Here is a 288,358-nt window from a genome sequence, read left to right on the forward strand (position 1 = left end):
AATTTCCCCCACACTGCCCCATATAGTAATTACCCCCACACTGCCCCATATAGTAATTTCCCCCACACTGCCCCATATAGTAATTTCCCCACACTGCCCCCATATAGTAATTACCCCCACACTGCCCCCATATAGTAATTACCCCCACACTGCCCCATATAGTAATTTCCCCACACTGCCCCCATATAGTAATTACCCCTACACTGCCCCCATATAGTAATTACACCCACACTGCCCCCATATAGTAATTCCCCCAACACTGCCTCCATGTAGTAATTTTCCCCACAGTACCCCATACAGAAATTTCCCCCACACTGCTCCTATATAGTAATTTCCCCCCCACTGCCCCATATAGTAATTTCCCCCACACTGCCCCATATAGTAATTTCCCCCACACTGCCCCATATAGTAATTTCCCCCACACTGCCCCATATAGTAAATTCCCCACACTGCCCCATATAGTAATTTCCCCATACTGCCCCCATATAGTAATTTCCCCCACAGTGCCCCATATAGTAATTTCCCCAACACTGCCCCTTATAGTAATTTCCCCCACAGTACCCCATATAGTAATGTCCCCCACACTGCCCCATATAGTAATTTCCCCCACACTGCTCCTATATAGTAATTTACCCCACACTGTCCCCATATAGTAATTTCCCCCACACTGCCCCATATAGTAATTACCCCCACACTGCCCCATATAGTAATTTCCCCCACACTGCCCCATATAGTAATTTCCCCACACTGCCCCCATATAGTAATTACCCCCACACTGCCCCCATATAGTAATTACCCCCACACTGCCCCATATAGTAATTTCCCCACACTGCCCCCATATAGTAATTACCCCTACACTGCCCCCATATAGTAATTACACCCACACTGCCCCCATATAGTAATTTCCCCAACACTGCCTCCATGTAGTAATTTTCCCCACAGTACCCCCATACAGAAATTTCCCCCACACTGCTCCTATATAGTAATTTCCCCCCCACTGCCCCATATAGTAATTTCCCCCCCACTGCCCCATATAGTAATTTCCCCCACACTGCCCCATATAGTAAATTCCCCACACTGCCCCATATAGTAATTTCCCCATACTGCCCCCATATAGTAATTTCCCCCACAGTGCCCCATATAGTAATTTCCCCAACACTGCCCCTTATAGTAATTTCCCCCACAGTACCCCCATACGGTAATTTCACCCACACTACCCCATATGGTAATTTCCCCCAAACTGCCCCATATAGTAATTTCCCCCAAACTGCCCCATATAGTAATTTCCCCCAAACTGCCCCATATAGTAATTTCCCCCAAACTGCCCCATATAGTAATTTCCCCCAAACTGCCCCATATAGTAATTTCCCCCACACTACCCCATACAGTAATTTCCCCCACACTGCCCCATATAGTAATGTCCCTCACACTGCCCCATATAGTAATTTCCCCCACACTGCCCCATATAGTAATTTCCCCCACACTGCCCCATATAGTAATTTCCCCCACACTGCCCCATATAGTAATGGCCCCACATTGCCCCATATAGTAATTTCCCCCACACTGCCCCATATAGTAATGTCCCCCACACTGCCCCATATAGTAATGTCCCCCACACTGCCCCATATAGTAATTTCCCCCACACTGCCCCATATAGTAATTTCCCCCACACTGCCCCATATAGTAATTTCCCCCACACTGCCCCATATAGTAATTTCCCCCACAGTACCCCATACAGTAATGTCCCCCACACTTCCCCATATAGTAATTCCCCCCACACTGCCCCATATAGTAATTTCCCCCACACTGCCCCATATAGTAATGTCCCCCACACTGCCCCATATAGTAATTTCCCCCACACTGCCCCATATAATAATTTCCCCACACTGCCCCATATAGTAATTTCCCCCACAGTACCCCCATACAGTAATGTCCCCCACACTTCCCCATATAGTAATTTCCCCCACACTGCCCCATATAATAATTTTTCCCCACACTGCCCCATATAGTAATTTCCCCCACACTGCCCCATATAGTAATTTTCCCCACACTGCCCCATATAGTAATTTTCCCCACACTGCCCCATATAGTAATTTTCCCCACACTGCCCCATATAGTAATTTCCCCCACACTGCCCCCATATAGTAATTTCCCCCACACTGCCCCATATAGTAATTTCCCCCACACTGCCCCCATATAGTAATTTCCCCACACTGCCCCCATATAGTAATTTCCCCCACACTGCCCCATATAGTAATTTCCCCCACACGGCCCCATATAGTAATTTTCCCCACACTGCCCCATATAGTAATTTTCCCCACACTGCCCCATATAGTAATTTTCCCCACACTGCCCCATATAGTAATTTCCCCCACATTGCCCCATATAGTAATTTTCCCCACACTGCCACATATAGTAATTTTCCCCACACTGCCCCATATAGTAATTTCCCCACACTTGGTGCCACACTTACAGTTCACCCCTCCCCCCCCTTTCCCTTCCCGTTCTTTCCCATGTCTTTCCCTTTTTATTATTTAAGTTTCCTTTCTCAGTTTCTTGTTCATTCTCAATTAATAGGTGACACAAAAAGCGGCATAGGGACGAATTACGTTAGTACTTACACTCTCCTTAAGACGTTTGCGATCCTACCATTCAGCGACCACGTGTCCTGTCTTGGATCACTTGCTATGGTCTTGTCTATGACTTTATGTAATAGATTCTGAGTGGTGTCATCTGTACCTTTCGCTGTAACGTTTACACATTTATGCTAATGTTTGTGATTTTCATTTGTTTGCTCTTATCTGTAAACCAATAAAAAGATTTTAAAAAGAAAAATGACTGGTTGATAATATTTATTTATGACTGCAATGTGTTAGCACAGAGGAAACACGTTCTGATCAATATAGTATTCATAAAAGACCCGTCACTTCTCCTGACATGTCTGCTTAGTAACTACCTCTATTCCCCATGTAATAGCAATACACCCCTAACTAGTAACACTCAGAGGGACATTTATTGCAGACTGATGGCAATTCATTCATAAACATCTAGCAGGAATAATATAGAAAATTACAACTTTGAGTCATAAGAAAAGATGCTCCAGAATTGTTATTACATGAGGTGATGCAAGTGTAGTGTCCCACTAGGTAAAGGTGGGCACTACACAAAAGGGGTTAATGTGTCTTAATTGCATTTAATGTGTTTTTATATGCAATGTTTCCCTGTGTTAACTGGGTGTCAGGCCTGTCAGGGTGCAGTTTAGCCTCCCGGGCTTTAGAGGGAGCCAGAGAGCCCTGGTTATATATAGGTAGGCCCAGACAGGGGAGTGGTAGTGCATTCCAGGGGACTAGAGGAGTCACTTCGTCTACCTGAAGCTCCTGAGGCTAGGATTAGCTCAGTTGAGACACCCCAGTAGCAGGACAGAACCTCCTGGGAGAAACCTGCAGTCGTCCTCAAGCCAAGTAAGGATATTTCCAGCCAAGATAAGTAAACTAATAGGCAGAGGAACTATAAAGCAAAGCAAGGAATTAATACGGGAGGAAGATATATATTTTACCAAGGATTTAAGCCACCATTTAGGCATCCGGGCCTTGGGATAAGAAACCAGACAGGAGTTCTAAAAGAACAGTGTACACTATTTCTGAGGAAAGGTACAACCTGATTCTGAGTGTGTTGTGGATTTACCCTCTGAGTATCTTGCATGATTAATACCTGCCATCCTGTGAAATAAGCCTGCTTGTGAAGCACTTGATGTAAAGGACTGCATTACCATCTTGATGTACAAAGTTGGACTGTTTAAGTAAAGCAACGTTTGGTTCACTATACCACCTGTGTACCTCACTTATTCCAACTATAAATCGGTGTGCCACCGTTACAGGCACTGGCGTCACAAATCCAAAAGGGACCTTGCCCCAGGCACTCAAAATACCTGTAACATCCAGGGCACCTCATCCACCATCAGGCCTGGTCCCTACATACCGAGTGTGCCCCAGAGGAACTGTGTCTACCTCTCCTTCACTGCCGCATGCCTGCCCAGGGTTCTCCAATACAGTGAGTAACCCTCGATCGCCCATAACCGTGACCTCACTTCGCTATACCCTGCAGGTCTGGCGTGCTGCATAAATTGGCGTCACGAACAGGATAACCAACATTCCTGCGCCATTGCGGATATAAAACTGTGTGCTGAAAATTGCCTTAAAGTGACAAAGACCTAATCGTCTTATTAAAAAGTGCTGGGCCAAAGAACTGTCATAATTAGCGGTGTGAAGATAATATTTTCTGGACTGTTTGCTGCTTATTTGAGCCACCGCTTGCTGTCAGTGAATAGACAGCGATTTTGCCACTTAAACCTGAGGTGGAGTGCAAGTGCGGCTGGTGAACCGTTTGGCGCGAAAAAGAGGACTTTGGCGCGAAAAGAACCAGGCGGAGTCATCGCCCGGTCAGCAAGGAGGAAGAACGCCGCCCTGTCTGGAAGAAAAGGTGCCGCCTACCTGAGTCCCGGAGCTACGAGAGGCCGCGCCCGCCTGCTGACGCTGTACGCAGGACGCTCAACGCCCGTAGCCACGCATCTCGCGAGACCTGGAGCGAGCACCACCGGAGTAAGTACAGACTTAAAACTTTTGCCGGCTCCCCCGATCACCTTACCGGAATCTTCCCGACCCCTGCCAGGGCACCGGAGGGACCCCCGTTAGTAACCAAAGACTTTTCTGTAAAAAAAAAAAAGAAAGTTATTACCATTGCCGCTCCGGTCCGCTCTGCTACATTTAAAGGGCCATACCCACCTAGCAACGCCATGTCCACACCTGAGGAAATCGGACAGGTGGCCCCAGTCGTGCCTTCTGAAGTATCTACAGCCGACCCTAGGGCCCCTGCCGCCGCGGCACCGCCAAGCCTGATGCCACTAACTATGCCGTACTATTTTGGGGCCCCCTGGTTCCCACGTTATTCAGGGGAAGCCCACAAGTTAAAGGACTTTAGGGAACCATCTTGATGTACAAAGTTGGACTGTTTAAGTAAAGCAACGTTTGGTTCACTATACCACCTGTGTACTTCACTTACTCCAACTATAAATCGGTGTGCCACCGTTACAGGCACTGGCGTCACGAATCCAAAAGGGACCTTGCCCCAGGCACTCAAAATACCTGTAACATCCAGGGCACCTCATCCACCATCAGGCCTGGTCCCTACATACCGAGTGTGCCCCAGAGGAACTGTGTCTACCTCTCCTTCACTGCCGCATGCCTGCCCAGTGAGTAACCCTCGATCGCCCATAACCGTGACCTCACTTCGCTATACCCTGCAGGTCTGGCGTGCTGCATAAATAGTTACTAAAACAGACATAACTGTCCACATTTATTAGTTATCCTTTATTTATACAAACTCCGCATTGTGTAAAACAGGGGCTGTAAGCTAGTTGGACACGATCACAGAGACATTCACCAACAGGTCCTAAGTAGATCAGACATCACTTTTAACGTTATCTTTGTCCTTAGGACATGGATGAAGTTGAAAACTGTGACAGAGCTCAGGAGCTATTGCCTCAGTGCCCCGCTGTTCACCCTTTCAGGCCACAGACTGCTTTAATCCTGTGGTCTACAAGAGGGTAGGTCTCCAGCATAGGCATGTGCAATGAGCCTGTGGACCCCATCCTGCAGACCGCTCCTGCAGGACAATTCAGAGAATAACTCAACAATATTTAAAGAGCCTCTGTCAGCATGATCAACTCTATTAAACATGGCATATTGCCTGGTGGGGTTGATCATGCAGATTAAAACAATACCTTTCCTTTTGGCTCGTACTGTTGTGGACATATGTGGACTTTTATATTTATGCAAATTAGGCAGTTAGAGCCCTGAGGGGCCAACATAGCTTTTGTGGCTCTACCACAGCTATGCCCCTCAGGGCTCAGTACACTCCCTCCTCGCCTTTGATTGACAGCACTGTCTAATTTTGTCTGCACTGTGGTTCATTTAGTCACTGGTGGTCCAGAGCAGAAGTCACAATAACGCCTGTACAAGCGTCATAGACGCTTGTTCAGGCCATTTTACTCCCTGAAAAAAGTTTAAGCTATACCAATACGCCTTAAACATTTCCCTGGCATTCATCAGCGCAGGGCAGGCTGTAAACGGCGCAGGCAGTGCAGCGATTCTGCCTATGCCTAAAATAACCAATAGCAAGCTCCATACACCAAGGAGCTTTGTTACTGGTTAGTTTGGGTGGGCGCCGGAGCAATACAAGTCCTGCAGCAGGGGAAGCTGGAAGGAGAAGAGGCTAGCTCTCGGGGTGGCTGTAGAAAGGAGTGCCGGGCATGCTGCGCAAGGACCCTGGCAACCATGGCTCAGCTTGGTGCTCGGCAAAACTTGCTGTGACCTAAAAAAGGAAGATAATGCCACCCCATTCTGAGATAAGATCCTAGAAACAAGCAGAGCAGCCGTACGGCATACATATTAGGACATTGTCAGACATCATCCACAACTCCATCCTCCGTCAGGCAAAACTCTGTCCTCCCTCAGACATCAGCCAAAACTCCGTCCTCCCTCATCCAAAACTCCGTCCTCCCTCATCCAAAACTCTGTCCTCCCTCAGACATCAGCCAAAACTCCATCCTCCCTCATCCAAAACTCCATCAGACCTCAGACATCAGCCAAAACTCCGTCCTCCCTTATCCAAAACTCCATCAGACCTCAGACATCAGCCAAAACTCCGTCCTCCCTCATCCAAAACTTCGTCAGACATCAGCCAAAACTCCGTCAGACATCAGCTAATGCTCCGTCAGACATCAGCCAAAACTCTGTCCTCCCTCAGACATCAGCCAAAACTCCGTCCTCCCTAACTCAAAATACGCCCTACTACACACACTCTTCACCTGACGGAGCTGCTAGCTGCTGGAGAGGCAAAGGACCTGTGATGACGTCATGACTATGTGATGAGTCACGTGTGAGGGAGGGGTCAGATGTGCACAGCAGCTGGTAGAGTGTACAGAACTGTAGCCATCAAATAGAGCTCTGTAATAGAGATGTGTGTGTAACCTGCATGTAGCAGTGCTGTGTACTGTGTAGCAGAGCTTTATGTGTAACCTGCATGTAGCAGAGCAGTGTACTGTGTAGCAGAGCTGTATGTGTAACCTGCATGTAGCAGAGCTGTGTACTGTGTAGCAGAGCTGTATGTGTAATGGGCATGTAGCAGAGCTGTGTACTGTGTTAGAGATGTATGTGCAACCTGCAGGTAGCAGTGCTGTGTACTGTGTAGCAGAGATGTGTACTGTGTTACAGAGATGTGTGTGTAACCTGCATGTAGCAGAGCTGTGTACTGTGTATATAGAGCAGTGTGTGTAACCGCATGTAGCAGAGCTGTGTACTGTGTTACAGAGATGTGTGTGTAACCTGGGAACTATAAAAAAGTGTAAAAAAAAAAACATAAAAATTCAGATCACCCACCTTTTCCCAAAATGAAAATAAAAGAAATAAAAAAATACACATCATGGGTGTCGCAATGTGTAAAAACACCCATTGTATAAAAATATATTCCCCATACGGAAAACAGCAAAACAGGAAAAAAAAAAGAGTCCAAATGTCCGATTCGCCGTTTTTGGTCGCTTCATTTGCTACAAAAATTTAAATAAAAAGTGATCAAAAAGTCTTAAACACCCCAGAATTGTATCAGTGAAAAGTTCAGATTGCCCCGCAAAAAATGAGCCCCCATCCAGCTCCATACACATAATTACAAAAAAGTTATAGGGGTCAAAATATGGCGATAAAAAAATAAATCAGATTCTGGAAATCTCCTGTCACTGCGAGTTACTCAGAATTGGTAGCCCTAATTAATAAATACATGCAACATGAATGCATATATGCCGCTTCACACAAAACTAGGTCACAAGTGTTAGGCCTCTTGCACATGAACGTTGTTGGTCCATTCCGTGCATTGGGGACAGCAATTTGCAGTCCCCAATGCACGGGCAACGTGCATGCAGCAGCCGGGAAAGATCCAGACCCATTTAACTTGAATGGGTCTGTGAACATGTTCTACTTTTTCCGTTCCGTTCAAGTGAATGGGTCCACATCACGGATGCGGGATGCACACGGCTGGTGCCCTGTGTATTGCGGAACCGCCGTATGTGGTCCACAATACAACCACAGGCACACAGCGACTATGTGCAAGAGGCCTTACAAAGATGGGATTTATGGTGCACATCCTTTTATGCTTCCCATATTCCACAGATTTATAGAAGAGGCTAGCTCTCGGGGTGGCTGTAGAAAGGAGTGCCGGGCATGCTGCGCAAGGACCCTGGCAACCATGGCTCAGCTTGGTGCTCGGCAAAATTTGCTGTGACCTAAAAAAGGAAGATAATGACACCCCATTCTGAGATAAGATCCTAGAAGCAAGCAGAGCAGCCATAGGGCATACATATTAGGACATCGTCAGACATCATCCACAACTCCATCCTCCGTCAGGCAAAACTCCGTCCTCCCTCAGACATCAGCCAAAACTCCGTCCTCCCTCATCCAAAACTCCGTCCTCCCTCAGACATCAGCCAAAACTCCATCCTCCCTCATCCAAAACTCCATCAGACCTCAGACATCAGCCAAAACTCTGTCCTCCCTCATCCAAAACTCTGTCCTCCCTCATCCAAAACTCCGTTAGACATCAGCCAAAACTCCGTCAGACATCAGCTAATACTCCGTCAGACATCAGCCAAAACTCTGTCCTCCCTCAGACATCAGCCAAAACTCCGTCCTCCCTAACTCAAAATACACCCTACTACACACACTCTTCACCTGACGGAGCTGCTAGCTGCTGGAGAGGCAAAGGACCTGTGATGACGTCATGACTGTGTGACGAGTCACGTGTGTGGGAGGGGTCAGATGTGCACAGCAGCTGGTAGAGTGTACAGAACTGTAGCCATCAAATAGAGCTCTGTACTAGAGATGTGTGTGTAACCTGCATGTAGCAGTGCAGTGTACTGTGTAGCAGAGCTTTATGTGTAACCTGCATGTAGCAGAGCTGTGTACTGTGTAGCAGAGCTGTATGTGTAATGGGCATGTAGCAGAGCTGTGTACTGTGTAGCAGGCTATATGTGTAACCTGCCTGTAGCAGAGCTGTGTACTGTGTTAGAGATGTATGTGCAACCTGCAGGTAGCAGTGCTGTGTACTGTGTAGCAGAGATGTGTACTGTGTTACAGAGATGTGTGTGTAACCTGCATGTAGCAGAGCTGTGTACTGTGTATATAGAGCAGTGTGTGTAACCGCATGTAGCAGAGCTGTGAACTGTGTTACAGAGATGTGTGTGTAACCTGGGAACAAGTGTAAAAAAAAAAAAACATAAAAATTCAGATCACCCACCTTTTCCCAAAATGAAAATAAAAGAACAAAAAAAATACACATCATGGGTGTGGCAATGTGTAAAAACACCCATTGTATAAAAATATATTCCCCATACGGAAAACAGCAAAACAGAAAAAAAAAGAGTCCAAATGTCCAATTCGCCGTTTTTGGTCGCTTCATTTGCTACAAAAATTTAAATAAAAAGTGATCAAAAAGTCTTGAACACCCCAGAATTGTATCAGTGAAAAGTTCAGATTGCCCCGCAAAAAATGAGCCCCCACCCAGCTCCATACACATAATTACGAAAAAGTTATAGGGGTCAAAATATGGCGACAAAAAAATAAATCAGATTCTGGAAATCTCCTGTCACTGCGAGTTACTCAGAATTGGTAGCCCTAATTAATAAATGCATGCAACATGAATGCATATATGCCGCTTCACACAAAACTAGATCACAAGTGTTAGGCCTCTTGCACATGAACGTTGTTGGTCCATTCCGTGCATTGGGGAGAGCAATTTGCAGTCCCCAATGCACGGGCAACGGGCGTGCAGCGGCCAGGACAGATCCAAAGATATTTTTTCCGTTCCGTTCAAGTGAATGGGTCCACATCACGGATGCGGGATGCACACGGCTGGTGCCCTGTGTATTGCGGAACCGCCGTTTGTGGTCCACAATACAACCTAAGGGCACACAGCGGCCATGTGCAAGATGCCTTATAAAGATGGGATTTATGGTGCACATCCTTTTATGCTTCCCATATTCCACAGATTTATATCACACAGCTACTTACAGTTGTGCTGATAAGTTTACATACCCTTGCAGAATTTATGATTTCTTAAAGAGGTATTCTCATCTTCCCTTTTCATACTTACCTTCCTTGAGCGCAACGTTCACTTCCTGGATTCTTCTCCCTGAAGAACGCGCACGCCGCCGCGCATGTGCCATGGTGACTTATTCCTGGCCTGTGTAGTACAGAGTCGGCGTGCGCGTTCGTGGCTCTGTACTATACTGGCCAGGAAGAAGTCATCATGGCGCATGCGCGGCGGCATGCACGTTCAGGACATTGCGCGGCCCGGCCGGGAGAGAATCTTCAGTCTTCTGCACAAGCACGGCCCGGCGGGATTCGACAGGAGAGGTGGCCGTAACCAGGGGAGACCAAAGACAACATCAGGTAAGAGGGGACTTATTTTCTAAAAAAGGGTGGGAATTGGGTAATAAAATGGATTTAGAAAAATGATCACTGTCAAATCATTAACAGATTTAACAGTGATCATTAAGATGAGAATACCCCTTTAACCGTTGTTCAGAGAATATGAATGATAACACAGACACTTTTCTCTCGCTCATGGTTAGTGGTCGGCTGAAGCCATTTATGTCAAACAACTTTGTTTACTCTTTATAAATCATAATCACAAACTCCCCAAATGACCCTGATCAGAAGTTTACACACCCCAGTTCTTAATACCATGTATTGCCCCCTTTAACATCAATGACAGCTTGAAGTCTTTTGTGGCAGTTGTGGATGAGGCTCTTTATTTTCTCAGATGGTAAAACTGCCCATTCTTCCTGCCCAAGCAATTCCTTCCTGCCCAAGCAATTCCACCACAGTTTTACGGGATTTTTATTTACGTCATTCGATGTGCGATAAAATTGACTGGTTACTTTTATTCTACAGGTCAGATCGAATCCGGCGATACGTTATTGTTGAGGAACGGTTGAGACGTATGCATATATATCCATGCATGCCTGCAAACACGTGCGGGCATGTATGGTATATATGTGCATACATTGGACATAGCATCATGGGACGATGTGCGCAGATGTGCCCAGCATCTGCGCACGTCTGCCCATGGTGATCCCCAGGGGCTCATGGTGGCCCCTGTGGGAAATATGTGCCCCCTTATGATGTAGGGGCTTGTGCCCCCTTATGATGTAGGGGCTTGTGCCCCCTTATGATGTAAAGACTATTCTAGGGGCTTGTGCTCTCTGATATTCCCCAGGAGCTCATTCATGCCCCTGTGGGAATTCATATATGTATGTGCCCCCTTAATAGATATATCATATAATGCCCCCTGTATCCTATAATGCATATATATCCCCCTTAAATATGATTAATGTATACATGTGTATGGATGTGCCCCAAGCATCAATACACATGTATATTCCATATAAACCCCCCTCCCTACATGGACACAGATGCATCAATGTAAATGTGCCCCAAGCATTTACATTGATGTAATCTGGGTGAAGGCGCCAGAATGACCGGACAAGGTCCGGTCATTCTGGTGAACTCAAAAGGATTCAAATTCAATAGAATTTGAATCCTTTTGTTCAAATTATCTGCAGTCCTGCTGGAGATAATTAAGCATAATAGAGAGAGAGGAGATACCTCCGCTCACTCTATTATGTGCATTCTGGCATCGCAATTACCATTGCGATGTCCAGGAATGCTTAGAGTTAGGCTACTTTCACACTTGCGGCAGAGAGATCCGGCAAGCAGTTCCGTCGCCGGAACTGCCTGCCGGATCAGGCAAAATGTATGCTAACTGATGGCATTAGTAAGACTGATCAGGATCCTGATCAGTCTTAAAAATGCCTGATCAGTCGAAAAAATGCATTGAAATGCCGGATCCGTCTTTCCGGTGTCATCCGGCAAAAACGGATCCGGCATTTATTTTTTCACCTTTTTTTTAGTCTGCGCATGCGCATACCAGAAGGACGGATCCGGCATTCCGGTATTCTGAATGCCGGATCCGGCACTAATACATTCCTATGGGAAAAAATGCCTGATCCGGCATTCAGGCAAGTCTTCGGTTTTTTTAGCCGGAGATAAAACCGTAGCATGCTACGGTTTTCTCTTTTGCCTGATCAGTCAAAACGACTGAACTGAAGACATCCTGATGCAAACTGAACGGATTACTCTCCATTCAGAATGCATGGGGACATACCTGATCAGTTCTTTTCCGGTATAGAGCCCCTGTGACGGAACTCTATGCCGGAAAAGAACAACGCAAGTGTGAAAGTAGCCTTACAGGCGGGAGATCAAAGGATCTCCCGCCTGTCATCAAGTGCACGCGGCCCTGCGACGCGCGTGCAGGGGCGCGCGGGCAGGTGCGGTGACGTCATCTCACCGCGCCGGCCCACGTGTCCTGCACGGTGGTGTGGGTGCGCGCGTGCGCGCGCGCGCCCCCTGGTGGCGCGGGAGTGCGGGCCGCCGGGGGGATAAATATCCGGCGGCCCCGGCACTCTGTAGGTGAGGAGAGGACCCCCACCTTGATAAGCGCATCGGCGCTTAGGACATGGCCCCTGTACTCGTGGTGGAGGATCGGGGCCCCCACCTGGTATAGCGCATCGGCGCTCAGGACATCGGGACCCTCCCCCGCCGGCTTAAGGACCGACCGGACCCCCACCTGAAGAGAGCGCGCCCTGCGCTCTGGGAGAAGGACCGGACCCCTGCAGCCCCCACCCCCCAGAAGGAGGCCCCCTGGCTGGCGAGGATCACCCTGGACAACGAGCAGAAACCCTAAGTACCTCAGCAGCATTGCTGCTGTTCTTAACCCCTTCCCTGCCAGACTATCCCCTACTGCTCTCTCCCCTGGTGTACCCCTGGTCCCTTGCCTGCCAACCCTTTCCCTACACCCCTGATCACCCCTGATTAACCCCATTGTGACCCCCCTGGTAACCCTAGGCAGCCTGTTCCTGTGGCCCTATTTGTACCCCTGATCAACCCCTGGTATCTATCCCCTGATCCCCCTAATGACCCCTGGAACCCGATACACCCCTGGTTAGCCCTGATTAACCCCTGGTTCCCTGGTCCTCAGTAAAGCAGGCCTCTGCTCTGCAAACAAATCCTCTGTAGAGCATGCCTCTGCTCTGCAAACAATCCTTTTTAACCCTTCGTCATACCCCGTAGGGACAGTATATAGTCAGGTGGGGTGGATTGTTAATATACTTGTATGTGTGAACTGTCTAGTTAGTTGATGGGTGGAATTGGGAACGTGTAGTGTAGTTGAGTTCTGTATATTTAGTGCTGTATTGTTAGTATTGCGTGCGTAGTGTATTGTTAGTAATAAATACTGTGTTTGGTTTATAACTATCTGTGTGGCGTGTGGTTATTGGCGATAGTTAGTTTAGTAAGGCGCATGCAGCTAGCATAGTGATCAGTGTAAAGTATAGCGAAGGTATTGTTGTTATTATATAAAGGCATAAATGGGCAGAGTTATCACTAGATGGCTCCTCCCATTTATGAATATTAATTATCGATATTTGCATAAATATTGGTGATTAATATTCCCCCTTTACATTGGCGAGTCAGGCCCACTGCTTAGATTTTGAAATCTGTGTTTGGTTTTGGGGTTAGAGGTCAGTCATCCTGTGAATTGTCAGGCAAGAGAGACGTGGTCAGCTGAGCGTCTAGGACCTGATAATTCGGACAGGTAACGTGACTCTTCCTTACGGCACCAAGTGCAGATCAAAATCTTTAGCAGAGAATCTATAATCTGTTCTGTGAATTAATATTTTGCTGTTTGCTTTGCACGGTCACTGCATCGCTCAAGTGATTGCAAGGGAGAAGCGGACACGTCACTGAAGGAGATCCATCTTCGTGGGAGCGGCGTACAAGTCCGGCTGGGGAAGAAGCGATCCGGGAAAATGGACTTCTTCCAAGCAGCTGCGAGGTACGGCGCCAAGGAGAAGATGGACACTCATCAAACGGTGAGTATGGACTTCCCCACACTGCAACACTTGAGCAGACACAGCACATTTAACCCCATCCTCCCCACTACATACAAGTCAGCAGTGGTCCGATTTGTTAGCACAGGCTTGTGGTTACGACAAGCTTTGTGTTAACAAACGGACGGTTTTGAACAAGGCCACCAAATGGCTTCGGATGCTAGCCAAACTCGTTCATACGTTTGAGGCTAGCATCTGTAAGCCAAAGGAAGTTGCGCTGGTGTCTCGGTCAACGGAGACAATTCCTCCGGCCATTCACTGCCAGTGCTGTGCCAGTAATTCGGACCAGGTTTCGACATTGCAGGCGCAGCTGGCAGAGAATGTGCAGTCTACTGTTGACCGAGATGCGCAGGTGGCTAGGATAGAGTCACAGTTGGTAGAGCTGCAGAGGCAGAAGGAGGAAATTGAGGCTAAGTTGACTCAGTCTTATACTGAAGTCAAAGCCTTCAAGGAGCGGACTGCCTCTACTGACGTGACGGTAGCCAAATTGAAGGCTCAGGTTGCTGTAAGGTCCCAGCTAATGTCTGGCATGCAACAGGTTATCACCAAGTTGGTGCCTGCCCTTTCTTTTTCCATAAAGCCAGGGTCGGAATCTCCTAAAATGTTGCCCTGTGCAGGGCCACAAGGGGGGAGAGTAGTCTGTGACCGGTCTAATCATCAGGTCAAGCCGGTCCAGACTAACAGAGATTTTTCCCTGACTTTGGGAAAAAGAACTGTGGTGAAAAGTGCGTCCCTGAGGATGGAACAATTCAGGAGAAGGGAGCACGGCTGCAGTGTAGATGGACCTGGGCCATGCAGAGCAAACATCAGATGTTTTGCTTGTGGTGGCCTAGGTCACATAGCGAGACACTGCAAAACAGATAGGAACATAACACACAGGACAGGAAACCAAGTCACGTGTTTCAGGTGTGGGAACAAAGGACACATTGCAAGGAATTGCCCTGGTGCAAGTAATTGCAATGTGTCCAACAGTATCAGCCAGGTAACAAATTGGGCAGTGGGGTCTAGTCAGCTTGGCCATAAAGGGGTTACCTCTCGGCAGCATCACCAGCTGCTGAGGGGTCAGAGTGGCCAAGCTAGGCTAGGCAACATTTGACACCCCTGTACTATTTTTTTACACCGTGTGTTCCCTGTGTATGTCCATGTTGTGTGTTTTTGTTATCTGTTTGTGAGTTTTTCTTGATGTTGATGGTGGTAGTCCTTGTCTACGAATGTGTTCCACCATGCTGATTTATGTAGTGGTGTAAGTCCCATCTGCTGTCTGTTTCATTCTGTGTCCCCTTGCAGTGGAACAGTGTTATACTGTGGATCGAGAACGTATAGGCTTGCGAGCAGATAATTTCACACGGGAAATCCTACACAAAGGATGATGTGATTTTATTCTGGGCAGCCAGGGTCTCGGATCGATACAGATAACGCTGTTGTGCTCCAGGTTTTCGGTAGGGCTGTGTTGCGCTGCGGACTGGGGCGGACAGACAACATTGGTGTAATGTTGTGTTGCGCACTTAATTCTAGTCCGGTCAGGTAGCACAGCTCTCATAGGGATTGGACGCAGAGTGTTGGGCAGCAGAGTGTGGACTGTGTTCTTGTGTTGTGGGGTCCTGGGGAGCCAGGGCATAACTATGCCATTGGTTCTGCGGGCCCCCACAGGATGGGATCACAGGGGGAGGTCATCCTGGGTGCACATGAGTGGACAGGGATGTGGTACCATCAATAACAAGATGGTGCTTTGTCCACAGAACTCCAGTTATCCCAACCTAGTAGGATGGTGTCACGGAACCATGAACCAGACGTACAACAAGAGATAAGTGAAAATAAAGCTGTAAAGCAAAGTCCAAACGGATGGTGAAACCGAGCAGAGTCTTTGCGAAGCCAGAGGTCAGGAACCAGAAGGGTAGTCAGACGAAGCCAGGATCAGGAACCAGCAGGGTAGTCAGACGAAGCCAGGATCAGGAACCAGCAGGGTAGTCAGACGAAGCCAGGATCAGGAACCAGAAGCAGCAGCAGTCTTAGAAGCATGTGAACACAAGAGGACCAAGCAAGGAACTGAAGCCACAGACCTCCTATATATATGAGCTAGGCATCCAGCTCCTCCCAGTGGGAAGGAGGAGCCGCAGGGTGGAAGGCTACAAGAAACCCAGAAACCAAGATGGCCGCCAGCACATGTCAAACGAAGGAGAACAGCAAGAAGGTAAGACCATGACAGTACCTCCCCCTCAAGGGCCCCTCCTCCGCGGAGCACAAAACGGTTTCTGAGGGAAGCGTGCGTGGAAGGCTCGGAGCAAGGCAGGAGCATGGACATCTGCGGAGGGAACCCAGGAACGCTCCTCTGGACCATAACCACGCCAATGGACCAAAAACTGCAACCGACCGCGGACCAGGCGTGAGTCCAGGATATTGCTCACCTCATATTCCTCACGATTGCCCACTTGGACCGGACGAGGCCGAGGAACCGAGGAAGTGAAACGATTACACACCAGTGGCTTCAACAGGGAGACATGAAACACGTTGAAGATCCGCATGCCAGGAGGAAGCGCAAGGGCATAGGCTACCGGGTTTACCCTGCGAAGCACTCGGAAGGGACCAACAAAGCGAGGCGCCAGCTTGGGAGTGGGCACTCGAAGGTTGAGGTTGCGGGTGGACAACCATACACGTTCTCCGACCTGGTAGGAAGGAGCAGGCGCTCGTCTGCGATCAGCCTGGAGTCTCTGGCGCTGCGCAGAGACCTCAAGGGACTTCTGGATCTGTACCCAAGAAGCACGTAGGACGGAAAGGTGATCCTCCACAGCCGGAATATCCTGGGGAGAGAATACCTCCGGTAACACGGCAGGTTGGAACCCATAATTGGCCATGAAGGGAGACGTCCCAGAGGAAGAGTTCACCGCCGTGTTCCTGGCAAACTCAGCCCAAGGCAGGAGGTCAACCCAATTGTCTTGGTGATCGGAGACATAGCAACGAAGGAATTGCTCCAAGGCCTGATTGGATCGTTCTGCGGCCCCATTGGACTGAGGGTGGTAGGCCGAGGAGAAGGAGAGATGAATCCCCAACTGGGAGCAAAAGGCGCGCCAGAACCTGGACACAAACTGACTCCCCCGATCCGACACAATCTCCTTGGGCAAACCGTGCAACCGGAAGACCTCCCTGGCAAAAATCGTGGCCAACTCTTGTGCAGAGGGTAACTTCTTGAGAGGAACACAGTGGCACATTTTGGAAAACCGATCCACAATCATGAGAATGACCGTATGGCCTCGGGATGCAGGGAGGTCCACAATGAAATCCATCCCCAGGTGTGACCATGGGCGCTCCCCGGTGGCTATGGGTTGCAGAAGGCCCAACGGAAGGTGCCGAGGGGACTTACTCTGGGCACAAACGGAGCATGCCGCTACATATGCGGCGATGTCGGAACGTAGGGAAGGCCACCAGAACAGACGTGAAACAGCCCAGGACAGCTGATTCTTTCCAGGATGCCCCGCGGTCTTGGAGTTATGGTACGTTCGCAACAACCGAGTGCGCAACTCCTCAGGCACAAAACATCTGCCGTTGGGTCTCCCAGAGGGAGCACCAGATTGAGCCGCCAAAATCTGCTCACCCAGGGGAGAGGTCAGGCTGGTGCGAATGGCGGCCAGGATCTGATTCGGAGGTATGACCGAAGTCGGAATCGATTCCTCCCTGGACAGCTCGGAGTACTGCCGTGATAAGGCATCCGCCCTGATGTTCTTGGAACCGGGTAGGTAGGAGACCACGTAATTAAAACGTGACAAGAACAGAGCCCATCTGGCCTGACGTGGTGTCAATCTCTTGGCCTCAGAAAGGTAGGTCAGATTCTTGTGGTCCGTCAGGATGAGAACCGGAACCACCGAACCCTCGAGCAAGTGCCTCCATTCTTTAAGGGCCTGCACGATGGCCAATAACTCCCTGTCACCAATCTGATAGTTGCACTCCGCGGAAGACAGTTTCCGGGAGTAAAACCCACAAGGAAGCAGAGGACCCTCTGGTGTTCTACGCTGAGACAGAAGGGCGCCTACTCCCGTCTCAGACGCGTCCACCTCGAGGACAAAGGGCAACCCAGGGTTGGGATGCGACAGAATCGGAGCCGACACAAAGGCGGACTTTAGGGCTTCAAAAGCTCGGATGGCCTCGAGCGGCCAGACCTGGGAATTACTGCCCTTCCTGGTCAGATCCGTGAGAGGCTTGGCCAGCATGGAAAAGTCCCTGATGAACTTCCGATAATAATTGGCGAAGCCCAAAAAGCGCTGCAGGGAACGAAGACCACTGGGCTGGGGCCACTGTAAGACAGCCGAAACCTTCTCAGGATCCATGGAGAACCCCTCAGCGGAAATGATGTAACCTAAGAAGGTTACCTGGGATCGGTGAAATTCGCATTTCTCAAGCTTACCGAACAGCTTGTTCTCTCGTAACCGTTGCAACACTCGTCTGACATCCAGAATGTGGGCCTCCATGGATTCAGAATATACCAAGATGTCATCCAAATAGACCACCACACACTGCTGCAACAGGTCACGGAAAACATCGTTGATGAATTCCTGAAAGACTGCGGGCGCATTGCACAACCCAAAGGGCATAACCAAGGATTCGTAATGACCGGTCCTGGTGTTAAACGCGGTCTTCCACTCATCGCCCGCCTTGATCCTTACCAGGTTATATGCCGCCCTCAGGTCGAGTTTGGTAAAGACCGTGGCCCCTTTAAGGCGATCGAACAGCTCGGAAATCAAGGGTATCGGGTAAGCGTTCTTGATCGTGATGCGATTGAGACCCCTGTAATCGATGCAAGGCCTCAACTCACCGCCCTTCTTTTTCACAAAGAAAAATCCAGCCCCTGCCGGGGATGAAGATTTGCGAATGTGTCCGCGTGAAAGCGCCTCCCTCACGTACTCCTCCATGGCCTCATTCTCCGCTACCGACAGTGGATAGACTTTGCCACGAGGAGGAACGGCACCAGATTGTAACTCTATGGCACAATCGTATGGGCGGTGCGGAGGTAGGGCAACCGCGCGCACCTTATCGAATACATCCCGGTACTCCTCGTATTCAGGAGGCAACAGAGAGTCCGAGGAAGTACACAGCAACTTGACAGACCCATGGATGCAACTAGCCCCACACTGCGGTGACCACGAGAGGATCTCGACCGATCTCCAATCGAAAGTCGGATTATGCTTCTGGAGCCAGGGGTACCCCAAGACCACCGAGTAGTGTGGAGACGAAATAACCTGGAGGCAGACCGACTCTCTGTGAACGGCACCAATGGCTATCCCCACTGGAAGGGTCTCATGAGTCACGTGTGGCGGCAGAAGGGGTCTGCCGTCTATCGCCTTAAGAGCCAGTGGGGAACCTCGAGCCTGCAGAGGAATGGAATTGGCGGCAGCGAACACACTATCAATGAACAAACCACCAGCACCAGAGTCCACCAACGCCTGGGTCGTCACCGAGCCCCCGACCCAGGAGAGGACAACAGTGATCAGTGGTTTGTCAACACGGGAAACCGGGGACGAGGAGACTCCACCCAAGATCTGCCCCCGACAGGATCTCAGGTACGAGCGTTTTCCCGGACGGTTCGGACATGCCAACCGAAAATGCCCACCGAGACCACAGTACATGCATCGGCCCTCGCGTCTCCGGAGTGCCCTCTCCCCCTCGGACAGGCGAGCAAACCCCAGCTGCATGGGTTCACCCCCAGACAAGTCATCCCCAGGAGGCGTGGGAGGAGAGGGAGGCACGGGTGGGACAGCAAACGTAGGCACCAATCTGTTAGAAGACCTCCGCAGGTTCTCCTTAAAGGAAGGTCTCTCCCTGAGTCTGGTGTCAATCAAAATCAGGAAAGAAATAAGAGACTCGAGCTCAACTGGTAGGTCCTTAGCTGCAACCTCATCCTTCAAGGCATCCGAGAGACCATGAGAGAAAGCAGCGACCAGAGCCTCATTATTCCAGCCCACCTCTGCTGCCAGGGTACGAAACTCAATGGCGTATTCAGCTACGGATCGTGAACCCTGTCTGATGGACATAAGGAGCTTCGCAGCAGAGGAAGCACGAGCCGGCACATCGAATACCTTCCGAAGAGAAGCAACAAAACCGGAAAACTCGGCAACCACCGGATTGTTGTTCTCCCATAAAGGGCTGGCCCAGGCCAAGGCCTTGTCCGAGAGCAGCGAGATCAAGAAGCCCACCTTTGATCTCTCAGTGGGAAAGGCATGTGGCAGCAACTCGAAATAAATGCCCACCTGGTTAAGGAAACCTCGGCACTGAGTTGGCTCTCCCCCAAAGCGCTGTGGAAGAGGGGCAGAACCGGTCATACCCCGAAACACCGCAGGCGCAACAACAGGTGTCGGGGTAGACTCTGGCGCAACAACCGGAGCGGCAGTAGGAGCGAGCCCAGGAGCGGCAACCGACCCATCGGCAACGGGAGCGAAATGAGCCGTGCGTTCAAGCAGGGTTTGCAACGCCACAGCGAACCGACCCAACAGGTGATCCTGCTGATCAAGTCTGGCAACCAGCGTGGGTAGCGAGGATGGCCCTGTACCGTCAGAATTCATGGCTTGGTCCTAATGTCACGGAACCATGAACCAGACGTACAACAAGAGATAAGTGAAAATAAAGCTGTAAAGCAAAGTCCAAACGGATGGTGAAACCGAGCAGAGTCTTTGCGAAGCCAGAGGTCAGGAACCAGAAGGGTAGTCAGACGAAGCCAGGATCAGGAACCAGCAGGGTAGTCAGACGAAGCCAGGATCAGGAACCAGCAGGGTAGTCAGACGAAGCCAGGATCAGGAACCAGAAGCAGCAGCAGTCTTAGAAGCATGTGAACACAAGAGGACCAAGCAAGGAACTGAAGCCACAGACCTCCTATATATATGAGCTAGGCATCCAGCTCCTCCCAGTGGGAAGGAGGAGCCGCAGGGTGGAAGGCTACAAGAAACCCAGAAACCAAGATGGCCGCCAGCACATGTCAAACGAAGGAGAACAGCAAGAAGGTAAGACCATGACAGATGGCCATCCTTATCTGTTGGTGCAGAGGGATGTGCAGCAGAGGATGCAATCCTCTGAAGGTACGGTGTTAAGACACCAGTGTTGGGATAACGAGGGGTCCTGGGAGATAAAGGGCAGCTCAATGCCTTTCTCTACCCATGGGTCAAAGGTATTGGTGCTGGAAATTTTCACATTAATTGCACTGTTAGGGGAGAAATTCCCCTGGGAGCGCCTGGTATTTTCTTCTGCCATAGGTGTGATTTTATATGGAGCGGAAGAAAAACCCAGGAGACGCCACAGAAGAGACCAGCTATTCCCCCTGACACTGTTGTGAAGCTCCAGAGGATCCCACTGGATTTTGGCAACTAAGCGACCTCTGCCTAGAGGTGTTCTAGAGAAGACTGTGCCACAATCCAGCGGGAGCATTATTTAAGGCTCTGGAGGAAGACTTGGGAGACGTTCGGGTGGAAGAACTTATCACTTGTTTCACCCAGTGAAACTTCTTCTGGTTCTGGTCATCGTAATCGAAGGGTCAAGGGACTTACTGACCAAATACACCAGAACCAGACAGAACTTTACAGAACTATCCGGAGGAGGAGGCTCAGGACATAACTCCAACTTTGTCCTGTAGCCAAATATTTTTTGTTTCCTATGAGGGTTCGGAACGTATAACATGTACTACCCTGAAACCCCATAGCACATTGTATTGTATATATATTGATTATGTTTGTTGGTTGATTGTGTACCCATAGACACTCTAGGTACAAATGTGTGACAGCCTACACCCAGGGAAACTCGCCCAACGCATTGCGGTGAGTTATAAATTTGGCTGTACACATTTGCATCCTATAGTCGTTTCCCATTGACACAGGGGTCTGCGACCTACCTGTGTCTTTGGAGGTGTAGAGATATGCCAGGTTGCATGAGTCTCTATGGGTACACACATTTAATGGAATTTGGTGGTGTTGGGAGGGATGTGACATGTGTTTTGTGTGAATGGGGATAAGGTTAGGTCACGATAGGGACAGGCATCATTCATTTGCCACCTTGAACCCTGGACTGGTGAGGTTCTTAAGGGAAGGGCTGGAGGTGTAGTGTGGCGGAGGTGTTCTCCGCAGTAGAATTTAGGTACTGTGACATCGCCGCTTGAGAGTTTGACCTGCCTTGTAAAGACCTATTAATCTGTCCACGGGAGAACTGCACCCATCAAGATGGAAACAGACGTTGGATAGAAGAAAGTTGGGACAAAGACTGTAAGGGTGAACCCGCTCCAGAATTGGGTGGGACGAAGATACCTGAAGATCGGCAGAATTACCGAGAGACTGTGGGGGTGTGGTCACTCCAAAGTGGGGGTGGCCGACACCAAGAGACTGTTATAGAAAGGCCAGTTAAAGACTGTAAGGGTGAACCCACTCCAGAATTGGGGGGGGCGAAGATACCTGAAGATCAGCAGAATAACCGAGAGACTGTGGGTGTGTGGTATCCTAAAGATGTCAAGAAGAAGACGGTGTATCCGGTGGACGGAGGAGGAGGTTACGGTGAAGGGCATGTCGGAGGAAGCTGGATGAGGGATGTCTAAGTACCTAAAGATCAGTGTGCACTACAGTTCTTCCTGAACTTCCACCAAAGATGGGGTTGAAGGGGGGCAAATATATCTCAACCCGTTCCCCCATTATATTGTCGTATTATTTTCCGACAACAGGGGGATTGTTGAGGAACGGTTGAGACGTATGCATATATATCCATGCATGCCTGCAAACACGTGCGGGCATGTATGGTATATATGTGCATACATTGGACATAGCATCATGGGACGATGTGCGCAGATGTGCCCAGCATCTGCGCACGTCTGCCCATGGTGATCCCCAGGGGCTCATGGTGGCCCCTGTGGGAAATATGTGCCCCCTTATGATGTAGGGGCTTGTGCCCCCTTATGATGTAGGGGCTTGTGCCCCCTTATGATGTAAAGACTATTCTAGGGGCTTGTGCTCTCTAATATTCCCCAGGAGCTCATTCATGCCCCTGTGGGAATTCATATATGTATGTGCCCCCTTAATAGATATATCATATAATGCCCCCTGTATCCTATAATGCATATATATCCCCCTTAAATATGATTAATGTATACATGTGTATGGATGTGCCCCAAGCATCAATACACATGTATATTCTATATAAACCCCCCCTCCCTACATGGACACAGATGCATCAATGTAAATGTGCCCCAAGCATTTACATTGATGTAATCTGGGTGAAGGCGCCAGAATGACCGGACAAGGTCCGGTCATTCTGGTGAACTCAAAAGGATTCAAATTCAATAGAATTTGAATCCTTTTGTTCTAATTATCTGCAGTCCTGCTGGAGATAATTAAGCATAATAGAGAGAGAGGAGATACCTCCGCTCACTCTATTATGTGCATTCTGGCATCGCAATTACCATTGCGATGTCCAGGAATGCTTAGAGTTACAGGCGGGAGATCAAAGGATCTCCCGCCTGTCATCAAGTGCACGCGGCCCTGCGACGCGCGTGCAGGGGCGCGCGGGCAGGCGCGGTGACGTCATCTCACCGCGCCGGCCCACATGTCCTGCACGGTGGTGTGGGTGCGCGCGTGCGCCCCCTGGTGGCGCGGGAGTGCGGGCCGCCGGGGGGATAAATATCCGGCGGCCCCGGCACTCTGTAGGTGAGGAGAGGACCCCCACCTTGATAAGCGCATCGGTGCTTAGGACATGGCCCCTGTACTCGTGGTGGAGGATCGGGGCCCCCACCTGGTATAGCGCATCGGCGCTCAGGACATCGGGACCCCCCCCCCTCCCCCGCCGGCTTAAGGACCGACCGGACCCCCACCTGAAGAGAGCGCGCCCTGCGCTCTGGGAGAAGGACCGGACCCCTGCCGCCCCCACCCCCCAGAAGGAGGCCCCCTGGCTGGCGAGGATCACCCTGGACAACGAGCAGAAACCCTAAGTACCTCAGCAGCATTGCTGCTGTTCTTAACCCCTTCCCTGCCAGACTATCCCCTACTGCTCTCTCCCCTGGTGTACCCCTGGTCCCTTGCCTGCCAACCCTTTCCCTACACCCCTGATCACCCCTGATTAACCCCATTGTGACCCCCCTGGTAACCCTAGGCAGCCTGTTCCTGTGGCCCTATTTGTACCCCTGATCAACCCCTGGTATCTATCCCCTGATCCCCCTAATGACCCCTGGAACCCGATACACCCCTGGTTAGCCCTGATTAACCCCTGGTTCCCTGGTCCTCAGTAGAGCAGGCCTTTGCTCTGCAAACAAATCCTCTGTAGAGCATGCCTCTGCTCTGCAAACAATCCTTTTTAACCCTTCGTCATACCCCGTAGGGACAGTATATAGTCAGGTGGGGTGGATTGTTAATATTGTATGTGTGAACTGTCTAGTTAGTTGATGGGTGGAATTGGGAACGTGTAGTGTAGTTGAGTTCTGTATATTTAGTGCTGTATTGTTAGTATTGCGTGCGTAGTGTATTGTTAGTAATAAATACTGTGTTTGGTTTATAACTATCTGTGTGGCGTGTGGTTATTGGCGATAGTTAGTTTAGTAAGGCGCATGCAGCTAGCATAGTGATCAGTGTAAAGTATAGCGAAGGTATTGTTGTTATTATATAAAGGCATAAATGGGCAGAGTTATCACTAGATGGCTCCTCCCATTTATGAATATTAATTATCGATATTTGCATAAATATTGGTGATTAATATTCCCCCTTTACAGTTATATGTATAGTTTTTCTTGCGTTTTAATAGTGATAAAAAAAAATATATATATATGATTTATTTTTTTGTCGCCATATTTTGACCCCTATAACTTTTTTTTAACTATGTGTACAGAGCTGGGTGGGGGCTAAATTTTTGCGGGGCAATCTGAACTTTTCACTGATACCATTCTGGGGTGTTTAAGACTCTTTGATAACTTTTTATTTAAATTTTTGTAGCAAATGAAGCGACCACAAACGGCGAATCGGACATTTGGACTCTTTTTTTTTCTGTTTTGCTGTTTGCCGTATGGGGAATATATTTTTATACAATGGGTGTTTTTACACATTGCGACACCCATGATGTGTATTTTTTTAGTTCTTTTATTTTCATTTTGGGAAAAGGGGGGTGATCTGAATTTTCATGTTGTTTTTTTTTACATTTTTTTATAGTTCCCAGGTTACACACACATCTCTGTAACACAGTACACAGCTCTGCTACATGCGGTTACACACACTGCTCTATATACTGTCACGACTGTGACTGATCCAGACAGGTCTGGGAGGAGAAGGTCGCAGCGACTTGCTACTCGCGATAGCTTGTGAGTTTGCTCCGTGGTTCAGGGTATGTCATCTGGGTTTTGCCTTGTGAACCTTTTTGTCTTGACTGGGAGTTTGTAGGCATCCTTCTCAGGTGAGTCCTGTCTGCCACTCCCAGCTACTATATTAGTTTCACTTTCACTTGCAGTCATTGCCAGATATAGTCCTTACTTCCAGTTCTATTCTGACCTTTGAAGGAGATCGTTTGATGGTGTTGCTGTGGAGCTCTTGTCCGGCGTGGACTGTCGTGATTGAGATCGCCTTCTCTGCTCGTGACTGGATAAGTCTATCTCTGATATAGTTTGTTTGTTTCTGTCTTCCCCTGCTGTTCTCCTAGACATGAGTGATGGTGACTAGTGCTCCCATCGGCCTTTCCCCACTCTAGGCTTTAGGGGGACTGAGGGTTTAGGCATACTGCTCGCCGCACGGGTTCACACCCCGTCTAGGGTATCAGGGCAGACAGGTGCCAGCTTAGGGTTAGTCAGGGGTGGCCATACTATTCCCATCCGTAGATAAGGGTCCCCCTTCCCCTCCGTCTGGTGCGACACGACTGCTGCTGGGGTAGCGGTCGTGACAGTATATCTGGCCTTTTTAAAAAAAAAAAAAAATGACATTTCTTTTTTTTTTTTTCTGCTTGCTGTTTTGCTTTGTATTTTTCTGTTCCACTATGGATCCGGTTACGGTTTTGGCAAAACAATTACAGGGATTATCCCTTGAAGTGGCAGGATTAAAAGCAACAGTGCTGCAGCAGCAGCAGCCATCCTTGGGTTCCACCGTTGCTACGGGAAACCAAGGTACTCCTGAGCCAAAAGTGGCTTTACCTGATAGGTTCTCAGGAGGGAGAGACCAATTTGTAACCTTCAGAGAAGCTTGCAAATTGTTCTTCAGGTTACGCCCTAGATCCTCCGGCGGTGAGGAACAACGGGTGGGTATTGTAATTTCTCTCCTGCAAGGAGATCCGCAGGCTTGGGCTTTCTCCCTACCATCAGACTCTCTGGCCTTACGATCAGTGGAGGAGTTTTTTGAAGCCCTGGGTCTCGTATATGATGACCCGGACAGGGTCTCACTGGCTGAGTCTAAGCTACGTGGACTTCGGCAGGAGAACCGGTCTGCTGAACTATATTGTTCCGAATTCCGTAGGTGGGCTACTGATACGTTATGGAATGACTCGGCCCTTAGGAGTCAGTTCTGCCAGGGGTTGTCTGAAAAATTAAAAGACGCGCTGGCGGTATACGAGGTCCCTGGGTCTCTGGAGGCTGCTATGTCTCTGTCCATAAGAATCGACAGACGACTCAGGGAGAGACTATTAAATTTTACGGAGGCCTCTATAGGGCAGGGATCGGTTTGTTATGATCCAGTCGAACCAAAGAGGGGGATGAGTGGAAGACGGCTTTTAATACTCCGGAGGGGCATTATGAAAATCTGGTCATGCCATTTGGTCTTACTAATGCGCCTGCGGTATTCCAACATTTTGTCAACGATATTTTTAGTCACCTTATCGGGAGATTTGTTGTGATATATCTTGATGACATCCTGGTCTATTCCCCGGATCTGGATACACATAAGATCCATGTGAGACAAGTGCTGCAGATATTAAGGGCCAACAAATTGTTTGCTAAGTTAGAAAAATGTGTGTTCGCCGTAAAAGAACTGCCATTTCTGGGGTATGTGTTGTCAGATTCAGGTTTCCGCATGGATCCAGAGAAAGTCCGGGCGATTATAGACTGGGATCTGCCTGAGAACCTGAAGGCATTGCAACGCTTCCTGGGGTTTGCCAATTTTTATAGAAAGTTTATAAAAAACTATTCCTTGGTGGTCAAACCACTGACAGACATGACCCGAAAGGGATCCGATTTTTCCAAATGGTCACATGCAGCCAAAACTGCCTTTGCATCTCTGAAGGAGAGATTCACCTCGGCCCCTATTCTCGTACAGCCAGATGTCTCACTTCCTTTTATTGTAGAGGTTGACGCATCAGAGGTGGGGGTGGGAGCGGTACTATCTCAGGGCCCGTCCCCTGGTGAATGGCGTCCGTGTGCTTTCTTTTCGAAGAAATTGTCTACTGCAGAAAGGAACTATGATATTAGCAACAGGGAACTTTTGGCTATTAAGTTGGCTTTTGAAGAGTGGCGTCATTTTTTGGAGGGGGCGGTTCATCCCGTCACGGTGATTACTGATCACAAAAACGTATTATATCTGGAGTCTGCTAAACGTCTCACCCCTAGACGGGCTCGGTGGTCGTTATTTTTTACTAGGTTTAATTTTGTAATAACCTATCGCCCGGGGGCAAAAAATACTAAGGCGGATGCATTGTCTCGAAGTTTTCCTGGAGGGGGTGATGTTGAGGTACCAGAGCCCATTTTGCAAAAGGGGGTGGTGGTCTCTGCATTACACTCAGGTTTGGAGGGGAGGGTGTTGGAATCTCAGGGGGACGCCCCGGCCTCCTGCCCCTCGGGTAAACTGTTTGTGCCAGAAAATTTACGACTGGAGATACTAAAATAACACAACACCACACTGGCAGGACACCCAGGTAGTAGGGCAACCTCTGAGTTAGTGTCTCGTCGGTTCTGGTGGCCTAAATGGCGCCAGGAGGTGTTGAATTTTGTGTCTGCATGTGCTACCTGTGCTCGTTCTAAGGTAGATCATACTCGTCCGGCAGGGCGTCTTTTACCTCTGGCCATCCCCAACAGGCCTTGGACGCACCTGTCAATGGATTTCATTACGGATCTACCAGTATCAGCGGGGAAGACTGTTATCCTTGTAGTTGTTGACAGATTCAGTAAAATGGTGCACTTTATTGCTCTTGCCGCATTGCCTAATGCTAACACACTGGCTCAGGTTTTTATTGACCACATCGTGAAGCTTCACGGGGTCCCTTCCGATATTGTTTCGGATCGTGGTACTCAATTTGTTTCTAAATTTTGGAAAGCTTTTTGTTCTCGTTTAGGGGTTCATCTGTCGTTTTCTTCATCTTTCCATCCACAGTCCAATGGTCAGACTGAACGTACCAATCAAAACCTAGAGACATATTTGAGATGCTTTGTTTCCGAAAATCAGGAGGAATGGTCATCTTATTTACCATTAGCCGAGTTTGCCATTAATAATCGTCGTCAAGAATCCACCGATAAGTCACCATTTTTTGGTGCCTATGGTTTCCATCCTCAGTTTTGTACGTTTAGTGAGGGGGGGGCCGTCTGGGATTCCCGAGGAGGAACGATTTGCGTCTTCACTTTCTTCAGTGTGGCAGAGTGTGCAAGAAAGTTTGAAGAGAATTGGTGGTAGATACAAACGTGCGGCTGATAGGAAGCGCTCTGAAGGTCCGGACCTTGGGGTGAATGACTTGGTGTGGTTGTCTACCAGAAATATCAAGTTGAAGGTTTCCTCGTGGAAATTAGGTCCGAGATTTATTGGTCCTTATAGGGTAATTAAGATCATTAACCTTATGGCTTTTCGTCTGGAGCTACCTCAGACTCTAAGGATCCATAATGTCTTCCACAGATCTCTGCTTAAGAGATATGTAGAACCTCCTGAACCATTGCCACTACCGCCTCCACCGGTGGTTGTTGATGGCAGTCTTGAGTTTCAGGTAGAAAAGATTGTTGATTCACGATATGTTCGCCGCTCTCTTCAGTACCTGGTGCACTGGAAAGGTTATGGTTCCGAAGAGAGAATGTGGGTTCCAGCATCAGAGATAAAAGCGGACAGACTCATTCAGGCTTTTCATAGCTCCCATCCGGAGAGGCCTGGTCTTGAGGGTCCAGGGGCCCCTCGTAGAAAGGGGGGTACTGTCACGACTGTGACTGATCCAGACAGGTCTGGGAGGAGAAGGTCGCAGCGACTTGCTACTCGCGATAGCTTGTGAGTTTGCTCCGTGGTTCAGGGTATGTCATCTGGGTTTTGCCTTGTGAACCTTTTTGTCCTGACTGGGAGTTTGTAGGCATCCTTCTCAGGTGAGTCCTGTCTGCCACTCCCAGCTACTATATTAGTTTCACTTTCACTTGCAGTCATTGCCAGATATAGTCCTTACTTCCAGTTCTATTCTGACCTTTGAAGGAGATCGTTTGATGGTGTTGCTGTGGAGCTCTTGTCCGGCGTGGACCGTCGTGATTGAGATCGCCTTCTCTGCTCGTGACTGGATAAGTCTATCTCTGATATAGTTTGTTTGTTGCTGTCTTCCCCTGCTGTTCTCCTAGACATGAGTGATGGTGACTAGTGCTCCCATCGGCCTTTCCCCACTCTAGGCTTTAGGGTGACTGAGGGTTTAGGCATCCTGCTCGCCGCACGGGTTCACACCCCGTCTAGGGTATCAGGGCAGACAGGTGCCAGCTTAGGGTTAGTCAGGGGTGGCCATACTATTCCCATCCGTAGATAAGGGTCCCCCTTCCCCTCCGTCTGGTGCGACACGACTGCTGCTGGGGTAGCGGTCGTGACATATACACAGTACAGAGCTCTGCTACATGCAGGTTACAAATACAGCCTGCTACACAGTACACAGCACTGCTACATGCAGGTTACACATACTTCTCTAGTACACAGCTCTATTTGATGGCTGCAGTTCTGTACACTCTACCAGCTGCTGTGCACATCTGACCCCTCCCACACACGTGACTCGTCACATGGTCATGACATCATCACTGGTCCTTTGCCTCTCCAGCAGCTAGCAGCTCCGTCAGGTGAAGAGTGTATTTAGTAGGGTGTATTTTGAGTTAGAGAGGACGGAGTTTTGGATGAGGGAGGACGGAGTTTTGGCTGATGTCTAATGTCTGATGGAGTTTTGGATGAGGGAGGACAGAGTTTTGGCTGATGTCTGAGGGAGGACGGAGTTTTGGATGAGGGAGGACGGGGTTTTGGATGAGGGAGGACGGAGTTCTGGCTGATGTCTAATGAGCGAGTCCATTGCGGGAATCACGCTCCGTGTGTGAGTGTGATCCTCTGCTCTGGACTTGCAAGAGCGCACGGCATTATCATGATTTATAATGCTATGTGCCTCTGCTTGACCTTATTTCTACAGAATCATACTGACAGCTTTATGTCACTATGATTCTGTGGAAAAAAGGCAATGCAGAGACACATAGCATTATAAATCATGAAAATGCCGTGCGCTCCTGCAAGTCCAGAGCAGAGGATCACACTCACACACGGAGCGTGATTCCCGCAATGGACTCGCTCATGTGAAACAGCCCTTAGACTTTTTTTTTTATGAATAATGCAAACGGATCCGTTATGAACGGATACAAGCGTTTGCATTATCGGTGTGGATCCGTCTGTGCAGATACAAGACGGATCCGCACCAAACGCGAGTGTGAAAGTAGCCTTAATTAAATCTAACAGCATCCATAAACCTTACATTTTACTCATACCGCTCCATTCTGCACACTGATCATGACCTTAACCAGACATGCTGCGCCACATGCATCACACTGATGTGTATAGTGCAGTGTGTGATGTACAGTCAGGTCCATAAATATTGGGACATCAACACAATTCTAAATTTTTTGGCTCTATACAACACCACAATGGATTTGAAATGAAACAAACAAGATGTGCTTTAACTGCAGACTGTCAGCTTTAATTTGAGGGTATTTACATCCAAATCAGGTGAACGGTGTAGGAATTACAACAGTTTGCATATGTGCCTCCCACTTGTTAAGGGACCAAAAGTAATGGGACAATTTGCTTCTCAGCTGTTCCATGGCCAGGTGTGTGTTATTTCTTCATTCCCAATTACAATGAGCAGATAAAAGGTGCAGAGTTCATTTCAAGTGTGCTATTTGCATTTGGAATCTGTTGCTGTCAACTCCCAAGATGAGATCCAAAGAGCTGTCACCATCAGTGAAGTAAGCCATCCTTAGGCTGAAAAAACAAAATAAACCCATCAGAGATATAGCTAGGCGTGGCCAAAACAACTGTTTGGAACATTCTTAAAAAGAAGGAATGCACCAGTGAGCTCAGCAACACCAAAAGACACGGAAGACCACGGAAAACAACTGTGGTGGATGACCGAAGAATTCTTTCCCTGGTGAAGAAAACACTCTTCACAACAGTTGGCCAGATCAAGAACACTCTCCAGGAGGTAGGTGTATGTGTGTCAAAGTCAACAATCAAGAGAAGACTTCACCAGAGTGAATACAGAGGGTTCACCACAAGATGTAAACCATTGGTGAGCCTCAAAAACAGGAAGGCCAGATTAGAGTTTGCCAAACAACATCTAAAAAAGCCTTCACAGTTCTGGAACAACATCCTATGGACAGATGAAACCAAGATCAACTTGTACCAGAGTGATGGGAAGAGAAGAGTATGGAGAAGGAAAGGAACTGCTCATGATCCTAAGCATACCACCTCATCAGTGAAGCATGGTGGTGATAGTGTCATGGCGTGGGCATGTATGGCTGCCAATGGAACTGGTTCTCTTGTATTTATTGATGATGTGACTGCTGACAAAAGCAGCAGGATGAATTCTGAAGTTTTTCGGGCAATATTATCTGCTCATATTCAGCCAAATGCTTCAGAACTCATTGGACAGTGCTTCACAGTGCAGATGGACAATGACCCAAAGCATACTGCAAAAGCAACCAAAAAGTTTTTTAAGGGAAAGAAGTGGAATGTTTTGTAATGGCCAAGTCAATAACCTGACCTGAATCCGATTGAGCATGCATTCCACTTGCTGAAGACAAAACTGAAGGGAAAATGCCCCAAGAACAAGCAGGAACTGAAGACAGTTGCAGTAGAGGCCTGGCAGAGCGTCACCAGGGATGAAACCAAGCGTCTGGTGATGTCTATGCGTTCCAGACTTCAGGCTGTAATTGACTGCAAAGGATTTGCAACCAAGTATTAAAAAGTGAAAGTTTGAGTTATGATTATTATTCTGTCCCATTACTTTTGGTCCCTTAACAAGTGAGAGGCACATATGCAAACTGTTGTAATTCCTACACCGTTCACCTGATTTGAATGTAAATACCCTCAAATTAAAGCTGACAGTCTGCAGTTAAAGAAAATCTTGTTTGTTTCATTTCAAATCCATTGTGGTGGTGTATAGAGCCAAAAAATTTAGAATTGTGTCGATGTCCCAATATTTATGGACCTGACTGTATGTAGTGCAGTGTGTGATGTGTGTGATGTGTGTGGTGCAGTGTGTGATGTGTGTGGTGCAGTGTGTGATGTGTGTGGTGCAGTGTGGAGTGAATGCAAGCAGGCTATTATAGCCAAGTGACAAAGTACAGGGAAGATGCGCCATATTGGACTAGACTTTATCTCTTGGTTATAATTGTCTGCTGTTATTTAGATCAGTAATGGTTCCCCCACATAAATACTCACCTCTTAGGCCCCGTTCACACCACCGCTATATATTTCTGTTGTTCTGCTCTGTTATATGAGGAGAACAAAAAAAAAAAGGAAGTGCTGGATCTGGCACGTAAGGGTCGTTTTTTTGTCATATGTACAAGATACACAAAAACAGTATAGATTAACAGACGCCTCATACAGATGCCATGCTGTGGCATCTGTTACTATGGAATTCCATTGTAAAAAAAAATGAACAAAAAAGTATAGATTTTTTGCAGAACTCTGCAGGATGGGAAAGCGTAGTGTACCATGTTTTTCCATCCTGCAATGTCTAGCAAAAAAACATGTAGGCTAATGTATACAATTTTTTTTACAATGGAACCATGGTGACAGATGCCACAGTATGGCATCTGTCTGAGGCGTCTTTTTACATACAGTACAGACCAAAAGTTTGGACACACCTCATTCAAAGAGTTTTCTTTATTTTCATGACTATGAAGGCATCAAAACTATGAATTAACACATGTGGAATTATATACATAACAAACAAGTGTGAAACAACAAAAAATATGTCATATTCTAGGTTCTTCAAAGTAGCCACCTTTTGCTTTGATTACTGCTTTGCACACTCTTGGCATTCTCTTGATGAGCTTCAAGAGGTAGTCCCCTGAAATGGTCTTCCAACAGTCTTGAAGGAGTTCCCAGAGATGCTTAGCACTTGTTGGCCCTTTTGCCTTCACTCTGCGGTCCAGCTCACCCCAAACCATCTCGATTGGGTTCAGGTCCGGTGACTGTGGAAGGCCAGGTCATCTGGCGCAGCACCCCATCACTCTCCTTCATGGTCAAATAGCCCTTACTTTCAAAGTTTTCCCAATTTATATGTATCCACCTGACTTCTCCTCAACGCAACTGATGGTCCCAACCCCATTTATAAGGCAAGAACTCCCACTTATTAAACCTGACAGGGCACACCTGTGAAGTGAAAACCATTTCAGGGGACTACCTCTTGAAGCTCATCAAGAGAATGCCAAGAGTGTGCAAAGCAGTAATCAAAGCAAAAGGTGGCTACTTTGAAGAACCTAGAATATGACATACACCCTGTACAGAATTATTAGGCAAATGAGTATTTTGACCACATCATCCTCTTTATGCATGTTGTCTTACTCCAAGCTGTATAGGCTCGAAAGCCTACTACCAATTAAGCATATTAGGTGATGTGCATCTCTGTAATGAGAAGGGGTGTGGTCTAATGACATCAACACCCTATATCAGGTGTGCATAATTATTAGGCAACTTCCTTTCCTTTGGCAAAATGGGTCAAAAGAAGGACTTGACAGGCTCAGAAAAGTCAAAAATAGTGAGATATCTTGCAGAGGGATGCAGCACTCTTAAAATTGCAAAGCTTCTGAAGCGTGATCATCGAACAATCAAGCGTTTCATTCAAAATAGTCAACAGGGTCGCAAGAAGCGTGTGGAAAAACCAAGGCGCAAAATAACTGCCCATGAACTGAGAAAAGTCAAGCGTCCTGCTGCCAAGATGCCACTTGCCACCAGTTTGGCCACATTTCAGAGCTGCAACATCACTGGAGTGCCCAAAAGCACAAGGTGTGCAATACTCAGAGACATGGCCAAGGTAAGAAAGGCTGAAAGACGACCACCACTGAACAAGACACACAAGCTGAAACGTCAAGACTGGTCCAAGAAATATCTCAAGACTGATTTTTCTAAGGTTTTATGGACTGATGAAATGAGAGTGAGTCTTGATGGGCCAGATGGATGGGCCCGTGGCTGGATTGGTAAAGGGCAGAGAGCTCCAGTCTGACTCAGACGCCAGCAAGGTGGAGGTGGAGTACTGGTTTGGGCTGGTATCATCAAAGATGAGCTTGTGGGGCCTTTTCGGGTTGAGGATGGAGTCAAGCTCAACTCCCAGTCCTACTGCCAGTTTCTGGAAGACACCTTCTTCAAGCAGTGGTAGAGGAAGAAGTCTGCATCCTTCAATAAAAACATGATTTTCATGCAGGACAATGCTCCATCACACGCGTCCAAGTACTCCACAGCGTGGCTGGCAAGAAAGGGTATAAAAGAAGAAAATCGAATCACATGGCCTCCTTGTTCACCTGATCTGAACCCCATTGAGAACCTGTGGTCCATCATCAAATGTGAGATTTACAAGGAGGGAAAACAGTACACCTCTCTGAACAGTGTCTGGGAGGCTGTGGTTGCTGCTGCACGCAATGTTGATGGTGAACAGATCAAAACACTGACAGAATCCATGGATGACAGGCTTTTGAGTGTCCTTGCAAAGAAGGGTGGCTATATTGGTCACTTATTTGTTTTTGTTTTGTTTTTGAATGTCAGAAATGTATATTTGTGAATGTTGAGATGTTATATTGGTTTCACTGGTAAAAATAAATAATTGAAATGGGTATATATTTGTTTTTTGTTAAGTTGCCTAATAATTATGCACAGTAATAGTCACCTGCACACACAGATATCCCCCTAAAATAGCTAAAACTAAAAACAATTTAAAAACTACTTCCAAAAATATTCAGCTTTGATATTAATGAGTTTTTTGGGTTCATTGAGAACATGGTTGTTGTTCAATAATAAAATTAATCCTCAAAAATACAACTTGCCTAATAATTCTGCACTCCCTGTATTTTCAGTTGCTTCACACTTGTTTGTTATGTATATAATTCCACATGTGTTAATTCATAGTTTTGATGCCTTCAGTGTGAATCTACAATTTTCATAGTCCTGAAAATAAAGAAAACTCTTTGAATGAGAAGGTGTGTCCAAACTTTTGGTCTGTACTGTATATACGTTTTTTTTTCTGTATGTTAAATGTATGACAAAAATTTGATGTGAACCCAGCCTAAGGCTACTTTCACACTAGCATTTTTCTTTTCCGGCATAGAGTTCGGTCCTAGGGGCTCTATACCGGAAAATAACTGATCAGGCATATCCCCATGCATTCTGAATGGAGAGTAATCCGTTCAGGATGTCTTCAGTTCAGTCATTTTGACTGATCAGGCAAAAGATCAAACCGTAGCATGCTACGGTTTTATCTCCGGCGAAAAAAATCTGAAGACTTGCCTGACGGATCCGGCATTTTTCCCCATGGGAATGTATTAGTGCCGGATCCGGAATTCAAAATACCAGAATGTCGGATCCGTCCTTCCGGTCTGCGCATGTGAAAAAAGATACAAGACGGATCCGTCTGTCCGCATGACAAGCAGAGAGACGGATCCATTCTTGCAATGCATTTGTGAGACGGATCCGCATCCGGATGCGTCTCACAAATGCTTTCAGTCACATCTAGATCGGCGCATCAGGCGGGCAGTTCCGACGACGGAACTGCCCACCGGATCACAGTGCCGCAAGTGTGAAGTAGGTCTAACTGACAGGGAAGAAGATGAACAGACTCCGCCAACTATTATGGGATTCGTTCAGTTTCCGTTTGGGATCTGTCTTTTTACCAGACAAAAAAGTGCTGCGTATAAGACTTTTTTGTCTGGTCTTTCAACAGAATCTGCAACAGAGGCTCCAAACACAGATGTGAACAAGTGTAGGCCTACGTATTATGCATTTGAATTACTGTAACTTTCGTACTCCACCTCGGAGGAGTATTTTTACCAGATGGGCTGGTTTTGCTTCATGTTAGGGTACTTTCACACTTGCGGCAGAGGATTCCGGCAGGCAGTTCCGTCACAAACTGATGGCATTTGTCAGACGGATCCAGATGCGGATCCGTCTGACAAATGCATTGCAATACCGGATCCGTCTCTCCGGTGTTCTTTTTGCATTTTTAAAGGTCTGCACATGCGCAGACCGAAAAGCCGGTTCCGTTTTGCCGGAACACTTAATGCCGGATTCGGCACTAATACACTTCAATGTAAATTAATGCCAGATCCGGCATTCCGGCAAGTGTTCTGTATTTTTGGCCGGAGATAAAACTGCAGCATGCAGTCCAAAAAAACGCAAGAGGGACTGAACTGATGCATCCTGAACGGAATGCTCTCCATTCAGAATGCATTAGGATAAAACTGATCAGTTTATTTCTGGTATTGAGCTCCTGTGACGGAACTCAATACCGGAAAACAAAAGCGCTAGTGTGAAAGTACCCTTAGGTTATGCTGGTGCTGTATCTTCACCTTACCAACTGACAAAATAACTTGGATGCTATTGTTATGCTGAAGTGACCAAATAAAGCACGGTTTGGACTTTAACACCCGATGTCTCTATGAAAATCTGTCATTGCCTACCCTACTGCGAGTACAGATTGCTACAATATATATTAGGGATTATGCTGAGGTGTGAGAAGAATGTAAAATGCTGGAATTATGAAGATGTATGTGAGCAGCTGTTCCCTCTGCTCTTACTCCCACATTTCCCTATGATTGTCTATACATTAATACAGCTGCATCTGGCAGCATGAGCAGATGAAACTGGTACCAGTACACCTTGAATGTGCTGGCTTGGAAGCCAGGACTTCATGACTACATCTGAGACCAGGACTGCCCACATGAGTATTCATTTGTAGTGCGTAACTTAATTTTTTCCCTTATGCTGTAAGTGAAATGTTTGACATTGACATCTTTACAAACCTTTTCCCATCCAGTACAATGCTATGGCAGAGTTTTTGGTGTTTCATATATGATGAAAGGTTTCCTATAAATACTAATACACATTCAAGTTACATTGTTATGACCACTTCCTACTTTCTACGTCAACAGCTTGTAGCTCATGAAGGAAGTCATGTCATGATCTGGCTTGGTGGGTATATAAAGTGTGCCATAGGCACACATATCCCTCGTTGCTGTCAAGGGTAAAAGGTGCAATTTATAAGAGTTGCAAATAGGCATGATTATTGGCCAAGTGTGGCAGTATTTCTGAAACTGCGCAGTTTGTGAACTGTGCTGCTGTGGTCTAAGTGTATTGTGAGGGGACAAATGGAACCATTGTGAATAAGCATTACGGAAACTGCAGAGCACTAAGTGCCAGTGATGTGAGGTGAACATTGGCTACGAATGTTTGTGAGAGTGGACCGACATGTTACAGTGGAGCAACTCACAGCCAAAATGAATCAGGGGGCTACCAGACATGTCTGAAACAACAGTTCACTGAACCATACTGTGTATAGGGCTCCGAAGCAGACGGATCGTCACCGCCCCTCTGCTAACAAAGTTCCATCGGCAGAAAAAGCTTAAATTTTTTGGGCAGTATCAGAATTGGAACTCCTCTGATTGGCAAAGGGTTGCCTTTTCTGATGAGTCATGTTTTCTGCTTCATTAAATAGATGGACGTTGGCGTGTCATGCGAGAAACATCAGAGAACAAACAACCTGCAACCATTGCTGGAACAACACACGCTAGTGGTGGGAGTGTTGCGGTCTAGGGAATGTTTACGTGGCACTGTCTGGGCCCACTCATCCATGTAACAGGCACTCAATTGATTTGGGTATGAATCCATCTTTTGCAGATCACGTACACCCATACATGCTGATTGACTTGCCTGGGGTGGATGGGATCTTCCAGCAAGACAATGCGACATGTCACATGGCTAGAAATGTCTGACATTGGTTGGAAGAGCATGACCAAGACTTCCAAGTACTACCCTGGCCCCCTAATTCCCCAGACTTTAATTCAGTTGAGCATCTGTTGGACCACCTCCATCGTGCTTGCTTTATGGATCCCCCCACAAACCCTTCAGCAAATGTAGGATGCAGTGCAGTCAGCATGGCTCCAGATACTTGTGTTAACCTACCAAGATGCTACTGAGTCACTCCCAGCCCGTCTAGTTGCTGTCCGTGCTGCACACAGTGATTACTCTGGATATTAGCTGGTGGTCATAATAATGTGACTCGACTGTGCAAATACACAATGATGCAGTGCTTAGTTCAAACGTGTATCTCACTAAGGTCACCAGCCAGGGATGTAAACAGATCTCATAGGCCCACATAGCAATACTTAACAAGGGCCACCGTTGTTCCATTCAGTTACCAGTACACATGCATTAAACACTCGTGGAACACAAAGTGTGAAACCTCACATCACTGGCATTCTGACAAATCTACAATATTCTTATTAACCACTTCCCATCTGGGCCCTTTGCCCCCTTCCTGACCAGGCCAAATTTTGCAAAACTGACATATCTCACTTTATGTGGTAATAACTTTGGAACACCTTTATTTATCCAAGTCATTCAGAGATTGTTTTCTCGTGACACATTGTACTTCATGATAGTCATAAGTTTGAGTCAAAATATTTCACCTTTATTTATGAAAAAATCCCAAATTTACCCAAAAATTTGAAAAATTCGCAATTTTCTAAATTTCAATTTCTCTGCTTTCAAAACAGAAAGTGATACCTCATAAAATAGTTATTTAACATTTCCCATATGTCTACTTTATGTTGGCATCATTTTGGAAATGTCATTTTATTTTTTTAGGACATTAGAAGGCTTAGAAGTTTAGAAGCAATTCTTCAAATTTGTAAGAAAATTGCCAAAACCCACTTTATAAGGACCAGTTCAGGTCTGAAGTCACTTTGTGGGGCCTACATAGTGGATACCCCCATAAATGACCCCATTGTAGAAACTACACCCCTCAAGGTATTCAAAACCGATTTTACAAACTTTGTTAACCCTTTAGGCGTTCCACAAGAATTAAAGGAAAATGGAGATCAAATTTTTAAATTTCACTTTTTTGGCAGATTTTCCATTTTAATCAATTTTTTTCTTTAACACATCGATGGTTAACAGCCAAACAAAACTCAATATTTATTACCCAGATTCTGCGGTTTACAGAAACACCCCACATGTGGTCGTAAACTGCTGTATGGGCACACGGCAGGGCGCAGAAGGAAAGGAACTCCACATGGTTTTTAGATGCCATGTCCCATTTGAAGCCCCCTGATGCACCCTTACAGTAGAAACTCCCAAGAAGTGACCCCATTTTGAAAACTAGGGGATAAGGTGCCAGTTTTATTAGTACTATTTTTGGGTACATATGATTTTTTGATCATTCATTATAACACTTTATGGGGCAAGGTGACCAAAAAATTGGTTGTTTTAGCACAGTTTCTATTTATTTATTTTTACAGCGTTCACCTGAGGGGTTCAGTCAAGTGACATTTTTATAGAGCAGATTGTTACGGACGTGGCGATACCTAATATGTATACTTTTTCTCATTTATTAAAGTTTTACACAATAATAGCATTTTTGAAACCAAAAAATTATGTTTTAATGTGTCCATGTTCTGAGAGCTATAGTTTTTTTATTTTTTGAGAGATTTTCTTATGTAGGGGCTAATTTTTTGCGGGATGAGGTGACGGTTTTATTGGTACTATTTTGTGGGACATACGCATTTTTGATCACTTGGTGTTGCACCTTTTGTGATGCAAGGTGACAAAAATTGCTTGTTTTGACACAGTTTTTTTTTTTTTTTTTTACGGTGTTCACCCGGGGGGTTAGGTCATGTGATATTTTTATAGAGCTGGTTTTTACGGACGCGGCAATACCTAATATGTATACTTTTTTTTATTTGTTTCACTTTAACACAATAATAGCATTTTTGAAACCAAAAAAATGATGTTTTAGTGTCTCCATGTTCTAAGAGCTATAGTTTTTTTATTTTTTGAGAGATTTTCTTATGTAGGGGCTCATTTTTTGTGGGATGAGGTGACGGTTTTATTGGTACCATTTTGTGGGACATACGCGTTTTTGATCACTTGGTGTTGCACCTTTTGTGATGCAAGGTGACAAAAATTGCTTGTTTTGACAGTTTTTTTTATTTATTTTTTACGGTGTTCACCCGAGGGGTTAGGTCATGTGATATTTTTATAGAGCTGGTTTTTACGGACACGGCAATACTAAATATGTCTATTTTATTTTATTTTTTCTATTTTTTTTTTTATTCCTTACTTGGGATTTTTTTTTTTTTTACATGTGAACCTTTTTTTTATTTTATTTTTTCAACACTTTATTTTATTTTTATTTTATTTTACACTTTTCGTCCCCCATAAGGTCATACAAGACCTCTGGGGGACATTTACTTCACTTTTTTTTTTTTTTTTCACTGTTGATTTCTCCTGTAACTGGGGCTGACATAGTAGCCCCAGTTACAGGACAAATGCACCCCTATAGAGGCTGTACAGCAGCAATCTTGCGCTGTACAGCCTCACAGCAGGGCTGATCGAGGTCTCTGAGAGACCTCACACAGCCCCTGCACTCTCCGGTCCCGGCGGTCACATGACCGCCGGGCCGGAACAGGAAGCGCACAGCGCTTCCTGCTCTGCAGACACAGCGCTCGGTGAGCGCTGTGTCTGCAGCGATCGTGAAGGCAGGGACACTTGGGCACTGTCCCTGCCTTATCTCTGGGTTGCCCTGCTGTCACTGACAGCGGGCAACCCGATCAGCAGCTGCACGATTAGCGTGCAGCTGCTATTTCTGACAGGACGTTTTAAAACGTGCTGTCAGAAATAGACGTCCACCCATAGGACGTTTATATCCTATGGGCGGACGTGAGGCGGTTAAAATCCCCACCCCCAAAAAAAACATAATAGATACACAGCACATGATCAGTCTAAATAAATATTTTATTAATTACATATCAGGTAACATTTTAAAACCAGTAGCAGCGGCATACATATACAAAAGAAAAGACCCATCGATGAATAGTATTAATATGTAGTGCCCATCCTTACCATTATAAGGGATTGGAAAGATACCTAAAATTGCTTAGTGCAACCCTTTAATACAAGTAAACCAAATTACATTTGGAAGGAAGAAGTCACATTCCTACAATGAATACATCAGAACAAAGTGCCTAGTGCAATATATCATATACAGAGTTCATCAAGGAGTATATAATGAAACAAGTAATACCGACCAGTGTGGCTCTGACCCCCGACGCGCGTTTCACATATCGCTTCCTCAGGGAATGAATACACTATGTGCTCACTAGCTATATATACCCTACTAATTGCTATAAAATGTTAAAAAATCTGTGGGAATACCTTATTAAAGTGCAAGTACATGTGCTTCCTGGATGTTCATGGGGTGCGTTCCACTCTGGAACGCATGACATCACATCCTTTCCATTGCTAGGGACCTCCCACCTTCTAAACTGCTAGTTTTCTCAATGTAATACTAATATATTCTGAAGATCAGGAAAGACCTAAGACCAGATAATAAGTAAAGAAAGAAAAAAAAAAGATAATTGTTTCTCCTTCTTAGAGTATGTCAAAAAGAAGCAGCAATTCTTCACCAAGGAGCAAACAACAGCGCTCACAGATATCCGGCATGCGTTCCACCCTGGAACGCAGCTCGTTGCCACCTCTCAAGTGCAGGGAAGCGCACTGCCTCTCATCATGGAACGCACTTAAGCACTCTCGGACATCCGGCGTTCGCTCCACTCTGGAACGCACCGCTCCATAATCAGCTTACATCGCAGTAACACACGCCGTGCTCTATCACTTCCATGTACCCATATTACCCTTTATGAGAATGAATCACTGTGTCTAATAATTCCCATTAGATATATACAGTGGATATAAAAAGTCTACACACCCCTGTTAAAATGTCAGGCTTCTGTGATGTAAAAAAAATGAGACAAAGATAAATCATTTCAGAATTCCACCTTTAAGGTGACCTATAAACTGTACCACTCAATTGAAAAACAAACTGAAATCTTTTAGGTGGAGGGAAGAAAAAAGAAAACAACTAAAATAATATGGTTGCATAAGTGTGCACACCCTCTTATAACTGGGGATGTAGCTGTGTTCAGAATTAAGCAATCACATTCAAAATCATGTTAAATAGGAGTCAGCATACACCTGCAATCATTTAAAGTGCCTCTGATTAACCCCAAATAAAGTTCAGCTGCTCTAGGTCTTTCCTGAAATTTTCTGCGGAAGCCACCTTGACGCCTGGTAGATGGGCCCGACACGTATGTGCGCTAAGAGCTTCCATTACTCATTTATAGTCGGTATTGTACCACTTGTATCTAGAATGACCCCCATTTCTTATCTCTATTGTTTGTATATAGAACGGTGTGCAGCCATTTTGTTTTCTGAAATTTTCTTAGTCGCATCCCACAGCAAAAGCCATGGTCTACAGAGAGCTTCCAACGCATCAGAGGGATCTCATCGTTAAAAGGTATCAGTCAGGAGAAGGGTACAAAAGAATTTACAAGGCATAGATATACCATGGAACACAGTGAAGACAGTCATAATCTGTCATGGTCTTACCTTCTTGCTGTTCTCCTTCGTTTGACATGTGCTGGCGGCCATCTTGGTTTCTGGGTTTCTTGTAGCCTCCCACCCTGCGGCTCCTCCTTCCCACTGGGAGGAGCTGGATGCCTAGCTCATATATATAGGAGGTCTGTGGCTTCAGTTCCTTGCTTGGTCCTCCTGTGTTCACATGCTTCTAGACTGCTGCTGCTTCTGGTTCCTGATCCTGGTTTCGTCCGACTACCCTGCTGGTTCCTGATCCTGGTTTCGTCTGACTACCCTGCTGGTTCCTGATCCTGGCTTCGTCTGACTACCCTGCTGGTTCCTGATCCTGGCTTCGTCTGACTACCCTTCTGGTTCCTGACCTCTGGCTTCGCAAAGACTCTGCTTCGGTTTCGCCATCCGTTTGGACTTTTCCATGCTAGCCAAGCCTCTCACGGATCTGACCAGGAAGGGCAGTAATTCCCAGGTCTGGCCGCTCGAGGCCATCCGAGCTTTTGAGGCTCTAAAGTCCGCCTTTGTGTCGGCTCCGATTCTGTCGCATCCCAACCCTGGGTTGCCCTTTGTCCTCGAGGTGGACGCGTCTGAGACGGGAGTAGGCGCCCTTCTGTCTCAGCGTAGAACACCAGAGGGTCCTCTGCTTCCTTGTGGGTTTTACTCCCGGAAACTGTCTTCCGCGGAGTGCAACTATCAGATTGGTGACAGGGAGTTATTGGCCATCGTGCAGGCCCTTAAAGAATGGAGGCACTTGCTCGAGGGTTCGGTGGTTCCGGTCCTCATCCTGACGGACCACAAGAATCTGACCTACCTTTCTGAGGCCAAGAGATTGACACCACGTCAGGCCAGATGGGCTCTGTTCTTGTCACGTTTTAATTACGTGGTCTCCTACCTACCCGGTTCCAAGAACATCAGGGCGGATGCCTTATCACGGCAGTACTCCGAGCTGTCCAGGGAGGAGTCGATTCCGACTTCGGTCATACCTCCGAATCAGATCTTGGCCGCCATTCGCACCAGCCTGACCTCTCCCCTGGGTGAGCAGATTTTGGCGGCTCAATCTGGTGCTCCCTCTGGGAGACCCAACGGCAGATGTTTTGTGCCTGAGGAGTTGCGCACTCGGTTGTTGCGTACCTACCATAACTCCAAGACCGCGGGGCATCCTGGAAAGAATCAGCTGTCCTGGGCTGTTTCACGTCTGTTCTGGTGGCCTTCCCTACGTTCCGACATCGCCGCATATGTAGCGGCATGCTCCGTTTGTGCCCAGAGTAAGTCCCCTCGGCACCTTCCGTTGGGCCTTCTGCAACCCATAGCCACCGGGGAGCGCCCATGGTCACACCTGGGGATGGATTTCATTGTGGACCTCCCTGCATCCCGAGGCCATACGGTCATTCTCATGATTGTGGATCGGTTTTCCAAAATGTGCCACTGTGTTCCTCTCAAGAAGTTACCCTCTGCACAAGAGTTGGCCACGATTTTTGCCAGGGAGGTCTTCCGGTTGCACGGTTTGCCCAAGGAGATTGTGTCGGATCGGGGGAGTCAGTTTGTGTCCAGGTTCTGGCGCGCCTTTTGCTCCCAGTTGGGGATTCATCTCTCCTTCTCCTCGGCCTACCACCCTCAGTCCAATGGGGCCGCAGAACGATCCAATCAGGCCTTGGAGCAATTCCTTCGTTGCTATGTCTCCGATCACCAAGACAATTGGGTTGACCTCCTGCCTTGGGCTGAGTTTGCCAGGAACACGGCGGTGAACTCTTCCTCTGGGACGTCTCCCTTCATGGCCAATTATGGGTTCCAACCTGCCGTGTTACCGGAGGTATTCTCTCCCCAGGATATTCCGGCTGTGGAGGATCACCTTTCCGTCCTACGTGCTTCTTGGGTACTGATCCAGAAGTCCCTTGAGGTCTCTGCGCAGCGCCAGAGACTCCAGGCTGATCGCAGACGAGCGCCTGCTCCTTCCTACCAGGTCGGAGACCGTGTATGGTTGTCCACCCGCAACCTCAACCTTCGAGTGCCCACTCCCAAGCTGGCGCCTCGCTTTGTTGGTCCCTTCCGAGTGCTTCGCAGGGTAAACCCGGTAGCCTATGCCCTTGCGCTTCCTCCTGGCATGCGGATCTCCAACGTGTTTCATGTCTCCCTGTTGAAGCCACTGGTGTGTAATCGTTTCACTTCCTCGGTTCCTCGGCCTCGTCCGGTCCAAGTGGGTAATCGTGAGGAGTATGAGGTGAGCAATATCCTGGACTCACGCCTGGTCCGCGGTCGGGTGCAGTTTTTGGTCCATTGGCGTGGTTATGGTCCAGAGGAGCGTTCCTGGGTTCCCTCCGCAGATGTCCATGCTCCTGCCTTGCTCCGAGCCTTCCACGCACGCTTCCCTCAGAAACCGTTCTTTACTCCGCGGAGGAGGGGCCCTTGAGGGGGAGGTACTGTCATGGTCTTACCTTCTTGCTGTTCTCCTTCGTTTGACATGTGCTGGCAGCCATCTTGGTTTCTGGGTTTCTTGTAGCCTCCCACCCTGCGGCTCCTCCTTCCCACTGGGAGGAGCTGGATGCCTAGCTCATATATATAGGAGGTCTGTGGTTCAGTTCCTTGCTTGGTCCGCCTGTGTTCACATGCTTCTAGACTGCTGCTGCTGCTTCTGGTTCCTGATCCTGGTTTCGTCCGACTACCCTGCTGGTTCCTGATCCTGGTTTCGTCTGACTACCCTGCTGGTTCCTGATCCTGGCTTCGTCTGACTACCCTGCTGGTTCCTGATCCTGGCTTCGTCTGACTACCCTTCTGGTTCCTGACCTCTGGCTTCGCAAAGACTCTGCTTCGGTTTCGCCATCCGTTTGGACTTTTGCTTTACAGCTTTATTTTCAATAAAGCCTTCTTATTTTCACTTATCCCTTGTTGTACGTCTGGTTCATGGTTCCGTGACATAATCAAGTGGAGAAAATATGGCAAGACAGTGACATTACCAAAAACTAGACGTCCCTCCAAAATTGATGAAAAGACGAGAAGAAAACTGGTCTGGAAGGCTACCAAGAGGCCTACAGCAACATTAAAGGAGCTGCAGGAATATGTGGCAAGTACTGGCTGTGTGGTACATGTGACAGCAATCTCCCGTATTCTTCATATGTCTGGGCTATGGGGTAGAGTGGCAAGACGAAAGCCTTTTCTTATGAAGAAAAAAATCCAAGCCAGGCTACATTTTGAAAAAACACATCTGAAGTCTTACAAAAGCATGTGGGAAAAGGTGTTATGGTCTGATGAAACCAAGGTTGAACTTTTTGGCCATAATTCCAAAAGATATGTTTGGCACAAAAACAACACTGCACATCACCAAAAGAACACCATACCCACAGTGAAGCATGGTGGTGGCAGCATCTGCTTTGGGGCTGTTTTTCTTCAGCTGGAACTGGGGCCTTAGTTAAGCTAGAGGGAATTATGAACAGTTCCAAATACCGGTCAATATTGGCACAAAGCCTTCAGGCTTCTTCTGCTAGAAAGCTGAACATGAAGAGAAACTTCATCTTTCAGCATGACAACGACCCAAAGCATACATCAAAATCAACAAAGGAATAGCTTCACCAGAAGATTAAAGTTTTGGAATGGCCCAGCCAGAGCCCAGACCTGAATCCGATTGAAAATCTGTGGGGTGATCTGAAGAGGGCAATGCACAGGAGATGCCCTCGAAATCTGACAGATTTGGAGTGTTTTTGCAAAGAAGAGTGGGCAAATCTTCCAGGTCAAAATGTGCCATGCTGATAGACTCATACCCAAAAAGGCTGAGTGCTGTAATAAAATCAAAAGGTGCTTCAACAAAGTATTAGTTTAAGGGTATGCACACTTATGCAACCATTTTATTTTATTTTTATATTTTTCTTCCCTCCACCTAAAAAATTTCAGTTTGTTTTTCAATTGAGTGGTACAGTTTATAGGTCACATTAAAGGTGGAAAAAGTTCTGAAATGATTTATCTTTGTCTAATTTTTTTACATCATAGAAACCTAACATTTTAACAGGGGTGTGTAGACTTTTTATTTCCACTGTATATATATATTTTTTACTATAATTATAAATATGTAAAAAAAACTAAATTATAATGATTAGCCTAACCCTAATACCAATATATTATACCCGAGCTTTGTGATAACATATTTGGGCCGTGATACATGCATATCTAATATAGCCACTTCCAAAACGCAAAAAAAAACACAAAAAACTGTGGAATCCCTCTATACATCGATCCGTCATGAGGATGGAATGCAGGCAGTTACCCATTTCTTAATGACATCCAATATAGATGTTGAGTATGGGTCATTTATATTGAAAATATTGGATTTTGCTCTGCGCCATCATTTTTTTATGTTTAAGGGCTCCTATTACCTACAGATCCAGGGAACTGCTATGGGGGCGGACTGTTCGCCCGCATATGCTAACTTGTTCCTGGGGCTGTGGGAGAGGAGGATCTTTTTAACTGAACCAGTTGATCAGATCGTAAAGGTCCATTTATGGAGTCGATACATCGACGACGTCCTTATGATTTGGCAAGGGACGATGGAAGACCTACAGAGATTCATGGAGTCCTTAAATAAGAACTATATGAATATTCACTTAACCTATAAGGCCGGAAAAGGTAACATGGATTTTCAGGATGTGTTGTTACAGGTGGATGACGATGGTTTCAATTATACTGATTTATTCCAGAAACCAACATCAGTAAACAGCCTTCTTCATGCCAACTCCTTCCATGCTAGGAAATTGATAGACAGCATCCCTATAGGCCAATTTCTGCGACTACGAAGACTCTGTTCTCGGGATGAAGCGTTTGAGGTACGAGCAAAAGAATTGCATAATAGGTTCAAAAAGAGAGGATACAGTAATTCATCATTGAAAAGAGGATACCTACGTGCTAAACACTCTAGGAGGGATGTCTTATTGCAGAATTGGCTGGCATCGAGAGACACAAAAGGGGAAGTGGTGAGATTTATCACTTCTGTAATTCAGGCCATAAAGAAGTGTCCTCAATTATAAAGAAATATTGGAATACGTATGGACAGCACTCTTAAGAAATACTTGCCTCCTAATCCATCCATTACCTACAGACGGGAGAAGAACCTACGGGACATACTTGTTCACAGTCATCACCAAGGTAAGAACCCTAATAAACAGTTTGGTTCTAAGGGTCCCAAATCGGGGTATCGTCCCTGTGTTGCTTGCCCTAATATTGTCAGAACCACTTCATTCACAGATGGGACGGGCCGCAGGACTTTTTAGATAACGCACACTACTGTGATCGGTGTGATATATGTGGCTAGCTGCCCATGTGATATTTTATATGTGGTCATGATGTCATGGGAATTAAAGAGACGAACCAGAGAACATGTCCTGGCCATTGGTGTGGCCAAAATAGAAAAGGATCTGACAAGACTGAACACCATCCCTCTCCATTTCAAAATCTATCATGATTGTGATGGCTGCCTTTTGAAGGTAAGGGGTATTGACAGAATATTGGTTGCTAGCAGGGGTGGAAATTGGAAGTGTCTGCTAGCACAGAGGGGGGCGAAATTGATTTTTCAGTTGAACACAGGTACTCCCTATGGTTTGAATGAAGGTCTGAGCTTCTCTCCATTTCTGTAATAATAATGTGGTTCTTTTGATTCAGAGGGGTTTCTGTAAGGTTCCGTATATTTCATTTTTTGTGTTTAGTTTTGATTGATCTTTTAAAATTTGTGCTCTAGTATTTTAATTTGATTCTTGATCTAAGTATTTTATTTTAGGTAGGGGAATATTCTGTGCTTCGGTGGTGGTAATGACGACAAAGATATGACTCCTGACTACAAACATGACTTGAGACCTGATAGTTAATCCTGCACATGGAGATATGAAGAAAGGAAGGAAAGAAAGGGAAGAATTAGAAAGTTTTTTTTGCATTTTGGAAGTGGCTATATTATAAATGCATGTATCACGGCCCAAATATGTTATCACAAAGCTCGGGGATAATATATTGGTATTAGGGTTAGGCTGACCATTATGAATTAGTTTTTTTACATATTTATAATTATAGTAAAAATCTGCATGAGTTTAAAGATCACTTTTTAGCACTTATTTATTGGCATGGCACTTGCACTATTTCACTCTTGTTGCACTTTACGTCACGTTGTATAAATTTCATTGGAGGTATATGATGGTTGGGTATTAATAAACATGATTTTATCCAGGGGTTAATATAATTATGAAATGCATTTATTATTTTTAATCATGATTGAAATGTGATTGATTTTATATATATATATATATATATATATATATATATACACTCACCTAAAGAATTATTAGGAACACCTGTTCTATTTCTCATTAATGCAATTATCTAGTCAACCAATCACATGGCAGTTGCTTCAATGCATTTAGGGGTATGGTCCTGGTCAAGACAATCTCCTGAACTCCAAACTGAATGTCAGAATGGCAAAGAAAGGTGATTTAAGCAATTTTGAGCGTGGCATGGTTGTTGGTGCCAGACGGGCCGGTCTGAGTATTTCACAATCTGCTCAGTTACTGGGATTTTCACGCACAACCATTTCTAGGGTTTACAAAGAATGGTGTGAAAAGGGAAAAACATCCAGTATGCGACAGTCCTGTGGGCAAAAATGCCTTGTGGATGCTAGAGGTCAGAGGAGAATGGGCCGACTGATTCAAGTTGAAGAGCAACGTTGACTGAAATAACCACTCGTTACAACTGAGGTATGCAGCAAAGCATTTGTGAAGCCACAAAACGCACAACCTTGAGGTGGATGGGCTACAACAGCAGAAGACCCCACCGGGTACCACTCATCTCCACTACAAATAGGAAAAAGAGGCTACAATTTGCACGAGCTCACCAAAATTGGACTGTTGAAGACTGGAAAAATGTTGCCTGGTCTGATGAGTCTCGATTTCTGTTGAGACATTCAAATGGTAGAGTCCGAATTTGGCGTAAACAGAATGAGAACATGTATCCATCCTCTGATGGCTACTTCCAGCAGGATAATGCACCATGTCACAAAGCTCGAATCATTTCAAATTGGTTTCTTGAACATGACAATGAGTTCACTGTACTAAAATGGCCCCCACAGTCACCAGATCTCAACCCAATAGAGCATCTTTGGGATGTGATGGAACGGGAGCTTCGTGCCCTGGATGTGCATCCCTCAAATCTCCATCAACTGCAAGATGCTATCCTATCAATATGGGCCAACATTTCTAAAGAATGCTATCAGCACCTTGTTGAATCAATGCCACGTAATATTAAGGCAGTTCTGAAGGCAAAAGGGGGTCCAACACCGTATTAGTATGGTGTTCCTAATAATTCTTTAGGTGAGTGTATATGTATATATATAAATATATCATGGGAATTATTACACATTTTTCTTCATATTTATTATATAAAATTTTTTTTAGTTTTCATAATTGTTTATTTACTATTAATTGTTAGACACTGTGATTCACTCGCATAAAGGGTAATATGGGTACATGGAAGTGATAGAGCGATGTGTTACTGCGATGTAAGCTGATGGAGCGGTGCGTTCCAGAGTGGAGCGCACGCCGGATGTCCGGGAGTGCTTAAGTGCGTTCCATGATGAGAGCGCAGTGCGCTTCCCTGCACTTGATTGGTGGTGACGAGGTGCGTTCCAGGGTTGAACGCATGCCGGATATCTGTGAGCGCTGTTGTGCGATCCTTGGTAAAGAATTGCCGCTTCTATTTGACATACTCTAAGAAGGAGAAACAATTATCTTTTTTTTTTTTTTCTTTTTCATTATCTGGTCTTAGGTCTTTGCTGATCTTCCGGATATATTAGTATTATATTGAGAAATCTAGCAGGTTAGGAGGTCCCTAGCGATGGAAAGGCTGTGATGTCATGCATTCCAGAGTGGAACGCATACCATGAACATCCAGGAAGCACATGTGCTTGCACTTTAATAAGGTATTCCCACAGATTTTTTAAATTTTAAAGCAATTAGTAGGGTATATATAGCTAGTGAGCACATAGTGTATTCATTCCCTGAGGAAGCGATATGCGAAACGCGCGTCGGGGGTCAGAGCCACACTGGTCGGTATTACTTGTTTCATTATATACTCCTTGATGAACTCTGTATATGATATATTGCACTAGGCACTTTGTTCTGATGTATTCATTGTAGGAATGTGACTTCTTCCTTCCAAATGTAATTTGGTTTACTTGTATTAAAGGGTTGCACTAAGCAATTTTAGGTATCTTTCCAATCCCTTATAATGGTAAGGATGGGCACTTCATATTAATACTATTCATCAATGGGTCTTTTCTTTGGTATATGACATATCCATTGTGGTTCGTTAGTTTTTTCTTTTGTATATGTATGCCGCTGCTACTGGTTATTAAATGTTACCTGATATGATTAATAAAATATTTATTTAGACTGATCATGTGCTGTGTATCTATTATGTTTGTTTTGGTGTGGGGATTTTAATTTAGCTATACACAGCCATTTCTTTGTTTGGAGGTAGTGTATTTTTGGGGGAGAATATTCTTATTAAGTGGAAAAATTTGAATAAAAAAGTGGCCCTTCAACTCACCTACTTTTTCTGACTTCTGTATCAGAAAAAGTACTTCATAAATATGGTACTCGTTCTGAACACCATATTTCTCAATGTATTTACAGCAGATAATTGGCATAAATACACTGATACATCTCCTCATACAGCTCAATGTCTTCCTTATAAAGTGTATTATAAAAAGTGTTCACCTGAAGCCACTAGTGTTGATCACGAATATTCGAATTGCAAATTTTTATCGCGAATATAGGTACTTTGAAAATTCGCGAATATTTAGAATATAGTGATATATATTCGGAATTTAGAATATTAGAGATTTTTTTTATTGTGAATTTTCGTAATGTGAATTTTTCAATTGCCGAATAAAAACATGATTCCTGGCCCACAATTCCTGACTCATTGGCCCACAGGCAAGAATCAGGGAGGAATCATGACTTTAAATGGGATAAATGATGAATATTCTAAAAAATGAATATATAGCACTATATCGAATATATTAGTTTTTTTGAATATTCGTAATATTCTAAAACAAGAATATATAGCAATATAGCGAATATTCGAAAAAAAACTAATATAGAGCAATTGAGCTAATATAGTGCTATAATCTTATTTGTCTAATAGTTGTAATTTTTTTCTTATCTGAAGTACAGATTGGAAAAAAATTTCAACTATTGAAAAAAAAGATTATAGCACTATATTAGCTAAATTGCTCTATATTAGTTTTTTTTCCGAATATTCGCTATATTACTATATATTCTTGTTTTCGAATATTACGAATATTCAAAAAAACGAATATATTTGTTTTTTCGAATATTCGGAATAATCTAAAACAAGAATATATAGCGAATATTCGAAAAAACCCGAATATAGAGCAATTTAGCTAATATGGTGCTATAATCTTGTTTGTCTAATAGTTGTAATTTTTTTCTTATCTGAAGTACAGATTGGAAAAAAATTACAACTATTAAAAAAAAAGATTATAGCACTATATTAGCTAAATTGCTCTACATTCTTTTTTTCGAATATTCGCTGTATTGCTATATATTCTTGTTTTAGAATATTACGAATATTTGAAAAAACTAATATATTCGATATAGTGCTATGACTCATTGGACCACAAGCAAGAAGCAGGGAGGAATCATGTTTTTGCTCGGCAATTGAAAAATTTGTGATAAAATTCGCATATTACGTGATCATTACCTTGTCGATTTTTCGAGTAAAAAAATCGTAGAATATAACGAATATTCGAATTTGCGAATATTCGGTGAATATTCTACAAAATATTCGCGAAATATCACGAATTCGAATATGACCCCTGCCGCTCATCACTAGAAGCCACCACTGGGGGGAAGGCAGGAATGCACCTGGCCTTTCTGCTGCCTAAGGCGAAAAATGAAACAACGCCCCCCTCCCCCCCATGCCAATTTCTTAACCTAACCCCTTCCCTTCAGCCGTACTGTTAGGGTCCATTCACATGTCCGCAAAATGGGTCCGCATGGGTGCAGACCCGTTCATTTTCATTGAGGCTGGAATGTGCTGTCCGCATCCGCATTTGCAGATCCGCACTTCCGCATCCGTGCTTCCGTTTCCGCAAACAAATAGAACATGTCCTATTCTTGTCCGCAATCCGCGGACAAGATTAGGCATTTTCTATTATAGTGCCGGCGATGTGCGGTCCGCAAATTGCGGAATGCACATTGCTGGCGTCTGTGTTTTGCGGATACGCAATTTGCAAAACACTTCCGGACGTGTGAATGGATCCTTAAAGACATTGTCAGGATCAGGGACTTAGATTCAGGAGGGGAGCCTGCAGGGTCACACTGGACCTCCCTCTGTCAGCACTCATTCCTGAAACTAATCAATCTTAGCTGCCACCACTCATCATATTAGGCTGACAAGACACCTTTGCATTAAATAACACCTAAGTACTCTCTACAGCTGCTAGCATTCACAGGGTTAATAAGTTAATCTAGGTAACGCTTCTTCTAAAGTCATGGAATCGTTAGAACACAAGAAGGCTATTATTAAGGGTCCATTCACACGTCCGTAAGTGTTTTGCGGATCCGCAAAACACGGACACCAGCAATGTGCGTTCTGCAATTTGCTGACCGCACATTGCCGGCACTATAATAGAAAATGCCTAATCTTGTCCGCAATTGCTGATAAGAATAGGACATGTTCTATTTGTTTGCAGAAACGAAAGCACGGATGCAGAAGTGCGGATCCGCAAATGCGGATGCGGACAGCACATTCCGGCCTCATTGAAAATGAATGGGTCTGCACCAGTTCGGCAAAATTGCAGAACGGATGCGGACCCATTTTGCGGACATGTGAATGGACCCTAAAGTGAAGTTTTAATATAAAAAAAGGACAGTGCTTACAAACAATGGGGTTATCAAAGAAAATATAACATAAAATATACAGACATACACTGCCTGTCCAAAAAAAAACACCAAAAAAAAAAAAGATTCTCAATAGGGTTAAGGTCTGGACTCTGTGGTGGCCAATCCATGTGTGTCTTTCACAATTTGAGCCCGATGAATCCTGGCATTGTCATTTTGGAATATGCCTGTGCCATCAGGGAAGAAAAAATCCATTGATGGAATAACCTGGTCATTCAGTATGTTCAGGTAGTCAGCTGACCTCATTCTTGGAGCACATACTGTTGCTGAACCTAGACCTGACCAACTGCAGCAACCCCAGATCATAGCACTGCCCCCACAGGCTGGTACAGTAGGCACTAGGCATGATGGGTGCATCACTTCATCTGCCTCTCTTCTTACCCTGATGCAGAGGCGGCTCTTCCATTAGGCCACTTAGGCAGCCGCCTAAGGCCTCGCGCTGGTGGGGGCCTCGCTCTGGCTCCCACCAGCACCTGACACCGCCGCAATTTAATTGTCTGCTCCTCCGGACCGGACGGACCCGTCACCTAAGACACACACACACACACACACTAGTAGTAACTAAGTTAAGACGAGCCGCCGCGGCAAGGCTGCTCGAGCCCCTCTGCTCTCTGCCTCTTTAAGAGAGCAGAGGCTGCTGGCCGGCTCAGAGCGTGCCGCCGCACAGGCACGTCTCTATGCAACAGCAGACACGCCCCCTTCCCTCAGAGCGCTGCGCAGGCAGGGAGAGAAGAAGCGCCATCTCACCTCACCGCCACCGGCTGTGTGCCTGTGTCTGTTGTCCGGTGACCCGACGCCGACCCAACTGTTCTGGCTGCCGCCAGCGCTGCCCTGAAGACAGTGTCAGTGGTGGTGGACTCATTGGACTGTCTGTCACTGTGGATTGTGGAAGAATTAGAATCCTCCAAGGACCAAGGTGGTCAGGTGTGTGTCCCACTCCCTGTCCTGCTGGCCGCTGTACCCCTCCTCCGAGTCCCCCCTCCCTGGCTGTCGCCTCCTGATCTGATATTAAGAGAGAGAATAAGTTGGGGACTGAGAAATGTGCATTTGGGGGGGGGTAAGATGTTGCTGCAAGGCAAGCCTCATGATGGAGGGGGTCTAGGGGACTGAGAAATGTGCAATGGGGGGGCCTTTCTCAGTCCCCTAAACCCCCTCCATGAGGCTTGAGGCTTGCCTGGCAGCACATCTTACCCCCCCCCCCCCCCCCCCCCAATTGCACATTTCTCAGTCCCCCTCCATGAGGCTTGCCTGGCAGCACAATTACCCGTGCAATTTGGGGGGGGGGGGGGGAGGGTAGGATGTGTAAGGCTACTTTCACACCTGCGTTCAGGTGTCCGCTCGTGAGCTCCGTTTGAAGGGGCTCACAAGCGGTCCCGAACGCAGCCGTCCAGCCCTGATGCATTCTCAATTGACGCGGATCCGCTCAGAATGCATCCGTCTGGTGGCGTTCAGCCTCGGCTCCGCTCAGTGAGCGGACACCTGAACGCTGCTTGCAGCGTTCGGGTGTCCGCCTGGCCGTGCGGAGGCGAGCGGATCTGTCCAGACTTATAATGTAAGTCAATGGGGACGGATCCGCTTGAAGATGATACAATATGGCTCAATCTTCAAGTGGATCCGTCCCCCATTGACTTTCAATGTAAAGTCTGAACGGATCCGCTCAGACAACTTTCACACTTAGAAATTTTTCTAAGTTATAATGCACACGGATCCGTTCTGAACGGATGCAAACGTCTGCATTATAGGAGCGGATCCGCTCTGAACGCTAGTGTGAAAGTAGCCTAAGATGTGCTGCCAGCCTCATGGAGGGGGACATGTAGCCTTAGGCTACTTTCACACTAGCGTTCAGAGCGGGTCCATCTGATGTTTTATCAGACGGATCCGCTCCTTTAATGCAGACGTTTGCATCGGTTCAGAACGGATCCGTCTGCATTATAACTTAGAAAAATTTCTAAGTGTGAAAGTAGCCTGAACGGATCCGTTCAGACTTTACATTGAAAGTCAATGGGGGACGGATCCGCTTGAAGATTGAGCCATATAGTGTCATCTTCAAGTGGATCCGTCCCCATTGACTTACATTGTAAGTCTGGACGGATCCGCTCGCCTCCGCACGGCCAGGCGGACACCCGAACGCTGCAAGCAGCGTTCAGGTGTCCGCTCACTGAGCGGAGCGGAGGCTGAACGCTGGCAGACTGATGCATTCTGAGCGGATCCGCCTCCACTGAGAATGCATTAGGGTCGTATGGATCCGTTCGGGGCCGCTTGTGAGACCCTTCAAACGGAGCTCACAAGCGGAGCCCCGAACGCTAGTGTGAAAGTAGCCTAATAGACAGACTAAGGATACTATACCAAGTGTTTTTGTTCGTAGTTAATCTTTATTAGCGCTTGCATATCTTGTGTTCGTGGGGGCCTCATGTTCGAGTTTCGCCTAAGGCCTCACAAAGTCTAGAGCCGCCTCTGCCCTGATGCACCCATCACTCTGGAACAGGGTAAATCTGGACTCATCAGACCACATGACCTTCTTCCATTGCTCCAGAGTCCAATCTTTATGCTGCCTAGAAAATTTAAGCCTTTTTTTCTGTTTTGCCTAAATGATTAGTGGTTTTCTTACGGCTACACAGCTGATCAGTCCCAATAAGTTCCCTTCGCATTGTGCGTGTGGAAATGCTCTTACTTTTACTATCAAACATAGCCCTGAGTTCTACTGTTGTTTTTCTTCGATTTGATTTCATCAAACGTTTAAGTGATCGCCAATTAGAGATGGCCTTGTGGTTCGCCCGGCGGTCATTTCGCGGCGAACTTTGCGTGTTTGCTATTCGCCGAACATATGGAGATATTCGCGCCCGGCATATTCTTTTACATTGTGAAGAACTTTGACCCATGACACATCCATCAGGTGGTACAGGACAGCCAATTGAGACGTTTCAGCACATGGACATACCCCCTACCTTAAATAAATAAATAAACCTGATCTGGCCGCCATTTTACATTCAGTGTTTTGCCAGTGTGGGGAGAGGATGCTGTGTGGAGCAGGGACAGGCTGTTAGGGACACAAAAGTCCTTTTAAGGACTGGTATAGGTGTGCTATCGATAGGTGTGATACACAGAGGGGTGCGATATACTTATAATATACTTTTATAACGAGTCAAAAACACATAGATCTATATAGTGATCACCTGGAAGTCAGGGGCCTAGGGGCTAGGGGCTTACTAGGGCCATTTTTATATAGGGTAAGGTTTCGGACGGAGTCGCTCTTATCAGGGCAGGTTGTCTGTGGTTAGGCTATCAGGGCCAGAATAGCAAAAAAATAATGAATGGAGATCGCAAATTTGAATAATACATCTGGTATGTCACTGTCCATGTTGTGGTACTATTTGTGCACTTCTAGTAATTATTTCTTGGCTGCAAATATGAGCTAAAGGTTTTTCAGGTTCGCCTGCCATTAAAATGAATGGGACCCGCCGCAAACTTGCGGTTCGCGAACATTTGCTTGTGCTCGCGTGATCGCGTTCGCGAACCGTCCCAGCAGATGTTCGTCCATCACTATCGCCAATCACGATCATTCAGGATTTTTTTCCGGCCACATTTCTTCCTCAAATACGATGGGTCCCCACTATCCTTCCAGTTTTTAATAATGCGTTGGACAGTTCTTAACCCAATTTTAGTAGTTTCTGCAATCTCCTTAGATGTTTTCTCTGCTTGATGCATGCCAATGATTTGACCCTTCTCAAACAGACCAACATCTTTTCCACGACCACGAGATGTGTCTTTCGACATGGTTGTTTAAGAAATGAGAAGCAACTTATTGCACCAGTTGGGGTTAAATAACTTGTTGCCAACTGAAAGATAATCGCCCATGCAGTAATTATCCAATAGGAGGCTTTTTTTTGGACAGGCAGTGTATAAACACAGTGCAAAATAACAGTTTGCAAAATAAAAGGGATAAAAACAGAACGTAATACGTTACGCGACGGTTAAGTCCGGTTGCCTGGGGAAGCAGAAATATTGGTCAGTCCATCAAGCTAGTGGTTCCCAAAGAAATGACAGTTTGCTTTTCTCCATACATATGTTAAAAAGGATCAGTATCTTCCCATAATCCCCCCCCCCCCCTTCCTTTCCCCACCTGTGACGTCAGAGGAGGCCAGGGAGTATGGTAATGACCTTTTATGACAGTTTTTACGACCACTTGCTGGAAACCAAGTCTGTCTCACAATCTTTGTATTGAAATATAGTTTTGGGTATTCACCTTAGCAATTTCATATTACCTCCATCCACTCCATCCGAATGTCCCGCACACGTGCGTACCAAACATGGCGAAGATAATGGCAGGATAGATGGAGCTATCTATTTGCTCCCTGTTACTCAGCTGGGATTGATTTGACTTTAATACCGTTGAAGTATATCCATGGTCTGAGTTCTCAGGAGGAAGCGCGTGACTTAAATATGGATTTGTCCACTTATTTCTTTGATGTACAGTATATTGCAAGATAGGGGTTTCATAGAAACATAGAATGTGTCGGCAGATAAGAACCATTTGGCCCATCTAGTCTGCCCAATATACTGAATACTATGAGAGCCCCTTGGCCCTATCTTATATGAAGGATGGCCTTATGCCTATCCCATGCATGCTTAAACTCCTTCACTGTATTTGCAGCTACCACTTCTGCAGGAAGGCTATTCCATGCATCCACTACTCTCTCAGTAAAGTAATACTTCCTGATATTACTTTTAAACCTTTGCCCCTCTAATTTAAAACTATGTCCTCTTGTAGCAGTTTTTCTTCTTTTAAATATTCTCTCCTCTTTTACCTTGTTGATTCCCTTTATGTATTTAAAAGTTTCTATCATATCCCCTCTGTCTCGTCTTTCTTCCAAGCTATACATATTAAGGTCCTTTAACCTTTCCTGGTAAGTTTTATCCTGCAATCCATGTACTAGTTTAGTAGCTCTTCTCTGAACTCTCTCCAAACTATCAATATCCTTCTGGAGATATGGTCTCCAGTACTGAGCACAATACTCCAAATGAGGTCTCACTAGTGCTCTGTAGAGCGGCATGAGCACCTTCCTCTTTCTACTGGTAATGCCTCTCCCTATACACCCAAGCATTCTGCTAGCATTTCCTTCTCCTCTATAACATTGTCTGCCTACCTATAATGACCCCTAAATCCCTTTACTCAGATACTGAGGTTAGGACTGTATCACTGATTTTATATTCTGCTCTTCGGTTTTTACGCCCCAGGTGCATTATCTTGCACTTATCAACATTACATTTTAGTTGCCAGATTTTTGACCATTCCTCTAGTTTTCCTAAATCCTTTTCCATTTGGTATATCGCTCCAGGAACATCAACCCTGTTACAAATCTTTGTGTCATCAGCAAATAGACACACCTTACCATCGAGGCCTTCTGCAATTTCGCTGATAAAGATATTAAACAATATGGGTCCCAGAACAGATCCCTGAGGTACCCCACTGGTAACAAGACCATGGTCTGAATATACTCCATTGACTACAACCCTCTGTTGTCTGTCCCTCAGCCACTGCCTAATCCATTCAACAATATGGGAGTCCACGTACAAAGACTGCAATTTATTGATAAGCCTTCTATGTGGGACAGTATCAAAAGCCTTACTAAGGTCCAGATAAGCGATGTCTACTGCACCTCCGCCATCTATTATTTTAGTCACCCAATCAAAAAAATCAATAAGATTAGTTTGACATGATCTCCCTGAAGTAAACCCATGCTGTTTTTCATCTTTCAATCCATGGGATTTTAGATGTTCCACAATCCTCTCCTTAAGTATGGTTTCCATTAATTTCCCCACTATTGATGTCAGGCTTACTGGCCTAAAGTTGCCCGATTCCTCCCTACTACCTTTCTTGTGAATGGGCACAACATTTGCCAATTTCCAATTGTAGTGTCCCACTAGGTAAAGGTGCGCACTACACAAGGGTTAATGTGTTTATTGCATTTACTGTCATGTGTTGTATTTTCCTGTGTTCTCTGGGTGTCAGGCCTGTCAGGGTGCAGTTTAGCCTCCCGGGCGTTAGAGGGAGCTAGAGAGCCCTAGTTATATATAGGAAGGCCCAGACAGGGGATGTTGGTACTTGCATCCCTGGATCCGATGAAAGCTGTAATGGCACCGGACGGGGTTACAAGCAAAGTGTACTTGGCTTGCATGCTGACCTGCATTCCCTGGATTTTATGTGGCTGTCATGGCCCATGAACAGGTAGGAACAAGAGTTAGGGACCACTCATGAGACAGCCTTGACGCGGTGAGTGGCTTACTATGCTTTGGCCAAAATATAAACCAATGTCTCATCCAGCATGGAGGGCAGAGTGCTGGATGTAGTGTGCGATCACATTTGCATTTTCCGTTTGTATATGTATTTCGCCATAGCGATCTGCACCTACAGGCAGGTTGTGCTGACCCAACCCCTTATTTTTTTCTTTGTAGTATATATTGGAGGCGTGGCGATCTCCTTGGAGTCATTGCACACCTGACCAGTTAATCTGTCCTTGAGGCTGGTTTTAAAGTCAGTATAAAACTGAGTCTGCTTGTATAGAACCTACCATTAGCCATTTGGCTCCAGGAGAATTATATGGTGGGTTCAGCATGCATGTTGGTACTTGCATCCCTGGATCCGATGAAAGCTGTAATGGCACCGGACGGGGTTACAAGCAAAGTGTACTTGGCTTGCATGCTGACCTGCATTCCCTGGATTTTATGTGGCTGTCATGGCCCATGAACAGGTAGGAACAAGAGTTAGGGACCACTCATGAGACAGCCTTGACGCGGTGAGTGGCTTACTATGCTTTGGCCAAAATATAAACCAATGTCTCATCCAGCATGGAGGGCAGAGTGCTGGATGTAGTGTGCGATCACATTTGCATTTTCCGTTTGTATATGTATTTCGCCATAGCGATCTGCACCTACAGGCAGGTTGTGCTGACCCAACCCCTTATTTTTTTCTTTGTAGTATATATTGGAGGCGTGGCGATCTCCTTGGAGTCATTGCACACCTGACCAGTCAATCTGTCCTTGAGGCTGGTTTTAAAGTCAGTATAAAACTGAGTCTGCTTGTATAGAACCTACCATTAGCCATTTGGCTCCAGGAGAATTATATGGTGGGTTCAGCATGCATGTTGGTACTTGCATCCCTGGATCCGATGAAAGCTGTAATGGCACCGGACGGGGTTACAAGCAAAGTGTACTTGGCTTGCATGCTGACCTGCATTCCCTGGATTTTATGTGGCTGTCATGGCCCATGAACAGGTAGGAACAAGAGTTAGGGACCACTCATGAGACAGCCTTGACGCGGTGAGTGGCTTACTATGCTTTGGCCAAAATATAAACCAATGTCTCATCCAGCATGGAGGGCAGAGTGCTGGATGTAGTGTGCGATCACATTTGAATTTTCCGTTTGTATAGGTATTTCGCCATAGCGATCTGCACCTACAGGCAGGTTGTGCTGACCCAACCCCTTATTTTTTTCTTTGTAGTATATATTGGAGGCGTGGCGATCTCCTTGGAGTCATTGCACACCTGACCAGTCAATCTGTCCTTGAGGCTGGTTTTAAAGTCAGTATAAAACTGAGTCTGCTTGTATAGAACCTACCATTAGCCATTTGGCTCCAGGAGAATTATATGGTGGGTTCAGCATGCATGTTGGTACTTGCATCCCTGGATCCGATGAAAGCTGTAATGGCACCGGACGGGGTTACAAGCAAAGTGTACTTGGCTTGCATGCTGACCTGCATTCCCTGGATTTTATGTGGCTGTCATGGCCCATGAACAGGTAGGAACAAGAGTTAGGGACCACTCATGAGACAGCCTTGACGCGGTGAGTGGCTTACTATGCTTTGGCCAAAATATAAACCAATGTCTCATCCAGCATGGAGGGCAGAGTGCTGGATGTAGTGTGCGATCACATTTGCATTTTCCGTTTGTATATGTATTTCGCCATAGCGATCTGCACCTACAGGCAGGTTGTGCTGACCCAACCCCTTATTTTTTTCTTTGTAGTATATATTGGAGGTGTGGCGATCTCCTTGGAGTCATTGCACACCTGACCAGTCAATCTGTCCTTGAGGCTGGTTTTAAAGTCAGTATAAAACTGAGTCTGCTTGTATAGAACCTACCATTAGCCATTTGGCTCCAGGAGAATTATATGGTGGGTTCAGCATGCATGTTGGTACTTGCATCCCTGGATCCGATGAAAGCTGTAATGGCACCGGACGGGGTTACAAGCAAAGTGTACTTGGCTTGCATGCTGACCTGCATTCCCTGGATTTTATGTGGCTGTCATGGCCCATGAACAGGTAGGAACAAGAGTTAGGGACCACTCATGAGACAGCCTTGACGCGGTGAGTGGCTTACTATGCTTTGGCCAAAATATAAACCAATGTCTCATCCAGCATGGAGGGCAGAGTGCTGGATGTAGTGTGCGATCACATTTGCATTTTCCGTTTGTATATGTATTTCGCCATAGCGATCTGCACCTACAGGCAGGTTGTGCTGACCCAACCCCTTATTTTTTTCTTTGTAGTATATATTGGAGGCGTGGCGATCTCCTTGGAGTCATTGCACACCTGACCAGTCAATCTGTCCTTGAGGCTGGTTTTAAAGTCAGTATAAAACTGAGTCTGCTTGTATAGAACCTACCATTAGCCATTTGGCTCCAGGAGAATTATATGGTGGGTTCAGCATGCATGTTGGTACTTGCATCCCTGGATCCGATGAAAGCTGTAATGGAACCGGACGGGGTTACAAGCAAAGTGTACTTGGCTTGCATGCTGACCTGCATTCCCTGGATTTTATGTGGCTGTCATGGCCCATGAACAGGTAGGAACAAGAGTTAGGGACCACTCATGAGACAGCCTTGACGCGGTGAGTGGCTTACTATGCTTTGGCCAAAATATAAACCAATGTCTCATCCAGCATGGAGGGCAGAGTGCTGGATGTAGTGTGCGATCACATTTGCATTTTCCGTTTGTATATGTATTTCGCCATAGCGATCTGCACCTACAGGCAGGTTGTGCTGACCCAACCCCTTATTTTTTTCCAGACAGGGGAGAGTTAGTGTATTCCAGGGGACTAGAGGAGTCACTTAGTCACCCTGAAGCTCCTGAGGCTAGGATTAGCCCAGTGGAGATACCCCAGTAGTAGGAGAGCACCTCCTGGGAGAAACCTGCAGCCACCTTTAAAGCCAGCACCGAGTACAGCTAGGAAAAGAAGGTATTGTAACCTTGAGCAAGTGCCAATACTGGAGGAAGGATTTTGTACCAAGGATTTAAGCCAGCAATTAGGCATCCGGGCCTAGGGATCCAGCCAGCTAGAATAGCTGAAGGGGATAAAGCAGCATTGCACTGCAAAGTATTAATTGTTTGCCCTCCAAGTATCTTGCAAGATTGAAACCTGCTGTGAAGTAAATCTGCTGTGCATTTGTATGATAAAGGACTGCATTATATACCACTACAACTGCATGTAAAAAGTTGCACTGTTTCCACCAAGTAAAGCAACGTTTGGTTTACCAACTGCATACTCTATTATTCCTCCTACAAATCAGTGTGCCACCGTTACAGGCACTGGCGTCACGAATCTTAAAGGGACCTTACCTAAGGCACTCAAAACACCTCCAACACCCAGGGCACCTCACACAACATCAGGCCTGGTCCCTAACTACAGAGTGTGCCCCAGAGGAACTAGTGTCTGCCTCTCCTTCACTGTTGCATGCCTGCCCAGGGTTCTCCTCAGAAAAGTGAGTAACCCTCGATTGCCCATACCGTGACCTCACTGTCGCTATACCCTGCAGGTCTGGAGTGCTGCACAATCTCCTGGGACGACTCCTGTTGCCAGTGATTGGTTAAATAAATCTGTTAATGGTTTTACTAGTTCGCCGCTGAGCTCTTTTAATAGCTTTGGATGTATCCCATCAGGCCCCTGTGACTTATTTGTATTAATTTTAGACAGCTGACTTAGAACCTCTTCCTCTGTAAAGACACATGCATCAAAAGATTCATTAGTCTTCTTTCCTAACATTTCCTTTTCCTTCATTTTCCTTTGTAAAAACTGAACAGAAGTATTCATTGAGGCAGTCAGCTAGTTCTTTATCTTCTTCCATATACCTTCCTTCTTTTGTTTTTAATTTGGTAATTCCTTGTTTTAGTTTCCTTTTTTCATTTATGTATCTGAAGAATGTCTTATCGCCTTTTTTCATTGACTGAGCTAATTTCTCTTCTGCCTGTGCTTTAGAAGCTCTTATAACTTGTTTGGCCTCTCTCTGCCTAATCTTATAAATTTGCCTGTCATCCTCGTTTTATTTCATTTTATAATTACTAAATGCTATCTTTTTGTTTTCAATGATTTTGGCCACTTCCCTGCTGAGTAACACAGTGGTCTCTTCCTTTCTTTGCTTTTACTGACGAGCCAAATGCAATTTTCTGTTGCCTTCAATAGTGCCACTTTTAAGTAGTCCCATTTCTCCTGGACTCTATTGAAACTGTTCCAATCTGATAGGGACTCATATACCACTAATCAAATTTCAGAAAAGTCAGTTTTTCAAAAATCTAAAACTTTTGTTTTCGTGTCGTGTGACTCAGTCACTGTACTTATAGTAAACCACACTGACTGGTGATCACTAGATCCCAACCTTACCCCTTCAGTAATATCAGATACCAAATTCCCATATGTGAATACTAAATCTAAAATGGCCTCCTTCCGGGTTGACTCCTCAACTACTTGCTGTAGAGATAATCCCAGTAGGGAATTCAGAATATCTGTACTCCTGGCAGAACTAGCTATTTTGGTTTTCCAGTTTACATCAGGAAGATTAAAGTCTCCCATAATGATAACTTCCCCCTTCAATGTCATTTTAGCTATTTCCTCAACAGTAGATTATCTAATTCTTTGACTTGGCTAGGTGGTCTATATATCACACCTACACCAGTTACCTTATGATTATCAAGCTGCAAGGTAACCCAAACTGACTCTAAATTGGTCTCGCTAACTTGTATCAAATTAGATTTCATGCTATCTTTCACATACAGGGCCACCCCTCCCCCCTTCTTGCCTTCTCTGGCTTTCCTGTATAGAGAGAACCCTGGTATTGTTATATCCCAGTCATTACTCCCTAAATCTATATTCTCATATTATATGAATAAGACGGAGGAGAACAGAGAAAGTATGCAAATGGCCACACAAGCATACTCCAACTTTTTATTGGACAAGGCCCAACAGAGCCTTTTCTTTAAAGGGCAAAAATATTTTGTGGAATCTGGGCGACCTGGTAAACTTTTGGCCAGAGTAATCTCAAGCCAACAATCCAAAAAATATATAGATAATATTAGATTGGTCAATGGTAAGATGGTCAGCGGGCAGGGCCCTGTAGAGAAGGCTTTTGTGGACTATTTTTTGGATTTGTATAAAGCTGATCTAAATATCACAGATGATAAGATGGATGCCTATCTTGATGACATTTCTTTTCCAACTATCTCGGAAGCGCAAAAGAAAGCACTGGAATTGGATGTCTCAATACAGGAACTTGAGGGAGCGATTAAACTATGTTCGGCCAATTCCACCCCTGGCCCAGACGGACTTCCATTTGAATTCTACAATAAATATGGGGACCTTATTTTCCCCAGACTGCTGGAGGTCCTTTCTGATTCAGTGGAGGACGGGAAGCTACCAGATTCAATGTTGGAAGCCGTAATAACATTAATTCCAAAAAAAGGTAAAGACCCCGTAGATCTAGAAACATATAGACCAATCTCACTGCTCAACGCAGATGTAAAGCTCTTTGCGAGGATTTTTGCCACAAGGCTTTCTGGGGTTATCTCCTCCATTGTCCATCCGGATCAGAATGGCTTTATTCCAAATAAGGGCACACACCACAATCTCCATCGGCTCTTTGCTAATATCCAGGCCCCTGGAGGGACCGCTCGCTCCATCCTGTCACTGGATGCCTCTAAGGCCTTTGACCGGGTGGAGTGGCGATTCCTCTGGAAGATTCTGGTAAGGATGGGCTTTGGGGAAAGATTCATAGGCATTCTGAAATTGCTGTACAGATCCCCCAGCGCAAAATTGAGTCTTAATGGAATCCTGACAACTAGCTTTGATTTAAATAGAGGGACGCGTCAGGGCTGCCCACTATCCCCATTGCTATTTGATATTTATATTGAACCTCTTGCGCTGGCCATCAGGCAGGATTATCAAGTCAAGGGATTTGGTACGCTAGGAGCGCAGGACCGTATTTCCTTATACGCGGATGATGTTCTTTTTTTTATAGACCATACGGAAACAACTCTCCCCAGAATTATTCAAATGGTTAAGTCATTCGGTGAGGTGTCCGGTTTTCTTATAAACTGGTCTAAGACCAGTTTGATGCCAATAGACCCCCTGTCACAGAAAGAGGTTCATGTGACGCAGCTGGATATCGTTGACTCTTTTCAGTATCTGGGTTTGATTATCTCATCCAGGGTTCAAAATTTTCTACAACTTAATCTGATCCCCATGGTGACAAAGATTAGAGCTAAAATAGGGATCTGGTTGAGACTCCCCCTGTCTAGAGCTGACCGAGTTTCATTGGTCAAAATGGTGATACTACCACAACTTCTTTATGTGCTTAGGAATACACCCATTTGGATACAGGATAAATATTTTAAACTTATGGAAAGAATAATTAATGATCTAATATGGGGAAGAAAACGAGTGCGAATAAAGTTAGAACATTTGTATAAATCATTGGAGTGCGGGGGTTTAAATCTCCCTTACTTTAAAGGCTATTTCATTGCTACCCAGCTATTGATGTGCTATGAATCAGAAAGTAGTGCATGTCTAGGGAAAATAGTGGGTAGCCACGTTCATGGTAATATATTCACTCTTCTGGAATCTGGGCTATTGAGGAGCCATGAGCAGGGCTATAGCGAGACTATAAAATTACTCCTGAAAGTGTGGGCTACTACTAGGACATGGTTGAAGGTAAAGGGTTCACTTACATTTACGCCTCTTTGGCATAATCTGCACCTCCAAAGGTTAGATGATATTGCAGTTGACACATTTTGGCAAAAAAATAAAATTCTGTATATTTCACAGGTAATTAAGGATAGAGAGATTAAGTCATTTACAGAGATATCACATAATATAGAAAATGTTTCATGGTTTAGATATTTTCAACTGCGTTCAGCATTATCCAGTTTGGATGATAAATCTGTGTTGGATATAGATAGTTCATCTTTTTTGAATGATTGGGTAGGGGGGACACCGCATAGAATGAAGATTTCAAATATATATAAACTATTACTTAAGGCACGATTTAGTGATACACAATCACCAGGACAAAGAGCGTGGGAGATGGACTGTCCGAATATACAAATAGAAGGGTGGGAGAATATTTTTGGGAATCTAGGTTCACTATCCCAGAACTTTAACCATGTGCTAGTACATTTTAATATTTGTCACAGACTATATGTTACCCCTTTATGGATGAATAAATGTGGATTAAGAGACACGTCTAACTGCCCTAAATGTGACACCTTAGGTGCGGATTATTTTCATATGATCTGGACGTGCCCAGAACTTATAAAATACTGGAACAGTATTCACAACTTCATCCGCTACAAATTAAAAATACGAATTCCTCTTGAACCACAAGTGTTTGTGCTTAACGATCTTTCCAAAATAAATAACCATAAGTACCAAAAGATTTTCCTAGGCAGAATACTGATGTTGGCCAGAGTTTTGGTCAGTCGGACCTGGTTTGCTCGATATACTCCAGAGATAAATACATGGATAAACCTAACTAACAAGGTAAAAAACTATGAGAAAATTATGTACAAACAGAGGGAAGCTGAGGAGAAGTGGATCAAGATATGGGGCGGTTGGAGGACTTGATTAGTTTGGATAAACCCTTTTTTTTTTTTTTTTTTTTTTTTTTTTTTTTGACGCACCACAGGTATGGGGAGGGGGGTGGTTACGGGGGCAAGGGGAAAGAAAAAAAGGAAAAAAATACTCAAAAAAAAAAAAAAAAAAATCTATATTCTCAGATGCCATTATAGCCTCAAGTTCATTGATCTTATTCCCTAAACTGCAAGCATTTGTAGACAAGAATCTGAGCTTGTCATTTCTTAACCTTTGTGCTACTGGCATCTTCTGGCATTGTTCCGGGGGGCAGTCGGACTGCTGGATTATCACTCTTTTGCCCCCCTTTCCTAGTTTAAATGCTCCTTAGCAAATACTTGGAACTGTTCACTGAGGACATTGGTTTCCTTGAGAAAAAGATGCAAACCATCTTTCTTGTACAGTTCTTTTCCATTCCAACGAGAGCTAACATGAGACACAAAGCCAAACCCATGGTTCAGACACCATTCACCAAGCCATACATTGAATTGCTTAATGCGCATCTTCCTGTCATGCTGAAGGTTATGCACAGGCAAAAACTGCAGAGAATGAAACAGTTGATGCAACCTCCCGTATATCATTTCCAAGTGTGTGAAAAGCTTCCTTCACCTTTGAAACCTCATTGCAAGCCAGATCATTTGTCCCAAGATGGACAATAACATCCACCTCCCTTTCCTTGCTTAGCTTGCCTAACAATATTAAGGATCCGTTGTCTATCTCTGCTAGCGGTAGCACCAGGGAGACATCTCACAACACCATTTTCCTCAAACTTCACACCTCTTATGATGGAATCGCCCACCAACAGCTGCTTACCATCAGTCCTTACCTTCTCCTTTTTGTCTTTGGCTGCAGTCTTGCATACTTTAGGCATGGGAGATGATTGTTTCTCACCCACTGTGCTTGAGCCATCCTCCATGTTGCTCTTGCACTCTGAATTATGGAGAGGTAATGTGTCATGTGTGACCTCGGATGGAAAGGACACTAGACTTTTCCTGACCCCTCTAATGGTTCTGGTCAGTATAACGCTGGTATCTGACATCTTCACACTTTATGATAGGTCTCTGGTTTCTATGAAGTCATTCTATCTTACTGGTCTTTATTGCTACAATCTCTGGCCTGGAAGGCCATGAAAGAGGTTATGAACCCCTACAGCAGGGGTGCACAACCTGCGGCCCGCGGGCCGCATGCGGCCCCCAGAGCAAAGATTTGCGGCCCCCGTCCTCCTGGACAGAAACACAGCTGATCGGAAAATCAGCTGTGTTTCCGCCCGCAGCGCCGCACAATGGATCATTACAGCTCCTGCCCCTGCACTGTAGCAGGAGCAGGACGGGTCGTCGGCTGTCAGTGACAGCGGGGGAGCCGAGGAGAAGGCAGAAGCAGTTTATCAGCGCTTCTGCCTTCTCCTCACACAGGTGAGCGCTATGTAGGGTAGACCCGGCTTGGGGGCAGAGGAGCGCAGAGCTGCAGGGTTAGGAGACCTGATCAGCTATGCCTGTGTACAATGCCCCCACCGCAGGCTGGTTTCCCCTGTAACTGGGGCTCCTTTGGATGCCCCAGTTACAGTGGAAATAGTGCAAAAAAAAAAAAAGGCTGTGTCCCCTCTAGGGGACAAATTTTGTGGAAAAAATATATTAAATAAGTTAAAAAAAAAAAAAAAAATTATAATAAATCACAAATGAAAAAATAAAAAGAAATAAAATATGATGTGGCAAAAAAATAGAAAATTATAAAAAAAAATACAATACAAATAAAAGGAAAAGGAAAAAGATAAAAGGAAAAATTGCTAAGTAAAATAAAAAATAAAAAAATAAAAAAAAATACTAATAAAAGAAAGAAAAAAAAGGTGCAAAATAGAGTGTTCATTGTCCCCCAACAGTCTTTTTGTGACCTCTTGGGGGAGATATTATGTGGCAAAAATATATTTAAATAATAAGTAATAAACCAATTATAAAAAAAATAATACAATAAAATATTATTAAAATACAAATAAAAGTAATAAATAAAATAGAGTGAAAAATTCACAAAAAGTGTCAGTGTCCCCCAAAGGTCTTTTTATGACCTCTTGGGGGATATTATTTGTAGCAGAAATCTATAAAAAAATTAAGTTAAAAAAAGCTAAAAAATAATAAAATACATAAAAGAAAAAACACCCACACCAACCAAAACCGTTGCCATTATCGCCCCATTCATGTGAAACTAACTATACATATAAATATAACAAAACGACCGACACAAAATAGGGAACTAATTATAATAATTTATTTTGGTGTCAGTTTGCATATTTAAAGAATAAGGAGCTATAGTTTGAAAAAAAATACTATTTAAAAATGTTTTGTGCAGTAAAACAAAAACAAAAAATTATAAGGCCCTATCTGTCAAGTGAGAAATTGCTGCAAAAATTTATTTTGGTAGTCCCAACACATAAAAAATTTACAACCGTTCGAACCACCAGGTGCACAAAAACACAAAAAAAGTTTCTTTTTAGGCCTGGTTATTAAAGTGTTAACCAATAAGTGCTTTCCCCACTAGTAAGAGAAAGTGCTTACTGGTTATTGCAGGGCGCCTGTAACTGGCAGGAGGCGGTAATAACCAGGGAGCATGGCCTCTGCAGTGAGGAAAATCACTTATTTATGAACAAGTTCCTTCAGCTTGGCCCCTGAACCAGAAGATGCATACTTACCTGCTCCATTCCGCCCTGCCCCCGCTGCCTCCCTGCTCCATGCCGCCCTGCCCCCGCTGCCTCCATCTTCCGGTTCCTGCCCTTTTACACCTGTCCGTGCAAGACCATGGTCACATACACCGCTCCAGTCAATGACTGCTTGTGGCCACATCACCGCTGAAGCCAGTGATTGGCTGCAGAGGTACATGTGACCATGGCCATGCACTGACAGGTGTAATCAGTGCCGGGAGCAGGTAAGTATAACTCTTCAGTTTAAGGGGCCATGCTGCCAGAACATGTAAAAAATTCATTTTTACTGGGAAATCCCTTTAAGCCAGGGTGGATTAGCCATAGATCTCACAGGGAAACTTCCCAGGGGGCTGCCTGGGCCCTCCTCACGGCCAGCCAGTGAGAGTTTTTGGGGGTGTATTTTGTGCTCATGGGGGCAGTATTGTGTGATGAACTATGGGGCGGTATAATGTCCCACAATATGGTATTGCTGGCCCGGACTTCCATCAATTTTGTACTACAAAACGGGGCCACTGTTAGTATTTTTCCAGGGCCAGCAGTGAGATATTCAGGTCAATTATTGGAAACACGTCTTCATAGGGACACTCACTAATGATAACTGGCGGTATAATCGTGCCGCACATCTCTCTGTGTGATGTGCTACTGATAGTCAATGTAACTAAATGAAGGAGGAATGACTGTGATAGCGATCATTCCTCCCCAGTCACTTTACATCGGCCTGTGTACATTGCAGCCCCTTGAAATAGAGCGATGTGACAATGCGGCCCTCAGACCAAAAAAAGGTTGTGCACCCCTGCCCTACAGGAATGTAAAGGGAGGGGTTGCCCACTCCTATTAATAATTTTAATATCTGGATCCCTCTATCACCACAGACATAGTTTGGAAACATTACATACAGCTCTACAGAACATACAGGGTAATACAGTGCCACATACCACTTACATACAGTGACATGTCCTCTGATGTTGTCTTTCTTTATCTTCTCTATTCAGACCAGACCACCATGATGATTTCTTTAAGCCATCTCTTGTCCCTGCAGAGTTTGACAGACATCTTTGTTTCCTACTTTTCCATCATCGTCCCACCTTCTGAACACCCCATCCTGCCACCTCTAATACTGTGTCCACTGTGCTTCCCAATACTATACTGCAGAAACAGATAATCCCCCTGAAGATACTATTACCATGCAGATAGTTCCACTTTAATAACTATTGGCACACAGTGCCTAAAAAAATAACTGTGCCCAGCAAATAGTGTCCCTGAAACTTATAATGCCATAAACATAGTGTCCTCCAAAAATAATTGCGCTAAGCTGAAATTGTGCCAGGGTGCCTCCCAATGTAACAGTCCTCCCAAAAGTCCCACCAATAGTAATAATTCTCTGCCAGAGTGCACTATGTGGTAACAGTGCACCCAATAGCAATAGTATCCTCTCATTTTGCCCCCAAATGTAATAATGCCCCCATAGTGCCTGTACAAAAAATACCCCCTTATAATGTGTGCCAGTACAAAAAAATGACCCTGTATAATGCTTGCCAGCAGAATAATTAACCCTTGCAATGTGAGCCACTGCTCCCTTATAATGTGTGGCAGTACAGAAATACCCCCTTATGTGTGCCAATGCAAAAAATGCTCCCATATTTCATGTGCCAGTACAAAACAAAAGAAACATTTTAGTGCCCCCTGTAGAACATAATGTCCCCATAGTGGTCACCTTAGAATGCAAGTGCCAGTACAAAAATGCTCCCTTATAATGTGTGCTAAGTACAAAAAAATGTCCCCTTATGTGCTAGTACAAAAAATGCTTCCTTATAACATGTGTCAGTACAAAAAACTACCCCCTTTTAGTGCCCTCTGTAGAACGGATGTCCCCATAGTGACCCTTTTTTAATGTGTGCCAGTACAAAAATGCTCCTTTTTACAGCCGCAATGTACGCATAGTACTTTCTCCAGTTACAAAATAATGACCCCCACCCCATTGTGGCTAGACAGCATGCTGCCAATTAAAAATAAACACTTACCTCCAGTGCCTTGTTGCGGAATTCAACTGTATTGGTGTCCTGAGTACAGCGATGCAGTTGAATATGTAGAGATGAGAGTTTCCACAATAGAAGCGTTCATTGACCATTGCCCTACTGTTGCCCCCTCTTGCCCCTACCTGGTGCTGCCTGAGGAAACCTCACCTCATTGCCTGTGCACCATGTGGGGGGGACTCAGCACACATGAATTTACACAGTTACAATTGATTACAATATAAGCTATAAAATCTGTTTGCACTGAGCTCTCCCTAGTGATGGCTGCATGAAAATGCTGTGTTTTCATGTCAGGAACAGAAGGAGAGAAGCAGCAGGACCCCTTCCCCCCAGGCTCGTGGTCTGCCTCCCTAGAAGATACGCCACTGTCACCAACCCTATCACTAGCTGATGTTGTCCTCAAATAAAACATTAAATGACAGTATGGGCCACAGATTTCTAACGCTATAGTAATATGGCTGTGTGCAGTAATCCTTAGTGGAAGGTAGTAGAACTGATTTCTGAAGTAGAGGAACTGTACACTTGTGTTTATCTTATTGTATGGCTGTGCAGTTATTACTACAATATATTTAACATTTATTTTTGGGACTGCAGATTAACAACTATTTTGAATGATCTTTACTTCTAAATATACTATTAAAGGGAATGTGTCACAAGGAAATTCACTGTTAAATCAGGCCCAATCTAGCTCACCTGGATCTAATCATGCATTTCAATTAGTCCTCTGTTCCTTCATTCTGGAGAAAAGGTACTTTTAACCCACATGCAAATGAGGAGGGAGGGCGGACCCAAGCCATTCTGTGTACCCTTGCTCCTCCTGCTTCCTCTGCCAGTCCTTCTTTCTCCTTCTTGATTGACAGGGACAGGCAAGATAACTATGCAGGAACCTGGCCCTACCAGTCAAAAAGGAGAGGAAGGTACTGGCAGAGGAAGCAGGAGGAGTAACGTTGCACTGAGGCCCACCCTCAATGCACTTAACTGCTTAGCTGCATGTGGATTAAGCGTAACCTTTCTCCAGAATTAAGCAATGGATCACAAAATTAACCCTACAAAGCATTGTGCCTGATGTAACAGTGAATTTCCTGGTGACAGACTCCCATTAAAGGCTCTCCAGGCCATTTATAAAAACTGGCCTTTATTCTAACCTGTGGAGGAAAGATCGTTTGGTTAATACTTACCCTTCCCTCGCATGATAGCAGGGTTTGCAGGGTGGCATTGGTGGACCAAAAGACGGGTATTGTCAGAATTCTGATATTTTTTTTTTTATTTACCTACACAAAGAATTTTTTCCCGTTTTCCAATACAATACATGGTAAATTCAACAGTGCCATTAACCCCTTCCCGACATATGACGTAATAGTACCGTACGTCATGGCGGCAAGTGACTTGCCACATTTTGACATACTATTATGTCATGGTGATCAGGCGGGCACCAGAGCGGTGCGCGCTTGATCACTGCAGGGGCTTGATAGTCCCTGATAGTCGGCCCCCTGCTGTATGCTGGATTTACCCCTTCAAGTTTCAAGTAATAAAAGAAAAAAACGCCCCTTTCCCCTGATTTTATAATAAAAAATATGAAAAAATGGAAAAAACACACATATTAGGTATCACCGCGTCTGTAACGACCGGCTCTATAAAAAAGGATCCCCTACATAAGAAAATCGCAAAAAAAATAGAAAAACTATAGCTCTCAGAACATAGAGACATTAAAACATAATTTTTTTGTTTCAATATGCTATTATTGTGTTAAAGTGAAATAATAAAAAAAAAGTATACATATTAGGTATCGCCGCGTCCGTAACAGCCAGCCCTATAAAAATATCACATGACCTTACCCCTTAGCTGAACACCATGATTTTTTTAAAATAAAAACAGTGACAAAAAAGCAATTTTTTTGTCACCTAACATCACATAAAGTGCAACACCAAGCGATCAAAAAGGCATATGCCCCCAAAATAGTACCAATCAAACCGTCACCTCATCCCGCAAAAATTAAGCCCTACCTAAGACAATTTGTCAAAAAATTTAAAACTATGACTCTCAGACAATGGAGACACAAAAATATGATATATTTTTTTGCTTTATTATTGTGTTAAAGTGAAAAAAATAGACATATTAGGTATTGCCGCGTTCATAACAACCTGCTCAATAAAAATATCACATGACTTAACCCCTCAGGTGAACACCGTAAAAAAACATTAAATAAAAACTGTGCCAAAACAACCAATTTTTTGCTCGCCTTGCCTCATAAAGTGTAATAATGAATGATCAAAAAATCCAATGTACCCAAAACTGGTACCAATAAAAATGTCAACTCTTCCTGCATAAAAATAAAAAAAAATAAGGCGTTCAGAAAATGGAGACACAAAAACATATATTTTTTTTAAAAATGCTTTATTATGTAAAACTTAAACAAACAAAGAAAGTAGACATATTTAATATCAGTGCGTCCTTAACAACCTGCTTTATAAAAAATAGCACATGATCTACCGTGTTAGACGAATGTTGTAAAAAATAAAAACGCTGCCAAAATAGCCATTCTTTGGTTACCTTACCTCACAAATAACGTAATATTGAGCAATTAAAAATCATATGTACCCCAAAATAGTACCAATAAAACTGGCACCTTATCCCTTAGTTTCCAAAATGGGGTCACTTTTTGGGAGTTTCTACATCGGGGGAGCTTCAAATGGGACATAGCATCTAAAAACCAGTCCAGCAAAATCTGCCTTCCAAAAACCATATGGCGTTACTTTCCTTCTGCGCCCTGCCCTGTGACCTTACATCAGTTTACAACCACATGTGGAGTGTTTCTGTAAACCGCAGAATCAGGGTAATAAATATTGAGTTTTGTTTGGCTGTTAATCCTCGATGTGTTAATTTTTTTTTATTAAAATGGAAAATCTGTCAAAGTGAAATTTAGAAATTTCATCTCCATTTTCCTTTAATTCTTGTGGAACACCAAAAGGGTTAACAAAGTTTGTAAAATCTGTTTTAAGTAACTTGAGGGGTGTAGTTTCTACAATGGGGTCATTTATTGGGGGTTTCTACTATGTAAGCCCCACAAAGTGACTTCAGACCTGAACTGGTCCTTAAAAAGTGGGTTTTGGAAAGTTTCTAAAAAATTTTAAGAATTGCTTCTAAAATTCTAAGCCTTCTAACATCCTAAATAAATAAAAAGACATTTACTAAATTATGCCAACATAAAGTAGACATATGGGGAATGTTTAATAAATATTTTATGAGGTATCACTTTCTGTTTTAAAAGCAGAGAAATAAAAATTTTGAAAATTGCGAATTTTTCAAAATGTTTGGTAAATTTGGGATTTTTTTCATAAATAAAGGTGAAATATATTGACTCAAATTTATGACTATCATGAAGTACAATGTGTCACGAGAAAACAATCTTAGAATGGCTTGGATAAATAAAGCCATTACTACATAAAGTGACACATGTCAGATTTGCAAAAAATGGCCCGGGCAGAAGGGCGAAAACTGGCCCGGGGCATAAGGGGTTAACATTACAACTTATCCCACAAAAAATAAGCCCTCATATGGCTATGTGAACGTAAAATTTAAAAAGCTATGGCTATTAGAACATGGGGAGGAAAAAATGAAAATGCAAAAACTAGTACTAGTAAATTTGTAACTTTTTTAAAGAAATATACGTAATCTGTACTCCTACAGATCCACAATGCTGAAGGAAGACAAAGTCTTTCCATTTCCTAAGTAAGCGCATATGAGTTTTCAAGGTTTACTTTCTGTCAAACAGGAAACTTTTTAAATCTAAAAGACACACATGCAAGTTTGAATAATATACATCAGTAAGGAAATTATACAGTTTTACAAAATTTAAACTTTGCTCCTGTACCATTGTGACTTGTGGTACATTTAGGGGTTATTTTGTGGCGCACACCTGCACAAACTCCTGAAAGGGGTTTTTCAGGATTAGGTAACTACATTTATTATAATGGAAACCGAACACTCTCAACATTATAATATAATGTGATTCAGTTGGCTAGTGGAGACTATAGCTACAGCTGTGTACATGCATTTCAATCATGGACAAGAAATACAGTATTTTTCGTCCCATAAGAAAAAATGTCACTGCGTCTTATGGGGCGAATACTAATGAGCGCTTCCATTATGAAAGCACTCATTAGTACCGGAGGACCGGTATGCAGTGCTCCCCGGGCTCTGAACTTACTGCTTCCTGGTCCTCTGCCATCAGCAGGAAGAAGAGTGCTGGAGGCGTTCGGAGCAGGAGAGGTAAGTAGATTTTATTTTATTTGCTCTGAGGCTGGGGGCTGATCTGAGGAATGGGGGGGCTGATCTGAGGCATGGGGGGCTGATTTGTGGCATTGGGAGCTGATCTGAGGCATGGGGCTAATCTGAGGCATGGGGGTCTGATCTGAGGTCTGATTGGGGGTCATTCACATTGGGGTCTAAGCCAGTGGCAGATCCAGAGCCTGGTCTCGGGAGGGGCACTTCCAGATTGTTTTGTGGGGGTGGACAGAAAATAATGTGGTGCTTATAGAACAGACTATTTTATTTAACCTCTAACCTTATTTAAAAAGTCACATTTATCTTTCCAAATTACGGATTTTAAAAATTACAAACAAATAGGTGACATTTAACCACATGTAACTTTATTATTTAACAGTTTTGGAGACATTTTCATCAAGAGTTTGTATACCGATTATAGAACAGAATATTCCCAGACAAAATAGTAACAAACCATGCACAATTATGTGTAAAAAGGTAGAAATATAATGATAACAGTGTCACTTTCCAAACACTAAAAGCAACAGACACATTACATTTGGACATTAAATAACATGAACAATTTACAGAATTAGCTCAATTCTGCGTTTTCCTTGCTTTGCAAACAGCTCAATTATTCGGTCAGTATTCACAGGAACATCTCTGTGAATGTAAAGCAAACTCAATCCATTTAATCTTTCCTCTGACATTCGTGACCGAAGCCATGTTTTAACACGACGGAGGGTTGAGAAGGATCTCTCTGCAGAGGCCACACTCACAGGTAGAGTTGCTAAGATCAGAAGTAAACTTCTGATGGTTGGAAAGAGGTCCTGGTCACACACATCTAAAACTTCAAGGACTGTTTGTGGAATTTCATTGTTTTGGGATAACTCCCTTTTCCACTTTGTGAGCCAGAGACAAATTTCTCCCTGAAGTAATGTCTCCACTATTCTCAGGCTACCATCAGCTAGAAGGTGGAAACTGCTTGATAAAGAGTGGACAGCAACAGGATCCATGGTTTCAATTTAGTTTTTTACAAGTACGGGTGGCATCAATATTTGAATCTGGAAACACTGCATCGAGTTTTCTGGCAAACAAGCTTTTAAATCGTTAATAATGTTATCCAGCAAAGGAATATACAAAGATTTCCTGTAGAATTCTTCAGTTGATCCTGCATTGTAATTTGATCTGTGCACTTGTCTTTCTACAAGACGTGGCAATTTTAGTTCCTCTCCAAGTTCTGAGGCCAATTCTGTAGCCTCCATATGCAAAGTGGAAAAAGTCTGATCAGCGTTACATCGCATATTCTCCAGGGTTGTCATTGTGACATTCAGACATTCAGATGCGCTTGTCAAATCAAGTGTTGGAGATTAAAGAAAACGACTCAGAGGTAGTGTTACTTTCAGAACATTGATAAGTGATATCAAGGAAAAGATAAATTCTGCACTGCACAAAGAATGGATGAGGGTAGAGGCTGATGAACTAGAGCTTGAGCATTTCCATTGAGATATTGCTGATAGTGCACTCACCACTTTAACTAGTCCATCTCGAAATCTTATAAGAGAATCATGGCGCTCTACCCATCTAGTTTCACAAAGACTGGTCAGTTGAGAGCCTAACTCCTGCTTTAAAACAAAATGACGCTTTGCTGACTGGTTGAAAAATGAAATGGTTGATTTGACCACTGCTACTGCATTGCGAACTGCTGAAACTTGTGAGGACTTTGAAATGGAATTGTTCAGAGAATGGTTGTAGCAAGGACATCTGCAACTGTTGGGTGCTGCTTTAATAATTTCTGAAACGGCACCAGCCACCTCTGAAGACATAACACTGCAACTGTCTGTTCCAATGCCAACACAATGAGTGATATCCAGGGAGAGGTCTTTGATAAGTTGGATTACCATCTGGCCTAAAACCTGTCCTGTAAGCCTTAGTTCTGAATCTGAACTATCCAATCCGGACTCACCCTGAGTTGCAAATTTATAGGCATCTACGAATTTTATAAAATCTTCACGAATAGATCCATTGTAGACATATCTAAAGTTAAGTGAAAGCTGTTCTATATGTGAAATATCTGTAGTTTCATCAAATATTACACTAAAATAGCAAGCCTCTTTAATTCTACCAACAATAATTGTGCAGATTTCATCACCACAACACTTGATTAAATCATTTTGTGTGGATTTTGAAATGTACGTAGCACGTGAAGATGCAGTAAGGAGGTGCTTCTCTAACATTTTGTCTCCAGATGCAACGCGGTATCTCAGCAATTCCCGAAAGTTTCCTTCATTCACGTCCGGAGTGGAGTCATCCATTAATGCACCATCATCTCGGTGGCCACTTAGAGGTATATGTTGTCTACCCAAGAATATAATGGACTCAATGATAGGACGAATTCGCTCTTGGTTCTCCTTCACCTTCTGAAGACGATGTGAATTTATTTGATTGACAATTTCATTGTCAGGGGAATGGTAGGTTTTTAAAAATGCTTTTCCTTCAGTTACACTCTCTTGGTGATAAACAAGTCTTGCATGGACTTCCAAATCTCCTTCCTTACCCTTAAGCTTTTTAAAATTTGTAAGGGGCTCAGTTACCAATTTTCCAAGTGCCATGCCTTTGTTATGACCACCTTTGCGATGTTGTGCAAACAACGCACAGTACTTGCAGAACAAACCCTTCTTAACAGCTGAATATACTAGCCAAGGAAAACTGTCAATATGTTGTTTTGACAAGTATCGTTTGATTGTCCGAGTTTCTCCATTTTTGGAAGTCGTGTTCTGAACAGAGAAAGGTAGCTCATATCCAGGAGGAGGTTGCCATGGATTTTCCAGTAACAAGCATTTGGTGAAGTCATCAATTGCTTTCCCAAGATGTGTGCCAATGTCATTTATTAGGATACTGCCTGTTTGAGGTGGGGTATCAAAAGACAGTGGCAACACAGAATCAGTTTGACAAGGTATTGGCTCTACGTGAGACTGTGTACCAGAACACGAAGGGAGACTAGTGTCAGTTTCTACAGGGAGTGCAGAATTATTAGGCAAATGAGTATTTTGACCACATCATCCTCTTTATGCATGTTGTCTTACTCCAAGCTGTATAGGCTCGAAAGCCTACTACCAATTAAGCATATTAGGTGATGTGCATCTCTGTAATGAGAAGGGGTGTGGTCTAATGAAATCAACACCCTATATTAGGTGTGCATAATTATTAGGCAACTTCCTTTCCTTTGGCAAAATGGGTCAAAAGAAGGACTTGACAGGCTCAGAAAAGTCAAAAATAGTGAGATATCTTGCAGAGGGATGCAGCACTCTTAAAATTGCAAAGCTTCTGAAGCGTGATCATCGAACAATCAAGCGTTTCATTCAAAATAGTCAACAGGGTCGCAAGAAGCGTGTGGAAAAACCAAGGCGCAAAATAACTGCCCATGAACTGAGAAAAGTCAAGCGTGCAGCTGCCAAGATGCCACTTGCCACCAGTTTGGCCATATTTCAGAGCTGCAACATCACTGGAGTGCCCAAAAGCACAAGGTGTGCAATACTCAGAGACATGGCCAAGGTAAGAAAGGCTGAAAGACGACCACCACTGAACAAGACACACAAGCTGAAACGTCAAGACTGGGCCAAGAAATATCTCAAGACTGATTTTTCTAAGGTTTTATGGACTGATGAAATGAGAGTGAGTCTTGATGGGCCAGATGGATGGGCCCGTGGCTGGATTGGTAAAGGGCAGAGAGCTCCAGTCCGACTCAGACGCCAGCAAGGTGGAGGTGGAGTACTGGTTTGGGCTGGTATCATCAAAGATGAGCTTGTGGGGCCTTTTCGGGTTGAGGATGGAGTCAAGCTCAACTCCCAGTCCTACTGCCAGTTTCTGGAAGACACCTTCTTCAAGCAGTGGTACAGGAAGAAGTCTGCATCCTTTAAGAAAAACATGATTTTCATGCAGGACAATGCTCCATCACACGCGTCCAAGTACTCCACAGCGTGGCTGGCAAGAAAGGGTATAAAAGAAGAAAATCTAATGACATGGCCTCCTTGTTCACCTGATCTGAACCCCATTGAGAACCTGTGGTCCATCATCAAATGTGAGATTTACAAGGAGGGAAAACAGTACACCTCTCTGAACAGTGTCTGGGAGGCTGTGGTTGCTGCTGCACGCAATGTTGATGGTGAACAGATCAAAACACTGACAGAATCCATGGATGGCAGGCTTTTGAGTGTCCTTGCAAAGAAAGGTGGCTATATTGGTCACTGATTTGTTTTTGTTTTGTTTTTGAATGTCAGAAATGTATATTTGTGAATGTTGAGATGTTATATTGGTTTCACTGGTAAAAATAAATAATTGAAATGGGTATATATTTGTTTTTTGTTAAGTTGCCTAATAATTATGCACAGTAATAGTCACCTGCACACACAGATATCCCCCTAAAATAGCTAAAACTAAAAACAAACTAAAAACTACTTCCAAAAATATTCAGCTTTGATATTAATGAGTTTTTTGGGTTCATTGAGAACATGGTTGTTGTTCAATAATAAAATTAATCCTCAAAAATACAACTTGCCTAATAATTCTGCACTCCCTGTATAGTTGAAGTACTTTCTAGTACAGGCTGTGTGTCACGAGGGTGTCAAGAGCCACGCCTGACTCCGTTATACCCGGGGTCAGGAAGTCGCAGCGGGTGGCTGCACGCTCTATGTCTAAAGACAGTGCTGTTTATTAATGGTAGCTTTCTGGGTTTGCCTTGCAATCCTTTTTGGCTCACTCAGGGATCCAGAGCTTCTCCTCCTCAGCTGTTTCTTGTCCAGCAATCCCAACCTCCTTATATTCACATCTCTCACTTCTCTGGTTGCCAGATATAGAGCTTCCTGCCTGGACTTCTATACTGACCCACTGGAGCTGAGTAGCTGTGATTCCTGGTTGTTGTTCCAGAGCGTTACCCTCCGGATCCCTGTTGGGCCTTGGTGGTCTGCTGTTGTCGCCCACCTGGGATTATATGTTTCTCTGTATTATCTGTCCTCTCCTTGGTGTTTTCCTCTTAGTGTCAGTGGTGCGGACTAGTGATCCCACCACCCCGTTCCCTACATAGGGCTCATCTTAGGGAAAGCCAGGGTTTAGGCACGTGATCGGCGTACGGGTGAGGAACCCGTCTAGGGACGTCAGGGCAGTCAGGTGCCAGCTGCAAGGTGAGTCAGGGGTCACCATCTTTCCCTCTCCCTTGGACAGGGCCTTCCCATTTCCCTCCCTTTGCGTGACGCCAGTCATTACATTATATCTGGCCCTTATTTTGTGTAGGTAAAAAAAAAAAAACTTTTTCTTTCTACCTACTTAGAATCCAGTATGGATCCAATTGCTGCTTTGTCAAAGCAACTTCAAGGCCTGTCTATGGAGGTGGCAGGATTGAAGGCGTCAGTCCTCCAGCAATAGCAGCAATTGCTACAGACCGCAAGCCCAGCAGTTGCTACAGGTAACCAGGTTGTTGCGGAACCCAAGGTTGCTCTTCCTGACAGATTTTCTGGGGGAAGGGACAAATTTGTGACGTTCCGTGAGGCCTGTAAATTATATTTTAAACTGCGCCCTTACTCCTCTGGTAATGAAGAACAGCGGGTGGGGGTTGTTATTTCCCTGCTTCAGGGGGACCCGCAATCCTGGGCGTTCTCTTTACCCACTGATTCCCAGGCTCTCCGGTCAGTGGATGAATTTTTTGGGGCCTTGGGTCTCATATATGATGACCCTGATCGAATCGCACTGGCTGAATCAAAGTTACGGAGACTCCTACAGGGAGAGAGGCCAGCAGAAGAGTATTGCTCAAAGTTCCGTAGGTAGGCTACGGATACCCAGTGGAACGACCCGGCTCTCAGGAGTCAGTTCTGCTCTGGGTTATCCGAAAGGATTAAGGATGCGCTTGCGCTGTATGAGACTCCCTTTTCCCTTGATGCGGTTATGTCCCTTTCTATCAGGATAGATAGACGTCTTAGGGACAGATTGAAAAATCTGGAGCAACTGGTAACCCCTCTCAAGCAGCAGTTAGTCTGTACGGACTTAGACGAGCCTATGCAGCTAGGAGGAACTACTCGTCAGGTTCGTCCTCCTGAGGCTCGCCGTAGGGTTTGTTTTTTCTGTGGGGAGAGGGGTAATTTTATTAATGTCTGTCCTTCCTTTCTCAAAAACAAAAGACCGTCGGAAAACTACTAACCCCAGGCTGTGTGGAGGATGTCAGCTGGGGGGTATACGTTTCCTCCATACGAACATCGCAATTTGTGTTGCCAGCGGTTGTTGTTTTTGGTGTTAAGACGGAGACTATTTCTTTCTTTCTAGACAGTGGAGCAGGAGTAAATTTGATAGATGCCCATTTTGCCCACACTATGGGTTTGTCTCTCTGTACGCTACAGAGACCTATTCCCATATTCGCTATTGATTCTGCTCCTCTGTTTTAGAGAAACCTCACTCACATTGTCCATAACTTACACCTTCGGGTAGGGGACCACCATAACGAGTGGCTTTCATGTTATGTTCTGGAGGGGCTTCCCACTCCTGTGGTGTTGGGTCTTCCCTGGTTGGTAGCGCACAATCCAGTGGTGGATTGGCAGGCCAGGGAGATATTGGAGTGGAGTGAGCATTGCAGAGAAAATTGCTTAAATAGCAATTGCTTAGTCGCCTCCATAGCTACCCTACCTACATTTGTTTTGGACTTTGAGGACGTTTTTTCTGAAAAGGGTTGCCAGAAGTTACCACCTCACCGTCCTTATGATTGCCCGGTTAACCTGATTCCCGGTGCAAAATTACCCAAGACCAGGTTAAATAATCTTTCGGGTCCGGAGAGACAAGCCATGAAAGATTATATCTCCGAGAGCTTGGCTAAGGGACACATCAGACCCTCTTCTTCACCCGTGGCTGCAGGGTTTTTCTTCGTTAAAAAGAAAGATGGGGGCCTGCGTCCTTGCCTAGATTTTCGCGAATTAAACCGGATAACCATCCGAGACCCATACCCTCCTAGTCTCATTCCTGACCTGTTTAATCAGATTGCGGGTGCTAGGTGGTTCTCCAAACTTGATCTTAGGGGGGCCTACAATCTGATTCGTATCAAGGAAGGGGATGAGTGGAAGACAGCTTTTAACACCCCTGAGGGGCATTATGAAAATCTAGTCATGCCTTTCGGTCAGACCAATGCTCCTGCTGTCTTCCAACATTTCGTTAATGACATTTTTAGTCATCTTATCGGCAGGTTTGTGGTGATATACCTAGATGATATTTTAATTTATTCGTCTGATCTGAAAACACATGAGGTGCATGTCAGACAGGTACTGCAGGTCCTACGGACGAATAAATTATATGCTAAAATTGAAAAGTGTGTCTTCGCCGTTCAGGAAATACAGTTCCTAGGTTATTTATTATCTGCTTCAGGTTTCCGTATGGATCCTAGGAAGGACCAGGCAATTTTAGATTGGGATCTTCCTGAGAACCTCAAAGCACTGCAACGGTTCTTGGGCTTCGCAAATTTCTATAGAAAATTCATTAAAAATTATTCGGTGTTTGTAAAACCCCTTACTGACATGACTAGGAAGGGGACTGATTTTTCTAAATGGTCTGACGCCGCTAAAATAGCTTTTTCCTCTCTAAAAGAGAGGTTTACCTCGGTAACTGTACTAATCCAACCTGATGTCTCCCAGCCTTTTTTTCGTTGAAGTAGATGCGTCAGAGGTGGGAGTGGGGGCTGTGCTGTCTCAGGGTCCGTCTCCTGGCAAATGGCGTCCTTGTGCGTTCTTTTCTAAAAAACTATCTGCAGCAGAGAAGAACTATGATATTGGCAATAGGGAACTATTAGCTATTAAACTAGCGTTTGCAGAATGGCGTCACCGGTCTCTTGCCCCTCAGAGAAATTGTTTGTACCGTTAAACCTGCGTCTCGAATTATTAAAGGAACATCATAATTCGGCACTTGCTGGGCACCCGGGTAGTAAAGCAACCTTGGAGCTATTGTCTCGTCATTTTTGGTGGCCAAGGTTGCGTCAGGATGTAATGGATTTTGTGTCTTCCTGTTCTACTTGTGCGCGCGCGAAAGTCTCTCATACAGGTCTTTATTGCCACTTGTCATTCCCAATAGGCCATGGACACATCTGTCAATGGATTTTATCACTGACTTACCTTTGTCTGCGGGTAAGACAGTTATCTTGGTAGTAGTGGACAGGTTTAGCAAAATGGTACACTTCATTGCGTTACCCGCACTACCTAATGCTAAGACTCTTGCTCGGGTATTCATCAGTGAAATCGTGAAGCTTCACGGGGTCCCTTCCGATGTTGTTTCGAATCGGGGAACCCAGTTTATTTCTAAATTTTGGAAAGCTTTTTGTTCCCGTTTGGGGATACACTTGTCCTTTTCCTCAGCTTTCCATCCTCAGTCGAATGGACAGACTGAGCGTACCAACCAAAACCTTGAGACATATCTAAGATGTTTTGTGTCTGAAAACCAAGAGGTGTGGTCATCATATTTACCGTAAGCCGAGTTTGCCATAAATAATCACCGTCAGGAATCTACTGGCAAGTCACCATTTCTTGGTGCATATGGTTTTCATCCCCAATTCTGTACTTTCAAAGAGGGGGGGTCTTCTGGGGTTCCCGAAGAGGAACGGTTTTCGTCATCTCTTTCTTCTGTATGGCAGAAAGTGCAAGCTAATTTGAAAAATATGGGAGGTAAATATAAATGCATGGCTGATAAGAGACAGTCGCCAGGTCCGGACCTAGGAGTGAATGACTATGTGTGGTTGTCTACTAGGAATATTAAATTAAAGGTTCCCTCTTGGAAACTGGGTCCTAGGTTCATTGGCCCTTACAAAATAGTAGCCATCATTAACCCCGTGGCTTTTCGCCTGGAGCTACCTCAGACTTTTAAAATCCATAACGTCTTCCATAAGTCGTTACTCAAGAAGTATGTTCCACCTCTAGAACCGTCAGCGCTGCCACCTCCTCCTGTTGTTGTGGATGGTAATCTAGAGTTTCAAATATCCAAAATTGTTGATTCTCGTCGGGTCCGCCGCTCTCTTCAATATCTGGTGCATTGGAGGGGTTACGGTCCCAAGGAAAGAATTTGGGTTCCAGCGTCTGAGGTAAACGCCGACAGGTTAGTTCGGGCTTTTCATGCCTCTCATCCTGAGAGACCTAGTCCTGAGTGTCCGGAGGCCCCTCGTAGAGAGGGGGGTACTGTCACGAGGGTGTCAAGAGCCACGCCTGACTCCGTTATACCCGGGGTCAGGAAGTCGCAGCGGGTGGCTGCGCGCTCTATGTCTAAAGACAGTGCTGTTTATTAATGGTAGCTTTCTGGGTTTGCCTTGCAATCCTTTTTGGCTCACTCCGGGATCCGTAGCTTCTCCTCCTCAGCTGTTTCTTGTCCAGCAATCCCAACCTCCTTATATTCCCATCTCTCACTTCTCTGGTTGCCAGATATAGAGCTTCCTGCCTGGACTTCTATACTGACCCACTGGAGCTGAGTAGCTGTGATTCCTGGTTGTTGTTCCAGAGCGTTACCCTCCGGATCCCTGTTGGACCTTGGTGGTCTGCTGTTGTCGCCCACCTGGGATTATATGTTTGTCTGTATTGTCTGTCCTCTCCTTGGTGTTTTCCTCTTAGTGTCAGTGGTGCGGACTAGTGATCCCATCACCCCGTTCACTACATAGGGCTCATCTTAGGGAAAGCCAGGGTTTAGGCACGTGATTGGCGTACGGGTGAGGAACCCGTCTAGGGACGTCAGGGCAGTCAGGTGCCAGCCGCAAGGTGAGTCAGGGGTCACCATCTTTCCCTCTCCCTTGGACAGGGCCTTCCCATTTCCCTCCCTTTGCGTGACGCCGGTCATTACACTGTGCTCCTGTTGACTTTTTTGCGCTAGTACTGAAGAAGGAATCTATAGTCCTGCTATTCACCCTTTTCTGGCTCATTTTGCGCTTTCTACAATTAAATCACAAAAGAGCACACCTTGTAAAATAATTGTAAAATAATTGGCTAGCCTTCTAATGTAATTCATTTTGCCAATAAAGCTTGCACTCTACTTCAGATATCAAATAAAGCTCATTTAACATCTGTGTTTAATAGATTGGTCAGTCTAGGTACACCCGGTTTGATAATTTAAGGTAACCCCCCCCCCTTCCCACAATCTGTCACTCACTGATAGCAGGCTCAGGCCGGCAAGGCAACTTAAATTGTGCTAAAGTGGCTGGGCTAGGGCCATTTTAGTGAACTCTTTTACTGTGAGAGTCAATTTGCATATGGTCATGCCGGCCATTAGGCCATAATGTCACTATGACACTATGGCCTAATGGCTGGCGTGACCACATGCAAATTGAAGCTCTAGACCATGGCCAGTCAAGTGGCTCTAACTCCATGGAGTAAAAACCCCTTTAGGTTTAATACACTAAAGCAGGGATGTCCAACCTGTGGCCCTCCAGCTGTTGTAAAACTGCAACTCCCACCATGCCCTGTTGTAGGCTGATAGCTGTAGGCAGTCTTAGAATGCTGGGAGTTGTAGTTTTGCAGCAGCTGGAGGTCCACAGGTTGGGCATGCCTACACTACAGAAAAGTAAAACCACATTCTGTGAAAGCCTCTCTAGGCAGGAAGGTACTCACCGCTCTTCTCAGTCCAGGCGTTGAGCTCTTTGGCCAGTTCAGGCACAACTAGAAACGTTCTGCAGCCCTGCCTTTTTGGGGATTTCAAAATGTCTCCAAAAATGTGGTCCCCGACATACAGGATGTATTTTTCTTTTACCCCAAGTAGGTCACAGTGTCTGAGGAGCCTGAAAAGCAGAACATTCCAATTAAGACAGCCCTGGGGGTAATTTACTCACTGACTTATAGCAGTGACACAGAGAAAGCATTACCTACCTCCTGAGTACACCGCACAGTGCTGGTGGGGGACTGTGTAAGTTCCAATTCGTAGCACTAGCATCCCATTATCCTAAAAATTAAAATAGATATCAGTGGCCGTCTTTGATCTACAATAGAACTGTAAAGCTTGCCACAGATGTATTCATTATAGATATAATCCAACAGCCTCATAACAGGTCTCTTTTTTCCTAAACTAGTGGATAGGGGCCCACCAGACAGGCCCCTTGTAATCTGCAGTATTGTAGAGGGATGGTGCTGTCTTGTTGCCCAATATGTGCTCATATGTAAAAATAAAATACTGCAGAACTCATGAGATTAGGAGACAGTAATTACATCCTTGACAATGTGCTAATTACATGATCAATGCAACTTAAAGGGGTTCTACAGTTTGTTTTAACTAATCTATCCTCTGGATGAATCATCAGCATCTGATCGGCGGTGGTCCGTCTGACACCTGGGACCCCCACTGATCAGCTGTTTGAGAAGGCAATGGCGATCCAGCAGCGCCGCAGCCTTCTCACTGCTTATCGTGAGACTAGTCATGACGTCACTCGGCCAGCAGTAAACAATGGGAAGGCCGCGGCGCTGCTGGAGCGTCGCTGCCTTCTCAAACAGCTGATCGGCGGGGGTCCCGGGTGTCGGACCCCGCCGATCAGATGCTGATGATCTATCCAGAGGATAGATCATCAGTTAAAACAAACTGCAGAACCCCTTTAACTGACTACAACAATTCTCAAACATGCCAGTAAGTTTCTACAAAAGGCGGCAAGGCCACAGACAGATCATGTCCTCCTCTGGAGACTCTGGACTGCAGCTGCACTGCTGCAGCCCTATTTTCAAAGATGAAATTTGGAAAGCTGGCTCTGCTCTATTCTACAAAATGTCTAAGTGTAGCCCGGCCCCCAGCGCAGCCAGCCATAAACTATAGAGAACATGACTGTGTCACCTGTCTCGATATATATGAGGCTTAAAGAGGACCTTTCACTAGAATAAAACATCTAAACTAACTATACAGATATAGAGAGCGGCGCCCAGGGATCCCCCTGCACTTACTATTATACCTGGGCGCCGCTCCGTTCTCCGGTTATAGCCTCCGGTATCTTCATAGTTAGGCTCCACCCAGGGGAACCTGCCGGCGTCTCATTCTCCCATGCTGTAGCGCTGGCCAATCGCAGCGCTCAGCTCATAGCCTGAGAGGCTTTTTTTTCTCTCAGGCTATGAGCTGAGCGCTGCGATTGGCCAGCGCTACAGCATGGGAGAAAGAGACGCCGGCAAGTTCCCCTGGGTGGAGCCTAACTATGAAGATAGGAGGCTATAACGGGAGAACGGAGCGGCGCCCAGGTATAACAGTAAGTGCAGGGGGATCCCTGGGCGCCGCTCTACATGTCTATATAGTTAGTTTAGATGCTTTATTCTAGTGAAAGGTCCTCTTTAAGCCTTTATGTGATTTCAGAATCTGTGCATTGAAGTTGAACTTGAAGCAGTAGCAGTTATGTTAATTAAAGGGGTTCTGCACTTTGTTTAAACTGATGATCTATCCTCTGGATCGATCATCAGCATCTGACTGGCGGGGGTCCAACACCCAGGACCCCCGATGATCAGCTGTTTGAGAAGGCATCGGCTCTCCAGCAGCGCCGTGGCCTTCTCACTGTTTACCGCAGGCCGAGTGACGTCACGACTTGTATCAACTGGCCTGGGCGCGGCTAAGCTTCATTCAAGTGAACAGAGCTTAGCCCCGCCCAGGCCAGTTGATACAAGTCATGACGTCACTCTGCCAGCGGTAAACAGTGAGAAGGCCGCGGAGCTGCTGGAGAGCCGATGCCTTCTCAAACAGCTGATCAGCGGGGGTCCCGGGTGTCGGACCCCCGCCAGTCAGATGCTGATGATCGATCCAGAGGATAGATCATCAGTTTAAACAAAGTGCAGAACCCCTTTAACCACCTCAGCTCCCCTAGCTTAAACACCCTTAAAGGGACACTGACAGGCCCGATAAACATATTTAGTTTTTCCTATGCAGTCATAGGTCTATTAAAGTGTATTACAATCATATAAGAGTACCCCCATCCGCATTGTAAACCATGTAAAAACAACTTTATAATCATCTGTCAATCACCTTCCTTTATGCTCAAGGGGCGGTTTTTCACATCTCTTTATGCCCAAGGGGCGTTTTTACTCGTACCTTTTTGCCCAGCCGCACCTCAACTGTCGCTTCCTAGCGCCGCCCAGCTCATTATTATTCACTGGCTGGGCGGTTATTACAGTCCCTGATCCTCCCGAGCCGACGCAGGCGCAGCAGGAGACGCTGGCATTGAATAAGGGACGCAGGCGCACTGCGAGTGAGGGTGCCGGGCAAGTTATCCGGCGCACGCGCAGAAGGTACAAGTGAGTTCAATGCCAGGGTCTCCTGCTGCATTGAACTCACTTGTACCTTCTGCGCGTGCGCCGGATAACTTGCCCGGCACCCTCACTCGCAGTGCGCCTGCGTCCCTTATTCAATGCCAGCGTCTCCTGCTGCGCCTGCGTCGGCTCGGGAGGATCGGGGACTGTAAAAGCCGCCCAGCCAGTGAATAATAATGAGCTGGGCGGCACTAGGAAGCGACAGTTGAGGCGCGGCTGGGCACAAAGGTACGAGTAAAAACGCCCCTTGGGCATAAAGAGATGTGAAAAACCGCCCCTTGGGCATAAAGGAAGGTGATTGACAGATGATTATAAAGTTGTTTTTACATGGTTTACAATGCGGACAGGGGGTACTCTTATATGATTGTAATACACTTTAATAGATCTATGACTGCATAGGAATAACTAAATATGTTTATCGGGCCTGTCAGTGTCCCTTTAATGACGAGACCACTTTTTACAATTCTGCACTACACTACTTTCACGGTTTATTGCTCGGTCATGCAACTTACCACCCAAATGAATTTTACCTCCTTTTCTTCTCACTAATAGAGCTTTCATTTGGTGGTATTTCATTGCTGCTGACAGTTTTACTTTTTTTGTTATTAATCGAAATTTACCGAAATTTTTGCAAAAAAATGACATTTTTCACTTTCAGTAGTAATTTTTTTTTTTTAAATACATTTCTATAAAAATTTTCGCTAAATTTATTGTTCTACATGTCTTTGATAAAAAAAAATGTTTGGGTAAAAAAAAAAAATGGTTTGGGTAAAAGTTATAGCGTTTACAAACTATGGTACAAAAATGTGAATTTCCGCTTTTTGAAGCAGCTCTGACTTTCTGAGCACCTGTCATGTTTCCTGAGGTTCTACAATGCCCAGACAGTAGAAAAACCCCACAAATGACCCCATTTCAGAAAGTAGACACCCTAAGGTATTCGCTGATGGGCATAGTGAGTTCATAGAACTTTTTATTTTTTGTCACAAGTTAGCGGAAAATTATGATTTTTTTTTAAATTTTTTTTTCCTTACAAAGTCTCATATTCCACTAACTTGTGACAAAAAATAAAAACTTCCATGAACTCACTATGCCCATCACGAAATACCTTGAGGTGTCTTCTTTCCAAAATGAGGTCACTTGTGGGGTAGTTATACTGCCTTGGCATTTTAGGGCCCTAATGCGTCAGAAGTAGTTTGAAATCAAAATGTGTAAAAAATGCCCTGTGAAATCCTAAAGGTGCTCTTTGTAATGTGGGCCCCTTTGCCCACCTAGGCTGCAAAAAAGTGTCACACATGTGGTATCGCCGTACTCAGGAGAAGTCGGGCAATGTGTTTTGGGGTGTCTTTTTACCCATGCCCATGCCGGGTGAGATAAACATCTCTGTCAAATGACAACTTTGTATAAAAAAATGGGAAAAGTTGTCTTTTAGAGAGATATTTCTGTCACCCAGCATGGGTATATGTAAAAAGACACCCCAAAACACATTGCCCAACTTCTCCTGAGTATGGCGATACCACATATGTGACACTTTTTTGCAGCCTAGGTGGGCAAAGGGGCCCACATTCCAAAGAGAACCTTTAGGATTTCAAAGGGCATTTTTTACACATTTTGATTTCAAACTACTTCTCACGCATTAGGGCCCCTAAAAAAAACAGGGCAGTATAACTACCCCACAAGTGACCCCATTTTGGAAAGAAGACACCCCAAGGTATTTTGTGATGGGCATAGTGAGTTTATGGAAGTTTTTATTTTTTGTCACAAGTTAGTGTAATATGAGACTTTGTAAGAAAAAAAAAGAAAAAAACATCATTTTCCGCTAACTTGTGACAAAAAATAAAAAATTCTAGGAACTCGCCATGCTCCTCACAGAATACCTTGGGGTGTCTTCTTTCCAAAATGGGGTCACTTGTGGGGTAGTTATACTGCCCTGGCATTTTAGGGGCCCTAATGCGTGAGAAGTAGTTTGAAATCAAAATGTGTAAAAAAATGCCCTGTGAAATCCTAAAGGTGCTCTTTGGAATGTGGGCCCCTTTGCCCACCTAGGCTGCAAAAAAGTGTCACACATGTGGTATCGCCGTACTCAGGAGAAGTTGGGCAATGTGTTTTGGGGTGTCTTTCTACATATACCCATGCTGGGTGAGAGAAATATCTTTCTAAAAAACAACTTTTCCAATTTTTTTATACAAAGTTGGCATTTGACCGATATATTTATCTCACCCAGCATGGGTATATGTAAAATGACACCCCAAAACACATTGCCCAACTTCTCCTGAGTACGGCGATACTACGTGTGTGACACTTTTTTGCAGCCTAGGTGTGCAAAGGGGCCAAAATTCCTTTTAGGAGGGCATTTTTAGACATTTGGATTCCAGACTTCTTCTCACGCTTTAGGGCCCCTAAAATGCCAGGGCAGTATAAATACCCCACATGTGACCTCATTTTGGAAAGAAGACACCCCAAGGTATTCCGTGAGGGGCATGGCGAGTTCATAGAAGTTTTTTTTTTTTGGCACAAGTTAGCGGAAACTGATTTTTTTTTGTTTTTTCTCACAAAGTCTCCCTTTCCGCTAACTTGTGACAAAAAGTTCAATTTTTCATGGACTCAATATGCCCCTCAGCGAATACCTTGGGGTGTCTTCTTTCCGAAATGGGGTCACTTGTGGGGTATTTATACTGCCCTGGCATTTTAGGGGCCCTAAAGCGTGGGAAGAAGTCTGGAATATAAATGTCTAAAAAATTTTACGCATTTGGATTCTGTGAGGGGTATGGTGAGTTCATGTGAGATTTTATTTTTTGTCACAAGTTAGTGGAATATGAGACTTTGTAAGAAAAAACAAAAAAACAAAAAAAAACTATTTCCGCTAACTTGTGACAAAAAAAGAAAATCTTCTATGAACTCGCCATGCCCCTCAAAAGTGAACTTTTTATAGCGCCGCTGCGATTTTACGGTGTTTTTGCAGTGATCAGAAAAGAAAATTCTGTCACTGCGGTGGGGCGGACTGAACGCAAGTGTGCGCACAAGATCAGGCCTGATCGGGCGAACACTGCGTTTTTTGTAGAGCCTATAGAACATGTCCTATTCTTGTCCGCAATTGCGGACAAAAAAAGGCATTTTCTATATAGTTCTGGCAATGTGCGGATCCGCAAAATGCAAAAAACATATTGCCGGTGTCCGTGTTTTGCGGATCCGCGGTGTCTGTGTTTTGCGGATCCGCAAAACACATACGGACGTCTGAATGGAGCCTTACAGGGGGGTGATCAATGACAGGGGGGTGATCAGGGAGTCTATATGGGGTGATCACCCCCCTGTAAGGCTCCATTCAGACGTCCGTATGTGTTTTGCGGATCCGCAGATCCGCAAAACACATACGGACGTCTGAATGGAGCCTTACAGGGGGGTGATCAATGACAGGGGTGTGATCAGGGAGTCTATATGGGGTGATCACCCCCCTGTAAGGCTCCATTCAGACGTCCGTATGTGTTTTGCGGATCCGCGGATCCACAGATCCGCAAAACACATACGGACGTCTGAATGGAGCCTTACAGGGGGGTGATCAATGACAGGGGGGTGATCAGTGACAGGGGGGTGATCAGGGAGTCTATATGGGGTGATCAGGGGTTAATAAGGGGTTAATAAGTGACAGGGGGGGGTGTAGTGTAGTGGTGTTTGGTGCTACTTTACAGAGCTGCCTGTGTCCTCTGGTGGTCGATCCAAGCAAAAGGGACCACCAGAGGACCAGGTAGCAGGTATATTAGACGCTGTTATCAAAACAGCGTCTAATATACCTTTAAGGGGTTAAAAAAATCGGATCTACAGCCTGCCAGCGAATGATCGCCGCTGGCAGGCTGCAGATCCACTCGATTACCTGCAGTTCCTGTGAACGTGCGCGCCTGAGTGCACGCGTTCACAGGAAATCTCGCATCTCGCGAGATGACGCGTCCACTCGGAATAGCAGGGCCGCCACTAAGACGCAATCCTGCGTACGGCGGTCCTGTAGTGGTTAAGGGTCCATTCACACGTCCGCAATTTCGTTCTGCATTTTGCGGAATGGAATTGCGGACCCATTCATTTCTATGGGGTCGCACGATGTGCTGCCTGGATTCGGAATTGCGGATCCGCACTTCCGGGTGACCGGGTCCGCAATTCCGTTCCCGAAAAAAATAGAACTTGTCCTATTCTTGTCCGCAATTGCGGACAAGAATAGGCATTTTCTATTAAGTGCCGGCGATGTGCAGTGCGGTCTGCAAAATGCAGAACGCACATCGCCGATGTCCGTGTTTTGCGGATCCATGGATCCGCAAAACACACACGGACGTGTGAATGGACCCTTATAATAACTAACTAGGGAGGTTACATTATCAACCTGTCCTGTGCCATCTCCTCCTGTCCGGGCCAGGGGCATGGTCAGGCAGCGCTATTTGTCACACACACCCACTGTCCTGACTGTCGTGTCATCTGTCTGAAGGGTAACTGGGTAAGGCCGAATGCACACGGCCGTGTTCCGCGGCCGAGAGCGGTCCGTGGTAACACGGCCTGGATTCCTGTTCAGAGCAGGAGCGCACGGCGTCATTGGTTGCTATGACGCCGTGCGCTTCCTGCTGCCGCCGCAGTACAGTACCAGTTCCTGCTCTGAACAGGAATCCAGGCCGTATTACCACGGACGGCTCTCGGCCGTGTGCATTTCGGCCTAAGGCTTTTGATTTGACTGACTGACGCTGACCGCTTTTGAATTATTATATTTTTTACACACATAATACACTGCTCAAAAAAATAAAGGGAACACAAAAATAACACATCCTAGATCTGAGTTAATTAAATATTCTTCTGAAATACTTTGTTCTTTACATAGTTGAATGTGCTGACAACAAAATCACACAAAAATTAAAAAATGGAAATCAAATTTTTCAACCCATGGAGGTCTGGATTTGGAGTCACACTCAAAATTAAAGTGGAAAAACACACTACAGGCTGATCCAACTTTGATGTAATGTCCTTAAAACAAGTCAAAATGAGGCTCAGTAGTGTGTGTGGCCTCCCCGTGGCTGTATGACCTCCCTACAACGCCTGTGCATGCTCCTGATGAGGTGGCGGACGGTCTCCTGAGGGATCTCCTCCCAGACCTGGACTAAAGCATCTGCCAACTCCTGGACAGTCTGTGGTGCAACGTGACGTTGGTGGATAGAGCGAGACATGATGTCCCAGATGTGCTCAATTGGATTCAGGTCTGGGGAACGGGCGGGCCAGTCCATAGCATCAATGCCTTCATCTTGCAGGAACTACTGACACACTCCAGCCACATGAGGTCTAGCATTGTCTTGCATTAGGAGGAACCCAGGGCCAACCGCACCAGCATATGATCTCATAAGGGGTCTGAGGATCTCATCTCGGTACCTAATGGCAGTCAGGCTACCTTTGGCGAGCACATGGAGGGCTGTGCGGCCCTCCAAAGAAATGCCACCCCACACCATTACTGACCCAATGCCAAACCGGTCATGCTGGAGGATGTTGCAGGCAGCAGAACGTTCTCCACGGCGTCTCCAGACTCTGTCACGTCTGTCACATGTGCTCAGTGTGAACCTGCTTTCATCTGTGAAGAGCACAGGGCGCCAGTGGCGAATTTGCCAATCTTGGTGTTCTCTGGCAAATGCCAAACTTCCTGCACGGTGTTGGGCTGTAAGCACAACCCCCACCTGTGGACGTCGGGCCCTCATATCACCCTCATGGAGTCTGTTTCTGACCGTTTGAGCAGACACATGCACATTTGTGGCCTGCTGGAGGTCATTTTGCAGGGCTCTGGCAGTGCTCCTCCTGTTCCTCCTTGCACAAAGGCGGAGGTAGCGGTCCTGCTGCTGGGTTGTTGCCCTCCTACGGCCTCCTCCACGTCTCCTGATGTACTGGCATGTCTCCTGGTAGCGCCTCCATGCTCTGGACACTACGCTGACAGACACAGCAAACCTTCTTGCCACATCTCGCATTGATGTGCCATCCTGGATAAGCTGCACTACCTGAGCCACTTGTGTGGGTTGTAGACTCCGTCTCATGCTACCACTAGAGTGAAAGCACCGCCAGCATTCAAAAGTGACCAAAACATCAGCCAAGAAGCATAGGAACTGAGAAATGGTCTGTGTTCACCACCTGCAGAACCACTCCGTTATTGGGGGTGTCTTGCTAATTGCCTATAATTTCCACCTGTTGTCTATCCCATTTGCACAACCGCATGTGAAATTGATTGTCACTCAGTGTTGCTTCCTAAGTGGACAGTTTTATTTCACAGAAGTGTGATTGACTTGGAGTTACATTGTGTTGTTTAAGTGTTCCCTTTGTTGTGGTAAACATTAATAGTTGTAATCATCTCGCATCAAAATTTGTGTAAGGAAAAAGGTGAGTCCCCCTTCCCTCAGCCCCAGTCAGAGACAAACACAAGTGTTACCATCTTCCTTGAAAATCCTGAGAGACTCCCCCGCGCTTCTCAGTCTGCTCACCTTTTATTTACTAACAAAAGGTGTAAAAAGGGGCTGGCCCAAGACAAGGATACAGGAAGTGATGACATAGGAAGATAAGACACCATCATTTAGAATAACCTAGCTAGCTAACAAACACATTCATACTATAACCTACCATTACCACTGGAGCTAATTTTATCCAGCCTTGCTCAGTGATCAATGCCAGATAAAATTACTATGATCCTCATGCATGTTTATTTACAGGACAATGTCATTATCTCCAGCGGCTGATCAGGCGCACTAGAGACAACAAATGCACGTTCCTTTCGACATACACAGGAAGATATCCACTCCAATGGTTTACCCTGACACTGAGAGACATGATGACAATACACAATATATTAAATACATATCCTAATAAAATTTCCACAACACCTTTATTTTTTTGAGCAGTGTATAATACTCATGATCATCACTACTTAGTAGTAGTACTTACTAATACTTCTGCAGCCTGCCGGGCGGTAATTGACTATCACTCACTGTCACTGACTGTCTTCTAATCTACTCAAGTAAGTCTCACTCTCACTGTCTCAAGACAGTAAACTGTCTCACAGGCTGCGACGTGGCTGGTCGTTGCCGCAGCCGCGTAGCATGCACGCACGTGACGTCACTCACTGTGTCACTCGACTCGCCAGCTCAGCTCCTCCCACTTTATTAATGAAGCAGGAGCTGAGGAGGAGGAGCTAGCGCAGGGCCGGCGCTGACGAGGTGAGTGACGTCGTTAGGTTAGTAAGTTACACACGCTAAATACACCGCCGGCGGCCGCCCGCAGCCGCTCCTGCCACACTCCTCAGAGCTCAGACCTGCCTGCTGCTGCTGCTTTGCGGCGTGCACAGGCGCAACCTGCTGCGCTAGTACTACTACTAATTCTGTCATTCTGTACCCAGTACACTAGAGTTAGGTAGAGAGACAGTGTGACACGTCGCGGCCCCGTTGCCCCCCCTGGATCCGCCAATGGTCTAAGCTGAGGTCTGATTGTGGGTCTTATCTGAGGTCTTAGTAACATTGGGGGTCTGCTCTGAGGTCTGATTCAGGGTGTTATTAACATTGGGGGTCTGATTGGGGCTGTGAGCTGAGGTCTGATTAACATTGGGTGTCTGACTGGTGGTTCTGATCTGAGGTCTAATGAAAAATATTTTTTTCTTATTGTCCTCCTCTAAAACCTAGGTGCGTCTTATGGGGCGGTGCATCCTATAGGATGAAAAATACGGTACACACATTACCTGGATTTTTATATGGCCCCAGTGGTGACATGTCCCAAGGTACAGCTGTCTGCTCTTCAAATTTCAAATAAGTGCAAAAATCTGGAAACCCCCTTTATATTGACTTATTTGTCTACTATCTCCAATATATTTCCACGTGAAGCATTTCTGGAAAATATACCATAAGTGTCTGATCTATCCCAATCTAACCTCTTAGACTCTCATCTTGGAAGAGCGTTGCTTGCTTAGCTGTTTCTGACTTAGGAACACATCCAAATTTGGCCACCACTCCTTTGAACTATATCGAGAGTGCAAAGGTCAGCAATTGAGTAATGGTGTCCTCAACACATTTATGTTGGATATGCCATAAATACTTGAGAAGAGAATACTACTTAATATTCTTAAGAATTGGCCTATTCGGGGCTTTCAGACCAGGACCAAGTGGGCATTTAAGCACCGGAAACATTCAGCTGGGTCTCCTCAGCGTCTTTAATGTGTGGGTCATCAAGAATGGCCACAGTTCTGTCAAGTAAAATAAAACTATTAGAAACACATGGTGGTATGACACACACTCCAGCAGCCTGGGCTGAATACCAAACTTCTATTGGAGACTTTCCCCCAAAAAAGCTCTTTCTAGTACAAGAAATCTTTTCTTGCATCGAGACATGGTACTTGCAGGGAGACATGAGGCAAGGGGTAGGCATCGTGCCTTCAAGAAGGCAATGATGTCCAAGCCACACATTTTTGGGAGAAAGACAACCACAGAGGTAAGGTACCTACTTCAGCGGCTTGGAGTGAATACCAAACTTCTATATGAGACTTTCCCGACAAAAAAGCTGTTTCTGCTGCAAGAACTCATTTCCTTCACAAATGTATCCACAATTACAGGCTAATATATAATTGAAACACTAGGAGTGAGGGCTAGAGGTATTATGGAGGATGTTAATTTTAGATCATTGGCAGAATGGAGAGCAGGACAAGGCTGGTAGTCAGAAATGAGGGAGGAGATGTATAGGAGGTGCAGCACTGTGGATAGCTAGATGGGTGAGAAGTTTGAACTTTATTATGTGGTGGATGGGCAACCAATGAAGTGACTGGCAGAGGCTAGAGGCATCAGTGTAGTGGTTGGACAAAAAGATGAGCCTGGCTACATTTAGGACAGACTGAAGTGGAAAAGCTTAGTGAGGGGAAGACCGATTAGTAATAAGTTACAGTAGTCAAGATGAGACTAAATCAAAGCAACAAGATTTTTGCCCGTTTCCACTGTGAGAAAAGGGCAGATTCTGGAGTTGTTCTCGAGATTTAGACGTCATGAGCGTGCCAGAGATTGAGTACGGGAAGCAAAGAAAAGATCTGAGTCAAACATAATCATAGAAAAAAAAGATAATAATGCACTAACAAAATAGATGCAAGCATTATATATGGACTAAACCCTCACTCTGATGTAATACAATCTGAGACTCAGCTAATATATTTTGATTAATGGCATAGGTAGGTGTAGCGTAGGACCTGTATGACCTGAGAACACCTTGGCGCTTGGTAGGCGGGCACAGATGTGTTTTGATCAAAATATATTAGCTAAGATTTCATTACATCAGAGTGAGGGCTTAGTCCATATATAATGATTGCATCTATTTTGTTAGTGAATTATTATCTTTTTTTCCTGATTTTTTTCATAAATGTAGCCAGGGAAATCCGCATATTTATTTATCATATTGTGCAGGATTTTTTAATCTTTTAATTGATTGATTTGATTTTTGTTTATTATGTAGTATATGCTTGAGGTAGTGGCACCTTCAAGTGTGAATGCGCTTCTATTTTATCTTGGGAGTAGCATTCCTGTGCACTTTTTCCCTTCCTATGACACAACACCACCTTGATTCGGTGGTGCATATAGGTGTGCTCCTCCTCTCATTGGTTGCTGGATGCACATAGAGGTGACTAGGAGCAGCACACTATATGTTGTGACACAGTGAGGGTTTGTGTCTGGCAAGGCAGGTATTTTCCTCCCAGCATGTGCGGCTGGGCTGATTTCCAGCCAGGTGAGGTCAAATACCGGACCAGAGTTTAAGTGCCGGTCCGGGTTTTGGCAGCACCTGGCTGTCCTTAAATAGGCAGCTGGGCTCAGCAGAGATGTCTCTGTTTTTGGGATCCTAGGTTTTGTGCCGTGCTGGAGGGCTAAGAGCCGCACGCTGGGGAAACAGGCCCCCCTAAAGCCTGCTGTGGACTACTGGAGGCAGAACTGCCAGCAAGGTGACTTGTGTTATATGAACTTTCCATTGTTTGTGAATTAACACCAAGACTGCAAAGTTACGTGCTGTTTTGTGCCATTGCCTCAAGTGTGAATAAACACTGACGTTTTGAGTTAAGAATTTGTAATTTGCCTCTGTACTGCACCCGCTTACCCTATCTACCATAGCGAAACCCCACAATGTGCAGAGTTTGCGCTCCTGAACATAGATGCCCAATGGCATAGGTAGGTTTAGCATAGGACCTGCCTGACCTGAGACCACCTTGGCGGGGGTAGGTGGGCACAGAGGTGTTTTGATCAAAATATATTGGCTAAGAGTCTCAGATTGTATTACATCAGAGTGAGGGCTTAGTCCATATATAATGCTTGCATCTATTTTGTTAGTGAATTATTATCTGTGATATTTTTTCATAAATGTAGCCAGGGACATCCACATATTTATGTATCATATTGTGCAGGATGTTTTTATCTTTAGTACAAAAAATATTGTGGAGGCTCACCTGGTTGTTACCATGTACTGGGTACTCAATGTCTATCTGACCTAATCAGTAAAATGGAATATAGTATAGCTGTATAGACAGGCACTCCACACCTAGTCTCACCCAGGGAATACTAATAATATTTATTGCTAAAATACACAATGTATAAAATAATTGTGTAAAAATAAATGAATAAAATTAAAATTAAATAAAATTGTGTGTATTACACAAACATGGACATGAAAGGCCTTGGAAACAAGAGAAGGTTCCAATAAATGTCCAGTTAGTGATTGAGAATTTCCATTAATATCAAGACAAAAGTAGGTAACTTTATCTTCCCCTAGAATGCGTAAATGATGTATAAGAACCCATATACAAAGAACAGTCTTTTTATGTAATCATCTCATTAGCTGGCGTGGAGATGAATGCTATACTATGTTTTTCTCTTTGTTTTTTCTCTTTTCTGTGATTTTTGTTTATTATGAGTCAAACATAAGCCCAAGGCAGTGGGCATGCTGCCCAGGAGTTATGATAGTGACAATGACTGAAATTCAGGTTTAGGTAGGTTAATAGATGGCGGAAAGACAAGTTCAATTTTTAAGAGTTTTTCAGTTTCATGTAGAGTGCAGACATGATTATAGAGACAGCTGCAAGACAATCACTGGTGTTTTGTAGTACTGGTGGAGTAATGTCATGGGAAGAGGTATATAGTTGGGTGTCATCAGCATAGAGATGGTACTGAAAAGCAAATCTGTTGATGGTGTGTCCGATAGGGGCTTTGTAGAGAGAAAAGAGGAGAGGACCTAGAACTGAATACTGAGGAACCCCAGCAGCAAGAGGGAGAGGAGAAGAAGTAGAGACAGCAAATGACACACTGAAAGAGCAGCCACAGAGATAGAAAGAAAACCAGGAGAGCAGTGTCCTTGAGGCCAATAGAGTGGAGCATACTAAGGAGAAGTCTGTGGTCTACAGTATCAAATGTCAAAGAGATCCAGAAGAATCAACAGAAAGTAGTTGCCATTCCTTTTTTTTTTGTCAGGAGTTTAATAGACACTTTGCTGAGGGCAGTTTTTGTCGAGTGTAGAGTGCGAAGGCCAGATTGTATGGAGTCAAGAAGAGAGTTAGACTAGATTTTCCAGGACTTTAGAGATGAAGTAGTAGTAGTTAGTAGCACAGGTCAGGTCAAGAGATGGAAACTATTCCATTGAGTCTTCATCTCTTTCACCACAAGCAGAAAAATAAAATTAAAAAGTCCATTAAAGCAAAAAAAAAAGTGAAGAAAGCACATTAGCAGTTCTATGACTACAACATGCTGGTTATATAGGGATAATTTACAAATACACAACATGCAGGTGTCTAACTGCATCTGCAGTGCTAAGACAATATGGCAGGAATAAAGGGATATTTTACAGAGAACCTATAGGTCTACGAGGGCACCATGGAGGCACTTTAGGGAAAGTTCTATTCTGTACCACCAGTATATTTGTCATGACTCAGGAAGGGGTTCATATACTTTTAGTTACATGTACATGGATGCCAGTGAAGGTACTTACCCATTTGACACGTGGTCACTGACTTGCAGTCTCCCATTTGCAAAGAAAAAAAATAGGGGTTAGTCAGAACATCCCAATGCGCAGGTACTCATCGCCATGACTGAAAGGACAAAAGCAAAAACAAACACAATGCAACAGCACTCTGCAAACACAAATAATTAAATAAATACAACGGTTGTGTGCTGAATTTTGGCGCATGTCTCCATGAAAGCAGGCAAATTGTGGCACAATTAACCACTCAAAACAGAGACAGAAAAGTATGCCAGCCCTTGGGTGGCATAGAAATTAGACAACCTCTGGTGCAAAATAAGGTGCACTACATAAATAGGACGGAAATTGGGTGCAAAAGTTAGAAAACTTCAGAAGTTGTATTAAAACTCAAAATAGGCGCAGGAGGCGCAAATGCCTCCAAAACAGGCGCAAAAATTGTAAATGAAACGTAAGAAATAAGACAGTCGTAAAAAGGCTTTTTACGCATGAAAACAGACTGCAGTCCCAAATGCACGGAATGGCCGCACAACGGCCGTGTGCATGAGGCCTAACTTTGTGATAAAACCTTTGGGCACTGTCGTTTCAACAAATTCAGCATAAATCAATAGTAAAAGGGAAAATCATAAATTTTGTAATATCTTTATCTCCCCTGCCTCTTGAACTGATTAGTTCTCAATTCACTGGTAAGGGTACTTTCACACGTGCGGAAGAGGATTCAGGCAGGCAGTTCCGTCGCCAGAACTGCCTGCTGGATCCCTCAAAACGTATACAAACTGATGGCATTTGTCAGATGGATCAGGATCCTGATCCGTATGACAAATGCATTGAAATGCAGGATCCGTCTCTCCGGTGTCATCCGGAAAAACGGATCCGGCATTTATTTTTTTCATATTTTTTGCGGTCTGAGCATGCGCAGATCGCAATGCCGGATCCGTTTTGCCGGAACACTCGGGGCCAGATCCGGTATTAATGCATTTCAATGTGAAAAAATGCCAGATCTGGATTTTGGACAGAGATAAAACCGCAGCATGCTGTGGTATTATCTCCATCCTGAAAAGTCAAAAAGACTGAACTGAAGACATCCTGATGCATCCTGAACGGATTGCTCTCCATTCAGAATGCATGGGGATAAAACTGATCAGTTCTTTTCCGGTATTGAGCCCCTAGGACGGAACTCAATGCCGGAAAAGAATAACGCTAATGTGAAAGTACCCTAAAACCCATCATGTGAGAGGTAGAGGAAGCTTTAGCTTCACTGAGGGATCACATTACAGCTGCTGCCCATATACATCTAGGAAGAGAAGGGTGGGGGGGGGGGGGCTACAGTGAAAGAGAGAGAAATACAGCTAGAGCCACTGCTACAGCCATGTTCAAATGTCATATTAAAATCCAAAATGTATTTCTGTGAAAAAAATCCTGGGCTGTCACCTCTGATCTCTGCTGTGGATGCGCTCCAAGGAGGGTGCAGTAAATCCACAGCAAAGTGCAGGAGGATTAGACCCACTAAGGCTGATCCACAGCGTTTCTGTGCAAAATAAGTGACACGCCGCTTATGTCTATATAATGTATGTCTAGAGAGAGAGAAAATGAGGATGACTTTTTTAAGGTAATAACCTGGTACTGCAGTCACCAAGATGGGGTCCAGTCATGGGCGTCCGCAGAAATTTTTCCAGGGGGGGGGGGGGGGCATAATTTTATTGACATCCATGCTCTGCTTGTTTCTGAGAATGTAATGAAGGGGAGGGGCATATTCATTATCACAAAGTATAGTAACGCATGAGCTGTGCAGTGGCGGATCCAGAGCCTGGTCTTGGGAGGGGCACTTCCAGATTATTTTCTGTCCGCCGCCACAAAACAAGGGTGCTTATAGAACAGACTACACAGTGTAGCGGTATACTGTACATTGTGTGACCCAGTGTAGGCTATATGTGTATAACATAAACATATTTCACATGAAAACTTACAATTACTTGGCTTGGCCCTTGGGGATCTCGGACACCACTTCAACACTTGGCCGGGGGGCTCGGCGGAGCTGATGTTGTGTTTTATCCTAATGAGAAAGATTTCATATTAAGGATTTGGAGAAGGGGCAGAGGAATAGCAGAGCAGGGAGAGGATGGTGCTGATACTAGGGGGTTATACCATGTGGGAGTAATAAAGCCCACCATAATGCCCCCCAGTAGAAATAATTCTCCTTATAATGTGACAGTGCAAAAAATACCCCCTAGTGCCCCCATAATGTGCCAGTATAAAATACCCCTATATAGTGCCCCCAGTAAATGCCTCCATAGTGCTCCTCTCCCCCTTCCTCCTAGTGCCCCCCATAATGTACCAGTATAAAATGCCCCAGTAGATGCCCTCAGTGTCCCCCATAATTTGCAGGTATAAAATACCCCTTCTTAGTGCCCCCCGTAGATGACCCCATAGTACTCCTCTCCCCCCTTCCTCATAGTACCCACCATAATGTGTCCCAGTATAAAATTCTACTATACAGAGCCCCCCATATAAAACACACCTTCTTTGTGGCCTCAGTAGATGCCCCTATAGTGCCCACAATAATGTCCCAGTAATAACAGCCCCTCCATTATGTGCCAGTAATGACAGACCCCCCCTATTATGTGCCAGTAGCCAGAGACCCCCATTATGTGCCAGTAGCCAGAGACCCCCATAATGTGCCAGTAGCCAGAGCCCGCCATTATGTGCCAGTAGCCAGAGCCCCCCAATATGTGCCAGTAGCCAGAGACCCCCATTATGTGCCAGTAGCCACCAGTATTGTACAAAAAAAAAAAAAAACACTTATACTTACCTCCTTGGCAGCGATGCGATGCAGGCCTCTTCCGCAATGGAAGCGTTCATCTCCCTGTGCCCCGCCGCCACCCCCCCTGCCCCCGCTTGCCCTTGCCCCCCCTGCGGACGCCCATGGGTCTAGTCTTGTACTCAGAATATAGACTGAAGAATCTGTTGCTCCCAGAAGAGCTGGCAGCTCGCCTGAGCACCACATACAGGGCTGTCTCCTAGAAAGCAGCTCTCCATGCATCCTCAGACTCAGTCCTGGAGCCCAAAAGTGCATTGAGGGGGTGGGATGCCACACAAAAAGGGGCATGGTGTGGTGCCAAAGGAGCAAAGACTATGCTAACAGGGGCACAGCCTGATTAAAGTGATGTGCTTCACACGCCAAACCCACCCCCTCAAGGATCCCACCCGGCAAAAGTTGGAAAATATGCTGTTCTCAGGTCAGTGATATCACTATTATGGGGACACTGCGGCTGTCACTCTTATGGGAGCACTGTCTGTGCCTGTCGTTATGAGAGTACAATACCTAACACTGTGGGGACACTGACTGTCACTGTTATGGGGACACTGTGGCTGTCACTCTTATGGGGGAACTGTACTTTAATGTGGGGGGAAGTGGCTGTCACTTTTATGGGAGCGCTGTCTGTTGCTGTTTTGGGAGCACTGTGGCTGTCGCTGTTATGGCAGTACAGTACACACTGTACATATGTGACATATGCGGACACTGTGGCTGGGGCTTTAATGGGGCACTGTTAATGGGGGTACTGTGACTGGCAAAACCCAATGTGTGCCCACAAAAAGGACATACCAGTTCCTTGAAGATTTTACCTTTGTTTGTATTCAATAAATGGTTAGGCTAGGCCTACACGATGATATTTGTCGCGCGACAGATAGGGCACAACTACACTGCAACATTTGTCGCGCAACATTTTGTCACACCAATGTCGCGCATCAATTTTTATAATGGTAGTCTATGGTGTCGCACTGCAACATGCGATATGCTGTAACTGCGACAGTCACAGAAAAATCCATCTTGAATGGATTTTTTGCAACTGTCGCGTCGCAGTTGCAGCGTGTCGCATGTTGCAGTGCGACACCATAGACTATCATTATAAAAATTGTCGTGCGACAAATGTTGTTGTGTAGACCTAGCCTAAATAGGATTTTCTCAGTCACTTCAATATTGTACTCCTCACCAGCTGTACTCCTCACCAGCACGTCCTACAACCTACACTAACTGCACCTGACACATTGCCAACCACAAGATGGCGGCTCCCGGTCTTCTCATAGTACAGCACAGAGCTGGAGGCGGATGCAGCGCCGCTCACCTCGGAAGTGTTTAGGTTCAGCATGGAAAGAAGAGACCGGGGCCAGAGCCGCAAGTAAACTCCCTGGTGTCACTATGGCAGCGCTCGTCAGATTAGGAGTAAGTAGCTGTGTACGAGAATAACCCCCTCAACTGGGTGAGCGAGTGGTACAGTCTGCAGTACCTGTGGCGCCGGTAGACCTGGCTCATTATGTAAGGGAGGGGTGGTCCGATGTACCTATCATGGGGACTTTTTGGGGAAAGGCATATAGTGACACAAGGTGACCTCCTGTTTCTGTGGCCATTAGTGAGCTCTGAGGTTTTCAAATTAGATCTCCTTGTAATCTGTTTTTTTCTGGTTATGCAATATGATGTTATATAATAGGAAATAATAGACAGTTATATAATGTGCGTTTTTCTATACTTGTCACATTCCTTTACCTCCCCTGTATATCTATATGTTCTATATGGTGACATTTGCCTCGTCTGTATGTGTAGGTCCATGCACACAGTGGTATAATAGCTTCTTCCTTGTGGTGCCCATAGGCTGCAGTGGAAAGATAAGGTACCTCCCTGCGCCTCCAAGTTTATTCCCACTGATTTATTGCTTATAGGAAGAATGGAGGCCTCATTTTGTATAGTTGCTAACTTTTTTTTTTGTGATCCAGAAGGATTATTTGATGCTGTACTGGTTCCGTGCAAACGGCACAGCTCATGCGTAGGAATGTATTACAGGCTGCTGTATGGCCATATGCCTCCGATCCTATATATATATATCCCAGAGAATCCACGGCACTCCCTTTAGTAAAATGTGTAGTTTTATTCACCAATAGCAACCAGATACATCGCTGCTTGAGAGGTTCCAGTGTGCGAACCGAAACGTTGCTATTGGTGAATAAAACTACACGTTTTACTAAAGGGAGTGCCGTGGATTCTCTGGGATATATTGATATTGGAAGTTTGGATCGCTTCATCAGCCGCTGGCACCCGTTACCACAAAATACTGCTGTGCTGTTCACGCTTTCTTGGAACACTATTATATACACACACACAAATCGAAAAAAATACATGTCTCAGATTGCTGCAGTAGGTACTAAGGGGCATCTGTCGCAGGACCGCCCTTTTGGGGGCATCTGTCGCAGGACCGCCCTTTTGGGGGCATCTGTCGCAGGACCGCCCTTTTGGGGGCATCTGTCGCAGGGCCGCCCTTTTAGGGACATCTGTCGCAGGACCGCCCTTTTGGGGGCATCTGTCGCAGGACCGCCCTTTTGGGGGCATCTGTCGCAGGACCGCCCTTTTGGGGGCATCTGTCGCAGGACCGCCCTTTTGGGGGCATCTGTCGCAGGACCGCCCTTTTGGGGGCATCTGTCGCAGGACCGCCCTTTTGGGGGCATCTGTCGCAGGACCGCCCTTTTGGGGGCATCTGTGGTACACAATTTTGCTATGGTGCGTTATAGAAACTGCTGGTGTTTTTTTCCATATCGTATACGGTTCTTATGTCACATTTTCTATTGGCTTTTTTCTGACATTTTATTCCCTATAGAGATGTCAGAACGCCAGAGTTTCGACATGCTGCATTTTAAACACCAGACACTAAAAAAAAGCCACCTAATAAACAAAAACACCAGTAGCAAAAAAAAAAAAAAACTCTTGTGTGTCCTGCTCTTCAGCTAAGATCTGGATTTTTTACCTGCAAAACCACAAAACTGCAGAAAAATGCCATTAAAAAAGCTTTGTGTGAACCCACACTTGGGAGAGCAAAAACCAATGTCATTGGGAAATTTAGAGAAGCTTTTAAGCGAAATGCTGCTGCTTTTTGTCCGGCCTAAACCCGTCGCTCATGCTGGAAAATGGCTGGATTCCATTATGGTCTATGCCAGGGGTCAGCAACCTTCGGCACTCCAGCTGTTGTGAAACTACAATTCCCAACGCGCTCTATTCATTTTTATAGGAGTTCTGAGAAGAACAGGACAAGTAAGCATGCTGGGAGTTGTAGTTTCACAACACCTGGAGTGCCAGAGGTTGCCTATTCCTGGTCTATGCTGTGATGGCTAACCTCAGGCACTCCAGCTTTAGTGAAACTACAACTCCCAAGATGCACACTTGCTTAGCTGTTTTCAGAACTCCCTAGAAATGAATGAAGCATGCTGGGAGTTGTAGTTTCCCAACACCTGGAGTGCCAGAGGTTGCCTACCCCTGGTCTATGCTGTGATGGCTAACCTCCGGCACTTCAGCTTTAGTAAAACTACAACTCCCAAGATGCACACTTGCTTAGCTGTTTTCAGAACTCCCTAGAAATGAATGAAGCATGCTGGGAGTTGTAGTTTTATCACAGCTGGAGTGCCGGCGTTTAGCCAGCAACATGGGGGTATGGCGGTGCGTGGCGCTATCTGGCTATGCTGGATACAGAGAACTCCGGTGGGCCGTTCTCTGCCGGATCCGTATGCCACAGATGTGAACGTACCCTTGCGAGTGCGCTGTGTAGATCACCCGCCTCAGACTCCACAAAAACCTGGTCCCGGTTATTATCGGTGGAATCATCTTAGAGACATTTCACGTGTTCAAAAAGAAAACAAAAATATATCTGTCATGAGGCACACCTGCACTGATACATTGTAGCACACCCGCAGCCGTGAGTCAGTAGGGCTTTTCAGCTTCAAAAAGTGAACAGTGAATGTGTCTATTCACTGACAGCAGGCAAGGGATTAGAAATGGTAAGGAACTGCAAAAAATAGAAAGTGACAAAACTTTTCATAATCCGGTGCTGTGGTTAATGAATAGGGTTGTCCGCGTTATTTATTTAAAGCATCGAATGTATTAACATAATAATTAAAAAAAACAACCTAAAACTTATACTCCCCATTCTGAATCCCATTCCAGAGCTGTGTTGCTCCTGCCATGACATCTCCATATACTGCACGTGATGGCTGCCACTGGCTTCAGTGGTTTACAGGCCAGTCAGCCTCCCTCTTCCTGACTGACAGGGCTAGGTTGCCGCATAGTTATCTTGCCTGGTCCTGTCAATCAATAAGAAGGAGCAGGGCTGGCAGAGGAAGCAGGAGGAGAAAGGGTGCACAGAGAGGCTTGGGCCCGCCCTCAGTGCACTTCACTGCTCATTTGCATATGGATTAAAAGTTTTTTTTTTTTCCTCCAGAATAAAGCAACGGATCGCTAAGTGAAAAATAGCATAACATTTAGCTGAGCTAGCCCTACAAGGCCTTGTGCCTGGTTTAACAGGGAATTTCATGGTGACAGGATCCCTTTAACTGTATGAATTGGATGCCGTCTGTGTGAATTCCGCATTTTACGGAACGGACGGCCCATCGTAGAAATGCCTATTCATGTCCGCAAAACGGACAAGAATAGAACATGATCTATCATTTTTGCGGGGCCACGGAACGGAGCAGCGGATGAAGTGAATGGGTCCACATCCGAGCCGCAAAAAATGCAGCTCGGATGCGGAACCAAACCACATTCGTGTGAATGCGCCCTCAGGGTGCCGCCAAACCATCAGTGTTTTGGAAGCCAAAGCCAGGAGTGAATAAAAAAAAAAAAAAGAGAAGTCGTGTCTGTCCTTAAAGGGACCGTGCCACTAATGACACTTCTCCTTTATCTACAGGATGGGGAGAAGTGCTTGATCGCTGGAGGTCCAACCACTGGGATTTCCAGTGATCACGAGAATTGGGTATAGAGGCATCAAGGAAAGGAGTGGTAGTGCGCCTGTGCTCTATACGCTTCTATGGGACCGCTCCAGTTTGCTGGCACATACAGACTCCCGTTTTCGTGATTACTGGGGGGGCCCAGCAGTCAGACCCACAGCAATCAAGCACTTCTCTGTCTTGTGTATAGGGAGAAGTGTTATTAGTGGCACAACTCATTAATAGTGTTGAGCGAACTTGTGTTTTAAGTTCAGCGTCTAAAGTTCGGGTTATCGAAGAATCGCGTTATGGATTCTAAATTCCGTTATGGTCCGTGGTAGCGGAATCCATAACGCGATTCTTCGATAACCCGAACTTTAGACGCCAAACTTAAATCACAAGTTCGCTTAAGAGTACTCATTAACGGGGTTTTCTAATCTCAGACAATGGGGGCATATCGCTACGATATGCCCCCATTGTCTTATAGGTGCGGATCCCACCGCTGGGACCCGCACCTATATCGACAACGGAGCCCCGAAAGTGAAGGAGAGCGCACTGTGCATGCGCAGCCGCCCTCCATTCATTTCTATGGGGCCGCCGAAAATAGCCGAGCCAACTCGGCTATTGCCATCTGTCCCATAGAAATGAATAGGAACATGGGCCGCGCATGCACGGCACGCTCCCATTCACTTCTATGGGAGAGGCAGGGATTAGCGCTTGGTGGTGGACGGACCCCGGGAAATCTGGGGTCCTCCAGGCACAGCGCTCCCCCTCTGTTCTTGATATAAGTGCGCGTCCCAGCGGTGGGACCTGCACATATCAGACAATGGGGGCATATCCTAGCGATATGCCCCCATTGTCTAAGATGGGAATACCCCTTTAATACTTTCTCTCCTTTTATGATCCACTCCTGATTTTGGGTTCAAAAACTGCACCCAGAAACGTGCCGACGTGTCCGCTCGCTAATTGATCGCTCTCCTCACTTGAGAGGTGTGAAGATCTGTTGACGTTTCTAAGAAAAATGTCATTCTTTCTTAGAACGATATCGCCACGGGCAAATATCCTGCACCGACATGAATGACGTGAGCCCAGCTGTGGAAACAGAAAATCCAAATTTTTTGTTAATTCAGTAGTTTGGCTGTTCCGTCAGGCGCGCTGGCTGATACAGGACTCTTGTGTGGGCATTTTGAGCTTGCTTTCTTTAGTAAGCATAGTATTTTTTGGGCTGCTGGTTTCCACTGTACAGATTCTGCATAGATAATAAATCAGTCTTCAGTGAGCGATACTCGTCTAAGCCCTCCCAATGGTTTGAGGGACAATCTACCAGCATCTATACATAGGGTGAATGATCGCTGGGATTTACATATTAATGACCTATACTAAGGCCTCTTTCACACGGGCGTTGCGGGAACATGCACAATTTTTCCGCGCGAGTGCAAAACAATGTAATGTAACTTCACAGAAGTTCGGGCTTGGGATCGGTGTTCTGTAGATTGTATTATTTTCCCTTATAACATGGTTATAAGGGAAAATAATAGCATTCTGAATACAGAATGCATAGTAAAATAGCGCTGGAGGGGTTAAAAAAAATAAAAAATAATTTAACTCACCTTAGTCCACTTGATCAGGCTGCCGGCATCTCCTTCTTTGCTGATTGTAGGAACAGGACCTGTGGTGACGTCACTCCGGTCGTCACATGGTCCATCACATGGTCCATCACAATGGTAAAAGATCATGTGATGACCGGAGTGACGTCACCACATGTCCTGTTCCTGCACACAGCTAAGATGAAGACAGAAGAGATGCCGGCAGCGCGATCAAGTGGACTAAGGTGAGTTAAATTATTATTATTATTTTTTAACCCCTCCAGCGCTATTTTACTATGCATTCTGTATTCAGAATGCTATTATTTTCCCTTATAACCATGTTATAAGGGAAAATAATAATGATCGGGTCCCGATCGTCTCCTAGCAACCGTGCGTGAAAATCGCACCGCATCCGCACTTGCTTGCGATTTTCACGCAACCCCATTCACTTCTATAGGGCCTGCGTTGCGTGAAAAACACACAAGTGATGCGTGAAAATCACCGCTCATGTGAATAGCCCCATAGAAATGAATTGGTCAGGATTCAGTGCATTGTTCAACTCACGCATCGCATCCGCGCGGAATACTCGCCCGTGTGAAAGGGGCCTAAGGGATAGGTCATCATTATGAGATGGGCGGAGGTCTGACTTCTGGAATGCTGCAGCCTCCTTTCAGCTTACCATGCACAGCGCCATCCATTGGCTGTGCTTCGTATTGCAGCTCAGCCCCATTCATTGTCTTGAATGGGTCTGAGCTGCACGGAGATCACGGAGAGCTGCACCCTCTTCGTACAGCTGATCAGCGGGGGTCCTGGGAGTCAGATCTCTGCTGATCTCATATTGATGACCTATCCTAAATGCCGGATCCGTTTTTCCAGATGACACCTGAGAGACGGATTCGGTATTTCAATGCATTTGTCAGACGGATCAGGATCCTGACCCGTCTGACAAATGCCATCAGTTTCCATACGTTTTGACGGATCCGGCAGGCAGTTCCGGCGACGGAACTGCCTGCCGGAATCCTCTGGCGAAAGTGTGAAAGTACCCTACCATTGTCCAGCCAAACTAGAACAGGGTACTTGGTGGTCTCCACCTTGCGAGATACAGTACATATAACCATTTCATCCTACCTCCTCAGTGGGATAGCTGCAGGGTTCTTGCACAGTTTGAGCATAAATCGGAAGAAGATGTCTATCTCTATATTGCCCTATCCGGGAGTCCAGCCTAACACAAAGCACCCGCCCTGACAAGAGCAACCCTGTCCGGAAACTGACCCAGCTCTAAAAATGCCCAATATTGCCCTGAATCCCTGTTCCCCGACATGAATGTTTCACATCTTCTCCTTAGGGGATGAAGATTATCTCCGAGGGGCAATATAAGAATGATTGGAGTGTATAGATAAAAATGACCCGCACCCAAGCCAGAGCAGCCTGTATACACGATATTTACTGTGGGATGTAGCGCTACAGGCTACAAGTGACATGTGTATGGCATTGGTAACGCGTTCCTTCCCGACAATCGACTGCTAGTTAGGGCTCATTCAGACGGCCGTATACTATCCGCAAAAATGCGGATCCGTTTTTTTGCGGATTAGATGCTGACCCATTCACTTCTATGGGGCCCTTTTCTATTCCATGGTTCCGCAAAACAAATGAAACATGTCCTATAGTTGTCCGTGAAAATCAGGACATGGCCCCATTGAAGTCTATGGGTCCGCAAAAATACTGAATGCTATCCGTTTTTTTGCGGAAAATGATAGCATTCAGTATTTTTGCGGACAGCATACGGCCGTCTGAATGAGCCCTTAAGTTGAGGTGAAGATCACCTCCACAGTATGAGGAGGAGCGATGGCTGCTGCTATCATCGCTTGTCCCCATGCCAAATCATTGTTCCCGGGCAGCAGAGTGCAGCTTACACCTCAGATCATTTCACTCGATGAACGAGCGTTTCGGGTGATATGCGGCACCTTTACACGGACCAATTAACAAGGGTTCATCGGAACGCTCGTTCCAGATAATCGGCCCGAACATTGGGCTGTGTAAATGGGGGCTTTACGCTTCGCTAAAGGATTAAATAGCAAGCAGCGCTCTCCATCCTGTTAGATTCCCACTCTGCCAGGCCCAATGACGTGATTTCGGAAGGGGAGGCGAGCAGGCGTTGCTAAGGGATGGAGGAAGCATCCCTCTTTAATGTGATTGCGAGATTAAAATGCCCACTGGTTACCTTGCACTGGGGGCATTTTTGGCAGTAAGATTAAATGTCCTTCATCATCAGGGAGGCTGAAACCCTAGACTCTAGAGCAGGGATGGCCAACCTGCGGCCCTCCAGCTGTTGCAAAACTACAACTCCCAGCATGCCCAGACTGCCTACAGCTATCAGTCTACAGCAGGGCATGGTGGGAGTTGTAGTTTTACAACAGCTGGAGAGCCACAGGTTGGCCAGCCCTGCTCTAGAGGGTCTGGGGTATAAATTACGCATTCCAAAAAGTAATAGTTGTACCCTAGGTGCAAGGACCATCTTAGTTGAAGTATTGGCCCTGGCTTAAAGGACCAACTATGCGTTTTGATGGTCTTGAATGGATATGGAGGACAGAGTTCCATTGCAATATTCCAGGAGGACACTTAATAAAATGCTCTCCACACTATTTACATTTTTATCAGATGTATTGTGGACACCTGTTATCAATTCTTATTGATTTCATACATGAACTTTCAACCTATGTGGGTATTGTTGCGTGTACCCTCTGTCGTGGGTCCATGCACTTGCAGTGGGGTTGGCAATGACAGACTCTCAGACTTTGGGGGTTAAAAGTCCAAACAATGTTTGTTTTTCATCCGGTACAATGCAGGGCGTCCAAGTTAAACCGTCGCTTGGAGTGAAGCCACAGCACATGAAAGAAACACCGGCCGCCCTGGCGCTAACTATGCAGGGGGATCAGACTTTGCACAGCCACCCTGCTCTGAGGCGTTTTTCATGGACGTGCGCTGTCTTCATTTTCCACGGACAGCTCACGTACCCATTGATTTAAATGTGTCTGTTTACACATCAGTAGTTTTTTACTTTGGTCCGTGATGTGAACCAAACACGCCCATTGAAGTCAATGGGTCCATGAAAATCACGGACACAACACGGGTGGCATCCGTGGTGCATCCATTTTTCACAGAAGACAGATAGGAAATGCTCTTGAAATAAATTTTCAGCTGAGCAATGTCTTTGGATTACGGCTGACACACGGAGGATAAAAACGGACAGGCAGACCATCCACGGATCCTTCACCGACATTTTCAAGGATTAAATAAGGACGTTTTTTTTTTATCTACGTAGTACTAAAACGGAAATGTGAACGAGACCTGAGGCCTCAGTGTATTTCCCAGTAATGATCCCAGCAGACACAGCTGGGATTGCCTCAGGCGGGGGAAAGTGATGTACTGGACTGTGGGGAGGGATTGGCATAGGCCAGTACCAACCTACATGCCACTCTATTAGAATCCAGCCCATGAAATCTGAAACGACAAGCCTCAGCAAAGTACATCATGCTTTGGTGAAACAATACATCTTTGTGGATTTCATTATACCTCACCCAGCTGAGCATTCTGGGTGAGATATACACCCCCTCCAGTACTTTACCGCACATTCGATAAGCGCTGTTTACAGGCGTTTTTATCAGGCATTTTTGAGGCGTATTTTGGGGCGTTATTGTATTTTGGAAACGCGTGTCGTACGCACGTTCTTGCTATTGACCACAGAGGCGTACAATGAAAAACAGAGGTGTTACGCGCGACAATACGCCCCAAAGAAGCTCCTGTACTTCTTGGGGCATAGGGCGTTTTACAGCGCGTTCGTACGCGCTGTAAAACGCTCAGGTGAGAACCATGCCCATAGGGAAACATTGGTTTTTGCCTGTTGAGCGTTTTACAGCGCTTAGGAACGCGCTGTAAAACGCTCAGGTGTGAACCTAGCCTTATCATCCCCCTTGCGCCTGAAAAGTGGTGTTAGGCCCCTTTCACACGGGCGACATTTCCATGCGGGTTCAATGCATGAGGTGAGCGCATTGCACCCGCACTGAATCCGGACCCATTCATTTCTATGGGGCTGTGCACATGAGCAGTGATTTTTACGCATCACTTTTGTGTTACGTGAAAATCGCAGCATGTTCTATATTGTGCGATCGGGAGACGATCGGGATGGGGACCCGATCTTTATTATTTTCCTTTGTAACATGGTTATAAGGGAAAATAATAGCATTCTGAATACAGAATGCATAGTACAATAGGGCTGGAGGGGTTAAAAAAATAAATAAATAAAAATTAACTCACCTTAATTCACTTATTCGCGTAGCCGGCATCTCTTCTGTCTTCTTCTTTGAGGAATAGGACCTTTGATGACATCACTACGCTCATCACATGGTCCGTCACATGATCCATCACCATGGTAAAAAGATCATGTGATGGACCATGTAATGAGCGTAGTGACGTCATCAAAGGTGCTATTCCTCAAAGAAGAAGACAGAAGAGAAGCCGGGCTGCGCGAACAAGTGGATTAAGGTGAGTTAAATTATTATTATTATTTTTTTTTTTAACCCCTCCAGCCCTATTGTACTATATGCATTCTGTATTCAGAATGCTATTATTTTCCCTTATAACCATGTTATAAGGGAAAGTAATACAATCTACACAACAACTAACCCAAACCTAAACTTCTGTAAAGAAGTTCGTGTCTGGGTACCACATTCAGTTTTTTATCACGCGCGTGCAAAACTCATTGCACTCGTGCGCTAAAAACTGAACAACGGAACGCAATCGCAGTCAAAACTGACTGCAATTGGGTACCTACTCGCGCGGGTTTGCCGCAATGCACCCGCAACGCATCCGGACCTTATCTGGACACGCTCGTCTGCAAGGGGCCTTAAAAAGTCACAACTAAGTGTTTGCAAGTTTTTACCTTCTACTTTTTTTTTATTGTCGCATCTCCCACTTTTCACCGCCCTCGCCACTTTTTTAAAAAGGGGCTTGGCAAGGGCTGGAAGGGGATGTGGCCAGTCACCCCGACAAATTTATGTTCATTTGCGCAAATGAAGCCAGAAATCTACGGCAGCTCTGAGCTGTCATAGGGTGTATGGACTGCAGGAGGATGCAACTCATTTATGACGAGGCATGTGTGGAAAGGGCCAGTCATGATGAATCCCCTCCACCTTGTTACACCTTGTACCCTCAACTCTGGATGTTCTTGTTGAAAACTGTGACACTGTTGGGCTTAATGAACAGCTACAATTTAGCAGTTTTATATAATATCTCTAATAAAGAACAAGATGCGTGTAAGGCTACATTCACACGACCGTATGTGTTTTGCGGTCCGCAAAAAAAACAAAACAAAAAAAAAAGGATGACGCCCGTATGCCATACGTTTTTTTTTTTTTTTTGTGGATCCATTGTAACAATGCCTAAAACAGACAAGATTAGGACATGTTATTTTTTTTTTTTTGCGGGGCTACGGAACAGACATACAGATGCGGATAGCACACGGTGTGCTGTCCGCATTTTTTACGGCCCCATTGAAATGAATGGGTCTGCATCCTATCCGCAACAAAAACTGAATGGACACGGAAACAAACAACGTTCGTTGTTCATGTAGCCTAAGTTAGATCCATCTTACGATAAATATCATATGTAAAGACTAAAGGCGGCCATTCACATTAGATAGAAATCGTCTGATGGTTGAACATCAGTTGAAGAAACAATCATCTGGTGACCGTTCTGTTGGCAGACACTGCCATGCACATGTTAGTCCATATTGGAGGTTACAGCTGATCAGACTGCCCATACATGTTCAATAAAGTTGGGCGGTGGACAAAAGATCTTTCTGGCATCTTTTGTCTACAAACAGTCTTTCTATGACTTAGGCCTCATGCACACGACCGTTCCGTTTTTTTGCGGTTCGCAAAAAATGGAAGCCACCTGTGTGCCTTCCGCAATTTCCGGAACAGGACAGGCGGCCCATTGTAGAAATGCCTAGTCGTGTGCATGAGGCCTTATTGGATGAAAATATGAAACATGGCTGACTTCTGCTCTGACAATGATGGTCTATTATCAGGCAGCTAATACAATTCGTAATTAAATTTGACCCAAGGAACAATCTCTTTGGTTGAAATCTTCCATTTTGATCAACTATAGACTAATGTGTGGGTACCTTAAAGGGGTTAACCAGGAAAAGATAATGATGACTTATCCTCAGGATAGGTCATCAGGGTCCAGGTCCCGGCACCCCCGCCAATGAACTGTTTCAGGCAGAGGCAGACTGGGAACCTAAAGTGGCCCTGGAAAAAGCCTAAAAGTGGCCGCATGTTGTAGTTAGGTTCAGACTGACAGAAGACAGGGCAGCACACATAGGCAGGGACAACATAAGTAGGAGGGGCCAGCAATAACTCAGTGCAGCACAAAATCCCGCCCCTGCAGAACCAAATAACACAGTGCAGCACAAAATACTGCTACCCCTGCCACAGTATTTGACTGTATCACCATCTGGAAATACAGTTTACTTCAGGAGAGCACCTGAGGCCGCCGGCCAAGTGCATAGGTACCTGATGCTTTTAGCATTAATTAACGCTGAGAAGATAAGATCGTTATGTACTTGGTAGGTGGCCCCCTGGACTTTGGCTCATTGGCTGCCCTGGAAATTTCCCTGTAGGGTCTATGGCCAATCTTCCCCTGGTTTCAGGGAGCCGTTGTACTTACCAGAGCTCTGGCTCCTGGCAGCTTTCCAAGGACAGCGCCATACATATAGTATGTGGTGGTGCTTGGTATTACAGCTCAAGCCCCATTGACTTGAATAGGACTGAGCTGCAACTAGCTCATGTGACTGATGTCCCTGGCCTAGGAAGAGGCTGCAGGGTCCCGGGTGTCCAGAGGATAACCCTTTTGGCCTACAGTCCACGAATACATTTATTTGTACAATTAGTAGTTTGGACTGGATAGCACTGCTGTTCTCTGGCCTCACACAATCTGTGTATTGAGACTGGAAAAGAGAGTAAAACATCTTCGTTCTTTTACACACAGGTGTCCGCCATACGTTTGATAAAAATTTTTCCAGACAAGCCCGAATCAAGGGCAGCTATGAAGGGTAAAACAGTATGGACAGTTCTTTCATTAAAGGGATTGTGTCCCTTCAGCAAATGGCATTTATCATGTAGAGAAAGTTAATACAAGGCACTTACTAATGTATTGTTATTATCCATATTGCTTCCTTCGCTGGCTGGATTCATTTTTCCATCACGTTATACACTGCTTGTTTCCATGGTTACAGACCACAGTGCAATCCATCAGTGGCGGTCGTGCTTGCATTTCTATGGGGCCGTGCACACATCCATAGTGTTTGCCAATCAGTGCGGCCATTCTGCAATTGATAGAACATGTCCTATTCTGGTCCATATCGTGGACAGGAATAGTCCTTTGATGGGAGTGAGAAAAATGCCAAAAGGTGTCCAAATTTTACAGATCCGTTATTTGTGGAACAAAATATGTTTACGTGCATGAAGCCTGAGGCTGGTGTCAGATACCTGTGATGCTGCTGAATTTAGGGTTATCTATAAGGCCTTGTTCACATCAGCGTTCAGCCTTTCCGTTCTCCTGCTCCGTTATAGGAGCAGGAAAACGGAAAGGACGTATTCGGCTCATAACTGAGCCAAATGGAGCCTACGGACCTCATAGACCCCCATAGACTATAATGGGGTCCGTTATGTTTCCGCTCAGAAGATGATTTTGAAGCGGAGACAAAGGTTGTGCATGCAGGACTTTTGTCTCCGCTCCAAAATCATCTTCTGAGCGGAAACCTAACGGACCCCATTATAGTCTATGGGGGTCTATGAGGTCCGTAGGCTCCGTTCGGCTCAGTTATGAGCCGAATCCGTCCTTTCCGTTTTCCTGCTCCTATAACGGAGCAGGAGAACGGAAAGGCTGAACGCTGATGTGAACAAGGCCTTACTGCTGCAATACCCTCATGGTTGTCCTATAACAAACTTCAATGATCCTAGGGTTCTGTGGTCCAGCTATTGCGATCCATCAGCATCTGACACCATACATATGATATTTTTTCCACGTGACACAGTATTGTTGTTTTCGGCTGCAGCAGTTATAAGGACAATACACACCGCGGTCACTGATTACAGCATACAATAGGAAAGTAGTGTGGTTTACTGTGACAATGTCTGACTAATACACAGTAATCATCATAATATACCATAATACGAAGCCCGAAGCTTCATTGTATGCAGTGTGTTTTTATGCTTCGATGATCTCTGCCGGGGTAAGAAGAGCCTTGGGCCCTGACATGACACTTAGATCATTCGCTTTATTGAAACAGCATTTCTGCATGGTTGCTCAATAGGGTTAATGAAAGAACAGCGAGGCACGTATCAGCAGAGACGAGAGCAAGGACTAAGAGGTGTAGCCGCCATGCCCTACCTTTTTCAGAATGTCCTATACTCCTAAAAAAAATATATATATTCATATTGCTTTAAAGAGGTTGTCCCCCCCCCCCCCTACATTTTCAAACCATCACCTGAATATGAATACTTTTGTCATTGCATTAATATAGCGTTTGTCCTTTCCCTTATTTTTCTCTCCACCTCATTGACATGGCTGAGGTGGTCGCACATGCTCAGTCCATCCTTCCACTGCCATCAGCCACCTCTACTGGGGTAGTAAGGCCTCGTTCACACAAACGATACGGATTAGCTCCGGATGCGTTCAGTGAAACTCGCACCATTTTGCAAGCAAGTTCAGTCAGTTTTGTCTGCGATTGCGTTCAGTTATTTCCGCGCGGGAAAAAAAAAACCCTGAAGGTTTACAAACAACATCTCCTAGCAACCTTCATGGAAAAACGCAACGCACCCGGATTACATCCGGATCCAATGCGTTTTTCACTAAAGCCCTATTCACGTATATGGGGCCAGGGCTGCGTGAAAAACGCAGAATATGGAACAGGCTGTGCTTCTCACACAACGCAGAACTGATGCGTGAAAAAAACGCTCATGTACACAGACCCATTGGAATCAATGGATCTGGATTCAGTGCGGTTGCTGTGCGTTCACATCACGCATTGCACCTGCGCGGAAAACTCGCTCGTGTCAAAGGGGCCTTACAGGAAAAGGTCTTCAGCAAAAAGGACAAACCTAGGAAAGGACACACCATGTCTGCCATGTACTATATGGTATCTGATTTAAATATGAGCGAACCCCTTTAATGAGGAGGTCTTTTGTCTGATACATAAAATATAGATAATTAAAGGTGTAAATCAGGTTTTCTTATTTAATCATGGCTAACTGTTCTGGATACTGAATAGCAAGTTATGCCTTTTATATTAAAGGACTAGAAATGCTTCTATATAACATTCCATTTTAAATAAACGTCTCTCAATGTACGTAATGCAGAACTATACGTTACCTACTCCCATCTCCCTGCACAAACGGGAACGTGTCACCACGATCTTGGACTATTATCTGCAGTAATACATGAGTAATACTGCAGGTAAGGAGTCCCGATCGCTATTCCTCCTGATCCCCCATTGTCAGAACTGCTGTGCATGCGCGCAAGCCCACTCAATTATGTTAGCACAGTAGAGCAGTCTGGACTGTTTGTTTTAGTGCAGCTTTGACAGTGGGGGAACAGAGGACAGTAGAAAAATGGTCATCTAGACTCCTCATGTATTTCTGCAGACAGTAGTCCAAGTTTATGCCCGCAGATTCCCTTTAAGTAGTCTAATAAGCTGGGTGACAACATCATCTGGAGTTGTGATTATGGGCACACAGGTTGTTACTCAAATTTCTATAAGTAACTAAGAATGTGCTTATATTTAACACCTTAAGGACTCAGCCCTATTTCACCTTAAGGACTTGGCCATTTTTTTCAAATCTGACCAGTGTCACTTTAAGTGCTGATAACTTTAAAACTCTTTGACTTATCCAGGCCATTCTGAGATTGTTTATTTGTCACTTATTGTACTTCATGACACTGGTCAAATGAAGTAAAAAAAAATCATTTTTATTTATAAAAAAATATCAAATTTACCAAAAATTAGAAAAAAATTGCAAATTTCCAAGTTTCAATTTCTCTACTTCTATAATACATAGTAATACCTCAAACAATAGTTATTACTTTACATTCCCCATATGTCTACTTCATGTTAGGATCATTTTGGGAATTATATTTTATCTTTTTGGGTATGTTACAAGGCTTAGAAGTTTAGAAGCAAATCTTGAAATTTTTCGGAAATTTTCAAAAACCCAATTTTTAGGGACCAGTTCAGGTCTGAAGTCACTTTGCGAGGCTTATATAATAGAAACCACCCATTATATAAACTACACCCCTCATGGTATTCAAAACTGATTTTACAAACTTTGTTAACCCTTTAGGTGTTCCACAAGAATTAATGGAAAATAGAGATACAATTTCAAAATTTCAATTTTTTTGGCAGATTTTCCATTTTAATAATTTTTTTCCAGTTACAAAGCAAGGGTTAACAGCCAAACCAAACTCAATATTTATGGCCTTGATTCTGTAGTTTACAGAAACACCCCATATGTGGTCGTAAACCGCTGTACGGGCACACGGCAGGGCGCAGAAGGAAAGGAATGCCATACGGTTTTCGGAAGGAAGGTTTTGCTGGACTGTTTTTTTTGACACCATGTCCCATTTGAAGCCCCCCTGATGCACCCCTAGAGTAGAAACTCCAAAAAAGTGACCCCATTTTAGAAACTACGGGATAGGGTGGAAGTTTTGTTGACCCCATTTTAGAAACTATGGGATAGGGTGGAAGTTTTGTTGGTACTAGTTTAGGGTACATATGATTTTTGGTTGCTCTATATTACACTTTTTGTGAGGCAAGGTAACAAGAAATAGCTGTTTTGGCACCGTTTTTATTTTTTGTTATTTACAACATTCATCTGACAGGTTAGATCATGTGGTATTTTTATAGACCAGGTTGTCACGAACACGGCGATACCTAATATGTATACTTTTTTTTTTTATTTATGTAAGTCTTACACAATGATTTTATTTTTGAAGCAAAACAAATCATGTTTTAGTGTTTCCGTAGGGTATGATTTTTGCGGGATTAGATGACGGTTTGATTGGTACAATTTTGGGGTGCATATGACTTTTTGATCGCTTGCTATTACACTTTTTAAGATGTAAGGTGACAAAAATGGTTTATTTAGCACAGTTTTTTTTTTTTTTTTTTTTTTTACGGTGTTCATCTGAGAGGTTAGGTCATGTGATATTTTTATAGAGCCGGTCGATACGAACGCGGCGATACCAAATATGTATACTTTTTTTTTTTTTATGTAAGTTTTACACAATAACAGCTTTTTTCAAACAAAAAAAATGATGTTTTAGTGTCTCCATATTCTGAGCCATAGTTTTTTTTTTTTTTGGGCGATTGTCTCAGGTAGGGGATCATTTTTTGCGGGATGAGGTGACGGTTAGATTTGTACTATTTTGGTGGGCAAACGCCTTTTTGATCGCTTGCTGTTGTACTTTTTGTGATGTAAGGTGAAAAAAAAAATTGTTTATTTAGCACAGTTTTTATTTTTTACGGTGTTCATCTGAGGGGTTAGGTCATGTGATATGTTTATAGAGCCGGTCGATACGGACGCGGCGATACCTAATATGTATACATTTTTATTTATTTTTTCCTATTTTTTTTTTTTACTTTATTTGGGGAAAATGACGTTTTTGTTTATTTTAACTTGAAACTTTCATTTTTTGGGGGGGGGGAAACTTTATTTTTTCAACTTTTTTTTTTCAACTTTCTTTTCAATTTATTTGTTGTCCCACTTTGGGACTTGAACTTTGGCGGGTATATTCCTTTACAATACATTCCAATACTTCTGTATTGGAATGCATTGGCTGTATGAGTAATACAGTGTGTATTACTCATACAGCTTCCGGGGCCTGTGAGATCCAGGGGGCTGGATCTCACAGGCTCTTCACCGGAAGGCAGCGCGATGCCTTTCTTAGACATCACGCTGCCTTCCATGCCATCGGGTCCCCCCTACAGCCGCATGGGGACCCGATGGCACCGCCCGATCGCCGCCGCAACCGCAGGTAAAGCCTGCGGATTGCGGCGATCGCCGATACGGGGGGTCACATGACCCCCCCCCCCCCCCCCGGCGTTGTGACAGGTTGCCCGCTGAATGATTTCAGCGGGCATCCTGTCCCAATTAACCCCCGCCGCGCCGCAATCGCGGTTTAAACCCATGACGTACCGATACATCATGGGTCCTTAAGGACTCGGGAACAATGCCGTACCGATACGTCATGGGTCCCTAAGGGGTTAAAGGGAACCTGTCACCGGGATTTTGTGTATAGAGCTGAGGACATGGGTTGCTAGATGGCCGCTAGCACATCCGCAATATCCGGTCCCCATAGCTCTGTGTGCTTTTTTTGTGTAAAAAAACCCGATTTGATACATATGCAAATTAACCTGAGATGAGTCCTGTACGTGAGACGAGTCAGGGACAGGATTCATCTCAGGTTAATTTGCATATGTATCAAATAGTTTTTTTTTGCACAATAAAAGCACACAGAGCTATGTACTATGTACAGAAAGTTAATACAAGGCACTTACGAATATATTATGACTGTCCATATTGCCTCCTTTGCTGTCTGGATTCATTTTTCCATCACATTATACGCTACTCGTTTCCCTAGTTACAGACCAGCCTGCAATCCATCAGTGGTGGATAGAGAAATCGTCAGCCACTGATGAGATGACCCCTTTAACCCCTTCCCGACATATGACGTAATAGTACGTCATGGCGACAAATGTAAAAGCCGATGTCGGCAGATTAACCATTTCTATGCCACGGTCAGTGCTGACCGCGGCATAGAAGGTGCATGCGGCGAGTGAGGGAGCCCATCGGGTCCCCGCGCTGCTGTGGCGGGGACCTGATGGGTGACAAGGCAGCCTGATGCCATGCACAGGCTGCACAATGCCTTGCACAGCATCGGGACCTGCCTTCTATGGGGGCCCAGGAGATTCAGCCTCAGGCAACCTGTTAGTGTATTACTCAGTGTAATACACTAACAGGCAATGCATTACAATACAGATGTATTGTAATGCATTGCAGAGGGGATCAGACCCTCAAAAGTTCAAGTCCCAGAGTGGGCCAGAAATAAAGTTTAAAAAAAAAAAAAGCAAAATCTAAAAAAGTTTCAAGTAAAAAAAAATAAAAATAATGCCCCCTTTCCCTGATTTTATAATAAAAAAAATAGAAAAAAAAGGAAAAAACACATATTAGGTATCACCGCATCCATAACGACTGGCTATATAAATATATCACATGATCCACCCCATCCGATAAACACCATAAAAAAGAGAAAAGCCAATTTTGTCACTTTACATCACAAAAAGGCATATGTCCTACAAAATGGTACCAATAAAACCGTCAAATAATTTTTGGTCACCTAACATCACATAAAGTGCAACACCAAGTGATCAAAAAGGCATATGCCCCCCAAAATAGTACCAATCAAACCATCACCTCATCCCGCAAAAAAATGAGACCCTACCTAAGACAATGGGGCAAAAAAGTTTAAAAAAAAGCTATGGCTCTCAGACTATGGACACTAAAACATAATTTTTTGGTTTAAAAAATGCTATTATTTTGTAAAACTTAAAAAAAAAAGAAAAAGTATACATATTAGGTATTGCCACGTCCGTAACTATCTGCTCTATAAAAATGTCCCATGACCTAACCCCTCAGGTGAACACTGTAAAAATAAACAAATAAAAACTGTGCCAAAACAACCAATTTTTGGTCACCTTGTCCCATAAAGTGTAATAATGAATGATCAAAAAAATATGTACCCAAAAATGGTACCAATAAAAACGTCAACTCTTCCTGCAAAAAATGAGCCCCTGCACAAGACGATTGGCAGAAATATAAAAAAATATGGCGTTCAGAAAATGGAGACACAAAAACATAATTTTATTTTTTTCAAAAATGCTTTATTATGTAAAACTGAAACGAACAAACAAAGAAAGTAGACATATTTGATATCATTGCATCCGTAACAACCTGCTCTATAAAAATAGCACATGATCTACCCTGTCAGATGAATGTTGTAAAAAATAAAAAACAGTGCCTCACAAAAAACTTAATATTGAGCAATTAAAAATCATATGTACCCCAAAATAGTACCAATAAAACTGCCACCTTATACCCTAGTTTCCAAAATAGGGTCACTTTTTGGGGATTTCTACTGTAAGGGTGCATCAAGGGGGCTTCAAATGGGACATGGCATCTAAAAACCAGTCAATAAAATCTGCCTTCCAAAAACCATATGGCGTTCCTTTTCTTCTGCGCCCTACCGTGTGCCCTTACATCAGTTTACAACCACATTTGGGGTGTTTCTGTAAACCGCAGAATCATATTGAGTTTTGTTTGGCTGTTAACCCTCGATGTGTTAAAGAAAAATATAGATTAAATGGAAAATTTGCCTAAAAAGTGAAATCTTGAAATTTCATCTCCATATTCCTTTAATTCTTGTGGAATACCTAAAGGGTTAACAAAGTTAGTAAAATCAGTTTTGAGTAACTTGAGGGGTGTAGTTTCTACAATGGGGTAATTTATGGGGAGTTTCCATTATGTAAGCCCCACAAAGTGACTTCAGACCTGAACTGGTCCTTAAAAAGTGGGTTTTGGAAATGTTCTTAAAAATTTTAAGAATTGCTACTAAAATTCTAAGCCTTCTAACATGCTAAAAAAATAAAATGACATTTACAAAATGATGCCAACATAAAGTAGAAATATGGGGAATGTTAAGTAATAAATATTTTAGGAGGTATCACTTTCTGTTTTAAAAGCAGAGAAATTGGAATTTTTAAAAATTTTTGCTAAATTTGGGATTCTTTCATAAATAAAGGTGAAATATATTGACTCAAATGTATGACTATCATGAAGTACAATGTGTCACGAGAAAACAATCTCAGAATGGCTTGGATAAGTAAAAGTGTTCCAAAGTTATTACCACATAAAGTGACACATGTCAGATTTCCAAAAAATGGCCTGGGCAGGAGGGCGAAAACTGGCTCGGGGTAGAAGGGGTCAAATAAAAATTTGGGCAGCAGCTGTAAATGTGAAAGTATAACAAAAGAAGCGTTACTTGTCAGTTTTCTCCCCCACCACTTCCAGCCTCTCGCTCCCGTCTTTCCCAACGCGATTTGCTTCCTTGGTTGCAATAGTGACCATGTCACCACCGCAGTTTATAAGTGGCCTCAGCAGTGACATCCCATATACTACTGAGGCCAGTGATTGGCTGCAGTGACCTGTTGTGTACAGAAAGTCACTGCTGCAGTCAGGGAGATGACGTCAATAGAGCAGGACCTGAATTCGGCAGTGGAGGAAAGTGGATCGCAAGACAGCTGCTGTTCAAGTTTTTATTCTGTTTAATGAACATTCCACCAACCGTTTACTTTTATATGTTTTTTTTTTTTTGTTTTTTTTCTAGAACCTACAGGTACGAATTAGCTCGCAGATTGCGGCTTGCAGTGCAATACAACACAGTGCAGCACAGAACCTATGGCACAAATCATGTCTCAACACAAGAAAGGTGAGTCCTATAGGACTATATTAAACATCTGAAATCCATTTGGTCTCCATTATGAATAAAAAAAATTGTGCTTAAATGTCAGCTCATATGAATACTATCTGCTCTATCTATCTACCTAACTAACTAACTATATACATACACAGGGTGAAGCAATATTAAAAGGGTTTTCCAAGACTTTAATACTGATGACCTATCATCTGGATATGTCATCAGTATCTGATCGCTGGGGGTCCGACACCCAGGACCCCTGCTGATGAGCTGTTTGAGAAGGCACTTTTCCCTAGTTTTGACATCCCTAGTGCTGCATGCGTCTGCTCGCAGTCGCAGTGTGAACAGAGCCTCGCACTGCAGACACATTGCTTCACTTCTATGCTGTACAGCTGCATTCATAGTTCTGCAGGTTGCTGAGCTCAAATCTCACTTTATCCCCTGCCTTTTCAGTGCCAGTACAGGTGGCTCATATTTTGAAAAGTGTAAGCTATTTCTGCCTCAGTTTTTAAGTATCAGTGCCACAGACCTGATTGCGGTTTAGCCCCATAAATGGAGTTAAACCATTCATTATCACATGACGTCGCTTCCAGCGGCATTTATCCAGACACCACGCCAAGAAAGAACATTTCATGGCTTTAAAATAATGAGAGGCAGATTCCGGGTGCCGGTGACTTTTTGTCACAGAATCCACAGCAAACTTCCAGCATTAAAAGACCCTATGTTACTGAACGTGTCATCAGACAATTACCTACCTAGCTTTACCCACGGAGAGCCCGGTCCATCACGGAGAGCATTGGAGAATTTCATGCTTATCGGGGGAGCTGTCTCAGTGAAAAAGGGGATATGTCCGTTTCAGCTTGGACAACCCCTTTAAAATTGTGTTATGATGTTAAAACTTTTTAAAGAATTTTATGCACTTGCATAGCGCTGACATATTCCGCAGCCCTTTACAGACATTAGCATCAAGCTGCCCCCAATGGGGCTCACAATCTAAGTTCCCTATCAGTATGTCTTTTGATATTACAGCATTATAATATTATTATTATTATTATTATTATTATTATAATAACATTGTATCTGCGATTCAATATTGGTGATGATTACAGCTTATCTACTCCCCCTCTCTGCCCACCCCCTCCTCACAAATCAGAGAACATATTTAGAGCACTCTCCCATCAATGGGTCAGCTCCAGGCAGGCTGTTCCTGTGGTCCATGTGGCTACTTTAGCGCCTGTAATGCAGAGTATTTACACAGTTATAACATGTTTTATCTAGATACATTTTCTCTGTTAAACTGTTAGCTGGTTTCTTCTGCACTATTTGACAGCAGGCTATCAGGAGGGAGAGAAGCTGAGCTTTGTGATATATAGTTTTATATGGCTTGTAGCAGGATCCCCTCACCCATGACTGCACCCCATGCGACTCAGGACCTCCCACCTGGACAGGAAACCTGAGAAGATAAAACGTTCACACCCCCACCAAGCCCCAGTTCAGGTTTCCTGTCCTCCGGATGGGAGATGCTGAGAGGCATGTCCAGCGGAGATCCGCTGGGATTCCTCACCTCATCTATAGCCCCTGCCGCTGGGGGGTTCCGGGGCAGCTTCTACCGAAGGGGACCCTTTCCCAGGGGAGTGGTATTCCTGTGGCAGTGTCCGGGAGCCGCTCCCCGTAAGTCTGCCTGCGTCCTGCCTACTGTCCGAACCTGCGAGGAGCCGCTGTGGCCGTGTTCAGGCGGCTCCCCAGGTCTACTTCCGGGTTGGGGCCTCCGCCAGCATTCGGGTAGGCCGCGTGCATCAGCGCTTCTGCGCATGCACGCGGCCACGTTCTGCATGGCGCTTCTTCGGTGACATCAGCGGAAGGGGCGGAGCCTCCTCCCCGGCAGCAGGGCCGGAAGTAGAGCCGAGGCGCATCCAATAAAAAATAGAAATGCGGCTGCAGGAGCAGGCAGCCAGCGGATTGGCACACAGTGTTTGTGCTGAAGAGGATTCTAACTTGTGGCAGTAAGTCAGAACCCTCAGATGGACGCGCTGAACCCCTGGAACCCTTGAGGCCCGTCAGTCCGGTACAGGTCCTAAGGAGTAGGGAAGGAAAAATTTCTACTTCTGTTGGTGAGAGTAATTTTTTCCTTACTAATGGGGGTTGTTGTTCTTATTCTTTGTAGATCTCAAAGCCGCCCAAAAAAATCTATTAGCAAGACCAAGCACAAGGAGTGTGCAGCATGTAAAACGGCCCTAGCAGCTTCATACCTTAAACCATTATGTCCAACATGTATTGATAAGCTAGTGGTGGAAGAGTCCCAGAGTTTAACCAGGTCCATGAAGTCGCTAATTAGGTCAGAAGTCAAAGCCTCTCTTAAAGCGTTCAGTAAGAGTCGTCCAAGATCACCGGAGTATGACAGTTCAGATAATGACTCCTCCGGCAATGAAGATAGAGAATCAGGGCAATTATTTTCCAGTAACTCTGATTCTTCAGAAGGGGAATATTCTGGGATATCCTTTTTTTTTACTAAGGATACGCAGCCATTACTTAAGGCAGTAAGATCTATCATGCAACTGGAGGATATTAAACAATCTAAGTCAGTTGCGGACCAAGCCTTTGAAGCCCTAGGCCCTAAGAAGCACCGAGTATTCATGACAATTTACAGGCCTTAATTAGGAAAGAATGGAAGAACCCTGACAGGAAATTCTTCATCCCCAATTCTGTTAAGAGGAAATACCCATATGACGAATCGGTGTCCACAGTGTGGGATAAGGCTTCGACAGTGGATTCCCCGGTCGCCAAAATAGCTAAAAAAGCGTCTCTTCCTTTTGACGACCTAGGTTGCCTGGATGATCCGTTAGATAAGAAAGCTGATATCTATTTAAAACGGGCTTGGGAGACGGCAGCCACATGCCTTAGACCGGCTATCGCAGCCACTTGGGTATCTAGGTCTCTCCGTCTTTGGTTAGACCAACTGGAAATTCACCTTAAAGAAAAGAAATCCAGAGAAGAGATCCTAGCTTCACTACCTTCTTTTTCTAAGGCTGCTGATTTTTTTAACAGACGCATCTACAGATGTCATCTGGTTTGCTGCAAAGTCCTCTGCTATGACTAACGCAGCTAGAAGGGCAATATGGCTCAAATCTTGGAAAGGGGATCACGGCTCAAAAGCTAGACTCTGCTCCCTTCCATGTGAAGGCGATAGACTTTTTGGATCCTGTCTGGACGACATCCTAGAAAAGGTGTCAGACAAGAAAAAAGGGTTTCCCATTCCTCAAAAGAATTCCTTTTTTCGTAAACCCCAGTATGGATTTAGGAGACAAAGAGGAAGGCCATACGACAAATAAGAAAAATACAGATTTCAGAGGAAATCAGGAGGATTTCTTTTTAAGACCCAAGATAGCAGACCTAAAGAGAAGCAATGACGCCAGACTCCAGGTTGGGGGAAGACTGTCATCCTTTCTCCTGGCTTGGTTAAGGATTACTCAGAACAAGTGGGTTCTGGGGGGGATAAGGAAGGGATTCCGTTTGGAGTTCCTCTCCTATCCTCAAGATTTTTTCGTTCAGACCCCTCTCCCCAGGGATTTGCAAAAGTCCAAGACCCTAGAAGCAGAAGTCCAACTACTGATAAACAAAGGAGTAGTATGCCAAGTACCGAAGGGGGAGGAAGGCAGGGGGTTTTACTCCCCTCTATTTTTAGTCAAAAAACCCAATGGTTCCTTCCGCATGATATTGAACTTAAAAAAAAAACTAAACAAGTTTCTAAAATACAAAAGATGTTGTATGAAAACGTTAAAAACGACTGTGGATCTGTTATTCAAGGACTGCTGGATGGCCAGCATGGACCTAGAAGATGCGTACTATCATATACCAATTCATGCATCCTCCCCAAAAATTTTAAGAACTGCAGTCCATGTTCAAGGTCAGCTAGTGCATCTACAGTACAAGGCGCTCCCCTTCGGTGTCTCTCAGGCTCCGAGAATTTTCACAAAGGTGGTGGCAGAGATGGTGGCCTTTCTCAGATTGTCCAAAATCGTTTTAACACCATACCTGGATGACTTCCTATTCATCTCTCACGCAAAAGAGGCATTACAGAGAGATCTGACCCTGGTGTGCTCACTATTAAACGACCTTGGGTGGAAGATAAATCGGGAAAAATCTTATTTAACTCCATCTCAAGTTGGCACTTTTCTAGGAATGGCTCTGGATTCCAAATCCCAGAAAACAATCCTTCCACAAACAAAGGTGTCATCGACCATAGAACATGTCTGGGCTCTGTTTCGTTCCTTCCACTGTTCTTTCAGGCAAGCAATGATGGTTTTGGGGCACTTGACGGCTACAATTCCGGCGGTGCCCTTCGCCCCCTAAATCCATACAAGACTACTACAGGCAGACATCCTACAGGCCTGGGATGGACTCCCGCAAACACTGGAGAAAAAGTTCCATCTTTTCTTCCAGAGCAATGTCATCCCTTCTGTGGTGGACATCCCAAAGAAATCTTTCAGAAGGAAGACCCTGGTCCTTTCCAAACCCAATTCTGATAACAACGGATGCCAGTCCCTGGGGATGGGGCGCACATTAAGAAGGAAGATGCTGGCAGGGAAGGTGGAATTTATAAACAAGGAATTCCACTTCAAAGAACTCAAAGCAGTGGAAAGGGCCCTAAAAGTAGCGATTCCAGAGATCTTGCACAGGAAGGTGGTCTTTTATTCAGACAACTCAACAACAGTGGCTTATATAAACCACCAGGGGGGGACGCGAGTGGCGTCCCCTTCTCTCCCTCTGCCACGAAATTTTTCAATTAGCAGAAAGGAGGAATCTTTTTCTATCTGCGATCCATCTAAAAGGGAAAGAGAATGTCCTGGCACATTACCTAAGCCGAAACAAGCTCAGTCAAGGGGAATGGAGTCTGAACGCAGAAACTTTTTCTCAGATTGTAATAAGATTTGGACTCCCTACAATAGATCTGTTTGCGTCCCGGAAAAACAAGGTGGAAAGATTCTTCTCCCTCAACTATTCAGAAAATCCTACAGCAATAGATGGTCTGGCACAGGACTGGAATCAGGAGTTCGGGTACGCCTTCCCTCCATTTGCCCTGATTCCTCAAGTCCTGAAGAAAGTACAGAGGGAAGGAGCCTCCATTATAATAATGGCTCCAAGATGGCCGAAGAGGAGCTGGTATTCAACCCTGATAAGCCTGACAATGTGTCCTCCTTGGATCATTCCTCCAAGGGAGAATCTTCTCTCCCAGAGTCCTGTCCTCCACCCCAATCCAGAGATTCTCCAGCTGGCAGCTTGGAAATTGACAGGGAAATATTGTTAGGGAGAGGCCTTTCCGATAGAGTAGTCTCAACCTTGTTGGATAGCAGGAAGGTAACAACAGCTAGGAAGTATAACAGGGTCTGGAAAATCTTTTCCTCCTTTTTAGGATCCAGTCCAGATCCTTTCATTCCTCCCGAAAGCCCAAAGGTCCTTGACTTCCTGCAGGCAGGTTTAGATAAGGGACTCAAGGCATCTACCTTAAGAGTTCAAGTAGCAGCATTGAGCTATTTTTTTTTTTTTTTTTTACTACAAACTAGCGGTCCATCCTTGGATCAAGCGCTTCTTGTCGGCAGCTGCCAGACTCCTTCCTTCCCTAAGACCCCTATCCCCTCCATGGGACCTAAATAGGGTATTGACAGCTGTTTCCCAAGAACCTTTTGAGCCTCTCTCTGATCTCCCGATTTACATTCTCTCCATAAAAACAGCCTTTCTTCTAGCTATCACCTCTGCGAGAAGGGTCTCAGAGATACAAGCCTTTTCAGCCTTTCCTCCCTATACTACGATTCAAGAGAACCAAGTAATTATTAGACCCTTGCCATCTTTCCTGCCTAAGGTAGTTTCCACAGAAATCAGGATATTGTATTACCTTCTTTTTTTCAGAATCCTTCCAACAGCTCAGAACAAAAGTTCAGCTGTCTAGATGTTAGAAGGTGCCTGATAGCATATCTAGAGGCAACTTCTTCTTGGAGGCTGGATAAGAATCTTCTGATCCAGTTTTTGGGGAAAAACAAGGGACGCAAAGTATCCTCTGCTGTCATTTCTAGATGGATTAAAAAGGCCATAGTAAAAGCTTATGTTTCCTTGGGGCTTTCCCCTCCGCCAGGCTTTGGGGCCCACTCTACTAGAGCAGTCTCGACCTCCTGGGCAGAAAGGGCGGATGCCTCCTTGGCGCAGATTTGTAGAGCAGCCACATGGAGTTCCCCGTATACATTCCTTAAACACTATAGACTACAGCTTCACTCTGATGCATCCTTCGGTAAAAGGGTTCTTCAGGCTGTGATCCCTCTGTAAAATTCCAATTTATAGTCTATCTCGCATGGGGTGCCGTCATGGGTGAAGGGAAAACAATATTGCTTACCGGTAAAAGTTTTTTCTCGATACCCATGACGGCACCCCCTTAAATTCCCTTCCCAAAAAAATAAAAATAAAAATGTTTGTAGATCTAGAGAATTATTTTCTTTGTGTATATATTTATATACCTATATGATGTAATATGGGTGTATGTACCTTGAATGTTAGGAATTCCTACCACAGCTCTATACAGAGTACAATTTATTTCTTCCACTGGGGCTTGGTGGGGGTGTGAACCTTTTATCTTCTCAGGTTTCCTGTCCAGGTGGGAGGTCCTGAGTCGCATGGGGTGCCGTCATAGGTATCGAGAAAAACGATTACCGGTAAGCAATATTGTTTTCTCAGTAATAAAGCTGAGTAAATCCTGACAGGACTCCTAGGAGAGACCATGAGAGTCCTGATAACTTCACCAACATAAGATGATTGACATCTTTCCCTGTATCAGTGTGCACACAGAAGGCTGTCAATTCTCCTGTGTGGTCAGGATAATCAGGACGCTCACTTTATATATCACCAAGCTCAGCTCTCATGATATCATACCCTGCTTTCAGAAAAGGCACCATAAATCACCTCACAGGTTTGCTTTTAGATGTTCTTACAATTACAGAATTGCTATTTTTGTCACATCTCCTACCAGACTAGTTGGCCCCATTGATTCTGTTAAAGGGGTATTCCAGTTTTTTTTTAAAAAAAAATATTTTTATTATTATTATAATATAATAGGCAATTATGCAATTTTCAAATATACATGCATTTAAAATTTTGCTTACATACCTTATATCAGGTTGTTGACCCCTATCTGCACAGTAAAATGGTATAGCCCATGTATCAGTCAGTCCTGTGCAATGCATCCACGGGCTAACTGAAACATGGCATCAGTCATGTGACACCCCACTGGCATTCAGTAAGCAATAGTGTTACATGACATACATATACTGGGCCAGCACACAGGACACATCCATGGGATAACTACATAGGACTAATGGAAATCATTTTGGCTATTACAACAACTACTTCACTGTATGCGTGTATTTATATTGCTGCCTGTTTCTAGGTGATGTTGTCATGTTAATAAAGTTAACTGTAAAAACATTTCAAACACAACACATACAAGGAGAATAGTGTTAGATGTGCTTCTACACAAACAGTGCAGACATGATGAGATACTGCTGCAGACTCTAAAACTGTATGTACGGTATATGTTCTGTATTACACTAAACTAATAGCCACCTGTTAGATATCTGGACAGCTAACTGGATGCCAAAGGTCACATGACAGGCTTGAGGGTCACATGACTTGCGTTATCTTTAGTTCTATTCAGACCTCCTATGGATGCATTTTACAGGACTAAAACATGTGGATATAAAAAAAAAAAGGTCTGCAAGCAACATTTTGAATACATGTACAGTACAGACCAAAAGTTTGGACACACCTTCTCATTCAAAGAGTTTTCTTTATTTTCATGACTATGAAGGCATCAAAACTATGAATTAACACATGTGGAATTATATACATAACAAACAAGTGTGAAACAACTGAAAATATGTCATATTCTAGGTTCTTCAAAGTAGCCACCTTTTGCTTTGATTACTGCTTTGCACACTCTTGGCATTCTCTTGATGAGCTTCAAGAGGTAGTCCCCTGAAATGGTTTTCACTTCACAGGTGTGCCCTGTCAGGTTTAATAAGTGGGATTTCTTGCCTTATAAATAGGGTTGGGACCATCAGTTGCGTTGAGGAGAAGTCAGGTGGATACACAGCTGATAGTCCTACTGAATAGACTGTTAGAATTTGTATTATGGCAAGAAAAAAGCAGCTAAGTAAAGAAAAACGAGTGGCCATCATTACTTTAAGAAATGAAGGTCAGTCAGTCAGCCGAAAAATTGGGAAAACTTTGAAAGTAAGGGCTATTTGACCATGAAGGAGAGTGATGGGGTGCTGCGCCAGATGACCTGGCCTCCACAGTCACCGGACCTGAACCCAATCGAGATGGTTTGGGTGAGCTGAGTGAAGGCAAAAGGGCCAACAAGTGCTAAGCATCTCTGGGAACTCCTTCAAGACTGTTGGAAGACCATTTCAGGGGACTACATCTTGAAGCTCATCAAGAGAATGCCAAGAGTGTGCCAAGCAGTAATCAAAGCAAAAGGTGGCTACTTTGAAGAACCTAGAATATGACATATTTTCAGTTGTTTCACACTTGTTTGTTATGTATATAATTCCACATGTGTTAATTCATAGTTTTGATGCCTTCATAGTCATGAAAATAAAGAAAACTCTTTGAATGAGAAGGTGTGTCCAAACTTTTGGTCTGTACTGTATATTAGAAAATTGTTCAACATCCTGTACTCTAAAATGAATGCAATCATTAAATTGAGTACCTTTTTAAGAGACTGCAAGCTGTTGTTGAAAGGGGTTATCCCCGAATAACAACTTATCACCTATCCACAGCATAGATGATAAATGTCTCATCGGTAGAGGTCCAACCACTGAGATCCTCACCAGTCACAAAAACAGGGGACCTATGTCCCACATTCAAATGGATCAGCGATCAAGCATGTGCAGTGGCGATCCGTTCCATCTCTACGGGACTGACTGAGATCGCCGAGCTCTATATTCAGAGGTCAGAACCCACTAATCAGACATTTGTCACCTATCTCATCGATAAGTGATAAGTAGGGATGAGCGAACTTCTCTTTTCAAGTTCCGCGTACAAGGTTTGGGTTATGGTAGCGGAATCCATAACGGAATTCTTAGATAACCTGAACCTTGTACGCCGAACTTAAAAATAGAAGTTCGCTCAACCCTAGTAATAAGTCGTTATTCAAGGTCAACCCCTTTTAAACGGGTTCTTCTGGCTTTCATTATTGATGACCTATCCTCAGGATAGGTCATCAATATCAGATTGGTGGGGTCTGACACCCCCGCCGATCAGCTATATGAAGAGACGGCGCCCGCAGTGTGCGCGGGCCGTCTCCCTTCTCTCTTCCTGCCCACTGCTGCTTTGCCATAGACTTGGCAGCAGCAGAAAGGGGGATAGGAGACGGCATGTGTATACAGCTGATCCAACACCCGCGCGGATCTGATATTGATGACCTATCTTGAGGATAGGTCATCAATATTAAATGCCCAGAGAACCCCTTTAAGGCAGTTGGCAGTCTGTCAATGGACCACAGGATGCCATAAAACAGCCCATGTCTGCTGAATTTTTTAATCCTGCTACTTTGCAGGTTCCTATTAACCTGTAATCATGCATGGTACATTCCCACTCCCGATCTTGTGTCTCAGCATGCTGCTTCCCACATTTAGCCTGTCGTTCATCCAGCATCTCCATTAGCCCGATATGCCATCTCTTTTATTTAAAGAGACCCCGATACACGCAGACCTGTACAAAATGGCTGGAGATTCCCAGCTGTGTTTATTGTATTCCACTCGCTGATATCCTGGTGGAAGTATGGCGGTGGCATCATGCCTCAATGATCCCCAGATGTTTTTCAAATGACACTTAATCAGCCAAAGGTACATAAATAGTGGGGAAAATGTTTCATAAATCACTGTAAAAGTCAGCTGCAACATTTTAGCATTGAAGTTATTTTAGAGGAAATTCCAGTCCCCGTTGTTTATAAAATTATCCTATGTTAGTAATGTAAATTATCTCCAAAAGTGCAGGCGCGTAATGCAAGCGAGCCATCGAAGCGTGAAAATTCCAAGAGTGCACAATACACGCAGCGCGGTGCGGTCACTGCTTGCCAACGTTATGCCACTTGAAGGCAGCGCAGACAGTAACCTAGTGGACGATGACTTATATATCATGGGTTGCTGTGCTGCGAGCTTCCCGGGTACCCACAGAGAGTGTTTTCATATTGAAAGGCTTGTTGGCAGCTGTCCGGGCACGGCATGCAACTGTGGAACAGTCTACCATTGTGGCAGCTATTCATTTTTTACAGACGCTTTCTTCCACATTTAAACCACAGACCGTAAAGAGACCTGGCAGCGGGGATACTGGCTGAATGTCTGCTATATAAATGTTCAGTCTGTAGTTCACAAAGAAGATCCCGATTCTCTCCTCCTGATTCTTGATGTCTGTTTTTCTTGCCAATTACTCACATAGATGGATGGGACAATGGCCCTTTATCGGCTAGGAATTCCTCAGCGGATTGTGTTAGTTTAGAGGAAGATGAAAGCCAAATTGTTGCATCTACAAGTTCTAATCCATTCATTATTTCATGGCTTATGTGCAACAATTAAATCCGTGTTGCGATTTATTTCATTATTATTATTATTATTATTATTTTGGATTTTTGAAAAAGTGGGCACAAGACCGTAAAGACAAACCCCTCTCCCCAAGGAAAAGGATTGGAGACTGGAAGAGTAATGGAGCGGAGTTTATAGTAGTAGTACTCATGTCAGGGTGGTCGTTGAGTAACCGCTGCCATCTTGGCAGCCATTTTTAAAGGGGTTGTCTGAATTAATAGGAAAATGAGCCAAAGGCGTTAAATGTGTTAAAAAAAAAAAAAGACTGGTGCAAAGGAAAACTGGCTAAGTTGCCTATAGTAACCAATCAGATTGATACTTAAATTTTCCAAAGGAGCTATGAAAAATGGTTGGAACGGTGGAATCTGATTGGTTTCTAAGGGCAACTTAGGCCTCTTTCACACTTGCGTTGTCCGGATCCGGCGTGTACTCCACTTGCCGGAATTACACGCCGGATCCGGAAAAACGCAAGTGTACTGAAAGCATTTGAAGACGGAACCGTCTTCCAAATGCGTTCAGTGTTACTATGGCACCCAGGACGCTATTAAAGTCCTGGTTGCCATAGTAGGAGCGGGGAGCGGGGGAGCAGTATACTTACAGTCCGTGCGGCTCCCGGGGCGCTCCAGAGTGACGTCAGAGCGCCCCATGCGCATGGATGACGTGATCCATGTGATCACATGATCCATGCGCTTGGGGCGCCCTGACGTCACTCTGGAGCGCCCGGGGAGCCGCACGGACGGTAAGTATACTGCTCCCCCGCTCCCCGCTACACTTTACCATGGCTGCCAGGACTTTAGCGTCCCGGCAGCCATGGTAACCACTCTGAAAAAGCTAAATGTCGGCTCCGGCAATGCGCCGAAACGACGTTTAGCTTAAGGCCGGATCCGGATCAATGCCTTTCAATGGGCATTAATTCCGGATCCGGCCTTGCGGCAAGTGTTCCGGATTTTTGGCCGGAGCAAAAAGCGCAGCATGCTGCGGTATTTTCTCCGGCCAAAAAACGTTCCGTTCCGGAACTGAAGACATCCTGATGCATCCTGAACGGATTTCTCTCCATTCAGAATGCATGGGGATAATCCTGATCAGGATTCTTCCGGCATAGAGCCCCGACGACGGAACTCTATGCCGGAAGACAAGAACGCAGGTGTGAAAGAGCCCTAAGCCTGTTTTCCTTTGCACCTGTTGGATAATTCCCCCCACCCCAATCCTCAGTGGTTCATTCCCCCTTCGCTTAAAGGGAACCTGTCACCTGGATTTGGGGTATAGAGCTGAGGACATGGGTTGCTGGATGGCCGCTAGCACATCTGCAATACCCAGTCCCCATAGCTCTGTGTGCTTTTTATTGTGTAAAAAACCGATTTGATACATATGCAAATTAACCTGAGATGAGTCAGAGCTTAAAAATATGACTCTTCTCTGGTCACACAAGTAAGATATGACTCTTTTATGTTAATTTGCATAAAAGGCGGGAAGTACAAAAATGCATAATACTTATTGAATTCGTCTGCAAATGAAATTAGAAGTGTAATTTATATGTTTATAGTAACACAATGAACATTTAGAAACGCTCAGTGAGGGTAGCCTAGTAGAGGCTGGTCTTCCCCGGTGGGCTTTGTATACATGTCTGCAGTAGTGGCCTACCGATATACCGCACTTGACTGCTACAGCCAATCAGTATCCTCAAGTCTTGCCCCGTATACCGATAGGACCATTCATTGGCTGCAGCAGTCATGTGGGATACACAGGCAAATCACCACTACAGTCATTTAAATAAAGGCCGGAGAGAAGGACCAGAACGGAGGGAGATTGAACCAGTGAGTATAGAATGATTCGTTATTTTAACACATTCCTTACACACGGACCGTTCCTCAATTATTTCAGACAACCCTTTTGAAGGGGATGTATTATCAGAAAATGACCATGTTTAAATCAAGTTTTTATGTTAAACATAATTGTAAAGAATTTTTGATAAAATTTTCCATACCTCTCTCTGTATTTAAAAATAAAAGTACAGTTTTTGCACTGGCCATTATTCCTAATAATAGGCACCACATCTCACAGATCACTGTGCTGCAGGTATCCGCTTATAATGACAGACATCGCCTATCTATATATAGATAATAGGGATGAGCGAAGCAAGCTTCGGATCCTAGATCTGAAGTCACTTCGCTCAAAACTTCGGTTTAATGCTGTACAGAGATCAGTCTACGTCCTCCGACTAGGCAAAGTCAGTTATTCTCGTGAATAACTTGGGTATTTGATTTTTAAACTGGAAAACCATTTTAAAACTTGGATCCAATCTCGGCTTTGGATCTGATTCGGATCAAAATTTTAAAATAGTTTTTCGAGACTTTGGGAATAACTGACTTCTCCTCGTCGGAGGCCCTACATTTTACTGCTGTACGGAGACTGATCTCCGTACAGCATTAAACCGAAGTTTTGAGCAAAGCGACTTCAGATCTAGGATCCGAAGCTCCCTTCTTTCATGACTAATAGATAACACAGGATCCACCATTCACAGTAGGTGATCTAACAGCTTATATACTCCCCCCTCCCTCGCTGCACGGTGACCTCTGAAAAGGTCACGGAGCATGCCTAGAAAACTCTCCTACAGAAGTCAATGAGTCCCCTCCAGTCTGTTATATCTATATCCCATGGTGGCTGCTGTAAAGCATTTTTTTTAAATGCTGTAAACTACAGCTCAGCCAAGATGGCCACCCCCTTAATCATATTTAGGAACTACAATAAAAAAAAATCTGTAATCAGAAAATAAAAACAGATTAGAAAAAAAGGTTGTGTTTCACTATCTGGCTTTAAGTGGCAGAAAATATCAAAGTTGGCACATTTCCTTTGAGTACTCGGACCCTGATATTTTATTGAGTGAATTCATAGGATTTACTTCAGTGGGAGCACTTGCAGCTCTTAGTGATTTGCATTGATTTTGGTAGTGAGGGGGCATTGCATATGTAGGAGTTGTTCCCTTTGCCAAGACCATATCCTGATAACGGTTATAAATGATAGAAGAGAGCCCGCATTGCTACTGGAAATTTCATATTTACACCTTGTGTCCTTGGCTGATGGAAGTTTTGCAAAAACATACGACTTAAAAAATGGTTGTTTTTTTTTTAAGCTCAGTAAAATGGAATTCAATGGCTCGCCTTTAGTAGACAAAAATGAATCCTGCTAGACTGTATGCATGTCAAATAAAAGGCAAAGCTTTAAGAAAGTAAATTATGCTAAAGAGCCTGTGCCAAGTAAGACTTGGCAACTGTCTTTTGGGTAAAGGAAGTGAAACGATAAACAGAAATGCAGAAATTGATTTATCCTGTATCACTGAGTCAATAAACACCTCTGACTTGATATTCGACCAGCTGCCTGTAGCACTAACATAATCTGCTTCTGTTAGAATATTCCTTATTCTCTTGCTTCCTGCCGGGCACATAGCAAATAAACATTAAAAAAAAGCCATACACCGTACACCCTTCCCAATACCAAGTAATGTCTCCGACTCATCTACTTGTATTATGTCTTTTAATAGTTATTTTATTTTTGCATTGCCCTTTGTCACCAAGCTGTCTATAGAGCCCACGTGGCAGAGATATTGGCACTAGTATTACACTCCCACTTCCCTTTCTACTGCGGTTTTGCCGTGGTGCCACAGTTGCTCGCCCATTATATCCATTCGTGAACTGTGAAGTTCAGGGTAAAAGAATATAGAAGAGAATTAATTCAGTTGGTACGATAACAGGGAGCCATGGTTTGCATCCCCCATCCTGCTGGACAAAAACACATTCTGATCAGAGTGCCGCAAAGTGCTGGATTAAAGGTCCCGCTCCCGCACTAGCAGGAGCAGGTAGGTTCCCTCCCAGTCATTGACACCTGGGTTGACAGCTTATAACCGCTTCTGCCTTCTCAGAGGCGATGCATGGCGCTATGCTGCTTCCTCTATTGGATCCAATGATCACGTGATCGCCAGGTGTCTCGGGGCAGAGCAGAGCTGCAGGGTCTTAGCAGACACAGATCAGCTCTGTCTTGTGCAAAGTACCCACAGAGGACTGTTTTCACCTGTAACCTGGGCCCTTTTGGGTGCCCCAGTTACAGTGGAAATAGTGCAAAATACTAAAAAAGTGTCAGTGTCCCCCAGAGGTCTTTCTATGACTTCCTGGGGGACATATTATGTGGCAAAAATATATTTAAAAAAAATTTGAATTTTTTTTAAAAACTAACAGAATAAAAAATATAATAAAATATAAATAAAATAAAAATGGTAAATCTAATTTTCCTGAAATTCAGATCAAATTCAGATGACTTTGATTCGCTCAACACTAATTATCATCAGCACATCTCTCTGTGTAATATGCTGCTAATAATCAATAGAACTGAATGAGGGAGAAACGACTGCGGCAGCGATCATTCCTCCCCATTCACTTTGCATCAGCCTGTGTAATAGGCTAATGCAAATGAGCAATCATCTTCTTTTTTTTTTTTTTTTTTTTGGCCCCTTGAAATATAGGGATGTGACAGTGTGGCCCCTAGACCAAAAAAGGCTGTACAACCCTGCAATAGAATATGACTATGATTTGCAAGTGGTAAGACCAGAGCTCTATTAGCAAATTTAGGTACATATGTGGGGTTTCCTTGACCATCCCATGACCTCAGAGAGGGTTTAGGTAAGAAAACTTAAAGGGAACCTGTCACCTGGATTTTGGGTATAGAGCTGAAGACATGGATTGCTAGATGGCCACTAGCACATCCGCATTATCCAGTTCCCATAGCTCTGTGTGCTTTTATTGTGTAAAAAAACCCGATTTGATACATATGCAAATTAACCTGAGATGAGTCTTGTCCCTGATACCCAGTCCCTGATGTATCAAATCGTTTTTTTTTACACAATAAAAGCACACAGAGCTATAGGGACTGGGTATTGCGGATGTGCTAGCGGCCATCTAGCAACCCATGTCCTCAGCTCCATACACAAAATCCCGGTGACAGGTTCCCTTTAAAATAGCTCAGAATATAAAACAGGGTTTATTATTTATACTTTATATTGTGTCTTGTATGTGACTTGGTTTGCCTGTTTCTGACAATTCAGTGGAAACCAAACCTGAGATCAATGATTTATTTTCTGCATTCCCGGTTTCTTCTGCTAATACAGCCAAGCTAATGTATATGTGTCCTGTATACCACATTCGATAATTAAAGTAATAAATGTGCTGACATGTCTGTGTCCTGATGTGTCTGTGTCCTATATTTTATCTTCATGCAGTAAGGAATATATGAGCTGACGCTTCTGTGACCTGTATACTATGCACATGCACTAAGGAATACACTACTCGCAAAAACTTAGGGATATTTGGCTTGTGGGTGACATTTCAGGATGAACCTAAAAAGCACTCTAACCTTAACGGGTGAACTTAATGTGACCTTCTCTAAACTTTTGAATGCACATGTCCAACTGTTCAATGTTTCAGTACTTTTTGCACAACTTGCTGTTCTCTAACAAGGAGCTTAACGGCAAAATTCACAACAGGTGTTTGATCCATGAATCGCCCAATAAATTTCCTGGTTCAATTAGAATTGGTATTTAAACAATCCTCCTCGTCATGCTGTTCACATTTTGACATCATGATACCAAGACGATACCTAACAATTGATCAGCAGTACCTCGCCATTTTGAGGCTTCAAGCAGGATGTTCTCAGACAGAAGTGGCCATTGAGCTTAGAGTGTCATCAGTAGGTTGCAACAGAGAGACTGGAAGAGTCATGGAAAGGTATAAAAGTGGACTTCCTTTGGCCACATCCCACACTGATGTTTAAAATCAGTTTTTATTGAAAGGTACATCACTTTGTTACCCTTATCCCCATGTGCGTAGTATTTATAACGGAGGTATTGTAACGTCTTTGCAGACTTAATATTCAGTAAATCTTTCACCTGACACCTGAGGGATACGACATTTTTAAGATGGAGGGATGAGTCAGATACTTTATGGGTAGTTTCTAATTGAGTGATTTGACTTAGCAATGATTGCAGGTCTTTCTCCCTCTGTTTCTCGAGACAACTCCCTAGCGCAACCAATTCACCCCTAATATATGCCTTATGAGTCTCCCACTGAATTGGTTGGGAGACATTGGGGACAGCATTCGTTTGAAAATCAAACGATTGCGTGCGAGAGGGGGTGTTCAAAATTGTAGTGTTGAGTTTCCATGTCCATTCTTTAGGGGGTAGTCCCTAAAGCCAGAGTTTCAGCGAAATATGAGCATGTTCAGAAATCGATATCTGAGCTATGTCGGCCGAGACAATGTTAGGAAGAGAGCGAGCTGGAACAAATATATAGTCAAGGCGATGATAAGTGCCATGCATGTTGGAATAAAAAGTGTAGTCCCTATCATCTATATGAACTGTACGCCAAGCATCTATTAAAGCCATGTCAGAGAGTAGTATTTTTAATTTAGTCAAGGGTGACCGAGATGTGGATTGAGAACTGGAGGTCGAGTCCAAATATGGGTCTAGAACCAAGTTGAGGTCTCCACCCAGGAACAGTGTGCCTACTGTATGAGATCTAATAAAATTCTGTGTTTTGAGTAACCACGATACCTGACGGGTGTTAGGAGTGTAGATATTAGTTATTGTTATAGCTTGGCCTCCGAGAGTACCTACTAATATTAGGTATCGACCCTCCGGGTCTGCATAAAGAGATGACATTTGGAAGGTTATAGAACAGTGGAATGCAATAGAAACACCTCTTGAAGCTGAGGAATGCATACTTTGGAACCATTGGGAGTAATATTTGGTTGGAAGTGTGTCTCCTGGAGCAGCAGAATATCTGCGTGTTCACCGCGGAGAAGTCTGAACATTCGGTGCCTCTTCTGTGGTGTATTTAAACCATTGATGTTAAAATACACAATATTTTGGGTAGCCATATCAATGGAAAAGGGGGATGCCAGCATTGTAGTTTTCTTACTGGGCATCCGAAGCATTTAACAATAGTATACCAAAAGATAAAACATTTCAACAGGCAGAAGCCAATTATAAATGATACGTGCAAGAACACGTGTAAGTGTGATAGTGTGAGTAATAGGGTCGCCAAAAGGCCGCCTGGGGCACCAAGGGCGTCCCCATGTGGCCCACAGGATGCCTCTGATGGTCCGGGAGGTGGGTGCCACATAAGGCAACTTCCCTGCACCTCCACCTATATATGAAAAATTAACAGTACTTATCAGGAAGAGTCCACAAGACAAGCTTTTCATTTATGCAGATTGGCAGCTTCCAGATACGGAGATGAGACGCGGTAAAACAACGACATCTACAGTTATCTTGAAACTCCGGCATATCTGCCACAGAATAAAGCATGTGGAGGAGAAAGAAGACAGACAAGAGTGATAAGAGAGATAGGTAATTATCTGTTCCTCAAGCTGGTATAGTCGCGACAGCCGCTAGTTGTCTTCTTTGTTTCTTGGTCCTCCTTACTACTGACCAGTTCTGGGGCTGAGGTAAGTTCAGAAGGTCAGCTGGATGGGGTAAAGGAAGCCAAGATAGTATGTCCATACGAGGGATCTCCAGCTTTTCCCAAGCCTTCTTTAGGTTTTCTGGTGAGCGTATGGTGAGTTGGCGTCCTCCCTTCTTTATGACTAGTCCAAACGGGTAAAGCCAGCGTATGGGGATGCGTTGTGCTCTCAGCGCCTCAGTAAGGGGATTCAGAACCCGTCTTAGGGGATTCAGAACCTGTCTTTTTGCCAGAGTGCTGGCAGCTAAGTCCTGGAATATAAGTATGTGTGCCCCTTCATACAAGATTTCTTTGATATCTTGGGCCGCTCTCAAAATCGCCACTGTGTCTAAATAACTGAGTAGCCCACATATAATGTCTCTGGGAGGACCATTTGGTGGCAGTTTGGGCCTAAGAGCTCACTCTATTACCACTTTTTGGGCTCTATCCTTCCCCAGGATCTGGGTGAAAATAGAGCTGACTGCTTGCAAAACAGCTTCCACTTCCACAGTCTCCGGTAGGCCTTGTAGCCTCACATTTTTCCTCCTGCTTCGATTCTCCTGATCTTCGATCTGCAGGAGGGCTAGATTAATATGGTCTCGGTAGGAGGAGGTAAGAGACCTCAAAGCTGTACATTGTTGTGAGACCTCTATCTGTGAGTCTTCAAGCGTCAACACCCTGTGGCCCAAACTCTTTCTATCGGCCTTAAAGTCCGCTAAATCCCAAATTACTGGGGGATTGCTTTTTTAAGGGCTTTAGTTAGAAAGGACTTAGAGATGTGAGTGGATACTGACTCCCCCGTCATGTCGGATATTGCCCCTGAGCTTTCTCCGTCTGAGTCATCCTTCATGATCTGTGGCGGTGCATTCTTTGGCGCCATCTTGGGTTTCCCTCCCATGGTGTCCTGCTTCTTTTGCAGGAATCTATCCATTTCGGATTGCTGCTTCTCCACTTTGGAGGTAGGGAGAGTGTTCCCCTGCTTGTCTCTTCCAATCTTGACCATATCTAGCGTGCTGGGGTCTCAGAAAGGCTATGGTGGAAGCGAGGTAGTCTGGAGCGCTGCAGTTATGCGGCCATCATGCAGCGCGGCAAGCTCCGCCCCCCCATCCCACACTGATGACCGCTTCATTGTGAACAATGCCCTGCGGAACAGTATGATGAATGCCACAACTCCAGGCACATTTAAGGGAGGTGAGAGGCACCCAAGTGTCACGTCAGGCCATTCGAACCATTTACATCTGCGTGGTCTGTGTGCTAGATAACCTGCAAGGGTACCTGACCACAGGCATCATTGTCTTACATGGGCCAGGGAGCATCTACGCCGGACGAGGGACCAGTGTGCCTCAGTGCTGTTCACCGATGAAAGTAGATTTAGAAATGATGGCCGCCAACGATGTTGGACACGTGAAGGAGAGCGCTATGCATCAGCCACTGTTGTCACCAGATGAACCTTTTGGTAGTGGAGTTACAGTGTGGGCAGGTGTGTCTACTCAATGCAGAACTGCCCTACACTTTGTGAATGGTACAGTGACAAGCCCATACTACTTGAATAACATAATTAATCCAGTCATTGTGCCTCTGCATGAACAGCACAGGCCTAATTTCATCTTCATGGACGACAATGCGCCAGCTCATTTACGTCGCATTATTAGGGAATGGCTGCTGGAGACTGGGGTTCCTCAAATGGAGTGGGCTGCACTTTCTCCAGACCTGGATCCCATTGAAAACCTATGGGATCAGCTGAGTTGCCGTGTAGAGGCTCGTAACTCTGTACCCCAGAACCTCAATGACCTGAAGGCCGCCCTTTAAGAACAGTGGGAGGCCATACCTCAGTAGACAATAAGTGGACTTGTGAACAGCATGAGATGTCGTCGTCAAGCTGTAATTGATGCTCAAGGCCACATGACAAGTTTTTAAGACATCAACATTTGTTATGGGGGTATACCCACCACTGTTGTTGGATTTTATATAATATCACTATAGCATGAACTTTTTACATTTTCCATGAATTTCACCTGAAAGCCAAATATCCCTAACTTTTTGTGAGTAGTGTATATGAGCTGACGCTTATATATGTCCTTTATACTATAAGGCGGGGATGAACTGACGCATCTGTGTCCTATTATGTACATACAGTAAGGGTCCATTCACACGTCCGTTTGGTGTTCCGCATCCGTTCCGATTAAAAACGGAACGTTATGCGGATCCATTCATTTTCAATGGAATCCGCAAATAATCGGACAGCACTCATGGTGCTCTCCGATTCCGTTCCGTGGGTTCCGTTATTCGGATCCTGGAAAAAAAAATATACCCTGTCCTACTATTTGTCCGATTTTGCGTTCCGTCATCCCATTCTAGTCAATGGATCCGTCAAAAATGCGGATGACATGCTAAAAGCATCCTCATGTCATCCAGATTTTCGGATCCGCAAAAAACAGGAACGTTGATCTGGAAAGGTAAAAATACTGACGTGTGAATGCACCCTAAAGCGGAGATGAGCTAATGTGTCTGTATCCTGTATACAAGGGGAACCTGCCTAGTATATTCCAAAAGGACAGCTGTGCAATGTATACATCTGGATAAGAATATACGTATGACACAGCGCACAAATGTCTTGTGACTTGTGTAGTGTGCCAGTAGTATTTCTAACATATTTCACTGGTGAGAGCCCTGAACTGTCACACTTAGGGCTCATGCATATGATCGTGTGTGCCCCATGACCCTAACAGCGGGTCCGCAATATGTGGACACCTGCCATGTGCACTCCGTATCATGGATGCAGACCCATTGACTTGAATGAGTTGGCAATCCTCAAGATATGGAGCCGTGCGGAGTGGAGGCACAGATCCGAAGCACTAAGAAGCGCTTCAGTGGGATTTCGGTCCATGCCAACGCACTGCAGAAAATTAGAACATGTCTCTTGCGGATCGCGGACTCATTCAAGTCAATAGGTCAGCAAACAGCGTGCACACGGACGGTGCCCGTGTATTGTAGACCGCTATTTGCGGTCCGCAGCATGGGACACGTGCTCGTGTGCATGAGCCCTTATGGTATGGGTATGTGTTGTTACATGCTGCTGCTTTAGGGATCTCCAGCAGAGCTTATTGAGGAGTAATCAGTATATGATTTCTCCTGTCAAATTTGCCCCCTGATCTGCTTCTCATCAAAACTGGGGGGTGCTGTATTCTCACTGCCTGGTCTAGAGGTCGCTTATACTTTGCAGTATTTCTATTGTAGGTGACCGGTCCACTTTAGTGTCCACATTCCATCCCTGATACAACCTGAATCATGACCAGTCAACTTCAGAACATACATGGAGAAAGTTTTTAATGATTCTTTTTTTTTTCCTTTTAGAATCTTTGTACATTTAATACACGGCTGACAGATGAACACAAAGGACTACTATACATAGCTGCTGGGAAACCAATGTGGAAGACCATGCACACCACACAAAGAGTAAGACCCAAGTTGGTATTGTCATTGTGCCCATCGATATGATAAGAACATTTATGATATTTTAATGTATAGTTATCATGTATAGTAGTGTCACGTTACACAGCTTATTCCTGATGCCCTCCAGCATGATTCCTAGTGCAGTGTCTGATTCTTACCAAGAATAGTGAAGTCTACAGAGAGAAAATGTATTCATGCTATTGAAAATCCTGAAACCGCAACGGAAACTTGATGCACCCCATTATAAGACAGGACTTTTCAGTGTCCAAATGTTCAAACTAATGAGAACTGAGCCTTATTTTATCTACAAGCACTATAGCTTTATTGTGAGTGCAAGTGGCCCACATGAGATTCCTTGTTAACCATTATTTTCAATTCCCCCTATTACTACTGCCATCCTAGATAGACATTAGGGGGGTCATTTACTATTCTGAAATCTGCGACTTCACGGCAGGTATAAAATTGTGGGCGTGGCGGGGATGGGCCCGGCAGGCCCGTCTCACTAATCATTTTCTACACCTGGTTTAGACGTAGAAAATGGTCTAAATGTAAGACAGCTAGGAAGCTGACTTACATTTAGACTGGCGCGAAGTTATGAAGAGGCCGGCACCTCTTCATAACTTTGACAGATCCACCGCCCGCTATGGGCCTTTATTAAGACCGGCGTATCTGTGCTGAAATCACTCTAATAAGTAAATGAGGGCATGCCCTAGCAATATGCAATCACTTAAAGGGAATCTTCACCCGTTTTATGGTGTCCTAACTAATTACAACATAAATTAGTGACAGATCCCCCTTGGCAAAATGCTGGGTCACTTTCTTTAATTGACCATTTTGCTAAAATCTTGAACCGCTCCAGAGTCCTGAATATTCATGAGCTCCTGATTTTCTCCAAATCCTGCTGGTAATTCAGTTGGAAAAACTGTCAGTCTGTGTCAGGGGGTGGAGAAAGCCAGAAGCTCATGAATATGGACTCTGCTTACGCTCGGAGCTGTTGGAACCTAGCAGCATAAAACTGGTGACCTGTCGCCTGGTTTGGGGCCACTAAACCACCAGAATGCTGTTTTGCAGCTGGGGTTTAGGGTCTCAAACCTTGAGTAGTAGACCCATCCCTCCCTGCCAAAGTGAATGAAATTCAGTCTTTTTGGGATAAGAGTCCTGGACTCTTCCCCTGCACCGCTGAGTGCATGCTCGCTAAGCCAATGAAGCTGAACATGGTACACCTTTCTTTAACTGCACGTGTACTCCAAGTGCAGTGAAGCAAGGTATACATGTGCCCATTGTCGCTGAGGAAGAGTGCTTTGTTTTGCAGGGGTTTGCTCTGGACAGGTTTGGCACCCTAGACCCCAACTGATAAATGCTATTCTGGTGGTTTAGTGGCTCCAAACCAGGTGACTGGTTCCCTTTCCGATTAATGTTGGCTGAGCCTGCCAATTTCAGCAGAACTGGTTGAAGGATCGGCAGTTGGAGTTCAGCATACCCAATCCTTTTGTTCTCGGTGAGATGAGCCATCGTCGGTCAGAACACGTGTGTGTATGGGGGTGATGGTCTGGAGACAGAACTGTAGGCTAAAGGAGTGTTTGGCCGACCGTTCTCTAAAATGCATGGCCCATTTGGAAAACTGAAACAACAATATAGCTGTCTTGTACTTTTTTGGTAAAAGAAGACACTTCTGATATAATGCCTATCTATGGAAGAATGACAGAAAATAATGCTGACGTTTTAGTCAAACACATAGACTCTTCTGATGACCACAAGATCATTTCTTCAGAATATTCCTCGTCGGAGGAACAGGTTCACATGTACAGATGGCCCCCAGTGATTATATACACGTTGCCTAGAAAGAACCCTTGTTGTCAGTGTATACATCTTTATATTTCACCCGGCCCTTGGATCCATGTAATAAAACACTGTGGCTTACCTCTGATATTAGAATATTTTGTCAGGGCACGTGCCAATGTTGGCTGTTTATTTTCTGATCTTCTTCTGTAACTATATATAAAGACGTTTGTTGACCCATCTGCTTCACCCCTGGTCTTTATAGCTACTTCTGTAAAGAGCTTGCAACCTCCAAACCCCAAGACTGTAAGATAAACACGCTGCGGTGTAGCTGTGGTCATATTTATGCCAGGCTGAAGTGTTTTGTCAGTTTACGTGACGTGAAAAACATTATTAAAAAAATAAATAAAAAAATAGGGGATTGAATAAAGATAACGAAACGCCTGAAGGTTTTAGAGTTTGTTTTACATTGGGTAAATTGTATAGAGAGGTTAGCGCTAAGTGATGCTAGAGCAGATGCCTTCACCAAGCTCTCTCCCAGCTATTTATCTTCATAGTCATCGGAAAGCAAAGATATACGGACTGTAGAAGTAGGATGCAGTAGCATTCTCTCCTGACATTACTTGTATTCTCTAAATGTTCTCCAGTAGGGCATATGGAACGGCGTTGTGGTCGTGAGAGAGCACCTTTAAAGGATCTGTCACCTACTTTTGCATTGCAAAGGTTGAGGGGGTCATTTTCTGCTGTGGATTTTTTCCACTTTCGGTGGAGGAGGTCTTGTAAAGTCTCACTCACTTTGCCGATGCTGTCATTTGCTGCAGATTTTCTACCTTCAATTCCGCAACATGAAATCCAGAGTGTATCCACCTTGTGTGAACATAGGGGACAGATCCGCTTTAATTATTTCCGCTTGCCCCGTTGGGGTTCACCTTTCTATTGGTTAAATTTTAAGTTAAATCTATGTATCTGACTTATTGTGTAGATTAGTCAAGGAGAATGATGGGACACGATAGTCAGGCTGGATCATGCAGGTTTTTTTTTTACCTTCCACTTTTCCTTTGTAGGGAGAGACTCTTAGGAGATCACAACCGAAAGGCTGGTGTGTGGTTGAGCAGGCCCTGTCTCGCGGTGCACTTTTAGGGTGCGTACTTAGGCTGAGTTCACATTAGCGTTCAGCCTTTCCGTTCTTCTGCTCCGTCATGCACAACTATTGTCTCCTCTTCAAAAATCTTTCTCTGAGCAGAAATCTAACGGACCCCTTTATAATCTATGAGGTCCGTAGGCTCCACTCGGCTCAGTTATGTGCAGAATCTGTTCCATAACGGAGCAGAAGAATGGAAAGGCTGAACGCTGAGGTGAACCTGCCCTTATGGACATATTTCTGAGCTTAAAGGGGTTCTGCAGTTTTTTTAAACTGATGACCTATCCTCTGGATAGATCATCAGCATCTGATCTGCGGGGGTCCGACACCCAGGACCCCTGCTGATCAGCTGTTTGAGAAGGCAGCGGGGTTGGCAGTAGCGCTACGGCCTTCTCGCTGTTTACCGCAGGCCCAGCGACATCACGACTAGTATCAATGGCCTGGGCGGGGCTAAGCTCTGTTCACTTGAATGGAGCTTAGCCCCGCCCAGGCCATTGATACTAGTCATGACGTCACTGGGCCTGCGGTAAACAGCGAGAAGGCCGCGGCACTACTGCCAGCGCTGCTGCCTTCTCAAACAGCTGATCGGCAGGGGTCCCGGTTGTCGGACCCCCACGAGGATAGATCATCAGTTTAAAAAAACTGCAGAGCCCCTTTAATTCTTTTTAACTTGACCCATCGATGGTGCCCTAAGAATATGCGGTCATCCTTTGCTTGAACATAGAACTTATTTGCTTGACTTTTGCCACGCTGATTTCATGGCATCAAATACATTTGGCCCAATTGGAACATGCGTCACTCTGCACCAGAACGGGACACGATGATTGGTCTCCGTTTAGACCAGTGTTTATCTGTTTTGCAATACATTTTTGTCTACACACCAAAGTTTTGGGTGCAACATATATATATATATTTTTTGTGCAAACAATTGATGTCAGACAAACCGGTATGAAAAATGAGAACAGAAAACAGGAAAAAAACTGAATATATCTGCCCCAATGTGCCAGTCTGTGCTCGTGCAATGGCTCTTTGCAGCTTGTGAATTACTATTTATTTCATTAGTTTCATCTTATTTCTTCCTACCATATATGTATTTGGATGGATTCAGTGTTACTTTATTTTTCCTGTTCTAGAACACTTCCACAAAGGATGAACTTCGACCCTCAGAAGAAGAGGTTGGAACGTTTACCAAGATAATCGAAGCAATGGGCTTCACTGGACCACTGAAATATAACAAATGGGTGAGGGAAAATTGATCTCACGTAAAAGGGCTGATTTTACATTTTGGTCTGCATTGTAATGTACAGTCCTTGGGCTGGGACCCAAAGTGTGATCCTAGCCTTTAGTTTTGGTTCTGACTCATTGTAGGGATACAGTTTATTAGATTGATGGCTCGTGAACAGTTCTTAAAGGGAGGCTGTCAGTAGTTTGACAGCGCAAGGTGTAGAGGCTGGGGACAGCAGGGCAATTCTACGTCTTGTGGAGCATTTCTCATCAGCAGTAGTGTGAATATAAGGTTTTATTCTGCCAGGTTCTGTCCAGCAGACGCTCTGCATTCACCTGCTTCACAGCCCTCCCCTCTGCTCTGATTGACAGCTGAAGCATCCAACCAGGATACCAGTATGCCTCAGAATAAAGGGTCATATTCACACTGATAATAAAAGCTCCACAAAAGGTATGTTTGTCCTGCTCTTACCTGATGAAAGCAGATGTTTTTTACACGATCAGAACTGATGACAAACTCCCTTTTAAAGGGGTTGTCCAGTTTTTACTATTGATGATCTATCCTCAGGATAGGTCATCAATATCAGATTGCCAGGGGTCTAACTCCCGGCACCCCCGCCGATTAGCTGGTTGAAGAGATTGCAGCACTCATACCAGCGCTTCCTTCTCTGCTCTATCTGCTCGCCACAGCATATGCAGTGGTGATGAGGTGTGATTACAAGTATGGCGTCCCCACTCACTTCTATGGGGCAACTCTGTAGTATTCCCTTGAACAGACAGAGCCGTCCCATAGAAGTGACTGCTCAACAGTGCAATTGCTGTGGTGGGCTTTTAGGCTACTTTCACACTTGCGGCAGAGAGATCCGGCAAGCAGTTCCGTCGCCGGAACTGCCTGCCGGATCAGGCAAAACGTATGCCAACTGATGGCATTTGTAAGACTGATCAGGATCCTGATCAGTCTTAAAAATGCCTGATCAGTCGAAAAAATGCATTGAAATGCCAGATCCGTCTTTCCGGTGTCATCGGGCAAAACGGATCCGGCATTAATTTTTTTCACCTTTTTTTCAGTCTGCGCATGCGCAGACCGGAAGGACGGATCCGGCATCCCGGTATTCTGAATGCCGGATCCGGCACTAATACATTCCTATGGGAAAAAATTCCGGATCCGGCATTCAGGCAAGTCTTCAGTTTATTTTTCGCCGGAGATAAAACCGTAGCATGCTGCGGTTTTCTCTTTTGCCTGATCAGTCAAAACGACTGAACTGAAGACATCCTGATGCATCCTGAACGGATTACTCTCCATTCAGAATGCATGGGGATATGCCTTATCAGTTCTTCTCCGGTATAGAGCCCCTGTGACGGAACTCAGTGCCGGAAAAGAAAAACGCAAGTGTGAAAGCGGTTAAACAATGTTAATATTTTGATCAGAACAAAGTAATATCAATTGTTAGTGACAGCCAAAAAACTGTGATCAAGTCAAGTACCTATGGTGAGTGTGAAGCAATCACGGATCGACGCGTTATTACACTGCCCTACTATGTCCATGTACACTGCTCTAGGGTTCTCTGCTTTGAACAATTACTATTTGGTCCGGTGACAATAACTGTTCCGTTGAGAAGCCCCAACAATTAGTTGTAAATCCAATATTACATGAATGTAATACTGTCACAGCTTAAGGGGCATGTCCCTTTCGCTGCAACTCACTCCTTGTTACAGCTCAGGAGGTGTGCCCTTTCTCAATGGGTACCGCAGTTTTCTCCCTGTAACTGTCACGGCCTCTAACCAGGTAGCATACAGTACAGTCGTGGCCAAAAGTTTTGAGAATTAGACAATCATTGGAAATTGGAAAAGTTGCTGCTTAAGTTTTTATAATAGCAATTTGCATATACTCCAGAATGTTATGAAGAGTGATCAGATGAATTGCATAGTCCTTCTTTGCCATGAAAATTTACTTAATCCCAAAAAAAACTTTCCACTGCATTTCATTGCTGTCATTAAAGGACCTGCTGAGATCATTTCAGTAATCGTCTTGTTAACTCAGGTGAGAATGTTGACGAGCACAAGGCTGGAGATCATTATGTCAGGCTGATTGGGTTAAAATGGCAGACTTGACATGTTAAAAGGAGGGTGATGCTTGAAATCATTGTTCTTCCATTGTTAACCATGGTGACCTGCAAAGAAACGCGTGCAGCCATCATTGCGTTGCATAAAAATGACTTCACAGGCAAGGATATTGTGGCTACTAAGATTGCACCTCAATCAACAATTTATAGGATCATCAAGAACTTCAAGGAAAGAGGTTCAATTCTTGTTAAGAAGGCTTCAGGGCATCCAAGAAAGTCCAGCAAGCGCCAGGATCGTCTCATAAGGCGGATTCAGCTGCGAGATCGGAGTGCGACCAGTGCAGAGCTTGCTCAGGAATGGCAGCAGGCAGGTGTGAGCGCATCTGCACGCACAGTGAGCGTGGTGTCAAGATGGGCAGCAAAGAAGCCACTTCTCTCCAAAAAAAACATCAGGGACAGATTGATCTTCTGCAGAAAGTTTGGTGAATGGACTGCTGAGGACTGGGGCAAAGTCATATTCTCCGATGAAGCCTCTTTCCGATTGTTTGGGGCATCTGCAAAAAGGCTTGTCCGGAGAAGAAAAGGTGAGCGCTACCATCAGTCCTGTGTCATGCCAACAGTAAAGCATTCTGAGACCATTCATGTGTGAAGATGCTTCTCATCCAAGGGAGTCGGCTCACTCACAATTTTGCCCAAAAACACAGCCATGAATAAAGAATAAACTTCTTCCAATAATCCAACAGCAGTTTGTTGAAGAACAATGCATTTTCCAGCACGATGGAGCACCGTGCCAAAGAGCAAAAGTGATAACTAAGTGGCTCGGGGACCAAAACGTTGACATTTTTGGGTCCATGGCCTGGAAACTCCCTAGATATTAATCCCATTGAGAACTTGTGGTCAATCCTCAAGAGGCGGGTGGACAAACAAAAACCCACTAATTCTGACAAACTCCAAGAAGTGATTATGAAAGAATAGGTTGCTATCAGTCAGGAATTGGCCCAGAAGTTGATTGAGAGCATGCCCAATCGAATTGCAGATGTCCTGAAAAAGAAGGGCCAACACTGCAAATACTGACTCTTTGCATAAATGTCATGTAATTGTCGATAAAAGCCTTTGAAACGTATGAAGTGCGTGTAATTATATTTCACTACATCACAGAAACAACTGAAAGAAAGATCTAAAAGCAGTTTAGCAGCAAACTTTGTGAAAACTAATATTTGTGTCATTCTCAAAACTTTTGGCCACGACTGTATATACACCTGGAAGCATGGAACGGAGGATGTGCGATCATGCTCATCCAGCTCAGTCTGCGGACGTGCACGTTACTATACAGATTAATCAACAAGGGGCTCCATTTTAATAAATCTCACATCTGGAGCATTTTTGTAAACTACAAAGTAACGAGTTTTTTAACTTGTTATTTTAACACAATCCTATGCAAGATGGAGATGTCATCCAGAGCTAGAGTTGCTCCTTGTAATCGCCCTCCACTCTGCCAAGAGATGAGTACCCTGACCAGGGGGTGCGGACAACTTTTTCTCGGCATATTTGAAAAGAACTGTCAAGTGTAGTGCGACTCTTCCTAAGGATTTTTATAGATTGTTTCAGTATGGGAGTTTTAGTTGGCCGTTAGTGTATTGTAAAGGCGTTACAAAGCCCTTGGCCACTGTATATTCTACTGCATCTATTTCATCCTTCCTCGCGTCGTCATGTCATTCAGTTATTCAAAATGAGAAACGGTATACAGAAAGGGAGCGTACGCAGAAGCCTAGACATAGCTAGAGCTAATTGTGCCTCGCGGTGTGGATATTTTCTACCTCAAAGTCAATGCAGTTTCTCCTTCAAATGATCATTGTACGCTCGACAACCTTTATTTCTGTAAAGGAAAATAAAATGAGACAACTCGACGCACATATTTTAATGGAAGTCTGCACAAACGTTTATACGAAAATAAAGCAAATGTCAGTTTTTGGATTTTTTATTTTTTTTAAAGTGCTGCTTAATGAAGTATGCAGTGTGTAAGCTGTGTAGGACATCTGTTCTTTGTGGTTTTGTGGCATCTGGCATCCTCTAAATGCTGACATTTTAACTCCTTTTAAATAAAGGTTAAGCGATTTAATAAAAACTTTGGGTCAAGATTTTGCCACGTTGGGTGCATTGAATCAGACTTTGTGGATTTTAACTCCCTTTAAACTATTCAGAGGAACTTTCCTTCAAATTTACATATGGAGTCGAAATCCTGAAGACCAAAGGTAAGGTGTGCGGTGGCGTATTAGGATCTCGGAGGGTGACCTCACTCGTTTCTAAGTAGTGGTACGACATGTTATTGCCGTGTATCTAAATGTGGTGGGTTTATTTTGAATAATTAACTATAAGCAAACCCCATGATAGAGGGGTTGTCCCACAAAAAATATTCTATACTTTTCAAAACAGCACCTGGATCTGAATACTTTTGTAACTGCATTTATTAAAAAAATTTGCATAGCCACTGAGTTATTCAATAAAATGTATCTGTATAGCGCCACCTGCTGTTTGATTTCTTTCTTATTACTTTGACCTGCTCACTGAGATGGCCGCACATGCTCAGTTTCATCCTTTAACTGCCTCCTGAGCTGTGATAGGGAGAGCATGGACACGCCTCCTGAGCTGTGATAGGGAGAACATGGACACGCCCCCTGAGCTGCAGCAGAACAGACACTCCCCTTGAGCTGTAAGCTTGATATAATTCTAGCAGAACAATGAAGGGGGAGATCTCTGGATCCATGTGAGGTACAGGGCTGGTTCTAGCTTTGTTAGAAAGAGACTGTCATGTAATATATGATGTCTGATTTTCATTTTTTTACATTAGTCATGGGATAACCCCTGTAAATATTTAGGTAAAGCTGAGGTCTTAGACATGGGTTTCCAGATTGGACCCACTTTCTTTCTCAATCCACCATGCTTCTCAGGTCATTCGAAGGATAGTTGGCATCCATTGAAAACAATGAATGCCCATTAGGGTCAATGTGTGTCATGCAGGTCTTCATTTTCCTGCCACAGCCTATTGCATGGCATCCACTTGAAGAGAAGCTGTCACTATTATAACCCTCTTCAAATTAGAGCGTTGACCTGATGCCCTGATAAAGCTATACTAGGGGGTTTAATTGTATCCAGTAAACAGTTGCCAAAGTGCCCAACAGGGGGCTGCAAAAAATTCCTGTAAAGTCCTCCTGACAGCCGCTGGAGTGCTTCCTTTTCAGCCCCCCTGATTGTGTCTATGGAAGCTGTTAGAAGGTGTAGTTGTGGCCACTAGCATTTCTCTTTTGTAGGGCAGATTGGTAAAATCTGCAACCGATGATTGTACAAGGCAAGTGGAGGAAATATCTACATCTTGTGGACATTTTCAAACCACAGCATGTACATCCTGTTGTGGATCTTCCCTGTAGATTGCACCATTTTCTGTATTACGGGTCAAATTCCCTGTGAATCCGCAGTACATGTAAGACGTGTATTCGACACTGATTTTTGGCAAGAAGTGCAGCTGAAATATTCTGCCCATATCAGAACATCCCCTTATAGTGTCGGGCTGATGTCCTTATTTGAATAGCTCTGTCATAATGACAGGTTCTCTTTAAATAGGGGGTCTGCTGCCAGTGACAGCTCGCTTGAGTAGTGCCACCTCTATCAATCATCCTGCGGTTTTCCAATAGTTTATTGATGAGCTATCCTCAGGATAGTTCATCAGTACCTGATCAGTGGAGGTCTCACTCCCGGCACCCCTGCTAATCAGCTATTTGAAGAAGCCATGGTGCTCCGGTCAGCGCTGCGGCCTCTTCCTGGGCCAGTGATGTCACGTTCATCGGTCACATGGCCTAGGCACAGCTCAGTCCCATTTGGTGACGGTCTGACTTCCACCGCCCCCGGCTTTCAGCTGTTTGAAGCGGTTGTGATGCTCCTGTGAGTGCTGCGGCCTCTTCTCAGGTCAATGATATCATTTTCATTCAAGTGGCAAGGTCTGGGCTGCAATACCAAGCATGTCCACTATACAATGGAAGGCGCTGTGATTGGTAAGCTGTGAGGTGCTCACTGGAGCGCTGCAGCCTCTTCAAACAACTGATTGGTGGGGTCCGATTCCTGGCACCCCTGCCAATCAGATATCCATGACCTGTCCTGAAGATAGGCCATCAGTATCAAAATCCCAGAAAACTCCTTTGAGTTTTAACTGAAAACCTCTTTAGTAAAAAGTAGATTTTCTAGTGTATTAAATGTCTCCCAACTTTTCTGTATTCATATTAAGAGATTTTAGACGTAGTTGCCAGTAGTAACAACTGTGAGAAATTGCGCAGTTATCAGTTATGACTCTATATTGTATTTCGGGGCCGGTGGCACATGTAGCCCCCGGGGGGGGGTACACGTCATGTCAGTAGGTGGTTCTCACACTACCCTCATGCTGTGCTCTTAATAGGTGCAGCACATTGTATGGTAATACCCTTGGGGGCACTTTGAGATCATTTATTTGAGCGGGGGGGTATTTGGCTTGTGAACTATGAGAAATCTTTAGTACGGTATGTATGTTGAAATTGACACCAGTTGTCTCTTTTACTTCTGTTACAGAAAATTAAAATAGCTGCTTTGCGCATGTATACCTGTTGTGTGGAACGAATAGATTATGATGAGTTTTTTGAAAGTAAGTATACCTTTTTTTTTTTATTATTATTGTTTTTCTATACACTGGATCACTGAAAAACGAATGGCACACGTCCGTGATTCAAGTTTGAATAAGCCCTAAAGCCGTGTTTCATCCAAAAAGAGAAGAAGTAGTCATGGCACTGACCAATGTATCAAGTAGTGGTCCTTATTCGCTTCTCAGCAGGTATGTACACGGGGAGGGGGGGGGGGGAATGCACACACATGGATGAGCCTACAGCCGAGTCACGTGCGCTGACACCTCAACAGGGCCTGTTGTATCGTCAGTGCACGCAAAATGGCTGTAGGCTCAACCTGCCGTGAAGCGAATAAAGGCTACTACTTGATACATTGGCTATTGCCTCGACCCGAATAGTTAGTCATTTTTAAAGTCGTGATGACAAAAAGATTTGACTGTGTAATAAAATATAGTTGCATGCAAAATCTGAACTCATAAATGTATATTTTTGTGATTTTAAAGCGGTTGTCTGGTTTCAAGGGGAAACCGGACAACTCAGGAAATCGACCTGTGATAAAGAATAGATGACTAATGACCTGACAGATCCAACTCTGCCGCTCCAGTTCTCCTGCCTGCAGTGGTGGTATAACAGTAACAAAACGTGACTGCTGCAGCCAATCACTGACCTCAGCGGTGCACTGAAGAGGCCAGTGATTGGCTGCAGCTGTCAGGAGTTGACAACATGATATCAATGAGGCAGCCGGGAAAACCGAGCACAACCAGAAGACCTTTGAGTAGCAGTGCAGGATCGGTCAGGTAAGTAACCCTCTATTCTTTACTACAGGTCGATTCCCTGAGTTGGCAGTTCCCTCTTGAAACTGGACAACCCCTTTAACTGCTGATATGCTATATTGGGGCAAGTCTTATACAGTTTTGTCTTCTTAATTGCAGAATGCAATCTGCCTGATACATTAAATTCCTGGTTCCTTGTGACGCAGCTACACGTATGGTAAGTAAAAGTCATCCGAGTCTTCTCTATACACTGTGAAGAATTGTAGCTGCCTGTATGTAGCATAAATCTGACCAAACTGGACATATTTTCCACTGGAACAGTTGCTCTTTATTTTATGTACAATTGTTTTTTCTGGTGTGTGCACATCATGTTACTTAAAGGGGTTGTGCCATGGAGACCCATTCTGCATTTTTCAAACCAGCATCTGGATCTGAATTCTTTTGCATGTAGTTAAAAATGTAGTATAGCCACTGAGCTATTCAATAAATGAGCTCCGAAAAACTACATTTTTATACTCAAGAGCTGCCAACGTGAAATAAATCAAGTAGAACAATTGGAGCAATGAATGGGGAGATATCTGGAACCATGCGATGCACAGGGCTGGTTCTAGCTTTGTTAGAAATAGATTTCCATGAACGATATGATGTCTGATTATTATTTTTTTTTACATCAATCATGTCATAACCCCTTTAACCACCTCAGCCCCCATGGCTTAAACACCCTGAAAGACCAGGCCACTTTTTACACTTCTGACCTACACTACTTTCACCGTTTATTGCTCGGTCATGCAACTTACCACCCAAATGAATTTTACCTCCTTTTCTTGTCACTAATAGAGCTTTCATTTGGTGGTATTTCATTGCTGCTGACATTTTTACTTTTTTTGTTATTAATCGAAATTTAACGATTTTTTTGCAAGAAAATGACATTTTTCACTTTCAGTTGTAAAATTTTGCAAAAAAAACGAGATCCATATATAAATTTTGCTCTAAATTTATTGTTCTACATGTCTTTGATAAAAAAAAAATGGTTTGGGTAAAAGTTATAGCGTTTACAAACTATGGTACAAAAATGTGAATTTCCGCTTTTTGAAGCAGCTCTGACATTCTGAGCACCTGTCATGTTTCCTGAGGTTCTACAATGCCCAGACAGTACAAACACCCCACAAGTGACCCCATTTCGGAAAGTAGACACCCTAAGGTATTCGCTGATGGGCATAGTGAGTTCATAGAACTTTTTATTTTTTGTCACAAGTTAGCGGAAAATGATGATTTCTTTTTTTTTTTTCTTACAAAGTCTCATATTCCACTAACTTGTGACAAAAAATAAAAACTTCCATGAACTCACTATGCCCATCAGCGAATACCTTGGGGTGTCTTCTTTCCAAAATGGGGTCACTTGTGGGGTAGTTATACTGCCCTGGCATTCTAGGGGCCCAAATGTGTGGTAAGGAGTTTGAAATCAAATTCTGTAATAAATGGCCGGTGAAATCCGAAAGGTGCTCTTTGGAATGTAGGCCCCTTTGCCCACCTAGGCTGCAAAAAAGTGTCACACATGTGGTATCTCCGTATTCAGGAGAAGTTGGGGAATGTGTTTTGGGGTGTCATTTTACATATACCCATGCTGGGTGAGAGAAATATCTTGGTCAAATGCCAACTTTGTATAAAAAAATGGGAAAAGTTGTCTTTTGCCAAGATATTTCTCTCACCCAGCATGGGTATATGTAAAATGACACCCAAAAACACATTCCCCAACTTCTCCTGAATTCCTGAATACGGAGATACCAGATGTGTGACACTTTTTTGCAGCCTAGGTGGGCAAAGGGGCCCACATTCCAAAGAGCACCTTTCGGATTTCACTGGTCATTTTTTACAGAATTTGATTTCAAACTCCTTACCACACATTTGGGCCCCTAGAATGCCAGGGCAGTATAACTACCCCACAAGTGACCCCATTTTGGAAAGAAGACACCCCAAGGTATTCGCTGATGGGCATAGTGAGTTCATGGAAGTTTTTATTTTTTGTCACAAGTTAGTGGAATATGAGACTTTGTAAGAAAAAAAATAAAATGAAAAAATCATCATTTTCCACTAACTTGTGACAAAAAATAAAAAATTCTAGGAACTCGCCATGCCCCTCACGGAATACCTTGGGGTGTCTTCTTTCCAAAATGGGGTCACTTGTGGGGTAGTTATACTGCCCTGGCATTCTAGGGACCCAAATGTGTGGTAAGGAGTTTGAAATCAAATTCTGTAAAAAATGGCCAGTGAAATCCGAAAGGTGCTCTTTGGAATGTGGGCCCCTTTGCCCACCTAGGCTGCAAAAAAGTGTCACACATGTGGTATCTCCGTATTCAGGAGAAGTTGGGGAATGTGTTTTGGGGTGTCATTTTACATATACCCATGCTGGGTGAGATAAATATCTTGGTCAAATGCCAACTTTGTATAAAAAAATGGGAAAAGTTGTCTTTTGCCAAGATATTTCTCTCACCCAGCATGGGTATATGTAAAATGACACCCCAAAACATATTCCCCAACTTCTCCTGAATACGGAGATACCAGATGTGTGACACTTTTTTGCAGCCTAGGTGGGCAAAGGGGCCCAAATTCTAAAGAGCACCTTTCGGATTTCTCTGGTCATTTTTTACACATTTTGATTTCAAACTTCTTACCACACATTTGGGCCCCTAGAATGCCAGGGCAGTATAACTACCCCACAAGTGACCCCATTTTGGAAAGAAGACACCCCAAGGTATTTCGTGATGGGCATAGTGAGTTCATGGAAGTTTTTATTTTTTGTCACAAGTTAGTGGAATATGAGACTTTGTAAGGGAAAAAAATAAAAATAAAAAAATCATCATTTTCCGCTAACTTGTGACAAAAAATATAAAATTCTAGGAACTCGCCATGCCCCTCACGGAATACCTTGGGGTGTCTTCTTTCCAAAATGGGGTCACTTGTGGGGTAGTTATACTGCCCTGGCATTTTCCAGGGGCCCTAATGTGTGGTAAGTAGGTAAATGACCTGTGAAATCCTAAAGGTGCTCTTTGGAATGTGGGCCCCTTTGCCCACCTAGGCTGCAAAAAAGTGTCACACATGTGGTATCTCCGTATTCAGGAGAAGTTGGGGAATGTGTTTTGGGGTGTCTTTTTACATATACCCATGCTGGGTGAAAGAAATATCTCGGCAAAAGACAACTTTTCCCATTTTTTTATACAAAGTTGGCATTTGACCAAGATATTTATCTCACCCAGCATGGGTATATGTAAAATGACACCCCAAAACACATTGCCCAACTTCTCCTGAATACGGCGATACCACATGTGTGACACTTTTTTGCAGCCTAGATGCGTAAAGGGGCCCACATTCATTTTATGAGGGCATTTTTAGACATTTGGATCCCAGACTTCTTCTCACGCTTTAGGACCCCTAGAATGCCAGGGCAGTATAAATACCCCACATGTGACCCCATTTTGGAAAGAAGACACCCCAAGGTATTCAATGAGGGGCATGGCGAGTTCATAGAAATTTTTTTTTTTGGCACAAGTTAGCAGAAATTGATATTATTTTTTTTTTCTCACAAAGTCTCCCTTTCCGCTAACTTGGGACAAAAATTTCAATCTTTCATGGACTCAATATGCCCCTCACGGAATACCTTGGGGTGTCTTCTTTCCGAAATGGGGTCACATGTGGGGTATTTATACTGCCCTGGCATTCTAGGGGCCCTAAAGCGTGAGAAGAAGTCTGGAATATAAATGTCAAAAAAAATTTACGCATTTGGATTCCGTGAGGGGTATGGTGAGTTCATGTGAGATTTTATTTTTTGACACAAGTTAGTGGAATATGAGACTTTGTAAGAAAAAAAATAATAATTTCCGCTAACTTGGGCCAAAAAAATGTCTGAATGGAGCCTTACAGGGGGGTGATCAATGACAGGGGGGGTGATCAATGACAGGGGGGTGATCAGGGAGTCTATATGGGGTGATCACCCCCCCTGGAAGGCTCCAGGGAGACGCCTGTATGTGTTTTGCGGATCCTATCCATCTATCAGTGGATCCATAAAAATCATGCGGACATCTGAATGGAGCTTTACAGGGGTGTGATCAATGACAGGGGGGTAATCAATGACAGGGGGGTGATGAGGGAGTCTAAATGGGGTGATCACCACAGTCATTGATCACGCCCCTGTAAGGCTCTATTCAGACGTCCGTATGCGTTTTGCGGATCCGATCCATCTATCAGTGGATCCGTAAAAATCATGCGGACGTCTGAATGGAGCTTTACAGGGGTGTAATCAATGACAGGGGGGTAATCAATGACAGGGGGGTGATGAGGGAGTCTATATGGGGTGATCACCACAGTCATTGATCACGCCCCTGTAAGGCTCCATTCAGACGTCAGTATGCGTTTTGCGGATCCGATCCATCTATCAGTGGATCCGTAAAAATCATGCGGACGTCTGAATGGAGCTTTACAGGGGTGTGATCAATGACAGGGGGGTAATCAATGACAGGGGGGTGATGAGGGAGTCTATATGGGGTAATCACCACAGTCATTGATCACGCCCCTGTAAGGCTCCATTCAGACGTCCGTATGCGTTTTGCAGATCCGATCCAACTATCAGTGGATCCGTAAAAATCATGCGGACATCTGAATGGAGCTTTACAGGGGGGTGATCAATGACAGGGGGGTAATCAATGACAGGGGGGTGATCAGGGAGTCTATATGGGGTGATCAGGGGTGATCAAGGGTGATCAAGGGTGATCAAGGGGTTAATAAGTGACAGGGGGGGGGGTGTAGTGCAGTGGTGCTTGGTGCAACATATTACTGAGCTACCTGTGTCCTCTGGTGGTCGATCCAAACAAAGGGGACCACCAGAGGACCAGGTAGCAGGTATATTAGACGCTGTTATCAAAACAGCGTCTAATATACCTGTTAGGGGTTAAAAAAATCACATCTCCAGCCTGCCAGCGAACGATCGCCGCTGGCATGCTGGAGAACTACTCTCTTACCTTCCGTTCCTGTGAACGCGCGCGCCTGTGTGCGCGCGTTCACAGGAAATCTCGCGTCTCGCGAGAGGACGCGCCGGCGCGTCCACCCAGAAGAGCAGGGCCGCCGCAAAGACGCAATCCTGCGTACGGCGGTCCTGAGAAGGTTAAAACCATTTCCCTCCAATAGGGTTCCATGAATAAGCACCTCCACAGAATAGTCCTCTAAGCATATCATCCAAATACTCTGAGCCGTCCTAAAAAGTATTAGCTACTTTTCTTCCTCCATTAAGGAACATGAAAACCTATTTGAAAATGAAAATTGCTTGTTAAATGCAGTTGGTTAGCAGTTTTTGAACCCTCAAAATTGCTGACCGTGCTATATAGATGATGGGGGGGACGTGTAAACCTATCTGGGGTGATGGCCAAGCAGGTTGCATAAAAGAGAAATCCAGAAGGGATGTTAGTTACAGCCATCACTGGAGGGCGTACTGCACACGTCAAGACCACTTCCATGGCACTTGCGATTATATGGAGTTGGCGTGAATTAGAAGTTGGATTTCTTGGTCATGCAGTCTGCACGTTTGCGGTTTTAGTGCCAATATTTGCACCTGCATTTTTTTTTTGGGGGGGGGGGGGGGTATGCAGTAAAAACAATAGCTCCAGATGTTAGCTGTAAGTCTATAGAAAATATAAAATGCAGGACACACAAGAATTTCCCCCCTGGTGGCATTTTTTGGGTCGCTGGCTTGGGCCCACCAAGTCAGAACATTACTTTGACAGCCCAAAGATTTTATCTAGGAATTGTGTTCAGGTTACCGTCGTGGGCCCTTATGGACCAATGAATAGACGGATAGGGGACAACTGTTAGATCAGTAGGGGGTCTAACAGCTGGAACTCCACCCATCACAAAACCTGAGGTCCTGTGTTCCCCCGTATGTATGGAGCGGTGGTTGGGCATGGGCGCTGCCGCTCTATCCGCCACTATGGGACTGCCAGAGATAGTGGAGTACAGAACTTGGCTACATTCAGCAGTCCCATAGGATTTGAATGGCATGGCAGTCGACTGCTGCTGTATTAAAATGGGGGACACTGGGTCCCCGCTCTCAAGATCACAGATGTTCCAGTGGCCCAAACCCTACAGATTTTTACAGATATCCTCCTATCCAGTGGCAACTAGAATATGCCCTTAAAAGTGATTTTGCTGAAATCTCCCTGCAGGGATTCTCACTGCGAGTTGTCAGTAGACTGGGCTATAAGAGTTATTACACTGACATTTATGTTACACCTAAAAAACACACACACAATTTTCCTAAATTGCAGATTTGTTGCTTGTGAAAATATTTAACACCCAGGCAATATTTTCCCTTTTCATCTGTGGAGTAAATAGCCAAAAAAAAAATATTGTTTAATCTCGCATTATTGAAAAGGTCAGCGTATGTTGTGGCAGGGGGAAAGATATATATCTTAATGTGTAACAGGAACCTTGCTGAAGTACATTCAAACATTTGCTAACATGCCGGCGAGAGCTAACACATCATAAATTGAGCTGATTACTGGGGTTGTCTTTAGCTGAAATGTATGGGGCCTTATTTAAACCCGACAGTATTTTTAATGTCCTAGGTCGCCAAACTGTTTCCTTCTGGGCTGGAATCCCCCTGTCCAGCCGCAGAAATGGAATGCAGCGGTTTTCTGCTCATTTATCCCGCTGCCGGGGTTATGAAGTGATATTTGGAAATTCAGTTGACCTTGACGATTTTGGTGGACTTAAGGGAGTTAACGTTTTATATATGCTAAAGCTTTTAGAATAATATTCCTTCCTTATAATCGCCTAATTGTGCGGATCCAATTGTGCCGTCCATTATTCATTTTGAGATTCAATTGCTCTACGCAAGTTCTGGTGCGGTTTCCCCTGAAATGTTAATGGGGTGTAAAAGCTTTATATTGAATGCATTTCTAATTGACCTTTGACATGGGGGCTCTCCAGGACTGCATAAAGAAACACGGCACGCCACCGTATACTTGTTCTTGAATACCGATGTACAGCAAACATCCGGTTAATAAATATAGATCACCATCAATATAACTGCAGATGAAGCGAATCTGCCAGGGACAGAACTAAGCACCAACTGGGCGACTGCAATGTTTCGGCGGTGTTCCCCTTCATCAGGCATGCGCAGAAGGGTAAATATATGTCCGTAGTTGATTACTTATTACAGATGATAATCTACACATGGGCCGCACAAATCAAATGCATAATTACAAATAAATACAAATAGAAATATCTACAGACATAGAATGCAAATCTGTAATAAACACTAGGGATGTCCCGATATCAGTATCGGTACCGATACTGGACATTTGCACGAGTACTTGTACTCGTGCAAATGCCGCCGATACCACTGCCGATACCTGGCCGTCCAGCGGCGGGTCCCCTGTCCCAGATGGTCAGCGGCGGGATGGCGGGTCCCGTGTCGGCTGCAGCGGTGGGTCCTGTGTCGGCTTCCGTGCGGCGGCGCTCCCAGCCCATCAGCGTGGGGACGGCAGCGTGTTTCAGCTGATCAGCATGGGGGCGGGACTTCTGTGCGGCGGCTCCCAAGTCCCATGCGGTTGCCTAGCACTGGGAGGAAGTTAAAGCCACTTCCTCCCAGTTCTCTGGTGCATCTGCATGGGAGGATTACAGCAGGCCAGGTGGGTACTGTGCATGAAATGGAGGAGAAATTCAGTTAATTTCTGTCCATTTCATGTTCAAACAGTGAATATAAAATAAGAGGGGGGGGGGGGGAATGGGCATATAATAGTGATCCCTAACCAGTGTGCCTCCAGCTGTTGCAAAACTACAACTCCCAGCATGCCCGCACAGCCAAAGGCTGGAGGCACATTGGTTGGGAAACACTGTATATGCCCATTTAATAATTTATTGACCCTTGTACAAAGGAAAAGTAAAGCAGTTGTCCATAGCAACCAAATTCCAGCTTACATTTTTTTCATTGCCATCAGCAACTGCGCCGCTGTTTCTTTGTACAAGGTTTGATAAATCTCCCCTATGACTAAATTAAATTGAAATTTGCTGTAAAAACATTACCACACCATAATTGGTATCGGTGAGTACTTAAATAAAAGTATGGGTACTCGTACTCGGTCTTAAAAAAAATGGTATCAGGACATCCCTAATAAACACAGTTTAAAAAATAAATAAATACATATTAACAAATGTATATAAATCATGCATTCTAGGTTCAAAAGCTACAGGAATACATTAAAACTATAACTCATTTAACTCATTAGGGCTAAGAGAACATATATCCTAAAAATCCAATAGATCTCTCTTTGAAGCAACTTCTTCTCTAACTGGATCCTGTTCACAACTCTAACTTCTTCCAGTACCAGCCATCCTTGTCTAAGACTTAAATATTGGTCACCTATCTTCAGGATAGTTCATCAATATCAAATCAGTGTGGTCCGATGCCCGGCAGCCCCACCAAGCAGCTATTGCAAGGGGCCATGGTGCTCACCTAAGCGCTGTAGACCGTTCCTCGGCCTGTGACATCACATCCATACGTCACATTGTCTTTATACAGCTCGGTACCATTTAGGTGAATGGGACTGAGCTCGAATATGAAGCACTGGCACTATATAATGTATATACAACATTCATTCAAGCACCAGACTAACTTAAAAAGCTGATTTGAGGGGTGTCAGGAGTCGGTACCCCATCTATCTAATATTGATGACCTATCCTGAGGATAGACGTTCAAATAGTAGATGACGGCAGCATCATTCTTCATTAATTCTTTATTTGTTGTTAATCCATGACCTATGTGCAAAAAAGACCATTAATAGCAGCAACGTTTCGACTAGTATACAGTGCTTACTTCAAACCTTTATATGATACAGGTCACCACTTATGGTTCACATATAACCAATCACAATAGGCAATTGTTATTCATCCACACCCTTCTTAAAAGGCTGCCAGTAGGATTGTACCCATTGGTAATTGCCCCACTTGTGCACCTGTGTACAATTATAACCATCTACCAATGGACACCTCACCTTATGTGTCCTGCACAGCCCAGCGTCTCCGTTTACCTAATGCGCATGTCTCTCAATCCGTGAGTCATGTCCTATCCCCGCTCAATTAAATCGTGTGATCGTGGCCGCGGTCACTGGCTCACTCACCAGTTTTCATTCAGGTCCGACCTATAGATCATCCTCAATGGTGTGCACACTCGGAGCGTACCGCTCCACCCTCCTCCCCGGAGTCTCTAGATCACGTGTCTCCATCTGGATCACATGACCGGCTCTATCCATCCTGAGGATAGGTCATCAATATTCAGATGTTCCTGGACAGCCCTTTTTAGTGCACAATTTCTCTCTCCATGTCTGCTGAATGGACAGCTCTTCTAAGAGCTGTGCTGTGTGCTCTGACCCTGCTGCCACCCTCTCACATCATGCAGTCTCAAACTCAAATGCTGCAGCTGTATCTGCGTTAAAGGGGTATTACTATCTTAAAGGCTAAATACTCCTTTGGGATCAAAATTATTTCATAGTGTTTTCCTAATTTGGGGCTAAAAATATTTTTTTTTACTTTGGTCTTTATTGAAAAATGTTCAACATTTTTTTTTTCTACAGCTTTTAGTTTCACTGCATCTACATACTATTGCTGTCTGCCTCACCCTGAATCTGTCAGGGAGCTGCTCTGATGGCTCAGTCTTTAAAGTGTACCTGAGTTTTCCAAAAAGTTGGCATAATGGCTGTGCTTCTTTGTACAATCATAACTGTGAGTGTGAAGGAAAATTGTTTTTTTTTGGGGCTTCTCTAAAGTCTCTTTCAAGCATATTATTCTCTGTCTCAGCTGCACATTTAGATGCATTTCACTCAGAAGCAGGGGGGATTAATACATTCAGTGAAATCTGCCCGCACTGTACTGCTGTGATATCCTTTCCATTACTTCCCACTATGTTCGTTTTCAGCTCCAGAGCTCATAGGACAAATAAGGAGGCTTGTGTGATGTCCAGATGCAATGTAGAAGCAGTTCTTTTATCCGGCTCAGGATCTCAGCTAGCTCTGACACGCCTCCACTTCCTCTTTGCTGTCTCCTATTTCCCTGTTACTAGGGACAGATCTTGCTTGCAAATTAGGTGAAAGTGAGACCCCTAGTGGCCATGACTGCAGATTTTTTCAGGTGGATGCATTTTTTTTTTTTTTTTAATGAAGTGATTTAGAAATTTAGTTACATCATTCTCTATTAAATTAAATGGAAAAGTATGAAAGTACAGTGACTTTTTAAGCATTTATGATGTATCATATGTATATGCCTTAAAATTCTGACTTACCACCTCTGGAACCATCATCACCTGGGAGGGACGCGGGGTTCGAGTCCATAGACTTTACTTGAGAAGGTTGCATGCAAGAACAACCACCTCTTTAATGAAGTTCATGGAGAACACTGACTATGATTGGCCGACAGACCCCAGTTCTCTCAGAAGGTGAGGGTCTCAGGCATTTGAAGCAGATCCTTTGGAGTCACATTAAAACGACTTAAAGGGGTATTCCCATCTGAGACAATGGGGGCATATAGCATATGCCCCCACTGTCTTATAGGTGCTGGTCCCATCTCTGTGACCCGCACCTACACCGAGAAATGAACGGGGAAGGTGGTGCCCGGAGGACCTCGGGTCTTCCGGGGTCCGGCCACCACCAATCGCTCTCCCCGTAGTAATGAATGGGAGCGCACACGTGGCCACCGCTCCCATTCTATGTCTTATATGCTATGGTGCTAAAACTTTAACTTATTTGTACCAGGTCTCCTTGCCGTGGTATTATCCTGCCTGCTATTACAGTGTGGGCTCCATGTGTAGGTGCTGGAGTTCTAATCTAACCTTACCAGAAAACACTGGCCCTGCCACTCTTCCCCTTAATTCGAAATGAATTCTTCCCTTCACTGTTCATGTCACTTTGATGTTATATAATATTTGTGTTGCTTTTGTGTTAGCGTTTAGACTGTTGACGTAACTGGGTTAAACAGGAGTCTCATTTTGCATGTGGAAAAAATTGCTAAGCTCTTGCTAGCGTGGATCCGCGAGCGACTTTATTAAAATTTTGTAAACAGGAATGCAATGTTACCGTTGTGGTTTGACAATGATGAGTCAGACTTTTAATGTGCTCCAGTTCTTGCGTTACAAACTGCACTGATTATAGTTGTGGAATTTTATGGACTGAGAAAATATATATACGTCTTTTAAAATCCAGGTTGCAGGTGCAGCTAAAAAATGGCATTTTCATGTAAAAACACTGAATTCCATGACCTCATTTTTTCGGTTGACAAATTGGTACAGGGTGATGCATCAAACGTACACCTTCTCTGCAATCTTAAGATCTCTCGAAGCAAAGTGATTTCATTTGGGAAAAGATGCCTGGGCGTAGATTTGGCCTGATTACTCTGTTTCACAATATTCCGTTGAATGGTTTCAAAAAGTATCGCCCATAAGCCTGTGATTGTTCAAAAGTTTGCTTGTCAGCAGTCTGTTTGGGATATGTTCTTTCTAGTTAACTTTTAAGGTTCGTTAGATTTCGGGAGTGCTTTAAAATAGTCAAATTACTAATACTTGACCTGTTTAATCCACCGCTGGTCCAGTGCTGCTGCCTCTCTCTACCCCCGCCAGCCTCGGTAAAGTGTATGGGCTCCTGTGAGAAGGTCACGTGCCACTGAGACAGGTGGTGGTGCAAAGTAACATGTAGGAATGTGCTGTGTTTTGGTTGGGGATGGGGGGGGGGGGTTCTGTGTGATCTCTTGTTAGGTTAGGTTTAGGGTAAGGGTTGTTGGGGTGGTGCACATGGGTTCTGATGATCCTTTAAGGGCATGGATAGATTCTCCTAGAAGCCCATACACTCTAGGGACATCCACCAGTCACTGTTTATCTCCGGACAGTAGTCGGTAATCACCCACCTTAGCAGTGATACCGCTGAGAGGAGTGATTGGCTGCAGTGATGATGTGCTTCGACAGCACATGACCGCTGAAAGGAGATTAGTGTAGACCAGAGCAGTGGTGGCGCTGTACCAGCAGTGACTTAAACAGGTGAGTATATGTTAATTTATTATTTTAAAGCTCTCCGAGCATTAACAGAAAAAAAAATATATATAATGGACAACTTCTTTAATCTATGATATAAATGTTTCTATATGAAATTAAAAAGAAATTGATTGAGCGGACTGTGTTTTCCACTTTATGGTCTGGTTTACAGCTGGTTACCAAGAAGAGGACATCATGACAAGAGTGAAATTAGAAAAGTTGTAAAAGAGGAACAATTCCCATGTAGTTAAAGGGGTTGTGCAGGGTTTTTATATTGATGACCTATCCTCAGGATAGATCATCAGTATCTGATCGGCGGAGGTCCAACACTCGGCACCCCCACAATCAGCTGTTTGAAGAGGCCGCGCTCCATGCGAGCACTACTTCCTCTTCATTACATGGCTCAGTGTAACTACTAGTACTCACTCCATTCACTATGCTGCTGCCACAAGTGAGATGACGCGTAGTGTAATGAAGAGGAAGTAGCGCTTGCATGGAGCACCGCCTTCTCTTCAAACAGCTGTTCGGTAGGGCAGTGCTCCAGACAACAAAAAAATATCAAGGAGCGATTGGCTCATAAACTGAAAAATTTTGGAGCCAAATGAAATGCATATAATTATGGTATAATAAAAAATAAAAAAAATGTCTTACCTTGTGTAGTTACCCATTTGTCTCTCCTTTTGATTCATTCTTCTAACCCCATCAATCTTGATGCTCTTGAGGGGTTGTGCACTAATTTCTATGAACTCTCAGACTAGCCAGATTTGCGTTGCTTATCATGCTTCCTTGATCCCTAGGTGCTGGGCCTTGGCTTACAGGCCTCCACTGCTTGTCTTGGGTTTCTCCATGAAAACTTTTATTTTGATGCTGCTGCAGCCAATCACTGGCCACAGTGAAGATCCGCTCCCCTTGCATCACATGACCATTTAGCATAATGCAAGGAAAGCAGTGATCAGTTATTGGCTATAACGGCGTCAAACAGGAAGTCTTCATGAAGGGACTCAAGAGAAGCAACGGAGGCTGGGCAGCAAAGTTGCCAGGACCCAGCACTGAGGATCAAGTAAGTATGATCACCAACAAAGGTCCTGCCAGTCTCAGAAATTAGTGTATACAAACCCTTAATTTTTTTTAAGGGGTTTCAAAACAATATTCTTCTATATGTGACACAGAATGGGTTAAAATAAACTATCCCCACTGCACTCCTTAAAAGGGCAATCACTTAAGAGAGGCGCCACTGCAACTAGTGACCACATCAGCAGGCATCAGCGCTCTCCATACACCCCCCCCCCCCCCATCTACACAGAGCGCTCTCCATACATTCCCATCTGCACAGACCTTTTTCCATGAATCGCTCTCTACACAGACCGCTCTCCGTGCATCCCCCTCTCTACAGAGACCGCTATCCATACATCCCCATCTACACAGAGTGCTCTACATACATCCCCATCTACACAGAGCACTCTCCATACATTCCCATCTGCACAGACCTTTTTCCATGAATCGCTCTCTACACAGACCGCTCTCCGTGCATCCCCCTCTCTACACAGACCGCTATCCATACATCCCCCTCTCTACACAGACCGTTCTCCGTGCATCCCCCTCTCTACACAGACTGCTCTCCGTGCATCCCCCTCTCTACACAGACCGATCTCTATACATCCCCCTCTACACAGACTGCTCTCCGTTCATCCCCCTCTCTACACAGACCGCTCTCCGTGCATCCCCCTCTCTACACAGACCGCTATCCATACACCCCCCTCTACACAGACCGCTATCCATACATCCCCCTCTACACAGACCGCTCTCCATACATCCCCCCTCTACACAGACCGCTCTCTATACATCCCCCTCTACACAGACCGCTCTCTATACATCCCCCTCTACACAGACCGCTCTCTATACATCCCCCCTCTACACAGACCGCTCTCCATACATCCCCCCTCTACACAGACCGATCTCTATACATCCCCCTCTACACAGACTGCTCTCCGTGCATCCCCCTCTCTACACAGACCGCTCTCCGTGCATCCCCCTCTCTACACAGACCGCTATCCATACACCCCCCTCTACACAGACCGCTATCCATACATCCCCCTCTCTACACAGACTGTTCTCCGTGCATCCCCCTCTCTACACAGACCGCTCTCCGTGCATCCCCCTCTCTACACAGACCGATCTCTATACATCCCCCTCTACACAGACCGCTATCCATACATCCCCCTCTACACAGACCGCTATCTATACATCCCCCTCTCTACACAGACCGCTCTCCGTTCATCCCCCTCTCTACACAGACCGCTCTCCGTTCATCCCCCTCTCTACACAGACCGCTCTCCATGCATCCCCCTCTACACAGACCGCTATCTATACATCCCCCTCTCTACACAGACCGCTCTCCGTTCATCCCCCTCTCTACACAGACCGCTCTCCGTTCATCCCCCTCTCTACACAGACCGCTCTCCATACACCCCCCTCTACACAGACCGCTATCCATACATCCCCCTCTACACAGACCGCTATCCATACATCCCCCTCTCTACACAGACCGCTCTCCGTTCATCCCCCTCTCTACACAGACCGCTCTCCATACACCCCCCTCTACACAGACCGCTATCCATACATCCCCCTCTACACAGACCGCTATCCATACATCCCCCTCTACACAGACCGCTATCTATACATCCCCCTCTACACAGACCGCTCTCTATACATCCCCCTCTCTACACAGACTGCTCTCCGTGCATCCCCCTCTCTACACAGACCGCTCTCCGTGCATCCCCCTCTCTACACAGACCGCTCTCCGTGCATCCCCCTCTCTACACAGACCGCTATCCATACACCCCCCTCTACACAGACCGCTATCCATACATCCCCCTCTACACAGACCGCTATCCATACACCCCCCTCTACACAGACCGCTATCCATACATCCCCCACTACACAGACCGCTATCTATACATCCCCTTCTACACAGACCGCTATCTATACATCCCCTTCTACACAGACCGCTCTCTATACATCCCCCTCTACACAGACCGCTATCTATACATCCCCTTCTACACAGACCGCTATCCATACACCCCCCTCTACACAGACTGCTCTCCGTGCATCCCCCTCACTACACAGACTGCTCTCCGTGCATCCCCCTCTCTACACAGACCGCTATCCATACATCCCCCTCTACACAGACCGCTATCCATACATCCCCCTCTACACAGACCGCTCTCCATACACCCCCCTCTACACAGACCGCTCTCCGTGCATCCCCCTCTCTACACAGACCGCTCTCCGTGCATCCCCCTCTCTACACAGACCGCTATCCATACATCCCCCTCTACACAGACCGCTCTCCATACACCCCCCTCTACACAGACCGCTCTCCGTGCATCCCCCTCTCTACACAGACCGCTCTCCGTGCATCCCCCTCTCTACACAGACCGCTATCCATACATCCCCCTCTACACAGACCGCTCTCTGTGCACCACCCCTCACAATCTGCTTCCTCCGTTACCTTTCCGGTGCACGGGAATTACACACCACCAGACCTGCAGATGCAGATTTCTCCTTCCTCCATTGGGCCATATCAGGAGTAAGCCTCTCCACTCTCTCTTCTACCATTTCCTGTGTCTGGAGGATGTTCTTCCCCCGCAACAGAGGCAGACCAAATAGACCTCAGTCCTGTAGTGTAGGTAATCAGCGGCGGGGCAAGGAATTATTGGCTCCCATGCTTGCCGCAAGATAAAATCCTTCAGTTTTCGCATTGGCCACTATGTCTAATAATTGGCCCCACTTCTTAGTTTGTACAGATCACTTTACTGCAGTTATCTGCTTTTCTGTCATTCTAATCCTGCTTGTAATGATATTAGCTCTGTATGTAGATAAGACCGGATAAATCATTCACAAAAAGTGATTGTCAAATCTTACCTATTCATTCCTTGTACAATGACCTCTGCACAGGTCACAGAGCATGCCCAGAAAACTCTCCCATAGAAGTCAATGAGGTCCTCTCCTGTCCATTGTCTCTATGGACCATGGGTATGCCGTAAATGCTTTTAAATGCTTTCTAAGGCTACTTTCACACTAGCGTTCAGAGCGGGTCCGTCTGATGTCTGATCAGACGGATCCGCTCCTATAATGCAGACGTTTGTATCCGTTCAGAACGGATCCGTCTGCATTATAACTTATAAATTCTAAGTGTGAAAGTTGTCTGAGCGGATCCGTCCAGACTTTACATTGAAAGTCAATGGGGGACGGATCCGTTTGAAGATTGAGCCATATTGTGTCATCTTCAAGTGGATCCGTCCCCATTGACTTACATTGTAAGTCTGGACGGATCCGCTTGCCTCCGCATGGCCAGGCGGACACCCGAACGCTGCAAGCAGCGTTCAGGTGTCCGCTTGCTGAGCGGAGCGGAGGCTGAACGCTGCCAGACTGATGCATTCTGAGCGGATCCGCATCCACTGAGAATGCATTAGGGCTGGACGGCTGCGTTCGGGGCCGCTTGTGAGAGCCTTCAAACGGAGCTCACGAGCGGACACCCGAACGCAGGTGTGAAAGTAGCCTAAAGCTGCGTTTTGGTGTCCGCATCCAGAGCGGAATGGAGGCTGAACGGAGGCAAACTGATGCATTCTGAACGGATCCGCATCCATTCAGAATGCATTGGGGCTGAACTGATCAGTTTTGGACTGCTTGTGAGAGCCCTGAAACGGATCTCACAGGCGGACCCAGAAACGGCAGTGTGAAAGTAGCCTAAATGCAGTTAAGAGTTAACATGCGTGTTTTTGAATGTCTGTCTGCCCCATGCCATGTCTTCACTCCGTGGAATAAAGCATCGAGTTGATATAATACGCTGGTGAGTGCCGCTGACTATTTTTCTTCTTTGTTACCGTTCACACACAATCCTCTTCTCAGCTGTGCAGCACCGTCAGTGTATACAAAAAGGGAAACCAGCGGATGTTGCCGTGCACTTTACTTGTGACGCCCGACTCTACACTTGTTTTGAAAATAAGAACAGATTAGAAAAAAAGGGAATGTGTTACTATCTGGTTTTAACTGGCAAATAGATGAAAATTTTGGTGACACATTTCCTTTAAAGATTTTTAGCAGAAAATCACATTGGGTCGGGTTCTTTAAGCAATTTGAGAATCAATCGGTGTTTGCACAACGTTAGTCATCACTAATCTCATAGTTGCCTTGTGTAGAAGTACTTCGAGATCTTGGGCTTGACAAAGTTGATTTAAGGTCTGGGTTATAATTTGTGTTTGTATGGTTTGTAGGATGCAGTGTACACTGGCTGGCGTGGTGATGTGACATATAAGTATGCAGCGCTGGAGGCGGTCCGGCTTCCTGATAAACAGTGGCCCCCTGCAGCCATTGATCTTTTGATCCTCTGCCTTTGATGTGCCCAAAACTGGACACTTTTGTCCAGTTGTCCAGGCTGCTTCCTTAAAGGGGACAGATCCCTATATATATATATTAGAGACGGAAGAAGTTGGACTGCACTCCAAGATGATAGTGAAAAATAAACGATTTATTCACCCATAAAAATGGCACAACTTGGAACGTTTCGGCTCACAAGAGCCTTCCTCAAGCATGGAAACAGTGAAAGTGAGGGCATATAAAAGACATTTCATAAATGTGGGACCAATCAGATGGAAGTTACAATTAGCATCCAATTACATACATCTGTTACAGAGAACACAAAGTGCATGTGCATAAAGTGACATGTGTCATGTAATCTATATTCTCGGGAATGAACCCCTTTCTGTGAAAATCATGCCAGTAAAGATCATAATAAAAACAGTGATATAATGAGGAATATGGATCATAGAAATAGAACCTTAGGAGGCAATAGCGCCCACATAGACCATCGCGTTCGTTGAGCGTCTCTGTCTCTTTAATGCGCATGTCCAGATAAGCGTCATCCTATGAGTCATGTTGCAGAAAAGGTGGCGCATGCGTTGTATGGTATCAAACAGACATCGCCATCTTGGTTAAGGGCAAATTGCCCAATATGCTTATACAATACACCGATGTGAGCTGTACAAAATATTACCCAAATAAGGTAAACAGCCGAAGTAGGGGTCTCCTACATATGTCAGCAGATGGATCGGGATCCCACCCTGCCGAGAGGGATACCAAACCAAGGGGCCGTGGGTGTCGAGGGGGGACATTTCCATGAACCATATCGACACCGATAGCCGGACCGCTAACAATAAAACAGCCACAGGGAGATCATCCCTAGATAGAATAGAACAGCATCGCATCAAAAAATAGTCAAAGATCTAAATCTGCAAGTAAAAAGGATTACAAATCTGGGTCCGGCTATCGGTGTCGATATGGTTCATGGAAATGTCCCCCCTCGACACCCACGGCCCCTTGGTTTGGTATCCCTCTCGGCAGGGTGGGATCCCGATCCATCTGCTGACATATGTAGGAGACCCCTACTTCGGCTGTTTACCTTATTTTGGTGATATTTTGTACAGCTCACATCGGTGTATTGTATAAGCATATTGGGCAATTTGCCCTTAACCAAGATGGCGATGTCTGTTTGATACCATACAACGCATGCGCCACCTTTTCTGCAACATGACTCATAGGATGACGCTTATCTGGACATGCGCATTGAAGAGACAGAGACGCTCAACGAACGCGATGGTCTATGTGGGCGCTATTGCCTCCTAAGGTTCTATTTCTACGATCCATATTCCTCATTATATCACTGTTTTTATTATGATCTTTACTGGCATGATTTTCACAGAAAGGGGTTCATTCCCGAGAATATAGATTACATGACACATGTCACTTTATGCACATGCACTTTGTGTTCTCTGTAACAGATGTATGTAATTGGATGCTAATTGTAACTTCCATCTGATTGGTCCCACATTTATGAAATGTCTTTTATATGCCCTCACTTTCACTGTTTCCATGCTTGAGGAAGGCTCTTGTGAGCCGAAACGTCGCAAGTTGTGCCTTTTTTATGGGTGAATAAATCGTTTATTTTTCACTATCATCTTGGAGTGCAGTCCAACTTCTTCCGTCTCTACAATACTTGGGATACTGCTGCTATCCTGTGCTGGACATTGCACCCACACCTTGGCTGGTGCTCCCGCTGGATTTTCTCTTTTTTTCTATATATATATATGACACTTTACTGCTACAATCAACACAGGCTTAGTAAGTGACATATAGTCATCTTACATACACATTGGTCAACAGTACCCAGAAAGTGGCCAACCCATGTAAGGATAGCTAATTGCACAACTCTCCACTCTGTACGGGTTTCAGGAAAGTTTTAAAGTAATATAGCAGTTTGGGTTAGGTCTCAGAATTTGGACCAGTAGGACTGGTTTAGGATATTGAGGATGGGCCGCCTGACTGGATAGGAGCATGAGTAACAACCTGACCTGTCACTTCTAGACAACTGAAACCTTTATGGAAGTTTTCTCCATCTTTGCTGGAGCTTCCTCCTTTTAGAATATTAAAGCGTGTAGGTCTCCAACACAACAGGGTGTAAAGTCCATCCCGAGTACTTGACTTCACTTCTTACTACTTCAGTTATCCACTTACTAAGTGTAGATTGTTCCTTGAGTTACAGGCACTTCTGTGATGGGTAATAATATAAATTACAGCAAGTTATGGTCATTGAGGCACAAAGGAAATTTTATATGCAAAAAACGGCAAATTGTTTCTACTTATAAGAAGTTTACTTGAAACTCTAGTTTTGCATGCACTGTAGGACAGGTCATGTTCCTTTACTGTTCTTTTTGTGCTCTAGATATAAATATTTTTCTGGTTCTTTACATCCTAAAATGTTACAAGAATTTGATCACCAAGGATGGAGCATTACAGTACATCAATATTAGACAAATGTTTTTATAGTGATCCTGCAGATTTTAAATGTGTCCTATGATGATGTCACCCTTAAAGACTGAGTGGAACCATAGCTGGATTATATCAACAACTGGACATTGAAGGGCATTGGATTGACAGTAATGTGTTTTTATAGGATGTGCTTGGTTCGAATAAAGCAGGAAGGACGAGCTGGAAAGTACATGTGCAGATTTATTGTCTACTCCATGTGGGAAGATGTTGAACAGCGTGGGAAAGTCATGGGGGTGAGTTGTGTTATTTCATATGCCATATTCCGTATTGCTTGATGATGCATATAATTTGTTTAGAACAGAACTGTATCTGTCCATCTAATCTATCTATCTATCTCATACCTATCTATCTGCCATATTTTAAGCCATATAAGACGCACCTAGGTTTTAGAGGAGGACAGTAAGAAAAAATATTTTTCATTAGACCTCATATCAGACCCCCAATCAGATCTCAGCTCAGACACCAATGTGAATTTCCCCCAATCAGACCTCAGATAAGAGCCCCATGCCTCTCATCATCCCCCAGCAGTCTCATATCAGTCCCCATTGCCTCTCATAGTCGCCCACAGCAGCCTCCATTGCCTCATACCAGCCCTCAGTAGTACCCATTGCTTCATATCAGCCCCCAGTAGTCCTTTAATTCGCCAATCTTATATTCACTTATCCATCCATCCATCCAAACTAATCTCCTGGCACATCACTTATTGTATTTCATTGGCTTGTGCCATTTTTCAGGCTTCAGCCAGAGGATGCCGCATCTGGCCATCTTGCCCTTGCAGAAGTCAAAAGTGGAGAGGCACATTGCATCATAGTTTGGGTCCCAAGCTCTGTGATGTCCATATGCCCTAAGTTGACAAAACCGAGATTGTTGGTGACCGAAACAGGAAAGAGAAACACATCTGGAAGGTTTAACCTAAGCTGCCCTCTTATATAAAACCTTTTCATATTTTATTCAGTAGCTTCTGGATTGTCTTGGTTTTATACACAGTTTTGTGTGTGACACCACTAATGGCTGCTGTTCTGCACACATAGGCGTTGTTAGCTACAGACCCTAAATGCCAGATGAATTTTGCAGTGTTATGTACAGATAAATCTCGATCCAGTTAAAAAGGTTTCTGCATATGGGTAGGGGCATGCAGACATCTCAGAGGAAAGCTGGGTAAAGAACCCTGCATGGGTCGAAACGTAGCAACTACGTGTTGGATATGTTAATTTCTTGTGCATGAATGTGACATAGCAATTTACTTACTGAAGCTCTCATTTGCATAAAGAATAAGCCTTATTTCTCAGGGACACTTCGACTGATTTTCACAAGACAGGTATCATTTTAAAGAGGACCTGTCACCGTTCCCGACATGCCTGTTTTAATAGTTTCATGCAATCCCCATATAATAACAATTCTGTAGCATCTATTATTATGTCTGTATGTTGTGCCATTCCTTTATTATTCCTTCTAGAAGTTATGAGTGAATTGCTAGCAGTCTGCAGTAAGGGTATAGAGGGGAGGTAACAAGTTGGGGGTGTGTACCTGCACAGACTCTCTCTATCCAATCAGTGCCGCCATTGTCAGACTGTGCAGGGACGCACCCCCAACTGGTGACAGGTCCTCTTTAATCAGCAGGTTTAACTCTACCAGGTGGTTTGTCTGGTTTATTAGGGATGGTCATGCTGATAGATGCTCTTTAATTCTATTAAAGGGGTTGTCCAGCAGAACAATTGTATTTTGTTCTTGAATCCTAGTGAAGCATCCTAGTGCTTGTCTAGACTGCTTATCTAGACAAATCTGATCTGCCATTTTAGAGTATGAAAAAGCTATGTGGCAGCCCGCGTAGTAGATATAATGGCGGCAATGTTGACAGTGACCCATCTTTCCCAAAAGCAGGTAATACCTGCTAGAAGAGGGCAGCCCAAGGGCTTAGACTCAGTTGATTTTCTCCAAAAGCCATCCAAAGCCTAAGTCCACCATATTTATATAGCAGTCATTTGTGAAGCTCCCAGTAACACATGGTTGAAGCCTTGCAGTAAGAACGCTTCCAGAGCGAGGAGCACGAGGCAGATGGGAAGAGGCGGAAAGTAGAGGAACTGCAATCAACCAGCATCATTACAGAAAGAATATAATTATCACAAATGAATAGCGGAGTGTAAGTGCTTTACCAAATCACCGGCCAAAATACACTGACTCCCTTCTTCTTCACTTAGTACCAGAATGCAGTTCAGTGCAAATAAATGAATTGAGTTTTTCCTAAATCTGGCAGCGAGCAATCTGCGAGTAGAACCGTGTTTTTTTGCAAAAGATTAAGGAAAATTGGCAGAATTATGGGTAATCCTACACTATGTTGTCATTTTTGGCTCCATTTGCAGCAGAAACCGAGTAATATTTGTATCTTTTCCTCTTCTTGGCCCTTTCATTCCATTTTTTTTTTCTTTGAAATTAGCTTTTATCATCATATTTTCTTAGGACATTCATCCACAATAAACTGTGACAACTTGGGAAGTTTCCACGGTAAAGGGCTTGTCTGTTGCAATTTTTTAAAAATGCCTCACACTGCTACTATGTTACTCCACTGTGTATTTTTTTCCATTTTTTTTTCTATCCCATCCACCCCTCCTAACACGCACGAGGGCAAAAACAGGGCAAAGTAATAATTTTTATTCACTTCTGAAAAGTTGAAGCAATAAAGAGAGCCTTGTTAGCATCAGAGAGCCCGGCAGCCCGAGGTTTTCATAGGCCTGCCATTGTTTGTTTTATCTGTCATTTGGAACCTCCTGAACTCTTAAAACCTTGGCAAGAAAATCCGTTAACTGTTGGCCTGCTTCACCCCACGTACACAACCTGTTCTCAGAGCAAGTGCTCCTTTCACGGAGGGGAGACTGTGCTGCCTTGTTTAATGTACAACATTCAGGGATCACTCTGTCTGTGGACCTATAGGAGGAGCAGCCGGTGTTACACTTTAACATAAATGCTGGAGCAGATTTACTAATCCTTGCTAAAATTTAAACAGTATAAACTGAGACTAGTCAGTCTAAAAATGCCCCAGACTGCTAAGTAGTTGATACTAGATGATAAATCTGGTGCACCTTTAGGCTGGAACCTACTAGGTGGCTCATGTACCTTGCACTAGAATTTGAGCACAGTTTTTGCGCATAATATCGCAACTTAAAGGGAGTCTGTCTCCAGCGACCTCCCTATTCAGCTGTTTCAGGGGCGGACTGGAAGCTTAAAGTGGCCCTGGAAAGTGGGGCCCATGTTGTATGTGGGTCCAAACTGACAGAAGTAAAAACTATACTAAACCAAGCTTCTTTAAAGGGGTTTCCTGGGAATTCATAAAATAAAATGAAAATACTTAAATATTGCTTGATTTTTAAATACACTCCCAGATACCTTTCATCATTTAGAATGTCTTGTTTTGCCTGGGGAACAATCATCAAGGGAAATAAAATGTCCTAATCACACTGCAGGACAAGTTACTTCAGAACACTGAGCTAAAGAGCTGCCTCATCCTCCTCTCTGCTCTGCTTGTCAGGGATTATGATCCTGAATACAGTTGATAAGATCTTCAGCTGAATCTCTGTACGAAAGGCGTTCATGAAGAGACATGAAGTACATAGAGGACGGACAGGTCAGACTATGGTAATGGAGACTGCATACAAGTGCTGCTGCTCATTAGCCACAAACTACCCTCCTCTCCGTACTTCATGTCTTCTCATGACCTCCATTCCTACAGAGATTCAGCTGAAGATCTTATCGGCTTTATTCGGGATCATAATCCCTGACAGGCAGAGCAGGGAGGAGGATGAGGCAGCGCATTAGCTCAGTGCTCTGAAGTAACTTATCCTGCTGTGTGATTAGGACAGGTTTTGTGTGTACTAATAGCATGGTGGCCATTTTATTTCTCCTGTTGATTGCTCCCCAGACAAAACAAGCCATTATAACTAATTATTATTATTATTATTATTTTTATTATTATTATTTATTTTAAAGTGCCATTAATTCCATGGCGCTGTACATCCACCTGGGGTTACACAGAAATAAAAAATACAGTAAACAAGAAACTATTAACAGACTGGTACAGAGGGGTATAGGACCCTGCCCGCAAGAGCTTACAATCTATAAGGGAAGGGGAGAACACAGTAGGTGAGGGTATGCTTTTGTGGCTATGTGGTGGCAGCATGCTCATTGCAGATGGTAGGCTTTCCTGAAAAGGTGGGTGTTGGGGGATAGCCTAATGTGCTAGGGCAGTGAGTTCCAGAGTAGGGGAGAGGCACGTGAGAAATCTTGTAGTCGATTGTGTGAGGAACAGATAAGAGGAGAACTGAGGAGGAGGTCCTGTGAGGATCTGAGAAAGCAGGTCAGAGATCTGAGAAAGCAGGTCAGAGATGTAAGGAGGGGACAGGTTGTGGATGGCCTTATATGTAGTTGTAAATATTTTAAACTGAATTTGCTGGGCAATGGAGAGTCAGTGAAGAGATTGGCAAGGGGGGAGGCAGAGGAGAAACGAAGGGAGAGTTGGATTAGCCTGACAGCAGAGTTGAGAATAGATTGGAGGGGAGCAAGAGTGCTTGATGGAAGACTACACAGGAGGATGTTGGACTAGTCCAGGCAGGAGATGACGAGAGCATGCACTAGTATTTTAGTTGACTCAGGGTTGAGGAAGGCGTGAATATGAGAGATTTTCTTAAGTTGGAAACGGCAGGTGGAGGTGAGGGTTGGGATGTGTGGCTTAAAGGACAGGACAGAATCCAATGATACCCCCAGGCAGCGGGCCTGCGAGACTGGAGAAAGTGTTGTGCTATTAACTGTGATGGACAGGTCAGGAAAGGGGGCTGAGTGACATGGGGGAAAGAAAATGAATTCAGTTTTCTCCATGTTGAGTTTTAGGAAGCGGGAAAAGAAGAATCAAGATATTGCTGACAGACACTCTGGGATTCTGGATAGGAGGGAAGCAACAACTGGGCCAGAGAGGTAGAAGTGTCGTCAGCATAGAGATGGTATTGGAAGCCATGGGACTCTGAGCTGTCCCAGGACGAAAGTATAAGTGGAGAAAAGCAGGTGACCCAGGACAGAGCCTTGAGGGACACCAACAAGAAAGGTGGTGTGATGAGGAGGTAGTGTTTGAATGGGAAATGCTGAAGGTTCTGTTGGCGAGGTACAAGGAGATCCAGGAGAGGGCTAGGTCTTTGAAGCCAAGGTAAGAGAGGATTTGTAGGAGGAGAGAGTGGTCAACAGTGTCGAAGGCAGAGGAAAGGTCAAGAAGGAGGAGCAAAGAGTAGTGGCGTTTAGCTTTGGCAGCTAGCAGATAGTTGGCGACTTGGTTTAGGGCAGTTTTAGTGCAGTGATTTGGTCTGAAGCCGGATTGCATCTGATCAAAAAGTGAGTGGGATGAGAGGTGAGAGGACATTTCGAGATGGACATGTTGTTCTAGGAGTTTGGATGCAAATGGCAGCAGTGAAATGGGACGATAGCTGTACAAAGAGGATGGGTCCAGGGACGGTTTCTTGAGTATGGGTGTGACGGTTGCATGTTTAAAATAGGAAGGGAAGATGCCAGTGGTTAGCGATAGGCTGAAGAGGTTCTTTAGGGCAGGGATAACTATAGCGGTGGGGTTAGGGATGAGGTGGCATGGGATTGGGTCAAGGGCACAAGTGGTGAGGTGTGACTTGGAGACTAAGTTGGAAAGCTTTTCTTCTGTGATGGTGGTAAACTGGGTTATGTGGGAAGAGCTTTGGGTGGCTGTGTAGAGGTGTAATGTGGAGTGTTTAAAGCTTTCACTGATTTTATCAATTTTATCTCTGAAATATGAGGCAAAGTCTTCAGCTGAGATGAGGGGTGTTGGAGGGGGGACAGAGTAGTGAGTTATAGGTATTAAACAGTTGTTTGGGGTTACGGGAGAAAGATGATATGAGAGTAGTGAAGTAGTCGTGTTTAGAAGAGGTGAGTGCAGACTTGAATGTGAGAACACCGCTACTTTTTATGAGATAAAGTCCTCCTTGGAGTGGGTTTTCTTCCAGCGCCGTTCTGTGACTCTGGAAGCTTGTCTCAGTTTTTTTGTTTGATTAGTGTTCCAGGGTTGTCGACTCATTTGCCGGGTTCTTGTGTGTGTCAAATGGGCGACTGAGTCAAGGGCTGAAGTAATTGTGGTGTTGTAGAAAGTAGCGGCTGTGTCAGTGTCATGAAGAGAAGATATGGTGGATAGTGGTGAGAGAGAGTCTGAGAGTGTGTGAATGGAGAGGTGTTTGAGATTTCTGCAAAGGTGTGGTAGTTTATGGACTGGAGGAGCAGTTGAGGAGAGAGTGGATGAAAATGTAAGAAGATTGTGATCTAAGAGGGGGAGAGGAGAGTTTGAGAGATTAGATAGGGAGCAGAGGCGGGTAAAGACAAGGTCTAGTGTGTGTCTGTCTCTGTGGGTGGCTGTGGAGTACCATTGAGTCCAAAGGAGGCCTTTAAACTCCTAAGGCGTTTGAGTTTTGTGTGTCAATAGGGATATTGAAATCCCCCATGATGATGGAGGGGATGTCAGCAGAGAGGAAGTGAAGAAGCCAGGTATTGAAATGGTCGAGAAAGGTAGAAGCAAGGCCTGGTGGACGGTAGATGACTGCTATTTGAAAGTTGCAGGGAGAGAAGATGTGGACGGAGTGGACTTCGAAAGAGGGGAGGTTGTGAAAAGGTGGAGCAGTTCCCTGATAAGAGGAGGCCACCATGTCTGTCTGGGCGGGGGGGGGGGGGGGGGTGAGTAAACTGAAGGTTCCCATAGGATAATGCAGCATGGGAGGCTGTTTCTGTAGGTGTCAGCCACGTTTCTGTGAGGCCCTGGAATAAAAATTTCTTGGAGATAAAGAGGTTGTGGATGTAGGAAAGTTTGTTACAAATGGAACGCAAGTTCCACAATGCTACAGATAGAGAGGGTGGGGGAGCAGGGGTCAGGTGAACAGGTATGAGGTTTGAGGAATGAGTGCAGTTAGTGGCAGGGGCTTTGTAACGGAGGGGAGATAAAATGGTGGGGACAAAACAAGGGGGGCCTGGATTAGGAGATATGTCTCCAGCAATAAGGAGAAGTAGAGCAAGGGTTAGCAAGTGAGTATAGGATAGAGCAAGAGGTGGTTGATCATGTTTAGATGAGAAGATCTGAGTGTTTAGGAGGAGTTCAGCAGAAGTGGTGAGAGGGTAGTAGGGAAGGTGAGATAAATAGCTCTATCAGTTTTAGGAATAGTGGGCTTACGAAATAGTATGAGGGATATGAAGGTAATCGTGGTAAACACAAGTGAAAACATGTTAATGCAGTGATGTTGAAGATGATAGTATAATAATCTTTGTAGCAAATGGTTTACCTTCTGTTCACTTCTGGTTCAATTCCTGGTACAATTCCTGCATTACACTTAAATGTGGCACTTAGATGTGCACAGAAATGACCAAGAAAGCTATTTGGGAATATATTTAAAATCTATATTTAAGTATTTTCAGTCATTTTATTTTATGGATTCCCAGAGAACCCATTTAAAGAAGCTTGGTGTAGTAATGGTTAAATGAGTTCATGTTATATTGTGACTGGCATTTCTTGCCAGCTTTGCCATTTCCCATGACAAACATCTTTGGGCAGACATGTATGTGAGTTAGGAAAACAGCGTGGCACAGCCCAGTCGGCTGTTCTATAATCCCAACCACCTTTGGTCGCCACATCCAAAGATAGGTGAAGATCCCAAACCGGCATCTATCAGACATTTATGGCCTATTCTATGGGTGTCCCAGAAGTGAAGCCCCCAGTGATGATACATTTATCATGTATCCTGATAACTCCTTAAAAGCTGAGAAGAATAAAATGCTATAATGAACATGGCTGCTTTATATACTGTTGCTTGCACCTTTTTTATAGGATGGAGTAATCCTGATCGTGGCCTTGTATAAGGAGGAAAACCTCATCATGACCATGCAAGGTTTTTCAACCATTTCACGCAGACATAGTCCTCAGAAGTAGAATATATATCTGGAATTATCTTATGTCATTGCTACAGTCAGTAGAAAGCAATGGTACAGAGGTTTGTAAAAGCTCAATGTATAGCACAGGAACATATAGTAGTTGGAAAAGGATTGCTGGTAAATGGGTGATGAAACAATGAAAGCAGTCTTACAGCTGTGCTGGGGAGTGGCATTCGACCAGTCTGCAGCACAACCCTCTGAAAGAAAATGGATGTCAATGCCGCAACGTTTGTACAGGTGCAGCACGGGAAACAATGAGTCACTGTACATCTGGAGCTTTCTACCGAGGTCCAAACTTATAGAACTAAATGGCAGGGCTTCATTTCTGAAGGATCTCGGCAAAGTTCCAGTACTTGCTTTAAGTCTTCCATAAAAAACAGTGCAGGACGCTGGGATAGTTTCAATATTTCTATATACATCTACCGGTTATATCTTTATGTATAATGTATTATTTTAAAAAGAAAACCTATGTTTTTGAAGGTTACCTCATGTAAAATAATGAGATGTTGAGCTTGGGGATATCTTTTTGAGATTCTATTCACTGTTGTTATGTAAATATCAGCCTGTTGTGATGGGCAACCTCTTCTAACACCTTCACGCTACATGATGTATATATCTGTCATGAGCGAGGAGTTTGTCACGCTCTGTAATGGATATATAAATCACCATGATCTATTGAGTACTGCCATTGTCATGAGCTCAGCAGCCAGGGCACAGCTGATAAACACAGCCAGGCCCCTGCCAAATTATTGCCAAATCTGACATCTTAGATGCCGCAGCCACTGTTAACAGAGGGAAGTGGCTCACTCTGTCAGCCCATCGATCCACCCTGCAAAATGATTAAAAAGTGCCAGTGGGTTGACATGGGAGATGGGGCCTAACAGTGGCTCCCAGGCATCCAGCTTAGTACATCTATTAAGTCCTGCTGGAAGTGCCAGTAAGGACGAGGATGACCCCACTTTTCTTTTGTCATCCGCGTCCTCGTCATCATCTAGCGAGGATGATGAGCCCCCAAGGCAGCGGAGACGCCGCCAGGCGGAGCAAGGGGACCGCCATGTTAGGGACCCTGTAGCCCACCCTAGTACGAGCAGCTCTGGGGCTCGTACTAGTTTTCCGGCCCACCAGTTAAATCCACCGGAGCCCCCTGCCGGTGAACTTGTCTGATATACCCCAGAGCGATTTGAGCCCGTGATTCCTGACTTTGTAGGCCAACCAGGAATCCAGATTTCCACAGTGGGCTTCACTGAATACGACTACTTTAGTCTTTTTTTCAGTGACCACTTTGTAAATCTAATGGTGGAGCAAACAAACCTCTACGCCCAACAGTTTGTTGCTCAACACCCGGGCTCCTTTTTGTCTAGGCCCGGTGGCTGGACTTCGGTCAGTGCAGTCGAGATGAGGACGTTTTGGGGCCTCGTGCTGCACATGGGCCTAGTCAAGAAACCTAGTGTCAGGCATTACTGGAGTGGGGACGTCCTCTACCAGATGCCACTTTACAGTACGTCCATGACACGCTCCCGGTTTGAGTCCATCCGGAAATGCCTGCATTATTCAGATAATGCAGCATGTCCCCCCAAGGTGATCCTGCCTATGATCGCCTGTACAAAATCAGGGCGGTCATCGATCACTTTGGGGCCAAATTTGTACAGGTCTATGTACCTGGAAGGGAGGTCGCGGTTTATGAGTCTCTTGTTGCTTTCAAGGGGAGACTCCTTTTCCGCCAGTATGTTCCCTCTAAGCAGGCGAGGTATGGCGTGAAGCAGTACAAACTTTGTGAAAGTACCTCAGGGTACACTTAGAAGTTTTGTGTGTACGAGGGGCGAGATTCCCGTATTCAACCCCCAGAATGTCCCCCCACTCTGGGTGTTAGCGGGAAACTTGTGTGGGACCTTATGCACCCACTGCTAGATAAAGGTTACCACCTGTACGTGGATAATTTTTATACTAGTATCCCCTTGTTCCAGTCCCTCGCCGCCAGATCCACGTCCGCTTGTGGGACCATGTGGAAAAATCAACGCGGCCTCCCTACCCACCCCCTCCAGGTACCTATCCCCAGGGGTGATACCTGTGCCCTTACCACTGGAAACCTGTTGCTGGTCAGATAGAAGGACAAGAGGGATGTCCTTGTACTGTCCACAATTTATGGTAACTGCATCACCCCTGTTCCTGTGCGAGGTACCTCGGCAACGGTCCTCAAGCCCGATTGTATCATCGACTACAATTGGTATATGGGAGGAGTTGATCTCTCTGATCAAGTCCTCAAGCCATATAACGCCATGCGCAAAACCCAGGCATGGTACAAAAAAGTTGCGGTCTACTTGGTGCAGGTTGCCTTGTACAACTCTTTTGTGCTGTCCCAGAGCGCTGGCAGCACAGGGACATTCCTTCAGTTCTATGAGGCAGTCCTCAAGGACCTGGGCTTTTCTGACCGGGAAAGAGCAGGCCGTAGTACCTCGGGAACTGGAGGTGCCCGGATCGTCCCTGGCCAACACTTTCCAGGTGTGGTCCCCCATACTGGAAAGAAGGGACGGACCCAAAAAAAGTGCAGAGTGTGTCACGGAAGGACACCACTACTCGGTGTGACACGTGCCCCGATCATCCGGGCCTCTGCATTATTGGTTGCTTCAGGGAGTACCACACTTCCATGGAGTACAGCCACTGACAATCGGATAAAATACTGGTTCTCAGACTTGAGACACTAAAACAAAACAAAAAAATGTTTTTCAAAAATATTATTTAGTAAAACTAAAATAAATAAAAAAAGAAGACCTATTAGGTATCGCCGCATCCGTAAGAATCTGCTTTATAAAAAATTTTTTTTCACCTTACAGCACAAAAATTGTAATAGCAAGCGATCAAAAAGTCATATGCCCCCAAAATACTGCCAATAAAACCGTCCATTCATCCCGCAAAAAATGAGCCCCTACCTAAGATAATCGGCTAAAAACTAAAAAATATAGTGTAAAACATAAATAAATTTGTACATTGATACACTTGATACATATTAGGTATTGCCGCGTCCGTAATAATCAGCTCTATAAAAAATACCCCCCAACCCCTCGGATGAACACGGTCCAAAAAATTAAATAAAAACGGTGCCAAAAAAGCTATTTTTTGGCAAATTTTCCATTTTTAAATCCGTTTTTTTCCCCCAGTAACAATGCAAGGGTTAACAGCCAAACAAAACTTAATATTTATTACCCTGATTCTGCAGTTTACAGAAACACCCCATATGTGGTCGTAAACTGCTGTATGACCAAACGGCAGGGTGCAGAAGGAAAGGAACGCCGTATGGTTTCTGGAAGGCAGATTTTGATGGGCTTTTTTTTTTTTTTTTTTTTTTTTCCACCATGTCCCATTTGAAGCCCCCCTGATGCACCCCTAGAGTAGAAACTCCATAAAAGCGACCCCATCTAATAAACTACACCCCTCAAGGTATATAAAACTGATTTTACAAACTTTATTAACCCTTTACGTGTTCCTCAACAGTTTATGGTAAATGGAGATGAAATTTCAGAATTTCTATTTTTGGTAACCTTTCCTCACAAAAATGTAATATAGATGAAGCAAAAATCATATGTACCCTAAAAATAGTCCCAACAAAACTGCCACCTTATCCCGTAGTTTCCAAAATGGGGTCACTTTTATGGAGTTTCTACTCTAGGGGTGCATCAGGGGGGCTTCAAATGGGACATGGTGTAAATAAACCAGTTCAGCAAAATCTGCCTTCCAAAAACCATACGGCGCACCTTTCCCTCTATGCCCTACTGTGCAGTAGTTTACGGCCACATATGGGGTGTTTCTGAAAACTACAGAATTGGGGCAATAAAGATAGCATTTTGTTTGGCTGTTAACCCTTGATTTCTTACTGGAAAAAAATGGATTAAAATTAAAAAGTTGCCAAAAAATTGAAATTCTCTAATTTCATCTCCATTTGCCAATAACTCTTGTGGAACACCTAAAGGGTTAACAAAGTTTGTAAAATTAGTTTTGAATACCTTGAGGGGTGTAGTTTCTTAGATGGGGTCACTTTTATGGAGTTTCTACTCTAGGGGTGCATCAGGTGGGCAAAAAAAAATGGAAAATTTGCTCAAAAATTTTAATTCTGAAATGTTATCTCCATTTGCCATTAACTCTTGTGGAACACCTAAAGGGTTAACGACGTTTGTAAAAATCAGTTTTGAATACCTTGAGGGGTGTACTTTCTAGAATGGGGTCATTTTTGGGTGGTTTCAATTATGTAAGCCTCACAGTGACTTCAGACCTGAACTGGTCCCTAAAAATTGGGTTTTTGAAAATTTCAGAAAAATTTCAAGATTTGCTTCTAAATTTCTAAGCCTTGTAACGTTCCCAAAAAAACAAAATGTCATTCCCAAAATGACAAAATCTCAGAATGGCCTGGATAAGTCAAAGAGTTTTAAAGTTATCACCACTTAAAGTGACACTGGTCAGATTTGCAAAAAATGGCCTGGACCTTAAGGTGAAATATGGCTGTGTCCTTAAGGAGTTAAGTACCCAAAGGTGGCCAGCCATTGGTTTGTGTGAATTAGGGTGTGCACGCACTAGCCCTTTGAGAGCTTGGAGGAGCGCACCCTAGGGGCATAGGGGAGAGGGTTTGCTGGCAAGGAGCAGGCTGCGGCCTGCAAGGAATAACAGGCAGGTGACTCTGGTGATTAGGCCTGCCTCGAGGAAGCAGATGAAAACCAGCAGGTCTAGACTGCAGAAGTGGAGCATTGCCCTTGTACACTAGGGAGAGCAGAACAAAATCCATAATAAACCAAACTCTAAAATTATTATAAAAGTAATTTACCCTACACGAATGGGACAGGTGGCCAACAATGGGACATGGTTTCAAAGGTTAAAGGGTACCGTAACTAAAATGTTATACTGCTTAGAGTGTTCTGCCTGATCGGGTTTCATCGGCTCTGCTTAGCTTTTTGAATGTGTGAAGTATGGATCCATAAAAATTATATGGCATCTGTACTCCACGAGCTTGAAAAGCCAAGCAGAGCCAGTGAAAGCCAAAGGGGCAGAGCGCTCTGAACAGTTTTTTCTACAAAGTTAGTTAACCTTTAAGAAAATGCTGCATCAATATCAGATTGGTCACAGTCTGACACACGGCACTCTCCTCATTAGGCATTTTCAAGGGGTCACGGTGCTAGTTCAATGTGAGCAATGAAGAAGAATGAACATTTGGTCTGTTTAACTGCACGCCATCTACCTAGCAGCGGCAATGCAGGATATTGCAGCTTTGTCCCATTCAAGTGTATGGGACAAAATGACAATACCCTGGACCTCTGCTACTAATATAACAGAGTAAGTTGGCTTATGTAGTCAATGAAGTAACCACTTTGCTTGCAACAGCCTTTTCAAACAGCAGATCAGTGGGGATGCCAAGAATCAGACCCCTACCAATCTGAATTTGACTAGTATTCATTTACTCAACCCTTTAATTTTTTTTAGTTTTTTTTTATCATATCTTTTCATACAAAAATCCTGAAATATTCCAATTTTTACACTAGCCACTGGAGCACACACTTTATATTTTCTGCAGCTGCATAAGGCCTCTTTCACACGGGCATCATGGATTCGGGCCGGATAAGATGCGGGTGCGTTGCGGGAAAATGCGCAATTTTTCCGCGCGAGTGCAAAACATTTAATGAGTTTTGCACGCACGTGAGAAAAATCGTCATGTTACGTACCCAAAACCGAACTTCTTCACAGAAGTTCGGGTTTGGGTTAGGTGTTGTGTAGATTTTATTATTTTCCCTTATAACATGGTTATAAGGGAAAATAATAGCATTCTGAATACAGAATGCATAGTACAATAGGGCTGGAGGGGTTAAAAAAATAATATAATAATTTAACTCACCTTAATCCACTTGTTCGTGCAGCCCGGCTTCTTTTCTGTCTTCTTCTTTGCTGTGCAGGAGGAAAAGGACCTGTGGTGACGTCACTGTGCTCATCACATGGTCCGTCACATAATCCATCACCATGGTGATGGATCATGTGATGGACCGTGTGATGAGCACAGTCACGTCACCACAGGTCCTTTTCCTCTTGCACAGCAAAGAAGACGACAGAAGAGAAGCCGGGCTGCGCGAACAAGTGGATTAAGGTGAGTTAAATTATTTTATTTATTTATTTTTTAACCACTCCAGCGCTATTTTACTAAGCATTCTGTATTAAGAATGCTATTATTTTCCCTTATAACCATGTTATAAGGGAAAATAATAATGATCGGGTTCCCATCCCGATGGTCTCCTAGCAACCAGGCGTGAAAATCGCACCGCATCCACACTTGCTTGCGGATGCTTGCGATTTTCACGCAGCCCCATTCACTTCTATGGGGCCTGCGTTGCGTGAAAAACGCACAAAATAGAGCATGCTGCGATTTTCACGCAACGCACAAGTGATGCGTGAAAATCACCGCTCATGTGCACAGCCCCATAGAAATGAATGGGTCCGGTGCAATGCGTTCACCTCACGCATTGCACCCGTGCGGAAATCTCGCCCGTGGGAAAGAAGCCTAAATCTGTCTCACGGCGTTCCGAGACAGAAATCTGGTACATTTTATTCAGACTATGTCCACGCGGTATTCTGTTCCAGCAGCGGCCCAGAACACTGGAATGGCTGTATCCGGCATAGCCGGGCAACCCAGGGGCCCAGCATATCCCATTGACTATAATGGGGTCCATTGGGTTTGCTGCATAAATGCAGATTTTCTGCTGGAAAAAATACTGCTGCAACGGTATTTTTCTGGTAGAAAGTCGACATTCATGCTGGAAATTATATTCTAGTGAATTGAGATCTGGCCGTGACCGGCTATGGTATAGACGGCAATTCCAGTATTCTGCTCCTCTGCCGGAACACAATACAGGAACCCAAATGTGAATGCAGCGTGAGTAAATCTGCCCTAATATTTCTGTGCTACATATGGATATCTAATTAATAAAACTAACATTAAATGTATGGAACAAAGTAAAGATAGTTCTCTGCAAATTTTTGTACAAATACTTTTTGTTACTTCTTTTTAACATGTATGTATACATATGTGTGTATATATATATATATATATATATATATATATATATATATATATTGTAGATATGTTTTTTTTTTTAATACAATAATGCAAGAGTTAATCCCCATAAAAAAGCGAGTTGGTTTTTAGTTCAGGTATATAGAGTGAAGTACTTCAATTAATGGAGCCTGAGTTTATTTTTCTTGCCTCTTTACATTTGCCTGATGTAAGTTTTGTAATAAGTGTTAAGCAATTCTCAGGGTAACAATTTTACTGCGCCATAAAAAGAGCGCAGCAAATATATCGTAAGTCGCGGAGTTTGTTTATTTAAAAACTGAGAGGTAATTTATGGAGTGTGCTACATGTAACCGGGTCTGCCTTATTAAAGCCAAGTAATCCTAATTTACAATGTATTCCACTGAGAAAAAACATGTCCCGTGACTTGCAGTGAACAGCCCGCTCCCATTGGCTAGACGTGACCTCATTGTTTGTGAGCGCTATAAAATATAATTGAACCATCAGTTGAATTGTAATCATACTATGAACCTTCTAATGTGTCTCTGCTAGTTTATCAAGCCTTATTAAATATTGTAATAACCAGATGTAAGTGGCACCATGATTCTTTAGGCAGGTGTTTACAGCCTACAAACACGAACGATCCACTTGTTGCTTTTATACGCTGGAAAATGGATGGCTTTATATACCCAGTTTAATTACTGGCTTGTTATAATAGAAAACTTCTTTAGCTTCTATAATTCATAGAATTGTCGCAGAATGCTTTGAGCCTTGCCTTCTTTACAATTAACCCCTTTGTGATACCAGAAATTCACTTAAAGGGTTATTCTCATCTCAGACAATGGGGACATATCGCTAGGATATGCCCCCATTGTCTGATAGGTGCGGGTCCCACCACAAGACCCGCACCTATATTGAGAACGGAGCCTAGAAAGTGTTGGAGGGCTCACTGGGCATGCGCAGCCGCTCTCCATTCATTTCTATGGGGCCACTAAAAATCGGCTATTTCCATCGGGCCTATAAAATTCACTTCTTTGGGGAGAGCGCTTGGTGGTGGCTAGACCGGAGTCCTCCAGTCACCACTTTGCGGGGCTCCATTCTCGATATAGGTGCGGTTCCCAGCAGTGGGACCCGCACCTATAAGACAATGGGGGCACGTCCTAGAGATATGCCCCCATTGTCTGAGATGAGACAACCCCTTTAAAAGACTTAAAGGGATTTTCGAGAACTACAATATTCATGACCTATCCTTTGGATAGGTCAACAATATCAGACTGATTTGGGACTGGCATCCAGAACCCCCACCGATTAGCTGCTAGGAGCCCTGGCCACTGGCCTATTTGTGTAGAGTCCAGCCACGAGAGAGCTGGCTGTTGGAGCAGGATGTAGTCTATTCGGCTATAAGAAGTATGGGGCTGAATAAAAGGTATAATCTTTGTCTGCCGGGTGTTGAAGATGCCACAAATCATACAATTGTAGTTGGAGTAGCGCTTTTCTAACTTTTTTAATGGTCGAATAGGGAAGGGAAGCGTGCCCAGTAGAGTTGTCAAGCGTGGGGTCTAGGGTGAGGTTAAGGTCACCACAGAGGACAACCGTACCACAGATTAGGGGCAGGGCCGTGTCGACAAGGTCCAGTAGAAAGGAAACTTGGTTGTGGGCGTAAGCATTAAGAAATGTGAATTCTCATCAGCCAATCAATAGCGAGAGAATCAGGTATCTGGCCCCAGCATTGACAGCACAGCTCAGCACCTGATGAGGCAAGGATTTGTGGATCACTATGGCGACCCCCTTTGTCTTATTCACTGGGTTGTTTGCATAGTGCCAGGTCGTGTAGTGTCGATGTCGGATGTCAGGAGCACCACACTCTTTGAAGTGTGTTTCTTGAAAACAGATAGGGCCAGATTTATCATGACTCTGACAGCTCACTCCACTTTCACATATGGCTAAAGTCAGTTTTATGATCGGCCCTTTAAGACTGTAATAAATGTGGTTTGACGGTAGCAGTTTATCCGTCAGTAAGCAGCTTTACAAAAGTCGCACATCTTTACGAAAAAGTCGCACGTTTTTATGAAAAAGTCGCATGTTCTATTAAAAAGTCTCATAAGATAAGCATGGTCCTCACTGGAGTGAAATTGCGACTTTTTTGCGACTTTTTAAATAATCCCAATAGTAAATCTGTCTAGAGATTCATTTACATAAGAAAACACGCCCACTTTCTGAAAACTGGCGAGCATAGTGCAGAGCAGAAAAAAGTCGCAAATTTGTGCACAGTTTTAGCGTTTGGGACTTTTTTGGGGACTTTTTCACTCCATTATTCTGACCTGAGCTAATGATAAATCTGGCCCATAATATGTACCTTCTGGCGATGAAAATGATGAAGTACAGTCCTGATCAAAAGTTTAAGACCACTTGAAAAATGGCAAAAAATCATATTTAGCATGGCTGGATCTTAACAAGGTTCCAAGTAGAGCTTCAACATGCAACAAGAAGAAATAGGAGTGAGACAAAACATTTTTTGAGTATTCAATTTAATGAAAACAACGAATAAACTGAAACAGGCTGTTTTTCAGCTGATCAAAAGTTTAGGACCACATGCCTTTAAAAGGCCCAATCTGTACAAAGATGTGGATTCATTGTCATTTTCTGTCAGGTAGTCACACGTTGTGATGGCAAAGGCAAAAAAAACGCTCCCTTTTTGAACGTGGTCGGGTTGTTGAACTGCATAAGCAGGGTCTCTCACAGCGCGCCATCGCTGCTGAGGTGGGACGCAGTAAGACAGTCATTTGGAATCTTAAATGTTCCTGAGGGTTATGGAACAAAAAAGTCAAGTGGAAGACCCAAAAAAATTTCATCAGCACTGAGCCGGAGGATCCAATTGGCTGTCCGTCAAGACACTGGACGATCCTCGACCCAAATTAAGGCCCTTACTGGTGCTGACTCCAGCCCCATAACCATCAGGCGGCATCTGAGACTGAAGGGCTTCAAAAACAAAAAACGTCTTCAAAGACCTCATCTCCTTGAACGCCACAGAACTGTTCGTTTGGACTTTGCAAGAGAGCACCAAACATGGGACATTCAAAGTTGGAAGAAAGTTTTATTCTCTAATGAGAAAAAATTTAACCTTGATGGTCCTGATTGTTTCCAACGTTACTGGCATGACAAGCAGATCCCACCTGAGATGTTTTCTATGCGCCACAGTGGAGGGTGCTCCATAATGGTCTGGGGTGCTTTTTCCTTCAGTGGAACAATGGAGCTTCAGGAAGTGCAGGGGCGTCAAACTATGTCCAGATGTTGCAGAGAGCATTCCTCATGACTGAGGGCCCTCGTCTGTGTGGTAACGACTGGGTTTTTCAACAGGACAACGCTACAGTACACAATGCCCGCAGGACAAGGGACTTCTTCCAGGAGAATAACATCACTCTTTTGGCCCATCCTGCGTGTTCCCCTGATATAAATCCAATTGAGAACCTTTGAGGATGGATGGCAAGGGAAGTTTACAAAAATGGACAAAAGTTCCAGACAGTAGATGGCCTTCGTGCAGCCGTCTTCACCACTTGGAGAAAATTCCCACTCACCTCATGGAAACGCTTGCATCAAGCATGCCAAAACTAATTTTTGAAGTGATAAACAATAACGGCGGAGCTACTCATTACTGAGTTCATGTTTGGAAGTTGGATTTCTGTTTTGGGGGGGTTTCGTTTTTTTTTGGAGGTGTGGTCCTAAACTTTTGATCAGCTGAAAAACAGCCTGTTTCAGTTTATTCGTTGTTTTCATTAAATTGAATGCTCAAAAAATGTTTTGTCTCACTCCCATTTCTTCTTGTTGCATGTTGAAGCTCTACTTGGAACCTTGTTAAGATCCAGCCATGCTAAATATGATTTTTTGCCATTTTTCAAGTGGTCTTAAACTTTTGGTCAGGACTGTACTTGGGCCCTTTTTTAAGGGGTGTTGAGGCCTTTCGCTTTGAAAGACACTATCTTGAGTGACGTCATATCTGTGGGGGAGGGAAGAACAAAAGGAGCAAGGGGAGGAGGAGTAGGCAGGTAAGAAAAGAAAAAAGAAGTAAAAAAGAAGTCAAATCAACCAAAGAGCAGAAAGAAAGGGAGAGATAACTATCTAGTGTGACCAAAAGGTCTAGGGAGTAAATCACCAGGAACCATACAGCCCCAAGGGAGTGTCTCAAACTATTGAGGGAGAGTAGTAGCCAGAGAAGAGTAAACATGCTACGTTCCCTGCCCCAAAAAACTGTCAAAAAGATAGCACCTACTCACCTACTACTACGGAGGGGGGGGGGGCGCAAGTGAAGCAGAGAGGTGCAAGAAAAGAGGAGCTGTGTTGGCAACAGGTTAGTATTCCCAGTCAGGAACAGCAGGTAGTTCTTTAGGTGGCGGATTTAGGTGGGGATCCACACCGGCAACAGGTACATCGCCGGTGTCGCCATCCGCGAGGAGCCAGTGTAGTCGGTCCAGAAGTCTTGGTACTGACCGTCTCCCCAGCGATGCCAGAGCAGGTGGATGGATTGAGGGCCAAGGGCCCAGGTCGACCGTCTGCAGATCCAGCTGTTGGAGGAAGTGCGGTAGGTCCATGGGGTTACGGAGAGCAGCAACATGTCCCTTGGGGCCCGCAAATAGGGCAAATGGATAGCCCCAATGGTAAGGGAGTCCATAGTCTCTGAGGAGGTCCAGCAGAGGACGTAGAGCAGATCGCTGTGATAGGGTATGGCAAGAAAGGTCTTGCAGCAGCGTGATGGGGGTCCCTTCATAAGACAGGGGAGAAGATTGTCGAGCTTTGTTCAGGATTCTGTTAAATCCCTTGGTTTGGCACCATCTGGGTTGCGACGTCTGAGGGCTCAGTGGGCCCTGTCTATCTCTATGTGGGTTCCTGGCGGGCGGCTCAAGATGTTGTTGAATATCCTCACAATGGCATTAGATCAGACATCGTTATTGACTCTGGAAGACCTCTGATCCGTATATTGTTGCAGCGACTGCGATTTTCTATATCATCTAGATGTTGTAAGGCATAGAGTTGTGCATCGTAAGTTTGGATCTTTTCTTGTAGGGCTTGGACAGTCGCGGAAAAGGTTGCATGGTCTTGTGTAGCAGAGTTGACTCTTGTGTCAATTGCGGCCAGCTCAGAGCGGATCTGAGATAATTCCCGCTTACATTCTCGCAAGATGTTGGTGGCAAAACTGGACAGGTCTGCCTTAGAGGGTAAAGAAAGTCTGCCATTGTTGGCGGTCTAGAGTTCTCATCAAATAAATCTGTGGAGGATGAAAGTCTCAGAGGAGTGCAAAGGAGACCCCTGGGGAGGTATGGCTGCAAGATCGATCATGGTCTTGGGATCAGGTGGAGCTAATCCAGACGCCTGTGGATAAGAGCCATCCCATGAGGATCCAGTGGACCAGTGCAGGGATGCTGCCAGGGAAGGTCCAGGGGAATGAGAGGGTGGGAGCAAGGGGTCCTGTGCAGTAGGAAAGGAGGGGACATGGTGTGCAGACAGGTTAGGGGACTGCTGCTGGTGGTCTGGAGGCGGTTTCTGAAGTATATAGATAGAGTTCAATGAATAACTCAGTAGCTATACTAAATTTTAATTACATTCAATTACAAAGGCATTGAAACTCAGGTGCTGGTTTGAAAATTTTCAAATATTTTTGGTGGGACAAGTTCTGTTATAGCCAAACTCCCATTATCTGTCATGTTTGGTATGGAGAGGTGCCTGTTTGTATGTTTCAGACTGTGACATGGTCACATGGGTATATGCATTATTTTCTGGTTTGCATGTCCTTTTATTTTTTATTTTTTAAAGGATATGCCGATGATGTCTTTCTCTTTTTTCATGTATGGAAAAGTGGATTAGCTATGATGGGTTATCTAGTGTACCCACCCTCCATAAAGATAGCATACAGCCCATATACATACATATTTACATTCAATACTTCTACGGCCATCTTAAGAAGAGTTTGTCACAAACAAATTCACTGTTACCCCAGGCATAATACCTTGTAGGTCTAGTTTATCTGAATGTCATGAAGAAAAAGTACTTTTAATGCACATGCAAATGATCAGTTAAGTGCACCAAGGGCGGACCCAAGCCACTCTGTGCACCCTTGCTTCTCCTTTTCTCATTCTTGATTGATAGGATCAGGTTTTTGTATAGTCATCTTACCTGGCCCTGTCAATCAAGCAGGAGAATGAGCGTCTGGCAGAAGAAGGAAAGGGATGCACAGATTAGTTTGGGCCTACCCTCTGTGGACTTAACTGCTTATTTGCATATGACTTAAAAGTATTACATTTAGCTGATATAAACCTACACGGCATTGTGTCTGGAGTAAAGCCTCATTCACACGTCGGTGTTTCAAGTACATGTGCTGTACGTGTTCTCCACAGACAGCACACGTACCCATTCATTTTAATGTGTGTATTCGCACATTAGTGTTTTACCATGGTCTGTGTTTCTAGCACGTATGCATGCTATTTTGTCCGTTTCACAGATCCATCACGCCCATTATAGTCTATGGGTCTGTGAAAACCACAGATGCAACACTCATGCCATCCGTGTTTCATGGATTATTAGGAAGAGATGTTTTGAAAATAATTTTTCAGCTGTGCAGTGTCCGTGAAACACGGATGACACACGCGGACAGCAAAAAACGGACACACAGATCCATCACGGACATCTTCACGGAGGCATCACTGACCACCTTTTCACGGATTTAAGCACGACGTGTGAATGAGGCTTAATAGTGAATTTCTTGGTGACAGACACCCTTTAACACTGGCCATCTTCAGCTGATCATCAGCAGCGAGGACCCCTGCTCTTACACTTTGTTCTTATTAAGTCAGATCCTAAAGATGCCGAGCTGCCAGGCGTTTTCCCCATCTGTCACTGGGACTATTTTTGTTGGATGCAGATATTCTTTTTGGATTAGTGACGCTGTACTGTATAGGGTTTTATTGTTTTATGATATATGCTGGAGCGGTCTTCTAGGTTATGCCAATGAAAGCAGTTTGTGTAATAAATATGGACACAAGTGTGAGATGTATGTATTGATTTATATATAATGTATTTTTATGTTATGTGTGCATTCAGAACACTCCAAATCCTCAAACGTACTTGAAAATAGTTGAGAGGTGGCCAAGGCTTCTTTAGAACTACAAAGCATGGCTCTGTCTTGCCTTCGCCATACATCTTTGCTTGTAACAAATCTATACAACCCACAGGAAGTGAGCTTTATAAAGTGCTTCTGTTTTACAGTCTTGGCCAGATATTATATATTACCAAAAGGAAGGAAATTCATACCGCCGTGACACAATCCATTGCCCATAGCAGCTTGAGTATGATTAGAGAGCTCGGTTCTCCCACAGTTGCTAAGTCACTGAAGGGTAAAACTGTATGTTTTTCATCTTCTCTCTTCAGCAGTTACACTGAAAATGCTATATATTATTACAGCACTCTGTATCTAAGAGGAGGGGAGTTAATTCTATGTTGCTCAGCTTCCATGAACCACTTACATGAAGAGAACATAGATGGTTCTCATTACATTCCTTCATCCTTTCATCTTTAACTTCAGTTTATCTACTTTATCAAGGATTTCCCACTTGTTAAATAATGGAAGATATACGTCACCGAGGTAATGGTTACCATTGCAGTCCACACCTTCCAATGTCATTTTGGTTATCAAGTTGATAATATATGCTATATGTGTAAACTTAGTGTAATGGGATTTTATATAGGTCATCAATACCTGATCAGCGGAGGTCCAACTGGTAGGGTTGCATCGGGTATCAAATTTTCAATACCCAATTGATACTTTTCCACCTGGATTGAATACAATACCAGGATTTGCACAGCCTGATATATGTTAGAGAACATGGCACGCGCCGCTCTCAGCGTGCACCATGTTCTCCTCAGCGGCACAGTGGAGAAGGAGGCAGTCCCTCCCTCCCCACTGTGACGCGGCTGCCACTGCCACCAATGAGAAGATAGTACTGAGGAGGAGGGGAGGGACTGAGGCCACTGCGCCACCACTCAGGTGTGACACCTGAGGGGTTAAATGACGGGGATCGCCGTGCCCTGTCATAGAGGCTGGGTGTCGGGTATGTTATACGGCCGACACCTGCCACCTACATTTGTGTTTAGGGGTAAATGATATTCTTTGGTGGCGCAGTGCGCCCCCCAGTATTATAATCATTGGTGGTCCAGTGGCCACAGGGTCCCCTCCTCCTCAGTATGTTCATTAGTGGCAGTGGCAGCTTTGAATCGGAGCCCCAGCAGTGAAATCGTGGGGCTCCGATAGGTTACCATGGCAGCCAGGACGCTACTGAAGCCATCCATGGCTGCCATGGTAAGCTCCCTGCTGCTGTGTGCAAAATGCACAGGGCAGTATGGACAGTGTAAAATCCTAATCACCCTAATAGTTAGTAAATAAAAAGTAAAAAAAAAAAAAACACAGAAATATTATTAGCCTCTAGGTGCAGGGGGGGCGTTGCCCCTGCTCCTAGAGGCTCTGTTATCCCACCTCTGGCCACGCCCTGCTACACTAGATTGACAGGGCCAGGCAGCGATGGGAAAATCTCACGCCGTTCAGTATTCGGCGCAGGCGCAGTGAGGCAACCGGCGAGCGCCCTTCACTCACTGCGACTGCGCCGAATACTGAATGGGACTGCGCAGGCGCAAGATTTACACAGCAGTAGAAGACTGCCCTGTAAATCTAGTGTAGCAGGGCGTGGCCAGAGGTGAGAGAACGGAGCCTCTAGGATCAGGGGCAATGTGTCGTCCCCCCCCCCTGCTCCTAGAGGCTAATTATAAAAGTAAAATTTCTGGAGTAACGGGGTTATAGATAAAAGTAGGAATAGGCTAGTTAGGTTCAGCTGACATTAGCACATCGCTAATGTCAGCTAGTTTAATCGGGTTAATTCTGGTGACAGAAACCCTTTTAAGGGGGCTGTCCCACAAAAAAATGTAATAAAATTTTTTGTATAGCCTCTCAGTGACTTAATAAAAGGTATCTGTATAGGGCCACTTGCTCTTTGTTCTTTTTTCTGTGTCCGGCTCACTGAGATGGCCGCACATGCTCAGTTTCATCCCTCAATTGCCTCCTGAGCTGTGATAGGGAGAACATGGACACGCCTCGTGAGCAGTCAGTTTGATATAAATCTAGCAGAGCAATGAATAGGGAGATCTCTGGGTCCATGTGAGGTATAGGGCTGGTTCCAGATTTGGTAAAAAGAGATTGTCATGTACAATATTAGTCATGGGATAACTCCTTTTAAAGAGGACCTTTCACCTGTATAAACGATGTTAACTGAGTATGCTGCCATATAGAGCGGCGCCCGGGGATCTCACTGCACTTACTATTATCCCCGGGCGCTGCTCCGTTCTCCCGTTATAGGCTCCGGTACCTTTGCTTCTTAAGTTATAGTAGGCGGGTCTTCTCTTGTCCTGTGAGCTGTGAGCTGTGCGCTGCGATTGGCCAGCGCTGCAGCCTAGGAGAAGGAGACGCCCACAGGACAAGGGAAGACCCGCCTACTATAACTTAAGAAGCAAAGGTACCGGAGCCTATAACAGGAGAACGGAGCGGCGCCCGGGGATAATAGTAAGTGCAGTGAGATCCCCGGGCGCCGCTCTATATGGCAGCATACTCCGTTAACATCATTTATACAGGTGAAAGGTCTTCTTTAAGTCCAGTGGGTGTTCCTGCTCAGTGATTGACAGTTATTCCTGTATACACACTCATATATGGAAGGTCGTCAAATAGTGCAGAAAGTTATTCACAAGTCTAAAATACCTAGGGTGGGTAAGACTGTGATATCTATCCACTGATTCAACTTCTCTCCCAATAAACACTTTTTTTAATGCGTTAAAGAGGACCTTTTATGGGTTTGTCTTAATTGCGATAAATATCTTTACTTGGGGGGTAACACCCGCTGATGCTGCCACCCTGCCTGATTTTTTTTAAAATATCGCTCCTGTGCCCCGCTGTGCTCCCTCGCAATTTTCCCGCTCAGTATGCTAATTCTGAGCATTAGTACAGGGAGGAGGAGACGCCAGGGTTTCTCAATGGGCGTCTCCGTCTCCCTGGCTGTGCCGCGATCCAATCACAGCGGAGAGCGTCACAGCCAGGGACAAAAATAAAACTCACTTTCTCCCTGGCTGTGAAGCTCTCGGCTGTGATTGGATCGCGGCACAGCCCGGGAGACGGAGACGCCCATTGAGAAACCCTGGCGTCTCCTCCTGCCTGTACCGATGCTCAGTATTGGCATACTGAGCGGGAAAACTACGGGTGGGCACAGGAGCGATATTTAAAAAAAATCAGGCAGGGTAGCAGCATCAGGGTGGTGGGGGGGGGGGGGGGGGGTACCCGCCAGGTAAAGGTATTTATCGCAATTAATACAAAACCATGAAAGGTCCTCTTTAAATACAGGGTGGCCCACAAAGGTAGCCAGCCTCCAGCGATGAACGAACAAGTGGATTATTATTATATATATTTTTTTAATTACCCACAAGTCATAAAGATGCTGAAAGTGGTTCCCGGTGTCACGTCTCTGCATCTTTGGGCACATTGGATTGTGTTGGCTGATACTGCTTGTGATGCTACGGATAGTGTTTGTGATGTTCTCCTTGCGTTCATCCAGGGGATGTGGATTGTTAGCGGACATTTTCTGTTTTACATTTCCCCACAGATAAAAATCTCATGTGGACAAGTCAGGGGAATGTGCTGGCCATAACCCTTTGGTCACAGTCTGTCCCTCCCTAAACAGTTCATGAACCCGTGCCAGTGAGCTCAGTGAGGTGCAGCATATTGTCCCAGGACATTTTATCTTCTGCAGCATCACTGCTGAAGAGCTGCAAGCAGTAACAGCCAACATAATCCAATGTGTCCAAAGATGCATAGACCGGAACAGGGACCACTTTCAGCATCTTTTGTGACTTGTGGGTAATCAAAAAAATATATATAAAATCCACTTGCTCGTTTATCTTGTCATACTATTGCTGGAGGCGGCTACTTTTTTGTGGGCCACTCTGTATTATGTTCTTTTCTCCAACAAAATGAGTGTCAGAACATGTCTAGAGGTGAATACAGCAAAGAAAAAGGGGGTCAGTCAGCACATCCCAATGCGCAGGTGCATGTCGCCACGGCTGAAAGCACAAAAGCAAAAACAAACACAATGCAATAGCACTCTACAAACGCAAATAAAATGAACTGATGCCATAGTCATTAACCACTTAGCGACCAGCACCGTACATGTACGGCACTGGCCGGGTGTTTAAAGATGGCGTCCGCTCCTGAGCGCTGCGGGCGCCATAGCCGCGGATGGACGCCTGCTTCTTATAGCAGACACCCGCGGCTCATGTCCGCAACCGGCAGTAATGCCGATCACGAACATTTAACCCCTCAGATGCCGTGGTCAATCCTGACCACGGCATCTGAGCTCGCTACGAAAACCAAAAGCGCGTGCTTCCTGTTATGCTCCAGCTCACCTGTGCGGCGATCAGAGGAGCCAGAGCGTGTGTGCAGCAGCCTCTGTCTTTGTGAATGACAGGAGGCTGCTGCATAGTATTTCCTATGGAGCCCTTGCCTGTAATAGGGCTCCAAAGGAAAGTAGTAAAATCATCATAGACTCCACTCATCATAGATTCCAATGCAAGTGCATTAGAGTCTATGATTGATTGCATGTTATAGTTCCCTATGGGAACTGTAAAAAAATAAATAAATTTTTTTTTTTTTTTTTTAAAACACAAAAATTCAAATCACCCCCCTTTTCCCAAAATAAAAATGAACTAAAAAAATACACATCATGGGTGTAGCGATGTGCGAAAACGCCCATAGTATAAAAATATATTCCCCATACGGCAAACAACAAAACGGAAAAAAGCGTCCAAATGGCCAATTCGCCGTTTTTGGACGCTTCATTTTCTACAAAAAAATTAAATAAAAAGTGATCAAAAAGTCACACACACCCCAGAATGGTATCAATGAAAAGTTCAGATTGCCCTGCAAAAAATTAGCCCCCATACAGCTCCATACGTGTAAGTACAAAAAATGTATAGGGGTCAAAATATGGCGACAAAAAAATAAAACAGATCTTTTTCCCACAATTTTTTTTATCACTATCAAAACGCAAAAAAAAACTATACATATAAGGTATTGCTGTATTTGTACTGACCTGTAGAATAAATGTAACTGGTCAGTTTTATCGTACATCGAACGTCGTAAATAAAAAAAAAAAAGTAAAACTGGTAGAATTGCTTTATTTTTTTTTTGCAATTTTATCCCATTTGGAATTTTTTTCCCGCTTCCCACTACATCATATGCAATATTAAATGGCGGCGTTGGAAAGTACAACTTGTCAAGCCCTCATATGGCTATGTGAACAGAAAAATAAAAAAGATATGGCTCTGGGAAGGCAGGGAGCGCAAAACGAAAACGCAAAAAAAAAAAAGAACCCTCAGGGCCTGAAAGGGTTAAAAAAAAACTTATTTTTTTAAATATGTGATTCTTGGCAAAAACATTTTGTACAAAACTGTTTGTGCCTGTCCACCGGCGTCAAAGCGATCTCTATAGGACAGGAACCTACATTAAATAGTACCTGTTGTGGTGCCATATTGGCCACTAAAATACAGGGAATGCAGGTTCCACGTGCATGCTGGGTCCACTCTGCCTTTTGCTGCTTTTGGTGCCATAATGGCCTCCATTAAATCCAGGGATTGCAGGTCCAACATGCATGCTGAGCCTACTCTATGCTTTACCTATCTTATCCCTGGAAATCCAACTGCCGGCACCCTCGCCGTTCAGCTCTTCCTAGACCAGTTCATCAGTCACCAGGCCAATGTGCAGCTCAAGTGTTCAAGTAAATGGGCCTGGGCTGCAGTACCACAGCCATTGTGTAATGTACGGCGCCGTGCATGGCAAGCTGTGTGGAGGCTGCAGTTCTCACTGAAGGACCATGTCCGCTTCAAACAGTTGATTGCTGGCTGTGACAGGTGTCAGACCCCCACTATTCAGATATTAATTACCTATCCTGAAGATCAGTATTCTACTCCTTGAAAACCCCTTTAAAGTGTAACTGCCATTTCACTACCAAAAATGAAATTCTTAAAATATGTGATGCTGAAGGGAAGATATTCATGAAGCTTTATTTTTCAGCTAATTTTACCTTTCTGATGTCTGTATTCAGCCCTTAGCAACCCTATTTCTCTGTGCCTCTATTTCAGTATCTTCCTAAGATGGCCTGTGCTGCACTTCATGTGGTGATGTTTGCCCTGTCCTTGAGGCTATCCTGTATTTCCCTCACTTCCCATAACCCCTTGCTTGTCTGCTAGTTCATGTGAGGAGAACAAGACCAATCAGAATGCAGATAACGTCCCCCACTACCCCAGAGATGTGTGTATCCTTTCACATACACCTAACCAAAGACAGACAAGACCAATCAGAATGCAGATAAATCCCCCACTACCCCAGAGCAGTGTGTATCCTCTCACATACAGATAACCAGAGACAGACAAGACCAATCAGGATGCAGATAACCTCCCCCGCTACCCCAGAGCAGTGTGTATCCTCTCACATACAGCTAACTAGAGACAGACTAGACCAATCAAAATGCAGATAACTTCCCCCACTACCCCAGAGCAGTGTGTATCCTCTCACATACAGCTAACCAAAGACAAGCCCTGCAATTACATGAAATCAGTAAGCATTTGTATTAGCCTCTTAACAGTCACATAAAAAAAAAAAATTAGGAACCATATTGTGGTGTGTATATATAGTGTATTAAATAACTTTTTATTATTTTATTTTTAGGGGGAAAGATAAAAACAGCAGTTTTTACATTATTTTGTGGAATTTTTTTACAGCGTTCACTGTGTGGTAAAAATAACCTTAATTTTATTATGTGGGTCCCTACACTGATGATAATGTCACATTTCTACATTTCTTTATTATGATTTTTTACTATCTTTCTCTCCTACTGCAAGCTGTCAGCTCTGCAGCTGCTCCCTCAATCTCCTACACACTGACAGGGAAGGGGGGGGTCTGCTTTAGCTGCTTTTATATCCAAGTTTTCAGACAATACAAGAATGACAACAATCTGTTCAGTACTGGGGAAGATATCACTGATAGAATTCGGGATGCAGTGAATGCAGCTGAAAGTGAAAGTAAAAGCAGGTTTTACCTGCGATTGTTCCCGACTCGATTTCTAACAGTAATTTCTCCTCTGTTGCTTTGACTTTAGCTGCCATTTCATCTGGAATGTCAGCTTTCAAACAAGACCAGTTGCATGTTTGTAACTTCCACCATTCAGGAGATAGCAGCATCTAAAGCAGCCCTACCCCCCTCCACTTTCTGCCCCAGCCCAGGCACTCAGGGCTGTGCTCCTTCTCCCTGTGCTCGCCCCATCTCATGTTTATATCAGAGAGGAGACGGCCTGCACATGACAACGCTGTGGGAAGAGGCTGCTCAATGTGAAAGGGACACCCATTTCTAGGTGAAACTGAAAAAGATTACATTTTAAAGCACAAAAGCATTTATACAGCAGGGTGTACTATACCATCGGGGTATAAAAAATGTCTCACCTCAGCAAATGGTATTTATCATGTAGAGGAAAGTCAATACATGGCACTTACTAATGTATTGTGATTGTCTATATTGCTTCCTTTGCTGGCTGGATTAATTTTTCCATTACATTCAGACACTGCTGGTATCCAGGGGTATGACCATCCGGCAATCCAGCAGCATTGTCCGTGCTTGTACACTGTAGGAAAAAGTGCCAGCCTCTCTGGTAGCCAGGACCTGGGGAGTGCGCATAGACATGCATGTGCAGCAGCTCCTGTCCCGCCCACTCCATATCTGCGCTGCAGCAGTGGTCATAACCCCTGCAAAGAGAAGTGTTTAATGCAATTGAAAAATGAATCCAGCCAGCACAGGAGGCAATATGGACAATAACAATACATTAGTAAGTGTCTTGTATTAACTTTCTCTACATGATAAATGCCATTTGATGAAGTGACACAACCCCTTTAAAGAGGTTTTCCAGTTACACACACAATAATAACACCAGCATTCAACCTTGCTGCATTATATAAGTCAGATGATGAAGTTCTGAGTGCATTTTGACTCCTCCAGTGCAGTTGCAATCTGTGACCCGCACCCTGTATTTACATCCTAATTCAAGACTCACGGGGAGTGTCTGTAGCCTCAGGTCTCTGCCTCTCCTCCCCCTCCCAGCCTAAAAGTCACAGATCCAAGCCTGCTTGAAGACCTGCTGGAAAAAGCCCGCCCTAAACTCAGCATCATTGCTGACATCACATCTACGGGGCAGGGTCCAGGAGAATGAGCAGAACACTGCCCAAAGGGGCAAGGGCCTTACAAGCCTCGCCATGCTTCAGATGTTGATGTGATGTCTTCAGGATAGGGAACCAACACATCATAAAATGTCACATGACCGCGATGGAGTGCAGGAAAACGAGGCATTACAGATGAATCCAAAAAGCAGAAGATCTACTGCTCCATAAAATCACATCACACTTTATTTCATCTTCCATTAAAAGCCATGCATAAGTAGTTCATTCCTGCCACGCGTTTCAAGCTCCTTAGGAGCTCATGTTCACAGAATAGTTTGCAACATAATGTGCTCACTATTTAAAACTATACCGAACTACAAAATAGCAAGCATATTATGTAGTAAGCTATTGCTGTAAAAAAGAGCTCTAAACGTGTAGGATAGGAATGAACTCCTTATGTATCACTTTTACTTGAAGATTAAATAAAGTATGAGGTGTTTTTATGGAGCATTGGATCTTCTGCTTTTTAGATTTAACGGCCGGTGGTCTGCGGCTTCTGGATGCGCTGAGGGCTACTGTTGTTACATAGTGGAGCCAAGGCGGTCAGCGCCTATTTATCTGGTTTTGTATTACATTACAGATAAACAGTCCGTATTAGTGAGTGATAATGTATTGTCTCCTATCAGTTGATGCTGAAAATTGCAAAACCGGAATACCCCTTTAAGGGACAGTTGACTCAAAAAGCATTAAAAGAGCCGTATACTATTGTATTTGTAACCGCAAATAAAAGCTCATTTCCCTCCTGTCCAGAAATAACTGTGGGCATATACCCTTTATAACACTTATACACCTTGCTGATGCAGCAGTATAACAGGATGGAGAAAAAAAGTGTTTAATAAAGACCGGATTCATATAAATATTTTTTGGTGAAATAATAAAGAAAATTAGATTTACAAGATGTTGATACCAAATAAAAAAAATGCAAATGGCATGCCATTGTAACACGCACGCAGATATATTGAAATTTGTTATATTTATAAGGTGTGGAAGTGGCGTCTGTGTAGAGTCACATAATAGATTAAAGAGCACGAGTGTAGCAAAAGGTAAGAAATGATCCCCCTTCCCCTCCCCACCGTCGGAGCCAGATGTATTGAAAGGCATTTGGGTGACCTACAAAAATATGACTTCATTATTTAGCTTTCCTTCCCTATACGCCTATAATGTTTAAATTTTATGTAATTTTTTTTTCTTTCTTTTTTTGTCAAGAAAGTGTGTGTTGGAGGGGAGGATTTCTTCTCCCAGCGAGCGGGATAGAACAAGTCGTCTCTTTTGTGATTGACACCCTGCTAGTCATCAGTAGCAGTGAAGGCCCCTGCTGTTTTGAAGGCCCTGTTTGGATGACAGCCCAGTCAAGGTCTGCATCTCAGACCTCCGCTCTGCCGGCCTGCACTTTAGTGTCTCTAGATAGAAAGGCTTCCAAAATATGCCTGAATTCTAAGACGAAATTGGCTCAGAATAGCCTAGAAAGCGTTCTCATGGGGTTAAGAGAAGGCGCCACTACAGCTGAGACCTGCGTTTTGAACTTTTGTTTTTCAGACCATTACCACCTTTCAGAAATTGTTTCTTTAGTTTATAATATATATATTTTTCAACTTTTACAGAGTGTTTTGAGTAAAAACACAAAAGACCCCTGTCCCGTAAAGACAGACCTTGCCTTTGTACCTGGATTAAATTAATGCACAATGGAGTCAAATGCTCCTAGACACAAGAAGACACTGGCGTGACATATCTACCAGTCTGCACCGTATCACATTTAGATTTAAATTCAGAATAGCAGCCACTATAATAATGATACCAGAGTATTCTAACTAAGGGGCCGATCCTGTTAAGATACGCACATTAACCACGCCCCTTTCCTGATGGCGCTAAACCCCTTTGACACGTCAAGCTAGGCACAGTGGATTATTCTTATTGACATATTTGCTTCATAAATAGGCAAAAGATGCACCAGATTTTGACACACACAGGGGGAGATTTATCAAGATAGTCATTTTGTACCCCACCGTTAACTCTTTCACCCCCGGAGGATTTTTCATTTTTGTGTTTTTGTTTTTCATTTGCTGCCTTTATGGGGCCATAACGTTTTTATTTTTTTTCCGTTTACATAACCGTCTGAGGGCTTGTTTCTTGCAGGACAAGTTGTACTTTCTATTGGCCCTTTATTATTAAATACGATGTAGTGGGGAGCTGTAAAAAAATTTTTTACAAATGGGGTAGAATTGGGAAAAAAATGCAATTGTCACACAGTTTTATGGGTTTTGTTTTTATGGCGTTCCCTATTTAGTAAAACTGACCTGTTTCTTTCATTCTTCAGGTCAGTACGATTACAACAATACCACTTATGTATAGTTTTTCTTGCGTTTTAATACTGGGGGGAAAAAAACTTTGGAAAAAACTAATTTTTTCTTTGCATCACAATATTCTTACCCCCATAACTTAATTTTTATGTGTACAGAGCTATATGAGGGCTCATTTTTAGTTGGGCGATCTGATCTTGCACGTTATTGTCGATCAGATACATTGATCCTGGGTGTTTGCTGTTTAAAACAGCAGGCACCCAGCAGCTATGGCGCCTCCAGCACCATCTTTAAAGACCCGTCCTACATGTACGACGCTGGGCAGGAAGGGGTTAGTATTCCTTGTGCCACCAGAGGATGCAGTTAAGTTATGATGGCGCACATGTCATCATAAATTAAGTGCATCCTGTGGTGGTCTTTACACCTAAATGAAAGGCATCATATATGCCTGAAAACTGGAGTAAATGATGGCCCCGCGAACATGCCTGCACTATTAAAATGATAAAATATTTATCCCAAATGGCGAAACAGGTAAAAAAGGCAAAATAGCTGATTTACTGTTTTTTGGTCGCTTCACCTCCCACAAAATAAATTGAATAAAAAGTGATCAAAAAGTCATACAGACCCTGAAATAGTATCAATGAAAAGTACAGATCGTCCCATGAAAAATGAGCCTTCAAACAGCTATGGCGGTAAGACACAGAGGAGACGCGGTTTATATTCTTCAGGTGGACAGTATGACCTCACTAAGAATCAGGGAAATTACAATGATGTGGCACTTGCAGTGAATTGGAGCCATTATGTAGACTAAACAAAAAATTCCTCAGTATACAGCCTGTCTTCACCCTACATGACAGACAGACCATGTACCGTAGGTGGATCAAGCAAGACATAAGGAAAAAAGCAAGCCGTGCATATAGTATTTCACGTCACTACAACATTAAAGGGAAAATAAACTTTGTTGTCAACTCAAAATCCGAGCAAAGTACTTTTGGAACAGAGCTCAAGCGTCTTGGCTTTCGCAACGAAATGACTGAGTATCTTTTTGCCATTACGTTCACAGAGGAGCCCAGAGACTAAAGTCACGACTCCAGCTTAAATCTATATTTTTCCCTTTTATATCCTGCAGGGAAAAATAATAAATGGCTGAAAAAGTAGATGATCCATGTAATGTGTTGAACCCCGTAGCTGCAGCCAAAATAACCGTATAGAAAAGTGGCACAACTTTCTGTTCTCTTCGAGTGAAGAAAATGCCATTAAAAGTGCTGCACTGTAATCAAGGGATTGGTCTATGCCTGGCTATGCTGACCTCATGAGGGTAGGATAGCGCATCCATCCAGCTCTGTGCTCTGGCTGCTGTCACTGACACAGTCCGTCTAGAAGACGGCAGGTTGACCCGAATCCAAGAATGGCTGATGTTTTTTAAGTCGAGCATATTACAGAACAGGCCAAGGACGTGGAAAAAAGTGTTTACCTAAAACATGGCAAACATTGGACTGTTTCACTACAGGAAGCGTCTGAAAACTTTTAATAAATCGTGTGGACTTCGATAAATATGCAGAGGTGGTGGATTTTAATGTAACAATAGATGTGGCTTAAAGGGGTATTCTGGTATCACAATATTGACCTATCCTCTGGATAGGTCATGAAGATTGCGGGGGTCCATCAGTTTAAAGGGGCCGCGCTGTATTTGCTTCAGCGTTAACCTGTACATTGTACTTGAATGGAGAAGAAGCTGTTATTGCCCCGCACCGCCACTACAATCTACATAGCATGCAGGTAAACACTTATACGAGCGGCCCCTTCAAACAGGTGATCTGCAGGGGTGCCGGAAGTCAGACCCCCACCGATCTGAATATTGATGACATATCCTGAGAACAGGTTCTCAATATCCGGAAACATGAATACCCCTTTTAAATGGATTGTCCAAGTTATTTTTAGTTATTATCCTGAGGATAAGTCATCAGTATCAGATTGGCGGGAGTTCAACACCTGGCACAACCCCTGATCAGCTGATTGAAGAGAAGGTGCGTGCTGTGCCAGCGCTGCCTTCTCTTCATTGTTGTGACGACGAGTAGATGTAATTACAGCTCTGCCGTCCCATTCACTTCTATGGGACGGCTTGTTCCTGTAGACTTTAATAGGAAAGAGTCGTACCATTGAAGCGAGTGAGATGGCTTCTTGTGGTTACATCTGCTGTTGCAACGGCGTGCGGGTAAGCAATCAAGAGAAGGCAGCACTGGCACGGCGCGCACCTTCTCTTCAACCAGCTGATCGACGGGGATGTCAGGTGCGGCACTAAGGACTAAATTAGGCGTGTTGACTGTACACCATATTGGAAAAATATGGAAGTGCACGACAGAACCAGCTTTGTGCCATTAGTAACTCTAAACAGGAGACAAGTCAGGAGCGGAGTGTTGTTTTAAAGGGATGTTACAGTCTGCAAGAAGTATGGGTAATTATAATGTGTGTAGAACTGTGAGATTGTAATATACTTTGCTTACCTATGTGGTCCATATCTCAAGTTCAGAACAAGTCAAGTCAAGTCAAGTCAGTCAAGTTCTGACCCCATCCACTAAACATGACGGAGCTTTCACTGACATCAGGTCCACGTCTTCCTATCTTGTGTCTTGCAGTCCAGAATGCGTCACCACCATGGGCGGTCAGTAGGTGCTTCTGGAATCTCTCCCGCAGTTATAACTATGGACCCTCTGGCTACCGACTGCCCACGGTGGTAATCACACTGGTAAATAAAGTATATTACAAACTGGCAGTTCAGAAAATCCCTTTAAGGGTGCCTTAATAAAGTGCTAGCAACCATTTCAGCTCAGTGTAATCACCCACTCCTGGTAAGTTCGTCAGTAGTCCTTCTGTTTGCTTGACCATCATTGTTTTAGCATTGCCCGAAGTACATTCTACGTATCCTTCATAAATATTCACATTCTAACCCTTACTATGGAAGACATTGTGGGAGGATAGTGGTTAGCAATGTATACTGCCAGTGAAAACAGGTGGAATGTCGGTGGAAGCAAGTAGATATAATACAGCTTTGAGGAGTATTCCCATTCCTGTACGTTATGGTGTATTGCTAGGATATAGATATAGCACAGGCAAGGTAATCAGTCCTTTGTACTGTCCTGTGGAAAGAAGAGCATTTGTAAATGCATACCCATCCCAATGCCGCTGTCTCTGCTGCACTCGTACAGGCTACAGGCTCATCTGCCCAGGTCCTGGTCGGATGTGTGCCCTTCCATTCCTGTTCAGCTGCATAATAGCAAATGCAGCTGAGCCCGCAGCATCGGCGCAGCGAGTTCTAACTAAATGATCTTCTTCCAAAGGACTGATTGCCTAAAATGCCCAGGGAACCCCTTTAAATAATAGTTTCTGTCTACACAAATCCAAAGCTCTGACTGCTATTGAAATATTATATATATATATATATATATATATATATATTAGTCAACATGGAATTTTTAACCGATTTAGGTAATAAATAATGTACTCCTATTACATGTATAATATACTTGATTTAATCCTTCTTTTTTTTTTTTTAGGTTGATCCTGTGGCAATGAAGAACACAATGAGAGCTTTAACGGAAATATTTTATGCGTCCATATTTGGATATGACGAGGTATGAGTCCCATAGCCACCTGACTCGTACTGCATTTTGTATTAACCCTTTGACGCACCACAGCTTACATGTACGTTATGGAAGCTGTGCCCATGCGATGAAATGCAGGAGCCTGTTGGTGACAGCCAGGCTTCTGCTGTAATAGCTGGGATCAGAGAAACCTCTGATCCCTGCCATTTAAACCCCTTAGATGCCTCCTCCACAAAGGTGTTTGACAGAGGGAGGGGGCTCCCTCTGGCAGTCCATTGGCATTCTGCCAAGCAAACAGGGGGCGTTGAGATCTGTCTGTTCAGCATTGATAAATGTATGGCCTAGTAGTTTGCCTAGTGTAACACTTACAGCCAATAATCGCTGCATCAAGTCTCCTAGAAGGACAAAAATATGAAGTTTAATGAAACAGAAAAAGTCCCCTACCACAAAAAAATGTTGTTCGTTAAAAGTTATTTTATTATTTTATGTTTGGTACTGCCAAATGAAGTTACTTTACATTCATGCCACACTGTTCACAAAGAAAAAAAGAGAAATAATATGGCGGTTTTGCTGCTTCTTCACCGCCCTGGGGTCCTTGTTTCCAACACTGTATTGATAACATGCCAAGCTACCCCACATGACCGCTGCAGCCAGTCACTGGCCTCAGAGGTAGTTGGGTCAGACCTGCACAGCATTTTATTATCATAGGCTGATTGATATATATTAGAGTATGACATTTAGTAGTGCATGGAATGAATTAACATTTATTTGAGCTGCACTTTCATTCTTTTTCATTACATTGTGATTTTGAACATCCCTTGTATATGATTTTACAATGACTTGTTTTGAATTTATTTACTTACATATTTCGCTTATAAGGATGAAGATGAAATACGATTTACAAGTTATGTTGCTTCTCATTTTTGTAGGGATAATATTTGGTACTAAGGACAAACCAGATATGTCATCGTGTTAAATTTGTGATGAATATGGAGTTAAATAGATTTGTTGTCTACTTTAGGGGATTATATCTGATGATCGTATTCTAGCCGCTGCCCTTTGGCGTAATCTTTTCAACATGAGGTGTGATGATCCCCGGCAACTGGAACTAATGGTTGAATATGTGCGCAAACAGGTAAGTCATTCAAACCCTCTTAAATCTTTCCAAAACTTACAGTATTTTTTGGACTATAAGACTCACTTTTTTAGTGGGAAAAATCTTCATTTAAAGTGCCTGAATCCTATAGCTTGCATGAAATCAAGCAAGATGAACAGCACTCCTAGGAAGTGAGCAATGGGTGCACGTCTCCTGGGGAAGTGGTAAGTTTCCCCGTGCAAAATAGGGTAATGCACGTAGAAAAAATAAAAAAGACGGCAAGTCCAGTGATTGGAATTTATTCCAGATGCAACGTTTCAGCTAAAGAGCCTTTGTCAAGCATGGTTGACAAAGGCTCTTTAGCCGGAACGTTGCATCTGGAATAAATTCCAAACATTGGACTTGCTGTCTCCATCTTTTTTTTTTTTTTTTTTCTCCTTGGATTATCTTCTAGCAGTGCCAGACCTCCCTAACTGCTTCCTTAATGATCCAGCAGAGCATGCATACAGTGCTTTGCTGGATCAATGAGAGAAGTGTGCATCTCTCCTTGCCCAGTGTGATCAATGCAGGCAGAAGAGGATGCTGAATAATCATTCAGCTCATGGAGAGGACTGTGAGAAATGCCTCCCTACTCATGCTGAAGGTCCCCAGGCAGGAGAGAAATGCATGAAAGCTCTGACTTAGGATAGCTAAAGGACATTTGATGATGTCACCAGTGGGAGGAGCCAGACCAGTAAGAAAACGAGGACTGCACAGTACTGTAATGTACTGTACTCTGTAACTTGTGAGGTTTAGTGTGATGTTATATTATTTGACCAAATGTGCCATTGCTTCTTGTTTCAGTGGTCAAAAGTTGACACACTAGGAGCTGACTTTAAACTATTAACCCCCTCTGACCTAGACTAGTAAAGGGTTTATCCTATGCTATAATGATCCCCAGAATGCCCAGGCGCCTCCTCTAGAGCATATTTACCTACTCCCCGGCACTCGCGTCCCTCCGGATCCCTGCGCGGCCGCTGCTGCATTTCCCCATCACGCAGATTAAAACATCTGGTGACAGGGGAGCAGCCAATAGCAGGTCGTGATGGACCAGCCTCCGTAGCAGGGAAATTGAAATGAATAGAACATATTTATTTTCTAATTTCCTGTTTTCTAAACTTGGGGGTGTCTTATAGGTAATAAGGTAATTCAACTGGAATAGTATTTGAAGTTATTTTTAAAGGATAGGTGCACCTTCACAAATCACTTTTCACTTTTTTTTTATTGTTCCACCACATCTGAAATGAAAAACGAATGGGTCTTGATTAAAAAATTCCTGAGATCCGTTTGTGCTTCTCCACTCCACCCCTCCCACTAGAAGGTTCTAGTCTAGCAAAAGCTTTATATAAGGAGAGCAGTCAGAGCCCCTAGTGTGCTGCAGTTAGGGACCAGTGCTTGGAAGAGAAGACTCTGCCAGACTACTGAGTGACCAGAAGAAGACACTGAGACGGGGATACGCTGCCACAGACACTGGATCACCAGCCTTGGACCAGGGTACCAGCCTTCTGAAGAGAAAGCGGGACAGCTAGCTCAGGCCTTTCCTCGGCATCAAACCCTTCTTCTGCCAGGGAGGAGACTGGAGAAGCCAGCCCAATGCCTCACCTGTATTGTTTTGTACCTGAATTCCTCCAGTAAAGAAGCACCCTGATTTACTGCAGACCCTGACTCTCTGGACTTACTTCTCTTTGGGGTGCACCACGCCTTACCATCTGTTCCGGAGAGCAGCAACACGTGGTGACACCTCGACTGTGTCCGGGGGACCCAGCGTAGCGTTGGGGCCACCCCAAACCCGGCCACTGCAGTCATTTACACCAGAAACTGGTGTAAATCATGACTGGTGTAGATTTCATTCTACACATGGATTGGTGGAGGAGGCATTTAATTTAAATGCCTCCTTCAGAGGCACATGGCCCATCAAGACTGGTGTAGTATATGCCAGCCTTAATAAATCAGGACCTATATACTAAACAGAGTATATTGACAAAAGTTGTCTTTGAGAAAACCCCTTTGTGTCAGATTTTAAGAGAATCTTTGCCACTAGATATTATATTATTGTGCAAGATGTGTTCTAGTGATGAAGTACAGAGGTCCACATTTAAAGGAGGACAAAAATGGACACTGATAAAACTTTCATAAATGGTTTGTGTCATGTCTCAGACCCTCTCTGTGCACAAAGATTCCGATCATTCCCATTTCTACAGGGTGGCCCATGAAAAAGGCCCATCTTCATTATCTCCAAATTAAACTGCCTAATAGTAAATCTGTCTTAATTGTCCATAGCAACCAATCACAGCTCAGCTTTCGGTTCCTACAGGACTCTGAAAAATGGAAGCTGAGATCTGATTAGTTGCTATGGACAACTAAGACAAATTTACTATTTCTATTTACAGTTTCATTTGGAGATATTGAAGGTGGGCTACTTTTTCGTGGGCCACCCGTACAAGAAAGATTACCCATGATGGTTGGAAAATTACTCTGTGATATTTGGAGTTTCTGATTGTGAGAGGCACTTTGCCTCACCACCTACTCAGCATGATTCTTTAACAATTCCAAGAATCAGGGCAAAAATCTGATATATGCTCTGCGTTTTACATGCACATACTATATAGTTGTACAGTCTGAAATGGATGGGTGCTTCTATAGCCATGTAGATACAACCTTCTTATGCTGTAAAAGATTTACCCAAACAAAACTTTGGGTAAAGGACAAGCATGATCTTCAGTTTTGATGATTGTTCAAGAATAATTTTAGAAAAAATGGGTTTCCTAGACCCCAAAGAAATTATGTAAAGGGGAGGGAGTGTTATAAAATAACAAAATGAACTTTTCTCGCCATCTGATCCACTGCTGCAGCCATGGTCTTTATTTTAGGTGCTGCAGCAATGACATGCCCAACTATCCTGCAGCCAATCACTGGCCTCACATGTGTAGTCAGGTACGTCATCACTGCTGCGCTGGTCTATGCCGTTGGGACGTCAGTGACTACCCCACGTCACCACTGAGACCATTGATAGATGCTGGAGAGTAGCTGTGACAATCTCACATTATCATTAATCATACACACATAGTTATCATTCGTATGTTATTGGTTGGTGAGTATTGTGTGGCTCTTTTGAGATGTCATATCACAATGGTGGTTAATCTATCGACAAATGTAGCATAAATCAATCGTACAGGTGAATATAATAATCTTTGTAATATATCTTAGGTAAAAATACCTCTTTCTCTATTTACCGAATTCCTCATTCTAAATTATCACCTAAATCCATCTTCAGACACCAAAATGGACTGTAAGCACAGTGAAGGGTCCAATTACCTGCTGCTCACAGGGCTAGGTGAAGGCGAGGTTGATGAGTGAGCTGCTATAGTGAGAAAGAGGCACTTTTCCTGTGATAAGATATATTACAGATTTTGCTATATTCACGTGTTTTTTGAAAGGTAAGCGAACATTTTAACACATCTGCACAGGTGTATCATGGAGAAATTATCAAACAATAATTGTATTTATAATTCTTCTGCAAATATATTTTCCCCCCTTTTTTAACATGTTTTGTAGTTTTATAAATCTATACTATTCTATATAGATCCACAAAATTACAGTTTTCCATGCCAAACCATGGTATAGTGTTATGGTTTATTATACTTTCAACACAAAATAACGTTCTATTAGAGGTGCACCTATCAGCGTCTTATTCTGGTAGCTAACCATGAGAGACATTTGTAAAGTCCGTTTATCACGTTTTAATACAAAGCAGCTGGTCACACTAGCTGTGGTGTATTAGATAGATCTTAAGTCTTTCTCCATGTTTTATTGTGCAGACACATTACACATATAGTTGGCACGCAGTAAACAACCCACTAGGGGCATTTCTTAATAATGTCTAGTGTGTTATTGCTAGCATATGGATGTGTTGAGGACGAAGGAGAGACTTGTGTTCTACCTTCACCGAAGCTTTGCGGAGAAAATCTTGACTTTTCCAACATCGTATCTTCTGTGGTATGGTCTTTGTAGCTAGGCTGAAACTTGTTAAACGAAATAAACACCACTATGACATGCTTAATAATCCTTCAATTCCAAAGAATGTTTCAGTGTTTAGTCTCATGTGGATTTTCTAGGTCCTTCTAAGGTTTGGTTTTAATGATGTCTTTTTCTGCATGGACTGAACTGTACGGGTCTGCAGAAACACCTGTGAGTTACGTAATCCTTTCCCAAATGACTCCATCCTCCTTTCATAGATTCTGTGAGATATTTACAAACTATACAAGTAGTTTGAAGGTGTAACTCTAGTTAACCCTCCTTTAGTTAGTCATGACAAGTGGCCATCAGATCTTCTCCAGTCTTCAAGAAGAATACGTGTCATTTTTTGGTTCTTCAAAAAGATTGTTAAAATTCGTTTTAGTAAATCCATTAAGAAATAAAATGCTAAGTTTTATTTTCCGAATGTTTTTTTTTTTTTCTTAACACAAGGTATTCATTATGGATTATGTGAGATTGGGCTGGAGTAGCCGTGTTAACAAGTACGGGACAGGCAGGATCTTGAGAGTAGATTGAATTTTTTTTTTTTTACTTTCTCTCTAACATGTCATTGTTTATTCAGCTGGTCCGTGTTCCTGCCACTCTGTGAACTGGTGCTTTTGCTGGCTGAATACAGGCCAAGCATGGTGAAAACAGTTCCCAGACCTTCGGGACACTCCATGTATGCTAAGAAGTGTTATTCTACCAGACGTCTTCCAGAGATGTAGTCTAGTTCACGCGCACCTTGCGGACATGAGTTATTGAGCTGATTGGGTGACAGTTGATTCCTGTTGAGTTGCCACCAGTCCATACTTTGCCCAGGTATACACACAGTAGTATGTATATATTCTGAAGCTAAGATTTCTGGATAAAGGGCTAGTAGTAAAAATCTTAGGCAGAAAAGAAGTCAGTGAAATGGTAGCCACAGCATTGTAGCCAGTGCCCTCTAATAACTATAGGATATAGAGCAGTATGTGAAAAGACACTTGGTGTTTTTTTTAAGTTTTAGTTTTTGGGCTTTAAAGGGCTACACAGCTAATTTTTCCTTTATGCGACCACTACTGCATAATCTCATAAAATCCACATATAATGAAACTTTTGCAGTTATTTGCAGTGTTTTCTCCCACAGAAAGTAATGCTGTGTACAGATATTTTGTAAGTCATAGGCCTTTTGTAAAGCCACAGTGAACATTATAATGGAAAAACCTGAAGCATGTATCACCTATTTACCTGACCCTCATTAATTGCTAGCATGGGAGACCCTGGTTCTCTTATTCGGTCCAGCCACAACGCTGTAGCTAGGAGTAGTTTTAAATGGAGCAGCATCAAACATCTAGACTGCCACTTCATTCAAAGTGAAAGAAGAGCTGTACTCAAAAAGATCCACTATTCTTCTGATCCGTGGGGGTCCCAGCAGTCGGATCTTCATTGATCTGGGGAATACCCCTTTAAAGTAAATATGGGTAGTGTCGATCTGTTTATTTGGGGGTAAACAATGTGGAAATGTGAATTAAAAATACTTCTACACAGTTCCTTGGTTGATAGCTACGTATACTACCTACTCATTATACAGGTCTTGTAGGTGATAAAAGACAACCACTGCTTGACTCTTGGCCATTCAACACGACTGCTCTCGAAGCCTCCCAATTCCCACCCTGAACAGCAGCTTAGAGCTGTATCGACTATGCCCATTGGTTTGCCCTTTATGGGCATATTTTTAAACATCCTAATTTTTTTAACTTTTAAGTTGCTTTACTGTAGAGTCTAGGCAGGGATCTGATGAGGTGCCTCACGCTTTTTATGTTTCATAATGATATTTGCAGAACAACGTGTTGAAATAGCTGAATAAATTGGGATAGTGCTAGGCAAATGGAAATACTGTATATTGACCTGGCAGCTCCATTTCAGCATAAAGCATTTTGAAACCGTTAATACTAACAATCTGAGTCTGACTGCAAATTAGAAAGAGTTACTGAATATATGAGTTTACATGTCACACCTCTTCTCCTGTGCTCCCACTGGAAACACTTGGATTTTCTAAATGTGATCTGAAGGAGCCATGAGTAGGTAAATGCTCAGCAATGTGATATCTGCCAAGTTGATGGGTGTTGGATGGAAAACTAGTCTTAGAGTCACTGAGATGTGACATTAGCTGCAAGCTTCTTTTCAAAAAGACAAGTTATCGAAAACACCTTTCAGTCAAGGAAATCCACCCAAGATATACACTAGTAACCAGTTTAAATTCTCAAAGATTCGTACTTACTACTCTAGAATACCTAGCATAAATTCAACACCTCAAACATTGTTACTGTACAGAAACACTGAACCAGCAGGTGGTGGCGGGGAGATGTGAGGTTAAGTGCTATGGACACCTTTTGAATGTATTTTTTTATTTTTATTAGTTCATTTAAAAATGTTCAACCATTTGTCTTCTGCAGCCTACATCTTCTCGAATTTTTATGTAAGCTGCTCTGTCTCCTTCACAGTGAAATCTGCCAAAGAAGCTGTCTGATATTGCGATCTGTAAACTTTATGTCTGCACTCCTGAGAGCTCAAAAACACTTATTTAAGCTGACTTTTTAATCAAATTAATAAAAATTCTGCTTAAATCCATGTTTATGAGCTCTCCGGAATGCAGAGATAAGGGATAGAGAACAAGCCATCAGACTTCTGCTGTGACAGATTTCTCTGTGAGGGAGACAGAGCGGCCTATAGTATATGTGAAAAGGTGTAGGATGCTGAAGACAAAAGGTTAAAAATGTTTTACAGGCTTATTGGGAAAAAAAATTGCTTTTTTAGCCCAAAGTACGTACAATGGAATAATAAAAAATAAAAAAAACATTTCAAAGGCGTCCATAGCCCTTAACCTAAGAGTCTTTTATGCCAAGATATCAGTGCTTCAAGTCTCGGATCAAAGACTGAAGTTGCAGCACTACATTGATCTCATAAGCATATTCATTTTTCCCATTTCTTTCAGATTCAGCATGGTCACTATATATTGCATGTCACGAAATCACCATCCACATCAAATTCTATATCCTGACGAGCTTGAATAGTGGCAGTTACTTTGTGTATATTTGTGGATATTGATGTGGCTTACAATTTGGATTTTAGTACATTCAGACCATTTCATTTTTGGCAAAAAATATACAGGCCAAAAACAATTATCATTTGTGTTGCAGATAATGAAAAAAATGTTTAATCTGATGCTTTAACTCTTTATTTTGTGCATAAAAAAATCACCCATTTTCACTTTTTTTTTTTTTAGATGCAATATCTGGATTCACTAAACGGGGAAGACCTTCTCTTAACTGGGGAAGTAGCTTGGCGCCCCCTTGTGGAGAGTGATCCTCAAAGCATTCTAAAGCCATCTCCCCCAACATACAATGATGAAGGACTTTAAAAGTGCTCAGTGGCAATGTGTAGCTATCCCTTGACGATAGCACATGGAGTGCCATCCCTGAAGACCTTCGAAAGAGTATGCTTTTGTGGAAATCGTTAAAAACACAGAACCAGTTTTTTATATGTTCGGTGGATTGGTTTACATAAATTTCAGGGTATAGGAAAAATATTATGGACTTGTTCAGTGAGTCTTCTCTTCCAGGGGAGAGAGTGTGCAGTATACTATGCAATCTCCATCATGGCCCTATAGTATTAAATATTCTGACAAACTTTTGCACACCCTTTGATAGTTATTACTCTTCATCCAGATCTGACATAGACGCATAACAGGAGAACTTGAAAATATTTACTTGGCCTATTTTGGGGAGACCTTGAAATGCTGACCATTTTTATTCTGTAGAACTAGAATATTAGTCTATTCTTTTGAATAAATTTTAATGTTCGGCAGTCTCGTCACTCATTTTTGTTGTTTTTTTTCTTTTACATTGAGGATGAGGTCTGAGAATATATTTGTTTTCCTCTGAAGCACTTGACATCTCCAAGTCATTTTGCAGAGGTCCTGATGCTAGGACCCTCACCATGGTCACATGCTATTTATAGCTGTATAATTGTCTAGGGAACAATAGGTGTCCTTAAGAACCAAGACCCAGTACAAATTCAGCCTCTGCCCCCTCCTTAGTTATGCTATGGTCTTTGAAGATGAGCTGAGAAGTGTCTATTGGGGCCTCCCCAGATCGGAGGAGGCTACAGAAAATGTAATCTACCAAGCTAGTTGAGGGATTACTATGAAGCGAAAGATTGGGTGTTTCTGGCAAGGTGGAACTAGCTGGATGGTGTCTAACTTTTTCTGTAGCACCAAACATGTTTCATAGCTGTCATACCCACCATGCTATTGTTGTTAGATTCTAATAGATTTTGATAGAAATTAATTATCTGTACTTGGAGACCTTGATGCCATTGTTTGCATCTAGAAAAGGTCCCATGTCTGCTCTGTTAGTGTCTGTGTAAAGTGTCTGGGTGAAGAGGACATCAGACTTGCTATATACTGTAGAACAGTGGTCTCCAACCGGCATGATGGGTGTGCATGAATTAGAATTTGCTAATGAATATTTTCACTTTACATGAAAACTGTGAACAAATATATTAAATATATGCACTGGTCTAAAAATAATCCTAATTTTTGGAAGCCATGATCTCAGACATAAAAGGGAAATCCAGAAGATACTTTAATGGAGGGTGCATTTAAGGGGTTTTGATAGTGACGGCCTATCCTCAGGATAGATTATCTCAGTATCAGATTGGTGAGGGATCCGACTCCTGGAACCTCGGCTGATCAGCTGTTTAAAGAGACCACAGTGCTCCGTGATCGCTTAGGTCTCTTACTAGGCCATGTGATATCACGTTTATCGGTCACATTGCCTAGCCGAAGCTCATTCTCATTTAAGTTAATGGGAGTGAGCTGCAGTACCAAGTATTGCTGTGCTTGGTAAGCTGTTAGGAGTTCCGCAGCCTTCCCAAACATCTGATCGGTGGGGGTGCCAGAAGTCGGACCCCCGCTGATCTTATATTAATGAGCTATCCTGAAGATAGGCAATCAATAGGAAAATCCCAGAGAACCCCTTTAAGTGGCCCTTGAAGAAATTATTGGAAGTTTAAAAGGTGAAAAATGTTAAGGTGCCCACCTTCAATAGTTGTCAGCCGAGCCATTGTTCGTCCAACTGCTATCTCTCTAGACTCCCTCTTACATGTGTGTACTCGACTTGGCCAAGTCCAAGTGTGTTTCCAATGTGGAGAGTGGAGAAGGTGGGTGTCTGGCAGCAGTTTATTTCCTAGGAGAACAAAAGGATTGGACAAGAGGTTCGGGAGCTCCTCATACACATTAGATTGTCAGCTGGTCCTGCTGGCTAACAAAAAAATGTATGTACATGGTGATGGCCTTTATGTTACAGATATGCTACATGCATCTTATAGTTGCCAGATTACCTCATTTGCTACAGATACAGGTGAGAAGAGCACATTGGTGAAATCCGTATTCTCAGATCAGCTCTAATTTCCATAATGAAGGGAATGCTTGACTGCCACTGCCATTCCTGTGATTGTTGGGGGTCCCAGCGTTTAGACCCACACCGATCTAACCATTATGCCCTAGCCAGCGGATAAGGGATAACCTTAGGGTAACCAGAATACCCCTTTAATGGAAATGCTAGCTGCCTTTTTATAGTGGTCTGTTTTGCACACTCTACAATGCACATCATAAGCTGACAATTATCCTGCTTTACATGGTCACATAACGATATAAACAGAAAGCACTGAAACATCTAATTACTTTTTTTTACCCACAAGCATAATAATTGTTGTGCAGTATAGAGTATCTGTAGAGGGAATGGCCGCATGGGGATCTAATATGGGTTCAAACGGTTTGAGACTTGGCAGACTGAATCTAAATTGGCTAAGAGTCTGATGTTTATGGCCAGCTCACCTCAGGGATTTTAGATCTGCAATTACAAGGGGGTAAGGGGCACAGGGCAGTTGGTTCCTTAAATTATCTCCATAATAATGCGTATTATCCTTTAAATGAAATGCTTTATTAATTATCCCAGGCAGACCAATTATTCACTTCCACTGGTTGGCAAGTGAAGTTTTGACCAATAAAAAATTTCAGAGCTTTGATCTTGGAGACATGGTTTCGAGAGAGGAATCCTGGATGCAGTAGGTACATAGATCTGGATGGATGGTTGTATTCTTCTTTTGCAGCATATATGTAAACACAAACCCTTCTACTAGACTTCACATTGATGACATTATTAAGCCATTATACTGAAGCTAGTACTTTTTTAATTTGTATTCTAATTTTTATATTTTAAAGGTCACCTAACGAGAAGTCATTGTTCATCCCATCTACGAGGTCATTTTTAAGCAGTTTGACAACCATTTATTGTTTTAATCACAGATTTGCTGAATTTTACGTGTTGAATGGGAACCTAGAAGAGAGCTGTGCAGCTTTCTATGACCAGCTGCATGCCCTATCCTTGGCATTTTGGTGCTCTTAAAAGGGGTTGGCCAATTTAGACTGATATTTCAAAAACTCCCATGAACAGTCATGTATGCTAAGTGCAAGCATGTGTGACTTTGTACTGTACCCCAGCTATGATAGTGAAGGTTCCTGGTTACTCCAGGATCTGTGTTGTATACCCTACGGGGCAGCAAGATGGCAGCAGTCACGTGAATTGTTCACATGACCACTTCCTTGGACTGTTCCTGGTTTTCAGTAATTCGGCACAGGTGCTTGGACAGCAAGTAGACGCATCGACGCATGTGCAGATAGATACAGGGGATTCTGCTGCCTGCATCTGGACATGTCCACTTGCTGTTCAGTGCCTGCACCAAAGTTCTGAAAGCCAAGAACAGCCCAAGGAAGTGGTCATGTGACTGCCACCATCTTGCAACCTCTGGATGCAGAGAATTCCTGGTCTTTTTCTTTACACAGCCGATACGGGGGCCTTCACTATCGCAGCTGGAGGACAGTACAAAATTATGTATGCTTGTGTTTAGAATATGGCTGTTTATGCCATTTTTAGCATTTTTTGTCTAAATTGGTCGACCCATTTAAAATAGGAAATTTTCAGCCATTAGCAAAGTTTCCTAGAACTACACATTCAATTCAGCACCATTACAGTAAGCTTTAATAGCTAAAGTTCTTACTCATAAACAAGGAGCATTGTCATGGCTACAATATAACTTGCCTCCATGTTACTTAGTACTCATGCACACAACAGTATTTTTTCGCGGTCCGCAAAACGGGGTTCCGTTATTCCGTGATCCGTTTCCGTTTTTGTTTCCGTGTGTCTTTCTTGATTTTTGTAGGATTACCAGACATGAAAAGTGAAAAAAAAATCTAAGTCAAGTTTGCCTTGCATATGATAGGAAAAAAACGGACGCGGATGACAATCTTGTGTGCCTCCGTGTTTTTTTACGGACCCATTGACTTGAATGGGTCCGCGAACCGTTGTCCGTGAAAAAATTAGGACAGGTCATATTTTTTTGACGGACTGGAAACACGGATCACGGACATGGATGACAAACGGTGCATTATCCGAGTTTTCAACTGATCCATTGAAAGTCAATGGGTCCGCAGAAAATCACGGAAAACGGAACAACGGACACGGAACACAACAACGGTCGTGTGCATGAGGCCTTAAATGGGTATTCTAGTTGTAACGAGTTATCCCCTATCCATAGGATAGGAAATAGCTATTATATCGGTGGGTGTCTGACTGCTGGGGCCCTCATATCTGCGGGGCCCCCAAAATGAATAGAATAGCATGTTGGGCAAGTGCGTTCCATTCCTCTCAATGAACTGTTCAGGGAAAGCTGAGTACAAGCGCTCTGCTATTTCCAGCCGGTCCCATAAGGATGAATAGAGTGGGAGTGTGCATGCCTGATGTGCCACTCATTTCTGGGTCCCATGGGTTACAGGTGCCCATTCTTATGGTGGGAGATCCTAGCAGTCAGACCAACACTGATCTAATAGTTATCTCTTGTGGATAGGGGATATCGTATTACAACCAGAATACCCCGACAAGGACAGCTTTCCTTTAAAGGGGTTGTCTCATCAGAGACAAACCTTTTCAAAATTATCGGCCCAGGTCCTGCTCCCAGCACCCCCCATAAATCAGCTGAACGTGTCGGGGGATGCTGCAGCCAGCCATGTACGGTATTTCTTTGCACTGCAGGAGAAATGTAGTATTACATGGTGGACATTCCGAAGAATGTCTGTCTGTGTTATACAAGGATAGCTTTAGTCCTCTATTATAGCTGCCTCTTGTACAGGGCAGCAAATGTAGGGGGTCCGAGCAAGAGATCCCCTCTATGACATAAGGGCATATGGATAGAGGTTGTCTTCATTGGAGAGACCCTTTTAACCTGTACATGTAAAACTGAAATCATTCTGCATTTTTGTACGGGTATGTCGTATTAACCAATAGGATTACTTGTTATTTGTACCAGAATGAATAAAGGATCTGATTGGTCCCTATGAGCTAACTCAAGGCATCACTGCAGTTCTTGTTACTTGGGTATATATAGTATATATGATTATTCTTTAGATTTTCTAATAATGTGAAATTGTACTTTCAGTCTCTTTTTCTATATGGTTTGTATAGTAGATGTCATAGAGGTGATATCATTGGTTATTGAATAACTTATATAATTATACTGTAGAAAGTGAAGCTATTAAGGATAAAGAGTGGTACACAGATCTATAAAGTATATATAACAAGTATTTACATTTTGGAAAGTTGATCTTTATTTGTATGTGTTCATTAAATACTTGTAATACCACGTCTATGACTACTGTCATGCTGAATTACATATCATCGTGTAGTACAAATCTAAAGTTAGTCCTGTACTGGTAGGACTTCAAGATGCAGTTTACCAGAGTGCTCTTGTCTTAGCCACATCCAAGTCTGGTCCAAGTCTCCCCCAAACCTCAAAAGCTATAAGCATTAAAGGGGGTTTTGATACTGAATAGATCATCAGTATCTGATTGGTGGGGGTCTGACACCCGGCACACCTGCCAATCAACTGTTTGCGAAGGCACCAGTGCTTGCAGTAACGCCAAAGCCTTCTCTCGCAACACCAAGCACAGTGTGCAGTCAGCCCCATTTACCTCATGTACGTTGGTCACATGGCCTAGGCAAAGCTGTGAGAAGACTGCAGTGCTACTGCGGGCGGTGTTTCCTTCTCAAACAGCTGATCGGTAGGAGTCCCCAGTGGAGAGGACAGGTCATCATTCCAAAAATCTCGGAAATCCCCTTTAAAGTGGTGGTCTGGGATTTAAATATGAATGACTTATCCTCAGAATAGGGCATCAATATCAGATTGGTTAGGGTCCGACTCCCAGCACTCCTGCTGATCAGCTCAGACAAACTGCGTAGCCTCCTTATACTATACTTCATACTGTGCATTTGTATAGAAACTGTGCTTGTTATTGCTGTTTAGTCCACAGTCTGTCCTGTCCATCCTCTCTGTACTTCATCTCTCCTCGTAAACTCCATTCCTACTCAGATTCAGCTGAATATCTTATCATTTGTATTCAGGATCATAATTAGGGATGAGTTTTATGTGAATCGACTTCGTATGTTTCATCCGAAGTCTATTCGCTCATCCCTAATCATAATCCCTGACAAGTAGAACAGAGAGGAGAATAAGGCAGCTCTTTACCTCAGTGTTGTGAAGTAACTTGTCCTTCTGTGTGATTAGGACAGGTTTTAAGTGTACTAATAGGACGGCAGCCATTTTATTTCTCCTAATGATTGCTCCCTAGACAAAATGAACCATTATAGCTAATGACACGTATTTGGGAATATATTTATACTAAAGTAATATTTAAAGGGAACCTGTCACCAGTTTTATGGTGTCCTAACTAAGGGCAACATAAATAAGTGATTGATTCTCTTAGCACAATGCTGGGTCACTTTCTTTAATTGACCCAGTCAATCTGCCAACATCTTGTATTGAAAAGCTCCAGCTCATAATGATGAGTCCTGAATATTTATGAGCTCCTGACTCTTCCTGCCTACCTGCTGCTGATTGACAGTTATTTTCCATATGAATCAGCAGCAGGTGGGCAGGGGATATAGCTCTGAATTAAAAAAATGCTGGACTCACTGACATCACGCTGGACTCAAATCGGCTCATTAGCATGCGGCATGTTGCATCTTTGTGTGTATATTATGAGGTAACCATCTGTCACACAAGTAAGTGAATACATCTAAGGTACTTTTTAGTAGTTAATGATTGTATATAATTAGTTAGATTATAATCAAATATCCACATGACAGGTTCCCTTTAAGTATCTTCATTTTATTAATTCCCAGAGAACCCCTTTAAACATTTTCCCTTCCCCTCTGACAGCATTTTGAGGGACCAACCCCAGCCTAGGACATAGAAACATAGAATGTGTTGGCAGATAAGAACTATTTGGCCCATCTAGTCTGCCCAACATGAAGACCTATGGAAAGCTTTTAAAGGGGGAGCACCCTCTATCACCTCAGTTTATAGCAAGATTGCTGTCCTCAAACAAATGTATAGAAAAACGAAACAAATGATAGATACGCTAGTGGACAATGAAAAAACTTAAAAGGGTGTACCAATGTCAGATAGGTGTGGGACCCATCTCTAGGACCCGCAACTATCTATAAAGCAGGGCTCCCAAAATGAACAAGAGAGCACCATGTATGTGCGGCCACCTTCCATTCATTTTTATGGGAGTGCGAAAATGAGCTGAGCACTGGCTCGGCTATTTCTGGCAGTTTCATAGAAGTGAATGGAGTGGTGGCTGCACTTGTTCAGTCAGCAATCTATTCAATTCTATGGGATGTCCAAAGATAGCCGAGTGCGTCGCTCAGCTATTTTCGGCACTACCATAGAAATAAATGGAGGGCGGTTGCGCACGTGCCATGCACTCACTTTGATTTTGGGAGCTCCATTCTAGAGATAGGTGCGGGTCTCACCACTAGGATCGCACCTATCTGAGATTGGCGGTATAACCTAGCAATACGCCACCAATGTCTTAGGTGAGACAACCCCTTTAATGCAATTGAGGTAAGACTGACAGTATAAAGTGCTAATGGTGCTTGGTCAATGATCACACAACCAAGGTGGTGCACCCTTTATTTTGGGTTCTTTAGCAAGGTATATAGGCAGGGTCACATTAATATTGGATGGCATCTCTCCTTGCTGCGATACAGGATGCCACTCTGGCATTGTAATGGTCATGCAGATGCTAGATATCCTCTTGTGGTATGTCATTACAAGCTCTTTCAACTTGTAGTTTAGCCAAGGTGGCTGCTGTGCATGGGATATCCGTTGATCCGTTGTCAAATCCAGTCCCAGACATTCTCAATGGGGGAGAGATCTGGTGATCGAGGTGGCCAGGGTAGGTGTTAGATATCCTGAAGACCAGGTTGTATAGCATGGGCAGTGTGTAGGTGGGGATTATCTTGTTGGAACAACATGTCTCCTAAAAGAGTCAAAAAAGGCAGTAGTATTTCCATTATGTCCTCAAAATACTGAAGGCTGGTTCCCTTTCCAAATACCAGACTAGAACGGCCATGCTAGCTAATAGGTGTGGCCTGATGTTGGTCCTGTGTGTCTCCGCATTATGCATAATGGCAGCAGGCGCTCTCCAGCTGAGGCGGTCTAATGATGGCTCAGGCAGCCATCATTAGTACCAAGGCAGAACCTGCTTTCATCACTGAACACCACTGTTTGCACTTCATGACTCCAATGGGTTCTCTCCTAGCACCAGTGCAGACGCTCTTAGAGATAAGGAGAGGTCTGTGGCAAACAAGCTAGTGTAGTGTGAGAATGCAGTCCAGTGATACCAAACAAAAAAAACTGTCCGTGGAACATAATTATTTTTAAAACACCACCATACACAGGAGGGGAAAAAAGGGGATGCGGTCATCGGCTCATGGAGAACTGATTACCGATAAGCATAATCTTTTATATTTCTGAACACATGGGCATAAAGATTTCATCATTATAGCAGATTCAAATCTGATGACCAATTCCCTTTCTCATGAGATACTGTGGCATTTCTGCAGCACTGCTTTTCTCTTATGTCGTAGGAGACCCTTTGAAGCTCATAATCTTGGGGGCCCAAATGCAATTGCACACCCCTATACCATCTGTCTACCCGAAGAGATTGTATATACGGTATATAAAATGGAGATTTGAGAAACCGATTCACTTATTACTAAAAGTGCATACACGCATTAAGCACAGTACATTGATGTCAGCATATCCCAAAATGAGTGATCTTGGAGACCTTCCAGATGTAAAAGCAATAAACAAGCTCGTGTTGCTTCAAGATGAAACACTGTCTACAGTAAAGAAAATTACTTTTTAAATGCAAGATTTGCAGTTGCATAATTGTAACATCCTTAAGTCAAAAGCTGGCTCTGTGTTACAGTTTCCAATCATTCATTGATTAATATGAGTTAGTTGCACTAGATTGTTTAGTACATGATGTCATTCATTTCTCGCTCTTGTTCAGCGGTGTACAGTAGAGAGTTCAAAGAATGTGGTCATCTAAAGTGTGCATTCACTTCTACAAAGATTTATATTACATATCAATTCTACCGGTTTCTCCTTAGTGCCTGCTGCTATTGCTAAGATTGTTATAATTCATAACTATTGCTCAGGAGCAACTAATGAGCACTTTTAATCTAAAGTTTACAATAGCTCGACAGTGTTATCACACAAATGTAAAAGTGAGGTCTTCAAGCCAAAGCACTTAAATGTGTTCATAAATGTTTCTTCTGAGAACAGTAGTTTGTGCTCTATGGCTACTGTTGAGATCTGTACATGTGGGCAGGGTTGGCAATGACAGGCTTCAACAGTTTAAAAGTCCAACACAAGGTTTATTGTCTTCAAAAACAGCATAGTGGCATTAAAGTTCAACATTCACTTAGGCCAATCCACATGAAATAAACAGAAACAAAATAAAGCACCTGCCCGTCTGCACGCTAACTTTCCTCACGTATACAGTCATCAAAACATGGGAGATTAGGCTTTACACAGCCAGCAGGTCATGCAACTTTCAGGCTCTGATACTGAATGAGTTTTTCAGCCTTGTTTTTATTTGGTCAGTAATGAGCCCAGCAGCTACACCTGGGTTGCCTCGGTCTAGAGCAGGGATGCTCAACCTGCAGCCCTCTAGCTGTTGTGCTGTTCTAAAACTACAACTTCCATCATGCCCTGTTGTAGGCTAATAGCTGTAGGCTGTCTGGGCATGTTGGGAGTTTTAGTTTTGCAACAGCTGGAGAGCCGCAGGTTGGGCATGCCTGGTCTAGAGGAAAGTGTAATATTGGAGTGGGGAGGGAATGGCAAGTCCCACTACTAAAACCTATCTGCCATTCCATAAAAATTATAGCCCATTAAACAATTTGAAAACTACACTTTGTTGTAACAAGCCAGCTTTCCTGAATTCTTTCTACCTCACCCAACTATGCATTCTGGGTGAGATATACACCCCCTCCAGTATTTTACCAGACATGTTACACTATTCATACCGGCGCAAGCTAAGAGGCTCTGCCCGGAACATTGGCCCCATAGCAAGAATCTGAATTAGGGCCCCATCCATAGCTCCTCTCACTACCAATTCCTGGGCCCTCTCTTTTACCCGCCCCTGGCCCCTCCCCTTGCTTCATGAACTGTGCTTGATGCTGTCTGTTATATAGTGTGCCATCAGGGCTGGACTGGGATTACAAAACAGCCCTGCCACACAAACCCCTTCAGCCACATATGATATTGCATAAAAATAATGGTTTTCTCAAGGGACACTGTGGAGGTGATTTTTGTTTTACTTGGTCATGCCGCTAGGTAAACAATCAATTCAAGAAAGAAATAAAAGTGGAACACAAAATTGCCTAATCACATGGTGAGGGACATATGTTACCCTTCCAAACAGCAACACATACCATAATAAAGCTCAAAATACCTCCCCAGCAGCATCTGATACCAGCGTGCATTCCAAAATACCTCCCCAACTTTGCCATGTAAATACAACACTGCAGCACAAAATATCTCCCCAACATTACCTAATAATTACCCCCATGAAGTACAAAATACTCAGTATTATTGTCCCCTGACAACCCCTCCCCAGCAGCAGCATTGTCTTTATTTAAATGTCTCCCCTCTGGGATTTGCAGGACAGGAGCAGCGTGACCTCACATGTTGCTGATGGTCACATGGTAAGAGGTATAACAGATGCAGTTTGTACAGATATATAGTATATACAGTAGTGTACTGATATGTAAGGTATAAATTACACCTCATATGTCACATTTCAGTGCACTGTTGTATATACTATATATCTGTACACATTGCATCTATTATACCGTATAATATATGCAGTGTGTACAGGTATAATAGTATATACAGCGTATATACTAATATGTGAGGTACAGGGTATAACAGATGCAGTGAGTACAGATACATGTAGTCAGTTATACATTATGTTAGGCTACTTTCACACTAGCGTTTGGGGCTCCGCTTGTGAGTTCCGTTTGAAGGCTCTCACAAGCGGCCCCGAACGGATCCGTCCAGCCCTAATGCATTCTGAGTGGATGCGGATACGCTCAGAATCCATCAGTCTGGCACCGTTTGTCCTCCGCTCCGCTCAGCAGGCGGACACCTGAACGCAGCTTGCAGCGTTCGGGTGTCCGCCTGGCCGTGCGGAGGCAAACGGATCCGTCCAGACTTACAATGTAAGTCAATGGGGACGGATCCGTTTGAAGTTGACACAATATGGCTCAATTTTCAAACGGATCCGTCCCCCATTGACTTTCAATGTAAAGTCAAAACGGATCCGTTTGCATTATCATGAACAAAAAAAAAAATATATATATATATTATTTTTTTTTGTTCATGGTAATGCAAACGGATCCGTTCTGAACGGATCTAAGCGTTTGCATTATAGGTGCGGATCCGTCTGTGCAGATACCAGACGGATCCGCACCTAACGCAGGTGTGAAAGTAGCCTTACTGTGTGAAGTACATGAGATATTAGGGGTTGTAGCTGTCCGTAGTACTTAGTTATAATGTATAAGGTGGCACTTCTGATGTATGAGAATCAATGAGGCATGATGTAGTAGAAAGCGGGACTGGGGGGCACATAGAGAGAACTTCCTTTTAACCAGCCCATTCTAGTCTCAATGGAGAGCTTTTCTTGCAGTTCGTCCCCACGCTGTCAGGGAGTGAAGGTCCTTTGATATTGTCATCACAGGTCCTGGCAGCTACACCTTCCTAACCTGGGAACTACACCATTCTCTGTGCAGTTTCCTAGATGGTGCAGAACCTGTGATGACATCATCACAGGTCCTTTAGCTTTCTGAGCCTCTGGACTGCACTGATGATGTGGGGTTATCATCATCAGTGCAATTAATGTTTGATCTTGTCAGGCAGGCGGCATCTGACAGGGACTGTGGATGGGAGCCTGTATTAAATGTAACTAGGGGGCCAGGCTTTTTCTTTCCACAGTGGGGTGCTGGCCTAGACCCTTTAGGTCCAGTGAGGGGAAATCTTTAAGCTTCAGTATACCAAAACATTTTGTATGCTTCCAACTTTGTGGAAGAATATTTGGGAAGGCTCTTTTCTGTTCCCAAATGCACAAAGCAAGATCCATAATGGCATGGTTGGGTGAGCTTGATGTGGATGAACTCAAATGGCCACACAGGGCCATGACCTCGATCACACTGAACACCTTTGGGATGAAACTTACTGTAGATTGTGAGCCAGAACCTCTCGCCTAACATCCGTGTCTGACCTCACGAATGCTCTTCTAGATGAATGGGCACAAATTCCCACAGACACACTCCAAAATCTTTTATAAAGCCTTTCCAGAAGAGTGGAAGCTGTATTAGCCGCAAAGGGGGGGGGGGGACGACCAACTCTGTATTACTGCATATGAATTTATGGGTCGTTAAATTACTGACCCAAAAGAACTCAAGGTGGAAAAAAAAAGTACAATAAATGCCTGTCTGCAGTGGCGTACATGGAGAAGTAAGGGCCCCATAGCAAGGATCAAACCAGGCCCCCCACACAGAACAGAAGGGTTTCCGCCTAAACCTCTTTCAATGACCCTTGGGACATTTTTTCAACTGCCTCATTTGCTGAAAGTTGTTCATTTAGAGGGTAGAGTCCTGATCAAGTTTTCACCTGCAGTAGAAGAGGGGATGATTCCAACTGGGCCCCATAGCAGTCTCATGGTGTGTCACTATGGTAGTTATGCCCCTGCCGGTCTGTCCTGCATTTAATATTTCTTATAGACATGCATCATCTGGAACTGGCCTTTTTTGTCTAAAAAAGAAACGTAGCAAAAAACAACAGCAAAAGAAAAGCACCAAAAACTTTAAAAGTGCAAAAACTGCCAAAAGAAACAGTAGAGGTTACCATTACCTTTCAGCATCATAGTCAAAACCCGGTAAGAAAAAAAGGAAAGGGGGATAAAGATTTTAGTGGGTTAAAATCCTGGATGAGATCACTCTTCAAAACGTCCCTTAGAGTCGATCTGTAGTTTATGTCACTGTCAGAAATGTATCTCGATAACAATTTCTTGATTTATAATGTACCTTAATTTCATCTAGTCCCTTTTAGAGGTAGTTAAGACTAAAAATCGCCCCCTCTTTCCACTTACTAATTAATATAAAACGTGACTTTCACCACCGTATTTTTTTTTTTAGAATCATACATTATTTACTGAGGGGATAATTTTTTTTAAAACTCAGTAGGAGACACAGAATCTCGGCATAGATATATCCTCATATGTCTGCTGCTTAATAACTTAGCAGCAGGACTGGGTCTTTCTTTATTGCACTGGTTTTTGCACGCCCACACCAGCGCTCCTTGTCTCAGAGAGGATTCCCTTCTATTTATATCCCTATATTCGCCTAACTGTGCTCCCTCTGTTTAACTAGAATGCCTAACACTGCCCCCCGACATGTTTCGCCGGTATACGGGCAATACATATGTGAGGCCGGCGAGGACAGCCCCTCATAAAACCTAGTATGGTGATGTCATACCGTATTTACAGCCAATAGTCTAAGTTAGCTTATCCATTTAGGTCATGTAGGGAAAAGACTTAGCCCCTCATAGGATAACACAGATAAAAGGAAAAAAGGGGGAAATTTTTAGTCTTAATGACTATATGTAAATAGAAGCATGTGAAGCAACACGCCTGACCATTTGGCAAGTGGGTCTATAAACAATTTTATACTTTTAGAGGTGGAACTCCTAGAAATCCCAGCATTGTCTTCAAAGAAAGCACTTTGTCAGCCCTATAGTCCCAGCAGTTATGCTCATCTAGATTCATGAGTTGCATGTAGACTTCTACTTGAGCATTTCTGACAATACTGTCCAATCTCTGCCTGTCTCAAGTGTACGAATAAATGTGATGTTAGTAAATTGCCTTTCTGCATCGCTCTCAGCTTAACTTGCTTATCTAGTGGTATCATTCTCGCTTTGGAACATCTCAAAGTCTATTTTGAACTCTTTGGATTGCAGTATGAATAAAACAGGATTAATATAATTTAAAGGGATCCTGTCGCCTCCAAACTCCGTAGTAAAATAAGCATACCATCATGTAGGGTATGAGCCCCAATACACAACCATACCTTTCCTGTGAAAAAAAGTTCTCTAATCCTGAGAAATACTACTTTTCATTTTATGCAAATAATATTTTCAGTGCACCATCGGTAGGGTCGCTCCGTATGGTGAACCCTTACTCCACCAGTAATGCTCTCCAGCATAAATCCACCTCTTGATTTATTGACATATACTGAGATTTGATGAGACAGAGGACACCAGGCGCACAGTGACCCCTCCCATGGTGCACCAAAAACGATATATCCATAAATATAAAGAATTTCTCAAGACTAGAGAACCAGATTTTTACAAAAATAGTTGTGTTTCAGGGCACCTACTCTAGATAGCAATATGCTTACCGATATTGGAGGAGATAGATTCCCTTTAAAGGTAAACTGCCACATTAAATATGGTGCTTGAGCTACAGCCACTATGTTATAAAGCAGGAGGAGCTGAACAGATTGATATCTAGTTTGTGGGGAAAGATTCAGTAAAACTAGTATATCAGTCATTTAAATTCCTGCTCATTCTGGGCTTTGAAGTCAAACCGGCGGTGACTGACCGCTTTCCCTCTATGACTGTGTATACAGAGGTAGCTGTCAATCACTGATAGGACCGCCTCCTTGACATTAAGACCAGAATTAGCAGGGATTTAAATGTATAAAATACAAGTTATACTGAATCTTTTCCCAAAAAACTTTATAATAATCTGCTCACCTCTGTACCTCACATGGGTCCAGAGATACTCACATTCACTGCTCCAATTGCTCTGTTAGTCTTTCTTCAACATGGCAGCTCAGGGGGTATGTCCTTTCTGCTGCAGCTCTTTCTAACAGAACATATGGCTGGTGGCAATTGAAGACTTAAACTGTTGTTCAATTATTTTATTTAGACATAAAAAATGTAACAACATGAATCAGTACATTGCGAGAAACACATCATATTTAAGATGACATCAGTAGGTTACAGAACTTAAGCAAGTAAACCTTGCATCTGTAGGATTCACAACAAAGAGTGTTTCCAAAAGCCTATGCATAGACATGAAACAAGACAAACGGGGGAGACAAACACTGAAGACTTAAACTGAGCACATTCAACCAGCTCAGGCTACTTTCACACTTGCGGCAGAGAGATCCGGCAAGCAGTTCCGTCGCCGGAACTGCCTGCCGGATCAGGCAAAATGTATGCTAACTGATGGCATTAGTAAGACTGATCAGGATCCTGATCAGTCTTAAAAATGCCTGATCAGTCGAAAAAATGCATTGAAATGCCGGATCCGTCTTTCCGGTGTCATCCGGCAAAAACGGATCCGGCATTTATTTTTTCACCTTTTTTTCAGTCTGCGCATGCGCATACCGGAAGGACGGATCCGGCATTCCGGTATTCTGAATGCCGGATCCGGCACTAATACATTCCTATGGGAAAAAATGCCTGATCAGGCATTCAGGCAAGTCTTCAGTTTTTTTAGCCGGAGATAAAACCGTAGCATGCTACGGTTTTCTCTTTTGCCTGATCAGTCAAAACGACTGAACTGAAGACATCCTGATGCAAACTGAACGGATTACTCTCCATTCAGAATGCATGGGGACATACCTGATCAGTTCTTTTCCGGTATAGAGCCCCTGTGACGGAACTCTATGCCGGAAAAGAACAACGCAAGTGTGAAAGTAGCCTCAGTGAGACAGACAAAAAAAATAAGGAAAAGAACAATGGCGCTATACATATACATTTTATTGAATAGCTCACTGGCTATACTAAATTTTAAACTTTTGTTCAAATCCAGGTGCTGGTTTTAAAAATGTAGAATTTGTTTCGTGACACAACCCCTTTAACTTTAGTTTTCCCATAAAGTTTAGAATAAGACTGGTAATTCATCACAAATACTTCAGTATAATTCGGGGAAAATAGACATCTCTAAAAGTATACTTGGGATTCTGTCATCCTTTTTTAATAAAATCAAGCAGATAATGCTAAATTTTAACTCTTTTAGATTTTGTTAAAGGTTAGGTGAGTTTACTTAGTGATTCCACTCAACAGCAAGAAAATTTCTATTTTTTTTTTTTCTTTTTTGGCCAAATATTCTTTAACATGATTTTGCCTTACCACCTAACAGAAAACAACTCTTGGCATAATTAGATACATTTTACATATCAGATAGGTTTTAGAGCGCTTCATTCTAATTTAATTTACTCTGTATTAAATATTTAGTTTTTGTAACCTTTTTCAATATTAAATTGTGAGTTAAGAATGCACATGTGCCTTCCACGGGGCACTTTTTTAATTTCACAGAATATCTTTCCTTTGAGAACACAGCACATTTAGAAATAGCTGTGTGAACATTTGTCAGCCGCCATGGAAACAGGTTGGTTTTGAGTCGAGAGAACGCAATTTGGCTAATTCTGTTTTCCAAGCCAAACTTCCTCACTTTAACATCTTATAAAATGAGTCATATAAAGAAACTTTATAAGTGTAAGGTATATCCTACTTCTTTCAAAACATTACAAAGCAAACAGAATTTTCTCAGTTTATTTAACATGCTTTTGTTGCAAGGGTAGCTGCAGAGAACCTACTTATGTGTAAAGCATTCTAAAGTAAATTTCGAGCAATCTCACCTTGTAATGTATTACAGCTGTGTTATATTTACAGAAAGAGGGCTTAACTGTGGAGGAATTTGCTGATTAATTTATTTTTAATGGGAGAAAAGTACATCAGTGCCCAAAATAAACTTAGCTCTGTGTATTTTGCCATTTCTATTATATATGGAAAAATTAATGACAGCCACTCTGGCATATTTTACCGCATATAGAAATGTGTTATTTAATCCCTAAAGTTTTATGGACAACGCACTTCTCTCGTTTTTCCCCTCCATTTCTTTCTTAATTTTAATATATGTTGGTAAATACAAAAACATTCAGGATGCTGAGTCTATTAACTAATCATCTTGGAGTTTATTAGTGTTTAGACATTTTTATAGTACGTTAGCCTTAAAGAGGACCTGTCTCCTCTCCTGACATGTCTGTTTTACCAAGTAGTTGCACCACCTTGTAGTAACAATTCTGGAGCATCTATTCTTACGACTCTATGATGTGTCATTCCTTTATTATTCCTGCTAGACATTATGAATGAATTACTAGCAGTTTACAATGGAGATCCAGTTGGGTGTTACCTGTTGGGGATGTGTCCCTGCACAGTCTGACACTGACAGCACTGATTGGATAGTGCCAGACTGTGTAGGGGCACACCCCCAACTATTAACATCCATCTGGACCTTCATTGCAAACTGCTAGTAATTCATTCATAGCTTCTAGAAGGAATAATAAATGTATGGCACATCGTAGAGTCATAAGAATAGATGCTCCAGAATTGTTGTTACATGGGGAGTGCAAATAATTCCTAAAACAGACATGTCAAGAGAGGTTTCAGGTCCTCTTTAAATGCTCACTCTACTTTCAACAGCTTTGCTTAAATCAATAGTACAGGTGAATATAAGAAACTTTGTAATATATCTCATGAGAGAAAAATGCTTCCCTCTCCTCCCCTTCTTACCTCTTAAGATGTTCACTCACTTACTCAGAATCTGTCTTGGGTGACAAAACAGACTTTCAGCTCACTAAGAGATAAGATAACATGCTGCCCATAGAAGTCTATGGAGAGGGGGATAGGGAGGAAGGTAGAGCCGAATGAAAGAGAAGCAGAAAGACACACACATACATGCTGCTGCAGCTAATAGTGTGTGTTTTACTGTCTCACAGCTACAGCATTCACAGCTATGCTACTCAATGTCTTCCTTGCTGCTGCATCTCCATGGGGCTCAGGAGTTTTAACCCCTTAGTGACCACCCATACACCTTTTTACTGTGGTCACTAAGGGGCCTTCGGCTTGCCTGCCGATTTTTCACGGCGGCCCGGTCTGACCGCAGCTCACATGAGAGCTGCGGTCCTGCTCTAACAGCCCGGACCGGCAGGAGTGTCGATCCGGGCTGTTTAACGCTTTACATGCTGCGGGCAATGGCGCCTGCTGCATCTAAAGTGGTGACAGAGGGAGCGGACTCCCTCTGTCAACCATCAGCACCCCACAAATGCGATTGCGGGGTGCCAATGTGTGTGAAGGCTGTCTGGGGTCTGATGTAGGCCCCAAACCAGCCTTGAGTAGTTTCCAGCATGATGTGCCTCTCTGGGGCAGCCTGCTGGTCAATGTTAGTAAAGCACTCACATAAAAATGCAATGCACTATAGGGAGAGTGCATTGCATTTTAAAATCAATCAGAATGTTGTTTCTTATAGTCCCCTTGTAGAACTATTAAGTGGTTAAAAAAAGTTAAAAAAATAAACACATTTAATAAATTTAAAAAATACAGTAAAAATAAAAAAAACTGCAACAACAAATTTATACTTAGTTGCCACTAATAAAACTTAATAACAAGCGATCAAAAAGTATAATTTACTCCAAAATGATACAAATGAAAACTACAAGACGTGTCTCAAAAATTAAGCCCTCACACTATTCCACCATCAGGATAGGTCTTCAATATCAGATCGGCGGGGGTCCGACTCCCTGCACCCCCGCCAATCAGCTGTTTGAAGAGAACACAGCACTCATATGAGAGTTGCCATCTTTGCTCTGTTTACCTGCAGTGGTGAGCAGGTGTAATGGTGTCCCCATTCACTTCTATGGGACGGCTCTGTAGTATCCACTTGAACAGATAGAGCTGTCCCATAGAAGTGAATAGGGACGCCATACTTGTAATTACACCTCCTCACCACTGCAATTGCTGTGGCGAGCAGATAAAACTGAGCAGAAAAGGTATCCGAATCATATATTCGGACTTGAATACAAATATGCATATTTTTCCGGGGTCAAGTAAATGTTCCAAGCGTCCCAAATATCATTGTATTTCGAGAGATTTTGCGCCAGGGTCCATTTCAGCTTTTCAAAATCACGTAACTTTAATACTTCCGATATCCAGTCTCTTATCGTTGGAGGATCCCGTTGAAGCCAAAACTTAGGCACCAATATTTTGGCCGCGTTAAGGAGGTGTAAACACAAATCGGTTCTGATAGGTATCTGACTAACATCAAATAGGCAAAACAAGACTAATTCAGCCGAAATTTTAACCTTAGACTTAAAAACATCATTAATGATATCATTAAACCTTTCCCAAAAGGAAACAATCTTAGGGCAAGTGTACCAAATATGTGTATAGTCTCCTATTCCACTACTACACCTCCAGCATAGGTTTGAAATATCTGGATTGATCCTGTGAAGCAAAGTAGGAATTCTATACCAACGTGTAACTAGTTTATATTGCATCGCTTGGTATTTGTAGGATTTAGAGAAGGTAAGTGTCTTACTTAACAAGAATTCTGTTTGTGTTTCATTAAACTGTTTGTCTCGTTCCTTATTCCAGCTTTCAAGATGGGGCGGGGTTGTGTCTGAGTCGTTTAATATTTTGTAACATTTGGAGATTAAATGTTCCCCAGGGGATTCGTTTAGTAGTAATCGATACAACGGAACCGTATCCAATGGATCAACGTGATCCTTAAACCAACTTGTCAATTGAGCAGCTAATAAACCATATTGATCGTTTGTGATCATCTCCTTCACAAAGTTGGTGATAAAGTCCTTTATGGGAATCAAGCGTCCCCCTCTAAAAAACTTTCTCACTTGCATTCTCGCAAATTTCTTATTTACTTTTAGAAATTTAGTTAAGGCATGCCAGTCATGAGGTATAAAGCTACAGAGGCATTATACTGTATAGGGGCAACAAGAAGACATTTTACTGTATGGAGGATACAAGGAGAAATTATACTGGATGGGGGCAACAAGAAGACATTTTACTGTATGGAGGATACAAGGAGAAATTATACTGGATGGGGGATTCAAGGAGACATTATACTGTATGGGGGCAACAAGGAGACATTATACGGTATGAGGGCAACAAGAAGACATTATACTGGATGGGGGATACAAGGAGACATTATACTGTATGGAGAATACAAGGAGAAATTATACTGGATGGGGGATTCAAGGAGACATACTGTATGGGGGCAACAAGAAGACATTATACTGTATGGAGGATACAAGGAGAAATTATACTGGATGGGGGATTCAAGGAGACATTATACGGTATGAGGGCAACAAGAAGACATTATACTGGATGGGGGATACAAGGAGACATTATACTGTATGGAGAATGCAAGGAGAAATTATACTGGATGGGGGATTCAAGGAGACATTATACTGTATGGGGGCAACAAGAAGACATTATACTGTATGGAGGATACAAGGAGAAATTATACTGGATGGGGGATTCAAGGAGACATTATACTGTATGGGGGCAACAAGGAGACATTATACGGTATGAGGGCAACAAGTAGACATTATACTGGATGGGGGATACAAGGAGACATTATACTGTATGGAGGATACAAGGAGACATTATACTGTATGGGGGCAACAAGAAGACATTATACTGTATGGAGGATACAAGGAGAAATTATACTGGATGGGGGATTCAAGGAGACATTATACTGTATGGGGGCAACAAGGAGACATTATACGGTATGAGGGCAACAAGAAGACATTATACTGGATGGGGGATACAAGGAGACATTATACTGTATGGAGAATACAAGGAGAAATTATACTGGATGGGGGATTCAAGGAGACATTATACTGTATGGGGGCAACAAGAAGACATTATACTGTATGGAGGATACAAGCAGACAGTATACTGTATGGGCGATACAAGGAGACATTATACTGTATGGGGGATACAAGGAGGCATTATACTGTATGGGGGCAACAAGAAGACATTATACTGTATGGAGGATACAAGGAGAAATTATACTGGATGGGGGATTCAAGGAGACATTATACTGTATGGGGCCACCAAGGAGACATTATACTGTATGGAGGATACAAGGAGACATTATACTGTATGGGGGCAACAAGAAGACATTATACTGTATGGAGGATACAAGGAGAAATTATACTGGATGGGGGATTCAAGGAGACATTATACTGTATGGGGGCAACAAGGAGACATTATACTGTATGGGGGCACCAAGGAGACATTATACTGTATGGAGGATACAAGGAGACATTATACCGTATGGGGGCACCAAGGAGACATTATACCGTATGGGAACAACAAGAAGACATTATATTGTATGGAGGATACAAGCAGACATTATACTGTATGGGAGATACAAGGAGACATTATACTGTATGGGGATACAAGGAGACATTATACTGTATGGGCGATACAAAAAGACATTATACTGTATGGGGGCACCAAGGAGACATTACACTGTATGGGGCAACAAGGAGACATTATTCTTTATGGGGGCAACAAGGAGACATTATACTGTATGGGGGATACAAGGAGACATACTGTATGGGGGATACAAGGAGACATTATACTGTATGGGGGATACAAGGAGACATACTGTATGGGGGCAACAAGAAGACATTATACTGTATGGGGGCAAAAACAAGACATTATACTGTATGGAGGATACAAGTAGACATTATTCTGTATGGGGGCACCAAGGAGGCATTATACTGGATGGGGGCACCAAAGAGACATTATACTTTATGGGGGCAACAATGAGACATTATAATGTATTTAGGATTCAAGGAGACATTATACTGTATGGGGCCACCAAGGAGACATTATACTGTATGGAGGATACAAGGAGACATTATACTGTATGGGGGCAACAAGAAGACATTATACTGTATGGGCGATACAAGGAGACATTATACTGTATGGGGGCACCAATGCAACATTATACTGGATGGAGGATACAAGGAGGCATTATACTGTATGGAGGTTACAAGGAGACATTATACTGTATGGAGGATACAAGGAGACATTATACCGTATGGGGGCAACAATGAGACATTATGCTGTATGGAGGATACAAGGAGAAATTATACTGGATGGGGGATTCAAGGAGACATTATACTGTATGGGGGCAACAAGGAGACATTATACTGTATGGGGGCACCAAGGAGACATTATACTGTATGGAGGATACAAGGAGACATTATACCGTATGGGGGCACCAAGGAGACATTATACCGTATGGGAACAACAAGAAGACATTATATTGCATGGAGGATACAAGCAGACATTATACTGTATGGGAGATACAAGGAGACATTATACTGTATGGGGGATACAAGGAGACATTATACTGTATGGGCGATACAAAAAGACATTATACTGTATGGGGGCACCAAGGAGACATTATACTGGATGGGGGCACCAAGGAGACATTATTCTTTATGGGGGCAACAAGGAGACATTATACTGTATGGGGGATACAAGGAGACATTATACTGTATGGGGGATACAAGGAGACATTATACTGTATGGGGGATACAAGGAGACATACTGTAAGGGGGCAACAAGAAGACATTATACTGTATGGGGGCAAAAACAAGACATTATACTGTATGGAGGATACAAGTAGACATTATTCTGTATGGGGGCACCAAGGAGGCATTATACTGTATGGGGGCACCAAGGAGACATTATACTGGATGGGGGCACCAAAGAGACATTATACTTTATGGGGGCAACAATGAGACATTATACTGTATTTAGGATTCAAGGAGACATTATACTGTATGGGGCCACCAAGGAGACATTATACTGTATGGGGGCACCAAGGAGACATTATACTGTATGGAGGATACAAGGAGACATTATACTGTATGGGGGCAACAAGAAGACATTATACTGTATGGGCGATACAAGGAGACATTATACTGTATGGGGGCACCAATGCAACATTATACTGGATGGAGGATACAAGGAGGCATTATACTGTATGGAGGTTACAAGGAGACATTATACTGTATGGAGGATACAAGGAGACATTATACCGTATGGAGGATACAAGGAGACATTATACCGTATGGGGGCAACAATGAGACATTATGCTGTATGGAGGATACAAGGAGACATTATACTGTATGGGGGCACCAAGGAGACATTATACTGGATGGGGGCGCCAAGGAGACATTATACTGTATGGAGGATACAAGGAGACATTATACTTTATGGGGGATACAAGGAGACATTATACTGTATGGGGGCAACAAGGAGACATTATACTGTATGGGGGATACAAGGAGACATTATACTGTATGGGGGATACAAGGAGACATTATACTGTATGGGGGATACAAGGAGACATTATACTGTATGGGGGCAACAAGGAGACATTATACTGTATGGGGGATTCAAGGAGACATTATACTGTATGGGGGCAACAAGGAGACATTATACGGTATGAGGGCAACAAGAAGACATTATACTGGATGGGGGATACAAGGAGACATTATACTGTATGGAGAATACAAGGAGACATTATACCGTATGGGGGCAACAAGAAGACATTATACTGTATGGAGGATACAAGCAGACAGTATACTGTATGGGCGATACAAGGAGACATTATACTGTATGGGGGATACAAGGAGGCATTATACTGTATGGGGGCAACGAGAAGACATTATACTGTATGGAGGATACAAGGAGAAATTATACTGGATGGGGGATTCAAGGAGACATTATACTGTATGGGGCCACCAAGGAGACATTATACTGTATGGAGGATACAAGGAGACATTATACTGTATGGGGGCAACAAGAAGACATTATACTGTATGGAGGATACAAGGAGAAATTATACTGGATGGAGGATTCAAGGAGACATTATACTGTATGGGGGCAACAAGGAGACATTATACTGTATGGAGGATACAAGGAGACATTATACCGTATGGGGGCACCAAGGAGACATTATACCGTATGGGAACAACAAGCAGACATTATACTGTATGGGCGATACAAGGAGACATTATACTGTATGGGGGATACAAGGAGGCATTATACTGTATGGGCGATACAAAAATACATTATACTGTATGGGGGCACCAAGGAGACATTATACTGTATGGGGCAACAAGGAGACATTATACTGTATGGAGGATACAAAGAGACATTATACTTTATGGGGGATACAAGGAGACATTATACTGTATGGGGGATACAAGGAGACATTATACTGTATGGGGGATACAAGGAGACATTATACTGTATGGGGGCAACAAGAAGACATTATACTGTATGGGGGCAAAAACAAGACTTACTGTATGGGGACAACAAGGAGACATTATACTGTATGGAGGATACAAGTAGACATTATTCTGTATGGGGGCACCAAGGAGACATTATACTGGATGGGGGCACCAAGGAGACATTATACTGTATGGGGCAACAAGGAGACATTATACTTTATGGGGGCAACAATGAGACATTATACTGTATTTAGGATCCAAGGAGACATTATACTGTATGGGGCCACCAAGGAGACATTATACTGTATGGGGGCACCAAGGAGACATTATACTGTATGGAGGATACAAGGAGACATTATACTGTATGGGGGCAACAAGAAGACATTATACTGTATGGAGGATACAAGCAGATATTATACTGTATGGGCGATACAAGGAGACATTATACTGTATGGGGGCACCAATGCGACATTATACTGGATGGAGGATACAAGGAGGCATTATACTGTATGGAGGATACAAGGAGACATTATACCGTATGGGGGCAACAATGAGACATTATGCTGTATGGAGGATACAAGGAGACATTATACTGCATGGGGCACCAAGGAGACATTATACTGGATGGGGGCACCAAGGAGACATTATACTGGATGGGGGCACCAAGGAGACTATACTTTATGGGGATACAAGGAGACATTATACTGTATGGAGGATACAAGGAGACATTATACTGTATGGGGGCAACAAGGAGACATTATACTGTATGGGGGATACAAGGAGACATTATACTGTATGGGGGATAGAATGAGACATTATACTGTATGGGGGCAAAAAGGAGACATTATACTGTATGGGGGCAACAAGGAGACAATATACTGTATGGGGGATTGAAGGAGACATTATACAGTATGGGGGCAACAAGGAGACATTATACTGGATGGGGGCAACAAGGAGACATTATACTGGATGGGGGCACCAAGGAGACATTATACTGTATGGGGCAACAAGGAGACATTATACTTTATGGGGGCAACAATGAGACATTATACTGTATTTAGGATCCAAGGAGACATTATACTGTATGGGGCCACCAAGGAGACATTATACTGTATGGGGGCACCAAGGAGACATTATACTGTATGGAGGATACAAGGAGACATTATACTGTATGGGGGCAACAAGAAGACATTATACTGTATGGAGGATACAAGCAGATATTATACTGTATGGGCGATACAAGGAGACATTATACTGTATGGGGGCACCAATGCGACATTATACTGGATGGAGGATACAAGGAGGCATTATACTGTATGGAGGATACAAGGAGACATTATACCGTATGGGGGCAACAATGAGACATTATGCTGTATGGAGGATACAAGGAGACATTATACTGCATGGGGCACCAAGGAGACATTATACTGGATGGGGGCACCAAGGAGACATTATACTGGATGGGGGCACCAAGGAGACTATACTTTATGGGGATACAAGGAGACATTATACTGTATGGAGGATACAAGGAGACATTATACTGTATGGGGGCAACAAGGAGACATTATACTGTATGGGGGATACAAGGAGACATTATACTGTATGGGGGATAGAATGAGACATTATACTGTATGGGGGCAACAAGGAGACATTATACTGTATGGGGGCAACAAGGAGACAATATACTGTATGGGGGATTGAAGGAGACATTATACAGTATGGGGGCAACAAGGAGACATTATACTGGATGGGGGCAACAAGGAGACATTATACTGGATGGGGGCAACAAGGAGACATTATACTTTATGGAGGATACAAGGAGACATTATACTGTATGGGCGATACAAGGAGACATTATACTGTATGGGGGCAACAAGAAAACATTATACTGTATGGAGGATACAAGGAGACATTATACTGTATGGAGGAAACAAGGCGACATTATACTGTATGGGGGCAACAAGAAGACATTATACAATATGGAGGATACAAGCAGCCATTATACTGTATGGGCGATACAAGGAGACATTATACTGTATGGGGGATACAAGGAGACATTATACTGTATGAAGGATACAAGGAGACATTATACTGTATGGGGGCACCAAGCAGACATTATACTGTATGGGGGATACAAGGAGACATACTGTATGGAGGATACAAGGAGACATTATACTGTATGGGGGATTCAAGGAGACATTATACTGTATGGGGGCAACAAGGAGACATTATACTGTATGGGGGATACAAGGAGACATTATACTGTATGGAGGATACAAGGAGACATTATACTGGATGGGGGCACCAAGCAGACATACTGGATGGGGGCAACAAGAAGACATTATACTGTATGGAGGATACAAGCAGACAGTATACTGTATGGAGGATACAAGGAGACATTATACTGTATGGGGGCAACAAGGAGACATTATACTGTATGGGCGATACAAGGAGACATTATACTGTATGGGGGATACAAGGAGACATTATACTGTATGAAGGATACAAGGAGACATTATACTGTATGGGGGCAACAAGGAGACATTATACTGTATGTGGGATACAAGGAGACATACTGTATGGGGGCAACAAGGAGACATTATACTGTATGGGGATACAAGGAGACATTATACTGTGTGGGGGATACAAGGAGACATTATACTGTATGTGGGATACAAGGAGACATTATACTGTATGGGGGCAACAAGGAGACATTATACTGTATGGGGGATACAAGGAGACATTATACTGTATGGGGGATACAAGGAGACATTATACTGTATATGGGATACAAGAAGACATTATACTGTATGGGGGATACAAGGAGACACTATACTGTATGGGGGCAACAAGGAGACATTATACTGTATGGGGGATACAAGGAGACATTATACTGTATGGGGGCACCAAGAAGACATTATACTGTATGGGGGCAACAAGGAGACATTATACTGTATGGGGGCAACAAGGAGACATTATGCTGTATGGGGGCAACAAGGAGACATTATACTGTATGGGGGCAACAAGGAGACATTAAACTGTATGGGGGCAACAAGGAGACATTATACTGTATGGGGAATACAAGGAGACATTATACTGTATAGGAGTAATTGTTAGACTAAAGGTATCCATACACATAGGATAACGAATGGCCGTCATTCAGCCATTTGTCAGACGGCGAGTTCGATCGTATGAGTGTTTTTCTGTCCAGCTTTTGACACAGGACTAGTGCACAAAGGGGCAGATGTCTTATGACTTGCAATACATATGCCAGTCTTACTTTTTCCTGCACTGGAGTGAGGTGCGCCAATGTTTCCTAATAATTGTAGGGCATGTCAGGCCGCCTGTGCTCCGACATCCACTCCAGCCTAGAGCGGATATCTGGTGTAATGTGCGGCAGTTTTCTGGTACACATGTTGTTGAGTCGGGCTGCAGAGGTCTAGTCTGTGCCTCTCCTCCTGCCCACACCCTGCCTACTTTTGGGAAAAATGACGAGGATTTTGGAGAAAAGTGAAGAAAACTTTAAAAGTTTTTCGTAAACTGGCACTGGCGACAAGATTTGTAACTTTTCTACATCAGAAAACTGGCATACACCCATAATGAATCTCCCCCAAAGTGCACTGAAATGGCATCAGTTGTGTCCACCTCAGTAGACGGTATTTATCAGTTTTGCACCCTGGATCCAATTTAAAAAAGGGCAGAAAAAAACCTATTAATCTATTCTTAACAAAGAATGTCCTAACTTATTTTCTTAATGGTACAACAGTTCCCTCTAGTGGAGACATGTGCAACTTCACTCATCTGTCTGCTTTTCTAAAGGACGATGAAAATCATTTTCAGTCAATTAGCAAACAAGAAAACGGATCTGGCATTATTGACTTACATTGAGTTTCATGCCGGTTTGTTCCCTTTTGCATACTGGACACAAAACCACAGCTTGCAGCGGTTTTGTGTTCATTCAAAAAACGCAACAAAACGGAATGCATCCTGATCAGTTTTGTCCCCATTAGGGATCCATCCCCAATAGCTCCCGCTCCGTACAGTATTCTAAGGAAGTTTTATGCAAATAGACTTCGGATCTTTCATCCGAAGTTGATTTGCTTATCCCTAGTCCCCATTGACAATAAATAGGGAAAAAACTGATCCGTTTTGGCCCGGTTTTGAGATCCTCTGCCGGATGTCAAAACCGGAAAGCAACAACGCAAGTGTTAAACAGGCCGAAGAGTCACGCAGTGGAGAGCAAAGTTATTTAGGCCTCATGCATAAGCCGTGTATCCATATAAACCCAATCCTACCCAGTCCGCTTTGTAGCCCCACACAGTGATAGTGACCCTTTATACCCCCTCCTCCAACACACAGTAAAGATGCACTTTAAGAGCCCCACACACAGTACTGATGTCCCCTTAGTGCATCAAAAACAGTAATGATGCCCCTGTATTGGCCCCCACACAGTGTGATTTCTCTTTAGGTGCCCCCCATACAGAGCTATGACTCTCTGGTACAAATTCCATACTCAACAATCCCACGTTCCCATGATGAATAGAGAAGAGCAGGTCTGCTCACCTCTCCCCTCAAGGGCTATCTGTGGTTAGGCACAATGAAGTCACTGCATCAAAACAACCGGGGAATGGCGGAGCAGGCAGCTGATGGCTCCATGCTTCACCATTGTATTCAGTTGTATCTGCGTCCTGAGGAGTGATGGTTGTGAAGAGGTCCTGGAAGATGTCACCTTGGACGACAGTTGCAGAAGACCAATACAGCATGCCTGTTAGTGTGGTTCTAAGGGTCCGGAGCAGCTGGACCCAACTGTATCTTGAGTGTGTGAATTAGCCCCCAATTTTCTACTGATCTTCAAAAACTAGAGTAAAGATCTGAGTTCAGTTAACTCTGCTTGCCACCTGTTTATTACATGGACCTAACCTGAACTGTAATTGGCATGCCGGGCCTGCAGTACGACCCACAGGTTAGTAAAGTTGGATTTCTAACCCAAGTCACATGATAGTTGAGAAACGGTTCATGTGTATTCCATGTCTCCTGATCATCTTTAATCTTATCAAGGATACGCAAATATAACAATACAAGTCATGTGTAGTCTAAGCATACAGCATCTATGTCTATACAAATATGGCACACTGCTGGAGATTTACAGCATCCTTCTATGTGGTTTCACAAGCTTTGCTTGATGTCATCTGAATCAACATTTCCTTGGAAATGAATCCCATCAGATTTTAAGGTCAATTACAAGGCAAGATATAAAGTAAATAAAAAGCTGAATCCTGTAATACCCTCCTATTGCATCATTAGGTGAACCATAGGTAGATAAAAAAAATATTCCAGGAGTATGATATTAACAGTCCATCCATATCGGACAGGCGGAGGTCCAACTGCCTGCACGCCCGCCGATCAGCTGTTTGAAGCTCCAGCACTGCTCCCATTCATTTCAATGGACTACTTCCATTCGCTACATCATGGATGTGTAGTCCTGGCACCACTTACGAGTACAGTGATTGGTTATTACCGGGAATGGAGAAGCAGTATGCTGCTGTTCTATTCATTTTGGGAGATTCCGAGGGGCACAGGGTCCCCGTTCCAGTGATCAGTAGGGCTCCCAGAGATAGGATCCGCACCAATCTTGGGTATCACCTATCCTATGTTATCCTATAGGGGATAAATTGTAACAATCAGAATACCCCTTTAATTCCATATGTGTTCCTTTCTTTTTCAGGTCTTCAATATGAATCTACAATGTTGTACAGGGATATTCAACTGGTGGACCGCTATCCGAACCGCAGTTATGACCTATCCAGACCCGTGTTCAAATCTGTGTCCTGAGGATGCAGATACAGTTGAATAGAATGGTGAAGCAGGGAGCTGTCAGTTCCCTCCTTCACCATTCCTGTGCTACTTGTAGATCAGCACATGCAGGCGCGATGTACTGACATCATCACGCCTGCTGCGCTTAGCCGCATACAGCAGAGCACAGAGTGGAGCGGATGTGCTATGCTCTGTTCATCGGGGGAATGTGGGATAGGTGAGTTTTTACACCGGAGGCACTACACCGGAGGACATAACTACTAGGGGGCCATCTAAGGGGGCATAATTTATTAGGGGGGTATTACTGTGTTTGGTGGTCACCCAAAGGGGCATCACTGTGTGAAGGCAGTTGAGGGGGCAGCAAATCTTTGTGGGGGGATCATCTAAAGGGGCACAACTCTGTGGGGGGCAACTAAAGAGTGCATAATAATTACAGGGTATTACTGAGTAGAGCCATCTAAGGGGCACAATCTATGAGGGGGAAATAACTGTGTGTGGGCAACTACTTAAAGGGGCTTCATACTGTGTGGGGGACACTTAAGGGGGCAGCACTGTGTGGAGGTCACTTAATGGGGTATGATACTGTGTGGAGTCTTTGTAAGAGGTCATACTTGCTGGAAGTCAGTTAAAGGGACTCTGTCACCACTTTCTAACCCCCCCTTTTAAAAGTATTGTTATCTCCATGGCGCCCCTGTGATTACAAAGGTGTTGTTAGAAGATAAATTCGCCGTCTCCTTTTGATAAAAAGAGCTTTTATCTAACCTGTCAATCTTCTTGATAAGGTGCCCAGGGCGTTTCTGTTTGTCTCAAGCTGCCGCCCGCCGCCGTTGGTGCCCAGCTCCTCCCCTGATGCTTTCAGCGCCGCCTGAATGTAATGAAATACGCCTCCGGCTCTCGCTCAGTGCCCCCTCCTCCTTTTCAAAGATCCCGCGCGTGCGCACAGGCCTGTGCCTGATGCGCCCGTGCGGACATTTACAATCAGCCTCATTGAGCGAAGTGCGCATGCGCGCACTTCGCTCAACCTCCTCATCAGACGAGCACTGCAGCCAGCCAGGCTGTGGCTGGCTGCAGTGCTCGTCTGATGAGGAGGTTGAGCGAAGTGCGCGCATGCGCACTTCGCTCAATGAGGCTGATTGTAAATGTCCGCACGGGCGCATCAGGCACAGGCCTGTGCGCACGCGCGGGATCTTTGAAAAGGAGGAGGGGGCACTGAGCGAGAGCCGGAGGCGTATTTCATTACATTCAGGCGGCGCTGAAAGCATCAGGGGAGGAGCTGGGCACCAACAGCGGCGGCGGCGGGCGGCAGCTTGAGACCAACAGAAACGCCCTGGGCACCTTATCAAGAAGATTGACAGGTTAGATAAAAGCTCTTTTTATCAAAAGGAGACGGCGAATTTATCTTCTAACAACACCTTTGTAATCACAGGGGCGCCATGGAGATAACAATACTTTTAAAAGGGGGGGTTAGAAAGTGGTGACAGAGTCCCTTTAAGGGACATCTCTTTGTGAGGGGAGCATTTAAGGGTACATCATATTGTGTGAGGAGGGCCCGTAGAGAACATCACTTTGTTCTGAGGGCCTCATTTTGTGTGAAGAGCACCTAATGCATCATCCTACTGTGAGGGGACACATAGAGGAACCATGCTCTGTGGGGAGGAACTAAAGGAGCATCATACTGTGTGTGGGGACAAAGGGATCACCCTGCTGTGAGGGGACACTTAGTGAGGACACTAAATGTATATCATACTGTCTGAGGGGCACTAGGGGGCACTGAAAAGCATCGCTATTACTGGTATATTACTGTTTGGTTGACAGAAAGGGGATTAGGTGGGATTAGAGGCTTGGTTATTGTAAAATAAATAAATGCTACATGCCACTGGTGTTGTTCCTCCTTACATTTTTTTGCCACTCAGACCTTCATCCTAAGGGCTCATTCAGACGGCCGTATGCTGTCCGCAAAAAATACTGAATGCTATCCGTTTTTTTGCGGATCCGCAAAAAAAATGAAACATGTCCTATACTTGTCCGTGAAAATCAGGACATGGCCCCATTGAAGTCTATGGGTCCGCAAAAATACTGAATGCTATCCGTTTTTTTGCAGATCCGTTTTTTTGCGGATCCGCAAAAAAACGGATAGCATTCAGTATTTTTGCGGACAGCATACGGCCGTCTGAATGAGCCCTAATGCAGACCCAGGTATGTGATCCTTTACAAAAAGTACCCCTGATGTAGAAAAAAAAAAAAAAAAACATGGAGAGAAAAGGCGTGTTCAAACTTTTAACTGGTACTGTAAAAGGGAGGGGCTGCTGAAGACAGGCAGAGGCTGAGAGACAGACACAGAGACTTGTGCTGGTCATATTATGGCCAAAAATAGTGGTAATACTCATGTACACCGACATGGCGGCAATACCTGCATAGTTACATTTTAAGAAGAACTCTCAAAAGGACTTCAAGTGCAGATTTTGTAGTGTATTTCTACGCCGCATGTAAATCTAGCCTTACAGTAGGAATGGCATGGGGCAAGCAAAGCAGTCAACAAATCTTTCCTCAGATATTGTAGAGTGCTTTCCCTGCTCCGACACAGAGTTTCTTTGAGGTGGGAATGAGAGTTGGGGTTCCCTGGGGGTGGATTTTGTTTTTAGAAATTCCTCTTCCTGGCTGGAGGTGCTGGCAGCATTACAGGAATTCGCCTGACATTACCTTTTACTTTTTTTGTCCTGGGAATTTACCTACTGTGTGATCTATTATTATTTGGAAACATTTTATTGTTTGAAATGTAAGCACATGTGATTGCAATGACTTTTACAGGAATTCTGAAATTTGCATATCAGATTATATCCTCTTTCGGTTTCTCTGAGCATGTGACATATGAATCATTCAACAAGACATCTGCAACAATCTAATCATCGCAGGACACTGCTCCCTGCCTCTTCATTCTGGCACTGAGACTCTCAGGCTCTCTTTACTGGACTTCTGGTCCCCATCTGTCAATCTCCGCACTGACGAGGTGACATGAGCCACTGCAGCAAATGACTGGCCTCAGCTGTGACATGACCCAGCCATGACGGGATATTTGGGGACATGTCACTGCTGAGGCCTGCCAATAGAGGGGCGACATGTGACCTCATCCATGCAGAAGCTGACAGACGGGATTTGGAAGTCCAGTGAAGACAACTCAGGAGCCATAGGCTAGAACGGAGCAATGGGGAGTGGGTAAATATACCTTTCTTCACAGGTACTGCTGGGGTGGGGTGGGGGGGGTTAGTTAAAAAAAATAATAATCCTAGACAACCCTTTTAAAGATGCCCCTACACCTTCAACAGCTGTTTGCCTCACACTGGCTCAGCTGACGAACTATCTTTCCCCAATCACCCATACACGCTTGGCTTGTATGGCACATAAAGGTTTATTGTAATATAATCATTTTTTAATATGCTTCTTAATAATGTTAACAGGTAGTTCAAACAAAGTATTTAAAGAAGGTCTGGGAAGGTCCATCATATTCTGTCACGTTCCGTTCATTCCCTCACCAGTGATCTACTTGGTCCCCTGTTGCTTTCTATTTAGAAGGACGAGGTGCTATTTGTAGTAAAGACACATCATGTGACTGAAGCAGCACAATGTGTAACACACACACATATGATATATACAATACCTTCAAACCCTTCCAATTCTTTAATTTCGTTATGTTGTAGCCTTGTGCTGAATATGACTATTTTTTCTTTCTATAAGACACACCTGACCATAAGATGCGCCTAGGTTTTAGAAGGTGAAAATCAGACCTCCAAATCAGACCTCCAATCCTCATCAGACCTCAGATCAGACCCCAATTTTTATCAGACCTTAAATCAACCTCCTAATCTTCATCAGATCCCAAATCAGACTCCCCTGTCTTCATCAGACTTCAGATCAGACCCCCAAATCAGATCCCAATCCTCATCAGACCTCATATCAGACCCCCAATCCTCATCATACCTCCAGTCCTCATCAAAACTCTAATCAGACTCCCAATCTCAATCAGACCTCAGATCAGCCCCTAATCTTCATCAGATGTAAGATCAGACATAAATAACTTACCTTTCCTGCTCCAGACAGCGCCGCCACTCTGGAGATCCAGTGTACTCTTCCTGAAACTCTGCACTGTGACTTAATTTTGTACAATGTCAGGTCATAGTGCGTGCTTACGCACATTACGATCTGACGCTGTACACAGTCAGATCAAAGCACAGCGCTGGCAGAAGACAAGGGAGTGGTGAGTAAAGCCACCATCAGGCTGCTCCCCGGTTCTACTGTGTGCTAATGAGCACTTCCATAAAAGAAGCGCTGATTAGTAATTGCTTCATAAGATGCACTGCCATTTCCCCCCCCCCCACACACTTTTGGTTGGTAAAAGTGTGTCTTATGGAGCGAAAAATATGGTAAGTTTTTCCCCATAATTCTGCACTTAATAGCCCATAATAAGAAAATGAAAACAGAATATTTTTTTGCAAATTTATTAAAAAGAAAAAAAGAAAATTTCATAAGAACATAAGTATTCAGATACTTTACTTTGTACTTAGTTGAAGCACCTTTGACAGGGATTAAGGCCTCCAGTCTTCTTGGGTATGATGCCACAAGGTTTGCACACCTGAATTTGAGGATTTGTCAGGTTGGATGGGGACTGTTGGTGGACAACCATTTTAGCGTCTCTCCAGAGAAGTTTAATTGAGTTCAAGTCAGGGATCTGGCTGGCCCCTCTTAATGACATTCACAGAGTTATCCCTAAGCCACTTATGTTATTGCTTTGGCTGTGTGCTAAGGGTAATTTTCTTTTGTTGGAAGGTAAACCTTCTGCCTAGAGCGAGGTTCGGAGCACTCTGGATCAGGTTTTCATTAAGAATAACTGTGTACTTTACTCCATTCAACTTTCCCTCAGCCCTTTCCCCAACCCAGTCTCGCAGTCCCTGCTGCTGAAAAACACCTTCACAGCATGATCCTGCCACCACCATGCTTCACTGTAGGGATGGTATTACATAGAAACATAGAAACATAGAATGTGTCGGCAGATAAGAACCATTTGGCCCATCTAGTCTGCCCAATATACTGAATACTATGGATAGCCCCCGGCCCTATCTTATATGAAGGATGGCCTTATGCCTATCCCATGCATGCTTAAACCCCTTCACTGTATTTGCAGCTACCACTTCTGCAGGAAGGCTATTCCATGCATCCACTACTCTCTCAGTAAAGTAATACTTCCTTATATTACTTTTAAACCTTTGCCCCTCTAATTTAAAACTGTGTCCTCTTGTGGTAGTTTTTCTTCTTTTAAATATGCTCTCTTCCTTTACCGAGTTGATTCCCTTTATGTATTTAAAAGTTTCTATCATATCCCCTCTGTCTCTTCTTTCTTCCAAGCTATACATATTAAGGTCCTTTAACCTTTCCTGGTAAGTTTTATCCTGCAATCCATGTACTAGTTTAGTAGCTCTTCTCTGAACTCTCTCTAGAGTATCTATATCCTTCTGGAGATATGGCCTCCAGTACTGCGCACAATACTCCAAGTGAGGTCTCACCAGTGTTCTGTACAGCGGCATAAGCACTTCACTCTTTCTACTGCTTATACCTCTCCCTATACATCCAAGCATTCTGCTGGCATTTCGTGCTGCTCTATTACATTGTCTTCCCACCTTTAAGTCTTCTGAAATAATTACTCCTAAATCCCTTTCCTCAGATACTGAGGTCAGGACTGTGTCAAATATTCTATATTCTGCCCTTGGGTTTTTACGCCCCAGGTGCATTATCTTGCACTTATCCACATTAAATTTCAGTTTCCAGAGTTCTGACCATTCTTCTCGTTTTCCTAAATCCTTTTCCATTTGGCGTTTCCCTCCAGGAACATCAACCCTTTTACATATCTTTGTGTCATCAGCAAAAAGACAAACCTTACCAGCGAGGCCTTTTGCAATATCACTTATGAAGATATTAAACAAAATCGGTCCCAGTACAGATCCCTGTGGAACCCCACTGGTAACATTACCTTGTTTTGAATGTTCTCCATTGACTACAACCCTCTGTTGTCTGTCACTCAGCCACTGCCTAATCCACTCAACAATATGGGAGTCCATGCTCAATGACTGCAGTTTATTGATAAGTCTTCTATGTGGGACAGTGTCAAAAGCCTTACTAAAATCTAGATATGCGATGTCTACTGCACCTCCACCGTCTATTATTTTATTCACCCAGTCAAAAAAATCTATAAGATTTGTTTGACATGATCTCCCTGAAGTAAACCCATGTTGTTTTTCATCTTGCAATCCATGGGATTTTAGATGTTCCACAATCCTATCCTTTAATAGGGTTTCCATTAATTTGCCTACTATTGATGTCAGACTCACTGGTCTATAGTTGCTCGATTCTTCCCTACTACCTTTCTTGTGAATGGGCACGACATTTGCCAATTTCCAATCTTCCGGGACGACTCCTGTTACTAATGATTGGTTAAATAAATCTGTTAACGGTTTTGCCAGCTCACCACTAAGCTCTTTTAATAATTTTGGGTGTATCTCATCAGGCCCCTGTGACTTATCTGTCTTCACCTTAGACAGCAAACTTAGAACATCTTCCTCTGTAAAGATACATGCATCAAACGATTTAATAGTCATTCTTTCTAGTGGAGGTCCTTCTCCTTTTTCTTTTGTAAAAACTGAACAGAAGTATTCATTAAGGCAGTCGGCTAGCCCTTTATTCTCTTCTACATACCTTTCGTCCTTTGTTTTTAATTTAGTTATTCCTTGTTTTAATTTCCTTTGGGCAGGTGATGAGCAGTGCCTGGTTTGCTCCAGAAACAATGCTTAGAACTGAGGCCAAAAAGTTCAATCCTGGTTTCATCAGACTAGAGAATCTTGTCTCTCACACTCAGAGTCCTTTAGGTGCTTTTTTTTGCAAACTCCAGGCAGGATAGGCTTCTTTCTGGCCACTCTGCCATAAAGCCCAGATTGGTGGAATGCTGCAGTGATGGTTGACCTTCTGGAAGTTTCTCCCATTTGCGCACAGGATCTTTGGAGCTCAGCCAGAGTGACCATGAGGTCTTGATCACCTTTATTACCAAGGCCATTCTATCCTTGTTTTGTCGGGTGGCCACCTCTCGGAAAAGTCCTGATTGTTCCAAACATTTTCCATTTAAGAATTATGGAGTCCGCTGTGATCTTGGGAACTTTCAGTGCAGCAGGATTTTTTCCAGATCTGTGACTCCACACAATCCTGTCCCTGAGCTCTTCAAGCAGTTATTTTCTCCTTATGGCTTAGTTTTTGCGGGGTCACAACATAAAATAGGGTCTGAAGCAGGGACAGATTGGCAATGTATTGTAATGACCGGCGTCACGCAAAGGGAGGGAAATGGGAAGGCCCTGTCCAAGGGAGAGGGAAAGATGGTGACCCCTGACTCACCTTGTGGCTGGCACCTGACTGCCCTGACGTCCCTAGACGGGTTCCTCACCCGTACGCCGATCACGTGCCTAAACCCTGGCTTTCCCTAAGATGAGCCCTATGTAGTGAACGGGGCGGTGGGATCACTAGTCCGCACCACTGACACTAAGAGGAAAACACCAAGGAGAGGACAGACAATACAGACAAACATATAATCCCAGGTGGGCGACAACAGCAGACCACCAAGGCCCAACAGGGATCCGGAGGGTAACGTTCTGGAACAACAACCAGGGAACACAGCTACACAGCTCCAGTGGGTCAGTATAGAAGTCCAGGCAGGAAGCTCTATATCTGGCAACCAGAGAAGTGAGAGATGGGAATATAAGGAGGTTGGGATTGCTGGACAAGAAACAGCTGAGGAGGAGAAGCTACGGATCCCTGAGTGAGCCAAAAAGGATTGCAAGGCAAACCCAGAAAGCTACCATTAATAAACAGCACTGTCTTTAGACATAGAGCGCACAGCCACCCGCTGCGACTTCCTGACCCCGGGTATAACGGAGTCAGGCGTGGCTCTTGACACCCTCGTGACAGTACCCCCCTCTACGAGGGGCCTCCGGACACTCAGGACTAGGTCTCTCAGGATGAGAGGCATGAAAAGCCCAAACTAACCTGTCGGCGTTTACCTCAGACGCTGGAACCCACATTCTTTCCTCGGGACCGTAACCCCTCCAATGCACCAGATATTGAAGAGAGTGGCGGACCCGATGAGAATCAACAATTTTGGATATTAGAAACTTTAGATTACCATCCACAACAACAGGAGGAGGTGGCAGCGGTGACGGTTCTAGAGGTGGAACATACTTCTTGAGCAACGACTTATGGAAGACGTTATGGATTTTAAAAGTCTGAGGTAGCTCCAGGTGAAAAGCCACGGGGTTAATGATGGCTACTATTTTGTAAGGGCCAATGAACCTATGACCCAGTTTCCAAGAATGAACCTTTAATTTAATATTCCTAGTAGACAACCACACATAGTCATTCACTCCTAGGTCCGGACCTGGCGACCGTCTCTTATAAGCCATGCATTTATATTTACCTCCCATATTTTTCAAATTAGCTTGCACTTTCTGCCATACAGAAGAAAGAGATGACGAAAACCGTTCCTATTCGGGAACCCCAGAAGACCCCCTCTCTTTGAAAGTACAGAATTGGGGATGAAAACCATATGCACCAAGAAATGGTGACTTGCCAGTAGATTCCTGACGGCGATTATTTATGGCAAACTCGGCTAACGGTAAATATGATGACCACAACTCTTGGTTTTCAGACACAAAACATCTTAGATATGTCTCAAGGTTTTGGTTGGTACGCTCAGTCTGTCCATTCGACTGAGGATGGAAAGCTCAGGAAAAGGACAAGTGTACCCCCAAACGGGAACAAAAAGCTTTCCAAAATTTAGAAATAAACTGGGTTCCCCGATCCGAAACAACATCGGAAGGGACCCCGTGAAGCTTCACGATTTCACTGATGAATACCTGAGCAAGAGTCTTAGCATTAGGTAGTGCGGGTAACGCAATGAAGTGTACCATTTTGCTAAACCTACTACTACCAAGATAACTGTTTTACCCGCAGACAAAGGTAAGTCAGTGATAAAATCCATTGACAGATGTGTCCATGGCCTATTGGGAATGACAAGTGGCAATAAAGACCCTGCAGGACGTGTATGAGAGACTTTCGCGCGCGCACAAGTAGAACAGGAAGACACAAAATCCATTACATCCTGACGCAACCTTGGCCACCAAAAACGACGAGACAATAGCTCCAAGGTTGCTTTACTACCCGGGTGCCCAGCAAGTGCCGAATTATGATGTTCCTTTAATAATTTGAGACGCAGGTTTAACGGTACAAACAATTTCTCTGAGGGGCAAGAGACCGGGGCGTCCCCCTGGGCCTCTAACACCTTCCCCTCCAGAACAGAGTGTACCGCAGAGACAACCACTCCTCTTTGTAGAATGGGTACCGGATCACTCACATTACCCCCTCCAAGGAAACAACAAGATAGTGCATCTGCCTTGGTATTTTTTGCCCCAGGATGATAGGTAATAACTAAGTTAAACCTGGTAAAAAATAGCGACCACCTAGCTTGTCTAGGGGTGAGACGCTTAGCTGATTCGAGGTACAGAAGGTTTTTGTGGTCCGTAATCACAGTGTCGGGGTGGATTGCCCCCTCTAAAAAGTGACGCCATTCTTCAAATGCTAGTTTAATAGCTAATAGTTCCCTATTGCCAATATCATAGTTCTTCTCTGCTGCAGATAGTTTTTTAGAAAAGAACACACAAGGACGCCATTTGCCAGGAGACGGACCCTGAGACAGCACAGCCCCCACTCCCACCTCTGACGCATCAACTTCAACAATAAAAGGCTGGGAGACATCAGGTTGGATTAGTACAGGTGCCGAGGTAAACCTCTCTTTCAGAGAGGAAAAAGCAATTTTAGCGGCGTCAGACCATTTAGAAAAATCAGTCCCCTTCCTAGTCATGTCAGTAAGGGGTTTTACAATCACCGAATAATTTTTAATTAACTTTCTATAGAAATTTGCGAAGCCCAAGAACCGTTGCAGTGCTTTGAGGTTCTCAGGAAGATCCCAATCTAAAATTGAATGGACCTTCCTAGGATCCATACGGAAACCTGAAGCAGATAATAGATATCCCAGGAACTGTATTTCCTGAACGGCGAAGACACACTTTTCAATTTTAACATGTAATTTATTCGTCCGTAGGACCTGCAGTACCTGTCTGACATGCACCTCATGTGTTTTCAGATCAGACGAATAAATTTAAATATCATCTAGGTATATCACCACAAACCTGCCGATAAGATGACTAAAAATGTCATTAACGAAATGTTGGAAGACAGCAGGAGCATTGGTCAGACCAAAAGGCATGACTAGATTTTCATAATGCCCCTCAGGGGTGTTAAAAGCTGTCTTCCACTCATCCCCTTCCTTGATACGAATCAGATTGTAGGCCCCCCTAAGATCAAGTTTGGAGAACCACCTAGCACCCGCAATCTGATTAAACAGGTCAGGAATGAGAGGAAGAGGGTATGGGTCTCGGATGGTTATCTGGTTTAATTCGCGAAAATCTAGGCAAGGACGCAGGCCCCCATCTTTCTTTTTAACGAAGAAAAACCCTGCAGCCACGGGTGAAGAAGAGGGTCTGATGTGTCCCTTAGCCAGACTCTCAGAGATATAATCTTTCATGGCTTGTCTCTCCGGACCCGAAAGATTATATAACCTTGGATAATTTTGCATCGGGAATCAGGTTAACCGGGCAATCATAAGGACGGTGAGGTGGTAACTTCTGGCAACCCTTTTCAGAAAAAACGTCCTCAAAGTCCGAAACAAATGTAGGTAGGGTAGCTATGGAGGCGACTAAGCAATTGCTATTTAAGCAATTTTCTCTGCAATGCTCACTCCACTCCAATATCTCCCTGGCCTGCCAATCCACCACTGGATTGTGCGCTACCAACCAGGGAAGACCCAACACCACAGGAGTGGGAAGCCCCTCCAGAACATAACATGAAAGCCACTCGTTATGGTGGTCCCCTACCCGAAGGTGTAAGTTATGGACAATGTGAGTGAGGTTTCTCTGAGACAGAGGAGCAGAATCAATAGCGAATATGGGAATAGGTCTCTGTAGCGTACAGAGAGACAAACCCATAGTGCGGGCAAAATGGGCATCTATCAAATTTACTCCTGCTCCACTGTCTAGAAAAAAAGAAATAGTCTTCGTCTTAACACCAAAAACAACAACCTCTGGCAACACAAATTGCGATGTTCGTATGGAGGAAACGTATACCCCCCAGGTGTGACATCCTCCACACAGCCTGGGGTTAGTAGTTTTCCGACGGTCTTTTGTTTTTGAGAAAGGAAGGACAGACATTAATAAAATGACCCCTCTCCCCACAGAAAAAACAAACCCCCTGCCTACGGCGAGCCTCAGGAGGACGGACCTGACGAGTAGTTCCTCCTAGCTGCATAGGCTCGTCTAAGTCCGTACAGACTAACTGCTGCTTGGGAGGGGTTACCAGTTGCTCCGGATTTTTCAATCTGTCCCTAAGACGTCTATCGATCCTGATAGAAAGGGACATAACCGCATCAAGGGAAAAGGGAGTCTCATACAGCGCAAGCGCATCCTTAATCCTTTCGGATAACCCAGAGCAGAACTGACTCCTGAGAGCCGGGTCGTTCCACTGAGTATCCGTAGCCCACCTACGGAACTCTGAGCAATACTCCTCTACTGGCCGCTCTCCCTGTAGGAGTCTCCGTAACTTTGATTCAGCCAGTGCGATTCGGTCAGGGTCATCATATATGAGACCCAAGGCCCAAAAAAATTCATCCACTGACCGGAGAGCCTGGGAATCAGTGGGTAAAGAGAACGCCCAGGATTGCGGGTCCCCCTGAAGCAGGGAAATAACAACCCCCACCCGCTGTTCTTCATTACCAGAGGAGTAAGGGCGCAGTTTAAAATATAATTTACAGGCCTCACGGAACGTCACAAATTTGTCCCTTCCCCCAGAAAATCTGTCAGGAAGAGCAACCTTGGGTTCCGCAACAGCCTGGTTACCTGTAGCAACCGCTGGGCTTGCGGTCTGTAGCAATTGCTGCTGTTGCTGGAGGACCGACGCCTTCAATCCTGCCACCTCCAAAGACAGGCCTTGAAGTTGCTTTGACAAAGCAGCAATTGGATCCATACTGGATTCTAAGTAGGTAGAAAGAATTTTAATTTTTTTTTTTACCTACACAAAATAAGGGCCAGATATACACTGCGTGCAGAATTATTAGGCAAATGAGTATTTTGACCACATCATCCTCTTTATGCATGTTGTCGTAAGCCTACTAGCAATTAAGCATATTTGGTGATGTGCATCTCTGTAATGAGAAGGGGTGTGGTCTAATGACATCAACACCCTATATAAGGTGTGCATAATTATTAGGCAACTTCCTTTCCTTTGGCAAAATAGGTCAAAAGAAGGACTTGACAGGCTCAGAAAAGTCAAAAATAGTGAGATATCTTGCAGAGGGATGCAGCACTCTTAAAATTGGAAAGCTTCTGAAGCGTGATCATTGAACAATCAAGCGTTTCATTCAAAATAGTCAACAGGGTCGCAAGAAGCGTGTGGAAAAACCAAGGCGCAAAATAACTGCCCATGAACTGAGAAAAGTCAAGCGTGCAGCTGCCAAGATGCCACTTGCCACCAGTTTGGCCATATTTCAGAGCTGCAACATCACTGGAGTGCCCAAAAGCACAAGGTGTGCAATACTCAGAGACATGGCCAAGGTAAGAAAGGCTGAAAGACGACCACCACTGAACAAGACACACAAGCTGAAACGTCAAGACTGGGCCAAGAAATATCTCAAGACTGATTTTTCTAAGGTTTTATGGACTGATGAAATGAGAGTGAGTCTTGATGGGCCAGATGGATGGGCCCGTGGCTGGATTGGTAAAGGGCAGAGAGCTCCAGTCCGACTCAGACGCCAGCAAGGTGGAGGTGGAGTACTGGTTTGGGCTGGTATCATCAAAGATGAGCTTGTGGGGCCTTTTCGGGTTGAGGATGGAGTCAAGCTCAACTCCCAGTCCTACTGCCAGTTTCTGGAAGACACCTTCTTCAAGCAGTGGTACAGGAAGAAGTCTGCATCCTTCAAGAAAAACATGATTTTCATGCAGGACAATGCTCCATCACACGCGTCCAAGTACTCCACAGCGTGGCTGGCAAGAAAGGGTATAAAAGAAGAAAATCTAATGACATGGCCTCCTTGTTCACCTGATCTGAACCCCATTGAGAACCTGTGGTCCATCATCAAATGTGAGATTTACAAGGAGGGAAAACAGTACACCTCTCTGAACAGTGTCTGGGAGGCTGTGGTTGCTGCTGCACGCAATGTTGATGGTGAACAGATCAAAACACTGACAGAATCCATGGATGGCAGGCTTTTGAGTGTCCTTGCAAAGAAAGGTGGCTATATTGGTCACTGATTTGTTTTTGTTTTGTTTTTGAATGTCAGAAATGTATATTTGTGAATGTTGAGATGTTATATTGGTTTCACTGGTAAAAATAAATAATTGAAATGGGTATATATTTGTTTTTTGTTAAGTTGCCTAATAATTATGCACAGTAATAGTCACCTGCACACACAGATATCCCCCTAAAATAGCTAAAACTAAAAACAAACTAAAAACTACTTCCAAAAATATTTAGCTTTGATATTAATGAGTTTTTTGGGTTCATTGAGAACATGGTTGTTGTTCAATAATAAAATTAATCCTCAAAAATACAACTTGCCTAATAATTCTGCACTCCCTGTAATGTAATGACCCTCGTCACGCAAAGGGAGGGAAATGGGAAGGCCCTGTCCAAGGGAGAGGGAAAGATGGTGACCCCTGACTCACCTTGTGGCTGGCACCTGACTGCCCTGACGTCCCTAGACGGGTTCCTCACCCGTACGCCGATCACGTGCCTAAACCCTGGCTTTCCCTAAGATGAGCCCTATTTAGTGAACGGGGCGGTGGGATCACTAGTCCGCACCACTGACACTAAGAGGAAAACACCAAGGAGAGGACAGACAATACAGACAAACATATAATCCCAGGTGGGCGACAACAGCAGACCACCAAGGCCCAACAGGGATCCGGAGGGTAACGTTCTGGAACAACAACCAGGGAACACAGCCACACAGCTCCAGTGAGTCAGTATAGAAGTCCAGGCAGGAAGCTCTATATCTGGCAACCAGAGAAGTGAGAGATGGGAATATGAGGAGGTTGGGATTGCTGGACAAGAAACAGCTGAGGAGGAGAAGCTACGGATCCCTGAGTGAGCCAAAAAGGATTGCAAGGCAAACCCAGAAAGCTACCATTAATAAACAGCACTGTCTTTAGACATAGAGCGCGCAGCCACCCGCTGCGACTTCCTGACCCCGGGTATAACGGAGTCAGGCGTGGCTCTTGACACCCTCGTGACATGTATTCTACGGTGGGACGGCTGCTTTTTCATGTGCAGCGGTTCGGTGGAACCTACCTGACTGAATATTCTGGGGCTGAGTATGTGGGGAGGTAGGTATGGGCGGGGGGGCCATGTGCGCCGTACAGGATGCTGGTGCTGCTGTGCTAGCCTGTCACTCACCATGGGGCTCGGGCCTGGCCAGATATCTGTCACGGATGAAGTTTGCAGATAGCTGGAACTTATGAATAAATGAGCGACTGGCTTGATCCCAAACTAAGGAGCTTATAGGTGAGCCCTATAAAACCCTAAGAGCTCTCCCTGACTGCTATGCACATGCAAGGGTCTCGATGGTAGACGATTGCATGACCACGTACCTAAGTCTGTGTGACACCTGAAAACCCTATAATAGTGAGGGGACACAACCACCGGCTCCCTGCATTTAATACGGACGGAGTCAGGGTCACCTAGAATCAAGCCAGCAAGGAAACACAATAAAGTAAAGGACTTATCTGAGCAAACAGCAGAAACAGCCTCCAGCAGTGAACACTTCATCCAGGAAGTAGTTTAAACCGCAAAGTGAGGCAGTATGTGAGGGAATATAAAGGAAGACAATTAGTCTAAATAAGTGACACCTGGCAGAAGGAAAGGAGATGAGAAAGTGAAACCAAAACAAAGAACATCATACAAGAGGTAGAGAAGAACGTCTGCCAGACCTTCTCACAGAACTGGAGGTGACAATATCACATCACAAGCCACTGGCTCTAGTCTGCCTGACAGACATGATAATGAGATGGATGGGGCTGCGGCATGCGCAATGTCGGCTAAATCACACAGACATCTCAAGCCGCTGGCCCTGCTGTGCTCTCTAATTACCATAATGACAGTGCAGCAGGGCAGGCGGCTTGCGATGTGACATTGCACACGCCACAAACCCATACACTTATTATCATGATACAGTATAAGTGACTGACAAGCTAGTTCATTGCCGGCAGCTTGCCAATGCAATGTGACAGATGAATGGGAAAAGGAGGGATAGGCTAAAAAGGAAGAATAAAATAACATTTATTAATAAAGTGAAAATAAAATATGGTATTATGAGAATAAAAAAAAGGATACTTCAAAGTACTAACAAATACATACAAGGCCGTCCATAACCTGTCCCCTCCCTACATCTCTGAGCTACTTTCCCGATACATCCCCACATGCAATCTCTGATCCTCACAAGACCTCCTTCTCTCCTCTGCTCTTATTGCCTCTTCCCACAATCGGCTCCAAGATTTCTCCCCTGCATCCCCACACTCTGGAACTCCCTACCCCAACATATCAGACTCTCACCTACAGTGGAATCCTTCAAAAGAAACCTAAAAACCCACCTCTTCAGTCAAGCCTACAACCAGTGACCCTGCTGCCTCTATACCGCCATGACCAACTTCTCCCGCACCTACTGTGTCCTTCTCCCATACCATGTAAATTGTAAGCCCTCATGGGCCAGGGCCCTCTCTCCTTCTGTACCAGTCTGTAACTCGTCTTGTTTATGCTTAGTGCAATTGTCTGTATTATTTATGTATACCTCTTCTCATATGTACAACGCTATAGAATGAATGGCGCTTTAATAATAAATAATAATCATAAATGTATAGGGACCTTTTCACATGATCATATTTTTAGTCCGCATCCACATTTTTAGCGGATCGGACTGCAAAAGATGGGAACAGCAGACTGTGTGCTGTCTGCAACTGTATGTCCGTTCTGCAACCCCGCAAAAAAAAAAAAAATATATATATATATATTTATTTTTTCACTGGCTGTGTACGACTTTGCGGTCCCGCACATTCCGCCCTATGTTAGAAATGCCTATTCTTGTCCTCAAAATGGACAAGAATATGACATGTTTTATATATATAAGTTTAAGACCACTTGAAAAATGGCAAAAAATCTTATTTTACATTGTTGGATCTTAACAAGGTTCCAAGTAGAGCTTCAACATGCAACAAGAAGAAATAAGAGTGAGACAAAACATTTTTTGAGCATTCAATTAATTGAAAATAACGATTAAACTGAAACAGGCTGTTTTTCAGCAGATCCAAATTTTAGGACCACATGCCTTTAAAAGGCCAAATCTGTGCAAAGATGTGGATTCATTGTCATTTTCTGTCAGGTAGTCACACGTTGTGATGGCAAAGGCAAAAATACTCTCCCTTTTTTAACGTGGTCGGGTTGTTGAACTGCTTAAGCAGGGTCTCTCACAGCACGCCATCGCTGCTGAGGTGGGACGCAGTAAGACAGTCATTTGGAATTTCTTAAATGATCCTGAGGGTTATGGAACAAAAAAGTCAAGTGGAAGACCCAAAAAAATGTCATCACCACTGAGCCAGAGGATCCAATTGGCTGTCCGTCAAGACACTGGACGATCCTCGATCCAAATTAAGGCCCTTACTGGTGCTGACTGCAGCCCCATAACCATCAGACGGCATCTGAGACTGAAGGGCTTCAAAAACAAAAAACGTCTTCAAAGACCTCGTCTCCTTAAACGCCACAGAACTGCTCGTTTGGACTTTGAAAGAGAGCACCAAACATGGGACATTCAAAGGTGGAAGAAAGTTTTATTCTCTGATGAGAAAAAATTTAACCTTGATGGTCCTGATGGTTTCCAACGTTACAAGCAGATCGCACCTGAGATGTTTTCTACGCGCCACAGTGGAGGGGGCGCCATAATGATCTGGGGTGCTTTTTCCTTCAGTGGAACAATGGAGCTTCAGGAAGTGCAGGGGCGTCAAACCACCGCTGGCTATGTCCAGATGTTGCAGAGAGCATTCCTCATGACTGAGGGCCCTCGTCTGTGTGGTAACGACTGGGTTTTTTAACAGGACAACGCTACAGTACACCATGCCCGCAGGACAAGGGACTTCTTCCAGGAGAATAACATCACTCTTTTGGCCCATCCTGCGTGTTCCCCTGATCTAAATCCAATTGAGAACCTTTGGGGATGGATGGCAAGGGAAGTTTACAAAAATGGACAACAGTTCCAGACAGTAGATGGCCTTCATGCGGCCGTCTTCACCACTTGGAGAAATGTTCCCACTCACGTCATGGAAACGTTTGCATCAAGCATGCCGAAAATAATTTTTGAAGTGATAAACAATAACGGCGGAGCTACTCATTACTGAGTTCATGTTTGGAAGTTGGATTTCTGTTTTGGGGGGGTTTAGTTTTTTTGGAGGTGTGGTCCTAAACTTTTGATTAGCTGAAAAACAGCCTGTTTCAGTTTATTCGTTGTTTTCATTAAATTGAATGCTCACTCCCATTTCTTCTTGTTGCATGTTGAAGCTCTACTTGGAACCTTGTTAAGATCCAGCCATGCTAAATATGATTTTTTGCCATTTTTCAAGTGGTCTTAAACTTTTGATCAGGACTGTATATATATATATATATATATATATATATATATATATATATAACATATTATATTCTTGTCCATTTTCTGGACAAGAATAGGCAATTTTGACATAGGGCGGAATGTGCGGGACCGCAAAGTCGTGCACAGCCAGTATCCAAGTATTTCGGATCCATAATTTGGGGACCGCGAAATGGATATTGTCGTGTCCAAAACGGAGTGTCAAAGGCTTTTTGAAGCCAGTTGTGAAATAAAAAGAATAAACAAAAATGAAAACCATAATAATAATAAAAAGATAAGTGACAAAGCCACAAATAAAAAAAATTGATGGAAAAGTGGCCAATAAACATGCTTAACCCCTTCCTGACATGGCGATTTTCCCTTTTTGCATTTTTGATTTTTACTTCCTGCCTTCTCGGAGCCTTAACCTTTTTATTTTTCATTTCAAATAACCATATAAAAGTTTTTTTAATTTAATATTGCCTACGATGTAGTGGGAAGCTGGGGAAAAAAATTCCAAATGGGGTGGAACTGCAAAAAAATTAAATTCTGCCACCATTTTATGTGTTTTGTTTTGTTATGGCATTCAATATGCAATAAGGCTGACTTGTGCTCTTCATTCTCCAGGTCAGTATGATTACGGCAATACCACATTTATATAGTTTTTCTCGTTTTAATAATGAAAAAAAATAAAATAAATGTTTTCATTGCCATATTCTGACCCCCTTAACTTTTTTATAGTTCTGTCTATGTGTTTGTGTATGTGTTTACGGCGTTATTTGTAGTTTTTATCGATACCATTTTGGAGTATACGACTTTTTGATCTGTGTATCCAATTTTTGGGGGCGGTGAAGTGATGAAAAAATTGTACATTGCCATTTAGATTTTTTTTCCATTATGCTTTTAACAATATGGGATACATCTTTTATATATTTTTTTTTTTTTAAATTGTTTATTTTATTGATTTTTTTATCAATGAAAAAATAGTACAGGTACATTGTCTCATTGCACAATCGTAAGAGGCAATACAGGTACATTACTATGTTGCATAACGTCAATACCAACAAATGTACATTAGTATACAAAACATACATTTTGCATCTGAGGCCAATAAACGCACTAAGAGCTGAAACCACAAAAGGACATAAGACAATTACAATGACACGACACATGGGGGAAATTAGAGGAAGGGGGAAAAATAATAATCTAACTGGTGATCAAAGGTCTTTTATTGTAAGTGATCAAAAGCGTCATCCCATGTTTGCCAGATCTTTGTGAATCTATCGACTGAGTTAGTAATACATGCAGTTAAGTATTCCATTTTCCTAACTTCCCTTACACTATGTATAAGGTCCATTCGGGTAGGCGCGTCAGTCCTCAACCAAAACCTCGCAATTAGGCGTCTGGCCGCCGTTAACACCTGAAGGACTAGTAGGAGGAATTGTTTTTTTAATGACATTTTTGGCATATTCAATAAGTAAAAAAAAGGTGTAAAAGGAAAACGAATTGCGAGGAGTTGAAAAAAGACAGACTCCACCATTCTCCAAAAGGGCACAATCACAGGACATTCCCAGAAAATGTGAAGGTGGGTCCCCTCACCTATCATACACCTCCAACATCTATCAGAGATATCTTGGCTAAAGTGTTTTAATAGCTGTGGGGTATGATACCAAAACATAAGCACTTTATATGTGTTTTCCCTATATGTGATACATGAGGACGACTTCGCTGCTCGTTCCCATATCTGTTTCCATTCTGCATACGTTATAGGATGGCCTAGAATTACTTCCCATTTAGACATGTAGGAGTGAGTGACAGTGGAGGATGATAGGATAAGATAAATGTCTGAAATGAGACCCTCCGTTGTAACAGTCAATTTACAAAGTTTCTCAAACGGCGTGGGGGTTGACACCTTCGTTGAGTGAAAGAGGTCCGAAAAAAAATGGCAAATCTGCAGATATTGATACCCAGAGGACTCCGGCAATTGATGCAAGGATCGTACCTCGTCAAATGAGAAAAAGCCCAGAGTCCTATAGTTTACAACATCCGCAAATCTGAACAACTTCCTGGGAAACCATGTTTTAAGAAAAGCTGTGCTCATTCCCAACTTAAATAGTGGGTTATACAGAAAGGAGACCATAGAAGATTTTTCCGATGCAAGTGAAAACAGTCTGTTACATCTCGACCATATGTTACATGTAAAAGACATAGGGCCCAGTAACTCAGGTCTAAGTGAGGGTTGTAGAGAGTACCAAATGAGTGAGTTCGGATGTACAGGGGCTATCCACAACTTCTCTATTTCCATCCATCTGGAGTACGCGTACATATTGGACCAGGCTGGCAGTCTTCTAAGGTGTGTAGCCCAGTAATATTTTTTAATATTTGGAACTGCTAATCCACCTTGAGTTTTGGGTGACATTAAAATTGAGCAAGCTATACGATGCCTCTTTCCATTCCAGATGAACCTGAATATGGATGACTGAAAATCACGCAGCTCCTTCTCAGGGACAGGAATTGGGAGAGTTTCAAACAAATACAGTAATTTAGGCAAAATATTCATCTTAACTGAAGCTATACGGCCCAAAAGGGAAATGGGAAAAGGCATCCATTTAATCAATAAGGCCTTGAGTTCTCGGAACATAGATGGAAAATTTTGAGCGTACAACGAGGAATAAGTAGGGGTTAAGTTGACCCCCAAATACCTCAAGGACGTTTCCGTCCATTGAAAATTAAAGCTGGATTTTAAGGTGGTCAAAATATCAGGGGCTAGGTTAAGAGGGAGAGCCTCAGTTTTTGTGGTATTAATTTTATAACCGGACAACCTACCATAAGTCTCTAGTAATTTAAAGAGGTTGGGAAGCGAAATGTAAGTCAGTTAATGTTAGCAGGATATCATCTGCGAATAGTGAAAGTTTGAATTCTACTGTATTCACTTTAATCCCATGAATATCAGGATGAGACCTAATGGCCGCCGCTAGGGGTTCTATGCATAGAACGAAGAGCAGGGGGGACAGTGGACATCCCTGTCGCGTACCATTTTTTATAGGAAAAGGCAAAGAATGAGCATGCTTCATTTTCACTATCGCTGTGGGTTGGGCATATAGAACATGGAGGGCTGTAAGGAAAGGGCCTTTCAGACCGAAGGCCTCCATGGTAGAGAACATAAAAGGCCACCCTAAGCGATCAAACGCTTTCTCTGCGTCAAGACTTAGCAACAACGCCGAGTCTCTGCGTTTATTTGTGATATCAATTAAGTCAATGGTGCGCCTTGTATTATCTCCGCCCTGTCGGTTTCGAACAAAGCCCACTTGATCTTTATGGATCAGTTGGGGTAGCCAGTCTGAAAGTCGGTTAGCCAGAGTTTTCGTGAAAATTTTCAGATCCGAATTAAGAAGTGCAATGGGCCTATAATTTCCACATTCTAGGGGATCTTTACCCGGTTTAGGTATTAAAGTTATATAGGAGTGTGACATTGAAGTGGGTATTGGTGACCCTTGTAGGAAGGAGTTGAACAACAGCGTCATATGTGGCAAAAGAATATCAGAAAATGTTGCGTAATAGATGTATGGTAGACCATCTGGCCCAGGGGCTTTATTATTGGGCAGCTGTTTCAGTACTTCCTGTAGTTCATCCACAGAAATGGGAGCGTTTAATGAGGCAAGAGCTTCTCCTGACAACTGAGGAAGATCACACTTAGAAAGAAAGGAATCCAGGAGGAGTCTACTGCGCCCTGGGTCAGATGGGAGTTGTTGAGGGATAGAGTAAAGTGCCTTATAATAATCTTGAAATAAGTTGGAAATGACCTCTGGGTCATACACTATTGCCCCATCCCCTCGCCTCATTGCAGTCGGAGTGTTTATAGTGCCAGAGTCCCGAAGCTGTCGAGCCAGAAGGGTATGCGGTTTGTTTCCCCACATATAAAATCTTTGACGCGAATATAGTAATTTTTTCTCAGTTTTATAAAACAACAATTCCTTCAATCTAGCACGCAGGGTTATAATGCGCCTAAGCAGAGGCCGCGAGCAACGGGACTCTAGCATCTTTTCTAAATCCTTCAGCTGTGAGGTGATATTGTGTTGTTGCATAGTACGGTCTTTTTTCAGTCGAGACCCCATAGCTATACATGTACCTCTAAAGACTGCCTTGTGGGCTTCCCATATCATAGATATAGGGGGTCCTGAGGACTGATTTAAGGTGAAGTATTCTGTAAGGCCCTCACGTAACTCCTGCCTAAGCGGCAGCTGGTGTAGGAAGGATTCATTAAGGCGCCAATGACATACTCTAGGGTAGTAACCTGATGTTTTAATGTTAATTGACACTGGAGCATGGTCCGACCAGGAAATTGGTCCTATATCGGCATCTGCAAGCATCCTTAAAATTGGGATATTACCAAAAAAGTAATCTATACGGGAATGTGTATTATGTGGATGTGAGAAGAAAGAAAACGTTTTTGCAGTGGGATAGTTAATTCTCCAGAGGTCATATAATTCGAATTTTCTAATAAGCCGCCTAAAAAGACGTGAGTTTCGACACTGATCCTTAGTAGGCGGTCTATTCTGAAGGGTTAATCTATCTAGACGCTCGGAGAAGGAGAGATTAAAGTCTCCTCCTACTAGCAATGCAGCTGGGAGCAACTTCGATAATTTCAAAAACACCTTATTAAGAAAAGGGATTTGAGCAGTATTCGGAGCGTATAAATTGCACAGTACGTGTGGGCTACCATTGAGTGTGGCTTTCAGTATAATATACCTGCCAGCTGGATCAATAATAGCATCTTCCACCTGTAAAGGGCAATCAGCAGACATGAGAATGGCAACACCTGCTCTCTTTCTCCCAGAGGAAGCAGAATATATACGAGGGAATAAATATTGCGCAAACTTGAAAGAGCCCTGGTGATCAAAGTGGGTCTCCTGAAGAAAGACTATGTCAGCTTTCTGAGACTTGCACTCAGTAAGTGCCAGGCGTCTCTTCACATTAGAGTTAAGACCTTTTACATTAAGCGAGACATATTTAATCATTTTCAAAGCATGGAATATATGTACTTGCTATGTGGCTGCTATGGATCCTTCTCAAGGACACTGTCACAGATGAAAACACCTTAAGGCATTCAGTCGATTGTGATTTGGGTTCTGGAGACCTGAGTATAAGAAACAATAAAAAGAGACACAAAAGGGAAGGGGGGGAGACACAAGACCATACAAACATAAAGAATACACCATTTAGTATCAGAACATTGGGTGTTGTCACCCAGATACAGATCAGTGAGCAACAACTAGTGATATTAATATCAGTAAACTGCCGCCCCTCCAGCCCAACCAACAGAAGCTGGGGGGGGAGGGCGAAACTACTGGTCTGCTTATTGGAAGCATGACTGGACTGGCACAGGATGGGCCAGGTTTCAAAGCTTATTAGAACATGAAATAACCAGAGAATTGAACAATAAACCAATTCTACTAACATAGGATCTTAACAGAGAACCATAAGGCCGTCGCCTCCTGGCGAATAAGAACAGTAGGAGATACAATTTAAGCTAATGAAGTCCATGCAGCAATCATGGGGGTTCATCTTGTGGCTCACGTAGAGGGGTCCCTCCAGCGGGGGAAGATCTTCTTCTCTTTTGTCTGGCAGGTTGCCAAATTGGACCCAGGGCAGGCTGTGGATCCGGTAGTTCCCAGTCCGTGATGGATGGAATCTCAATGTCCAAAGCAGCACAAAAATCAGGGAGGTCTGAATGCTGACGCAAGATGGAGGATCTGCCATTTTTCGTGACTATTAATGCAAACGGGAACCCCCATCTATAAGGGATCTTCTTTTCCTTCAGCAGTTGCAATAAAGGCTGTAATACTCTTCTTTTTTGGAGTGTGCACCAAGATAAGTCCTGATATAAATGAACAGAAGCGCCATGGAAATCAATGGAGCGTGCTTCCCTGGCTTTGGACATAATGCTTTCCTTCACCTGGAAATCATGTACGCAGCAAATTACGTCTCTGGGCTGCGTGGATGAGGACTTAGGCCGCAGCGCTCTATGAGCTCGATCAAGCTTGATAAACTGGGGTGGCTGTGTGCCTAATAAAGCATTAAAAAGTTCCGATAATATTTCCTGCAGATTTTCTTCCGCATTAGCTTCAGGCAAACCCCGTACACGGATGTTATTTCTGCGCCCTCTGTTATCTAGGTCTTCCAGATGACGTGCATTGTCCCTGATAACTTGGGATTGAGAAGCAATAACAGATTGTAAATGTGCCACACTTCTACGGGTGTCATCATGGTCTATTTCAATAGTGTCCATGCGGTCTGCTAAGTGCTTCAGATCCTGCCTTAAAGATGAGATTTCCGATTTACAGGCATTTCTGACTTCTGAGACCAGCATTTTAAAATCATCCTTAGTAGGCAAATGTTGTAATGTCTGCTGAAGTATTGTAGGGCCCTGGAACGGTTGCAGAAGATCTCCCTCTCCCTCGTCCTCATATTCACTTCCCTGCTCCCAAGTAACAGCTTCTCCCCCCTCTCTTCTTCTATGATGCTGCTGGCTAGGGGGATCTTCAGAGGATTCGGCCCAATCTCGCCGCCTCTGGGACGGAGTGGCCATTTGTTTGGCTTGTTTAGCTGCCGATTTTGGCGGCATAATGGCGGCTGTGCCTCCTGTTAGATGTAGCCCCTCTCCTGCCCCTGTGGAATTTAGCTGTGTCCCTACAGCGTTAGTGGGTAGGAAAGTCCTTGCTAGGGGGGACAGGGAGGAGGTAGGAAGCCGTAAGGCTGGATTACTGCTCGTACCTGTCGGCGGCTGTGCGCTCGTCTCTTCACCCTCACACGCGCCGGAGGCCTGAGATGGAAGCAGGCCGCAACGGGACGGAACCGCGCGGAGTGGACGGCTGAGGTAGGAATCGAGCGTCTTATTCCCCCAGGCGGATGATCGGGACGAGGTGGAGGGCTTGCCCAACAATTTTTTCCCCATGTGCTGCTATGGCGCGGTAGGAGAGTCTCCTTTAGCAGCTAATGGCGGCGGAGCTCTGTCTTCACGCGGCCATTCCTGACGACGTCCAGGCCACGCCCCCCACATCTTTTATATTTTAATAGTACAGGCATTTTCGCACACTTGTTTATTTATTTTGATTCAAATTTTTACATACTTTATGATTGGCTGCAGCAGTCATGTGTCCTCCCATCTGCAGGATGTTGATATCAGTACACCAGAGACAGGGCCGGTGCAAGGATTTTCGCCAACACAAGCGAAGCTCCATTTTGGCGCCCCCCATCCTCGCAGCTCACCTGGCCCTGGTCCCATCTGCAGCAGCTGGCTTCTCCTCTGTGTGGTCCTGGTATCTTCTCTCTGCTTCAGAAAATCGCTGGTTTGAGGACCGTTTTTTTCGCCCTCTAAGACACACCGGCCCATAAGACGCACCTAGGTTTTAGAGGAGGATAATAAGAAAAAAATATTTTCCATTACACCTCAGGTCAGACCACCAATCAGACCCCCAATGTTATCAGACCTCAGCTCACAGTCACAATCAGACCCCCAATGTTAATCAGACCTCAGATCAGACCCCCATGTCAGACATCAGCCCCCCATGTCAGACATCATGCCGCCATGTCAGCCATTAGCCCCCCATGTCAGCCATCAGCCCCCATGTCACATTTCTCCCCCTCCATGTCAAATCACCCCCCTATGTCACATTTCTCCCCCTCTATGTCACATTTTTCCACCCTCCCCAGGGTGTGCCCTAAGGCAGCCGCTTGGTCTGCCTTATGGTAGCACCGGCCCTGACCAGAGAGATGAAGTGATGGCAGGCCAGCGGCGGGGACCAGGTAAGTATGATCGCCATCTCGGGTTGGCCACTTTTCTTGGACAATTCTTTTCCACTATTTTTAATGTTTTTTATTTTAATTTATTCTAATACAGTCTATGGGCCTGGCGATCAGACAATCGCATGTACAAGTTCCCTAAGTGGTTTTCCACCTGTTGTAGACAACCCATGTCTCCGGTACAGAGAACATTTGCAGGCATAATGGAAACTCTTCTCAGAGTCAGAGGTGGCATACAAAGGTGCGAATCCACATGCTTTGTTAAATTATACAGGAACAGGTTTTCAGACCCCGCCCACTTTGTTTGATCACGCCTTCTACAGGTTTGGCTCCACCTACAATATGGGGGCCACCTCTACCTTTTTTTTTCTAGGGCCACTTTGAGTTCCCAATCCGCCACTGGTCTGAAGACTTTTCGAATGGATTGTATTCATGCCTGTGGATAGACACACATATATATATAAAGCATATACATGCAAACCTATACACAGTGTGAACGCTGCAGGAGCATTAACTGCGCTGCTGCTTTCATTGAATGCTGCCAGTCTCCATAGCTCTTCTGTGTTCTTGCTTGTGCTGGCAGTGTTGTATTGTGGTCACTCAGGAGAGCAGGACACCCCCAACTGAGGCATTTGAGGCATGCAATCTGTAGTCTGGAGGATAGAACATGAATTTTGTTATCTTCTCACCAAGTACTGGAGCTAAGTCAGTTTGAGGAACCCTGCATTGTGAAGCTATAGCTTATGTGGTGTTTCCTATAAGACATGCTCCCTATAAGTGATGATAGGCAAAAATAACTTAAACAGGTTGTCCAGGATCATAAAACAATGGGCTGCACAAAACAGTAAAAAAAAACATTATTTACTTGCTATATCTGCCCAATCCTGCGCCCCTCCGGTTATTTACTATTCTGCATGTTCTCATATGTGACTGCTGATGTTCACATATATGACCGCTGCAGCCAAGGCCCTAATGACATCATCACTGCATGCACGGCCCTAATGACATCATCAACTGCAGCACAGTAATCAGAGATCAGCAAGGGGATCTGGAGCTATCTATTGTTTTATACAATTTTCTACCCTTGGCCCATTTTTTTCTTGATCTGGACACCCCCTTTAATAAATACCTTATATAAAATATGGTGTGTGGTTTTTTTTAAGTCCTAAATGAATTAGCCTTTAAAAGAGTGAATACAGAGAATTAACTAAGGTGACGTCCACTTTTTGGGAGATCACGACATGAGGAAATGATACATTTTGAGTTTACTAAGCAATGAAGCAGGTTCTGACAAAACTCCCAGTGTTACGTTACCTGTGCTGCAGGCTACAGGTATAAACAATGCTTCATAGAGGGGAAAAGGTGGAAAATATTAACGATGCCTCAAAGTGATCTGAGCATAAAGCTGCAATCATACTCAAAATTGCTGATCCAGTTTGTTGTACTAATTTTAAAGTGTAAGGCCCCTTTCGCACGAGCATGACGGATTAGGTCCGGATATGTTCAGGGTGCGTTCAGTGAAACTTGCACCATTTTGCAAGCAATCTGCGATTGCGTTCAGTTGTTCAGTTTTTTCCGCGCGGGTGCAATGCGTTTTGATTCTTTTTCACGTGCGTGATAAAAAACTGTAGGTTTACAAACAACGTCTCTTAGCAACCATCAGTGAAAAACGCATTGCACCCACACTTGCTTGCAGACACAATGCGTTTTTCACGCAGCCCCATTCTCTTCTATGGGGCCAGGGCTGCGTAAAAAACTGCGTAAAAAACGCAGAATATAGAACATGCTGCAATTTTCACGCAACGCAGAACTGATGCGTGAAAAAAAAACGCTCATGTACACAGACCCATTGAAATTAATGGGTCACGATTCAGTGCGGGTGAAATGCGTTCACGTCACACATTGCACCCGCGCGGAAAACTCGCTCGTGTGAAAGGGACCTAACCGTCATACTTTTTTATTTGCTAGTTTATTAGAGCTAGGCATGAACACCTGAGTTAGTCTGTCAATGATTGTCAAAAGATCTGTAATTACCTTATAATAACAGCTTTCATTAATGTCTCCTGTCCCCTTCCAGAATATACTTACCCCGATCCCTGTGGCGCTTCTGGTCCTCGCACCACCGCTTCTGCTCCTCCACGTGCACCTATAAAAACATCCGGTGTCGGGGGGGGGGGGGAATCAATGGCAGGCGGGGACGGAGACGAGCCTCCCTAGCGACACCGGATGTTTTCATTTCACCTTTCACTGGTCCTAACATTAAAATATTCATACCTGGCAGTGTAGGGCTTTATTAGGAGATGTCAGGGCGCTTTTTCTTTTTCACATTGGCTGCTCCGTTGGGGCACTGTGCCTCAGTTCACTTTCACCGCCCTGTATGCAAATTGACAGCATTGGTACAGGGAGGAGGAGATGGCCGGGTTTCTCAAAGGGCGTCTTCTTCTCCCTGGATGTGAGCTGTCCAATCGCAGTGGAGTGCGTCACAGCCAGGGAGAAGCGTAGCTTTAAAAGACCATTACTAGGGCTTGTCTGTTTTCCCTTTAGTATAAACAGAAGACAGAGGGGCGGTCCTTCACACTGCATGCCTGCTTTAGGCTGGCAGGGAGCTGCTGGTACAGCAAGTGTGTATGGGAAGTGGGGGAAAGCAGTTCTGGCCTCAGAGCACTGGCAGAGGAGCCATCTTGAGAAGATCCTCATATTGTAGGGGTTAAAACAGCCGTAACTAATGGAAAAACAGTGGTATGTGAAGAAACTAAAGATTGCTTTGTGCATAATGCTGCATCAGCAGTAACATATGCTAAAACAGATTTTTTTTATTTTTTATGAAAACATGACAGTCACACTTTAAATTAAACACCTTCCCAGTGAGTTTATATTTGTACCATCCACACTCACAGTAATATTGTGTTTCAGCATGCACTTTTTTTTTCCTATTCACATCATGCTGTAAGGTTCCTATCTGCCTACAATGAGCGATGAGCAACAATCTACAAGTTGATCAGCGTTCGTTATCACTCTTTTTTCCACTGTTCTATGATTTGAATGAGGAATCATTAATACAATCACTAGTACCCCCTCCTCTTACACACTTTACACACTGTATCTCTTCTTTACAAGGGGAGATGTGCTCCTGACTTACCAGCAAAGATCAGCTTAGCCAGACAAACAAAACAAGCACTTGTGATCAGCTGATTGGTGTACGACCCACATCGATTTTATATTGATGGTGCTAGGTCATGAATATAAAATTCCTGGAAAACCCATTTAAGAGCGCCTATGCACACAAATTTGCTCGCCCACTTTTTTAACACTAAAGAAGCCACCAAAGAATGCTTTGTAAGACTTTTTAATGGCTTTTTTTGTTTTTTTCAAAACAAGTACCGTATTTCTCACCCCATAAGACGCACCCCCCCTCCAAACTGGGGGAAAAATGTCCCTGTGTCTTATGGGGCGAATACTAATAAGCGCTTTCATTATGGAAGCGCTCATTAGTACCGGAGGACCAGGAAGCGGTGAAGGCTCTGTACTCACCACTTCCTGGTCCTTAGCTGTCGGCTGTGCAGTGGCTGCTCACAGCGTGAGGGCGCTCTATGACCTCACGCTGTGCGCGACAGTTCACAGCACAGCCAACAGCAGGAGGAAGAGGATCGCCATGTGAGGAGAGAAGCGGCAACATCCAGGAGCAGGAGAGGTAAGTGGTTTATTTATTTTGTGATCTGAGACTGGGGGCTGCTGAATAATGGTTTAGGGGTGATGATATATATGGCTGGGGACTGATGATATATATGGCTGGGGGCTGATGATATAAATGGCTGGGGGCTGATATGAGGTCTTATTAACATTGGGGGTCTGATTATACATATGGCTGGGGGCTGATTATACATATGGCTGGGGGCTGATTATACATATGGCTTTGGGCTGATTATACATATGGCTGGGGGCTGATATGAGGTCTTATTAACATTGGGGGTCTAATTGGGGCTGTCAGCTGAGGTCTGATTAACATTGGGGGTCTAATTGGTGGTCTGACATGAGGTGTAATGAAAAATATTTTTTTCTTATTGCGTCTTATAGGATGAAAAATACGGTATGTGGATGGCATTTTTATTTTCAGGTATTTTTTCCCTATAAAGAAGGAGATGGCAGAATGCCTGCAAAAATGCCAAAGCTTTAACATGCTACTTAAAAAAATCATAAACAGTCACCACCAAATGGAAAAAAAAGTCACTAGTATGTCCTGCATTTCATGTTTTTCATATACTTTCAGCTAACATTTGTAGATGGCTTTTTTGCATTAAAAACACACTACAAATGCAAGATTATTTTCCATAATTCAGATCAGAAAACCGTATATGACACTAATATTCTCTGTACTTCCTGTATTTACAAGGGCCCTGGATTTATCAGAAGCACATTACATGTACGCTGTCTCTGTCACGAATCATCTGGCCAAATTCCTGACTTCTGTCTTGTCCAGTTTTCCGATCAATACTTTTTGCTTCATGACCCTACCCTTTCCTTTTCCTCATTGCTGTGTTGGAAATAAAAGTGAGATCTTGAAGGTGCTGTGAGGTGACTGTACAGAATCACATGCTCCCAAAGCCATAGTTGTTTAGTGAGTTCATTTAAGGGCCTATGTACATGGCAAAGCCATAGGCTTGGACCTTGTAGGGAGTCATGTGGAGCATATATTATGGATGTAGGGTCTATATTATGGATATAGGCCATATATTGCCTTTAAGAGACACCTTCTAATTTCTTATAGGGAGAATATCTCTGGAATATGACTTGTGGAATACATTACAAAAACCATCTGTGTAGATGCAGTATAGGCTCATGAAGCTATGGACATTTCTATCTGGGATCCATATTTTGAGCATGTAGCCTAAAGAAGCAGTAAACCTAATTAGACTTTTACATCTACAGGCTGCATGGGTAGATTATTCTGCCCATATAGTTACTATACAGACTACAGGCAAAACGTATAGAGTGCATGTGTAGTGGCAGAGTTTGGGGTGGCCCCAACTGTACACTGGGTCCCCCAGACACCGTTGAGGTGTCACCACATGTTGCTGCTCTCCAGAATGTATGATAAGGCATGGTGCATCCCAATGGAAAATAAGTCCAGAGAGTCAGGGTTTGCAGTAAACCAGTGTGCTTCTTTACTGGAGGAATTCAGGTGCAAAACAATGCAGGAGAGGCGCAGGGCTGGCTTCTCCGTTCTCCTCTGGCAGAATAAGGCCTCATTCACACATCAGTGTTTGGTCAGTGATTTCCATCAGTGATTGTGAGCCAAAACCAGAAGTGGACACTACACAGACATAAGGTATAAGGGAAAGATCTGCACCTGTTCTGTGGCTAGACCCGCACCTGGTTTTGGCTCAAAATCACTGATAGAAATAACTGACCAAAAGATTAGAGTGAGGCGAGGTCTACCTTATCTTGCGTGTCCATGCTGTGCTCTCACTGCACTCTCTCACTCTCTCTCACTGAGTTCATTTCATTGGTGCAGAAAACCTGGCTGAATCTGCGCTGAAACCGCCTCCCATTGTATTCAATGGGAGGCCAAGCGGCAGTTCATGCAGCCGAGGGTTATTGCCCCCCACAAAGCCGTACCCGGAGCCTGCTAGTGGTTTAGCTCCATTCAGTGGCAGAAAACAGCGGTTTCTGACGTGGGATACACAGAGGATTTTGGAGCTGACAAAACCTACTTTTAAAGGGATTGTGTCGTTTCAGCAAGTGGCATTTGTCATGGTAGGAGAAAGTAAATACAAGGCATACTAATGTATTGTGATTGTCCATATTGCCTCCTTTGCTGGCTGGATTCATTTTTTTACCACATTATACACTGCTCGTTTCCATGGTTACGACCTCCCTGCAATCCATCAGTGGTGGACGTGCTTGCACACTGTAGAAAAAAACACCAGCCTCTCTGGTGGCTGGTACAGTGGGAGCTTATATAGGCTGGTGCTTTTTCCGATAGAGTGCAAGCACAGCCAACGCTAATGGATTGCAGGATGGTCGTAGCCATGGAAACGAGCAGTGTATAATGTGATGGAAAAATGAATCCAGCCGGCAAAGGAGGCAATATGGACAATCACAATACATTAGTAAGTGCCTTGTATTAACTTTCTCTACATGATAAATACTATTTACTGAAGTGGCACAATCCCTTTAAGGCCTCAGGCACACAGCCGTTGCCCGGCTGTGGCCATATTGCGGCCCGCAATCCAGAGCTACGGGTTTATACATGTTCTGCTTTTTTGCGGTGCGGACAAATCACAGATCCATTCACGTTGAATAGGTCTCGATTTGTCATGGCCGCCGCACGGACATTGCCCGTGCATTAGGGACCGCAAATTGCAGTCCCCAATGCAAGGAACGACCACACAACGGCCGTGTGCATGAGGCCTAAGGCTGAGTTCACATGTATTTTAAGCATCTGTTATGCACATGTTGCCTTCGTTTTAGCCATTTCTGTCTACGATCCGTTATTTTAGACTGCAAAAAAAATATTTATGTAGGAATTTTTTCCCTCTAAAATAACGGATCCCAGACGGAAATGGCTAAAAAGGATGCAACATGTGCATAACTGAGCATAGCGGATGCTTAAAATACAGAAGAACGGAAAGCTAAACGGTGATGTGAAGATTGCCACTACTTAAAAAGAAATCAGGATTTCTGTCACCTTTATATACTGCCCTCAGATAAGGCAGCACAAATAGGTGACAAACCCCCTTTAATTTCTACCTCTCCATGGCATAAAATGTAAAGATTATTTGGATTTCATTCACACTTGACATAAGTGCAGGAATTCATCAAGATTAGTATTTGAAAAGAAAAAGTGATCAGGAAGTTAATGTCCCCTTTAACTCTGATGTTGACATTACCATGGCAACTGCAGTAAACAGACAGCTATTGGTCGGCTTGAATCGAAGAATCATCAGTTGGCTCCTTGGGAGATGAAACTGATTTTATGGTTAGTGATGAATTTCGGAGACACCCGGAGGAGCTGCTTTTACGTCCACTGCTCACGGTGGGATTTCTGGGGTAAGAGACTGAGATATATCTAACTGTTATATTCAGGTGCGGGATATCTCCGTATAAAACTGGTGTGTTTTTAGTAAGCTACAATAAATACAATAAAACAGGAAAAGATGTTTAGCGTTTTCCCTAAATTCGAACGGTTTATTATGTGTCTAGGGAAAATAGGACTTTTGGTCAGATCTACAACACATGTGGTGAAGTTACCTAAAGAACGATGAAGTATAAAGAATGGCAGACACTGCAGATGATTGCATTAGGGCCTTATTCGCACAGTCAGTGTTTGGTCAGTGATTTCCATCAGTGATTTTGAGCCAAAACCAAGTGCGGGTCCAAAACACAGAACAGGTGCAGATCTTTCCCTTCTACCTTATGTCTGTGTAGTGTCCACTCCTGGTTTTGGCTCACAATCACTGATGGAAATCACTGACCAAACACTGACTGTGTGAATGAAGCCTAAGGGTTTGATGCTGAGGAAAGGCCTGAGCTAGCTGTCCTTCTCTCTTTCAGAAGGCTGGCGCCCTGGACAAAGGCTGGTAAGTGTAGAAACTCAGCACAAACAAATACAATGTTACAACTCCCATCTCCCATAGACTTGTATTAGAGCTTCAATGATACTCAAAAGCAATGACACAGCCGTTTTTCCAGACAAAACAGGTTTTTAAACATAATAACATAGCTAAACCAAACATTCAAAATGTCAGTCTGTCTCGTAAACAAGTCTGGCTTTTTGCCTCCAAAACATTCTCTTTTTTAAACCTTATGGTAGCTGTGGAAAATTACCAGCTTCTCGTTATTAGCTAGAAGGTGCCAAAAGTCTCTCAGTAATGACTAACCCTTTCTACAGCGTTGTGCAAATAGAGTGCAA

General features: G+C 44.1%; 1 protein-coding gene across 2 annotated transcripts; it reads left to right on the plus strand.

Annotated features, from left to right (window-relative positions):
• The first annotated feature begins 106,039 nt into the window (after window positions 1–106,039).
• Window positions 106,040–228,530, plus strand: LOC121003290 (ubiquinol-cytochrome-c reductase complex assembly factor 1). Of its 2 annotated transcripts, XM_040435014.1 has the most exons (10): window positions 106,040–106,148; window positions 126,757–126,858; window positions 148,310–148,411; window positions 152,462–152,569; window positions 159,209–159,281; window positions 160,191–160,248; window positions 180,104–180,212; window positions 216,180–216,257; window positions 217,249–217,362; window positions 224,645–228,530. In XM_040435014.1, the coding sequence occupies exons 1-10, from the start codon at window positions 106,125–106,127 to the stop codon at window positions 224,777–224,779; spliced, it is 903 nt and encodes a 300-aa protein (XP_040290948.1). In that variant the 5' UTR covers window positions 106,040–106,124; the 3' UTR covers window positions 224,780–228,530. The 2 variants fall into 2 exon arrangements, with proteins under 2 accessions (XP_040290948.1, XP_040290949.1); XM_040435015.1 differs by lacking the exon at window positions 106,040–106,148 and having other exon boundaries at window positions 126,763–126,857; window positions 148,308–148,411.
• The last annotated feature ends 59,828 nt before the right edge of the window (window positions 228,531–288,358 follow it).

This window comes from Bufo bufo, chromosome 6, assembly GCF_905171765.1.
Source record: "Bufo bufo chromosome 6, aBufBuf1.1, whole genome shotgun sequence".
In the NCBI taxonomy this organism is placed as follows: Eukaryota; Metazoa; Chordata; class Amphibia; order Anura; family Bufonidae; genus Bufo; species Bufo bufo.

What these genes read in the sequence shown, in the direction of transcription:
- LOC121003290 (XM_040435014.1), top strand. Translation starts at nt 106,125, where the DNA reads ATGGCAGCGCTCGTCAGATTAGGA. An exon ending in CACTGAAATATAACAAATGG is followed by an intron (nt 152,570 to 159,208) that starts GTGAGGGAAAAT and finishes CTTCTGTTACAG; the next exon opens with AAAATTAAAATAGCTGCTTT. An exon ending in GTGACGCAGCTACACGTATG is followed by an intron (nt 160,249 to 180,103) that starts GTAAGTAAAAGT and finishes GTGTTTTTATAG; the next exon opens with GATGTGCTTGGTTCGAATAA.